Genomic DNA, 259,662 nt, shown 5'->3' on the forward strand with positions numbered 1-259,662 from the left:
GGAAAAAAAAAAAAATCCTTTAACCCATCCAGGTGTTTTATTTGATCCAATCAGGGTCTGATTTCTCTGGTTCTTCAGAAACTTTTCTACCTTTAATGTTTACTTCTTCCTTTGAAGGGCGAAGTCCACCAACTCTTGTACATACTTAAGGAGATTAATTTTTAAGCTCTCTCCTCTGATATAAAATGTACACCACCTCCTCTCCTTTCATGTTAGTTCCCACTGGGGCGAGTCAGGCACAAAAATTTGAAGAAGACTCAGCTATTATTAAGGAAGGAATACATGGCTACCAATCAGGCTGAAGACATGGGTCAAGGAGATTTAAAAAGAAACTCATTCATTAATTCCATTAATTCCTGTATGTTAAACACTTTACATCCATGAGCTCATCTAATTCTCATAACAACCCTAAAAAGTATAAGTAACTATTTTAATCCTTATTGTACATTTTAGGGCTGTAAAGCTTCAAGAAGTGAGATTACGTGATGAGTAAGTGGTGGAACAAACAAAGGCAACCTCTTTCCACAGCCTGTGCTCTTAGCCATTACCCTATACCCCATCCAGCCCCTCAGTGGGAGACCTGCCAGGGCACACTAGGCACTGAGTGTTTTTCTCCTAGGATTATAGACAAAAGTGCAGCGAGAGGAGAACTCCAGCTCTGGGTGCACAGAGACCTTACTAAGGGCAAAAGCTGGTCCTTGGAAAATATTCCCCCAAAGAGAGATGTGTCTGGTAAGAAATTAAAGGCAAAGCTACGTAAGCAATTGTGGAAATTCATAGCCATGGTGCTGCCCACTGAGGCGAAGACATTCCTGTCAAGTAGTGACTTAAGCAGTGATTTTAAGCCACCCAGCATTTTACCACAATGTGCCTTAGTGTGTGGTTTTCTTTGTATTTATCCAGCCAGGGGTTTGTAGTGCTTATTGAAACCATTCATCACTTTTGGAAAATCCTCATTATCTCTTAAAATATTGCTTCTGCCCTATTCTCTGTCCTCCTTGCCTTCAAGGACTCCAATTACACATATTTATATCTTCCATCATATTTCATATATCTCTTACACTCTTTCCTGTGTTTTCTATCCTTTGCCTCTGTGAGCATAAGTCTATCTCTTTCTGATCTACCTTCCAATCCATTATTCCTCTCTTCAACTATGTCTTATCTGGTGTGAAACCCACTGCTGAATTCTTATCTTCCACTGCTGTATTTTTCAGTTCTAGAATTGCCATTCAGCTTCTTGTATATCTCCAGTTCTGCAAAATAAGTCTCCAAATCATCATCTAACTTCTTGACAATATTAATCACCGTTATTTTAAGTCTGTGTCTAATAACTCCAATGTCTGGATCTACTATACATCTGTCTTTACCATTTTTTTTGTCTGTTTGGTTTTGGTTTTCAGTCATATAGATTGGTCATTAGGTATGAAAAATTATACAGAAAATTTGAAGCTCTGGGTGATGTTATCTTCCTCTCCCCAAAAATGTATTTTTCTTCTTGCAGGTAGTTCGGAGAGGGGTAGATCACCTTACAACCAAGGATTAAGCTGATTTAAACCTGGGCTTTAGTCTTTGTGAGGGCTGCTCTACTTCTGGTTCATCCCTATCTGATGGAATAGACTGTCAGAAGTCCCAGCTGAAATCCTGGAGGTATTTGTAAGAATCTCTCATCCTTGGTGTGCCTTAAACTTTAATTGTTGTCTCCTCAGTCATAAGAATGCCAGAAGAGCTCAGCTTAGTAGCATCTCAGTTGGCACTTTCTGCATTGGCAATTACCTCGAGGCGAGAAGTGGCACCAAATGTCAGCCTTCCCTTCTCTCTGGGATCTTGATCTCTCAAGTCCTTGCTTCTTTGGTACGTCTCTGCTACCTTCAAACATTTTTCCCATCTATTATATTTTCTAGTTGTTTTTGGTGGAAGGGCTGGTGTACAATAAGCTAGGCCACCATTACTGAAAGTAGAAATCTCCCTCATGGCATTGCAACTGAAAAATGTGATGAGTTGGGTACTAAAAAACTGGGTGGGGAAAAAAGCCAAAAAGTAACAAGAATATTCTGGAAGGTAAGATTTCTTGTCAAGAGGCAACATTGGATGGGCTACTCTGCTCCCCTTCTTCCCCTCTCATACACATAATTTGGATTTTTAAAAATTTTGGAAGGTAAATAGAGAGTCTGAACAGGTTTGTGAGGAAACAATACCTAAAGCCAATTATTACATTTCCTGAAATTAAAGTTTTATGTCCAAAGGCAAATTTCATTTTTAAATAAGTGAAATGCCACAGGTACTACAAAAGGAATTTAAAATATTGCTAATGCTAACACTGGCTACATAAGTCAGACCAAGTTCTAAAGTAAGACATATGACCTGAATGAAAACAAATAAATGCAATACAAATCATATACACAGCATAAACAAGACAACTCAAAACTTCCTGAACTAGGGAGCCTTTCCAGAAGATTCAGAAAGGTTCAGAAACTGGATCATTAGGTTTACATGGCATCCACTGATCAAATCAGTTTGTGGTTTAGACACAAAATACCACATTTGGTTAAAATAAAAAAAAAGCCAATGTGTTCTAACAGAGGAATGCCTTTTAGAATTCACATTTCCTATAACTGTTTCATTTTTTTTTTAATTCAGCTTTTTAGCAGGATTTATTTCTGGCTGAAAAATAGAAAAACCACTTTACTAGATAGCTCAGTGACTGAGAGTTAAATCTACTTGAAGTATACGTTTGGGGGGGATACAAACACTACCATTTAGGGAACAGAATCTTGAGGGTGATTTTGAGCCTGCAAAGAGGTTGTTCAAAGACTCAAATAAAATCAAGTGAAGGAAAAAATAAATAAATCAAGTGAAGAAAGTCTGATTTTCTTAGCAACTTCCTATTTCATTTGGCCTCAGAGAAATCTTATATCTGTTCAGTGATTGAATTTAAAACCTAATTCAAATGTTCACAAAGCTTTCTCTGAAAGGAGGTTCATCAAAAGGTTGATCTATCTGATGTATCTTTCTATCCATACACACACACACTTATATATACATACATATTTGGAAAATTGGAAACAATCAAAAAATAGGTGCCTAAGTAAAAACTGATTTGATTTTATAGAAGACTGTTTTCATAACATAGAAAAAACTCAAGATAATAGTAAATGAAAAAAGCAAGTTCCAAATATTATAATGTGATTCCATTTTTATTAAGGAAAAGTGCAAAATGGTGAGGGTGGAATACGTGTGATTGTTATCTTCTCATTTATGCTTCTTTGCATTTTCCAAATTTTCAAATCCAACACAATGCCAAGAGCTATTTCATATTTATACTTTTTTTTTTTTTTGCGGTATGCGGGCCTCTCACTGTTGTGGCCTCTCCCGTTGCGGAGCACAGGCTCCGGACGCGCAGGCTCAGCGGCCATGGCTCACGGGCCTAGCCGCTCCGCGGCATGTGGGATCTTCCCGGACCGGGGCACGAACCCGTGTCCCCTGCATCAGCAGGCGGCCTCTCAACCACTGCGCCACCAGGGAAGCCCCCATATTTATACTTTCTAAGTCCTGCCAGAGTTACCTATATTGATAAATAATGTACTTCCACACAGAAACAAAATGGTGCCACAGAAAGAGGACTGGACTTGGAGAAGAGTTGAGTTCAAGTTCCAGCTTCACCGCTCACTCCTCAGAGTCACTTTGGACAAGTCATAGCACCTCTGGGACTCTCGGTTCTCTCATCTATAAAGATGGAGGGACTTCCCTGGTGACGCAGTGGTTAAGAATCTGCCTGCCAATGCAAGGGACACGGGTTTGAGCCCTAGTCTGGGAAGATCCCACATGCTGCGCAGCAACTAAGCCTGCGAGCCACAACTACTGAACCCACATGCCACTACTACTGAAGTCCGTGCACCTAGAGCCCATGCTCCTCAACAAGAGAGGCCGCTGCGATGAGAGGCCCACGCACCACAATGAGGAGTGGCCCCCACTCACCGCAACTACAGGGAGCCTGCGCGCAGCAACAAAGGTCCAACGCAGCCAAAAATAAATAAATAAATAAATTTATTAAAAAAAAAAAAAAGATGGAGATGCTTATCCCTGTCCCACCTTCCTCCCTTAATTAGTGCAAGGTCAAACACAAAAAGTTCATGAAAAAAAAAAGTTCATGAAAGCCTTCTGACAAGAGGAAAGTGAGGTTCAATAAAAGGAATAATCAGGGCTTCCCTGGTAGCACAGTGGTTGAGAGTCCACCTGCCGATGCAGAGGACACAGGTTTGTGCCCCGATCCAGGAAGATCCCACATGCCGCAGAGCGGCTGGGCCCGTGAGCCACGGCCGCTGAGCCTGCGCATCCGGAGCCTGTGCTCCGCAACGGGAGAGGCCACAACAGTGAGAGGCCTGCGTACCGCAAAAAAAAAAAAAAAAAAAAAAGGGAATAATCAGTAACTACCAAAGATGCTCTTAAAGTTCTTGTGGATCTGACTCAAGCTTATAAAGTTAAAGGCTCTGTATTTTGTTTCAGAAAAAATATCCATCACTGCCACACACCTGTTCCCTCAGGTGGGACCCTGACAAAGCACCAAAGCAGGAGTGTTGGACAGGTAGGTAGTATCAGCCCACAGAGAGGAAAAACAAGATGTTTTCACAAACCACTGGAGTGAAGAAACAGCTGTCTCAGGTCCCTGGTGGTACCCTGTCAACAGTTACATGAAGCAGAAGAAGACAAGGTAAGGATGTAGTGGGAGAGACATCCACGTATGAGAATAAGGTAATTTTTTAAGATGATAACACACTCCCCTGCCTTCCAAATCCACTAAAAAAAAAAGAATCTTGGGACTTCCCTGGTGGTCCAGTGGTTAAAACTCCGTGCTTCCACTGCAGGGGCATGGGTTTGATCCCTGGTAAGGGAAGTTCTGCATGCCGTGCAGTGCGGCCAAAAAAAAATGAAAGAATCTTGATCAACAGGCTGAAAGAGTTTGTCCAAACATTGGAGGAAAAGTAAAAGCTTGAATTTTCATCTTATTTTTAAAATTTTGCTTTCTGTACTCTGACCACAATTCCACCAGTTACTTATTATGTAATCCTGGACAAGTCACTCCATGTTTCTGACCTCTGTTTCCTAATCTATAAAATGGGCCTGTGCCATTCCTATGCCACAAATGTCAGAGTGACCTATGAAGCTGTTATTCCACTTGGGATTCAAGGTGGACACAAATGGACTTGGGCACAGGAGACCAGGACTCCAACGCTGGCTTTGTCATTATCTGCAACGGTGACCAAGGCCCCTCCTCTTTAATCCTCAGATTGCTGGGAAGGGTTAGAAGGATTCCTGAGCTCCCAACCTAGCCACAGTTCAAGCTACGCACATCCACTGTTCTCCCAGACTGGGCTGTTTATATCAAGTGGCCACCCTCCCCCTGCAGTGGCATCTGTGCTAGGACACCACCTTTGTCTGACAAGTTGAACTTGTACAGATAGTGCTGCCAGCCTGCCACTGACAGCGATTGACTGTTTTTATAGTTACAGAAATACGTAGATTTACATCGACCTGTCCACGGGCCCTTACTATCCGATAAGACTCCTTGTGGCCAAGACTAGAAATCTGTGAAATTCCAAGTCTTCCTCCCTTTTCTCCTCCAACTTCTTCCCAAACTGACCATCTAATTTTAACAACACTGAACATGTGTTTCCAGATTTTCACTCTTTAACTCTCCCATGATGAACAATCCAGTGTATATAAATCTTTGTCTATTTTTTTAAGACTATTTCTCAAAGTAAAATTACTGGGATAAAAGGTGCAGACCATTTTAAGGCTCTTGATACACACTACAACAAATTGTCTTCTGGAAAAGAACAAGCAATTGATATTCCTGCTGCCAATGTATGAAGCCGTGGGCCCATCCTTTTGTTTTGTTTTGTTTTGTTCATTTGCCAGTATGAGCAGTTAAAAAAAGTCCCCCCTTTTATATTTTAATTTGTATTTTTGAGATAAGTCACAAGGATGAACATTTTATTTCAAGTGTACTGGCTTGTTTTGTTCTGTTTCAGTGAATTATCTGTTTGTATCCTTTTCATATTTTTTAAGTTCATCAAAGAAAATCTGTGAAGCAATTCCTTCCATAGCTAAACAGGGTGGGAGACTTAACTCTAGACACAAAAATAGAAATGTGAAATTGATTAATGTGAAATGAAAACTTTAGCTAAATATCCTGTTAACACACATATTGGTTACAGACATTAAAGCATACACACTTCCATTTTTGTAAAATATTTTTTACCTTAAAGCAATATTAAGAAAAATTGATCTTTTTCTCTACTTTGCCATTCTAAATCCACTTTATGAAAAACTGTGACTTTTCTTTAGATGTGACACTTTCAGTCAAAATGATATATAAAATAAAATTCAAAAGCAAAGTAAAATAAGATAAAAACTAACCACTTTATAGTTGGCTGGGATCTGAACTATACAAAACTAAACAACATCCATAAAATGAAAACTTCTTTAAATATTCATTTCCCTTTGGGGCCTGGCAAATGGGAATTTAGTTCCAGCTTACTGCACACGATCACTCCTGCAATTCAAGAAAGCTCTTTCCGGAATTTTAAGATATGCCAAGAGTAGATGTGATGTTCCTCTTTTTTTAAAAAAAAAAAAAACACTTTTCACATTTTTTCATTTAAATTTTATTTATTTACTTATTTATTTATTTATCCATTGCAGTGGCTTCTCTTGTTGCCGAGGACGGGCTCTAGGCGCACAGGCTTCACTAGTTGTAGTGCATGGGCTCAGTAGTTGTGGCACACGGGCTCAGTAGCTGTGGCTCACGGGCTCTAGAGTGCAGGCTCAGTAGTTGAGGCGCACGGGCTTCGTTGCTCCACGGCACGTGGGATCTTTCCAGACCAGGGCTCAAACCCGTGTCTGCTGCACTGGCAGGCGGATTCTTAACCACTGTGCCACCAGGGAAGTCCCTTGATGTTCCTCTTTCAGTTCCAAAGAAAGTGGTGACAGACATGACTCTACAATCCAGCCAGCAGACTAGATTTAATTCTCTGCAGATCAGCAGCACATGTTGGACTGGAGACACCGAGGATTCAGAAACCTTCATCTTTACGTATTTCTTCTGGAGGAGACTGAGGCTCAAACTCATCAATTCAAAACTCATCAGATTTGACAACAGTCGAGGTAAACTATAATTTTCAGTTGGCAAAATATTGTCATTTTATAGAGAATAAAACTCCACAGGCCCCAGGCAATAAGAAATCATGAAAGAGGGAGAGAATCATATACAGTCATCCGAAGACCACGGCCCTACTAGAGATTCAGGGGTTGACAAAACTGATTTGGGAAAGAGGAAACAATGTGGAGACAGCGAGGGCTTGATTCTGAAATTTGTTGGAAAATGAAAAATGGCATCAGAAAATGAATTTTGAAAGAAGTTAAACGAAAAGTATTTGAGCTAAAAGATATGAGGTATAGTCTCAAAAAAAAAAGTAACTTCCTATTACAACTGTATGTTTCCAATATAAGACTGAAGAGTTTGCCTACCCAAATGCTGAATAACAAAATCTCTCCCTTTCACGCACATGATGCAAACATGACCTAAAGAAGTTCTAATGAGAACTTCTAATGACAGAAAAGCTACTTCAAAATTGGCAAATTAAGAATTTCTGGAAGCCTGTCTAGTAAAAGCTATCATGGGTATTATTTGAAGAAACTAAGTATTTTGACGCAAGATGAGGGGGTGGGGGTGGATTTTATGTGTATCTTTCCACTGGGAAAGCTTTGTTCTTTTTTATTCAGAGGAACAAAAAACATTAAATACAGATCCTTAAGGTGAAAGTGAACTTCCAGCCTAAAAAGGACACCTTGCCAGGTAACTGCACGTTTAGAAATGGGCATCTCCCTCCGTCGCCAGCCGCTTGCTGAAATCTACTCATGCAGGTGCCTTCCTCTTACCTAATGGATGTCCGCGAGGGTCCAGGTTTAACTATGAGAAACTCTCCCACATTCTCACTGTGTTTGGGGAGGGGTGCAGGTTGAGGACAGCGTGGCAGAGGCTGTAGGTGTCAGGGAAGAGGATGGAAATGGGGTTCTTACTCGCGTTTCTGTGCCCTCGGGGTTTGCCTCCCTTTGAGGGCAGAGAATGGAATCCCGTTAGTCGTTTTCCCCTGTTGAACAGTGCTTTTTGAGTTAAGACACCTGAGACCAAACCAGGGTAAAACAAATGTCAATTAAACATCACTGAGCGGCACTGGTACAGAGGAAGCAGGCCCACTCAGGGTTTCTGGAGGGTGGAGGCTTTGCGGAAAAGGCGGGAGCCCGAGGTTCTGGTCTGCTGCAGCATCTGGAAAGGATGATAATGGAAGAGCAAATTTCGGAGGATGAATGACCAGCTTGGTTCATACAGAGGGAGCAGCAGGCAAGGCCGGAGAGAGGCTGGGGAAGCAGAGCAGGGAGGACAGGAAATTCTGAACCAGGGAAAGCCACCCAGAGGTAGAAGGGAGCTGGAGATGGCTTCTGAGGACAAGCTGGGAGGGCAGAGGATTCAGGATGGACTGCAGAGTTAGGTGTCTCGGCTGCCTAGGCTTAAGGAAAGCCGGGGTGATGGCAGTGAGAATGGAGAACCAACCCCAGAGAAACAATAAAACCTGGGGGTGGTCACTGAGACCCTCAGGAGGGCACACAAGCTAGGACACTTCTACAAACACTCTTCTGTAAGGACAAAAGACCATTTTTACGTTTATCCCTTCCTTTTCAGTTCAAAGGGTAGCAAACATCTAGGTCCTGTTTAGACCAATATTGGGGAATCTTCATTAACACGAAGTTTTACGCCCCACATAAAAAAAAAAAAAAAAGCACTTCAGGGAAAAACAACAGAGCAAATTATAATCTACGTCTCCTAAAACTTATCTTTTTCTTTCAAAGGTTATCCTTTGAAAATGCTTTTGCTTGTGAAAAAACAAGCTGGGGGGTGGGGAGCAGTGTTGTGACTGCCTAGGTGTTTCCAGAAAGAGGCAGTCAATTTGCAAGCATCTTTCTATAGTAGAGGTTTCCCTTTATTTTTGAGGCTTAAGCGTACTTTATTCTCCCCTGCCATTAACTGAGTGGCCCTGGCAAGATGGCTAGCTTCTATGAGCTTCAGTTCTCTCATCTGTAAAATGGGGAGAACAAACCTACCTCCATGGGGGTTCTGTAAAGATTACATGAAAGAGCTTGCACAGTGCCCAAAACACAACTGACACCCCAAAAACACGAGTTCCCCTCCCCAGTTCTATTCCAGGGAGTAACATTCAGAGAACTACCACCTGAAGTTTCTTCAGGAGTCAGAAGTGCTGTTCAAAACACCTTTTCACCTCCTGGGAAAGAGAAGCAAACGAGTCTCAGAGATACAGCTGAGCACAGGCTTTGAGGTGCACAGGAAAGGAACGCCTCTTAGTTGGTAGTAAGCACTTCCAATATTCCAAACCATGCTCCTTTCAACAAGAGTGAATGCTAGTAAGTGACTTAACAGAAAGAAAAGGCACCACAAGAAATGTTGTCTTTAAAACAACTTTAATGAAAACCATTCTCAACACATTCAAACAGCCCTTTTTGTGTTTCATGAACAACTTAATCTCGTCCAGTTGCCCCAACAGGTGATGCTGTTTCCCACCTCAGGTCTTTCCACCTCTTGAATGCACTTTCTTTCCCACCTTGTCCCTGGTTGCCCCTGCTTACCTGTCTTTTAAGTTACAGAGAGGCCAACCCTGGCACCCCTACTGAGGCTAGGGGAGGGGTACAGACAGGGGGATTCACTACTCATTCTCCACACTTTTGAGTATTTGAAAATTTCCACATTAAAACCTTTCAAAGTCACTCTTTAATATAAGAAATGAAAGAAAAACATGGTGGGTCATCCCAGGTACACCAATTCCACCCGTCCATGAACCTGAACTGCAGCTCACCCCCTAGCAAATACGCAGCACTGCCTACTTTCTCACGGATGCGTCCTTGCTAATCCCTGGTCTAGTTTACAGGTCGCTGTAAGTTTCCTATATTGGACACATATTGTGATAGTTTACTGTCATATTAAGTGTGAATACTGCGCAAACGTGTTTCACTTGCTTTGCGACCGAAAAAAGGAAGCACTAAATGGAGAGGCTGCACTATCTCACGAGCGCCCACTAGTGTCAACAACAACATAAAGTCATTCTCAGAGTTCTGTGGGGCTGATAGGTTTGGGGAAACCTGCAATAGCGTTGATGTTTAAAGCAGGAAAATAAATACCAGGGTGAAAAGAAGGCAGAATTTAGGAAGACAAACATGTTTTCTGGATCCTTATCCCAAAAGGAACTTAGAGCATCAAGGCATGTAGAAGTTACTCAAAGTTGCTCTCCAAGAGTCCCATTGATCTGTGTGAAGACAGCCACATGAGCATTACCATCCCCCCGCGCCCGCCCCGACTGGCTCCACAGCTCCTGTCCTCCCTTCCAGTCACCTGCAGACACCTGGGCCTCTGTGAAGGATGCTCAGCCCTCTCTGGCAGCTCTCAGGTACAAGAGACCTGGCCAACTGCAACCCAGGGAGGACTGGAAGTGGCAGTGACCTAGCAACAAAGACGTGGGTCTTCCCTGAACCTGAGTGGTCGTGATAAAAAGAGTAGCAGTAGTGACAGTTAGCTAATGTTCTGAGTGCTTACTATGTACCCAGCATCGCTATGTGAGCTTCACTCATATTTTCATTTAAGCCTCACAATAACTCTATGAGGTTGAGGAATTTCATGAAAGAGGAAACTGACCAAAAATCAGAAACACTTTGCCGAGAGGTTAGAGGAAAACAATCTTGCACGGGACCCACAGCTAAGAAGAGGTAGAGAGCTTGGACACAAAGGCAGGTGGGCACCAGAGCTCTTCAACATGCTGTCAAGTTTTTGGTAAGCTCACTTTAGGGGTGAAATAACAGGACAAGACTGACAACCTGTTGCAAGTCTTATACAAATATCAAGGAGACAAGTCAAGTGACAGTCCATCCAGTGCTTTGCAGGGAGACAGACAACAGCAGGAATGCCGTGTCAGCGCCTCAGCTGTGAAGAAATGAATTCTATCAACTCACCTTAGAGGACCCGCCCTGGGGAACTAACTCATACTGACTGGTAATTATTGCTACAATGAGAACCATTAACTTGGAGGAAAACCAGAACATTCAGTGTCTGCAGCTCAATTCACCCTGTTCCCAGATGGCAAAATCTACATGGGAAACAAGTCACCACCAGAACGCTGCTCGGTAAACACTAAGGCTCAGCACTAAGGTATGACACCTCAAGTCATAAAAACCTGAAACAACGGTAATATACCAAGATCAACCACTCTGGAATTTCCGGGACAGTCCTGATCTCCAGCACGCTATTTATAATATTGTGAGTTGCTATTCTGCATATATGATCCTCCCTGCAAGAGTAGTGGTATCTATGCTCTAATGTCCTCATTTTCAAGGGTCTACGTAGAGCACACCTTTCCAATAACATACTTACGTCAAAAATCAATATAATCTGTTAAGTCCTTCTACTATAATCACACTCTGGTTTTGAGAAAAATCCTTATCTGGTGGACTCATGAACCACACAGGCCCATCAGACTTGGAAAGGAGTTTCCTCTCGTTATGGCCACATTACCAAACCAGGCCCAGGCTGACCTCATTGGTTTTACAACGACTCTTTGACCTTCAGTTTCAGACATTGATGCTTTTTAACTTCAGTCCCAAACTCTGCACAGAAAACAACTTCAGAATAACCAGCGACTTGACTTTCCTCATCTGAGGAAGATGAGGGCATTAATCCAGGTTAGGGCTGGGTAGGAGGGTCCCAGGAGGCGACGAGCTACTGGGAAAAAGGAGGTCAAGCTTTACTCAGCGGCCATGCTCTCATCTATAGTTTATATACTGAAGTTTGAAAAGGGTTCAGCTACTTTTTAAACGTTTGCAAACCACTGACCTGAATGGCCATTCTAAGGTCTGTAAGTATTTAATTCTATTTCTGAGTTTTAAAATTGTTTTATTCAACAAATATTTGGAAAGTGCCTTACTTTGTGACAAGTCTGTGGTAGGCATGGTGTTCACAACAGTGAACAGTACGCTAATAAATACAGACTCTGCCCTCAGACCTATTACTGTTTTGGCTTTGGTTTTGGTTGTTTTTTTTAAGAAATTGAAGAGTGATATAAACTCTGTCCACAGCAGAGTTACCTTCTAAAATTCTATTTTATATTTTCCCAGGTGTTAAAATCACAAGATTCCTAAAACTGAGCTGGTACACGTTTCTACTATGGACACTGGTTTGAGTGTTTCTTCCCCTCTGCCCAATATTCAGAAGATACAGGCTGAATAATACAGACAAAACCAGTTGTAAGTTGAAAAATCAAACTGGATTTTATTAAAATATACATAAATAACCCTTATTTTTCCTTATTTCATCAGTTTGGGGAAGTTGAGAGGAAACTGAGAGGTAATAGCACTGGTGTAGAGAAATGAAGGCCAAAAGGGGGTCAGTGAAACTGTACTCCAGCCCAGATCTGCCACCCAGCAGCCTGAGAAAGGCATTCAGCGTCGTCGGCTGCATAGTGAGGTGGTTGGAATATATGCTGTCTGGGGTCACCTGCAGCTCAAAAACTCTACTGTCCTAATTCTGTCCTAATTATTAGGAGCAAATGCTATAGCTATGTATTAACTACAGAGCAGGTGTTCACAATGAAAAGTAAATGACCACTGAACTCACAGGAGTACTTTTAAGGAAGACAAGAAGAATACAGACGTTCTCTGCTTTAAAAAAATGCATTGATGTTACTGTTTTATTCACACTAACTAGAATTTATACACAAAAAATGTGTATCATATGTGGCTTTCAAAAAATTCTATGTTCCATGAGAACTATGTAAACAGTGTAAAATGTTCCTACTGCATAACAAAAGAAAACCAGCATTTCCACGTAGTATTAGGAAAATATCTAGATAATTTGAAGTTACAGTAAAACGAAGTAAAATATCACAGAACAGTCTTTTCATGAAATAGTTATAGTCTAAAGCCAATACAGTTCATACTTTCAAATACTTTGGTAGAAGTGAAATGAATACAAAGCAAAAAAACCAAAATCCAAAAAAATTCTACTGTGGTTCTCATATTGATTGGAACTTTAGCAATGAGGCGACTGCACAGCTACCTTAGATGACAAATGGAAAAACTTCTCATTTGCTCCCCACTGCTGGTGGCAATGATGCTGGGAGAGCACTTCACTAGTCTTCTGTGAAGTGCGGAGCATCTCACTTCCTTCCACAGCTCTGCTCTCAGCAACAGCCTGGAAGGCTTCTTAAAGACAGCAGTTCAGCTTGGAATAGAAGTGATCTTGGTTACTTCCGCTAACATAAATGACCCCGCATAAAAGCAGCTCAGAACTATAATTCACATTTAAAGTAGAACATAAATTTTTAAAAAACTGTATTATTATAGTTTCTCAAGAAGTCCATAGAACATACTACATTAATTAAAAAAAAATGCAAGCTCAATAGCCCACTGACAATAGTTTTTTAAGAAACAGAAACAACCGTCTGCATGCTACAAATATTTCTTCATTGATATCACATATTACTTTGACAACTGTACAACTGATCTGAGGAGTTTTTAACTGCATCATTTTAATTTCTTTTTCTCATCTATACAGCCCAAATGTGGTACTGATTTATTTCACTGTCTTTTTGTTCTGTATGTTTTCTTTCAAATGAAGCCCTACATCTGAGAATTACAGCAGAGTAACTGTCGGTGAATCACATTTCTGTCATCCATCACAGGAGCAGACTGGGGATGTCCTCTGAGGATTTTCTCAGCAATGTAATTTATACTGCAACTTTCTGTAAAGACAAGAATGTCTTTAAAAGAAGAAAAAGAATCCTCAGTCAGCTTTACAAACTTATAGTAGTAACACAATAATGCACTGTCGTTCCTTTCTGAAGTAAAAGAACAAACACACTGTCAAGTGCCAAACAAACACTGCAAACTGCCTCTGAAGAAGAGCCTGCGAGCACAAGTCCTCAGACAGGCCTTCTGGAGGGATGAAAGGGCATCAGGGAGTGTTTGGTGAGATAAACTAGCCTGATAACCTTCATAACAAAATGAGTATAGAAAATAAAATACAAAATAGAAAGTGAATTATCTGTTGGGTTAATCTGAGGCTTTTTAAAGAACAATCCTAGACAGGGCTAAAGGGCAGAAAAAAATTCTTCAGCAAAATTGTCTATGCTTGAATGAACCAAGTATAGAAGGACTGTTAATATTTTAAATTAATTATTTTATAGTACCAGCATAACATTGGGAACTAATTTCTTGCCTAAATTTCACAACCACGTATAAGAAGTAAAACAATTACAGTGAACAAATCATGTGTGAAATAAAAGGTTCTTAATTTTTCATATCAGATGTATCATAGTCCCAGGCAGGACTACTACTGTTTGGAGTTTGTTTTGCTTTGTTTTGTGCAGAGAGAATGTCAGGGGAACTTAAATCATTTCAAAATTCATTTGGAATAATAGCCAAGAACATAGTATACCAAGAACTTGCACTGCCAGATATTAAAAACTTTCACTGATTCTAAGACAGCATCAATTGTAAGATGCAATATTGTTTTATGTACCATGCAAAGAAAAGATGTCCAGGGTATGGAATCTAAAAGGAGACAAAGACCCTCACAAAAAGTGGGGATACCAAATGGCAACAGCCTCAATGAGGGGTTAAAAAAATAATAATAACAACGCTTCCTCCAGAAGAGAAGGCAAAGAAGCCTGCATACCACTTCCTTGACAACAGGAAGAGGGGGAAATAATTCCTTGTTATTTGCACTGGTACCTCCACCCCAACCTGCCTACAAATTCTGTGCTCTGAGTTCACACTACCAGCAAAGGCCAAGAAAACCTCAAGCAGAGATATTAGCTTCAACAGACTCAGACTGGTAGTGCCCCCAAGTGACTAGCAGAAGAAAACTCAAACCCTCTCAGGGAGAACTCAACTTCCATTAAGGCAACAGCTGATTTTTAAGATGCACTCCATATTTAAAGATGCTAAAATGTGGAAAATACATAATATGAAATCAGATACATCAGTTATTTCTCTGGTAGGCAGATAAATAACTCAATAGAAGAGATGTCAGAAAGCCAAGAAAACAAATATTGGGCATATGATTAAAAAAAGGTCAAACAATAATAGCACATGATAAAAACATCAAGCCAATGACAAAAGGGGACACTGTTCAATATATGGCACAGACAAAAAAGATTAACTATTTAAGAAAAAAGTTCAATCCCTCTCTATACCATATCCTTCTAACCTATAAAGTTAGATGAAAAAACAAAACCATATAAGAACTAAAAGAGAATAAATATAATTATCTAAATAATAATTAATCTTAAAAGACTGGCCTACATATTTTTAAAACATGCTCCCCACCCCACCCCTCAAAAACCCAAAGCATAAAAATAAAGGGCAAATGTCAAACTGGAAAAAAAATTTGCAATGACCAAAGGTTAATACCCTTAACTGTCATAATTATAAATCAACCAGAAACAGAAATACCCCACCCCACACCGCCAGAAAAATGTACAAAGGTCAAAAACTGGCAACTGACAGAAGAAGAAATGGCCAATTAAATACATTAAACATGCTCAATTTCACTAGTAATAGAAATGCAAAATAAAACAATGATATAATAATTTCTAGCTATCAAATTAGCAAAACTTTTAAAAAAACCAGTAATACCCAGTGTGGGCAAAAGGGTGCAGCACTTATATGGATGGCCGCTATGAAACTTCAGCAACCTTCCTGAAATGCAACTTTACAACAAATACAGATCAAAAGCCTTTTAAAAATGTGCCTATCCTTAGATCTAACAACGCTACGTCTAGGAATTTATGCCAAGCAAACAGTCAGAGATGTGCAGAAAGTATGTACAACTACATGTCAGAATTATTTATAACAGTGAAAAGTTGGAAAATCACCTAAATGTGCAACAGTGGTAGATAAATTCAGGATTTTAATAAATAGAACTATAAAATGAAATATAATGCAACTATTAAATATCCATGAATCTCTGAAGCACTGTCCATACTAGTAAAAGATTAGATAACCTATATGCCCATCGGTAAGGGACAGTTAAACAAATTACGGTGTAACAGTCAATGGAATACTACACAATCCCTGAAAAGAATAAGGCGGCTCTTTTGTTCTGATATATATTCTTTCTGCCTGAGATGATCTTCCTCCCCCAGATATCCACCTGGCTCACTTGCTCAAATGACATTCTATCAGTGAGAATGTCCCTTGCCATTTTATACAACAGCAACTTGTTCCCATCCCAAATGCACTCCCTCTGGCCCTTTTCCTGCTGCTCTATTTTTAACCACCCGGCACACTGCCATTGTTTATTTACAGTCTGTCCTCCCCCAGAGGAAAGAAGATCCTTGAGGGCAGAGACTGTTTGGTCCACTGCTGTGAACCCCGGGGCCTAGACACTAGTACCTGGCACTTAGTAGGTAAGGTGCTCAGCGAATGATGCATAGATGATGGGTGGATGGATGGATAGGTGGATGGATATGGGAAAATCTCAAAGATACAAACATAAGAAGCGTGTCTTATTTTGCTAGTATTTGTCTTTTAAAAAGGAAAAAATCATGTATGTGTTAGCAGATGTCTGGAAGGATACACAAAACTTGGAACGCTGGTTGCCTCCGGGTAGGGACACTGGGGAAGAAGTGTAAAAGGGAGGGCCCTCTCTTCTGTCATTTCTAAAAGGTGAACCAGGGACCTGGTGTTCCAGTGGGTAAGACTGGTGTTCGAGGGTAAGACTCCACGCTCCCAATGCAGGGGGCACAGGTTCGATCCCTGGTGGGGGAACTAGATCCTGCCTGCATGCCGCAACTAAGAGTCCGCATGCTGCAACTAAGACTCAGCGCAGCCTAAATAAATATATATATTTTTTAAAAAAAGGAAGAGTCTCTTCCTAAAAAATAAATAAATAAAAGCTGAACCAACTGTATGTATAACCCACTCAGAAAAACAAATAAAAATGGTAAATATACACACACCCATGTTGTAGGCTGAGGTGGAAAAACTATACAATATACTCGCAAGTGGAAAAAAACAGGCTACAAAATAGCAAATAATATGAAATACACCGATGAGGTGGATGGACCTAGAGACTGTCATACAGAGTGAAGTAAGTCAGAAAGAGAAAAACAAATACTGTATGCTAACACATATATATGGAATCTAAAAAAAGAAAAATGGTTCTGAAGAACCTAGGGGCAGGACAGGAATAGAGAATGGACTTGAAGACACAGGGAGGGGGAAGGGTAAGCTGGGACGAAGTGAGAGAGTGGCATGGACATATATACACTACCAAACGTAAAATAGATAGCTAGTGGGAAGCAGCCGCATAGCACAGGGAGATCAGCTCAGGGCTTTGTGACCACCTAGAGGGGTGGGATAGGGAGGGTGGGAGGGAGATGCAAGAGGGAGAAGATATGGGGATATATGTACATGTATAGCTGATTCACATTGTTATAAAGCACAAACTAACACAACATTGTAAAGCAATACTCCAATAAAGATGTTAAAAAAATATATGAAATACACCAAGACTTAGAAAAAGCTAAGAAGGATTAACTTCTAACACTTTTAGTTAGCAAGATTATAGGTGATTTCTGCTGCTTCTTTTCTACATTTTTCTTTAGTTTCTGTATGAGGCACTATCGCTTTATAATTTTTTAATGGTTTTTGAAGCACACAGAGCACTTGTTTAGCAGAGGGTCGCAGCACCCAGATCCCAGGGCACAGTGACTCCCTCCCAGCGCTGCCTCAGTGATCCTCACTTTGCGTCTCCCATCCCAACCTCTGGGTCACCCACTGGGAAACTCCTCACTCCTGTGATTCTCCGACCTCATCCTGCACTGACCTCTCGCTTTTTTCAGTCTCTATCACCTCCCTTAGCTTCCTTGTCTTTCTCCTCCTGTCTTGGTCACCCGGCAAAACCCTAATCCTAGTAAACCCAATTATCTCTTACTGTGCACCTCAACCAAGTAGCAGCACATGGCCAGAGAAAAGTCAGGCGATCGTGCTAACTGTACTCACTTCAAATTTATGACCAAAATACCGAATGGGCACTCAAGCGTGCAATACAATCCTACCACACTTTGCTGGTAAATTCCCTTTCCCCACACTCTGAGGTGAGTGTTCTTCTGCTCCCCTCCCTCCTCACGTCTCCCACAGCCCTTGACCGTGACCTTACTCTCACACACTTAGGACAGGAGGCCAGAGAACCCCGGTCTACCCACCACCACCGTTACCCACTACCCATACTGTGCCCTCACTCTCGGCCTTCCTCCAGTCCCATGGAAGAGGCAGCCCTGCTCTTTTTCTAAGACAAAACCCTTCGATCTGCCCTGGCCCTATCCCCCATTGACTTTTCAAGTATTTCCTCCAATAATATCCCCTTTAGTTCTTGCATTCTCAACTTCTCCCTCAATACTGGATCACTGTCGTTAGCAAACGAACGCACCTTAATATCATAAAATGTCCCTGTCTTATTTCTGTTAACCTTCACAGCGAAACTCGTTCCTCTGATCCCTTACCTCCCCTCAGCCCACTGAGCCTCTGCTGTATTAAAACAGCTTTGCTCAAGGTCACCAATGATGTCCTATGTCCTCTTCAAGCCAGTGGCCCATGCTTGGTCCTCCTCTTACTTGACCTCTCAGTGGCATTTCACATGGCTGACTGCTCTCTCCTTGAAACAATCTCTCAGCTTCCCTGAGACCACGAGCCCCTGGATTTTCTTTCACTTCACAGACTTCTCTCTTCTCCACTGACACACTCCTAAGTGACCTCATCCAGTTTCTGGTTTCAGGTGGCAAGTATGTGCTGATGATTCTAAGGTTATTATTATCTTCAGACTAACATCATCCACTACCAACTCTCCATCCCCACAACCCCCGAAACCCTGCTCCCCCAACAAGCCTTCCCAGGAAAAGGTACCAGCAACCACTCATTTGTTCGCATCAAAATCCTAAGGGCCATCCTTAACTCCTCTTTCCCGCTCTCCCCACACTGAACTCATCTGTAAGTCCTGGACATCGCTACCCCTGCACTAGACCTGAGTTCAATCATCTTTCACCATCCCTATCACTACAACCCTAGTCGGAGTCACCACCAGCCTCTTACCTGTTGTCCCTCCATCCCTGCCCAGCAGTCCACCCTCCACCCAGCACCCAAAGCAATCTTTCTAAAGTATAAACCAAATTATGTCACTCCTCTTCTTAAAAACGCCTGGTGTTTCCATTACTCTTAGAATAAAATGTAAACGTCCTACAAGATCCCTCGTAGTCAGGCCCACCTACCTCTCTCCTCTTCTCCCCTCTGGCTACACGGGTCTGCTCTCTGTCCCTCAAACACAACACATCGGCTCCCATCTCATGGCCCTGGCAACTGCTCTTCTTTCTGCCTGGATTTTTCTCCCCGTATCTCCAGGTGTCCACCTCCTTCTCATCATTCAAATTTCAACTCACATATCATCAGCTTGGCAAGGCCTTTCCTGGAAGCACCCCAGTCACTCTCAACCTCTTCCTATTTTGTCTTTTCCACAGAACCTATCAATAGCTGACATTTACTTTTGAATTAGAGTACAGGCTTACTGTAATCTCCTCCCAGCAGAAGGCAATTTCCTTAAAGATGAGAATGCAACCTCATTTACCACTTATCCCCAGGATGAAAACTGGTGTCTGGCACATAGTCAGTGCTGAATAAATATCTGTCAACCAACTGAATGACTATTTCATAATTGAAAATCTGGACTGAGGTAACTCTTGACATTACATTTAGTTTATTTTAATATTATAATATCAGAAATGCTGAGAACTGATAAAACTGTATCAAAAGCCTGATTACAAAATGGCCTTTTATACCTCTTACCTACTCTGTTAAGGTTTTCTAATACACATTAGGAAATGACCTAAATATCCATGAACAGGAAGCTGGCTAAATATGATGGGGCATAGCCATACAATGGATTCCTATGTAGCCATTAAAGAGAATGAAAAAGATCTACACAAGTTACTATGCAAGGCTGATCAACAACATCAAGCTGCAGAACAATACAGTCAATGAGATCCCTTTGTTCTGACATGAACACATATTTGATTGGACATGCACAGGAAAATTTCTCTAAGAAAATCCTACTACAAGTGGTTACCTCTCCAAAATAAGAAGGTGAAAACTGAACTTATCATTTATGATTAAAAAACCAAAAAGTGCCAGGAACTACTTTTGATTTCAGCAATCTAGAGCTCACCACTTTGCATTTCACTCTATCAAAGGCTATAAAAGTTCTTTTTAAAAAACACATTACCTGTTTTTTAAAATGATGTATAATCTAGTGAGGAAAAACTGGCGTCAGCTGTCTCAGGAGAACAGTCAGGTTACAGAGTGTGGCCAACTTGCAGGTTGGTTTATGCATTATAGGTTTAACCCCCTTCTCTATTCCTTCCCTTGATAATGACTGGGAATGCTTAAAATAAAACCTTTACAATCTTTCAAGCAGTTTGGGGTTGAGGGGGGACATGGGACATGTGACACAGGCTTAGTCAACAGGTGTGAGTAAATTTTCGGAGATGCTTCTGTTTTCCTAATTAAGATAGATAGAGATAACCCATACTACCCTTTCTCACCTTCTTCATGCCCCAAACACAGATGTGATATCTAGAACTATGGGAGCTATCTAATAACTACAAGGCAACAAGAGCCAGCAGGCAGGTGAAAAGATGCAAACGATCTAGTGACATCATTCAATAGACGAACCCTTCCTGTTATGTAAGAAAAATAAACCTCTATTTTTTTAAGGTATTGTGAGTTCGGTTCCTTAATGTCTCTACTCTGAATTTTAAAAAAAAGAAAGAAAGAAAGAAAAACACTCAGAGGAAACAGAAAAAAGAAAAAATTATAGTCAACATCAACTCCATAAAAGAGGCTTCGGAATGAAACATTCAGAATTTATACACACAATAAAGATAAACTCACACAGTGAAGCTGAAGTCCAATCAATGCTGGGGCTGCTCTGGACTAATGCTCATTGTTCGATAAATTTCTTTAAGTAATAACAGGGCAGTATCTTCAGATTCCCTATTACAAAGAAAAGCACATTTACTTAAGAGATAATTAGAAATTAACCACTAGGACTTCCCTGGTGGCACAGTTGTTAAGAATCCGCCTGCCAATGCAGGGGACAAGGGTTCGAGCCCTGGTCCGGGAAGATCCCACATGCTGGGAAGCAACTCAGCCCGTGCACCACAACTACTGAGCCTGCGCTCTAGAGCCCGCGAGCCACAACTACTGGGCCCGCGTGCTACAATTACTGAAGCCCGCGTGCCTAGAGCCTGTGCTCCGCAACAAGAGAAGCCACCACAACGAGAAGCCCACGCACCCCAACAAAGAAAGCCCACACGCAGCAATGAGGATGCAGCCAAAAATAAATTAATTAATTAATTTTTTTAAAAAAAAGAAAGAAATTAACCTCTATGCATAAAGATGGAGAATGCAGCTTTGGTTCTATTCAATTCTACCTAAGAAGGGCAAATGAAAATAAAGTAGTGTAATCTCAGAGCTGTCCTTAAAAACTGGATGAATACCAATCAGCTCCAAAATAGCTGTGCTGCAGTTCTCCTTGGTGACGGAGGATACACAAAAGGATGGCTTTCAGAGTCCCTACCGTTCCCATTCTGTGAAAGGCATCCCTGCAAAAATGGTGTGCAAGTACCAAAGGCCTTTGGTCAAAGGCAGATGACATGCTGCCATCTTGTGGATAACTAAACTAAAGGGGGGAAATACTGATTTTGAATATATGGGCATTCAAATTGCAAATGGTAAATCAGCAAGAACCTCACTAAAACTGCTGTATGTGCTGCAACGTAAAGGCCACATGAATGTTATCAAAGATGAAAATACTTACCAATAGCATAAGTGACTCTGAAGAGCGAAAAGATATTCATTAAAACTCTCTATTGGCTTTTCTTGAAGAACATAGTCAATTCGGCGGCCTCCGTTTAACATTCCAACCTTTCCTAAGTAGTCCTCATCCTTGGAAAAATCTGGACTTTCAACAGTCTTTTCTGCTAGAATTTAAACCATTTCAATATCAAAGTCAATCACTTAATCATTATCCTTTGACTTTAGCTGACCTTCTGGGCTCAAGAGAATATTGCTTGACACACGTAGCAACCTGGGGAACTACCAGGCTCACTTCCCATTCCTCCAAAGAGCCAGGGGAAGAGGGGCTGGTTCCCCGAGACAGAGGAGAAAGAGCCAACGAGCCGACAGAAGTTTTGAAGAAAAGGGGTGAGAGAGCATTGTAGAAAGAAAGGAAATAGAATTAGAATCTGAAAGAATCAAAAACATCACGGCACAACGACCTGACATTACGTGTACAGTCTACAACGACACAGTACAGTCAGACACAGTACCAGGAGAACATTTCTCACAGGGGGTCATTCAGATGCCTGAATACTAACTTAGTTCTCAACTCTAACATTCCACTCTGGCCTTATGAATCTCAACAAAATTTTAAGCCTGCAGGGTAAAAAGTTCAGCAACTATGAGCCCAAAACCTAATAAAAAAAAAAAAAAGGATGACATGCATTTTGAAGTACAGTTTATCCTGATTTTCCTTTATAGGAAGAGCCTCTACAGTTCAACAAAAAAGACTAAAATGGAAAACCATCATCAAATAATTTATGTGTGCTATGTTCACAAATAATATTTGTACTGGAAAATGCCTCAAATGTCAAATTTACCTTCAACTACTTGCTTTTCTTCTTCTTCTTTGATTTGATTGGCTACCTTCTCCAATTCTTCTTGCAGCTGAGTTGAAGAGGTATGAGCACGGGCAAACTCATTTAATGTCTGCCAAGCACTTTTCAGAGAGCTAATGAAACCCTGCTTCAAATCAGATCCCATACGAGAGAGACTTTCTTTCAACTCTAAAGAGATTAAGATGACATATCAAGTTATTAGTTACTGGGTTAAATTCTGCACCACAAAAATTAAAACAAAAGTTATACTGTTCTCAGACAGGATAAGACCTCTTACTCTTCTCTTTCTTTTTTTAAATTATTATTTAATTTTTTTTACATCTTTATTGGAGTATAATTGCTTTAAAACGGTGTGTTAGTTTCTGCTTTACAACAAAGTGAATCAGTTATACATATACATATATTCCCATATCTCTTCCTACTCTTCTCTTAAATATCAAATATATGGAGTTTCTCAGCCAAGAACTTCCAACGTATTAAAATGTTTTGAGGAGTCTTATTCTGTCATTTTTTTTTAACAACTAAACTTGATCCAGCCTAAACCTATACATTTCCTCTCACCAAAAAAAAAGGAGTTCAAATACCATAAAAATGTAATAAGCACATTTATGTGCTTTATTTTTACTGTAAGTTAAAAAATGGGCCCACAATATTAAAAAGATGATTGTTTTTCTAATACGTACTGGTGAAATGGTTTTGAGAATTTGAGATTCTGATATAACCACAATTTAAACTTGTAATTTAAAAATGAAGGAACTCCTGCCCCTTCACCTTTTCTGCTTTTGTCTAATAAAAAATACATGAATTCATAGTCTTAACGTATCAAATTTCTCATTTAACTTCAAAAGAGTTAATTGTGTTTATAAAGCATGGTGCAACGTTAGAAAAAAAACAAAGATATTTTAAATAAGAGGGCATGATCACTGTTCCTTCTTTTAAACCTATGGATAAGAAGTACTATACACCATTAGTAGGCATAAAAGAAACCTAAACCCTACTTGGAATTATTATCAATCCATTTTGTTTAATGAATTTTTTTAATAGGAAACGTTTGTTTAGTTAGCAAGGAAAAAACAGCTTGCTTGACTTATCATCAAATTTTTATTTCTTGATGGTTTGGTCATTAGTTCAAAAGTTATTTTGCTTCCCAATTCCAAAAACTATAACCAAATTCTATCAAAATCTATGCACCTCATCACTTTATTACCAACTTTCTCCATTCCTTATTATGTCAACAATTAGAATGTTATCAAGGAGAAATCATTAAGGAGAAGGAACTCATTCATAACTTTACAGCTCCTGCAAATAATTAGTAAACATGTTCTGAACAATGTAGGCATTTAAATAAATAAGAACTTAGTGTTAAAATTTTCATTAACTCATTACAAATGACAGGAAGGACACAATTCATTACAAATGACAGATTACAAAACGACAGGAAGGAAACAAGTTTTTATAGTATTTGTTTTTTACCTAAATGAAGTCTTTTTCTGCCTTTGTGATGCGGAATGAGAACTGCTTTTAGGTCCAAATCTGGTACAATCATAGGTTCTAATCTATATGCCACTGGATCAAGCTACAAATAGAAGAATTAGAAATCTATGAAAAGCTGTTTTGAGTTATATATCTTAGTTGAGTGAGAAAACAGGTATCTGGCAAACCAGAGATTTTGATTTTCTTTTCACACCTTATTCAAATACTGGTAATTATAAGAAGACTTCCAAGTTTGCGGGTAAAATTACTTGGCAAGCAAAGCAAGAAAATTATTTCCTTGAACAAAGTCTTTTTGGTAGAAAAGTTTATCGGAAGGTATCAGACTGTAATTTTTAGGTCAGAGAGCTGAGTTGGACAAAATCAAAATCAGTATTAATTCCTAAGAAATAAGAATCTGAGAATCTATTAGGATAAAGAGGACGGGCGCTTCGTCTTCTTCAAAATAGAAGTAAAGGCAGTTCACTCACTGGATGATAAATATTGAAGAACCCTTTGCAGGTAGGAAGCCTGTAGTTCTCATCTATACTATCCACTCCTCGAATAGTGAGAAACATACCAATTGGAGATCCCAAGGCAAAGAAAATCTCTGGTTCAAAGTCTAAGGAGTTGTAAACAACAGAAACCTAGAAAGGATCAGAAAACAATGAAAGATGGTCATTCCAATGTCATGTAACACAAAATTCAAAAGTTCAAACTGGAACTGCACTTAATTAAAAGCATCCCAATACAGCTGATGCCCCTCAAGGTGTGGCTTACAGTGCTGATAACCAGTCACAGACAGCTGCTGCCAGCTGAAAAGGACCAAAGAATTTCCTTTTGAAATCTTTACATACTAATACATCCTGTGACTATACTTTTACTTACTGTGTAAAGAAGTAAGTAAGAAGTAAGTAAAAACCATAAAATATAGTGTATGGAAGCATTATATTCATTTTAGTTATAAATGTGGTCAAAACTACAGACTCTAGAATCAAGCTGCCTGGGTTTGAATCCTGACTCCATTCCCCACTGTGTGACTGACCTTGGGCAAGTTTCTTAACCTCTCTTGCCTCCGCCTCAGTTTCCTCATCTGTAAAATGGGGATCATAACAATGCCAAACTCATAATGTGGTTGAAAAATAAATAACCTAATCCACATAAAGTGCTTAGCATATTTTAAGCATCCAATGACTGTTACTTCTATTATAACTACCATCCTCATTCATTAGGCTTGTTTCTTTCCATTAGAAATGTGAGCGTAAGCTGTGACAAAGCGAGAGAGTGGCACGGACGTATATACACTACCAAACGTAAAATAGATAGCTAGTGGGAAGCAGCCGCAGAGCACAGGGAGATCAGCTCGGTGGTTTGTGACCACCTGGAGGGGTGGGACAGGGAGGGTGGGAGGGAGGGAGGGAGATGCCAGAGGGAAGAGATATGGGAACATATGTGTATGTGTAACTGATTCACTTTGTTATACAGCAGAAACTAACACACCATTGTAAAGCAATTACACTCCAATAAAGATGTTTAAAAAAAAAAAGAAATGTGATTTATCCCAAAAGAGCTCGTTTGGGGGAAACGTCTCAGTTCACTGAGAACTGCCTAGAGTGAGAGAAAGCACCCACATTCGGACAGCACGCTGTAAGTTACAAAGCGCTTTTGTTTGTTGCTCAGTGACAGAATATGAGTCTTCATCATTCTAGTATCCTGAGAGTGAAGAACAACGAATGGCATAATCCAAGTGCATGACAGAGGTCCACTGAGAGCGAAGGGCATGGCAGGAACCCTTGTTCCCGCTTATCAGACGAAGACGGTGAAGCCCAAATAGGTGATGTCACTTACCCAGGAGCACACAGTGAGTGGCAGAATGAGGATTTCTAACTCCCAAACCAATGCTCTTTCTACTAACTAGGCTGCCCTTCTAACAAAGTCTAGACTTCACATCCCTTTGTTTGCCCGTATATTTGCAAATTCAATAGTTTCTGCTACTGATGAGGGCCACAAAATACTCTCAAGATTATGTATCTTCCCCCAGTTCCAGAAAAAAAAAAGAGAAGAAAAAACAAAGTTAAAAAAAATTATAAACTGGAAAAAATATTTACATCAAGGGGCCAATATCCTTAATATATAAATTCTTAACTATCAGTAAGAGAAAAGCAACCCAATAGAAAAATAGGTAAACCAGCACCTCACACACACACAAAAAAACCCCTAAAAACCAGGTGATAAAACATCTAACCTCTCTAGTGCTCAAAGAAATACAGTGAGGTACAGTTATCAAAGATATAAATGAAATACTAAAAAAAAAATTAAAATCTATTTCCATGTAAAAAATTATTTCTTTAGAAGAAGTTACACAAGTAAGAATACTACATATTTTTAAAGGAGAATGATAATATCAGTACTAGTGAGGGAGAGGAGAGAGAGGCAATCAATCTTATAAACTGCCAGTTGGAGTAGAAACCGGCACAACCTTTCCAGGGGCAAGCAGCAATAACTATTAACATTCTCATGTGCACGTCCTTTGGCCCAGCTATAAATACTTCCAGTTATTTAACTGAAAGAAAGATAAAAAATGTACACGGAAAATTGGTTTAAAACTGTTTATCACTGGATTGCTTAAAAGAATGAAAAATTGCCTACATGTCCAACATTATGGGTTGAATGTGTTCCCTCCAAAAGAGAAATGTACCACTACCTCAGACCTTACTTGGAAATAGGGTCTTTACAGCATTACAGTGGGCCCTAAATCCAATATGACTGATGTTATTATAAAAAGGAGAAATCTGGACACAGAGACAGGCATGCACAGGAAAGATGATGTGAAGGCAAAGGGAGTCTGCCATGTGAAGATGGAGGATTGGAGTGATGCACACAGAAGCCAAAGGATGCTAACAACTGCCGGCAAACCAACAGAAGCTAGAAAGAGGCAAGGAAGGATGCCTCTACAGGTTTCAGAGGAAGAAGGCCCTGCTGACACCTCAGTCGCGGAACTGTGAGACAGTAAGTTTCTGGCGCTTAAGACCACCCAGTTTGTGATACTTTGTTATATGGCAGCCTATTATAAAATAGGCTTTGTATTAGATGATTTTGCCCAGCTATAGACTAATGTTAAGTGTTCTGAGCACGTTTAAGGTAGGTGAGGTTAAGCTATGATGTTGGGTAGGTTAGGTATATTAAATGCATTTTTCACTTTGGATATTTTCAATTTACAATAGGTTTATCAGGACATAACCCCATCGTAAGTCAAGGAAGATATGTATGATATTCTAGTATTTTCCATTTTTGTTAAAATATATATGTAAATATATGCTCAAATAAAAGTGTAGAAGGCCTTGTTCAAACTGCTAATGGTGATTAGTCCTGGTTAAGAGATTTTTTTTCCCCTCTTCTTTTGCTTAAATCAGTATTTCTTGGCTTTCTGGCAATGAACGATGCACACTGTGGATTACCACAACACTTTGGGTAACAAAGGAGATGGCATGTGACCTGGGCTGGGTCAATCAAACCATGCCCCACTCCCCAGGCAACAAGAATTGGTCCAGAATGGACTTGAGACTCAAACGAGGTCAAATAAAATCCCTCCTTAAAAGTTTCCTAATTGGATCTATTGGGGTACATTCCTTTACCTCTTATGGTAATAAAACTATAAGGAGATGAGCCCAGAGCCACTGACACCCACCATTCCAGGTTCACTGGAAGAGAAGGCCAACTCCCAGGGAGAGGCAGGCGGGTGAGAGTGTCCTGATGGCGCGGAGGCCCTGGTTCCACAACTCTGACATTCCAACCTTCACAGGTAAGTGAAGAAACACCTGTCTTTAATTTGCTAGAATCTGTTCAAGTTTGCTCATGTTTAAAAAAAGACATTTTTAAAATGCAAATTTTGGGGCTTCCCTGGTGGTGCAGTGGTTAAGAATCCGCCTGCCAATACAGGGGACATGGGTTCGAGCCCTGGTCCGGCAAGATCCCACGTGCCGTGGAGCGACTAAGCCTGTGCGCCACAACTACTGAGTCTGTGCTCGAGGGCCCGTGTGCCTAGAGCCCGTGCTCTGCAACAACGGAAGCCACCACAATGAGAAACCTGCACACCACAACAAAGAGTAGCTCCCACTCGCCACAACTAGAGAAAACCCACACAGAGCAACGAAGACCCAACACAGCCTAAATAAACAGACAGATAGATAGATAAATAAATAAATAAAATGCAAATTTTATGGATGAGTTAGGCTTAAAAGCTTTAACAGGCTACAGCAAACATCCAATAACATTTCCTGCCTTCTTTAAATCAGTCATGAACTCACTTAAGAGAATGGAACCATATAAACAACTATAAATATACTGAAAGTAATATTGTCTAAAAAGATTTTAATACTTTTAAGCCACTGAGAAACAATATATCATTAAATGCAGCATTATCAACTACTTGGTAGGTTTTTACAGGAATATTTCCCCCAGGGAAGAATTATGAGTAGTAAAAAACATAAGTTGAGGGAATGCAGCAAGCATCTCTCACAGAAGTTTAACTATATCCTGAAAATAATTTTCTGACTATCACCACTTCCATTGCTAGTGGCTAAGACACTAATGCTATAAAATTATGAGGGGTGAAAAAAATTGAATAAGGACAATTTCAAAAGCTAGGTGATATGTTCTGTACACATTCAGTCCCTCATTTCGAACATTGTGAAAGAAGCATACAATTTTTATTAAGAGAATTTCAGTTTTCTCCCCCCGACCAAAAAAAACTGTTGAATAAATATTTAAAGAATCTAAAGCTAACCCAAATAATACAGATATGTGATTCCAACATAAAATACATGGCCCAAGTCAATACGTTAACTTACCTGTCCAGTGCCAACTTCAAAAGACTCATAATCAACGTGCACAGAAGAAACGCAAACTCCGAGTGGGAGTTTCCTCTTGGACTCATTAGATTCTGAGGGCGGAGAAGCCATTTCTTTAGCTTTCTGAGCACTTTCCTCTTGTCCTTTTGTCGAAGCAGCCATCACTGCCTTCTTTTCTGATGCTTTTTTCTGTTCCTGTGAAATACCAAATTTGCATAATAGAACTGAGGGGAAAAAAGTTATCAGCTATCACTATGAAATATCTATATCAATATGAAGGAATGATTAGTAATTTCTTAGGCATAATAATGGTATTGTGATTATTAGGGAAATGTCCTTTTAGATATACATACTAAATATTTAAGGAAAAAAATACCATGATGTCTATAATCTACTTTAAAATTCTTAAGAAAAAGAAAATTAAGAACAAAAGCAAAATGTGGCAAAACAGCTACAGTTAAATCTAAATATTTGCTATTAGTATATTCTTTGCTCTCCACTTTTCTATGTAATTTAAAATTTTACTAAAGTTTTTAAAAATGCCAACTTCTTCCTTTGTGATCTCAACTTTAGCCAGATAATTTAGAAGTACTTTATATAACTGTAAAATATATACTTCCTATAAAGACGTGTAACTTAAGAGAAATTTATTCATTCAACATCTTTACACCATTATGTCTACACGGAGCCACTGACAAATTTTCCTCAAAAGCATTCTGGGAAGAACAGATAAACACACTGTGGTACATTCATACAATGGAATAACTATTTAGAAATAAAAAGGAGTAAACTGCAAATAAAACAACAATTATATGAATTTCAAAAACACTATTTTGAGTAAAAGAAGCTAGGTACAAAAGAGTGTACAGTGTTGGTTCCATTTATATAAACTTCTAGAACAGGCAAAACTATCCTATAGTGATCAAATTCAGAATAGTAGTTGTATGGGAGGGGGAGTGGACCAGAAAGAAGCATGAGAGAACCATCTGAGTGACAGAAATGTTCTAGTTCTTGTTTTAGCTGGTGATTACACAGCCGCAAAAATTGTCAAAACTTACTGTAGTGAATACTCAAGATCTATGCATTTCATAAATAAGCAAAGAAAATTCTTGGGAGCGTCTCTAGATCAGGCGTACCTCTGTAGTAATGAGATAAAATCTGCTCGTTTGGGTTTATGATCACACCCTGATACAGCAGCAACAATGTCAGGGGAATGTGAACAACCATCATGGTGGATTCATTCACTGGCCCTCATTCCCCAAGCTGTGAATGACTGTGTTAAGTCTCTGTTTAAATAGCTATTGACAGGAAATTCCCTGGTGGTCCAGTGGTTAGGGCTCGGCGCTTTCACTGTCGTGGTCCTGAGTTCAATCCCTGGTTGGGGAACTAAGATCCCACAAGCCTCATGGCGCAGCCAAAAATTAAATAATTAATTTTTAAAAAAAGAAGAGCTACTGACAGCGCCTAAACAAAACAGCTGGCCAAACTGGTCTTGTCTATCAATAAATTCCAAATACTAGAAAACCTGGAAATAAGTCCAATTGGTTAATTCAAAGGCAATACAGAATAAAGAAAACTCTCCACCAGCCAGCTGGGAACTGATTCCACCATTAAAGTCTTGGAAGGCTTCGTTATCTCTGCCCTTTGGAGGAACCACAAGATTAAACCTAAAACCCAAAATGAAGAACATGTTCAAGGTTCTTCAGTTTAAATTTGCTTTCTCACTTGCAAGTGCCTCCCATTATATTCATAGAACTTAACAATCTAAATTGCTGAGAGGGCTGTCTAAACAGATCCTCAACTGTCCTACTGCGAACTGCTGTTCTGTTTCCCCTCCTAGACACATGCTATAACTTTAAAACAAAGTGAGCCAAAATACACATACTTGAGTATCAATATTCCCAGCACTAAAAATTATTCCTTTTCAAAGGAAAAGGAATAAGATGGCTTACAAAGGGGAAAGAAAAGCTCAGACCACAAATATTTGACCTCTTTATTAAAATAACAAGCTAACTAACTTTGGTTCCATTATTTCGGTTACACTAAATCAATAGGACACACCATTTTATCTTATTATTGATCTGGCAGCACCTTGTTAACTAGGAATAACAGAGCAATCAATGGCAACACGGCTGAGAAAGTTTCATGGTTCATCCAGAGGCAATTACTTTGAGTTTAAAAAATAAGATGAGTTTATAGTTTTACTCCTTTCAAAACATTCCTATAATGCCATTACTTATATATCCAAGCTACTACAGGAGCCAAAACAGGCTCCTTCTAGAGATTCTTCAAGAACTATAGAATACTTTTCTACTTTTTTCCTTTTATTTACAAAATAAAATCAGGGACAGATGTAGGACCTGGAAACATAGCTTCTCATTTGTTCTTTTTGTGTTTTTACAGGCCTGTGCTTCACTGATGTGCACATGGAGATGAACATGCTCACACTTGGAGAACACAGCCTGGCGGAAGGAACAACACTGGCACGCTTGCATCATGGTTTTGGTGTGACCACTGTGCTCACCAGAGATGTTGCCTCTCAACTCAATCTTCACTGTCGCCTTCAATCAACCATCAAAAACACTATTTCTGTGTCTAAAATGTGTTTTGAGTTGTACCTTTCTTTTCCATTTCCTATTACACCCCTATCATCTCTCAATCAGTCACTGCATAATTACAGTGACTATGCCCGGAGATTCCTAACAGCCTCTAGCTTCATCCCCTTCCAACTCCATCCCCGCACTGTAACCAAGTGAACTCCCTAAAACACCGGCCCAGTCATGGAACTGCCCTCATTGCTCCACCGACCTACAGCAGTGGTTCTCACACCATGTCCCCTTAGAACTGAACCAGTGGTTTACACTGCTGCTAAAAATGTGGCCCAGTTCACATACACATACACACACACACACACACACACACACACACACACACAAAATTAACATAAAATTCAAGTTGATAACAGAATTGTCTCAACTTTAAGATTTGTTCCAATTGTTTTTTCCTTTAGTACTCCTTATCAGCCAGTAGGCCCTAGCCAACAGCAAAAGACAGCAAATATTAATGGAAAAACCAGGAAGGAATCAATATGTCTAAAAACTCACTTATTATAAGCACATTTGCTCATGGTTGAAATTTTATGTGACTTACAGCACATAGTTTTCAATTTTAACATTTCTGAAGTAAAAATTAAACTTTAGACTAAACAGATGATTTGGTGCTAAATCATAATTTGTGATAAAAATTAATAAGTAAGTAAGCATTTCATGATGTTAGTTTAAAAGCACCATGACTTTCACAGCCATAAGAACGTGTTTGCAGACCACTCCCTCATAACTGAAATCTGCCACATCTGCCATTCGGGCCCTCAGAACCCTGTGCTCTACCTTATTCTCAGCTCGACTGCTGTTTCCGCTGCAGAAAAACACTTGCCCACTACCGGAAGGCCATTTCCCCTGGCCCTACCCTTCCTTCAAGCTCAAGTACCAACACCTTGGAGAAGTCTTCTCTCACCAGCCCCAGCCCCTTCTCTCCCGGGCAGGCCTCACCTGGCTCTGACAGCACAAGCAGCACCGATGCATCATCTGTGGTCAAATCTCTCCCCCTAACTAGACAGCATACCCTCAGTTCATCTCCAAATCCCAAGAACTCAGCACATGCCTGATCTAAAACATATACTCATAAAATACAGAACAACTCAATTGCTTAAGCTAATCATAACAAATCAGTCCTATGACTTTACAGTCATATTACATATAAAGAAGTGGCATATGTTAAGTTCCAAAGAAGTAACACAAATTAAAGAACCACAGAAGTTCAAAAGATGGAAGGATCAACGAAGACCATGTTAATACAATAAAAATAAAATAGCCACCCTAAGTGCTACCTAATTTTTCTAAGTATACAGAAAATCTCTGTAAAGTTAACTTAATGAAAATTAAACGAGTTATTCCCAATAGTTTTATTCTTTTGAAATGTTTTCTAGTTGTTGCTGTTATTGCTCTGATTTGGATTGTTGACAACTTTTTGTTTTTGGTTATTAATTAATGAAATGTATCCGTGTCCCTTCTTATCTCTTTAGATGGTGAGAAGGACTGGGAAAAGAGAAAATGCGCTAACATTTATTGGATGATAAGCTACACATGCATTACTTCATCCTCACTGCAATCCTATAAGGAAGGCATTATCACTCCCGTTTTATAAATGAAGGAAACCACAGACCAGAAAAGTTAAGCAAATTGCTCGTGAATATGTAATTAATAAGTGGTTGAACTGGGAATCAGGGTGACCAAGTCATCTTTTTGTCCAGGACTTACCCAGTTGTTGCACTGGGAAATTCTCAAATACCAATTCTAAGGCTGAAAGTCCTTCATCCCGGAATTTGCTCAGCCCCAGGAAAACCAGGAATTGGCATTTAATTGGAATTTGAATCCAGTTCTGGCTGACTCCCAAGTCAGGCCTTCCATCAACTCCATTACTGTGCCCTTGGGCAGGGAGCATAGTAGCTGATCTAACCATGATGGTATTAACAAAAACTTCCAAAATATAAACAAGCTAGTCACAGATGAGTTTTTTCTTTTAGGTGCAGAGATGAACTTTACCAGTTTGGCTGCTTTATGTTTTACAAAGTTAGCTATCTTCTTCCTGGGTCCAAGTGGTATCCCCATTTCCTTCAGGTCATCCACTGTACACATAAGCTTTAAAAGAAAACAAACAAGCACATTAATTAGTCAATCTAATGATACATGAAGTGAAATTTAAAAAAAGGAAATTATGAAAAGAAACCGTATCATCTAAGGCAACTGAATATCCAATTTGTTTAAAGTTAATTTCTTTTCTGTCCCCAGCCTCAGGTAATTTTTTTTAAATCATGAATTAATTTAGGTTGTAAAATTTTAGGCCTCCACATCTAAGTCATTCTTTTAATTTTTTTTTGCGGTACGTGGGCCTCTCACTGTTGTGGCCTCTCCTGTTGCGGAACACAGGCTCCAGACACGCAGGCTCAGCGGCCATGGCTCACGGGCCCAGCCGCTCCGCAGCACGTGGGATCTTCCCAGACCAGGGCACGAACGCATGTCCCCTGCATCGGCAGGCGGACTCCCAACCACTGTGCCACCAGGGAAGCCCCATTCTTTTAATTTTTAACAGAAAATACATGCATGTTGTACAGAATTCTTTCCTCACACAGGAAAAACAATTTTAGACAAAAATGAATCAAACTATCATCAGTTCCTATTTCCCCTCATCCAGGCCACATAGTGTATTAATATCAAACCCTTAATATTCTTGCCAAACTAATAGGTTAAAAAAACCTCACTGCACTTTTTTTTAAAAATAAATTTATTTATTTATTTATGTTTGGCTGCGTTGGGTCTTCGTTGCTGCGAGCAGGCTTTCTCTAGTTGCGGCGAGCGGGAGCTACTCTTCATTGTGGTGCGCGGGCTTTTCATTGCGGTGCGCAGGCTTTTCATTGTGGTGGCTCCTCTCACTGCGGAGCACGGGCTTTAGGTACGAGGGCCTCAGTAGCCACGGCGCACGGGCCCAGCAGTTGTGGCTCACGGGCTCCAGAGTGCAGGCTCAGCAGTTGTGGCGCATGGGCCCAGCCGCTATGAGGCATGCAGGATCCTCCCAGACTAGGGCTCGAACCCATGTCCCCTGCATTGGCAGGCTGATTCTTAACCACTGCGCCACCAGGGAAGTCCCTCACTGCACTTTTAATTTATATTTCTCTTAAGAGTTTTCATATGATAAGAAGTCATTTGTTATTTTCTTTTCTGAATATCATCTGTTCATATTCTTTGCCTATTTTCCTATTGTGTTGATGGTCTTTGTGTAACTAACTTATAGAAACTCTGAATAATAAGAAAATAAACCCTTTGTTTATAATGTGTGTTGCAAACAGTCTTCTTAACCTTTTGTTGGCCTTTAGATGTTGTTTATGCCATCCCCTGCTATGCAATTTTTTTTCCATTATGGCTTCTGGGTTTTATGTCATACTTAGAAAAGCCTTCCCAGATTATTAAAAAAAGTTCTCCTGTTTTTTTCAATTTTTTTTAAACGTTTAAGTCTCTGCGTTATCTGAATGCACTGTGATGTAAAAGTGTTTAAATTTTATTAATTTTCAATCTCATACAAAGGAAAAACAATTTTAGACAAAAATGAATCAAACTATCATCAGTACCAGAGATTCCATATCAATCTTTTCCTTTTCGAAAGTGCTAACGTATTCAGAGAGGCTAAGTGCTTCCAGAGTTTCTTGCAAAGTCAGGACTTCTTCATTTTCAACATCAAGGTCACAAGACTCATCCAACGTCAGCTTTGGCTCTTCAGGTATCTTTTAAAAAAAAAAGTTGGGAGAACGTTACAAAGTTCCCATAAAATGTCTTCTGATCTATGGAAAAATCTTAATTCTGTCCTATACACAAATCATAATTTTTGGCAGTTTGCTATCCAAAGTTTGAATATTCTGAAAAAGTATATAAATTTAGTAAATCATGCATGCTCCCATTTCCTACAATAATTTACTTCACATTTTTTAAAGAAACCATAAACTGTCTCTCACATTTAAATTTATAATACATAAGGAAGACGAGTGAGAAACTCAAATAATGAGCTCTATGATTCCATTGCACTCCTAAAGCTCAGGGTATTTTGTTACATAGAATCAGTTCAGATTGTGGAAAACTCTTCAGCTCCAACTCTGAATCTAGAGGTCAATTGGGCCATACCTGCTTTTCCTGGAAATGTGGCTGCTTCACAACTCCATTAGCAACAGCTAAAGGCTCAGGAGACTTTGATAAATTCAAATCTTTTTGATTAGACAGGATGTCAAACAATATTAAAGAACCTTAAAAAAAAAAAAAAGAAGCATTTTGCTTTATAATGTACTAGGTGCTTTTATAACACTAAATAAATTCTCCTTTTTTTGTTCAAAGTCCCAAGCAGAAGTCACATAAAGTTAGATGTTAATCAAGATCTGATAATAAATATTCTTGTTTTACCAAGTAGTAGAATAAATTAAAATATAAAGCATTCCTAGGTAACATGAAAGGCAAATAAGGCAGAATGTAAACTCAAAGCATTCATTTCTACCCTTTATAAAACTTAAAATCTATAACTCTAAATCTTGAACTAACAATGTCACCCACATTGAAAGCAGGGATGACTCAACAAAAATTGTATTTAAAATGTGGATATTTGGAAGTTTTACCTAAACTGTGACCAGCAACAGAGACCCCTCCTTTGAAGTCTGGGTTCCGACTCATGAAGAGTGCATACAGACGGTTTATCTCCAATCCCACTTTCTCCACAATCCTCTGACAGTAGATGGGGCTGTTGTAAAATAAAATGTCTAGCAAGGTTTCATTAGTAAAGTGACGAAACCGACCAATACTTGGTAAAGTGATTTTCTTAATATTCCTGTTCAGAAAGAAAAAGAAGTATGTTTAGTCAGTAAGCACCTTAAATTTATCGGTTTCTAAAAGTTTCAATTTTGAATCCTGAAAATACACGAAGTAAAAAAAGATCCCACAGACTGATTATGAGTTGATTTTATAGACAGTTACTGTAAACAAATCAAGATAAACCAAAAAAGTTGTCATTTGTGCCTATAACTATACTATGAACTTGGGGATTCTCTGAAGTTATCATATAAAATAAGGCCAAAGCGAAGATTTTTAATTTATTTTTAAAGAGGAAAGCCTACTCTTCCATTTTTCTTCCAGTTTACTGGAAATCAGGATACCTGACAAAAATTGTGGGTGGCCAGGACAATAGAAAATGTAGCAAGAAGTAAAAAAGGAGCTTAATGGAATGAGAATCTCTCCTGATTTGAGAATGGCCATACTTCAGGAATACCCAAAGAGAGAGAAAGCACCCCCATAACAGGGCTTCACATGGAGAGAACAGAATGTTTGTAGCATTAGTTTTATTAAAGCATGTGCCCTGAAACATCATGATGTTCACTAAAATCCAAGTATGTCATTAGCCCTGTGTCCCCAGCATAAATATTTTCTAAATCTATGCTTCCCAACTGGAAGCATTCCAAATTGAGTGGAGGCATTTTTAGTTGTCACAGTGCCTGGTAAGTGCTGCTGGCATTTAGACTAAGGATATTAAATGGCCTACAATACACACAACAGTCTTACATGACACAGAACTATCCTGACAGAAGAGTCTCCACTGAGAAACAATAATCAGTGGTTCTCAACCAGGGGCGATTTTATCCCCAGGGGACATCTGGCAATGAATAGAGACATTTTTGGTTGTTAAATTAAGGGTAAGGTCGTGCTACTCTTATCTAGAGGGTAGAAGCCTAGGATGCTGCTAAACATCCTATAGTGTACAGGACAGCCCCATGTGTGAACCACTATAGATCAGTATTTTAAAACCAGCTTAAGTTTCTTCGATTCTCTTAAATATCTACAATAGGAATACACACATACGTATGTACGTATATACGTGCATGTGCACACACACACAAAGTAGCACATAAACTTAAGTGTTTAATCATATGTCAGAGCAAGTATATAAAGTTTTTAAGTGTATCTGTTGAAGTCATAATAAACTACTTTATACTATAGTTTAAAATTTGAATCTAAGTTTGACTAATCTGAAAACCAAGCTATCAAAATCCACAAACCTGTCAACACCGGTGGCATCCCCACCCAAGGAACTATGCCAATGAACCGGAAGGAATTCCACTCTGCTTACTTTCCGATCATCTAAAGATTTCTTGAAATGTGTCTGCAGCAATTTGAGAGAAACCACCCTAAAATCATCCACTTAAAAAAAAAAAAAAAATTTTTAGAGAAATGCAAATCAAAACTACAATGAGATATCATCTCACACCAGTCAGAATGGCCATCATCAAAAAATCTAGAAACAATAAATGCTGGAGAGGGTGTGGAGAAAAGGGAACCCTCTTGCACTGTTGGTGGGAATGTAAATTGATACAGCCACTGTGGAGAACAGTATGGAGGTTCCTTAAAAAACTACAAATAGAACTATCATATGACCCAGCAATCCCACTACTGGGCATATACCCTGAGAAAACCATAATTCAAAAAGAGTCATGTACCAAAATGTTCATTGCAGCTCTATTTACAATAGCCCGGAGATGGAAACAACCTAAGTGTCCATCATCAGATGAATGGATAAAGAAGATGTGGCACATATATACAATGGAATATTACTCAGCCATAAAAAGAAACGGAATTGAGCTATTTGTAATGAGGTGGATAGACCTAGAGTCTGTCATACAGAGTGAAGTAAGTCACAAAGAGAAAGACGAGTACCGTATGCTAACACATACATATGGAATTTAAGAAAAAAAAATGTCATGAAGAACCTAGGGGTAAGACAGGAATAAAGACACAGACCTACTAGAGAATGGACTTGAGGATATGGGAAGGGGGAAGGGTAAGCTGTGACAAAGCGGGAGAGAGGCATGGACATATATACACTACCAAACATAAAATAGATAGCTAGTGGGAAGCAACCACATAGCACAGGGAGATCAGCTCGGTGCTTTGTGACCGCCTGGAGGGGTGGGATAGGGAGGGTGGGAGGGAGGGAGACGCAAGAGGGAAGAGATATGGGAACATATGTATATGTATAATTGATTCACTTTGTTATAAAGCAGAAACTAACACACCATTGTAAAGCAATTATACTCCAATAAAGATGTAAAAAAAAAAATCAGGGAAGACAAATTAACTTGATTAAATTTTCCTAGCTTGATTAAGTAGTTAGCAATTACCTCTTTTATGCCTCTTTTTTTATAACACAAACTTTTCAAGAAAAAAAAAAAATGACAAAATCAGTCCAAAAAAGAAAAAAAACCAACCTTTCGGAAGTTCTTGTTCATGTTTCATTATTTTACAGGAATATATAAATGACTGAAAAACATTAACTCAACTACCACTACTGGGAGGCAGAAATGCACTGTGGGTAGACTCTGGAATCAAATTACCTGCTCCAGAACCTACAGACCGTGACACGGGAGAGGTTAACTCATCCTCTGGGCCTCAGTTCCTCACCTAATAGTAAAGATAACAGTAACAGCACCTACACCCCAAAGGGTTATTGTGAGGGTTAAATGATACAACTCATGCAAGATACTTGGGACATACCAAGCATTCAATAAATATGAACTATTACTACAAACATAAAAATAAAACTTCCAAAATTTAAGTAAACCAGGCAGATTCACAGTTCCTTTAAACAACTTCTCACAACTAATTCACCATAAATCAGTTCAATGCACAGGTGTTCCTAGTGGCTGGAAGTGCTCAGGCAGAGGTTGTCAAAAAGCCTAAATTATTTCCAAGATCCCTTCTAATTCTTCACAATCTAGGATTTTATGAGTTATAAATGTCATAAGAGCAAATGAAGTACAAAGTAGTATTGCCCATGATCATTTAAATCTCCTCTTACAGTCCCTCAGCCAACAGTATACAGCTGGAAACCATCTTAAAAATGAAGGTTTAAAAGTTCTAGTAGTTCTCCAATCATTTCATGAAATAAAGTGACTAACGCTTACCACATTCAATAATGCTTCTAAAGCGCAAGTCACACACAGGTCCAATGCCATGCACCATGAACACCAAATGGTCAACCGGAGGCATTTCCCCTGCAAAAGAAAGAAAGAAAGACATTCATCCATGCATATATACATACACACACACACACGCAAGCTGGGGACTGTTTAGGTTTTCTTAATTGAATAGCAATATTCAATACCCCTTTTGTCATCATAAACTTGCCAAAATCAGATGAACGCAGCTCAAAGTCCACCTTTTGGCAAATAACAGTGAACTAGACCAAGGAGTGGAGGAAGCAGGCCATTTCTGATCCCAGAAGCTACGAGCCAATGACGATCATCAGTTTTGTACCTATAGAGGCTCCATAACCTTGTAATTTCTTCAGAACTCCCCAGGGCACTAAGCCCCACATGGAGATTCCACTTGTCAATATAAAACTTCAAAATCTTTTCCCAAAATCCTTCTCTGTGTTAGATTCACACATACTATACATGAACATTTCCAAGTTAAATCTACTATTTTACTCTGGTTATTTCATACAGATTCATAATATGAGTACATTTATTTCCAAATCCTGCTCACTGCCTGTTTTTATAAATAAAGTTTTATTGCAACACAGCTAGGCCCATTTGTTTGCATACAAATGCTTTCACACTACAATGGCAGAGTTGAGCAGAGATACAGCAGAGTCTGCATGGCTTGCAAAGCCTGAAATATTTACTACTTCGCCCTTTGCAGAAAAAATTCACCACTCCTGCACTAAAGTAATACAAACTAGTTGAGGCATGACAAAACAAGCCCAAAAATATTGCCCAAAGCCTAGTTTCAACAAGCAAAGTGCTTCTTCACAACAATATATATTTTAGAATCTATATTACATGGTTTGTGCACCTTCAACAGAATTCTAAATTAAAGAACAAACAGATATAAAAGTAACAAAAAGGAAAGATCTGTGCCATCCTAGCTGATTTCTGCATGTTATGGCAGGTAATCCTAATAACTATTTCCTTTTTTCATCATTCTAAAATAGAGAAGTCTAAAAATGACCTTAGTCCTAAACAAACTGTACGAACCATCAGGAATTTCATCAAGGTTATCATCAACTCCACGCTTTACAACCCTGGGCCTTGTCTGTCCATCTTGTGTGGTCCCCCATTCATCTGGCACTGATGAGGGCTGGAACTGAACAATAACCTTCAAGATACAAGAGAAGGATTATGACAGAGCTCACTATCAAATTCATTCCCACTATAAGCTAAATACATAATAAACTACTTCATAGTATAGTTTATAATCAGATACTTGTACTGTTCCTCCGAAATCAATTTTGTAACAGTCCTGCTAGCGTTCAGTAACCATTAAAACTAAGTAAATCAATATCATTATTTCCATTGCTTATGTTGGAAAATAATACAACTAAATCAGAGGTAGTATGCCTTGATTTAAAAATATAACAAACAGGGCTTCCCTGGTGGCGCAGTGGTTGAGAGTCCGCCTGCCGATGCAGGGGACATGGGTTCGTGCCCCGGTCCAGGAAGATCCCACATGCCGTGGAGCGGCTGGGCCCGTGAGCCATGGCCGCTGAGCCTGCGCGTCCGGAGCCTGTGCTCCGCAACGGGAGAGGCCACAACAGTGAGAGGCCCACGTACCGCAAAAAAAAAAAAAAAAAAAAATTAAGGTTTACACATAAGAAATAAAAGAAGTAGAGGAATCCTTGTTTTATAAATACATATAAGGCAAAATTCTCTAAATAACAACGTGCAAATTCAATTTCAATGTCCAAAACGGATTTACCTACCACTTTTCAGGAAGACATATACTATTCTGTTAAATCAACTGATTAAATTTAGTCCAGTGTTACATGGAAAAATCTCAAATAAACAACTTAAACTACCATGTAAAGGAATCAGGAAAAGAAGAGCAAACAAAGCCCAAAGTCAGCACAAGGAAGGAACTAATAAAGATCAGAGAGCAAATAAATAAAATTGAGACCAAAAAAAACACAACAGGAAAGATCAATGAAACCAAGAGCTGGTTTTTTGGAAAAAATTAACAATATTGATAAACCTTTAGCCAGGCTTACCAAGGAGAAAAGAGAGAGGACCCAAATAAACAAAATAAGAAATGAAAGAGGAGAAATAGCAACTGATACCACAGAGACACAAAAAAAAAACCGTAAGAGAATACTATGAACAGTTATATGCCAACAAATTGGACATATTAGAAGAAACAAATTTCTAGAACCATACAACCTGCCAAGACTGAATCAAGAAGAAACAGACAATTTGAACAGACCAATCACTAGTAGTGAAACTGAATTTCTAATAAAAAGAACTCCCAGCAAACTAAAGTCCAGGACCAGAGAGCTTCCCATGGGAATTCTATCAAACATATAAAGAAGAGCTGAGACGCTGATACCTACCCTTCTCAAACTATTCCAAAAATTGAAGAGGAGGGAACACTCCCAAATTCATTCTATGAGGCCACCATTACCCTGATACCAAAACCAAACACACTACAAAAAAAAGAAAATTACAGGCCAATATCTTTAATGTCATATGTAAAAACTGTCAACAAAATATTAGCAAACCGAATCCAACAATATATAAAAAGGATCATACACCATGATCAAGTGGGATTTATTCCAAAGATGCAAGGATGGTTCAACATTTGCAAATCAATTAATGTGATACACACATTAACAAAAGGAAGGATTAAAAATCACGATTATCTCAACAGATTCAGAAAAGCATTTGACAAAATTCAACATCTATTCATGGTAAAAAAAAAAAAACTCTCATCAAAGTTGGTACAGAGGGAACATATCTCAACATAGTAAAGGCCATTTATGAAAAAACCCACAGCTAACAGCACACTCAGTGATGAAAAGCTGATCATATTTCCTCCAAATTCAGAAACAAGACAAGGATGCCCACTCCTGCCACCTCTATTTAACATAGTATTGGAAGTCCTAGCCACAGCAATCAGAGAAAAAGAAATAAAAGGTATCCAAACTGGAAGGGAAGAAGTAAAACTGTCACTATTTGCAGATGACATGACACTATATATAGAAAACCTTAAAGTCTCCACCAAAAAACTATTAGAACTGATAAATGAATTCAGTAAAGTTGCAGGATACAAGATTAGTATACAGAAATCTGTTGCTTTTCTATACACTAAAAATGAACTATCAGAAAGAGAAAGCAAAAAAAGACAATCCTGCTTAAAATCTCATCATGAAGAATAAAATACCTAGGGGGAATTCCCTGGTGGTCCAGTGGTTAGGATTCTGGGCTTGCACTGCCAGGGGCCCAGGTTCGATCCCTGGTTGGGGAACTAAGATCCCACAAGCTGTGCAATACGGCCAAAAAAAAAAAGAAGAATAAAATACCCAGGAATAAACCCCAATGTTCATAGCAGCACAGTTTACAGCAGCCAAGATATGGAAGCAACCCAAGTGTCCATCAACAGACAAATGGATAAAGAAGATGTTGTACACATACATACACACACACACACACACACACACACACACACACACACACACACACACACACACACGATGGAATATTACTCAGCCATAAAAAAGCATGAAATTCTGCAATCTGCAGCAACATTGATGGACCTAGAAAATGTGTGTAGTGAAATAAGTCAGAGAAAGGCAAATACTGTATATCACTTTATTTGTAGAATCTAAAAAATAAAACGGATGTATCAATAGATAGCAAAACAGAAACAGACTCACAGATTAAAAAAAAAAAACCAAAGTAGTGGTTCCAGTAGGGACAGGGAAAGGGGTAGGGCAAGATAGGGGTATGGAATTAAGAGACACAAACTACTATGTATAAAATAGGTTAGCAACAAGGATATATTGTACAGCACAGAGAATTATAGCCATTATTTTGTAATAACTTTTAATGGAGTATAATCTGTAAAACTACTGAATCACAATGCTGTACACCTGAAACAAATATAATAAGTCAACTATACTTCAATTAAAAAATAAATAGTTTAACATTAACCTTCCACCCCCCCCCAAAAAAACGAATGCATGCAAGATGGTATGTAAAATTTTGTGTGCTTATATAAAAAACAAAAGTTAAAAAAAAAATTAAAAAACAAAAGGGTAAGTGTGGTTACCATTAAGAGGCAAAACTAGGGGAATGCAGAGGTAAGAGGCTTTTGTTTTTCATTTGATACCCTTTTATACTGTTTAAACTTTGATGGCATATGAATGTTTTTATTTTTACTTATTTTAACATCAGTAAGGACTATAGAAGTGGTTAGAATATAGGTTTTTGTTTTTCTTTTACACTTTTCTGTAATAAATAGCCTATGTTCTGAGAAACTACCGTATTACTAGCATTATGCTAAATGCTTTTGCATAAATTACCTCACTTCATCAAAAATATGACCCTGGGAGGTAAATCTTATTTATTGCGAGTGAGGAACCTGGAGCTTAGAGAGATTAAGGATGGTAAATGGAAGACTCTAAACACCACACCCAATATCTTTAAAAAAACAAGAAAGGTTTCCAGAGATGATACAAATAAAGAGGAAGAACTTATTTTTACTTTAAAGGTTGAAACAAACCATCATCAAGGGCAAGGTAGGCAAACTATTGCCTGCAGGTCAAACCTGGCCCACCACTTGTTTTTATAAATAACACTTTATTGAAAATAGCCAGGCCCATTGGCTTACATACTGCCTGTAGCTGCTTTCAGAGACTACATGGCCTACGAAGCCTTCAATATTTACTCTCTGGCCCTTCACAGAAAAGTCTGCTGAGCCTGGATCAAGTACAAAAATTTATCAAGCTTAACTTCAACGATGCATACTAAGCTTCAGCTACTGTGTTACCATAAACAGAAACTTCATGAGACAAATTTAAATTTCATTTTAGTTTCTATCATTGATATGAACTGTAGTAAACTTAAAAGCAATGCACTAGTTATAAATATATCCCTACTGCAGAGTAAAAATGAACATTTATCAAACATTCAGTAAAATAATTATTTTTAAAAACCTAAACACTTTAATATCTTAAACAACATCACTACCTTTGGATTGTGCATAACAATTGTCTCCCCACTCGGAAACTCTAATCTGCGGTGCCACTGATTCGTGGTTACAGCTTTTTTATATTCAGCCTACAAGGGAAACAACATACAATCCAGTAAGACAAATCTATTCAGAGAAAGTGTGGAAGAAAATTATAGCTATGATAGTAATAAAAATAATAGTAATAGCAGCTCTCCTGTACTAACTGGCTACCATACTTAATATCATTTTACATACAGTACCTCACTTAACTGCTCTCAATCAGCCCTAACTAATATTATCCCCATTACCTACAGGTGAAAACCAAGGTTTAAACAGTCTATTAATTTCCTAGGGCTGCCATAACAAAGTACCACAAACTGAGTGGCTTATAAAAACAGAAACTTATTGCCTCACAGTTCTAGAGGCTAGAAGTCTGAAACCAAGGTGTCAGCAGGGCCACATTCCCTCTGAAACTCATAGGGAACTCCTTCCTCACCTCTTCCTAGCTCCTGGTGGTCTGTCAGCAATCTGTAGTATTCCTTGGCTTACAGACGCATCACTCCAATCCTCTACTTTCACATGGCCTTCTCCCTCTATGTTTGTCTTAACATGACTGTCTTCTTATAAGGACGCCAATCATATTGAATTAGGGGCCCACCCTACTCCAGTATGATCTCTTCTTAATTATATCTGCAACAACTCTATTTCCAAAAAAGTCACATTCTGAAGTACTAGAAGTTAAGACCTCAACCTATCTTTTTTTTTTTTTTTTTTTTTTGGTGGTGGGGGGCAGACACAATTCTAATGCTAGCAGGCAGTTTAGTTCACAGTTGCACAAGACCACACAGTGATCACAGATGTAAGGAGCAAAAGCAGAACTGTGGTTCACTCCCACCCACGACCTTCTGACTCCAAAGACTTGACTGTCCCACCACTTTCTTACTCTCCCTCCAGAGACACTATTCTGCTCTCTATAAGGCAAAAGTCTGAGGGTCTCTTGGAGAAAGATTCAAGACCAGGTAAGGGGGAACCTCTGGTACACCCACTGTCCAAAGTCTTTTTTTAAATGAGTAACAGTGGGACTTCCTTGGTGGCACAGTGGTGAAGACTCTGCGTTCCCAATGCGGGGGGCCCAGGTTCAATCCCTGGTCAGGGAATTAGATCCCACATGCATGCCACAACTAAGAGTTCTCATGCCACAACTAAGGAGCCCACTGCTGCAACTAAGGAGCCGGTGCAACCAAATAAATAAATATTTTTTAAAATGAGTAACAGTGATTATTTGACAATCATGTCAAAGTAGAAGTGTTTCTTTTTGTCTCCTGGGCAGTCATTCAGTAACAATTCCTCTCCATCAGCCTCTATCCAGCTGACCCTCTTCCTCACTACTTTTTAAAAAAATTTTAATATATTTGTTTACATTTTTTTAAAAGCAAGATCACAAACAAAAATGTTTAAAGATTCACCATCTTAAGAATTATTTTCATTTCTTCGTATTCCCTTTCAACCCACAGCTTTATAATAAATCTTGTCTGGTAGAGTATGTTTCTATTTTCATTCTTCAAAATGGTCTTGATTATTCTTGATACTTTGATCTTCCATATAAAATTTAGGAGCAGTCTGCAAATTTTACTTAAAAAACCCTGATGTGACTTTGATTGGGATTACATACAATTTATAAAATAATTTGGGAAGAACTGACATCTTTATTATGTTGAGACTGTGCATCTATCTATGAATGTAATATTTTGGTCTATTTCTTTAAGGTCATCTTTTACATCCTTCAATTCTGCTTCATAGTTTATTCTCCATAAAGTTCATATATACCTTTTGTTGGACGATTTTTCTACTTAGCCTGTAGTTTTGTTAGTGTTATAGTCTTCTTTTATTATTATGGTTTCTAATTGGTTATTTCTATTGCGTAGGAATGTTATTAATTTTTATATGCTGATTTTATATCCACAGACTTGCTGAACTCTTACACCGGTACTAATGGAATTTCTAGAGGTTCTCCTGGTTTTCTATGCAGACATTGGTGTAATTATCAAATTAAGGTGTTTTTTGTTTCCAACTCTTCTATTGTTTTGTTTTAGTGCTCTGATAGGATAGGATCATCTACAACACTAGCAATATGTATCACTTGATTCTCATTTTCTCACTGGCTTTTTCATTTCCTAACCTCCTCTGCCTCTTCCCTGATCTGGCTTGAGTTTCCTGGGTAGAGGCTGAATAGGAACTAAGGTCTCCTAAAGTTAAGAACAGCTATGTGCTATTGAGACGGTCAATACATGAATTCCATCCTCGAAGCCTGTGTCATCCATTTATAATCAAATATAGTATACACTTTCAAATACTGCTTAGACTTGAAAATATATACTTTAGCTTCAAAATAATAGGACTAAACATTCAACCTTGGGATGCTATACCTTCAGTAGGGTCTTGTCAAGGGTACCAAAAATTATAGTACACATTTGTTTGTTTATTTATTTAGGTCTAAAATTAAGCCAAAGATATCAGCATTTCTTTACATAGTTTATTCCTTATTCAAATGATTAAAATTATGTTTTAGGAGACTGGTGCCTCCTGATATTTGGTATTTCCAGGAACAAAATTAATTTTATGCCTTCTTTTCAGTCTTTGCCCTTACCTGGGTTCTGACTCAGCTCTAAATCAGTGTTTTTCAAACTGTGGGTCATGACCAGCAACAAATTGTAAAATTAATATTTTCAATGACATAGAAAATATCTAACTGAATGACACCTAGTGAGGTAAGTGTTGTTCCATGTACCTTTCTTTGTTTCTAATGGTGCGTTAGAGCTCACTCATACCAGCTCACAAGAGCTGATCACACATAGCACTTCCCAACTCTGTGTCTAGTTACATCATGTTGCTAGCTTACTATTGGCCATGGTGGGAGTATTTACACCATGGAAATCAGCAAACACTATAAATCAGGGGTTTTTTTTCCCTGGAGAGCCAGTTTACCAAACACCACTGCCTCTGATAAATAAACACACATACTCATGTGTGTGTATGTGTGTGTGTGTGTGCGTGTAAAATGTGTGTACTAAATCTCAATCTAAAATGTATTCTTACTACGCGTTGAAATGAAAAACATTTGAGGCCTCTGTTCTCAACAAGCTTCTTTTCCAATTTACCTAACCCCAACTAACATCTGTTTTAACTTCAGGCCAATATTCACCTTTTTGTACTGTTTTGGTTATAGAACAGTATTTCACAGTCACTATTATAGAGATTAATATTTCTAGGGCAGGCACAATTGACAATGACTATGACTAAGGATTACATTTACAAATTTTCTTTTGAAAAAGCAAAATACTCCACAAAAAATCTGTACTATTATAGCTATAAGAAAAACACACACACACACACAAAAAGAAAAACACGTATATGAATAAAGAACAGTTTAAAAAAATATTTTTAAAATGTACCATTTTATTTGAAAGGATGACAAGATTGTGATTTAATTTTTTTCTTATTTCTATTAATTATATTATGATGTTCTTCAAGGACAAAAAAATTTAGTAATTAACAGTCAGTTGCTAAACTTGACTGTCAGCTCCTAAACAGAACATAAAGCCCAGTCCTTGCTTGAAGCTTTCAAAATATGAATCTAGGGAAGATTAACATTTTAGAGGTCCCTTTTAGTGTCAATATTAGTATTGTTTTAATGTTTAATGTTAGTGTCGGTTACATAAGTTTTAGTTAATACATTAAAAAATAGTAACTAAAATGTTCCATACTCCATTTCCCATGTATGCAGATGAATTCATTTAACTTATTTCAAATATTTAATTACTCAATTATTAAGCAGAATTATAACAAGAAATTAACACAATTATGTAAAACAACATTAACCACCAATTTTAAGATGGCTAAAAAGTCTCACAATATTTGTTCCTATTCTTATATTTGTTTTCATAAACCAGAGGTGAATTTCAAGCCTTTTACTGAATATTAATTTGAAAAGCATCCATCTCCTCGGCATGTGTTGTCAGCAGCATATCATAGCAGCCTAAGCTCTTTTGAAGATTTGATATAAGTACCTTATTATATTAGATCTGTGATGTTCCCCTGAAAAAGATTCTATCTTTAGACACTGAGGCCACAATTAGTACCTCATGAAAGATGACACCAATTAAAAGGCAATCTTCTTTGCGCACAGGATCAAGATAGGCTGTCTTGTAAATAAAGTCTGCTCCACTGTGAGTGGTGTTACATGAGGCTCCAACGTATACAGAGTCTAGGTGTTTTAAAGAAAAGCATAAGGGAATAAAGCCCACGTACCTCCAGTTTTTCACTGAACTCCTCTGTATAGGGAATAAATCTGCTGTCTGTGTCCCCTTTGTAAAACCAAGTACAGCGTCTCACTTCAGCTGGCTCCTCTTCCCAGTACACGGCTTTCCTCAACCGGTCATAGAGGTAAACGTCGTAGCGCCCTCCATCAGTGCCTAGAACCACACTCTCAGGGTCTGGCTGGACTGGAGCACAAAGACCACATTTTAACTCGACAGTTACAAGGTACATTTAAAAGTAATAAATAATGAATATGGTGACTCGTCTATCCTTAAAAACAAAGAACTAAGCTCATTTTTTTAAAAAAACAGAAGTTTAAGATTAATCTGTGCTGCTCAAAATGATGATTCTTTTAAGTGGAGAAGAAATAACGAGGGTAAAATATAAAAGCATGATCATGAAATAATTCAAAAAATTGGTAGTTTTTTGCTTTTTTTAATCAAAGCAGCAATGCTCCATGAAGCATACTTCTAAAGAATAGGTAATTTTTAAGTCCCAAGATGAAATATCATCAGGATAAACAAAGAAACCTACTTCTATAGTGAAGACTTCTCAGAGTCTTAACACACTCTTGTGCACTATCTCAAGAGATGGATGTAGTTACAGCACTTCCAAAACTCATCTGACCATGGAACACTTTTTTCACAGCATCTTCAGTAACAAGAGTTCCATAGAAAATGCTTTATAAATGCCCTATAGCTACAAACAAATAAGGGAAATAAGAAAACTGACACCTGGGTTATATGAACGACTCAATTTCTTGGATTTAAACTACCTTTAAACAAAAAAAGAAAATTACTAAAACATTTCTTCAAATACCTTGCTCAAATAACTCAGAACTTACATTAATATTATCATCTTAAGGTACAGAGACTGGCAGGCTCTACAAGGATTAAAGAATTTGACATTCATAAAAAGTAGGCCATGGATAAATACTCTTCATTTTTCTCTTCCTAAAATCAGATACAAATGATGCAGGATTTGTGCTTACCTGAGTTATAGATTTCTTCAAGATTCAAAGAGTCAAACACACTGAAAGGCATCCACAGTTGTCTGTATTCTATCTCCTTGCAGTAAAACCAGTGGGGTTGGACAGGTTCATATTGGTTTTGAAGTAGAAAAAGAGATGACGCTTGCACAGAGGGACCCGCAGGTCTAGCAGGTGCCTGCTGCTGGGTTGGAGGGGACAGCCCTGGCTGCACTGAAGGAGGAATCTGGGGGGACAAAAGTTAGGACCATCATGGCTGTCCAAAGGAACAATTCTGTATATGTTTCACACACAAACTAACATAGTAATGATTATCCTAAATATTTCTCTAGACAACTACTTAATAACCAGGCTCCAAAGCAAGTAAAATTTTTAAAAATCTAACAAACCCCAAAATCAGTTGCAAAGTGAACAGGACTTTCTCACACTGGTGGCAAAGTAAACTAATACCTTTACAGAAATCAACCTAGCAGTATGTCTCTTGTGATTTATTTAATCTTTAAAATATGCATATTCCTTGGGAATTCCCTGTTGGTCCAGTGGTTAGGACTTGGCGCTTTCGCTGCTGTGGCCCAGGTTCAATCCCTGATCAGGGAACTAAGATCCCACAAGCGCCATGGACAAAAATAAATAAATAAATAAAAATAAAAATAAAATGTGCATATTCCTTGACCTAGACATTCCATTTCTAAGAACTTATCCTAAAGATATAATTGTAAAAATTTACCCATAAGAATGTATATCAAAAAGTTATTTATAATAGACAATCAGTGGATACAATCTAAATGTCTAATAGAAACCTGATTAAATAAATCATCTTTTACTCATATGCTGGAATTCTCTAGAACCATTAAAAATGTTTTAGAAAAAATATTAATAACACCTAAAATATGTTCACAAAAAACATACATAATGCTTGCTTGCTTGTTCACAAAAAACATACATAATGCTTGTGTTGGGACTTCCCTGGGGGCACAGTGGTTAGGCATCCGCCTGCCAGTGCAGGGGATACGGGTTCGAGCCCTGGTCCAGGAAGATCCCACATGCCCTGGAGCAACTAAGCTCGTGTACCACAACTACTGAAGCCTGCGCACCTAGAGCCCATGCTCTGAAACAAGAGAAGCCACTGCAATGAGAAGCGTGGGCACCACAACGAAGAGTAGCCCCCACTCAGGCACAACTAGAGAAAGCTCACGCACAGCAACAGAGACCCAATGCAGCCGAAAATAAATTAATTAATTAATTAAAAAAGAAAAAAGAAAAACACTATGCTTTTATCTCGAAAAAAGGATAAGAAAGACATAAAACAAAATAAAAACAGGGTTTTCTAGCGGCAATTTTTATTCATTTGGCTATTCGGCATTTTTCAAATTTTCTGTACTGAAAATACTTTTAAAATCAGAATACAATTATTTTTTTAAATTTTTATTAAAAATCATTTTAGAATATTCTATCAATGCAAATGTACTGAGGTTGATAACTGTACGGTGGTTATGTAAAAAATACCCTTATTCTCAGGAAATACACACTGAAGAATCTAGGAGTAAAGAATCATAATGTATTTAACTGATCTTCAAATGTTTCCCCCCAAAATTGCACATATACAGAGTGAGAAAGGAAGGGAGGGAGGGAGGGGAGAAAAGGATACTCCAACACGTGTCAGCGTGCACGTTCACAAATGATAGAACAAATGTTCATGACAGGTAAATCTGGATTAGGGTACTGGGGTGTTCTCTGTCCTATTTTTATTTTTGCAACCTTTTTTTTTTTTGCTGTACGCGGGCCTCTCACTGCCGTGGCCCCTCCCGCCGCGGAGCACAGGCTCCGGCGGCGCAGGCTCAGCGGCCATGGCTCAAGGGCCCAGCCGCTCCGCGGCATGTGGGATCTTCCCAGACCGGGGCACGAACCCGTGTCCCCTGCATCAGCAGGCAGACTCTCAACCACTGTGCCACCAGGGAAGCCCTGCAACCTTTTTTTATATTTAAAATTGTCATTTTAAAAATTCTTAATTAGGAATCTTTACAAAATTTCATCAGCAAACAAAGTATACTAACTTATATTACATGCTACAAATCTGGTTACTTTCCAATATGCTGAAATCCAACATTACCAAGAGTTTGTGTATTGGTAAGATTTAAATTAGATGGTAAAATGGAACCCATTCTTTATCCCCAAGAGAGAAGTCAGGTTACACTCTGATTGAAATACTATTATCTCTGCCACACTGGGCTGGGTTCTTAATTCTTCCTTTCAGTCATTTCCCTTTTTTTTGATTCACTTCACTTCCCTTTGGAAGTCAGTTGAATAATTAGTGGGGAAAAAAGGCATAAAGGAATTTCATAAAATTTACCCAATGCAAAAGTTATTCCATTCCTCCCCTGAGACAGAGTTTGACTGTCTAGATCCAAACTCCATAAATGTAAATAAAAGAAATTATTGGAGTAATCAATTTTAGTCCCACTAATTGAGTGTTTTGATTGAGTAGTATAATTAAAAAATGAGAAGCTGGCAGTCTGTTAATAATTGCTCCAACTCTCACATGTCCCTAGATGACATTTGTTATTGGTATCTTACATTAAATCTGGAAATATTGGCATATGGTTAACTCATTAAAATCAATTACTACTTCCATAAATAGATAATATAAACTAAAATATGAACCATTCAATGAACTATCTGTAAAAGATTCTTTACTTCAAAGCACGTAGCTTAAAAAAAATACCCTCTGAGGGTGTGGAGAAAAGGGAACCCTCTTACACTGTTGGTGGGAATGTAAATTGATACAGCCACTGTGGAGAACAGTATGGAGGTTCCTTAAAAAGCTACAAATAGAACTACCATATGACCCAGCAATCCCACTACTGGGCATATACCCTGAGAAAACCATAATTCAGAAAGAGTCATGTACCAAAATGTTCATTGCAGCTCTATTTACAATAGCCCAGAGATGGAAACAACCTAAGTGTCCATCATCGGATGAATGGATAAAGAAGATGTGGCACATATATACAATGGAATATTACTCAGCCATAAAAAGAGACGAAATTGAGCTATTTGTAATGAGGTGGATAGACCTAGAGTCTGTCATACAGAGTGAAGTAAGTCAGAAAGAGAGAGACAAATACCGTATGCTAACACATATATATGGAATTAAAAAAAAAAAAATGTCATGAAAAACCTAGGGGTGAAACAGGAATAAAGACACAGACTTACTAGAGAATGGACTTGAGGCTATGGGGAGGGGGAAGGGTAAACGGTGACAAAGCGATAAAGAGGCATGGACATATATACACTACCAAACGTAAGGTAGATAGCTAGTGGGAAGCAGCCGCATAGCACAGGGAGATCAGCTCGGTGCTTTGTGACCGCCTGGAGGGGTGGGATAGGGAGGGTGGGAGGGAGGGAGACGCAAGCGGGAAGAGATATGGGAATATATGTATATATATAACTGATTCATTTTGTTGTGAAGCTGAAACTAACATACCATTGTAAAGCAATTATACTCCAATAAAGATGTTTAAAAAAAAAAAAATACCCTCTGAAAATAATTTGTCATCATATTGATTATTAAAAGCACAGTGTTGGGCTTCCCTGGTGGTGCAGTGGTTGAGAGTCCACCTGCCGATGCAGGGGACACGGGTTCGTGCCCCGGTCCGGGAAGATCCCACACGCCGTGGAGTGGCTGGGCCCGTGAGCCATGGCCGCTGAGCCTGCGCGTCCGGAGCCTGTGCTCCGCAACAGGAGAGGCCACAACAGTGAGAGGCCCGCGTACGGCAAAAAAAAAAAAAAAAAAAAAAAAAAGCACAGTGTTTTCAAAAACACAGGTTAAGATGAGAGCGATTAAAAATTACAGTGAATAATTAGGATATTAAAAAACATGTTTCCATACCGATGGCAGAGATCCTGGAGGCATCTGGTACATCTGAACAGGGGGTCCAGAGGGCGGGGGATGGGTAGGATGGGCCGGTGTTTGGCCCTGCTGCAGCTGTGGCGGTGCAATATAAGGATTAGCCCTGCTGCTTACAGCTGTGTGGCGATATGGATTGTATCCTTGTTGGGGCGTTCCTTGGGGTGGGCTCCCAAAATTTGAAGGAGGGAGACTACTAGGCTGAGAAGGCAGATAAGTATTTATTCCCGTTTGTGAAGCAGGTGGAGCACCATAGTGAGCCTTCGAAATGGATGGTGAAAACGCATTCGACATATCTTGGGATCCGGTGGTAAAAGGGAGAGCAGCTGGGGGCTTGGAGAATGCTGACTGTCCAGCCGATGTTGCTGCAGTTGTTAACGGTGACTGTCCAATATTCCCAAAAGGATCACTACTGCTTGATACCTGAGAGAAGTAACTAAATGTCTGTGGGGTAGACGTGTGAGCAGAAGTCTGACCAAGGAAGCTGTCCTCCTCACCTACATCTGTGGAATCCTCTGAAAGGGAACAGAAGGGTACATGGTTTAAAGGTATGCCATCACTCTGTAGATAAGATTCTATACCGCAGATCTAGCAATTATACCTCTTATTTTGTTGTTCAAACTTACATTTCTGCATTAAAGACAATAATGAAAAACTTTTTTTTCTTTGAAATAAATAACTAGAAAACATGAATAAGAAACAAGAGAGAAAAATACTAACTCATTCGTAAGCTCACCTCCCAGAGACAATCACTGTTAACACGGTTAATATTTTGATACATACCTTTCCACACTTTTAAAATAAATATAGTTATATACTATTTATTTTGTAGACATGTATAAATTATGTAGACATATATGTATATAGGAGAAGGTTTTAAAAATGGAAACAAAATCTATACTCCTAGTTTTACATGTTATTTTGAATACTGTTTTTTCCTGGTAAGAAACAATTCAAATACTGTTCTGCTACCCAAACACACAAAACTTTATTTCTACAGTAAGGACAAGAAACTAAAGTACAGATATTAACTCTGTTGACAAAAAGGGGTGTGTCAGGGCTCTTACCTACAAAGCACTCATTATATAAGTGAACATGTGGTATTTGTATTCCTGAGGCAAAGTAGGTCAACCGTTAATTGCCATCCCTAAAACCACACAGTATCACAACCAGATAGTCATTAGAGAATGCCAAGTCACTGGAAAAGTCATTTTCTAACTAAGGGAAGTTCTCCTCACTTCCCTTTGCCCAACTTGATCTTCACTGTGGGCATTATTAGCACCAAACTATTTATCCTCTCTTCTGCTACCAAGTCCTAAAATAGTGATAAAAACATTTTCCTTCTACATGGCCTCAAAAGTCCAGTCTGGGCTTCCCTGGTGGTGCAGTGGTTAAGAATCCGTCTGCCAATGCAGGGGACATGGGTTCAAGCCCTAGTCCGGGAAGATCCCACATGCCGCGGAGCAACTAAGCCCGTACGCCACAACTACTGAGCCTGCGCTCTAGAGCCCACGAGCCCCAACTACTGAAGGTTGCATGCCACAACTACTGAAGCCTGCACGCCTAGAGTCCGTGCTCCGCAACAAGAGAAGCCACCGCAATGAGAAGCCCGTGCACTGCAACAAGTAGCCCGCACTCACCGCAACTAGAGAAAGCCCGCGCGCAACAACAAAGACCTGACTCAGCCATACATACATACACACATACATACATACATAAATAAACAGAAATAAAAAAGCCTAGTCTACCTTTCCTCAGGAAACTTTTAGGAGGCCTTAGCTTCTAACGTTGTCTTCCTCTTCCTAATCTTTTCCTTCTCCCATCTCATTCCCTCTCATTTCCAATTCCCTCTTATCTCCCACTGCTGGAGGCATAGAGCAGACCAGGAGGGTGGACCCTCTCCCAGGACACAGGCACACTAGTCCCTGCCCTTGAGACCTGCCAAAGGGTGGCCTTTCAAGCTCTGAGCTCCTTCTTGACTTTTACTGAATGAGGCCTTCAGCTCTTAGGCTGCTCTCATTATATTTCACACACATCAATTTAACTGAGATACTCCACTATTCAAAATACTCCTCTGAGTTGTTTCTTTGTAACTAAAAATATCTTCCTGCACAAGGGCCCCCCCCCGCCCTGCACCCCAGCACCGTCTGCTTATATCGTTCTACTTTTCTGATACATTTCCGATTCCTACCCTCTCTTTTCAGTCACATGAACCTCACTTGGACTCAGATTTCTTAGTTGATGTCTTAACATCTAAAAGCAGAGGAAAAAACCTCTGTGGTGTCTTTCATCCTTTAAGACAACTTGGGATCAACCTGATCCAAGAGACTTTTTTCTGATTAGCATTAATTACAAACAAAATACTGATCTCAACAAGCTGCCAGCCTCACCTCAGGGGCACTTTCTAATTACATGTGGACACATCTGGCATCAAGAACCATAACTTTAATAAGCACCTGTATACTTGTGACACTCCCAACTCTGTCTCAAACTGAGACTGATCTTATGTGTCCCAGAACCTATCTTCCAACTGCCTCCTCAGTACTTTTTGACAGGTTCAGCCACATATACCTCAGACTTAGTAAGCCTGAACTGAATTTGTCATCTTAACTGTCCCCCTTCATGTCCCCCCTTTTACACATCTCACTAACCTCAACAGACATCTGCCAACATCCACCCAGACACTCAAACCAGAAATCTCCTCTCTCAGACTGCTCCCTCCCCCTCACACTCTTCATTTAATCATTCAGATCCTCATTAAAGAAATATGTACACATTAAAGAAATATGTACACATTAAAGAAATATCCTCATTAAAGAAATATGCCAGGTGGTGCTATGTCTTGGGGCTGAAATTGAACAAAGAGAAGGGGACCCTGCACTGCACAGCCTGGACCCCCGTGAGTCACTAAATCCCAACAATTCGACTGTGTAGAAATCTCTCATATCTGTTCCCTGCTCTTCACACCCAGTGTGGCTGACCAGGGCTAGAGTGCCACTGGCTCCTGCCTGACTCGCAGTGGCTTCCAGATCGGCCGCTCTTGCTACGGTCAGCTTCACTCTGGTGCAATCTCTGCAATCTCAGGAAACTCCAGTCTTTCTGAAACACACCTCTAATCCCACTGCCTTGTTCAGAACCCTTCAAGGGCACCCTCCACACCCCACAGGGTAAACTACAAACTCCTCAGTGTGGTGTCTGAGGCCCTTCGTGATCTGGGCCCCGCTGACCACTTGAAGCTCTCCCCTGCATTCACTCTAGTCACATGGAGGGGTGCACAGGGGGAGGGACGGGGCAAGAGGGAAAAAGCGGGGGATGGAAAGAGAATGTGAGCACCTACCACCAAATCCCACCAAATCAGCAGGTTTCTCTCACACCTCCAGACTCTCACATGTCTGTCTCCCCAGACTCCCTAGTTTCTATGTATCCTTCAATATTCAGCTCAAGAACTGCCTCCTCTGTGAGGTCCTGAAGGCCCGAGGGATATCCTCTCCCTGGTCAGCCAGCCTGACAGCCACAGCTCTCAGAGCAGCCTATCAATCCCTCTTTCCAGCCGTCATAAACCTGTATCACAATTATTACACAGCTGGGTACACTGCGTCTGTATATACTGTGCAGTCGTGAGGGCAATGCTGTCTGCTCCTCTGTGTCTCCCGGACATCGGGAACAGGGCCTGGCAAACGGAAGCTGCTCAATCCAGGTTTGTGAAATGAAATTGCTTCCTATGTGTCTCTTTCACTGACATGATTAACTGTTGCTTCCCATGTGACAGGTTCTCCTTTTGTCTCTGGAAATTATCTGAATGGGTTTCTAATGATCAAATCTTTTTTAAAGGTAGAAAAATATTTGTTACAGAATTTTAGTTCTAAAAAGTATTAATTTTCCTATTAAAAAAATAAACTGGGCTTCCCTGGTGGCGCAGTGGTTGAGAGTCCGCCTGCCGATGCAGGGGACACGGGTTTGTGCCCCGGTCCAGGAAGATCCCACATGCCGAGGAGCAGCTGGGCCCGTGAGCCATGGCCGCTGAGCCTGCGCGTCCAGAGCCTGTGCTCCGCAACGGGAGAGGCCACAACAGTGAGAGGCCCGCATACCGCAAAAAAAACAAAAATAATAAAAAAATAAATCATCTCCAAGAAACAATAGTTTTCAAGACAGGTAAGTTATCCTGTTACTTGGCAATGAAGATGTTTAGCATTTAGGAACAGTAACAGACACAAACAAATTATATAGCAAGGAAGATGGGGCATGAATCAAACATCTGTGAAGCAGAGGATGACATGAAAACCCCATGTACAGCCTTATTTATTCCTGAAACCTCCCAAAGCATTCTGCTCCAGCCATGCTAGTCCTCCACCAAAAATGGCAATGCTGAACCTTTCAGCCACACTATCAAAACAAGACATACATATTCCTGACTGCCACCCTTTCATTTATTCAACAAGTTTCTATTGAAAAATCGGTCTACAGCATACCAGACACTTTTCTAGGCATAAGTTCCTGCTCTCATAGAGCTTACATGTTAGTGGGATAAGATAAACAAATATGGGACTTCCCTGGTGGTGCAGTGGTTAAGAATCCACTTGCCAATGCAGGGGACATGGGTTCGATCCCTGGTCTGGGAAGATCTCACGTGCCACGGAGCAACTAAGCCCGTGTGCCACAACTACTGAAGCCTGTGCGCCTAGAGCCCATGCTCCGCAACGAGAAGCCACAACAATGTGAAGCCCGCGCACCACAACGAAGAGTAGCCCCCACTCACCATAACTAGAGAAAGCCTGCGTACAGCAACGAAGACCCAACGCAGCCAAAAATAAAAAGTAAAATAAATTTAAAAATTTTAAAAGGATAAACAAATATTTGTACACGTCAGGTGGTGATAAGTACCAAGAAGAAACATAACACAAGGGAAGAGGAACCATCATGTATTGTCTCCGATTTGCCCTTCTTCACTTCTCCATGAAACTTTCATCAGTCTTCCAAACAAGAATAAATTATTCAACAGGAAAATATTCAACATTTACTGAGGATCTATGTGCTAGGCACTAAACAAGATCCTAGAAATAAACAGGTAAATAAGTTATAGCTGCAAACTTCAAGAAGCCCACAGTCCAAATAGAGAGGCAGACGTGTTTATTTCTTAAACATTTATATAACACTATGTGCCAAGCACTATATTCCGTGCCTTACAAAAATCAGTTCACTTCTCATCACAGCCCATATGGAAAATGAAGAACAGAGAGGTAAAGTAATATGCCTGAGGTCACACAGCAAGTAATTGGCAGGGCTAGGGCTGGAATACAGTCTGTGCTCCTCAACACCAGGTCTGGGTTATGCCACATAATCGTTAAAAAGCAATCTCCCTAGACAATAATAAAGATATGTACAAAGTGCTAAGATGCACACAGGAGTAGGGACTTGAGAACAAGCAAGGGCTCCTTAGAGAAAATGATGCATCGCCTTGAAAGATGACTGCGTTCTGTACCCCTACTTTGCAAATACTACGTGTCTATCCTAAGAGATATCCTACAGTATCCTAGGAGAGGAGGAGGCACTGTCTAATTTTTTTGCATTCCCTGCAAGCACCTGGGTGTTCAACAGGAGGTGTTCAACAAAAATCTGTGGAATGCCAGTTCAGGAGTGTCCAGCACTGGGAACAGTTCCTTCCACGAAGAGCTTGGCCCCCGCCCCCAACATCCCAAAGTCCTCAGGCCACTCAAACCTGGCCACTGATGGCCCTGGCAAGGTACCAGCGGGTCGGGTCCAGGCACAAGGAAAACCTCCCGTCCGACCCTCGCCACCGCCCGCCCACCTCCCCGCACACACTTGCCCCACCGGATCCTCATCTCCTTATTACCTCCGGGCAAGAGCAGGGAGGCCGAGGCAGCGGCAGCCTGGGTAACTGGGATAAAGGGCACGTTGAAGCTGAACTCCGTGGCCGAGGAGGAGAAAAGTAAGTTAGTGCCCGACGAGGAAGTGGAAGCTGCGCCTCCGCCACCGTTAGGTTTCCTCTCAGCCATGGCTGCGGCCCACCTTCCGTTACACGTCTACTGGGGGCCGGTGCGGAACCACCAGCCGGAAACCGGTCACGGTCGGGGCCAACAAACTTCCGCACTTGCGCACAAAGGCCGGAACTCCACACGGCTGGTCAGCCTCCCTCTGCCTTCTCCTACGATGCCGCCAGGAACCAACATGGCGACGCAGGCTTCACGCCCGGGTCCTAGCACGTGACACCCTCGGCAGCTGCCGGGGCCGGAAGGGAGGCAGAGGTGGAGGCCGCGACTGAGGTTGGAGCGTGGGAGAGGGAATGCATCTGGTTGTGAATCAAAGTACTAATCGGCACTGAAAATCTCGGGTTGCGGGGGGCTCTCTAGGCTTCCTAAAAGTACCCACAGAAGCGTCTAACTAGATAAAATTTTGGAGGAACAGCGAAAGCACGCAGGCGCAGGTAGCAGAGTGCTAGCTGCAGACAGAGGGAGGAAAAGGTGTGGGGGCCATTTGCAGCTAAAGTCTAGCCAAACTCACCAGTTGTAACCAAACACCCGCATCTAACCCGCCCACGTTGTTTTGAACTGAATTGAACTCTTGTCATTCGCCCAGAAATAGAAATGGTAGAACTTTTGAAGTTTTTAAGCGAAAGAGAAGAAAAAAAAGTTTAAAAGTGAAACCAGGGAATTGACATTTAAAATAGGCGTGTGACTTTTTTAATAGTTTTCTACACCTGTCTAAAATAATCTGACTAGTTTAATCCTAAAATGCACTATGGATAATTTGGATATAATTGTCATCTTTCACATAGTTAGAGATTATGAAAGAAAAAATAACAGATAATCAACTTCTTGGAGGGTGGGAGTGGGATAGAAGAAACCCAAAAGAAGCTTTCAAATAATGAAACTACCCTCTCCCCCAGCTGTTCACACCTATATAGTATCTGTTTATTTATTAATTCAACAACTAGTATGCTTACTGTCAAAACAAAACAAAAACAAAGCCAGATACTAGTTTAAAGCAATAAAGATAGATTTTTATTGCATTAAGGAAGTGGGTTCATCATGAACTGAACTTCCCCAAAACAAAAGGCTGGAGACTTTAAAGACTGGCGTGTGCTAAGGCAAAGGCATCGAAGGGTGCCAAGGGGTGTTGGTCCATGTGACTGGGCTTGTTAATTGGCACTTATATGGAACAGAAATTAACTTCTCATATCTTTATGACATGCAGTGGTACAAGTTAGAGCAAGGTATCCACCAGGCTGGGAGGAGACAGCTCTCAGTTCCTTGAGAAGGTAGTTCTGGGTGACAAAAGATTTATATCCGAAAGGGGTGGAGAAAGGTTTTATAATCGCAAGCTTTCTAAAGTAACTGCTTTAAGGGAGGTTCAGGGCCTATATGCCTGTCACCTGGTTTGGGTTGGAAGAAACAGTAAATTCTGGCAGTGTTGAGCTTTCTCAGGCAGGCATTTTAAGGGGGACAGGGTTCATCCTGGGGACATGGCCTTAAGCTGTTGGTAGCCATTCTAGAGTTTGGTCAAGGGGGTCTTTGTCATTACTATGGGTGGTCGAAGCAGTATACTAAACATTGGGGTACCATGGTATACAAGATAGACACAGGACCTTTCCTTCTTGGAGCTTACAGTCTGGTAAGGAAGACAGACAACTAAACACATAATAACAATAAACTAAAGTGTGATGAAAATAATGTAGAATTTCTCAAAGTGTGTTGTGTGGAATACTGACACCATCAGGAGAGGGAGGTGTAACCCTTTTAGGGGAGGGATAGCAACTATTTAGAACAATCAGACCATCAACAAAGGACCTACCTCATCTGGAGTGACATGAAAGGCTTTCCTGAAGAAGAAATATTAAAGTTGACACCTGAAATCCAATGAGTAGAAGTTAACCAGAAAAGCTTGGAGGAGAGGGACCGGAAGAAGTGGTGAGAGACAATTACAGATAAAGTTACAGTATGTAGGGTTACCTTAAGATGCCATATTTTAATGTTAAAAGAAACATGGGTTACAGCATGGCTGGAGCCTAGTGAGCAACTGGGAGAAAGCTGGGAGATAAGAATGAAAAGTAGACCAAGGCCAGATGATACAGGGTCCTTACAAGTTAAGAGCAAAAGGGACTGAAAGAAGGATTTAAAGGAAGGTGGAGAAATAACATTTGCTCTGTAGAAAGTTCACTCTGTCTTCAGTGTAATAAAATAGATAAGGAAAGAGCAAGCCTCGGGAGCAGAAAGAACAGTTGGCCGACTGCTGCAGCGGACCAGCTGAGCAATGATGGTGGCTCGAATTAGAGCGATTGGAGTAGGAATGCACAGAAACAGGAGTAATTTCTGGGGAAAGATGTCAGATTGAACAGCTGTATCTTCATTTTCTTCTTCCTGAAGCTCTGTTGAAAACACAGATGGATTTGCTTGGTTTTTTTAGGCATAAACCCATAAGGATGAGGAAAATGGGAGAAGATTTGGCAGCAACAGATTTTGGAAGGCACCAAAAAAATAGGCAAGTGGTAGATGATTTAGCAAACCAGTAATGGGGAACGCTCAAAGGCAACATTATTTGCACCACAGGATCACCAAAAGATTTAGGACCTGATGACCTCAGGCACCTCTGGAAGTGGCAGTCCAGTGGAAGAGAGAGGTCCTATAATTAGGAGGATTGGTTAAAAGTGTTTAAGAAACAGACCCCTCCCCCACTCTCAGTAACTGGACTATTGACCATCCCCCTTAAAGGAAAAAGGCTGGGGCTTCCCTGGTGGCGCAGTGGTTGAGAGTCTGCCTGCCGATGCAGGGGACACAGGTTCGTGCCCCGGTCCGGGAAGATCCCACATGCCGCGGAGCGGCTGGGCCCGTGAGCCATGGCTGCTGAGCCTGCACCTCTGGAGCCTGTGCTCCGCAGCGGGAGAGGCCACAGCAGGGAGAGGCCCGTGTACCGCAAAAAAAAAAAAGGAAAAGGGCTGAGTTTTCCCTTCTGGAGAGGGTAAAACAGAAGGAAGATTAAGCAAATACATACATACTGAGTAATAAAACACCCTGTTCCACAAACCCAGCCCAATTTCTTCACTCAGCTCCAAAAACACTAGCTGCTGGGTCTTCAACCTCTAGGCAGGAGATTAGAAGCATCTTGTTGGGGTGAGGGAACAAAAGATCTAGAGAGAATTAAATCCGGGTTTCGCAATGAGACAGCCCAGAGCAGAATCACCCCCTAATTAAGCTCACAATAAACAAGCCCCAGGAACACACCCTCCACTAACCCAAGAGCCTCTTCTTGGTCACTGATTTGCACCTCTGGTGTCAGCTCGGCTCACAATGGACCCTAAGTGCCCCTGAGCCACTGGTGGCTCCTGCGCCTATTGTAGCTCCTGCAAATGCACCTCCTGCAAGAGCTGCTGCCCCTGCTGCCCCGTGAGCTGTGCCAAGTGTGCCCAGGGCTGCGTCTGCAAAGGGGCCTCGGACGAGGGCAGCTGTCGCGCCCGAGGTTGCGAAAGCCTGCTCCCAGGTGTAAATAGAACAACATGCGTGAACCTGCCCTTAAAATTTGTTTCCTACTACCCTGACCGGCTTGCTACATTCCTATTTCCATGAAATACTTGTAAGAAAATAAACTTATCTAGACAAAAAACCAACAAGACCCATGTATATGCTCTGAGCTCCCAATCACCTTTTTAGTCCCCATGCTTTTTGTTTTGTTCAGATATTCATTCAGCAAATATTATTATGTGAACCTGCTCCTATGCCAGACACGGGGGATACAAGAGTGGACAAATGGGCAGAGCCGTGACAGTTCACACTCTAGGGGACAGCCACCCTCTCTTGCTTCCATACTCACCTCCACCTGGCAAGGCAGGTGAACTGGGAGGGTGAGACACAGGTGACTGAAGGGAAAGTGTGCTAATTTCTGATTCAGGGAACACAGTGGAACAGGAGGACAAACTGGAACCTAAAAATGGAGATGCCTGGCCATTAGATATACGGCTCTGAAACTGAAGAAAGAAGTCCAGGCTTAAAATGAGATGTAGGAGGCATCAGCTCACATGTAGGTGATTCAGAAATTGTGGGAAAAGAGCCTCGTGTTCTGTCACTGTCAGAAATGGCCATTCATTTGGAGGAAGGTTTGTGTTGCTTTCTGTACAAGGTGATGTGCTGGGCACCAAGTCAGGTTGACAGATGTGATCAGAAAAAGCACAGGTGGGAGGTAGTCCCCACACTTTAAATACGATTACCACATACTCGAGAAGATTCTTTAACCTGGAAGATAGTGATTCAAACAAGACCCACAAAAGGAACAAAAAATGGCAATTTAGAAGAAATTACCGACACAAGAAGGCAAGAACTTTCAAAAATCTATCAATAATATCTTCAGAGGGATCTGCAACCAAGAAACAAGATCAGGTGATGTTTAAGAAAGAAAAGACAAGAAATATTTAGGGAACAAAAAAGAAAGTCAGTAGAAGGAAAAAAAGTATGAGGAAATTTCTCAAAAAGTAAAGCAAAAAGACAGATGGAAGCTAGGAGAGAAACCTAAGAAAATTAGATTGCCATGCAAGAAAATCCAATATCTGAATTTTAAAAGCTCTGCTAAGAGAGACAGAAAGTACAGGGGAGGGAATCATCTAGGGAAAAAAAAATTTTTTTAATTCCCAGAAATGAAGTATACAAGTTTCTCATTGGTACCCAGCACAATGGTTGAAAACATACATACTGGAGCATTGGAGACAAAGATCTCTAAAGGTTCCAGAAGGATAAAAACAGGTCAAAATGCAAAGAAATTCAGCTCCCAAAATATTTACCTCTCAAGCACACTTTCTAAGAAAATATGAAGGACTTGCTCCACCAAAAGTAAAAGAATAAGGCTAAGAAAGTCTTCCTATGGGGGATGCAGGTAACATGATAGCCAACACAGGTGTACAGGGGAATTCAAGCAAATTCCCAAACAGACCCCAAAATACAAGGACTCAAACAAATGTTCGTGTCTCACTCACACAAAAGTACATGTTGGTGACCAGCTTTTGTCTTCAACATGGGGCTTCTGAGGCTGCTCAAGTTGTTGCCACCCAAGGAAGTTGGAAGGGGCCAGGCAGTTCAGGGACAAATGTCCCATCTTAACAAGTGAGACAGAAGTTGCACACATCACTTTTGTTCACATTCCACTAGTGTGAACTTCGACAAAATGCACTCCTTTGGGGTGCAAGAAGAGCTGGAAAATACACTCCCCGCCTGGGTACCCACATCGTAACTACAATTCTGTAACTATCAAGGAAGAAGATTTTGGTGGGCAAATGGCAGTTGCCATGGCAGTCTGTCCCTCTGGCCATAATGTACCCACCCTTATTCCCAAATAGAACATAGTCATGCCCCAAGGGGGGTAACCAGCTGCATCCAGCTTAAAAGTCCAGGATCTCTAGGCAGCTCAGCCCTTTCCAATGCATCTGGATGTGGTTCCTCAGGAGCTACGACTATAAGACACCCAATAGACAGTTGTGGAGCAAAAACAGGGTAACTGCAAGGAGACTCCCACTGGGAAAAAAAGAGGAATGGAAAACACAGTAATCACGGTTCCATAGAAATGACTGAATCCTGCTAGCATAAATTGAAAATACTCCTTGCCCTGACAGTGGAGAATGTTTGTGGTTAGTCCTGACTGTCTTTGGTTTGGTCCTCTGTAAATAACTCCCCAGTGCGCAGTTCTTCCTGGCCCTGGCTTTGCCCTCTGGGGGTTCCTCCTTGACCATGGTCATCCAAGGCGATATGTGAAGTAGCACTGGGAAGCATGCCCTCTTTGGGGGCTGTACAGCTTTGGCAATTTACTTCCTGCTGGTATGAGTTTGGGGCCTGAGACTTGCTTTCAGGCTTGAACAGTTGCAGACTTTTTCAGGCCAGGCTTCTGGTTTTTGTTTTGTTTTGTTTTCTGTTTTGCGGTACGCGGGCCTTTTGCTGTTGTGGCCTTTCCTGTTGCAGAGCACAGGCTCCGGACGCGCAGGCTCAGCGGCCATGGCTCACGGGCCCAGCCGCTCCGCGGCATGTGGGATCTTCCCGGACCGGGGCACAAACCCGTGTCCTCTGCACCGGCAGGTGGACTCTCAACCACTGTGCCACCAGGGAAGCCCCTCTCCTGTTTTTTTTTTTCCAATAACTTCCATGTCTGACCTGAGCTCTTTTTTCTCTCAGCCTAATGTTGGTTAACTTGAGGTCATCTGAAACCAGGCTACAACCTTGATCTGATCTTTGCCACAGGGCTAGATTCTCTAGTTTACCTGAGAAGTCTTCAAGGACCCTTGAAAGTACCTTTGAGTGAATACTCCTAGGGTTTGAACACCAAATTGATTGGTTTTGCCAGTCCTGGAAGGCCCCAATTTCTCCTATGCTGCCTAATCTGGTAGCAGTGGCCACCTGTGGCTATTGATCATTAGAAATGTGGCTGTCTGAATTGAGTTGTGCTATAAGTGTAAAATACACTCCGGATTTTGAAGAATTAATTTAAAAAAAAGATCAATAGTCTTCATATGGATTATTTGTTCAAATTATAATATTTTTATATGTTGGGTTAAATATTTTATTAAAATTAGTGTTACCTGTTTTTTACATTTTTTAATTTAACTTTTAAATTACATATGTGGCTTGCAAGGTATATCTGAGAGACTGAATACACAAACAATGGCCAGACCATATTTAACAATAGAACCTGTATCCTCTGACAGTAGAACAATTGGTTCACAAAGGTCAGGACTTGGTTGATGAGTGCCAACTTTCCTATTTGTTTCCTTCACTCCCCAGAAAACAGGAATGGTTAAGAAATTCCTCCTTGGGAATTCCCTGGCGGTTCAGTGGTTAGGACTCGGCGCTTTCACTGCAGGGGCCCAGGTTCGATCCCTGGTCTGGGAACTAAGATCCTGCAAGTCATGGGGGCAAGGCAAAAAACAAACCAAACAAACAAACAAAAAATTCCTGCTCCCTTTTGTATTCTAAGAAAGGGTTAACTGTAAAGGACCACCTTGCTCTTGCACATTCCAAAATAAGAGTCACCCCTACCCATCCTCAATGACTCCCTTGTTTTATAAAATCTCAAATTTTACCCCTCTTCTTTAAAAATGTCCTGAATGCGTGTTCTCCCTATTGCAACAGGCTGAATAAAATCACCTCCTTCATTGTCTGAGGCATTTTGTCTTTCACCTATTGTCATCCACTATCCAACCACTAAACTAGAGCCACGTTATTTTCTATTTGTTACGACAGCACACCACTTCTGATAATACTTTTTGTATTATTTAGGGTAATGCTAGCAGCTGTTAAGAAAGAGATCTCGGAATGCAATGTTCCTATAAAAATCCAGGCTGACTTTAGCACAAGGTCATTCTAGTCATCACCATCCCATCCATCAGGAAGGAGCAAAGAACATATCCAGGGCCAAATGTTTAAGAAATTGAAGTGGAAGTTCCAGATGTCACATTCCCTCATGTTTCTTTGGTAAACCTAATCACACAGCCCTACCTAGCATCAAAGAAGGCTGGGAAATGTAGTCTCTAGCCAGGCAACCAACCTCAGCTACACTTCTGTAGCTAGGAAATGCAGTTCTTCCCTGGGAAAACTTTATATAGCCCTGGAAGGAGAGAACAGACTTTTTTTCAAAGTCTCAATGAACAGATGAATCCTAAAGAAGAGTCAGGATAATGGTGGTAGAAGATCCTAAGAAGTAGAAGGCAACAAAGGCCAGAGTGGAATAGGAAAAAGGGCTTTGGGAAAGATGTCCAAGAAAATAAAGTATATAAAATAGCTGATGTCTCTAAATATCTAGAGAGGAGATTTGGGCAATTGATGGAAAGTGTGCATTACCCATTCAGCAAATATTTATTGAGCATCTATGATGTCAGACACTGTTCTAGGTGCCGGGGAACAAGGCAGCATACAAATACCAAAATCATTACTTTAAGGATCTGGTGGAAATTTTAATGCACCTGAGGCTGAATTTGTGATAAGTATATAGAAAACAAGCAAATGTTTAAAAGAAACTTTTACCCCATCCTGAGGCAACTATATTCAATTCTTTCTGCTGATTCTTTCTGTATTTCTATATTTTTAAATTAACATGATTACATGTCACTTCTGTTCCTTTTTTTCTCCTTTGCATTATGTGTTGACTTCCCAGATGAAAGATGAGGATTTTGTTCTTTTTGGTCTTCTTTGTCCTTATCACATATATGAATCCTATATATCCTCATCCCCCTAGCCTCCTAAAGTTAAGTTATACGGACTGCCCTGGTGGTGCAGTGGATAAGAAGACTCCACGCTCCCAATGCCGGGGGCCCGGGTTTGATCCCTGGTGAGGGAACTAGATCCCAAATGCATGCCGCAACTAAGGGTTCGCATGCCACAACTAAGAAGCCTGCCTACCACAACTAAGACCCGGCACAACCAAATAAATTAAAAAATATTTTAAAAAATTATAATGTTGGTTAGGGGCTTCCCTGGTGGCGCAGTGGTTGGGAGTCCGCCTGCCGATGCAGGGGACATGGGTTTGTGCCCCGGTCCGGGAGGAGCCCACATGCCGTGGAGCGGCTAGGCCCGTGAGCCACGGCCGCTGAGCCTGCGCGTCTGGAGCCTGTGCTCCGCAATGGGAGAGGCCACAGCAGTGAGAGGCCTGCGTACCACACACACAAAAAAAATTATAATGTTGGTTAGATTAATATTGAAATTGTAACATTATTATGCTATTTAAACACTATTGATAGCCATATCATGCAATAAATTGTGATTCTTTTAATTTTCTATTCAAGTTTTTGTTTTCCTACCTTTAAGGTGATTTTCTATTCAAGTTTTTGTTTTCCTACCTTTATGACTTGGAACACTTTTCCCTCACACTTTTCACCTAGCTAACTCTTATTTATCTTTCAAGTCCTAGTGTAAATGTCACATTTTCAAGAAATCCCTGAAGGATCCTTTCCCCACAAGACTCCCTCACTAGTATAGATAGTGCTGTTCATTCCTCTTATAGAACTTCACTTTTTCTTGCCTGGCACCTATCATGGTTGTAAATGAATAGTTATTTAGTAATAAGTCTCTCACTGAACCACACATACCATGAAGGCAGGGATGGTATCTCCCTTTTTCACCCCAGTATTTCCAATGCCTTTGGTAATTACTTGTAGACAGTGTTACGTAACATCCTCCTTAAAAATACGGACTTGGGGTGGGGCAGAAGTGTGATTACCAGTGGTGGGAAGAGAAAACTTGCCATAGAGAAGTACTCTCATGGACCTTCCCTTGGCCTTTTAAATTTTCATAACTACTTATTAGTAGTGTCAAAACATCTTGCCCCAGGAAAATTAGAGGGTGAAATTATTAACATTATAAAGTAATTACATTTCAGTAGAATCACAGTGTCTCTTTAAGTAAAATCTGAGCAATTGTTTGCTTACAAATCACTGAATACAGAGGTAGAAACCAAAAGCTTAAGTGTTACTAGCCACTGCTGAATTGCTATCCAGCTGAAATTTCATATAAAGTAAATCTGAAATTATCACAATTTAAAAGCAGATGTTCGGGATGTTCCCTGGTGGTCTAGTGGTTAAAAGTCTGTGCTTCCCATGCAGGGGGCAGGGGTTCGATCCCTGGTGGGGGATCTAAGGTCCCACACGCCCTGCCGTGCAGCCAAAAAGTTAAATAAATTAATAAATAAATAAAAGCAGATGTTCATGACATATATTTAATTTGTGTATTACTGGCCACAAAGCTAAAGAGGGGGTTTCTCCATTCAATACCAGGGACTTGGCAACCCCCTCTGTTCAATGAATGAATGAACAAAGTGGTGGTAATGCCAAAAATTTGAAACAGCTCCCCCAAACTCATCAGAGCCAGATGTATGATATAGTACGCCAGTCATAGTTATCCCTGGGTATTAGTTGCAAGGAGTTGGTTCCAGGACCCCACGGATACCTGCGGATGCTCAAGTCCCTTATATAAAATGAACAGTGGCCCTGGGTGACCGGCCCTCTATACCTGCAGTTTCTACATCTGCGGATTCAAACAACCTTGACCCCTGGATACCGGTGCAGAATGTAATCAGTTCACGGTGACAAATACAAAATAAACCCTTTTGCCCTAAGGAGGGCTTGAGACCTGAGTTCAGGTTCTCCAGCTCCCCACTTTCTAGACTCCATTCAGATCCTTCCGTTAATACGCCGTATTTCAGCTGATAAGACTGGGATTTCTCAGATATATTCCAGGCCTAGGGGCTGTTTCATTACAGAACTTGCATATTTCCCAAATTTCCTCATTCAAAGGTTACTGTTGACTTGATCTTTTGTGTGTGGTGATGCCACCGTCTTCATTCTGAGGGTGTCCTGACACACACGTCCTGTAGGAACGTCGCCAAAGCTCCTCGGCTGTTTCCAGCTTCTAGGCAGACACAGGCCAGGGTATGTTTTCACAGTTCTGAACTTGCCTCTCAATCAGGAACTAGTCCCTCTGCAGTGCCTGAGATAACAGAAAGAGAGCTTGGGGTTTTTCAAAGTCCCCCTTATCTAAATGTACACCTTCCTCAGTGGGGTAAGACTTGATCCAGCTGAAGGAAAGTCACTACATAGGGTTTCGGGCAGGGACCCAGAAAAAAGAGTTGCCATCGGCAAAAACAAACAAAAAAACACCAAGAGGACGCCATGAGGTGGGCGGAAACCAAAGGCTGCTTTACATTCTAGTTTTGCCCAGCGGTAACTTTGAGGTCTCTTTGGGTTTGTGCTTTGGGGCTGTTGCAAAGCCTGTAAAAGCGCTCGCACTATAAATGTATAAACCGGACCTCGGGGGTTTCCCCCTTCGGTCCTGCAGGGTGACACCCATCAAAACACCTCCATCGGCCTGCGACGCCGGGCTCCGGATCCTGAGGCCGCGCCTGCCCTTCCTTTCGCCCGTTTCTAAGATGGCGGCCGCTCTGCCGCCGCGGCCCCGCCCCTCCCCGGCCCGCCCCCCTCCCCCCAGCAGGCCCACCCCGCCTCCCCGCCGCGGGACCGCGCAGCGTGCTCCCGCCGCCTCTCCCCGCGCGAGCTCCACCCAGGTCGCAGGCAGCGCGGTCGGCGGCGCCTATTTCCCGCCATTGTGCAAAGTGGAGGTTGGGGGCCCGCACGCGCCGCCTGCCCGTCTCCGGCAGCGCCTAGCTGCCGCAGCCACAGCCGCCGTTCTCTGAGGCGCGGGGAGGCCGGGCGGCCCGCGCCGCGAGGCTCACCCTGCGTGGGAGGGCGCGGGCGAGAAGCGGCCGAGCCAGCGAAGAGGAGCAGCGGCTCGGGACGCCGGGCCGCGCCGGCTCCGGCCCGTCTGCGAGATGCCCTGTGGGGAGGATTGGCTCAGCCACCCGCTGGGGATCGTGCAGGGCTTCTTCGGTGAGTGGCGGCGCCGGGGGCGGGCTAGGGGGGGCGCCGAGTTGACGGAGCCCCGGGCCCGGCCCCGCCGCGCGGCCCCACGCGGGGCTACCTCGAGGGCTCGCGCGGCCGAGACGGCCAGCCGGGCCTGCGCCGGCCGGCGTTCCACACAGCGAACTTCGGGCCGCGGCTTCCCGGGCCCGGCCGCAGGTGCCTCCCACCTGCCCGATTCGCGATTCGCAAGCGGCCGAGGTTACGCCGCGAGGAGCGGGCGGGCGGGCGGCCGTGATTGACGGCCTCGCTTCCCTTTTTGGCCCTGCTGGCGGCCCGAGCCCCGCGTGCGGCACAGCTCGGAGGGGCCCTTGAACCTTCGCGAGGGCAGGCGGAGATGGGGTGAAGGAACAGCACTTTGCCTGGGGGAAGCCTGCAGGATATTTCAAAACTTCCGGTGTGTCGGGGGAGTACTCGCTCCCTCGCAGCAGAAGTTGGCTCTAACTCCTGTATTACACACATCCTCTCTTTTCGAGATAAGATATAGTGTTAACAGCTTAATTTTTCTTTAAGGGTGCCTTTAAAGCCAGCCGGGTCTCCATCTCCTCTTGTGCCAGAGGTAGCAAGAAATGTTGAACTACTCAAACGCGCTCCTACATAGAAAGAGCTTAGAATGTGGCAGGCAAGCTTAGTAAATTTTAGCTGCAATTATTGTTAATGCCACTTTTCTGGTAAGGAAAATTTAGGTTTGTTTGCAGTTAACTAGGCATTTTGGCCACAACCCCCATGTGTTTTGCGCTTAGGAGTGGTAGACGCAAACCCGACCAGAAATCAGTGTGTTAGATCAGAACACCTGACGTGTCAGGAGGTAACTTAAACTTGTTGAGTGGCCTTCCTCACTTAAGACGTTGTGGGATATTAGTGAGAACGCCTATTAAGAAGCTCAGTAGTCCCCAGCAGCCAAAACCGATGGCAGAAAATGTGTGTACTTCTTGCAGGAAACGCTCACTCAACAGATCTTCATTCATTTTCCTTGTAATTTGAACTAGTTTAGTTAGCTGGTTTCCCAGGCTGAAACTAGAAGCAGCAAATGAGGAGAAGGGCTGGATAGGCAACCGGACTGTAGGCAGTGAACACCGACAACCTGATAAAGAAGAAATTTAGAACTATGCATATGTTGTTAAAAAAATTTTTTTTTTGAATCACTGTATATCCATCAAGGGTGCTTTTGAGGAAGGGGCATATACCTCTCCACTGAATCCTAGTGATTGATGTTCGTAATGAATACTGGAACTAATAATTGATTTCCAAAGTGATGGCACCAAAATGTGGAGTGAAGATTAAGTTGCAAAGTAGGTTTAGGAGGGTTCAGGGGCGTAAATACTTTTTAGGAAAAGTCTTTCAAAAGTAAGTTTTGGTGCTTAAAGGGTGAAGTTCCCGTTATTGATGTTTAGAAAATTTATTTATGAGAAATACCCCTATCCTAGTCTTGCTGGATCAATGAGATGATTTTATATTTGGTATATATTTGAATGTATTTGTGTCAGATTTTGTCTCCTGCATGTATGATCCTAAGAGGCAGACGACTCATTATAGTACAAAAGGTGTAATTTGGATATAAAATATTGGCTTCACAGTATTTTGTAAAGTTTGTGTAGTGTTGTGGGAACCTGGACCTTGTGGATGTGTTTCCCTCCAGAATGTCTTATTCTCATACAGGTGTGTCTTACAGAGAAAACGACTAATACTTACAGTCATGATGTTTTTGTAGAAGCTGTTCTGATGTATAGTATATATTTTTGCTATATTTTCCTATCACTGTGAATATATTGAATAACTTTATCATAACAGCATTTACAGGTATGTTTGTGTGAGAAGTAAGTGAGGTGTTAAACTTGTAGACTCTTTCGTTTAGTAGGAAATTGTTTTGAATCCATCTTTCCCTCAGATAGAAAAGGAGTGCTCGTCTGTTGTGGTTTATGAAGCTTCTGGGCCCCGCCCCTGCCCAGCTCTCAGACCTCATCACTATATTCCCCCTCATATTGAACCTTCTTTCAGTTCTTTGATTTTGAACCTTGCCTCTAGGCTTTCTGCATAGGCTATTTCCTTTGCCTGGTCCCCACTTCCTCTCCCAGGGCCACTTTCCTGGCTAAATCTTACTCTTCCTTTGGGAACCTCAGTTAGGTACCTCCTGCTGCATGTAATTATAGGATCCTGTGTGGCCTAGAAATTAGCTTGTAAAGCATGTTGTTGAAATCACTTGTTTCTTGGGTTCCTCGGCTGTATTTTAACCCTGGGAATTCAGGCCGTGTATCTGCTTTATTTACCTAGAATATACCTGTACATCAGAAGGGCTCCGTGAACATTTGCTGAGGAGAGGCAGTGGAAAGACTGATTAATCAATCAGAAATGGTATAAATTGTGGTGGTTACTGTGACCACAAATCTAAACTAAGGACAGTCCTGGTGGACATTGTATTGGTTCAGAGAATGCGATGTGATCGTACCAGGTATGAGTTACTCTCACATGCAAATCCTAATTCTTTTTTCCTGGTTTGGATAAGAAACTTTGAAATTCTCTTAGAGGCCAATCATAACTGTATGAATCATAATTCATCTTTGTGAACCAATCCATATTTTGAATTTGTATCTGCCATATTACAATTGTTCGTATGTAAATTTTTTCCTATAAGCCTTCATAAAATGCCTTTTATGTTTCTGTACCAGTTTCTAAAAGATTTTATATGTAGAATTTGAGGGCCAAAGGCTTAAGATTTAGGAATACTTTATTGGGCTCTGTTATGTGCGTAATGCTGATGGCTCAGTCCCCACAGTGCTTGTTCATTTACTGACCCATATTAAATTGCTTCCCTTAAACAAGAGCAGGAATCTTAGATGAGAAAAAGTTTTGTATACTTCTTTTTCTTTTAATCATTTTTTATTTTAAAGAAGGAGTTTTTTTGCTGTGAATTAATAACTGATGTTAATTTCAGAAAAGTAGAAATGCTTATCAACTGATTCTTTATGTACGTTCTCTTCAGTTTGCTGGTTGGGTCAGGATCATTAGTTCTGATTATATTCAAGGCACTTTGGTCATATCTAACAGAACTAGAACTAGACTAGCTCATGAAAAAAAGGACGTTGGTGTGTGGAGGAGGGAAAGGAGTAGTATTTTATCACTAGCATTTTAGAGAATTTAAAGCAATAATAAAATAATCTGAAAGTCTGTCTGCTTTTTTATTGTCACCATGATTCTGTACCGACAGTTCACCCCCTTTTGTCTGTACCCACCTTCGATCTCTCCTACCACCTGGCCCTTGTTAGACCACTGAAAAAAAGTGATTTGTTATAAGGCTGTAAAACCCAAAGGCAGGGAGGGTGGCTTGGTATCCCAAGAGACTGCTGAATGGAATTGGAAAACTAGCAGGAATCCAACCAAGCAGTGCTTCTCAGTTTTTCTCCCTTAGCCTATGTTCATCTCTGCACACAAACTTTATCTTTCTCTGTTCCACAGCTCCCAGTTTCACCTGTCAGTTCCAACCCACTTGAGCTAGCATCTTTATCTTAATCCCAAATTCCAGGGTTAGAGAATCTGATTGGCCCACCATGGAGTCAGGGGTCCACTAGTCAGCTATGGCCAGGGCAGTGTTATGTAGGATAGCCGTTAACTATTGAGGCCCATACCTCAGCAGTGGGGGAAGTTCTCAGAGAAGATGAATGGATTGGGCAGCTGTGGCAAAAGCATAAATACATATATCTATACATGTGCATATATGTAGATATATATACGTGTACATATATGCATTTTAAAATTATTGAATAATAACTTGCCTATGGTTAAAAAAAGCCAGCATGATAGTATTAAATGAAGAGTAGAAGTATGCTGCTCTTCTCCCACTGAGGTCACCAGTTTTAACTGTTTCCGATTATAGTTCTTTTTTCTTCATTGAGATATAACATAAAATTCACTGTTTTAAAATGTACAGTTCATTGGGTTTTAGTATGTTCACTATGAGTGCAATTATCACCAGATTATTTCCATCACCCCAGAAAGAAGCCCCATTATCTGTTAGCAGCCACTCCCAACTGCCCCCTCCTCCCTCCTCTTGCAACCACTAATTTACTTCTGTCTATGGTTTACCTAATCTGGACATTTCATATAAATGGGCACATATAACTTGTGGCCTTTTGTGTCTGGTTTCTTTAACGTAGCATAATGTTATCGAGGTTCATTTATGTTGTAGCATGTATCAGTACTGTATTTGTACAGTACTGATACATGTGTCAGTACTGTATTCCTTTTTATGACCAAAAATAATATTCCATAGTATGGATATACCATGTTTTGTTTATTCATTTATCCATAGGTGAACACTTGGCTATTGTGAATAGTGCTGCTATAAACATTCATGTACAAGTTTTTGTGTGAATGTATGTTTTCAGTTCTCTTGGGAATATGTCTCAGAGTGGGTTTGCTGGGCCATCTGGTAATTTTATGCTGGAACTTTTTCCCAAAGTGTGTGCACCATTGTACACTTCTACCAGCAATGTATGAGGGTCCCAATTTCTCCAGTCCACTTCAACACTTGTTATGATCTATTGTTTTATTAGTAATAGCCATCCTAATGGGGGTGAACTGGTATCTCATTGTGATTTTGATTTGTATTACTGTAATGATAATAGTATAATAGTGTCTTTTCATCACATATAGGCCATTTATATATCTCATTTGGAGAAATGTCTCTTCGAGTTCTTTGCAGGTTTTTGTTGATATTTTTATTTTTTTTGGCCACGCCACGCATCTTGCAGGATCTTAGTTTCCCGACCAGGGATTGAGCCTGCGCCCTCTGCAGTGAAAGCGCAGAGACCTAACCACTGGACTGCCAGGGAATTCCCCTTTGCAGATTTTAAATTGGGGTTTTGTCTTTTACTGTTGAGTTATAAGAGTTCTCTATATATTCTGAATATTAGACCCTTATCAGATATATGATTTGGAAATATTTTCTACCATTCTATAAATTGTCTTTTCACTTTCTTGATAGTGTCTTCTGATGCAAATTTTTAGTTTTGATGATGTCCAGTTTATCTCTTTTTCCTTTAGTTGCTTATGCTTTTGGTGTCATATTTAGGTAACCATTGTCTTATGCAAGGTCACAAAGATTAACACCTATGTTCTTTCTAAGAATTTTTAAGTTTTAGCTCCTTACATTGAGGTCTTGGATCCATTTTGAATTAATTTTTGTATATGGTATGAGGTAGGGATCCAAATTCATTCTCTAGCATGTGTCCCAGCACGTTGTGTGTGTGTTTGTGTTTTAACATTTACCAGTTTATTTTGAAGGATATCATAAAGGATGCAGATGAAGAGGTACATAGGGCAAGGTGTGGAAGGGTCCCTTGTGGAAGAACTTCTGTCTCCATGGAACTTGGGTGCGCTACCCTTTCAGTATGTGGTTGTGTTCACCAGTCTGGAAGCTCCACAGCACTGTTTGTTGAAAAAACTATTCTTCCCCCACTGAATGGGTTTGGCAACTTTGTTTAAAAAATGTGTATGTATGTGTATCATTTGACCATAGATGTATAGCTTTATTTCTGAACTCTCAGTTTCATTCCGTTGATCTATATGTTTACCCTTCTGCCAGTACTATGTTGTCTTGATTACTGTAAGTTTGTAGTAAGTTGTTTTTATTTTTTTTTTTGCAGAATAATTCTTTATTTTATTTTATTTTAATTTTTGGCTGTGTTGGGTCTTCATTTACTTTGCAAGGGCTTTCTCCAGTTGCGGCAAGCGGGGGCCACTCTTCATCGTGGTGTGCCAGCCTCTTCACTGTCACGGCCTCTTGTTGCGGAGCACAGGCTCCAGACGCGCTGGCTCAGTAGTTGTGGCTCACGGGCCTAGTTGCTCCGCGGCATGTGGGATCTTCCCAGACCAGGGCTCGAACCCGTGTCCCCTGCATTGGCAGGCAGATTCTCAACCACTGCGCCACCAGGGAAGCCCTGTAGTAAGTTTTGAAGTGATATATGAGTCCTCCAAATTTGTTCCTTTTTTTTTTTTTTTAAGATTGTTTTGGCTCTTCAGAATCCCTGTATTTCCATATGAATTTAGGATCAGTCTGTCATTGCTGCAAAAAAAGGCACTTGGCATTTTGATAGGGATTGTATTGAATGTGTAGTGCGTTTAGTTCTTTTGGTAGTAGAGAATAGTAAAGATTACAGATTCTATGGGATAGGGAGGGTGGGAGGGAGACGCAAGAGGGAGGAGATATGGGGATATATTTATATGTATAGCTGATTCACTTTGTTATAAAGCAGAAACTAACACACCATTGTAAAGCAATTATACTCTAATAAATATGTTAAAACAAAAAAGATTACAGATTCTAGAGCCAGACTGCTTCTTAACTACAGGACCATACCCAGGATATTTGTCTATAATCATTTTTTAATATCTCCCTTCTTTATACTACAGAATTATTTTCAGTAATAATCATGAAATAAAGCTAGATGCAGTGCTTAAGGTAATTACATATTTTCAAAATAGATCTAGACATTGCTTCTATCAATTTCTCCCTGCCCATTTTAGAATTTTTTGTTGTTGAGTTCTGTTATGTTGATGTTGTTTCATGTTGGTATGGGTACCACACTTTAGATTTGAATAAGTTTGTATTAATTGTATAATTAATGAATTCTTTGTGTTAAGAATAACTTAGCAAGTTTCAGCAGACGAAACTCAACTGTTTACTTGGTAGTGTTTATACCTACCTAATAGTTTGAATTTCGGTCTTCTAGTTATAGTTTGATATAATAATATTTTATATAAAGAATTGTCCGATGACTAATATGTGAATTTTGATAAAACTGAAACATCTGCAAAAGACACAAATTAGAGAGATACCAAATCTTTCCACTGATGTTACTAACATATTTTCATAATTCATTCTTGAGCTTTAAAACAAATAGCCATTTAAGAAGAATACATTTCAATTTTAAGATATGATTCAGATTCAGTAAAATTTTCATGTATGAGTAAAATTTGCACCTACTGCACCTCTCACTTCTCACTGTTTCACTGATTTATTAAACACAAATAACAATTCCAACAAGTTGTCCCATGGAAGATAGAATTGAAGTAACCCACGTTCTCCTTCTTCATCTTTACAATCACTGGGTTATTGTTTGTTTATTTAAAATCTTTTGTATACATGTAGGACTCTAGAGTACCACAGGGCTTGGGGGATACTAACTGCTCTAACCAAATTTGGACTGTTGTGTACCACTGAGAAATTTACTATCCAGACATATTCATGTAGCTGTGTCTGTTGGGAGCCAAGTGTGTAACTGAGGATTCTTCAAATTAACTTCTATGTAGAATGCAATATTCATTAAAGGTTAAGTAGTAAAAATGTGCTAATTTGACACTACCACATATATTACTAAAACTCAGCAGTAGTTTTAGTTTAGTTCCCACAATTGTTTGGGATTAATACCAACAAAAGATTTTCCAAGGAAGAATATTTTATCACTGACATTGTTTAGAATTGGCAATTCAGAGTGATGGTAGAAGCAGAATGAATTTTAGTTGGTTTTATTATTTTTAAATTCTCTGCAGGAAATGTATCTCTTATTGCTAGCACTTAGGGTAGACTACTCCTACCACTTCTGTAGTAGGTCACCACTTGGCCCCTCTTACTTCCTAACTTTGAGTGTGAACATGTCAAATTAATTAACCTTTCTTTACCTCAATTTTATCATCTGTAAAATGGGACTAATAAGAGAATCCAGTTTTTAAGCCTGTTAAAAGGATTAAATGAGATAATGCATATAAAGTGCTTAGAATAGTGCCTGGCACAGTCTTTTAAGTGTTCACTAAACATTAGCTACTATACTTTGGTAAAATTTATAATTTACAACCATTATTCTAAACAATATATATTTTACTTCCATTTGAGTCTCAATGTGTACTTTTCCCCCCATCCTCGTTTTTGAAGACTTCTTTAGAGCTGTTTTAAGTTCACCACAAAATTGAGCAGAAGACATAGAGATTTCCCAAATACCTCCTGCCCCACACATGCATAGTCTCCCCTCTGTTATCAACATCTACTACCAGGGTGGTGCATTTGTTATAATTGGTGAACTTACACTGACACATCATTGTCACCCAAAGTCCATAGTTTACATTATGGTTCATTCTTGGTGGTGTATATTCTGTCGCTTTGGACAAATGTATAATAATATGTACATACATACATTCATCATAGCAGCATACAGGATAGTTTCTGTGCCCTAAAAATCCTCTGCGCTCTGCCTGTTAATTCTCCTCTCCCCTCTAACCCCTGTCAACCACTGATCTGTTTTTTACTGTCTCCATAGCTTTTTTTGCCTTTTCCAGAATGTTATATAGTTGGAATCATATAGTATGTAGCTTTTTCAGATCGGCTCCATTCACTTGTGATATGCATTTAAGTTTCCTCCATGTGTTTTCCTAGCTTGATAAGTGCATTTCTTTTTGGCACTACATTCCATTGTCTGGGTATACCACAATTTACTTATCCATTCGCCTAGTGGAGGACATCTTAGTTGCTTCTAAGTTTTGGCAGTTACAAATAAAAACTGCTATAAACATTTGTGTATAGGGTTTTCGTGGACATAAGTTTTCAACTCCTTTGGGTAAGTACCACGGAGTGCCATTGGTATGGGTAGAGTATGTTTAGTTTTATGTGAAACTGCCAAACTGTCTTCCAGAGTTGCTGTACTATTTTGCATTCCCTCCAGCAATGAATGAGAGTTCCTCTTGTTCCACATCCTCTCCAGCATTTGTTAGTATTCTGGATTTTGCAGTGTAGAGGTAGCTCATTGTTGCTTTAATTTGCATTACCCTAATGACATACAGTGTGGTGCATCTTTTGCTTATTTGCCACCTGTATATATTCTTTTTTTAAAAAAATATCTTTATTGGAGTATAATTGCTTGACAATGGTGTGTTAGTTTCTGCTTTATAACAGAGTGAATCAGCTATACATATCTCCTATACATATCTCCTCCCTCTTGCGTCTCCCTCCCACCCTCCCTATTCCACCCCTCTAGGTGGTCACAATGTATATATTCTTTTGTGAGGTGTCTGTTCAGGTCTTTGGCGCATTTTTTAATTGGGTTGTTCATTTTCTTATTGAGTTTTAAGGGTTCTTTGTCCTCCAACTTTGTTCTTTGTTCTTCACTATTGCTGGCCATTCTGGGTCTCTTGCCTCTCTACAACTTTAGATTCAGTTTGTCAGTATGCACAAAATAACCTGTTGGAATTTGATTGGAATTGCATTGAATGTATAGATCAAGTTGGGAAAAACCAACATCTTAAAAATATTGAGTCTTCCTCTCCATGAACATGGACTATCTCTCCATTTATTGAGTTCTTCTTTGATTTCTTTTGAGTTTTGTAGCTTTCCTCCTCTAGATCTTATACATATTTTGTTAGATTTATACCCAAGAACTTAATTTTGGGGAATGCTACTACAAATGATACTATGTTTTTAATTTCAAATTCTACTTGTTCACTGGGAGTACATAGGAAAAGTGATTGACTTTTGTATGTTAGCCTTGCATTCTGTAACCTTGTTTTAATAGCTTATTAGTGCCAGGAGGGTTTTTTTGGTTGATTCTTTTGGGTATTCTATGTGGAAAATCATGTCATCTGCAAACAGAGAGTTTTATTATTTTCTTTTCCTATCCATATACCTTTATTTCCCTTCCTTGTCTTACTGCATTAGCTAGGACTCCAGTACCATGTTGAAAAGGAGTGGTGAGAGAGGGGGCATCCTTACCTTGTTCCCGTTCTTAGTGAAAAAGCTTCTGGTTTCTCACTTATACTATTTTTAATTCTTCTGTTGCTTTCCTTTTAGATTTACAGGCATGTTCTTTTTTCCTCCAACAATTTTAGATACTAATTCAAGGCTTTCACTGAGGAAATTAGTGTCTCTTTACTGCCCTCCATTGCTTCTACCCAATTTGTGTCAGTCATTGTATATTACCAAAGTTTATAATATTTATATTCTATCTGTGACTATAATTTGTGCTTTGTCTGATCATGTTAGAAAGGTTAAAAATCAGAGTAAATGAACTACTGAATATAACCAAAAAAATACATGGATATAGAGAGCAAACTAGTGGTTACCAGTGGGGAAGAGGAAGGAAGGAGTGGCAAGATAGGGGTAGGAGATTAAGAGGTGCAAACTACCATGTATAAACTAAGTAAGCTGGAGTACAATCTTGTCATTAAATTATCTTGGTTTAAGAATAGTCTTTTAAGAACAAGGTCAAATCATTTCTCTTAAACCCCAAGGTTTAATATCAAGCCATAATTTACAGTTTTTCATAATAAAATAGGTCTTGGACTTCATCAAATGCGTGGTTCTGTATCCCCCGAGAAGGTCATTTTTTGTTTTCTTTAATCTTTTAGTGTGGCAGATTACACTAATAGATTTTCTGATAACAAACTGTTGTGCATTATTGGGATAAAAGTACTGCTTGAACATGATTTTTTTAATATATATTCCATTGGATTCAGAAGTTAATAGTTTATATAGGAGTTTTGCTTCTTTATCTTTTGTGAAGTTGTCCTGAAACTTTGCAGAATTTTCTGGACTTGGGACTTCATGGGATTGGGAGGAAGGATTAGCTACTGTTTCTTTTGTTTCTCTCATTGATATTGGACCTACAATTTTTTTTTGACCAAATTGTGATAAAAATAAGAACTCAGTCTTCTAATCTTGTGCCAATTTTGGCAACTTATATTTTTTCAGAAATTTATCCATTTTATCTGAATTTTCAAAATTATTAGTTCATACTTCATGATATTATATATAGTTTTTAGTATTTATCTATAGCATTTCTCCTTTTAAAGTTTTGTTACTTTTTCCTTATAGTTTTGTGTCTTATTTGTATCCTGTTGTTTTTATTTATTTGTATATTTTATTCTTTCTTTCTTTTTATCTTTTTCTCCTGTACAGGCGTGCCAGAAGATTTGTCTGTCTCAATATTAATCATTTGTATTGGTGTTTTTGTTCTCCATTCCATTGATGTCTGCCCTTAGCTTTATTTCCTTTCTTACTCTTTGGTTTATTTTATTGCTCTTTTTTTTTTAATTAAAAATTTTTTTTCTTTTAAATTAATTTATTTTTTGGCTGCATTGGGTCTTCATTGCTGCGCGTGGGCTTTCTCTAGTTGCGGCGAGCAGGGGCTGCTCTTTGTTGCGGTACACAGGCTTCTCATTGCGGTGGCTTCTCTTGTCGTGGAGCGCGGGCTCTAGGCGCGCGGGCTTCAGTAGTTGTGGCACGTGGGCTCAGTAGTTGTGGCTCACGGGCTCTAGAGCGCAGACTCAGTAGTTGTGGCGCACGGACTTAGTTGCTCCGCGGCATGTTGGATCTTCCCGGACCAGGGGTCAAACCCGTGTCCTCTGAATTGGCAGGCGGATTCTTAACCACTGCGCCACCAGGGAAGTCCCTATTGCTCTTTTTTTAGCTTCTTAACTTGAATGCTAATAAACTCATCTATTTCCATTCTCTCTTGGTATTTGATAAATGTGTTAAAATCTGTAACTTTCTTCCTAAACACCACTTTAGTAGCCCACAGATATTAACCTGTACAGGTTTCTTTGTCATCCAAGAGTATTTGATAATTATCACTGCGTATTCCTTTCTAAACTAAGGATTTTTTAATAGTGTAAGTTTATTTGTTTTTTCTTAAATCATCAAGGACATGAGGATGCAGTTGTTTTAAGCTTTCCTTTTGTTATTGAGTTCTTACCTTGTCACATTTTGGTCAGAAGACATTGTATGTTTCATATCTATTGAGGTTTCCTTTGTGGCTAGTACATAGAACTTTTTGTGAATGTCCTGTGTACTTAAAAAATACACTCTCTGTTTGGATATTTGTATATTTATTAGAGAATTTATTAATTATCTTATTCATTTTGCTATATTATTTGTTTTTGTGTTTTGTGCTTAATTTATGTTTCTGAGAGAGCTGTGGAAAAGTCTAATTGTGATTGCTGTTTTATTTTTTTTCTCTTTAGTTTTGAAAGTTGCTTTATGTATTTTGGAGGCTATGTCAGGTATATATGTATCTTATTTTCTTAAGCAGTAGTGTGTTAAAATTTAATTTACTTATATTTGTTTGTATTATTGCATTTTCTCCCCATTGAAGAGAATTTTGACATCATTTTCACTAAGTTCTCCTGGCATTTTATTCACATCATTTTTGTACTCCAGACTGTTATCTTTTCATGGATGTTCTTTAATGAGCCTGTTGAATCACTCCTTTAATTTGTGTCAGTTGCTTTTTAGGTTTGTTGCTTAGTTTTCATACTGGGATTTTTTTTTTCCATTGCGTTCATGAATTCTGTTGTTTCTTGGATCCTGTGTCTACCTCTTTATTGGAGTCTTTTTAAATTTTAAATTCTTTTTCGGAAAGGTTGTGTGAGAAGAAGAATAAGAGGCACATTACATAATGATAAAATAGTCAATTCACCAAGAAGACCTAAATGTAAATACACCTAGCAAAAGTTTCAAAATACAAGCAGAAACTGACAGAACTAAAAGGAGAAATAGACAAGTCTGCAATTATAGTCGGACATGCTACTACTCTTCTCAGAACTGTACCAGAACTAGTGGAGAGAAAAGCAGCAAGGATATAGAACACCATCAGTCAAATAGATCTCACTATTGTAGAACCCTCTACTTAACAACAGCAGAATACACATTCTTTTCAAGTGCACATGGAACATTCATTCACCAAGGTAAACCACATCCTAAGTCATAAAACAAATATTTAACAAACCTAAGAGAATTGGAATCATCAAAGTATGTTCTCTGACCATAATGTAATTAGAATAGAAATCAGTAACAGATAACAAGAAATTCAGACTTGTGAAAATAACATTCTGAACAATTTGTGGATCAAAAAGAAGTCACAAGGGAAATTTTAAAATATTTTAAACTAAAGGAAAATGACAACACAACATATCAAAATTTGTGAGATAAGCCAAAGATGTACTGAGAGACTTCAAGGGCATTTATTAGAAGAGAAGAAAGGTCTCAAACCAATAATTTAAGCTTATACTTTATGAAACTAGAAAAGAAGAGCAAAATAAACCCAAATCACACAGAATAAAGGAAATAATATAGAGCAGAAATGAATGAAGTTGAAAACAGAAGAAAAAGAAAATCAATGAAACCCAAAGCTCGTTGGGTGTTTTGTTGTTTTTTTACCCAAAAAGATCAATAAAATTCATACGCATCTTCAGACTGGCAAAGAAAAAAGAAAGGATGACAAAGATTACTGACATCAAGAACGAAATGGGAGATACTGTTAGAGACATGTGAAAGAATAATACAGACACGAAAAGAATAATACAAACAGCTCTCTGGGCATAAATTGAACGACTTGGATGAAATCGACCAATTCCTTAAAAAACACCCTATTAATTTCCTATTTCTTTTGTAATAAACTACCACAAATTTAGTTGCTTAAAACAACATAAATTTATTTTTTTATTACAGTAGAGTTGATTTACAATGTTGTGTTAATTTCTGCTGTATAGCAAAGTGATTCAGATATATATATATACACACACACACACACACACACACACACACATTCTTTTTTATATTCTTTTCCATTATGGTTTACACAAGATATTGAATATAGTTCCCTGTGCTATACAGTTGGACCTTGTTGTTTATCCATTCTATGTATACTATTTCGCATCTGCTAATCCCAAACTCCCAATCCATCCCTCCTCCACCCGCCTCCACCTTGGCAACCACAAGTCTGTTCTCTATGAGTCTGTTTCTGTTTTGTAGGTAAGTTCATTTGTGTCATATTTTAGATTCCACATATAAGTGATGTCATATGGTAGTTGTCTTTCTCTGTCTTCACTTAGTATGATAATCTCTAGGTCCATCCATGTTGCTGCAAATGGCATTACTTCATTCTTTTTTATAGTCAAGTAGTTTTCATTGTATATATGTTCCACATTTTCTTTATCCATTCATCTGTCGATGGACTTTTAGGTTGATTCCATTTCTTGGCTATTGTGAATAGTGCTGCTGTGAATATAGGGGTTCATGTATCTTTTTGAATTATAGTTTTGTCCATATATATGCCCAGGACTGGGGTTGCTGGATCATATGGTAACTCTATTTTTAGTTTTTTGAGGAACCTCCATACTGTTTTCCATAGTGGCTGCATCAACTTTCATTCTCACCAGCAGTGTGGGAGGGTTCCCTTTTCTCCACACCCTGTCCAGTGTTTGTTACATAAATTTATTATCTTACACTTCTGGAGGTCAGAAGTCTGATTTGGGTCTCACTGGGATAAGATCAAGTTGTCAGCAGGACTGCATTCCTTTCTGGAGGCTTTAGGGGAGAATCTAGTTCCTTGTCTTTTTTCCAGCTTCTAGAGTTTGCCAACATTTCTTGGGTTGTGGCCCCCCTCCACCTTCAAAGCCAGCAACAGCTGGTCAAGTTTTTCTCACATCTTACTCAGACTTCTCTTCTGCCTCCTACCACTTTTAAGGACCCTTGTAATTACCTTGGATCCCCCCAGATAATCTCCCTGTTTTAAGGTCAGCTCCGCCTAAATTCCCTTTTGCCATGTAACAATATATTCACAGGTTCTGGGGATTAGAATGTGGACATCTTTGCGGGGGTGGGGGGTGCATTATTCTGTCTACCACAGCCACCTACTATCCAGATTCACTCAAGATAAAATGGAGTTCCCTCCTCTCAGGTCCACTCTCTCTCCATTGCCCACCTGGAACCTCAGTTTTACTTTTTGTCTTTATGCATTTGCTTATTCTAGGTACTTCATGTAAGTGGATACAGTATTTGTCTTTTTTGTCTGTATTATTTCACTTAGCATGTTTTTAAGGAACATTCTTGTTGCCGTAATTGTCTTTTGACAAATATACAAAAGCCAATTCAATAGAAAAATAAGATTATTTTCAACTAAGATATTGGAACAATTAGACATTTAAATGCAGAAATATTACTTGCAACCTAAATCTCATGCCTTTGTTTGAAAAACAAACTCAAAATGGGTCATAGATCTAAGTGTTTAAACTGTTAAACTTTTAGAAATAAAGAGAAGATCTTCATGACCCAGGGTTTGGCTATGAGTTCTTAGACATAATTCCAAAGACATAATGCATAAAAACAAAAATTTGATAAATTGGGCTTCATCAAAATTATAAACTTTGTTTTGCAAAAGCATTGTTAGGCAAATGAAAGGCTGAGAGAATATACCTGAAAATCATATATCAGATAAAGGACATATCTAGAATATATAAGGAAAATGTAATGATTATTAAGCCAGTTTAAAAAGGGGCAAAAGATTTAAGTAGATTTGAATGGACACTTCACCAGAGAGGATATAAGGATGGCAAATAACCACATGAAAAGAATTTAGTATCATTAGTCACTAGGGAAATGCAAATTTAAAGCATAATGGGATATCACAACTACTGGTAGAGCTAAAAATTTTTTTTTTTTTTTTTTGCGGTACACGGGCCTCTCACTGTTGTGGCCTCTCCCATCGCAGAGCACAGGCTCCAGACGCGCAGGCTCAGCAGCCATGGCTCACGGGCCCAGCCGCTTCGTGGCATGTGGGATCTTCCTGGACCGGGGCATGAACCCGTGTCCCCTGCATCGGCAGGTGGACTCTCAACCACTGTGCCACCAGGGAAGCCCTAGAGCTAAAATTTTAAAAAAATTTTGACAATACCAGGTAGTGGTAAGAATGCAAACAGCTGAATCTCTTATACCTTGCTGGTGAGAATGCAAAATGGTACAGCCACTCTGGGAAATAGGCAGAATCTTAAAATGTTAGTCGTAATAATATATATATATATGTATGTGTGTATATACATACACACATACATATATATACATATACCTAGCTGTCGCATTCTTAGGTTTTTCCCCTAGAGAAATGAAAGCTTATGTTCACACAAAAACTTGCATACAAGTGTTTATAATGGTTTTATTTATAGTCATCAAAAGTTGGAGACAATCTAAATGTCCTTCAACGGGTGAATGGAGAAACAAATTGTAGTTCGGCTGAACAGTGGAATATTACTCAGCAATAAAAAAGAAATGAACTATTGATACACTTATGTGTTGGGGGTTCCAAAACCAACCGTATGTTTGGAGATTCACTAAAATGACATATATGACTCAGTATGTAGTTGTACTCCTGGCTAAGATTTATTAAAGCAGCATGGTAAGGATACACAGCCGGATCATAAGGGGAAAAGACAGATGGAGTCTCTTGGAATTTATTTATGCATAGGTTTCCTTATGCTCTCTCGCATGGGAGAGTTCATAGCTTGGATGACTCGATATTGTTAAGATGTCAGTTCTCCTCGAATCTATACTATGCAATATAAACCTAATCAAAATTTCAGCAGACTTTATATAAAAGTCGACAAGTTGTTCCTCAAAATTATTTAGAAAACTTGAGGATCTAGAATAATCAAGACAGACTTGAAGACAAAGATGAAGAACATAACTACCTGATTTTAAGACTAACTGTCAAGCTGTAGTGATTAAAACAATATGGTATTGGCATAAGGATAGACAACTAGATCAGTGTAACATAACAGAAAGTCTAGAAATACATTAACGTAAATACAATGAGTTGAGTTTGACAGTGCCAAAGCAATTTATTTATTTATTTTTTAAAAATCTCATTTATTGCTGCTGAGGACCAACCAGGAGACTTTCCCCCAGTCACATCTATTTCTCATCACTGATGGACTTGGAACTATGATAGTTTGCTAATTCTATAGCAGGAAAGATTGGCAGTGTATGAGTGAAGTTCCTGTCTTTGACCATGGGTTTAGTGAGTGCATATGTTTAGTGAGTGATTATTTTTTGCATATTATCTCTTTGGTAGATGTGTGACAGGTAATTGTTACTCTGTTTGCCAAAGCAATTTACTGCTAGAAAGTTCTTTAATTAAATAATGCTGGTACAAATGGATATCTTTTTGGAAAAAAATGAGCCTTGATGTCTATGTCACACTATAATCAAAAACATTAATTTGATATGGATTACAGACTTAAATGTGAAAAGTGAAAAACAGGAGAATATCTTTATGACCTTGGGATCAGTAAACATAAAAGAAAAAATTGAAAAGTTGGACTTCGTCAAAATTGAAAACTTCCCATCAAAAGACACCATTAAGAATGTCAAAAAGCAAGCTACAGATTAGGAGAAAATACTTGCCCTACATATATCTGACAAAAGACTTGCATCCAGAATACACAAAATTTGTACAAATCATTGATGCCACAACAAAATCTTTTTTTTTTTTGGGCCGTACTGCGTGGATTGTGGGATTTTAGTTCCCCAACCAGGGAGTGAACCCTGGCCATTGGCAGTGAGAGCGTGGGGTCCCAACCACTGGACTGCCAGGGAATTCCCAACAAAATCATTTTTTTAAAAGATGGGCAAAATTAATAAGCAGGCACCTCACAAAAGGATTTATTGGAATGGTCAATAAACATATGAAAAGGTGTACATCACTAGTCCTTAGGGAAATGCATATTCAAACCCCAGTGAAATATTACTGCATACCCAGCACAATGACTAGGATTAAAAAGATTGACAAGACCAAGTGTTGGTGAGGTTATATAGAACCCTCATATGCTGTTGGTGAGAGTGTGAAAGTGTATATATGTTTTGTTCCTCAGTTCCCCTGACCACTTAAACTAGGGCAGGATTGAGTGCAGTGGTGCCCACATTCAGATGGCCAGGAATTCATGGGAAATATAATAGAGTGATATGTGTGTGCTCAGCAGGTCTCTTGGTTGCAAATGGCCCAACTCGATTCTGCTTAAAGCAGAGAAGATGAATACGTTGTCTCAGGTAACGGTTCCTGAGAGGGTTAACGTCAGGCTCAATTACAGCCAAATACTTCACACTGTGTCTACAGAAATCAGCCTTTTTACTCCACTTTCCTCTGGGATGGCTTAGTTTTCAGACAGACCTTGGTCACTGTGGCCACATGCAGCTGCGGGATTATAACCTATAATGTTGAACCCAGCTACTAAGCCTTATTCCCAGGATTGTCCTTGATTGATGCATCCCTAAACTGATCATCAGAACCACTGTGAGGTCTAGGTCAGGTCCACCCTTGGGCTGGGAGTAACGGTGCTGTGGTTCCTCCCTCAAAAAGAGGCACTGTCACTAGGAAAAGGGGAAATGGATGCTAGTCTTGCGAAACAACCTATTTTCTCTACATTGTACTTATTTAATGTTTATTTCTCTAACTCTGATAGCTATGTCCCAGGCCCTTGCTAGACCCTGGAAATGTAAAGGTGAATTGTTTGTCAATAGAGAGCAGATCTGTAGCCTGGCATTGAAAACTCTGATGTGTTTGGCCTCATCTTCCTTTCGTTCAGTAACTTTATTCTTTTCCAGGCACTTTGTGCTCCATGTATTTGAATTTCTGGTAGTGTCCATCCTTGTCCTTGGTTTACCATTACTGTTTCTTCCCCCAGAGTGCTCTACGTCTGGAATATGCCCATCCCTCATACCTCAACATGTTTCAGTTCTACCCTTCTTCCCAGGCCTGGCTCAAACACCTCTTTCAGAAGCCCTCACTGAGATTTTTTTGACCTACGTTAGTTTCTCTTCTTTGCTTTTGCCTGTTATTCTATCTATAGCTTATCTTAGCTTTAAGTTCCTTCAATTTTAAATATCCTGATAGCACCTGGCAGAGTGCTGGGCACACAGTAGGCTTAATAAATAATGGATAGTTATTGTACTCTTTTTTTTTTTTAAAGAAGATGTTGGGGGTAGGAGTTTATTAATTAATTTATTTTTACTGTGTTGAGTCTTCGTTTCTATGCGAGGGCTTTCTCTAGTTGTGGCAAGCGGGGGCCACTCTTCATCACGGTGCGTGGGTCTGTCACTATCGCGGCCTTTCTTGTTGCGGAGCACAGGCTCCAGACGTGCAGGCTCAGTAGTTGTGGCTCATGGGCCTAGTTGCTCTGCAGCATGTGGGATCCTCCCAGATCAGGGCTCGAACCTGTGTCCCCTGCATTAGCAGGCAGATTCTCAACCACTGTGCCACCAGGGAAGCCCAGTTATTGTACTCTTGATAATTTTGGAGTTATCTATTGCAGTCCTTTAATTGTCCAGCAGTACCAGATATTAGTAAGCTGGCCTTTACTTAAGAACATTTTGTATACATGTAAGTTACTTAGAAGTAACTTACTGCTTCCCAATCACTCTTTGATGTAGCCTCATCACCTGTGATGTGGTATATTCAAGTTTCTTACACAAATGCAGTCAGCATAGTGGTGTTCGCAGTCATGGCTGCATGTAGGTCTTTTCTTTAAACATCCATTTGGACTAGAAGCAAAAATACCCATTCTGGTCCCCTCCCCCCACCGTCCAATTCAGTAATCATTTATTGGCATGTGTCTAGTAGAGTAGTGGTTCTCAAATGTTAGTGTGCATCAGAATCACCTCGAGGGTATTTTAAAACATGAATCGCTAGGCTTCACCTCCAGAGTTTCTGATTCAGTAGGTCTTGGATGGGCTGAAGAATTTGCCTAACAACCACTCAGGTGGTGCTAATACTGCTAGTCTGGGGACCAAGCTTTGAGGACTGGTTTACTAGTAGTAGATTTAACCCTCATTGCACATCAGAATCACTTCCTCGTTTTTCACCTCCACGAGTTCTTTTTAAGAACTGTCCTTTGCTCAGTTAAGTGAAAGAGTTTGGAATCTCTGCTGCAGCATGGTGTTAGCAGGATTTTATGAGTATTTCTAACAGAATCAGCTCCACAACAAATATAGACAAAATTCCTTTACGCCACATCTCCATAGCACCTGTGTGATGAGTATGGTACCTGTGTGATGGTGGAAGAACTGACCAGCTATGGTTAGGTAGTTCTAGTTCATGAAAACATATATTCCTAATTCTGTTGATGATTCACTCTTTGGTCTTGACCAATTCCCCTAATTTTTCAAAGTCTGGTTTTCTTTAACATGACGTTAAAAACACCTTTCTCTGATTTTGCAATCATCATTGCAAGAAGCATAAAATGGATGCTGAATCTTGGGAGCAGGGCAAGTTTCATGATAATTGTCTAAGGTATCTCCTGTAGATTGCTTATTAGTTGTAAGGGGAAGAAAGTAACTACAGTGGGGAAATTGGCTGTCACTTTGGGTGATGAAAATTAACGTCATCGATGAGGGGAAGATGGACATCTTGTCTCTAAATGATGTACCTACAAGGGCACAGCATCCTTACGTAGCACTCTGACTGGTAACACGTAACTGCAATCTACTCATAAGGAAACGTCAGACAGACCCAGTGAGGAGATTTCTATTTTTTAATAAAGGGTTTCTATTCTGCAGTGTGAGTGTCATAAGAGATAAAGATTGAGGAACTGTTCCAGAATAAAGGAGATTAAAAAAACACGATAGCTAAAAGCAGTATGTGATTCTAGACTGGGTCCTGTACTGAAGTGGAAAAAGTGCAATAAAGGATAGTGTTGGGTCAAATGACAAGTTGGAGTATGGATGGTAGATTAGATAAAATGTATTGTATCAATTTTGAATTTCCTGAGATTGATAACAAGTACTGTGGTTATATAAGATAATCTCCTTATTCTTAGGAAACACATTGAACTATTTAAAGGTAAAAATAAATGATGTGTGTAATGTAATCTCAGGTGAGTCAGAAAAATATGTGGGAGAGAGCAAGCAAATAAAGTAAATGGGGCAAGGTTACAGGTGTTCTTTGTAATTATCATTGTGACATATTTTTCACTGTGACTTTTTGAAAGTTTGAAATTATTCCCAAATAAAAACTTAAAAAAAAAAAACACCACCACTCTCTGCTCTTCATTTCAGGGTAATTGTAAAAGTTTTTTTAAATCTGTATAAAAATGTTTTCAAAGATCAGTCTGCTTTTCAAATGATGGTTCCTGTTCTGCTTTGTCTGGGGAGCCTCGTATCTCATTCTGTGGGTGTCCTCAGGAGATTGTTAGCTCCTGAGAGCCTGCAGGGGGTCAGCCTCGCCCTGTTTGTAATATCCAAACCCCCAACAGGGCAGCTTCTGGTGTCTTGTTCAGTGCCTCCAATAAGGTGCACACTAAACTAATGTGTGAACATTGTCTATTATTATAGATTGTACCTTCAGCTTTAAACAGTATATTTTTCTTTCAGCTCAAAATGGAGTTAATCCTGGCTGGGAGAAGAAAGTAATTGAGTATTTTAAGGAAAAGCTGAAGGAAAATAATGCTCCTAAATGGGTGAGCTCATTGCTATTGGGGGGGGAGGGGGGTGGCGAGGGTTGGGCAGACTTGCAGTTTCTCACAGTAGAGCAGTAATCCACATACAGTTTAAATATATATAAATTAATGTTCACTGCCCTGTGCTTTAAGTGCATATGTATTAAAAGGTTTTTGGTCTCTTTTGCAACTTAAACTTAAATTCAAGCAAATAAGTGCTTCTATATTGGCGCCTCTAGGTGGCAGTAATTGACCATGAAAAAAATGGGTAGTTGTGAGAGATTCGATTATCTTTTGTTTTATTACCTTCATTTTAAAAGAGTTGACATGTACGAGTTTTAAGAGAAGAGCTCAACAAAGCAAATGCCTTTCTGCTAATTGGAAAGTGTTATGAAGGAAAAGCATCCTTTTACGTTATAGTCAAATGTCATCATACAAACTTGCGAGAACACAGGAAGTACTTTTTTTTAGCAATTGTGTTATATTAACCATTGGGATCATTTGGCTCCCTTGATTTTGTGTGTGTGTGTGTGGGAATTGCGGTTTGAGTCTGGATATATATGTCTATGTATATGTGCTTAATGTTTTATACACAGAATATTTTGACTTGATTGTTCGTTTTTGTTAAAGGTACCATCATTGAATGAAGTTCCCCTTCATTATTTGAAACCTAACAGTTTTGTCAAGTTCCGTTGCATGATTCAGGATATGTTTGACCCTGAATTTTACATGGGAGTTTATGAAACCGTTAACCGAAACACAAAAGCACGTGTATGTATTGCTTTATTCATGAAACTTACTGTTTACAATTAGTAGTATTAATTTTGTCCTTGTGTTGTTTATGGTAATTTTGATTCTGATAGATTGATATAATACTGTTATTTTTTTTGCTTTGGGTCATAGGTTCTTCATTTTGGAAAATATAGAGATGTAGCAGAGTGTGGGGTATGTATACTTAAAATATATTCACTGATATGATTTTTTTTTTAATCTAAAAATCTCTTAGAAGGTGGAATATTGTAAATGAAAAAATTAATTCCTTTCTTTTCCTAATACCTATATACCTGCTTTTTAAAGTTACAGGTTATGATAAGTTCTTTTAAAATGAAAAGTAGAAGAAAAATGAAAGAAGATTAATTTAGGGCTTTACACGTGCTTAATTAAATTTGATTAAATCCTGCCCTCTTTTCCTGGGAGGAAAAAAGTAAACTTAAGCTTTCTTTGATAAAAGGAAGTAATAGAAACTCTCTTACATATCAGTAATGGGAAAGGGAAGAAGACAGAATCCTGGATATAATTATAGTTGTAAAAGGGGTAGTTTTGAGATAGAAACTTACTAGAAAAGCAATTAGAGGAACCACAGTATATCTGCATTTTCTTTGGTATTGCTTTTCTGATAGTAGAAGAACAACATGCAGAATTAAACTTAATTTCATTCAGACACCTGTTCAACATGCCTGGCATTGTGACTGGGGAAAGTTTAAAACTTATTTCTGGTTTTATAGTAGAAGAAGATTATCAGCAGCTCAAAATATATTAACTAAAAATATCTCATATTTTGCTTTTTGTGTGTTTTTCATGTGGTACTATTGAAACACAGGTGGTAATTTTCAATTGTTAGAAAGAAAACAAGTATCACAGGTGGGGATTGACCAGGCAGGTGCTGAGGCACGACCCCAGTAGAAAGGTGAGCCTCAGTAGTTACCTCCATTCTGGATCTATTAGATTTCTGCTTTGCAGTCCAGAATCTTAGTTTAATCAGGTTATTTAGGGCTTTTTACATTCTGGGAGTCTGACTCCTGCTTACCCAAACCTCAAGAGGTTAATATATAAACCCTAAACCCAGCCTGTTAATTCACAGTATAAATTGTTTCTGTTGAATAAATGTTTTAGCCCAGCGGGCTGATCTGTATGGAAGAAGAGCCCTAATTTGAAAGGTTGCTATAAAGAAAAAATGATAACTTCCTATACTTATTTAGAGTAACGGAGTCACGAATGATGGATTCGTTTAATCTTACACATGATGGCCTCCAGCTCTCCCATGTCTTTTTCCTTTAGGGTGCCCCATAGCATGCACCATTGTGCAAGTCTAATGAATCAACTTTAGGTTTCCTGCATCCCTTGTTTGAGGGGCCCTAAGCCATATTAGGCTAATAAATTAATACACATTTTTTTTCCTAGTACACAATAATGCAGTGTCTCTATAGCTCAACAATCTCAGCCCCTGGAAATGGGAAAATGAAATAGGTGAGACTGTCTCTCTGTGACACTCCCAAAGGCAAAGAGTTTTTATTTTGTACTACGTTGCTAAAGAGTCATAAGTAAAAGCACCATACCAGGAAAAGGGAACTTTGGCCCTGGAAAGAAATACACAGAAAAAACTTAGCTTATATATATTATCTCAGGCTCAATTGATATCTCTGGGATTCTTTCTTTGTTTCCTTTCTTTCTTTCTTTTTCTCTTAAAAAATATATATAGATTTTACTTACTTTTAAGGGTTTTTTTTTTGGTACTCTAAAAGTAATATGTGTTTGTTGAAATAATTTTTTCAATATTACATCTTGGGTCCTCTCTGCCTCTTATCTCTAAGTATATTTGAAATAGAGAATATGCCTTTTCTAAGGAATAATAATCTGACTTTTAAATCTCATCTTAGAGCTACCTCGTTATGAGTATTTCACTAAATTCCTATTTAATGGGCTAATTCTGATAGCTTTTTATGAGAGAGACAGTGGGATTACCATGAGCACTGTCTTTGAAAAAATTTAATAAAATAACATGTTTATTTAAAGGGAGTTAATTTTTTTTCATTTTTCCTTTAACATCTTTATTGGAGTATAATTGCTTTACAATGTTATGTTAGCTTCTGCTGTATAAAAAAGTGAATCAGCTATATGCATACGTATATCCCCATATCTCCTCCCTCTTGAGCCTCCCTCCCACCCTCCTTATCCCACCCCTCTAGGTGGTGGCAAAGCACCAAGCTGATCGCCCTGTGCTATGCAACTGCTTCCCGCTAGCTACCTACTTTACATTTGGTAGTGTATATATGTCAGTGTTACACTCTCACTTCGTCCCAGCTTACCCTTCCCCCTCCCCGTGTCCTCAAGTCCATTCTCTACGTCTGTGTCTTTATTCCTGTCCTGCCCCTAGGTTCATCAGAAACTTTTTTTTGTTTTTTTAGATTCCATATATATATGTTAGCATACGGTATTTGTTTGTTTTTCTCTTTCTGACTTACTTCACTCTGTAGGACAGACTCTAGGTCCATCCACCTCACTACAAATAACTCAATTTCGTTTCTTTTTATGGCTGAGTAATATTCCATTGTATATATGTGCCACATCTTCTTTATCCATTCATCTGTCGATGGACACTTAGGTTGCTTCCATGTCCTGGCTATTGTAAATAGAGCTGCAATGAACATTGTGGTACATGACTCTTTTTGAATTATGGTTTTCTCAGGGTATATGCCCAGTAGTAGGATTGCTGGGTCATATGGTAGTTCTATTTTTAGTTTCCTAAGGAACCTCCCTACTGTTCTCCACAGTGGTTGTATCAATTTACATTCCCAGCAACAGTGCAAGAGGGTTCCCTTTTCTCCACAGCCTCTCCAGCATTTATTGTTTGTAGATTTTTTGATGATGGCCATTCTAGCCGGTGTGAGATGATACCTCACTGTAGTTTTGATTTGCATTTTTCTAATGATTAGTGATGTTGAGCGTCTTCTCATGTGTTTGCTGGCCATCTGTATATCTTCTTTGGAGAAATGTCTGTTCAGGCCTTCTGCCCATTTTTGGATTGGGTTGTTTGTTTTTTTCATATTGAGCTGCATGAGCTGTTTGTGTATATTTTGGAGTTTAATCCTTTGCCCATTGCTTTGTTTGCAGATATTTGCTTCCATTCTGAGGGTTGTCTTTTCATCTTGTTTATGGTTTCCTTCACTGTGCAAAAGCTTTTAAGTTTCATTAGGTCCCAATTGTTTATTTTTGTTTTTATTTCCATTTCTCTAGAAGGTGGGTCAAAAAGGATCTTGCTGGGATTTATGTCTGTGTTCTGCCCATGTTTTCCTCTAAGAGTTTTATAGTGTTTGGCCTTACATTTAGGTCTTTAATTCATTTTGAGTTTATTTTTATGTATGGTGTTAGGAAGTGTTCTAATTCCATTCTTTTACATGTAGCTGTCCAGTTTTCCGAGCACCACTTATCGAAGAGGCAATCTTTTCTCCATTGTATACTCTTGCCTCCTTTATCAAAGATAAGGTGACTGTGTGCGCATGGGTTTATCTCTGGGCTTTCTATCCTGTTCCATTGAACTATATTTCTGTTTTTGTGCCAGTACCATACTGTCTTGATTACTTTAGCTTTTTTTTCTTAAATTTATTTATTTTATTTATTTTATTTCTGGCTGTGTTGGGTCTTCGCTGCTGTGCGCGGGCTTTCTCTAGTTGCAGCTAGCAGGGGCTACTCTTCGTTGTGGTGCATGGGGTTCTTATTGTGGTGGCTTCTCTTGTTGTGTATCACAGGTTCTAGGCATGCGGGCTTCAGTAGTTGTGTCTCAGGAGCTCTAGAGCGCAGGCTCGGTAGTTGTGGCGCACGGGCTTAGTTGCTCTGTGGCATGTGGGATCTTCCCAGACCAAGGCCCGAACCCATATCCCCTGCATTGGCAGGCGGATTCTTAACCTGTGCACCACCAGGGAAACCCTTGATTACTGTAGCTTTGTAGTATAGTCTGAAGTCCTGGAGCCTGATTTCTCCAGCTCCGTTTTTCTCAAGATTGCTTTGGCTGTTTGGGGTCTTTTGTGTTTCCATACAAATTGTGCGATGTTTTGTTCTAAGTTCTGTGAAAAATGCCATTGGTAGTTTGATAGGGATTGCATTGAATGTGTAGATTGCTTTGGGTAGTATAGTCATTTTCACAATGTTGATTCTTCCAATCCAAGAACATGGTATATCTCTCCATCTGTTTGTATCATCTTTAATTTCTTTCATCAGTGTCTTATAGTTTTCTGCATACAGGTCTTTTGTCGCCTTAGGTAGGTTTATTCCTAGGTATTTTATTCTTTTTGTTGCAGTGGTAAATGAGATTGTTTCCTTAATTTCTCTTTTGGATTTTTCATCATTAGTGTATAGGAATGCAAGAGATTTCTGTGCATTTATTTTGTGTCCTGCTACTCTACCTGATTTTTTGATTAGCTCTGGTATTTTTCTGGTAACATCTTTAGGATTCTCTGTGTATAGTATCATGTTATCTGCAAACAGTGACAGCTTTACTTCTTCTTTTCTGATTTGGATTCCTTCTATTTCTTTTTCTTCTCTGATTGCTGTGGCTAAAACTTCCAAAACTATATTGAATAATAGTGGTGAGAGTGGGCGACCTTGTCTTGTTCCTGATCTTAGAGGAAATGGTTTCAGTTTTTCACCATTGAGAACGATGTTGCCTGTGGGTTTGTCATATATGGCCTTTACTATGTTGAGGTAGGTTCCCTCTATGCCCACTTTCTGGAGAGTTTTTATCATAAATGGGTGTTGAATTTTGTCAAAAGCCTTTTCTGCATCTATTGAGATTATCATATGGTTTTTTACCCTTCAGTTTGTTAATATGGTGTATCATATTGATTGATTTGCATATATTGAAGAATCCTTGCATTCCTGGGATAAACCCCACTTGATCATGGTGTATGATCCTCTTAATGTGCTGTCGGATTCTGTTTGCTAGTATTTTGTTGAGTATTTTTGCATCTGTGTTCATCAGAGATATTGGCCTGTAGTTTTCTTTTTCTTTGACATCTTTGTCTGGTTTTGGTATCAGGGTGATGGTGGCCTCATAGAATGAGTTTGGGAGTGTTCCTCCCATTGCTGTATTTTGGAAGAGTTTGAGAAGGATAGGTGTTAGCTTTTCTCTAAAAGTTTGATAGAATTCGCCTGTGAAGACATCTGGTCCTGGGCTTTTGTTTGGAAGATTTTTTTTTTTTTTTTTTTGCGGTACGCGGGCCTCTCACTGTTGTGGCCTCCTCTTGCGGAGCACAGGCTCTGGACGTGCAGGCTCAGCGGCCATGGCTCACGGGTCTAGCCGCTCCGGGGCATGTGGGATCTTCCCGGACTGGGGCATGAACCCGTGTCCCCTGCATCGGCAGGTGTACTCTCAACCACTGTGCCACCAGGGAAGCCCTGTTGGAAGATTTTTAATCACAGTCTCAATTTCAGTGCTTGTGATTAGTCTGTTTATATTTTCTATTTCTTCCTGCTTCAGTCTCAGAAGGTTGTGCTTTTCTAAGAATGTGTCCATTTCTTCCAGGTTGTCCATTTTATTGGCATATAGTTGCTTGTAGTAATCTCTCATGATCCTTTATATTTCTGCAGTGTCAGTTGTTACTTCTCCTTTTTCATTTCTAATTCTGTTGATTTGAGTCTTCTCCCTTTTTTTCTTGATGAGTCTGGCTAATGGTTTATCCATTTTGTTTATCTTCTCAAAGAACCAGCTTTTAGTTTTATTGATCATTGCTATTGTTTCCTTCATTTCTTTTTCATTTATTTCTGAACTGATCTTTATGATTTCTTTCCTTTTGCTAACTTTGGGATTTTTTTGTTCTTCTTTCTCTAATTGTTTTAGGTGTAAGATTAGGTTGTTTACTTGAGATTTTTCTTGTTTCTTGAGTTAGGATTGTGTTGCTATAAACTTCCCTCGTAGAACTGCTTTTGCTGCATCCCATAGCTTTTGGGTTGTTGTGTTTTCATTGTCATTTGTTTCTAGGTAGTTTTTGATTTCCTCTTTGATTTCCTCAGTGATCTCTTGGTTATTTAGTAGCATATTGTTTAGCCTCCATGTGTTTGTATTTTTTAGTTTTTTTTTCCTGTAATATCTAGTCTCATAGTGTTGTGGTCAGAAAAGATACTTAATACGATTTCAATTTTCTTAAATTTACTAAGGCTTGATTTGTGACCCAAAATATGGTCTGTCCTGGAGAATGTTCCATGAGCACTTGAGAAGAAAGTGTATTCTGTTGTTTTTGGCTGGACTGTCCTATAAATATCAATTAAGTCCATCTTGTTTAATGTGTCATTTAAAGCTTGCATTTCCTTAATTTATTTTCATTTTGGATGATCTGTCCATTGGTGAAAGTGGGGTGTTAAAGTCCCCCTACTATTTTTGTGTTACTGTCGATTTCCCCTTTTATGGCTGTTAGCATTTGTCTTATGTATTGAGGTGCTCCTATGTTGGGTGCATATATATTTATAATTGTTATATCATCTTGGATTGATCCCTTGATCATTATGTAGTGTCCTTCTTTGTCTCTTGTAATAGTCTTTGTTTTAAAGTCTATTTTGTCTGATATGAGGATTGCTACTCCAGCTTTCTTTTGATTTCCATTTGCATGGAATATCTTTTTCCATCCCGTCACTTTCAGTCTGTATGTGTCCCTAGGTCTGAAGTGGGTCCGTTGTAGACAGCATATGTACGGGTCTTGTTTTGGTATCCATTCAGCCAGTCTGTTTCTTTTTGTTGGAGCATTTAATCCATTTACATTTAAGGTAATTATTGCTATTTATGGTCCTATTACCATTTTCTTAATTGTTTTGGGTGTTTTTTAAACATCTTTATTGGAATATAGTGGCTTTACAGAGGTGTGTTAGTTTCTGCTTTATAACAAAGTGAATCAGCTATGCATATATCCCCATATCTCTTCCCTCTTGCGTCTCCCTCCCTCCCACCCTCCCTATCCCACCCCTCTAGGTGGTCACAAAGCACCAAGCTGATCTCCCCTGTGCTATGTGGCTGCTTCCCATTAGCTATCTGTTTGATATTTGGTAGTGTATACATGTCCATGCCACTCTCTCACTTTGTCCCATCTTACCCTTCTCCCTCTCCACATCCTCAAGTACATTTTCTAGTAGGTCTGTGTTTTTATTCCCGTCCTGTCCCTAGGTTCTTCATGACCATTTTGGGTTTTTTTTTTTTTTAGATTCCGTATATATGTGTTAGCATATGGTATTTTTTTTTCTCTTTCTGACTTACTTCACTCTGTAGGACAGACTCTAGGTCCATCCACCTCACTACAAATAACTCAATTTCGTTTCTTTTTATGGCTGAGTAATATTCCATTGTATGTATGTGCCACATCTTCTTTATACATTCATCTGTCGATTGACATTTAGGTTGCTTCCACGTCCTGGCTATTGTAAATAGTGCTGCAGTGAACATTGTGGTCCGTGGCTCTTTTTGAATTATGGTTTTCTCGGTATATGCCCAGTAGTGGGATTGCTGAGTCGTATGGTAGTTCTATTTTTAGTTTTTTAAGGAACCTCCATACTGTTCTCCATAATGGCTGTATCAATTTACATTCCCACCAACAGTGCAAGGAGGGTTCTCTTTTCTCCACACCCTCTCCAGCATTTATTGTTTGTAGATTTTTTGATGATGGCCATTCTGATGGATGTGAGGTGATACCTCATTGTAGTTTTGATTTGCATTTCTCTAATAATTAGTGATGTTGAGCATCTTTTCATGTGCCTCTAGGCCATCTGTATGTCTTCTTTGGAGAAATGCCTGTTTAGGCCTTCTGCCCATTTTTAGATTGGGTTGTTTGTTTTTTGATATTGAGCTGCATGAGCTGCTTATAAATTTTGGAGATTAATCGTTTGTCAGTTGCTTCTTTTGCAAATATTTTCTCCCGTTCTGAGGGTTGTCTTTTCATCTTGTTTATGGTTTCCTTTGCTGTGCAAAAGCTTTTAAGTTTCATTAGGTCCCATTTGTTTATTTTTGGTTTTATTTCCATTTTTCTAGGAGGTGGGTCAAAAAGGATCTTGCTGTGATTTATGTCATAGAATGTTCTGCCTGTGGTTTCCTCTAAGAGTTTGATAGTGTCTGGCCTTACATTTAGGTCTTTAATCCATTTTGAGTTTATTTTTGTGTATGGTGTTAGGGAGTGTTCTGATTTCATTCTTCTTTTTTTGGGGGGGAGTACACGGGCCTCTCACTGTTGTGGCCTCTCCCGTTGCGGAGCACAGGCTCCGGACGCGCAGGCTCAGCAGCCATGGCTCACGGGCCTAGCCACTCTGCAGCATGTGGGATCTTCCCGGACTGGGGCACGAACCTGTGTCCTCTGCATCAGCAGGCAGACTCTCAACCACTGCGCCACCAGGGAAGCCCCTAATTTCATTCTTTTACATGTAGCTGTTCAGTTTTCCCAGCACCACTTATTGAAGAGGTTGTCTTTTCTCCATTGTATATTCTTGCCTCCTTTATCAAAAATAAGATGACAGTATGTGTATGCGTTTATCTATCTCTGGGCTTTCTATCCTGTTCCTTGGGTTTGTTTTTGCATGTCTTTTCCTTCTCTTGTGTTTCCTGCCTGGAGAGGTTCCTTTAGCATTTGTCATAAAGCTGCTTTGGTGGTGCTGAATTCTCTTAATGTTTGCTTATCTGTAAACGTTTTAATTTCTCCATCGAATCTGAATGAGATCCTTGCTGGGTTGAGTAATCTTGGTTGTAGGGTTTTCCCTTTAATCACTTTAAATATGTCCTGTCACTCCTTTCTGGTTTGCAGAGTTTCTGCTGAAAAACCAGCTGTTAACATTATGGGGATTCCCTTGTATGTTATTTGTTGCTTTTCCTTTGCTGCTTTTAATATTTTTTCTTTGTGTTTAATTTTTGATAGTTTCATTAATATGTGTCTTGGTGTGTCTCTTTGGGTTTATCCTGTTTGGTACTCTCTGTGCTTCCTGGACTTGATTGACTATTTCCTTTCCCATGTTAGGGAAGTTTTCGACTGTAATCTCTTCAAATATTTTCTCAGCCCCTTTCTTTTTCTCTTCTTCTGGGACCCCTATAATTTGAATGTTGGTGTGTTTAATGTTGTCCCAGAGGTCTCTGAGATTGTCCTCAATTCTTTTTTTTTTTTTGCTTTCACTGCTGTGGCTCCTCCCGTTGCGGAGCACAGGCTCCGGACGCGCAGGCCCAGTGGCCATGGCTCACGGGCCCAGCCGCCCCGTGGCATGCGGGATCCTCCCGGACCGGGGCACGAACCCGTGTCCCCTGCATCCTGTGTCCCCTGCATCGGCAGGTGGACTCTCAACCACTGCACCACCAGGGAATCCCTTGTCCTCAATTCTTTTCATTCTTTTTTCTTTATTCTGCTCTCTGGCAGTTATTTCCACCATTTTATCTTCCAGCTCACTTATTTGTTCTTCTGCCTCAGTTATTGTGCTATTGATTCCTTCTAGAGTATTTTTAATTTCAGTAATTATGTTGTTCATCACTGTTTGTTTGCTCTTCATTTCTTCTAGATCCTTGTTAAATGTTTCTTGTATTTTCTCCATTCTGTTTCCAAGATTTTGGATAATCTTTACTATCATAGGTCTGAATTCTTTTTCAGGTAGGTTGCCTATTTCATCTTCATTTATTTGGTCTTTAGGTTTTTACCTTGCTCCTTCGTCTGTAACATAGTTTTTTGTTGTTTCTTTCTTTTCTTTTCTTTTCTTTTTCTCTTTTTGATGGGTGGTGCTGTATTCTTGTCTTACTGGTTGTTTGGCCTGAGACGTCCATCACTGGAGTTTGCAGACAGTTGGATAGAGCTGGTGTTGGTGCTGAAATGAGGACCTCCGGGAGGCCTCACTCTGATTAATATTCAAAGGGATTTAATTTTTTAACCTAGGGTGCTGTATATTTGGATTTGAAGGAAGGTACTGTATTGATTATTGCATTTGAAATGATTTTATGTCTGTTTTCTTTTCAAAAATGATAGTTTGGATTTAGTAGTTGCTTGTTAATTAACTCTTAATATGAAAGTATTTACTGTGATTTTATAAATAACATGGAAATATGGTTGCTAATTTTTAAAGTTTTTGTAATAAATTTTTTTAAATAAAACAAAATTTTGTATATATCACAGCCTCAGCAAGAAGTTGATTTAAACTCTCCACGAACTACCACTTTGGAACGACAGACTTTCTATTGTGTTCCAGTGCCTGGAGAATCCACATGGGTAAAAGAAATATCCTTTATCTGAACCTTCTTATGTGTTGAATGGTTACTGATTATTTTCTTAATTGAAGAGAGCACAATTCACATTTTGATTTTTTTTTTAAACTTAGTCTTTTTACCTCAGTGAAGGTAGCTGGAAAAGAAAATTATTCTTCATTTATAGAGCTTGGCTTTATTTTTATAAAATGTGTTTCCTTTGTCCTAAACAAGAAAATCTATAAAACAGCCTTCAGTATTCATCACTGAGAAATGATAAAATTATGGTGCATTCTGCTAGTGAAAAACTGTTTAAAAGATTGAGGTGGATTTAAAGGGACTGAAAAAGAGAGTTGCACAATCATTAAGTAAAAAAACTGGTTTTAAATTAGAACTCATTCTAATTTTATTAAGGGAAAACAATATGTTTGTTCTTTTGAGAGATTGTGGAGACATCTCATTCTCATTTTTATTTTTTTTAGTTACTAATTTGTTTAGGCATTGTTCACATACTGAAATGCACAGATTTTAAAGGTATACTTAAGTGGTTTGGATAAATGCATACACCTGTAATGTGCACACCCATGGAAGTAAAGAATTTTGTGCCTTTTTCCCGTCACCACCTCCTCCCCATGACTGCTCTGATTTATTTCACTATAGCTTAATTTTACCTATTGTTGAATGTCATACAAATGGAATCATGTAACATATAGTCTTTTGTGTCTGATATCTTTTATTCAGCATAATGCATTTGAGATTCATCCATGTGTATCCATAGTTCATTCCTTTTTATTGCTGATGGTATTTGTTTATATAATATCCAATTGATGAACATTTGGGTTGTTTCCAGTTTGAGGCCAGGCATTTTTTTGGTGAGATTTTAACTTACTAAATCAGTTTTTTAACAGATACTTTGTGTCGGTTGTGATAAAGTTGTGTATCTCTCAAGGAATGTTTCACAATCATTGAATCACAGTTCTTAAATTTATTGACATAAAACTTTCATAGTAATTCCTTATTTTCCTTTTAATGTCTAAGGCATATCTAACAGTGATCTCCTTTCATTTCCAAAATGTTAATTTATTTTTCTCTTTTATCCTTGATTAGTATTGCTAGGGGTTTGTCAGAGAATCAACTTTTTACTTTAATTTTTTGTTTTCTATTTCATTGATGTTTGCTCTTATTTCCTTTGTTTTTAGTAATGGTTTTAATTTTTTTTTAAACCTTAAGGTTAGTGTGCAGATCATTTCATATCTTCCTTTTCTAATATTAGCATTTAAGGCCATAAAATACTCTCTAATCACTGCTTTAGTTGGATCCCACAAATTTTGACTTGTTTTTACTCTCATTCAGTTCAAAATATTTTCTAATTTCCTTTGTGATTTCTTCTTTGATCCTTGAGCCTCACTACAATATACTTCTGTTCATCTTTTAAACAGTTGTCTCCTACATAAATTTAGAAATAAGGGGGAAAATTACGTCTTTTATGTTGCATAAATATTGATCATTTCTAGCTCTTTTTGTCTTTGTCTGGAATCATTTCACTGAGCCCTTTTTTTTAAGTACTGATCCATTGGTAATAAATTTTCTCAGCTTTTTTTTAACTGAAAATGTCTTTATTTCACCCCTTGGGGTATGTGTGTGTGTGTGTGTGTGTGTGTGTGTGTGTGTGTGTGTGTGTGTCGTGGTGCTGCATTGTGCAGCATGCCGGATCTTAGTTCCCTGATCAGGGATCTATGTGCCCCCTGCATTGGGAGTATGGAGTCTTAACCACTGGACTGCTAGGGAGGTCCCTCACCTTTATTTTTGAAGGATATTTTCGGAGGTTGTAGAACGCTTTTTTTTCTCCCAGTGGTTATAGAATGCTTGATTGACAGGTATCTCCCATCTTCAACACTTTAATGATATTGTTCCATTGTCTTCTGGCCTCCATTGTTTTTTTATAAAAGGATAGCTATCATTTTTATCATTGTCACGTGTATGTAATGGGTCTTTAGTTTTCCTCTGGCTGCTTCTAATATTCTCTGTGGTTTTCAGCAGCTTGACTATGATGTGCCCATGTCTGGGTTTTTTGTGTTTATCTTGCTTGGGTTTTATTGAGCTTTTAGATCTGTGGGTTGATATTTTCAGAAGATTTCAGCCATTATTTCTTCAAATATTTTTCTGTCCCAGTCTCATCTTTTTCTCATTTTCTGGGGCTCAGATCACATGATTGTAGACTAATTATTATTGTTCTCAGGTGATTGAGGTTTTTTGTTTTCCATTTTATGTTTTAGTTCTAGATTTTTTCATTTGGTTCTTTTTCTTTGTTTCCATTTTTCTGATGATAGTCCTCATCTTTTCTTTTAAAATTGTAAATTTTGGAATTGCTTTTTAATGCCCTTGTCTGCTAATTCCAATATCCAGGTTGTCTCTGGGTTTTTTTTTTTTTCCTGTTGATACTGTTTTTAATTCTGCTTATAGGCCATACTTTCCTGCTTCTTCACATAATTAATCATGTGTTATGATTAGTTATGCTGATGTACAACACTGTTGAAAGTTCTGTCTTCAAGAGTGTTGAATTTTGTTCTGGCAGGCAGGTAATTTAAGTGCATCACTTTGATCTTGCCAAGGCTTGGTTTTGGGATTTGTTAAGGTAGGTATGAGTGGCACTTACAATGTAGGATGTAGTCCTTACTTGCGAGATGTGCTATTTCCGGGTCTCACCTAACTGCTTGTGATTCTCAGCAGGGTCCAGTTCTAGTATTGTGTAACTTCCAGAAGCTCTGCTAAGCTCCCAACCAAGCAGCAGCTGTTCTCTCCTAGGGCTCTATTTGAAGCTCTTTGCTCTCTAACTGTTCTGCAAATTCCAGTTGCTTCAGTAGCCTTGAGCTATGTGCTCTGTTTTCTCTACCAGCAAGAGCAGAACCTCCACTTCCCTTAGCTGCAATTTGGAAAATGCCCCTGAGAGAGCTGGGGAGAATGTGGAGTTTACCTGTGGTGTTTCTTCTCATTCAAGGATCATAACCTTATGTTCTTTGTTGTCCAAAGACTGAAAACAGTTGCTTCATGCCTTTTGTTCAGCTTTACAGGTTTTTTGTTTTTTTAATTGAAGTATAGTTGATTTACAATATTGTGTTTCAGGTATACAACAAAGTGATTCAGTTATACATATATATATATATGTATTCTTTTTTAAAGTTTGTTTTCCATTATAGTTTATTTCAAGGCATTGAATATATTTCCCTGTGCTAAGCAGTAAATTCTTGTCGTTTATCTATTTTATATATGGTAGTGTGCATCTGTCAGTCCCATACTCCCAATTTATCCCTCCCCCGCCCAGCCCCTACCCTTCACCTTTGGTAACCAGGAGTTTGTTTTCTATGTCTGTGAGTCTGTTTCTATTTTATAAATAAGTTCATTTGTACTATTTCTTTATATCTCACATATAAATGATATCATATAATATTTGTCTTTCTCTGACTGACTTACTTCACTTGATGATAATCTCTTGGTCCATCCATGTTGCTGCAGATGGCATTATTTCATTCTTTTTTATGGCTGAGTAATATCCGTGTGTGTGTGTGTGTGTGTGTGTGTGTGTGTGTGTGTGTGTATACACGCTACATCTTTATCCATTCATCTGTTGATGGACATTTAGGTTGCTTCCATGTCTTGGCTATTGTAACTAGTGCTGCTTTGAACATTGGGATGCATGTACCTTTTCAAATTAGAGTTTTGTCTTTTCTGTATATATGCCCAGGAGTGAGATTGCTGGGTCATATGGTAGTTCTATTTTTAGTTTTTTAAGGAGCCTCCATTCTGTTTTCCATAGGGGCTGCACCAATTTACATTCCCACCAACAGTGTAGGAGGGTTCCCTTTTCTCCACACTCCAGCATTTATTATTTGTAGACTTTTTTAGTATATGTGCTGCCGAAGCAAGCACTATTTGTAGACTTTTTGATGATGGCCATTCTCACCAGTGTGAAGTGATTATACCTCATTGTAGTTTTGATTTGCATTTCTCTAATAAATAGCAGTGTTGAGCATCTTTCATGTGCCTGTTGGCCTTCTATATTCCGTCTTTGGAGAAGTGTTTGTTTAGATCTTCTGCCCATTTTTTGATTGGGTTGTTTGTTTTTTTCTTATTGAGTTATATGAGCTGTTTGTATATTTTGGAAATTAAGCCCTTGTAGGTCTCATCTTTTGCAAATATTTTCTCCCAGTCTATAGGTTGTCTTTTCATTTTATTTATGGTTCCTTTTCTGTGTGAAAGCTTATAAGTTTGATTAGGTCCCATTTTTTAATTTTTGCTTTTATTTCTGTTGCCTTGGGAGATCAGTTTTACAGTTCTTTACAGCAAGGTAGGGGGCATAAGTTTGAGCTGTTAATTCTTATGACCCAAACTGGAAGTTCAGCCTTCTTTTATTGAAAAGAAATTTTTGTTATTCTGGGTTTTTTAAAAAATTGAGGTGTCGTTGATTTACAATAATGTTTTAATTTCAGGTGTACAACATAATGATTCAAAATTTTGATAGATAATACTCCATATTTATTATAAAATGTTGGCTGTATTCCCTGTGTTATACAACAGGGGTCCCCAGCCCCTGGGCCGTGGCCTGTTAGGAACTGGGCTGCACAGCAGGAGGTGAGCGGCGGCCGAGTGAGGGAAGCTTCATTTTGCCGCTCCCCACCGCTCTCATTACCGCCTGAACCATCCCCCCCCATACACACACACACACACACACACACACACACACACACACACACACACACACACACACACACACACACACACACACACGTCCGGGAAAAATTGTCTTCCATGAAGTTGGTCCCTGGTGCTAAAAAGGTTGGGGACTGCTGCTATACAATATATCCGTATAGCGTATTTATTGTATACATCAGCCTTCTTTTAAAAATACATTTTTATTTTAACCAAACTGCCAAAATAAGTCTTTTTTTTTTTTTACATCTTTATTGGAGTATAATTGCTTTACAATGGCGTGTTAGTTTCTGCTTTATAACAAAGTGAATCAGTTATACATATACATATGTTCCCATGTCTCTTCTCTCCAAAGTAATAGTCTTTTATTAGTCACTTAGGTAGGGTAACTTACGATATTCCCCAGTTCATGAAAATCTTTCCTTAACCTTTCATTTAACGTCTATGTTAATACAAACCAAGCTCGAGTCAGCCCTTCAACGTCCTACACTCCCAGTCGTCACAAGAGGAGTTATGAAGATGATGAAGATATGGACCTACAGCCGAATAAACAGAAAGAGCAGCACACGGGTGCCAGGCAAGCAGGTAGTGTGTGCCATTGGGCTTTCGGTAGACTCCTGGTCTCTTGCAGTAGATTCATATTCAGAATTAATTGTATAATGTAGCTCTAGATTTAGGAGCTGGCAGTGATTTGACAACTTTGCTTTGAGGTTTATCAGAATTATAGACAGTTTTGAGAGTTTGAACAGTTACTCTTTGGTCAGACTGTGCTTCATAATTGAGCAGTTAGGCATCACTTAGTGAGAAGTGGCTACCCTACTGTGAGTTGTTAAGGGTCTCAATTTGGGTAGCTGGAAAAGGTCTTTTATCTTTCTTCATATTTTATTTATCTCAGCTTTTAAGTAATATGAAGTACTCTACCCCAAAAATGACTTATTTATATCTGAAACATCCTTTCTTATTTTCTTTTTGGAATAGTGATGCTTCTAATTAGTAAGACTGAAAACATTGGAGGAAAAATGTGAAATTGTGGTATACTAGATTACTTACTCCTAAACTTTAAAATAATTAAAATGCAATTCTGATTAAAACAAGGAGACCAAAAGTTGAAATTTTCTAAGAGAATGAGAAAATTTCAAAATTGGTATATATCATTATTGATTTCTCCAGTCACATTTATTATGAACACTGAATTCCTTCATATGGCAGGTAGATAAGTTTGTCTTTATTTCTCCTTTTGTGTCCAGTCATTTCTCTTTAGCATCTTTAATCCAAGGACAAGTTAAAGGCAGAGGAGGTAAAAACAAGTTAGTCTAGTTAATTTGAATGTGAAGGATGGGTTGAGAGGGCAAATATAACACTCAGTGGTAAACAAAGATTTACTACTGAATTTCATTTAATCATATATTATTCTACTTTATAAGTTCATATTACCGTATTTCTTTAGTGCTAAGGCATATTTTAATGTTTTTAAAATTGGAATGTTTTACAGTAAATGTATACAAATGTGATAGTATTCTTTTTCTCCACTCACCCCCCCCAATGTTTATTAAAATTAATGGTGTATCATAACAATAAATAACATATTAGAATCCAAGACACATGGTAATTCTCTTATCATTTAAGCTATTGATGCTTCTTTCTATTTCTTGCCCCTTTTGTTTGAATATCATACTTTTCAGGGCTTTTGAATACATTTGAGTGCATTATTTATGTAAAGTTTACCTTGTTTATTGGTTTCTAAGCAATCTTTCAGGCTGTATATATATTTTAAGCTGTTTTGGAGATAAGTGTAGATTCACATGCAGTTGTAAAACATAAGACAGATCCTGTATATACTTGATCCAGTTTCATCTGGGTCAACATCTTGCATAATTAATAGTAGAATATCATAACCAGGAAATGGATATTGATATAGTCCATAGACCTTATTCAGAATTCACATTTTTACATGCAGTTATTTTTGTGCATGTGTATGTATTTAATTCTGTGCACTTTCATCACATGTGTAGATTCATGTGACCACTACCACAGTCAGGATACAGAACAGTTCATTACCCGGATCTCTCATGTTGCCCTTTTATAATCATACCCACCTCTCCTGCCTCTCTACCTCTTCCTGGCAACCACTGATTTGTTCTTCATCCCTATAATTTTGTCATTTTAAGAATGTTACATAAATGGCATCATGTAGTATATAGACTTTGTAGATTGGCTTTTTTTCATTCAGCAAAATTCCCTTGAGATCCATTCAAGTTGTTGCTTATATCAATAGATTATTCCTTTTTATTGCTGAGCAATATTGTGTGGTATGGGAAGCTATATTTTAATTCTAACTAGTTATCAGCCCTAAACTGTGACTACTTTAGGAGTAGAGGCTATCTTTATTTTTTTATTTTTATAAAATTAATTTATTTATTTTAGTTTTGGCTGTGTTGGGTCTTTGTTTCTGTGTGAGGGCTTTCTCTAGTTGCGGCAAGTGGGGGTCACTCTTCATCGCGGTGCACAGGCCTCTCACCGTTGTGGCCTCTCTTGTTGCGGAGCACAGGCTCCAAATGCACAGGCTCAGTAGTTGTGGCTCACGGGCCCAGTTGCTCCGCGGCATGTGGGATCCTCCCAGACCAGGGCTCGAACCCGTGTCCCCTGCATTGGCAGGCAGACTCTCAACCACTGCGCCACCAGGGAAGCCCGAGGCTATCTTTTTTTTTTTTCTTTGCTGTATGAGGGCCTCTCACTGTTGTGGCCTCTCCCGTTGCGGAGCACAGGCTCCGGACGTGCAGGCTCAGCGACCATGACTCACAGGCCTAGCTGCTCCGTGGCATGTGGGATCTTCCCAGACTGGGGCACGAACCTGTGTCCCCTGGATTGGCAGGCGGACTCTCAACCACTGTGCCACCAGGGAAGCCCCCGAGGCTATCTTTAAATGATCTTTTGTATCCCCAGCAACTAGTCTGATTCCTGGTACATAGTGGACATTAATAGATGTTTGGTAAATGAATTTATTGCTATATGGTTTTATTCTACTTAATAAGTAGAAAGAAGTATGTTCTACAAAGGTGTTTTTGTTGTCAGTAGACCCGTGTACTCCTTGGGTCAAAGATGTCAAGTAACGATGTTAAATATTAACTTTAAAGTTACTTGCATGAGATTTGATGGGGGGGGGAATTTGTTGCCATTTTATTGCAGGTGGAAAGTGATTACACTTTCAGATCTTCATAATAATCTTTGTTCTCTTGATAGGTCAGAGGGCTTCTAGTATGTGTTATTTCCTTAAAAACTGTAACAACTTGAAGTTTGTAAGCTCAGAAGCATCATTTCTATCAAATTCAAAAGGCTGTCTAGGAATGTTCTTTATCTCCAGGAAGCCTTAGCAATGATGATGTGCAATGCTGTCCCTTTGAATTTAGGGAGTGTTGGTGGTCTTCAGTGGTGTGGAGAACCAAAACGTTTAGAAACTGAAGCTTCTTCTGGACAACAGCTGAACTCGCTAAACCTCTCTTCTCCTTTTGATCTGAATTTTCCACTGCCAGGAGAGAAGGGTCCTGCATGCCTCGTGAAGGTAATAAAATCTTTCATAGACCTGATGCTGACAAAGATGTGTTAAGTGTCTCAGAAATTAAAACAGAAATCTCTTAGCATTTGTATTAGCAAGTTTTCTCTTGCTGCTATAACAAATCACCACAAACTTAGTGGCTTAAAACAACAAATTTTATCATTTTGCAGGCTTTAGGCCAGAAGTCCAACATGGATCTCACTGAGGGTAAAATTCAGGTGACAGCAGGACTGGTTCCTCTCTGGAGGCTTTAGGCGGGGGAGTCTGTTTTTTTGCCTTTTCCAGCTTTTGGAGGCTGCCATTATTCCTTGGCTTGTGGCCCCTTCCTCCATCTTCCAAGTCAGCAGTAATGCAGCCCTCTGACCATTTCTTCATAGTCACATCTCCCTCTGACCTTAGGTAGGAGAGATTCTCCAATTTTCAGGACATGTATGATTAAATTGAGCCCACCCATGCAATCCAGAATAATCTCCCCATCTTAGGGTCCTTAATTTATACAAGTTCCTTTTACATGTAAGGTAACAACATACTCAAGGATTCCAGTGATTAAGAAGTGGATATTGGTCGGAGTGGTGGGGGGACATTATTTTGTCTACCACGGCATTGTTTACAAAAAGTGGATATTTCAGATAGATGTGGAACAACTTTTAAATTAATATCTATTTCCTTTCTATATCATTTCTAACTTACTAATATCTGCTTTATTTTTTAATATTTATTTATTGGCCGCGTCGGGTCTTAGTTGTGTGGGATCTTTGTCGCGGTGCGCTGGCCTCTGTCTAGTTGAGACGCGCAGGCTATGTAGTTGCAGCGTGGGCATAGTTGCCCCACCACATGTGGGATCTTAGTTCCCACACCAGGGATCGAACCTGGGTACCCTGCATTGGAAGGCGGATTCTTAACCACTGGACCACCAGGGAAGTCCCTATCTGCTTTATTTTCATCATTCTTCCTTTTCTTATCAAAAGCCATTTCTCACTTAGATTTAAAATAAGGTAGAAGGAAAAATATCTGTTAATAGTTTGTTCCCCTATTCTGCTTATTCTGGTTTTTTAATCATGAGAGGTGAACAAGTGATACAAGTTTCAGAAATGATCATTGAGAATTTCTGTTCTTAGTTGTTGTGGTTTTAACTTAAATGGCACTTCAGTTATGTAGCACAGGAGCAAGAATTAGCACGTTTTTCCTTCCATGCTTCTCTTAGGTCTCACCAGTAGGAGGCTTTGACAGTTTCTAATATCCATCATGATAGACAGCTTTGAAAGTTTGGCTCTTTACTGTGAGAAACCTCACGGCCATTCCAAGTTTGTGTTAGTCCTCCTAACACTGCATAGCTTGTGAATAAGTCCAAAGTTAATAATCGTGGGGTTTTCCCTTCTCTTGATGTAGTTAATAGATTTTGAGATAATGCATGTTTCTAGTTTTAGTTGACCATCATCCTTGGGGGAAAGCCTTTTCTCTGAATGTAGTGGGGAAACAGACATTGGTCAGGAGTCAGGAGGGCTCATGTTTTAGTTGTTAACGTATTTGCTCGTTGCAGAATGACTTCAGGTAAGTGCTTTACCTCTCTTGATCTCAATTTATCAAATAAAGGAGTTGCTTTGAGGTTCATTTTCTGATTTAAAATGCTAAGATATTATTATTACTTTAAGACTAATATCGTATGCTTTTTTGGTGTTATTTAGTCCTAACAATGTGATTTTGTGTGGCCTCTTGTTAGGTCTATGAAGACTGGGATTGTTTTAAAGTAAATGATGTTCTTGAGTTATATGGCATACTATCTGTGGATCCTGTGCTAAGTATACTGAATAATGATGAAAGGTGAGTCTATTTTGACATAATTACCCTCCAGCTTTTCTGAAAGTTTGAAATTATAAAGAACTCCCTTTCTCCCTTTACCCAAATTTACAAGTTGTTAACCCTTATGCTCCATTTGCTTATTTTTATACATACGTACACTTTTTGGAAACCCTTGAGAGTAAGTTATGTATGTTGTATCCTAAATACTTGTTGCATTCATATTTCCTAAGAACAAAGACCTCGTATATAATCAGAGTATAGCTACAAAGTTTGGAAATTTGCTGTGAATACACAATACACTAACCACAGACCACACTAAATTTCACTAATTGTCTCATTGCTGTTCTTTCTGGCAGTCATTTTCTTGGTCCAGGATCCTTAGGATCACTCGTTGCGTTAACCTGGAGCAGTCTCCAGCTCTTTGTTGTCCTTCGAGGCCTTGACAATTTTTTCTGTTCTTTCAGATTATACAACAAAAAATTCATTTCTCACAGTTATGGAAGCTGGGAAATCCAAGGTTAAGACGCCAGTGTCTAGTGAGGGCCTTTTTCCTGGTTTGCAGATGGTTGTCTTCTTGCTGTGTCCTCACATGGCAGAGCAGAACCTTGACACTTGAAGAGTAGAAACCAGTTATTTTGTAGGGTGTCTCTCAGTTGAGGTTTGTCTGATGTTTCCGTGTGATTAGATTCTGGTTATACATTTTGGGCAGGAAACTACAAAGTGATGTATCTTTCTCAGTGTATCACACCAGCAGGTACAGTATCCCGTTCTGGTGAAGTTCTTTTTGACCGCTTGGTTACTTGTGGTACACACGTACATCAGTCTTTATATTATTTACAAGTCGGTATATCAGAAACCATGAGCTCACACTGTCTTCCTGGTTCCAGTTCAGTTCAGCTCCACAACTCAGTGTCATTCTAGTCTTCTTCCTTTCTGTATTTGTAATCCCCTTTTCTAACAGAAAGAAACTTGACTCCCAGTATCCTCAATATATTCTTTTGCTCAGGTTAAGGTGGTGTCTACCAGGTTTCTCTACTGTAAAGTTACTGTTTTTCACTTTGTAGCTAACAGGTAGTTTAGAGGGAGCTACAAGACCATATCATTTCAGTTTCATTTAGTTTTCACCCACTTATTTTAGCATTCATTGATGATTCTTGTTAGACTCAGTTGTTGCTCTGATGGTGATTTTCTGTTCAGTCATTCCCTCTACATTTATTCGTTGGCATTCTACTGTAAGATTTCTCTCCTATTTATTCATTCGAGTACTTCTTGTTTATGTTAGTGTGGATGTTAATCTGTTATCTATTTTGAGGCTCAAATTTTCCCATATTTGGCTACTGGGAGCCACTTAAAGCAGGCTCTGGGTTCTTCTTTTTTTTTTTAATTATTATTATTTAAGACCTTAAAACTGGTGCTTGCAGTTTGTTGACTTTTTTGAAAAAATCAAGCAGTAAACTTTTATTGCAAATTAAAAATGAGGTTCTTAAAAAAATCTCAACTTGACCAGATATGAACCAATTTAAAAACCTTTAAAGGTGTATTGAGAAAAAACAGGCTTTTTCTTTTTTTTTTTTTAAACACGTTTGTCATTACCTGAAAGAGACGTCTTTAGGTAAAAATAATAAAAACCCCTTGCTGCTTAGATAATGCAGATAGTTCTAGTTATGTGGTCAACAGGCAAAAAGCAAGCACTTAAGGTCTTCAGCTCCAATCTTCTGTTCATTTCTTATTGCTGGAATTTCATATTTGTTTCTTCTTGTTGGATGACTAAACCGGGTGATGGTAGAGATGGTAAGCCGGCACTTTCTCAGCCCTGCCCTGCTCAGCCTCGGGTGCGGATGAATTCTCAGCTGGTGAATTGGCTGCTTTTGTCTCTTTGCCATCTTGTGGTTCAGGGTTTTCTGGGCGTCTGCGTCGGTAATTGAAGTTGCCGCGGTACCGATGTCGAGGTGGCTGCTGACGTTGGGTCTCATCTCCTTGATTTTCCTTATCTTCTTCATTGCCGTCCTCTCTGGGCATCTTTGGCGAGGAAGGCATATTCTGTCTCACTCCTCTACCTTGTTCTCCTGCACCCTGGTTGTCAGCACCCTCCATCACTTCTCTCTGCACAGGAGGGTTGGAGTGCTGTGGTCGACACCCACTGGGTCTCTGCATGCAGTAAGGTGGGCACCTTCGCCTGCGGTAGGGCCGACGCTGTTGGGCCTGGCACTCTCCGATCCCTCATTCTTTTCCCCACTCTCACTGTTCTGGTAATTCTGCGGGTGATTGCGTGGAGGACCCCTACGACGTGGATAGTGTCTATGATGGTTACGGTCTGCTGCATGTTTACTGCCTTGCGCTGGAACTGCACCAGGGCCTGTAACATTTGCTGCCTGCACACCCCCCTTTTCTCCTTCAGCAACATCGAACTCCACAGTCTCTCCATCTGCTACACCGCGAAGGTACTACCTGGGGTTCTTCTTTATGGCAGTCTGGTGTACGAATACATGTTCCTTGGTGTCATTCCTGTTGATGAAACCATATCTGTTTCTTACATTGAACCATTTTACTGTTCCCAGAACCTTCGCCGTAATGATCTTTTTGTCCCCGCCAGCAGGCGCCGCTGATGTGAGGCTGCCGGGGCCACCGCTGCCTGAGCCACTGCCAGTCCTGCCCATGCCCGTTGTGCTGGGCTTGGCGGCGGCAGCAGTGAGGGCGGGGGGTTGGGCGGCGGGTGGCTGCTGGGTCTCAGCCTCGCTGCTCATGGTTGCGGTGATGGTGAGTGGGGACGGTGGCAGTGGGGCTGCTCGGGGCTCTCCGGGGTCCGCTCCTGCTACCGATCGAACTGTGGGTTCTTTTTTTTTTTTTTTTTTTGCGGTACATGGGCCTCTCACTGTTGTGGCCTCTCCCGTTGCGGAGCGCAGGCTCTGGACGCGCAGGCTCAGCGGCCATGGCTCACGGGCCCAGCCGCTCCGCGGCATGTGGGATCTTCCCGGACCGGGGCACAAACCCGCGTCCCCTGCATCGGCAGGCGGACTCTCAACCACTGCGCCACCAGTGGGTTCTTTTTGACGTGACCTTATCTTACCATTTTTGAACATATATTTTCTGATGCATTAAGCTGTTTCAGCCTCATCTTGTACTTCCCATGCTTCAGCCTCAGTTTCAGCCCTTTTCCCAAGGAGCACCTGTTTCTTTTAGTGAGGAATTTTGTTTAAAAAATCAAGATTTGAGTACTGGTGTGCTCATTGGTACTGAGCTGGCATTGCTTCTATGCCATTTCAGCAGAGCTAGGAAATAAATATATAAATACTCACACACGCACACATTTATATACACACATCTACATATATTTTTATATTATTTACAATATCAGAAACCATGAGCTCACACTGTCTTCCTGGTTCCAGTGCAGTTCAGCTCCACAACTCGGTGTCATTCTAGTCTTCCTCCTTTCCGTATTTGTCATTCCCTTTTCTAACAGAGAGAAACTTGACTCCTAGTATCCTCAATATATTCCTTTGCTCAGTTCTATGATATAGTAGGGTCCCCCTCACTTCGGTTTTGCTTTCCATGGTCAGTTACCTACAGTCAACCGCTGTCTGAAAATATTAACTGGGAAATTCCAGAAATAAATAATAAGTTTTAAATTGCATACCTTTCTTAGTAGTGTGATGAAATTTTGAGTTGTCCCACTCCGTCCTGCCCAGGGCGTGAATCATCCCTTTGTCCAGGGTATGCCATCCGTTAGTCACTTAGTAGCCATCTCAGTTATCAGATCAACTTTCCAGGTATCACAGTGCCTGTAGTCAAGTAACCCTTATTTTACTTAATAATGGCCCCAAAGCATAAGAGTAGTGATGTGGCAATTTGGGTATGCCAAAGAAAAGCTGTAAAATGCTTTTTTTAAAGTGAAAAGGTAAAATTTTTTGACTTATACGGAAAGAAAAAAAAATCGTATGCTGAGGTTGTTAAGATCTACAGTAAGAACAGTAGAAGATTCTGTAAAATTGTTGAGATGGAAAAAGAAATTAGTGCTAGTTTTGCTTTTGCATCTCAACCTGCAAAAGGTACAGTCACGGTATGTGATAAGTGCTTAGTTAAGATGGAGAAGGCATTAAATTTGTACAATAAGATATTTTGAGAGAGAAACCACATTCACGTAACTTTTATTACAGTATATCATTGTAATTGTTCATTTTTATTATTAGTTATCATGGTTAATCTCTTACGGTGCCTAATTTGTAAATTAAACTTTATCATAGGAATGTATATATAGGAAAAGACATATTATATGTGGGGCTCAGTACTATCCATAGTTTCAGGCATCCACTAGGGGTTTTGGAATGTATTCCCTGCTGATAAGAGGAGACTGCTGTGCAGAGAAGGTAATTTCAGAATTGATAACCCATACCACTGCAAAAAACAAACCTAGTAACTTGAGTTCATTATTTGTTTCCAATTTTTATTTTAGAATGAGAGTGTATATATAGTCAGCTGTGTTCCAGAGTTACCTGGGTGACTTCTTCCCACATCAGTGCTCTGCTAGTTGTTATTCATTATACATAGTTAGGTTCATTTGTTTCCATTGTGTTTCACTGCAGAGTTTTCCCTCTGTCCTTATTGGTTTCTGTACTTAAGTATAGAAAACATGGAAATTGTTGCCAAAATCAAAACTGTATAAAAAGAATGTAGGAATGTCATTCCCCACTACCCTCATCTCTTCTACCCTGCTCCCACCCATGCTCTGTAGGGCAGGAGAGTGAGGCTTCATCTGCTGCTCCCCTTGCTCGCGTTGCCACCTGGACCATCCCCCCAACCCCTGCACCCCCCACTCCCCAGCCCATCCGTGGGAAAATTGTCTTCCATGAAACTGGTCCCTGGTGCCAAAAAGGCTGAGGACTGCTGCTGTAGGGAACCAGCCTCAGTTCTGCTTTTATCCTTCCTGTATCTCTTTTTTGCAAAAACAGATACATATATATTTTTTTCCTCACTTAGCCTTATATAAAAGGGGACATGGTATATGTGCTCTTTTACATATTTTTTCCCCTCACTTAATATATTCTGAAAATCCAGATCATCCTCATTCTTTTTTTGTTTTGTTTTGAGGTTGGCGAAAGAAGAGAATTATATTCTGCCCCTGCAGTAGAGTTTTTTGTTAAATATTGGACATTCATCTTGGTTTTCCATAGGAAGAACTTATTTTTTCACACTTAAAAAATGATGCAAAACAGATGTTTTAAACAACTTTAAATAAACAGTTCCATAATAATGGCATACAAAATTGCTTGTCTTGGCTGTTTCTGGTTATGGTGAATTTCCTGCTTGAGTTACTTCATTTATGGAGGCATTTTAGTACACAGACTGAGCCAGATGGCCTGGGTTGGAATCCTGGTTTGGCCACTTACTGGCTTTGTGACCTTACACTTAACTACTACAGTGGCTTGGTTTCCTCATTATACATGAGGGTGGTTGTGAGGTTTTAATAAATTTGTGTGTGCAAAGTGAACAACATTGCCCGGCACATGGTACACACTATATAAAGGTTGTTGGTATCATTCTTGTATTTAAGGAGGATGGTGGTATGAATTGATTACTCTCTAGAGTCAGTCTGTAAAGTCTAAAAACATCTTAGTCATTTGTTTCAATCATCTCACAATAAATCTATCATCTGCTAATTTATTTAGCAAACCTGAAAAACTCACACTTCCTTTTCACTGCTTGTCGATTCACTATTCAAGAGAGGTATCATGTAAGAATAAAATTTAGGAAAAAGAATTAGCAAGAGAGATGAATGGATTCTTCACACTGAATAGTAGACACCTGATGGCTTTTAAGGAAGAGACCCCCATTTTTGAGACACGTGATGAAGCATTTGATGTCCCAGCTAGTAGCTTAAGAAAGGGTGTCTGCATTCTGAAGTAATTTGATGAGTGATATGCTGTATCGCATTTGTTGCAGTTACAACACACCCAGTAAAAATGTTATTGATCTTGAAGAATAGAATAAATACATTCTCTCATAATATGACCAAAGTAGCCTGAAATCTGTGATGTAACTGTCCACAAGGAAGAGGAGCATTTTCTGCTCTTTAAGGGGACGTGCAGGTGAAATTGTTCTTGGCTTGAGTTCTCATTTGATTTTCAGAGATGGGTGTTATTTTTACATCTGTACAGCTGCCGCCTTTGTGAACTGAAGCTCTGTCATCTCTCCGCAGGGATGCCTCTTCGCTGCTAGATCCAATGGAATGCACAGACACAGCCGAAGAACAGAGAGTGCACAGTCCTCCTGCCTCCTTAGTGCCAAGAATCCATGTGGTTTTAGCCCAGAAGTTGCAGCACATCAACCCTTTACTGCCTGCTTGCCTTAACAAGGAGGAGAGCAAAACCTGTAAGTGTAAGTGCTAAAGCCTCGTGGCCCAGAGACTTACCCAGCATGTGAAGGCTGCATGGTGGAGCTGTCAGTCAGATTCTTGGTCGTCAGAATAAATTTCTCCAGCGATCACCATTTCTTTGCTCCATTTTCCTTTATGTTAATTCTCTTCATTAAAATGAGGCCCCCCAAAAGGTATACACGCTGTCTTATTTTGACAGCTGGCGTCACTTACTGACCAATATTTTAAGTCCATACTAGTCATCTACTGACGTGCAGTGCTTTGTTCCAGTTACTTTTTAACCTAAGAGACACGAGAGGAACTGGTTTGTGTTCTGAATCTGGTCTCCTTTCTCTCTCCAGTTGTTTCTAGTTTCATGTCTGAATTGTCTCCAGTCAGAGCAGAACTGCTGGGGTTCCTCACTCACGCCCTTTTGGGAGACAGTTTGGCTGCTGAATATCTTATATTACATCTCATTTCTACAGTGTAAGTGCTCTGTTCTTGGTGGGAATTAAGGGAGTTTGGTGTTTTGTTGAGAGGGGAAAAGAACAGAAAGGTTTCTGTTTTTATCAGGCTTCATCACCAGATGGTTATTTATTTAGTGTAACAGGTGTTATACCAAATCATAGAAATTCCTTTTTCACTTTTCTCAGTGTCACATGTAGCATTTTGATTGTATGTCCTTAAATTTAAGAGCAAAAATCAGATAAAGAACCTGGCCAATGAGTAAAATGAGTTATTTTATCCTTTGTGCATTCTGAATTCTCTATTTATACATCCCAAGGCTCTGTGAGGTCCATTTGGTGTACATCTCACTTGTATGTGGACATGTGCCCCTCTCCCTTTCACTTCACTACAGCTCTTTGTTTTCTGATTTCAAAATAACATGTGTGCCTTCAACAAGTTCCAAGAGCATAAAGAAGAAAATTGAAATTGTCTGTAATCTCACCACTTAAAGATGATCTCAGTTAACAGATCTTGGTACCTGTTCATATCATCTTTTTTTTGTTTACATATGTATCCATCCCTACTTAGATCTCAGTTATACTCTAAACAGATCATTATCTTGCTTTTATCATTTATGTTAAGCGTTTCCTATCATTCTTCTTGAACCTCTTAATGGCTGTGCAGTATTTCATTATAGACAGTTGTACTTTTTCCCTAAATGTTAGGTTTTCCTACTTTTTCTCTGTTTAAATAATCCTCCAGTAAACATCTTTGTACTATAAATCTTTTCTCAGATAGGATTTGAGACAGTAGTACATGATGGTTGAGAGCATAGACTCTGGAACCAAACTACCTGGGTTCAAATTCAGCTCTGTCACTTCCTGGATACGTGAACGTGGGCATGTTTCTTAAAATTTCTGTATCTCAGGTTTCTCATCTGTAAAATGAAAACAATAATACCTACCTCAGAGTGTTTGGGAATTAAATGAGAAAGCATTTAAGTACTTAGAACAGTACCTGGCACATGCCCAGCACTTAAATATTGGCTATTATTTTTATTGTTGTTTCTGCTTAAAAAAACAACTGATGAGAATAATCTGCTTTAATTTTAATGACAGTATTAAGCTAATTTTTCTTCGTTTGCTTTTTGATGGAGATCAGGAAATCACGTGAGTATCTTATTGGTTGATATCTTTTTTTTTCTAGATATACAAGAAGAGATGTTCTTCCACTAGGAAAATTTACGGTTAACTTGAGTGGGTGTCCACGGAATAGTACCTTCACCGAACACTTATATCGAATTATTCAACATCTAGTTCCAGCAGTAAGATCAATATAAATATGTATTATAAGCTTAAGTACACTTTAAAAGTCCATCTAATTGTCTTTCATTCAACCCAAACATTTAACTTTGAGATGTTAACAGACCTCATTAAGGGGAAACAAAGCCTGCCTAGTTTCATAATTTAAAATGTACTAACTCCTAAACATTTCACATTTCCTTTATTGCCTTAGCACAGGTCTCTTCAAGCAACAACACAACTGTAGTAACTCCCTTAACATTGTACTCTCCGTTGATGCCAGTTTGTTTGTACAATTTGGTATCCTTTGTGTACTTTAAAATCGTAAATCTAAGTAAACTCTAAATTATAGGAGCATAATTCTTTTAGTTGAGGTAATAACTTGATCTCTCCTACCCCAGTTTTAATTCCTGTTTGGAAAGTCAAGCTACCTTTATTTGCCAGGACATCTGGAACGCAGTGTTTGTGTGGTATTAAGATCTTGGGGACAGGAGAATAGCTTCTGATTAGTTGTGTGACTGGCAATGCCGATCACTTCTTTGGAAATTTAAGAGGTTGAAACAGATCATTCATTTAACCAGTGTTTATTGAGTGTCTTCTGGGCTCTTAAGAAACAGCATTGGACTAAATAGACCAACATTTCTCACTCTCCTTGACTCACTTTACACTGTTAAAAAATTATTGAGAACTTAAAGAGATGTTGTTTGGGTTTTTATTATCAATTTACCATATTAGAAGTTAAAACTAAAAACATATTAAAATATTCATTGAAAATAAATCAATTACATATGAGCAAAAGTAAAATATTTTTGTAAAATATAGCTATTTTTCCAAACAAAATAATATTAGTGATAAAAGTGACATTGTTTTAAATTTTTGCCAGTCTCTGTAATGTCTGGATTAATAGAAGACAGCTGGATTGTCATATCTGTTCCTGCATTCAGTCTATTGTAACATGATGTTTTGACTGAAGTATATGAAGGAATGTTGGCCTTACACAGATGAAAAAGTAGTTGGCAAAGGAAGGACTTTTAATGGCATTTTCAGATAACTGTAGATATTCTTCTGATACTAGACCAAAACTGTCCATATGGCATTTTCTTCAAGGAGTTGTGTGAAATCTGTAATCTCATCAATGAACTTTTTATACTCTGCTATCGTAAATTCATTGGTCTGTCTTGCACATTGAATGGATCTTTTATCCATGTGTGATTTTGACCTCATGGACCCCATAAAAAGGTTTCAGCAACTCCCTGGGAGTGCCCTGGACCACTCTTTGTTGGTGGTGGAAGACCAACAAATAATAAATAACATATATAGTATGTCACTGAAGTGCCATGGAGAACAGTAAAGGCCCAGGGGAAGGGGATAGGGAGTGCTGGGGGTAGGCCAGGGTGGAGTTGCTGACATCTACAGCGTGTCGGGGAAGCCCTCTCCAGGGTGGAGTTCAGGGAGAGACTTGATGCAAACCCAGGATCAAGACACAGGGCCGTGTTGGGGAAAGTGTCTGTCCCGTGCAGAGAACAAGTTCAGGGTCCGAGCGCAGCGTGCTGGGCATGTTGAGGAACGCCAGCCTGAGGGGCCGGTGTACTGCCATGGAATGAGTGCTGCGGAGGAGTGTAGGACGTGGGGTCTGAGTGGCAGCCTAGGGCCACTCAAAGCTTGAGGCCAAGATTTAAGTAGCACATACTTGGGACGTGAATTACATTTTTAAGTGTGAAAGTGATATGAGGAAAGCACTCAGGATTCTTGCATGGTAAGTTATTTCCTTTTTGTTCTTTTTATTCTACATCACTTTGTAGTGGTTTGTTTTACTGTTTCATTTTTACCATATCCCACTCCCTTATATTACTCTTATGTTTGTGTTTAGCTAGCACTGAACTTTTTCTAAACACTTGCCTTTTTAATATCTTATTTAGTTTTCGTAGCAGTAAGTGTGAGTGACCTACTTTTGCTTATATGGAGCTGCACCCTGCTCTATGCCACCTTTTGTTTCGACAGACTCTGTTTCTTTCGGGGTCATTTCCTTGTATCTATAATATGACACCCCCCCCCCCCGCTTTCTTTGAATTACTGAGCCAAAGTACAAAAATCCTCTGCATTTTGAAAATACATCTTCTCTCTTCCTTGACATCCTTCCCCACCCTAGTCTCCACCCGTACCACACATACTTCTTTATGGTCCAGAGTGATCTTAGATTGGAGTACAACGCAGGGTGCAGAGGGCACTGGGTGGTGGGCTCAGGAAGACGGAGGGAGGTGCAGGTGGACTTAACTGATTTTCTACTGCTGAGACTGGGTGAGGAGGTGGCTCTCCCGGGTAGAGCAGGTTCCGAGACCCACAGCGCTGATGACAGTGTGGAGTCCTCCACACCTCAGGCCTCCTTGGAGCAATTTGTTTAGAGGTCTGCAGCTGTCTGTGCTGAATGAATATAGTTTTATTTTATTTTCAAAATTTATTAAAAATTTTTAAAATGGACGTATAGTTGATATATAATATTATATAAGTTACAGGTGTACACAATATAGTGATTCACAGATTTTTTAAAAATTGAAGTACAGTTGATTTACAGTGTTGTGTTAGTTTCAGGTGTACAGCAGAGTGATTCAGTTACACATATATATCTATTTTTTTCTCAGATTCTTTTCTCGTATAGGTTATTACAGAATATTGAGTATACTTCCCTGTGCTATATAGTAGGTCCCTGTTGGTTATCTGTTTTATATGCAGTAGTGTATTATGTTAATCCCAAACTCCTAATTTATCCCCCCACCCCTCAGCCCTTTCCCCTTTGGTAACCATAAGTTTGTTGTCTGTGTCTGGGGGTCTATTTCTGTTTTGTATATAAGTTCATTTGTATTTTTTTTTTTTTTAAGATTCCACATGTAAGTGATATCATACGATATTTGTCTTTCTCTGTCTGGCTTACTTTACTTAGTATGATAATCTCTAGATCCATCCATGTTGCTGCAAATGCCATTATTTCATTGGATTTTATGGCTGAGTATTCCATGGTATATATGTACCACATCTTCTTTATCCATTCATCTGTTGATGGACATTTAGGTTGTTTCCATATCTTGGCTATTGTGAATAGTGCTGCTATGAACAAAGGGGTGCGTGTATCTTTTTGGTGTAGAGTTTTGTTTGTATGCCCAGGAGTGGGATTGCTGGATCCTTTGGTAATTCTATTTTTAGTTTTCTGAGGAAACTCCATACTGTTTTCCATAGAGGCTGCACCAACTTATATTCCCACCAACAGTGTAGGAGGGTTCCCTTTTCTCCACACCCTCTCCAGCATTTATTATTTGTAGACTTTTTGATGATGGCCATTCTGACCAGTGTGAGTGATATCTCATTGTAGTTTTGATCTGCATTTCTCTAATAGCAATGTTGAGCATCTTTTCATGTGCCTTTTGGCCATGTGTATGTCATCTCTGGAGAAATGCCTACTTAGGTCTGTGCCCACTTTTTTTTTTTTTTTTTTTTTTGCGGTACGCGGGCCTCTCACTGTTGTGGCCTCTCCCGTTGCGGAGCACAGGCTCCGGACACGCAGGCTCAGCGGCCATGGCTCACGGGCCCAGCCGCTCCGTGGCATGTGGGATCCTCCCGGACTGGGGCACGAACCCGTGTCCCCTGCATCGGCAGGCGGACACTCAACCACTGCGCCACCAGGGAAGCCCTGTGCCCACTTTTTGATTGGGTTTGTTATTTTGATACTGAGCTGTATGAGCTGTTTGTATATTTTGGAAATTAAGCCCTTGTCAGTTGCATAATTTGCAAATATTTTCTCCCATTCTGTAGGTTTTCTTTTCATTTAGTTTATGGTTTCCTTTGTTGTGCAAAAGCTTTTAAGTTTAATTAGGTCCCATTTGTTTATTTTTGTTTTTATTTCCATTACTCTAGGAGATAGATCCAAAAAGATATTGCTGCCATTTATGTCAGAGTGCTCTGCCTATGTTTTCCTCTAGGAGTTTTATGGTATCCAGTCTTACATTTAGGTCTTTAATCCATTCTGAGTTTATTTTTTTATATGGTGTTAGAGACTGTTCTAATTCATTCTTTTACATGTGGCTGTCCAGTTTTCCCAGCAAAACTTATTGAAGAGACTGTCATTTCTTCATGGTATATTCTTGCCTCCTTTGTTGTAGATTAATTGACCATATGTGTGTGGGTTTATTTCTGGGCTTTCTGTTCTGTTCCATTGATCTATATTTTTGTTTTGTGCTAGTACCATACTGTTTTGATGACTGTAGCTTTGTAGTATAGTCTGAAGTCAGGGAGCCTGATTCCTCCAACTCCGTTTTTCTTTCTCAAGATTGCTTTGGCTATTTGGGGTCTTTTGTGTTTCCATACAAATTAAAAATTTTTTTTTCTAGTTCTATAGAAAACACCATTGGGGGCTTCCCTGGTGGCGCAGTGGGTTGAGAGTCTGCCTGCCGATGCAGGGGACACAGGTTCAGTTCGTGCCCCGGTCTGGGAAGATCCCACATGCCGCGGAGTGGCTAGGGCCCGTGAGCCATGGCTGCTGAGCCTGCGCGTCTGGAGCCTGTGCTCCGCAACGGGAGAGGCCACAACAGTGAGAGGCCTGTGTACCGCAAAAAAACAAAAACAAAAAACGCCATTGGTAATTTGATAGGGATTGCATTGAATTTGTAGATCACCTTGGGCAATATAGTTTGGTGTTTGTCCTCTCCTCTCACGATTACTGATTTAGATATCGTATTTGTGTATGGATGATTTCCTACTTCTACTGTATGTTTGCCTTTACTGATGAATATGATTTTAATTCAGGGAGCACACAGGAAAATTAAGCTTTTCTCTCCCCGTCTTGATGTGTAAATAAACATTTTATTTTCTGTTTTGTTAGCCTGTGGTCAGTTAAAGAAGTTAAGCCTCTGAATATTTGATATATATATCAGTTGTCTATCATTTATTTCTGGTTCACTGGTAAAATAAAAAATATTCTTCAAGAATACTGAACAAGACAGCTGAAAATAAAGCAGCTCATAGAATCAGAAATTCTTATGATGGAGAAATTTTTGTTTCTAAGAGCTCAAGAAACCATGAGACTGCTTACTCCCTTAGAAATAATAAGCTCTTTCTTTCCATTATAAAATGTAGTGTTTAACTCCAAATATATGTTTTCTTAAAAGAGGGAAACTTAGTTCCTTGATCATTAAAAAAATTTCTCTTTGCAGTCTTTTCATCTGCAGATGACTATAGCGAACATGAACCACTTGAAATTCATTCCCCACAAAGACTACACAGCCAATCGCTTGGTCAGCGGGCTCCTCCAGCTGCCCAGCAATACTTCTCTTGTAATTGATGAAACTCTCCTGGAACAGGGGCAGCTGGACACGCCAGGTGTGTGCACGGACGTTGTCCTTCCATTTCTAACTCCCAGCAAAGCCAGGCGTGGTAATGATCTTCTGAGGAATAACTGAACAAAGACAAATTCACACTTCACAAGTACTTAAGACAAAGGCTTGCTCTGTGAATTTGGTTAAAGCATATATCATTAACAAATAAGTTGTGTACATCAACTATGTTTTGTGATAGTTTGAAAATAGTATAATACACCAAGTAGCAGGTAGCTTTTTAAAGGCTGAAAAGGGAGGAGGTTTTGCCTTTAGTCCTATATTACCTCAAAAGAAAAGTTGTAGAAAAGATCTAATAAAACATTTTCTACCAGCCAATGTGATTAAAAAATTTTTTTTCAAAGAATCTCTGAAAAAATATTTAGTAGATCAGATGGCTTGCACTAACCTCAGTTATGGAACATGTTATAAAATTACAAGAAAGCAGATTGCTTTATCTATGCTCAAATGAGAATTAAGACACTTTGCTGGTGTAAGTTCAAGAGGTAAAAATAAAAAAAATAGTGTAGACTGGGTAGAATTAAGGCAAAGGTGAGTATAAACTCAGTAAAATTCAGTAACCTTATCTCTGTATAAAAATAATTTTGGTTCTACCAGATTATTTTAGCCCTGTGAAGATGCCACATACAAAATAATCATACTTTTATCGGGAACTATTTTATATCTAATTGCACACCAGATGCTTGGTATTAGATTTGGGGTGGGTGGGGGAGGAATCTTGGCTCCAGAAGTATGTTTGTGTAGCTTGACAGATATTATCTGTGAAGCCTATTAATTAATGACCATTTAGAAGATTGAACAGTGCCTCATATACTTTTTTTTAAAGCAGTAGAAATCTCATGTCTTATTATTAATGTCAGCAAAACTAATTTGGTTAGGTGATTAAAATCAAGTTACTGAAAAATTATTCCCTTGTTTTTGTAGGTGTTCATAATGTGACTGCCCTGAGCAACCTAATAACTTGGCAGAAGGTGGATTATGACTTCAGCTACCACCAGATGGAATTCCCCTGCAATATTAATGTTTTTATTACTTCGGAGGGGAGATCACTCCTGCCGGTAATGAAGGGTCATTTTTAAATGGACGGAGGTTATATTGGAAGGATATCTATATTTTTGCTTTGTTTCTTGGTACTGCTTATTATTAATAAGTTAAACTTGTTTCAGAGTTGTGGCTGCCGATTATTAATGAGGGAACTGCTTATTTTGTTCTCTGGGATGAAAACTTTGTATCTGTAAAGAAAATCACAAGACAAGCAAAGAAAACTCTTGGCAGCAGAAAACTCCCACATGTAGGGAGAGAAAGTAGAAACTGTCTGTAAATTGCCTGATTAACATCCAGACCTTTGTTCTTGCTGCCTCTGTTCCATTGTTTTCTGCCAATCCTACGTGAGAAATATTTTAGAGTTCCTTTTAAAATGTTCCTAATCACCTGGTAATTATTTCTATGCTTTATCGTGAAATGCTCTGGTGAATCATCAGTGACTAATGAAGAGAGCTTTTACGTCTGAGTCATTAATGATGAGAAGTATGCCCAGTTGTTGAAAAGGCGTACAGTTGCTCTGTATAATGATGTTCACCCTTGATATATGAGGAACTGCCTGTGAATGAGAATGAAATGGCCCAGTGGTAAATTTCTGTGGGAAAGTGTGATTTGCTATATGTGGTTTCTAGAAATGCAGTCCAGTAAGAAATAGAGTACATGTTCCATGATTAAGGAAACATCTAAAACATTTTAATTAGCTGCTTTTTAGAGATTCACTATCTTTTTATATGTTTACTGATACCATTGAGGAAACATAAGTAACCAAGAAAAGGCTAACTTCTGTAATTATTGCTGAGTTACAGTGCATACAAATTAATATTAAAAAATGACCTCCCCCTAATAATGAATTGTATTTAATTCCCTTAGGGGCTGATAGAGATAATGCATCCCCCTGAAATTCTAGGTTGATTTAGGAACTTGGAAAATGATGTGCACTGTTTCTCATTTTAGGCAGACTGCCAGATCCACTTACAGCCACAGCTAATTCCACCAAATATGGAGGAGTACATGAACAGCCTTCTCTCTGCGGTGCTGCCTTCCGTGCTGAATAAATTCCGCATTTATCTGACCCTTTTGAGGTTCCTGGATTATAGCATATCTGATGAAATAACCAAGGTGTGTTTGGGTTAAAACAAAGGATTTCCCTGTGTTGAATTGGATATTTAATCAATTTACATTTACTGTAATTACTGGTAAGGTAATCTTGCTATTTGTTTTCTGTGTCATATGTCTTTTTTGTTCCTCTATTCCTCCATTATTGTCTTCTTGTGTTTGAAATAGATATTTCTAGTGTACAATTTTAATTTCCATGTCTTTTCTTTTATGACATATTTTTTTTCTTTAGTAGTTGCCCTGGGAGCTACACTAACATCTTAACTATGATAATCTGGGATTAATTTAGGATTGTGCCAGTTTAAGCACAATAGTATGCAAAAACTTTGCTCCTTTATACTTCCATTCCTTCTCCCGCTCCTTTGTGCTTCATTATCATTCACATCTTTATACACTGATACGTCTGTCAACACATTTGTAATTATTGCTTTATGCAGTTGTCTTTAAAGACATTTATACTACCTTTTATATTTACCTGTGTAGTTACCTTTACCAGTGATCTTCACGTGGATCCGAGTTACTTTCACTTGAGCCTGGAGAACTCTCTTTCGTATTTCTCAGTATTTTTTATGGGGGAGCTCTGCTTGTGACACATTCTCAGTTTTTGCTTACCTGGGAATGTCTTAATTTCTCCTTAATTTTTGGAGACTAATATTGCTGGATGTAGAATTCTTGGTTCATTGGCTTGTTCTTTCAGCACTTTTAAGTCCTCCAACTGCCTAGTGGATTTTCTGAGGAGAAGTCAGTTTCCAGTGAGGGTTCTTTGTACACAATGAGTCATTTTTCTCTTGTCCTTTCAAGATTCTCTCTTTGGCTTTTGACAGTTTAGCTGTAATGTGTCTACATATGGATCTCTTTGAGTTTATCCTACTTGCAATTTATTGAGCTTCTTGGATGTGCAGATTAATGCACATTTGGGGGGAGTTTTCAAGACATTTGGTAAGTTTTTGACCATTATTTATTTAAGTTTTTTTCTGCCCCTTTCTCCTCTGTGGCACTCCCATGTATGTATGTGGTACATTTGATGGTGTCCCACAGGTCTTTGAGGCTCTGTTCAGTTTTCCTCATTCTTTTTGCTTTCTGTTCCACAGACCAGATAATTTTGGTCAGCCTGTCTACAGATTTGCTGAATCTTTCTTCTGCCTTTCAAGCGAATTTTTAATTTAAGTTGTATTTTTCAACTTCAGAATTTCTGTTTGCTTTTTAAATAATTCCTATCGCTTTACTGGTATTTTCTATTTGGTGAGACATCATTCTCATACTTAAAGTTCTTTATTCATGGTTTCCTTTAGTTCTTTGAATATATTTAAAATAGCTAATTTAAAGTCTTTGTGTAGTAATTCCAATATTTAAGTTTCCTCAAGGACTTCTTATTTTCCAATGAAGGGGGCTACACATTCTTGTCTCTTTGTATTTCTCCTACTTTTTGTATTGAAAACCAGCTTTTTTATAGATGATTTATTTTTTTAATCTAGTTATTTATCTTTGGCTGCGTTGGGTCTTTATTGCTGCGTGCAGGCTTTTCTCTAGTTGAGGCGAGTGGGGGCTACTCTTCGTTGTGGTGCACAAGCTTCTCATTGGGTGGGTTCTCTTGTTGCAGAGCACGGGCTCTAGGCGCGCGGGCTTCAGTAGTTGTGGCTCGCGGGCTCTAGAACACAGGCTCAGTAGTTGTGGCGCACAGGCTTAGTTGCTCCGCGGCATGGGGGATCTTCCCGGACCAGGGCTCGAACCCATGTTCCCTGCATTGGCAGGCGGATTCTTAACCACTGCGCCACCAGGGAAGCCCAAACCACGTGTTGTAAATAATGTAATTTGGCAACTCTGCTCTGGCAGATTCTGCCCCTTCCCCGCCTGCCCCCCCAGGGTTTTGTTGTTGTTGCTCTTTGTTATTTAGTGACTTTTCTGAACTGATTTTTAAAAGTCTGTATTCTTAGTTGTATGTGGGCACTGAAGTCTTGGCTCGGTTAGCTCAGTGGGCAGTGATTGGATAGAAATTTAATTTCCTTAGATGCCTGGAAGCAGTCTCCCAGTCTAAGCTAAGGGACTCTGTATCCATGTTGGAGCAATCCTTTAACACTCAGCCATGCAGTTTACAGCTGCCCCCTAGCCTTTGCCTTCTACTTGCACAGAGCCTCAAGGTTGTTCAGTGGTGAGAGCTTATGGCCTGCCTACTCAGGCTCAGATCTTCTGAGCATGTGCCCAGCCCTGGGCATGCATGCGACCTTCTAAATTCCTGGTGGTTGGGGATAGATATACACACCCACACACACATATTTGTGTGTGTGGGTGTGTATATGTATATGTGTATAAAAGAATATATATGTGTGTGTGTATATGTATATATACATATATATGCATATGTGTGTATATGTATATATACATATATATGTGTATTCCTCCCCCTCCAGATCCCCTTAAGGATATCTCATTCCCCAGATTTTCTCTTTTTTTTTCTTTTTCGTTTGGTTGTTGTTTTTTTCCCCACAGTGACTTTTGAATTTTTTTTTTTTTATACAGCACGTTCTTTGTTTTTTGTTTTTTTTTTGTGTGTGTGTTACGCGGGCCTCTCACTGTTGTGGCCTCTCCCGTTGCGGAGCACAGGCTCTGGCTGCGCAGGCTCAGCGGCCATGGCTCACAGGCCCAGCCGCTCCGCGGCATGTGGGATCCTCCCGGACCAGGGCATGAACCCGTGTCCCCTGCATCGGCAGGCCGACTCTCAACCACTGTGCCACCAGGGAAGCCCTATATAGCAGGTTCTTATTAGTTATCCATTTTATATATATTAGTATATATATGTCAATCCCAATCTCCCAGTTCATCACACCACAACCCCACCACTTTCCCCCCTTGGTGTCCATACGTCTGTTCTCTACTTCTGTGTCTCAATTTCTGCCCTGCAAACCGGTTCATCTGTACCATTTTCTAGGTTCCACATACATGCGTTAATGTACAGTATTTGTTTTTCTCTTTCTGACTTACTTCACTCTGTATGACAGTCTCTAGATGCATCCACGTCTCTACAGATGCCCCAATTTATTTCCTTTTTATGGCTGAGTAATATTCCATTGTATATATGTACCACATCTTTATCCATTCGTCTGTGGATTGGCATTTAGGTTGCTTCCATGTCCTGGCTATTGTAAATAGTGCTGCAGTCAACACTGGGGTGCATTTGTCTTTTTGAATTATGGTTTTCTCTGGGTATATGCCCAGTCGTGGGATTGCTGGGTCATATGGTAATTCTATTTTTAGTTTTTTAAGGAACCTCCATACTGTTCTCCATATTGGCTGTATCAGTTTGCATTCCCACCAACAGTGCAAGAGGGTTCCCTATTTTACACACCCTCTCCAGCATTTTTCTTTGTAGATTTTCTGATGATGCCCATTCTGACTGGTGTGAGGTGATACCTCATTGTAGTTTTGATTTGCATTTCCCTAATAATTAGTGATGTTGAGCAGCTTTTTATGTGCTTCTTGGCCATCTGTATGTCTTCTTTGGAGAAATGTCTGTTTAGGTCGTCTGCCCATTTCTGGATTGGGTGGTTTGTTTTTTTTAATATTGAGCTGCATGAGCTGTTTATGTATTTTGGAGATTAATCCATTGTCTGTTGATTTGTTTGCAAATATTTTCTCCCATTCTGAGGGTTGTCTTTTCGTCTTGTTTGTAGTTTCCTTTGCTGTGCAAAAGCTTTTAAGTTTCATTAGGTCCCATTTGTTTATTTTTGTTTTTACTTCCATTACTCTAGGAGGTGGATGAGAAAAGATCTTGCTGTGATTTATGTCAAAGAGTGTTCTTCCTATGTTTTCCTCTAAGAGTTTTATGGTGTCCAGTCTTAGATTTAGGTCTTTAATCCATTTTGAGTTTATTTTTGTGTATGGTATTAGGGAGTGTTCTAATTTCATTCTTATACATGTAGCTGTCCAGTTTTCCCAGCACCACTTATTGAAGAGACTGTCTTTTCTCCATTGTATCTCCTTGCCTCCTTTATCATAGATTAGTTGACCATAGGTATGTGGGTTTGTCTCTGGGCTTTCTATCCTGTTCCATTGATCTATGTTTCTATTTTTGTGCCAGTACTGTATTGTCTTGATTACTGTAGCTTTGTAGTATAGTCTGAAGTCAGGGAGTCTGATTCCTCCAGCTCTGTTTTTTTTCCCTCAAGACTGCTTTGGCTATTCGGGGTCTTTTGTGTCTCCATGTGTCTCCAATCTTTTAAGATTTTTTTCTCTAGTTCTGTAAAAAATGTCATTGGTAATTTGATAGGGATTGCACTGAATCTGTAGATGGCTTTGGGTACTATAGTCATCTTCACAACATTGATTCTTCCAATCCAAGAACATGGTATATCTCTCCATCTGTTGGTAGCATCTTTAATTTCTTTCAGCAGTGTTTTGTAGTTTTCTGCATACAGGTCTTTTGTCTCTGTAGGTAGGTTAATTCCTAGGTATTTTATTCTTTTTGTTGCAGTGGTAAATGGGAGTGTTTCCTTAATTTCTCTTTCAGATTTTTCATCATTAGTGTATAGGAATGCAAGAGATTTCTGTGCATTAATTTTGTGTCCTGCAACTTTACTAAATTCACTGATTAGCTCTAGTAGTTTTCTGCTGGCATCTTTAAGATTATGTATAGTATCATGTCATCTGCAAACAGTGACACTTTTACTTCTTCTTTATCAATTTGTATTTCTTTTATTTCTTTTTCTTCTCTGATTGCCGCGGCTAGGACTTCCAAAACTATGTTGAATGATAGTGGTGAGAGTGGACATCCTTGTCTTGTTTCTGATCTTAGAGGAAATGCTTTCCGTTTTTCACCATTGAGAATGATGTTTGCTGTGGGTTTGTCATATATGGCCTTTATTATATTGAGGTAGGGTCCCTCTATGCCCTATAATGCGAATGTTTTTGCATTTAATGTTGTCCCAGAAGTCTCTTAGGCGGTCTTCATTTCTTTTCATTCTTTTTTCTTTATTCTATTCCGCAGCAGTGATTTCCGCCATTCTGTCTTCCAGGTCACTTATCCGTTCTTCTGCCTCAGTTATTCTGCTATTGATTCCTTCTAGTGTGTTTTTCATTTCAGTTATCGTATTGTTCATCTCTGCTTGTTTGTTAACTCTTCTAGGTCTTTGTTAAACACTTCTTGCATCTTCTCGATCTTTCCTCCATTTTTTTTTGAGGTCCTCGATCATCTTTACTGTCATTATTCTGAATTCTTTTTCTGCAGCATTGCCTGTCTCCGCTTCATTTAGTTGTTTTTCTGGGGTTTTATCTTTTTCCTTCATCTGGTACGTAGCCCTCTGCCTTTTCATCTTGTGTATCTTTCTGTGAATGTGGTTTTTGTTCCCAGGCTGCAGGATTGTAGTTCTTCTTGCTTCTGTCTGCCCTCTGGTGGATGAGGCTGTTGAAGAGGCTTGTGCAAGTTTCCTGATGGGAGGGACTGGTGGTGGGTAGAGCTGGCTGTTGCTCTGGTGGGCAGAGCTCAGTAAAAGTTTAATCTGCTTGTCTGTTGATGGGTGGGGCTGGGTTCCCTCCCTTTTGGTTGTTTGGCCTGAAGCGACCCAGCACTGGAGCCTACCTGGGCTCTTTGGTGGCGCTAATGGCAGACTCTGGGAGGGCTCACACCAAGGAGTACTTCGCAGAACTTCTGCTGCCAGTGTCCTTGTCCTCACGGTGAGCCACAGCCACCCCCCGCCTCTGCACAGGACCCTCCAACACTAGCAGGTAGGTCTGGTTCAGTCTCCCCTGGGGTCACTGCTCCTTACCCCTGGGTCCTGATGCACACACTACTTTGTGTGTTCCCCCCCAGAGTGGAGTCTGTTTTTCCCAGTCCTGTCGAAGTCCTGCAATCAAACCCCTCTAGACTTCAAAGTCTGATTCTCTGGGAATTCCTCCTCCCATTCCCGAACCCCCAGGTTGGGAAGCCTGACATGGGGCTCAGAACCTTCACTCCAGTGGGTGGACTTCTGTGGTATAATTGTTCTCCAGTTTGTGAGTCACCCACCCAGTGGTTACAGGATTTGATTTTATTGTGATTGCACCCCTCCTGCCGTCTCACTGTGGCTTCTCCTTTGTCTTTGGATGTGGGGTATCTTTTTTGGTGAGTGCCAGTGTCTTCCTGTCGATGATTGTTCAGCAGTTAGTTGTGATTCAGGTGTTCTCGCAAGAGGGAGTGAGCACATGTCCATCTACTCCGCCGTCTGAACCAATCTCTCTCATTCCCTAGATTTTCTTTTTAATGGTTTTGGTTAGCCTGCTGTTTGCCCCAGCTGTTACCCAGTGTCTGGGATGGCTAACATGATCAGTAGTTGCTTCTGATTGCTTTTGATAAACTCTCTGGGGGAATAGGCTACTCACAGTGGGCAAGTGCCAAGTCAGGTTAAATAAAGACAGGCTTGCAAATGGATTCTTCCTGGGAACTACCAGACAGTCAAATAATAACAGTTCTCTGGGAATGGTGCTTTGACAGCTCCAGCCCCACAGCCCTCTCCAGTGGTTGCCAGGCTGGCTGTTTTCAGGGCTGCTTGGAGGTGGGTAGAGGAATAGGGCAAATTTAAATGCCTCAAAGCTCACTGTTCTTCCTATCTTTCTTGAAAAAATGCTCCCCGAATTGTTTCAAGCATCTGGTTAATGTGTAGAGTTTTGAAGAAGCTGATTTTGATCATTTTTGCCTGTGTTCTTGTTCCCTTTAATGGTGGTGAGGATCTTCAGAGGTCCTTACTTGGCAGTTTTTGCTGACGTCTCTCTTCCCTGTGTTTAAAGGCATCATGTTTGCTATGCACGTTGCTGGCTTTTATCTGTTTGCCTGGTGTTCTCAAATGAATCTTGAGTTTTGTTACTTTGTTTAGAGTACTTTCCTCAGTGGTATAACTTATGTGTAAAGTTTGGTTTTCAGTCCTTTCACCCATATTATTACCTCATTTGTCTAAGATGCAGGGTGACTTCCTCATTTTCACATCAGGCAAGGCACCATGTTACCTTCCTTTTCCCTACAAAATGCAAATGTCGTTTCCTCATAAGGAATAATTTTAAAGTTCATTTACTGTTTGATAAAGGCAGTTGAAGATGATTTTGTGGAGATGCGCAAGAACGATCCTCAGAGCATCACTGCCGATGATCTCCACCAGTTGCTCATTGTAGCTCGGTGAGTGTACATTGTCCACGATTGCCTTTTCATTCAGCTGTAGATAAATCTGCTTACTTAGGGTAACTGAGGCAGACTTAGAAAAATGGAAATGAACTTCTTCCTTCTAAAAATCCCTTGTGGAATGACTCATTGAGAGGGAATCAGTGGCCAGGGATCACCTCAGTGGACCAGGCATGCTCCCTGTTCTCCACACTTAAAAGAGGGAATCACCCTCCAAATATGACAAAGTGCTCCTTTGTAGAAGTCTAACTTGGTTGTTGAGTTCTGTAGTTACCAGATGGTCTTGTCTCCCACAACAGTATTAAAAAAAACTTACAAACCAGTAGGTCTTAAAAAAAAAATAGTCATTATTCTAGGTCTAGACTTAAATTTGTTTCTGTATTTCAAACCAGGTTTCTGTCTCTCAGTGCTGGTCAGACAACACTGTCAAGAGAACGATGGCTAAGAGCAAAGCAGCTAGAGTCTTTAAGAAGAACCAGGCTTCAACAGCAGAAATGTGTGAATGGAAATGAACTTTGAAGGTACTGACATCTATGAAAGAGTAATGGGCGAATTGTAGCCACATTATTGTAAAATTCAAATATCATTTATACCACACTGTTTTGTAGATAATTTGTATCAAAAGAAAAAACCAATGTCTTTTTCCTGAAATCACACCTGGTAACATCTAAAGTTTATATAATATTCAGTAAGGGCTTTTTCCTTACTGATTTTACGGAGCTTTTGAAGTTTGTTTTATAATTATATAAATTAGTAATGTACAAAATTGTATTTGATATTAAAAGTTTAATATTGATAATGTTGCTGATTATATACCATTTCCTTAGTTTCCATAGCTTCAGCTAAGTCATAGGCCAGACTCTGTTGAAATGCTAACATCAACATCATTTGAAGAAAATGGTTGCAATTCCAAAGTCAGAGGAATTGTTCACTTCAGATTTTTATGTCTTTCCAGTGAACAGTGGGTGTGAATGTGTACAGTGGTCCAAGTTTGGGGAATGGAGCATACTTGCCATAATTCACATGATCATGTGAAATTCTATAATATTATCTCCCAGACATCTAACCACAGCTTTTTTCCATTTAACAGTTGTTAACAACATGCAAAACAAGTCTTTAAATGGCAGTGGTTCCCAGACGTTTTGGGTTTCATGGACCAGTAATACTTCTAAAAATTGTGGGGATTGACAGAGTTGCCAATTTATTTTGCCAAGTAATCTGAAAGAAGTCACTGTATTATCACCCTTTTTTTTTCTTCATAAAAGGACAATCAAGAGATAGTCCTTTAAATGGAATAAATGTAGCTTTTTGAAAAAACACTACATTGTCCTTATTTTTCTCATTTCACTCCAGTGCATTTGGGAACCACTGTTTTATGGACTTGCTTAAGGGAATGCTGTCTGCCCTGTGAAGTTGTTTTGCCCAAATAGGAAGAGGACAAAATTTATTTAACTTTTTAAAAAATGCCTTCTTTAGAAAAAAATGGTTAATTCTTTTCCTTAATAAATGTCATTTAGTTGCTGTGATTACATTGGATTTTGCACTTTTTATATAAATTTATCAATTAGTTCCAGATGTATTAGATGAACTAATATTATCTGCTAGTCCAGGAATGCCCTGATAAAACTGTATGTAGGTAGGTTTTCCCCAGACAAATTACAGTTTTAATACAAATTTTCAAAGGAATAAAAATATTATCCATAGCTAGAAAGCGAATTGATACAGTATAGTAGTATAAGTGGCATCAAGAATCTTTGAAAAGGTTAGAACACTACTTTTAAGCTATCACTGGTTATATATAAAGATTAGTTTCTCTTAGTAACTTACTTAGTCGGAAACATTAGAAATCAGTTAAATGATTACTTAAATTCTGCACCCCCCTGGCCCCGAAGGCCTAAAGTGACATTGCTAACCAAGAAAACAGGGTCAGCCTTGAAAATGGAGGAGTTTATTATGCCTCATGAACTGAAGTGAAAATTACTAGTTGTTTAACTTTTCCTAAACTCAAATCTATTTTTATAAACTAATGTAAATAATCTGTTTATATTTAGAATTCTAACTGGTTTTCATTTTTATAACTGGTAGACTAGACCTTCCTTAAACTTTTAGAAATAAAACAAAGGCTCAACTGGATTTGTGGGAATAAAATTCAACAGAGTAGATGAGTTACTGTGTGTTTATTGTGCCAGTGTGAATTGTAATTTACCAAAGAGAAGTACATAATTTGCTTGGTCTTACAGAGAAGTTCCCCTGAAAGGAAAACCCTTTCAAATAAATAAAACTTCCTATATTACTAGTACTTTGGGCTGTTTTTCATGAATTATGAGACTCACCCCATGTGATCTTCTGTGTGGAAAACCATTACCAGACGTAAACTTCAGTATGAGAGGTGGTGCAGCACGGCGTCCTCCCTCTGAAGTCCCATTCAGGTAAGAGATTAGTACTCTGGGCTTCAGAAATCCTTTTCTCCTTGGACAGTGAAGTTTGTTGTTCTAATGAAATGTTAATCCTATTTGAAGCACCGGGAAACTGAACAGACATCTATATATTATCACCTTGATTGAGATTAAATTTTAGTTTTAATTTTAGTTTTAAAATTAATTTTAATTAACTTAATTTTAATTCCTTAATTTTAGTTTTCAAAAATCTCTTTGGAACTAATTTCTTTGGAGCTTAAAAACACATACTTTTATCACCTGACCTTGACTTTATTTTCTCTCATGTTGTAGGACATCTAATAGTTTCAAGAAAAGGTGGTAAGAGAAAAAAGCATTCAGTTTCGATGTTTGGTTTTTAAAATTTGATGGTTTGTGATCCATTTCATCATTTTTAAAGTCATGAAAACACTTCAAAAGAGTAAAGTATTAGGAAAGGCTGGGACCAAGTGTTCAGTTATGGCAAACTTACCTTGTTTCCAAATTCTTTAGTCTGACATAAAATATCAAACCTTTATCTTCAAAATATTATTCAAGGAATTCTCATAGACATTGTCACTTTAAATTATGATGATATTTTATTTTAAATAGTCACGACATCTGACACTTCAAAAAAGATACCACTAATAAATAACAAAAGTGGAAATATCAAAGTTACAACAGACATAATGTTTAGCTGAGAATCATTTCAACAGAGTAAGGCTCTAAAGATATCAGACAAACCAGTACTTGTTTGGAATAAGGTGTGCAACGTTCTTACTGTATAGGCTTACAGACAAGGCCCCGGTTCCATGTGGTCAAGGTTACAGTCATAAAACCTAAAGTTTTAGCACAGTTGTGCTTCAGATTAAACTTTCAGTAGTTGTGCTCGACTACACAGGATGTTATGGACTGCCCCCTGCAAAAAATTACAACTTGAAAGACTTCTTTCAGACATTACCAGTATCCAATATGTATACGTTCTTAACATTTCTGAAAAGAGAGCAAAATTAATAGGTGCTGGTGTTCACATCTGACAGCTCAGGTTTTATGACTGACAAGTCTTAATGCTCCTAGACTTTGGGGCGTACAAGGTAGCAGTATTTTAAATTTAAGTAGAATGTGGGGAAAATTAACATCAAATGGGCATTCATTTCTTGACTGTAACGCCATTAGCCCTCAATTAACTCTTTATAGGGAATGGTTAAGCCATTAAAAACTTAAACCAACAGTTTTTATATTAAAATGCTTTGCCATACTAGTAACACTTTGAAGTCACTAAAAACTAAGTATTTACCTTGTAGAGGAAACACACAGAAATGAACTGACAAACAGAAAAACAAGTTACGAAAAATGCTAATCACCTAAATGGATCCATGTCCACCCTTTGTGTCTACTTCATACATTCTCCCCACCCACCCAACTCCAAAAAATGTTCAGGTTATTACATCCCAAAGTAATCTATTCCTGAATTACTTTTAAAGAGACAAACTGCTCTGTAGTGTATAAGCTACTTAGGTCTACATTCTAGGATGATGCACTTCCACTGTCCTAGCTCTCAAATTCGGAAATCTGCTCAGGTTCAGTCTCCTTTTAAAACCTTTCCAAAATAAACATAATTAGAATTTGTGATCCCTAGATTCAAAGACAGTACAGGTTATATGACACCTTTTTTTTTGGATTAAATAAAAGCCACAGGATTCTGTGTGGCTAAAAACTAAATCTGAATTATTCGTGTCTGGCATTGAGTAAACATATTTTTAAGTTCATTCTGCTGGACTTCATTAACTCCTTCAGGTTCTGCAGGGCTCTTCTGAACCTTTGCCACTGCAAAGCTTATCCCCTGGGTTAATCCAGCTTGGGTAATAGTAGCAACCTGGACCATGGAACTTCGAATCTTTGCAAAGGGAGAGACTGCTCTGCTGCTACAGCTCTCTGAAGGAGAAGGAGTTACGTGAAGCCCTCTCTCGAGTTCAAGTGTGCCAGATTCGGAGCCGGGGGTCTTTTGAGATACAACCGAATGCACTGGTTCAACTGACAAAAGCTGTGGGCCTGCTGCAGAAAAAGACACATCTAACTGAGATGGTCGAGAAGGTATCTGTTCCGCTGATTCCAATTGAGTGTCTTCGTTAGAAACTTGATTGGTCACGTGATTTCCTTCCTCACTAGCCTGCTGAGAAACAGACCTGGTTTCTGACAGCTGGCTCATTTTGTTTTGTGCATCGTGAACAAATCTGTGGCAATAAATATCCACGGGCTTGGCAAAGCCAGTCAATGTGTGTATGTTGTCAGCAGAAGGACTTTTCTTCTGAGAAGACTCACAGCCTTTTCCAGGCCCACTTTCATGAGCAAGAGTAACCTCTGAAGGAACATGAACGCTAATATCAGTGCTGCTCATAGACTGGGATCGACTGCCTAATTGAGGTACTGAAGCAATAATACCACAACTAGGAAGAACATAGTCTACTGGCCCTACATTCTCTAAAGAGTTAGCTAGCTGCCTGTCTTCATCAGACTTGGAATTTGTAAGGAATTCATCAGAGTGGTATGAGTCATTATCTGAAGACATTTCCCCATCTGACTCTGCCTGGGCTTTACTATCCACCACACTAGTGTTTTCCATGGTTTCAAGACTACTATCTGATTTCCAAAGATTTACTTTTAAGTTTGGTTTTAGAAAGTTAACTTTCATTTCAGGTTTTGTAAAGTTTCCTAGCTTTCGTAGATTGCCAATATTTACATTGGATTTGGTCTGTTTCACTTTTTGGTTTAGAGATGAAAATTTGCTCATTAAAAATTTTTTTCCCTGGGCCAAAGAGCCTTGATTCTGAGATCTGATGCCAATGATGTCTTCATGAGGTTTGCTGCTCTTCCTACAAATTAGAAAAGAAAAAAGTTAATTTCCCCATGAAGGCCAATTATTAATGTAAGTGAAAACTCTTATTTAAAATGGCCCCAATTTCTTAAAAACAGTACACTAAATGATAAACCCAGATAACCCCTTGGACTTGATGCAAGAACATTAATATCCAATACAAATATGTGAGCTATAGACAATTTTATATACAAAATATCATTTCAACATATAATCAGTATTAAAAGATGATTAATCAGATATTTTAATCTTTCTTAAACTAAGTCTTTGGAACAGCCAATGCACAGTATTTTATATTTTACAACAGGGCAGCAGAAGCCTTTGTAAGTGACATTGACGAGTCACCCCCAGGCACCGAATGGAATGGGTGGCCCGGCTGTGTGACTTTAACCCCAAGTTCAGCCATCAGGCCACAGACATCTCCCACATGTGCTATCATCTTTCTCAAGCAGGCCACCTGGTGCACCGAAGAACCACCCTGTGGAAACACTACATCTGCAATATTTTAATCCTACTTAATGAAGCGCTTTACAGTAATTAGATGAATTATGTTGAGTTCTTGGGCATTCGGGGAGGAGAGGGAGGTAATGGAGGAGGGGAGGGAAGCCTCCTAACAGTAGCCTCAACCTCTGCTTTTGCATTATTCTGAGAATAAATGTTTCCAGAAAAACCCCACACCCAAAATTTAGACTAGTCCCATTTCAAAGGCTCCACAGCCATATGTGGTGACTGACTACAAATGGGGGCAGCACAGATCCACCACATCAGCAATCTAAACCACCAGCAAAGGCAACACTAACTATAGACAGGTGTCTACAGCATCTTAACTAAGGTGTCTACACATTCCAATTCTGCTGAATTCAGGCAGAGCGGGGAGGGGAAAGAACGCCGTTTCCTTATGTTTCCTGTGGGCTACCTGGATTTATTTTAGAAAACTTGGGACATTTAACATAACTGCACTTAGTGTTTTCTTCTCTGGCATCCCTCATGGCTGCTATAAAGAAAAAAGTCAGTGCTATTTACCACACGTCTTAGTACACTGGTTCCACACTTGGTCATGCAAGATCACTGGTCATGAGAATATTTCATAAAAATTATGATGTTAAAGAGCTACTTTATAGTAGCTCTTTATAGATTCTATAAAATTTAAATAATCTCATTCAATTAAAAAAAAGGAACCACTGAAATAATTATTTCTAACAGAAGACAGTTTTCCTCTAGATGACCAAATGACTCTTTTCTAGTGGAATGTGGACTTTAAAACCTGCTCATTAGATGGAAAACCCACAGATTTTAAATGTAAAATAATCTGTTTACAGGCATTCTTTTCCAAAATTCAAAAACCTAGTGTTTAAAACATACTGGCTGGTTATTTTCTCTAAAAAGTTATTTAAATTTGAATGTTCCCTCTCTTAAGAGTATATTTAAGCGTTTCAAAATGTATCACTTGTGGCCATAATTTATTTTATTTATTATTATTACTATTTTGGCCACGCCGAGCGGCATCCAGGATCTTAGTTCCCTGACCAGGGATCAAACCAGTGGCCCCTTGCAGTGGAGGCACGGAGTCTTTCTTAACCACTGGATCGCCAGGGAAGTCCCATGGCCATAATTTAAACAAAATTACTACTTTCTGATCCATGAAAGTAATTATTACTTTCTGATCCCTCTAAATACCGACACAGTATCATAATGTGATTTCTCTCCCTTTTGCAAATACTTTAAAAGAAGTAAAACTTTAATCTTCTCTGAAGAATAAAGACATTACTATCCAAAGTAGTATACTTACCTCTCAAGCTTTTTCTCTATTATAGGCACATCTAATCCCATGGCTTGCTTGGTGATCTGCAGCATCTCTGCAATGCACTGAAGGGTATCTGAAACCCAAATATAGTTGCTTGCCAGTTTCTCCAAAAACATATTTAAAAATTAGCAGTTCTCAGAACTCCAAATGAAATTTGTAGTCTTGTAATTAGATACAAGTTTGTTTGTTATAATTTACAGAAAAATGCTATTTGTTCATCACTCCCCTCACTAATTCAAAATGTTGTAAAATTTCAACAGAAGACTAAAGAACAAAATAACCAAATCAATTGGAATTAAAAGTTTATTCTGAAACCCTCATCGGTCCAAACACTGCTAGATGCTGAGACAACAGCCGTGAACAAGACAGGTGTTGTTTCTGACTACTATCCATGAGAGGCGTATGTGGTAGGAAAAGCCATGACACCCATAAGGCCAAACACACTGAGAATTCCCATAATAGATTCCCTTGCCCCAGACTACATCATCAGTTCAAATAATGTCCCTGCATTGCTGGGAACAAAGCTGCTATTTCAAGATCTCAAATCACAAAGCTGTTTGCCTGGATCATTCAGTTGGTACTGGGGATGTACAGTCCCCAAGTCCACTTGGGCTTATAAAAGCAGAGAAAAAGTTATCACTGAATACTTTCATCTCTCTCCATTACCTTTTCCATCCTCTTCTGGATTGCGCATTACAGCTCTCAAGGTGTGGAAATAGCCACTTGCTTCTTTATATCTGTAGTGCAGTCGCATGCAGGAGAACTTTGCCTTACCAAAAAGAGTGGGTTCAGGACCTAAAGACCCAAATGAATACATGTAAATCTTTCACATAACGTTCATTTTCTTCTGTATCTTCAAAAGACTGACATTCATCAGTTATTTAGCATTTTTCTTCATAATCTAAATGAGAGCACATGCTTATGATTTGGTTTCATGAGATTATAAATAAAAATTCTTCAGTCTCAAATATTTAAACTGTCTCGATCCCCGGGTTAATCTTCACAAGGCAAGTAATGAAAGAAATATAGTTATTATTAGACTATATCCATCACTAATCTCTCAAAATCAGAAGGGAATCCTAAGAAATGTACTACTTAGACTATCCCCTTCTGATTCTAATAAGATGTTATACCATGTGCTTAAATAATGACCCATTCTTAGAAGAAACAATATTTGCTTTCTATGACTTGGTTAGTATGTTAAAATTTACCTATTTCAATTTTTTCCAGATCTTCTAGACTTAGTCGTTGATACTGGTTTACTTTGTCAACTTCATCATCATAACTAGACAAAGGGAAAGAGAGTAAGAAGAGGATTAAAATCAAAAGCATATTTGGCTTGTCAGCTGAGGTATAACAGCAACTACTATGCAGTTAAAATCTTCCACAGCACAATACATTCTGGGGTAAATTAGTTTCTATTTTGACACTAATATTTATATATATATATATATACACACACACACACATAAATATATAGTTCAACAGCTAAAGGAAAATCAGTTTATACATCTTACACTAAAAGAAAACAAACCTAAAACTTAACCTAAAAGGAGAGAAAAACACATACATATACTGAAGCTATGTATTCCTGATACAGCAGATAAATCTGATATCCAAAATCAAGAATGAGAAATCCATATGATCAGTGCCAATAGGCACCTGGGCCAATGACAGTTCACACAAGGCCAAAAAGAAAGTAAATATATATGTATTTGAAAAAAATAAACCTCAATTCTGGTAAGGCTATGAGGAAGTACTTGTATTTCTGCTAGTGGCATTGTTAACTGGTAGTCTTTCCGGAGATCAATCTTGCAATAAGGCACAAAAGTCATATAATTCATCATACCCTTATAATCAGAGAAGTGCATGTGCACACACACACACAATTACCTGCACATAGACAGCTGTATCATTCATAATAGCAAAAAAGATGGGAGTATTTTAATGCCTAACAATGGGGAAACATTTAACTAAGGTATAGTAATAAACAATGCTATATGGTCATTCAAAATAAAAATATGTGGAATACATCAAAACTTGAGATCTATAGGAAATAATACTAAAAGAACACTTATATAAACACACTGATTATAAAGCACTTTCAAACTGAAGTCAGAGTGATGTAACAATTATGTAAGGTAAAGGGGTTCAGTGAAATTTCTTAAAATACATAAAACTAGATTCTTAACTTTTTTGTTACAAATTCTAAAAAGGAAATTTACTCGCATTAAAAAAAAAAGTAAAAGCTTTAAATCAATAAGCAACTTACTAGGCCACGTAGTAGGCAGAGTTAGAAAGCAGTAACAGCACATCCACATCTCTGTGAGTAGCATCAATGAGGCTAAACAAACATGACACAGGGAATTAAATATTTTTGTTTTCATTTACCTTTTTTTTCTACAGCAGATCCACTTATGATAAAAGATTGGAGGGGCTGGGGTGGGGGAAAAAAATCAAGTAATCAACGAGTCCTACTTCTTCAGTTAAATATATACAATCTGTCCATCTGGAAATTTTAAAAAACCGAAAAACCAAGAACCCAGCTTAGGAAGGTGGGGTAGGTGAAGGAAAGGACTGGAGCTGAGAAGAGGTCCCTTCTCAGAGAGGTAGCCGAGGAGAGAGTGCTCAGGGGAAATGGGATAATGGGGGCTGGGGACTGGATGATGGTAGAGGGGGTCAGGGTTGGAAAGAAAGGAAAATGTGAGGCTGAGAAAAGAGAAATTGTCTAGATCATCTCACATGACCTAACCTTCAAAATGACACTGCACATTTAGGGTATTTTTACACTCATGTAGAATGCATCCTTTGAAAGAACTTTACGTAAATGTGTTTATGTGCAAAAATGGAACCCAGCCCAAACTACTTTGCATTTTTCTTACTACAGATTTACTCAGCTTTTAAGGAATGAGTAAACATTTCTTTATTCTAAGTCCATTTTGCCATATTTTATTTCCACTCTAAAATCAAGTATCAGAATAAGGGATTAACCATTAAACCAAATACTAATTTTTTAAAAAAGGTCAACACATAAAATCTACACATAGTCAACAGATAACACGGGCAGAATCCGAACTCAAACTGTCATCTATTAAAACAGCATTTCCAATCAAAAGGTGAAATTAATCCACGCCTCTTATACTGTTTCTCAAAATTCTACTGTTGGAGTGGATATTTCTACCTTAGAATTTCATAGCTATTTGCAAAGACTTACTAAATGCTACTGAAAAACAAATGGAAAACAGGAGGGAGAAAAAATCACTTGTAGATGGAGTTTAAGTCACGTACATAACCTGCGTAAGAATGAGGTCACTCTTTAACAGGTACTGCAGAGAACTTTACCAAGATCTTCCAGTGCAGGATTTTACCTCGGCAGCACGTTGCTGCAGCGTTAACTCTAACAGTCTTAATCTAAAATAACAAACTGACCTCAATTTTCACCAAAAATATGCCCCCAAAATACAACTAATTAGGTCAGAAGCCAGAACCCAATGAATACACAGACTGATCCAAAATATGAGCAATAACCAACCGACGGTAAAGAAAAAACCACAAATTCTATGATTCTGGCAGAGGCTCACTGAGAACACAGACTAATGGCGTAAAACGTAATTTAGTTGTGCGCGTTGGTACTTACGTGCACTCTTAAAATTGTCGCTTGAGCCAAGCCATAAAAATTACGTCACGACACGTACTGTAATATGAAATAAATTCTAACTCTACTAATTAGTGTTACTTCATCTTAGTTTCTATTTTGACACTAATATTTACATCGGTCAAACATGATCTCGGTCAAAAGCATCCTGTCCAGACGAAAAGCACTTGGCACATGACAGTCGAGAAAAATGTCAGCCCCCCCCCCCGCATTTTTATCGATGTATAAGATGCAGTAAATACTTAATTTCCCTCCCCGCCACCCTCCGCCCCACTTAAACAGAAAAAAACCCAGAAAACAGAAAACACTTTTTTTTTTTTAAACACGGACAAGAAAAACAAGAAACCCCGTTTCAGGGCTCCCCGCCCCCGCGCCTGCAGCTGGGAAGCGGCGCTGCACTACTCGCTTTTCTCTTCCCACCAGTCAGGCATCCCCTCCTTCCACACGAAGAACACGACCACCGCCAGCACCACATGCAGCCCCACCACCGCGACAATGGTCGCGTAAAAGCCACTGTCATCAGGCGACATTAACAGGAGGCTTTGGAAAAGCAGTAATTTACAGGAAAAATACAACCCCACGGGAACTTTAACCATAAGTCCTGCAAAAAGGAGAACAATTTTGAAAGTCATCGCCAGGCTGCCGCCTTCGGGCTTGGGCTCGGCGGCGTTGCCGGCGGCACTGCCCGTGGCGTTCGCCTGCCGCTGGGCGGTCGGAGGAGGCCGGTGAGAGCGCGGCATCCCGTCAGTCCGTCCGTCCGTCCACAAGTCGAAGCTCAGTCAGAGCCACTGGCAGCAGAACTACCACCTGCAGCGACTGCGCTGACTGCGGCAACTGCAGCGCGGCCGTGCCGGGGTCACGCCCAGAACCTCAGCCCGCTTCCGCCGCGGCGCGCGCCTAGTGCGCAGGCGCGGCCGGTCCGGCACCGCCCTCGCCGCGAGCAGGGAGGGTTCCCGGGCCGGCGGAGAGGTGTACCGAGGTTGCCGCGGGCTCTAGTCCCCGAGCCCGGCTCCCGTGAGAGCGCACGCACGCCTTTGCGAAGGGCCATCTTTGCTGGTCGGAGGGCTGCTAGCGGGCGGGCTGCAGCGCACCTCACTAGTCCACTAACGCGGGTACAAGTGGTCATGTGCTCTCGGTGTAAGAAAAAGTGAGTCCGAGTGGGACAAAATAAAGAGTTGGCTTTGTGCTGATGCTGAAGGGCACCTGGACGGTACCGCCGATTTCCCGTCACATTAAAGATTCCTCCCCCGGCCGCAGCGCGCCAGCCGGCGCTTACCGGCTGTCATTCAAGTCAGCTTTCCTTGCAGCCGCTGCGGCCGCTTGGAAGGGAAAGGACACAGAACGGCCCGAGAGGTCTGATCTGTATGCGCCAGGGGCTGTCCGCGGGGAACAAACTGAGCTGTGCTCAGTGTTTAACAGAAAAAGGCTCGGGGCCGTGGGTGGGCACCGGGTAAGCACGAAGGAGGGCACAAACCAAACAAACGGCACAAAGCTGTGCTGGACAGTTCCTGCTGGGGTGCTGGGAGGTAAAGAAAAAGGGAACGGCAGCCATTCTTGCTGAGCTGCGCGGGACGGAGCATTTGTAACTTTTTCTACCAGGTATTTAAACAGGGCGGTGATTGCAGTGAAGTGAGTGAGGCACTGGTCCCTGGCGCAAAATTTAAGGGGATGCCAAAAAACTCAGCCATCAAGGTAAGTTTTTAGTGCAATATTTTTAAAAAATCAAAATTAATGCAAACATGATAAAACATCAACATTTCAAATAAAGATAGGATCTGACCCTGCAACCTGTACAACCCTGTCTCACTTGCCTCACCCTAATCTCAGCCCTAGTTCCTGTAAAACTTTATTTACAAAAACATGTAGCCCAATTCAACAAGAAGACACACAACCCAATTTTTTAAATGAGCAAAGGATTTGAACAGACATTTTTCTAAGGAAGACAAACAAATGCCCGCCAAGCACAAGAAAAAAAAATGCTCAACATCATGTGTCACTAGGGAAATACAAATCAAAACCACAATGTGATACTTCTTTACACCCCCTAGGATGACTACGATAAAAAACCATGGAAAAGAAGTGTTGGTGAGGACATGGAAAAACTGGAACCGTCCTACATCACTGGTTGGAATGTAAAATGGTGCAGCCACTGTGGAAAATAGTTTGGTGGTTTCTCAGAAGTTACGCATTGAATTATATGTGGCCTGGCACTTTCCCCTCCTAGGTATACACCCAAAAGAAAAACAAGTGCGCAAACAAAAACTTGTACATGAGTGTTCACAGCATCACTATTTACAACAGAATAGCCAGAAGGTGGAAACATAAATGCCCAAAGGAAGAGTGAATAAACAAAATGAGGTCTATCCATACAATGAAATACTATTCAGCCATAAAAAGGAATGAAGCTCTGATACATGCCACAACGCCCGTGAGCCATGAAAATATTATGCTAAGTGAATGAAGCCAGTCACAAAGGCTACATATTACATGATTACATTTATATAAAGTGTCCAGAATACACGAGTCCAGGAAGATAGAAGTATCAATAGATTAGTGGTTGCTTAGGGAGTGAGGGTGGGGATAGAGTATGCGGATTCTCTTTGTGGTGATAAAAATGTTCTAAAACTGACCAAAGTGATGGTTGCACAACTCTGTGAATATTCTAAAAGCCACTGAATTGTACGCTTTAAATGGCCAAATTGTATGCTATATGAATAACATCTTGATAAAGGTGTTTTTAAAAACCACACACACAGCCTGAGGCAGACAGGTGCTGACTGCTGAAGCCTCCAAGCTCAAGGGGCTGAACTCACCGCTGGCTGTCTGGGAACCTAAGCCCCCAAAGCCATTCCCAGAGCTACCTCTTGCTGTCCTCCACCAGGGGCTGCCTGTTCTGGGTCCACATCCCTGGCTCAGTAGACGGACTGTACAAAGGCTCTATAGCAAACTCAGAGAGCCAAAGAGCAGGTTTCCAAACATCTCTCTTCAAGAGAAAGGGAAAACTATCCACCATCTGGAAAATCTTTACGCCTTGCAAATGAAGATAAATACCAGTAGCAAATTTAAAGAAATCTTAGCAGTGTTAGAAAGGATGATAACCACAAAGTATCTCTAATAAGAAGGACAGTTCTTGGGACTTCCCTGGTGGTGCAGTGGTTAAGAATCCGCCTGCCAATGCAGGGCACACGGGTTCGAGCCCTGGTCCGGGAAGATCCCACATGCCCCAAAGCAACTAAGTCCGTGCGCTGCAACTGCTGAGCCTGCGCTCTAGAGCCCGTGAGGCACAACTACTGAAGCCCGCGTGCCTAGAGCCCACGCTCTACAACAAGAGAAGCCACCCAATGAGAAGCCTGCACACCGCAATGAAGAGTAGCCCCCACTCGCTAGAACTAGAGAAAAGCCTGCACGCAGCAACGAAGACCCAACGCAGCCAAAAATAAAAATAAATTAAAAAAAAAAACACACTTGATCTAAGGAAAATGATATTGACAATCATGACACCTTCAAAAAAGTGAAGTGCAAAGTTAAAACTCAAGCAAAATGCAGATGTGATACCTGCAGTTATTTCTGAATGGGAATTAAAAGTACTACCTTTTGGGAGTTTTTGTTTTGTTTCATGCTGCATTATGTTGGACTGCTATTTTAAAAACAACAACTAACGTACATGAATAAAAATTTTTTACCAAATGGCTTATAAGAGCACAGAAATTTTCTGCTAAGTTGTGTGTGAGGAAAACCTCATCTTTTAAGAGTCCAAAAATTGCATCCATACATATAATACTAACTATCAAGGTGAAATAATCCATGGAATTAAAGTCATGGAAGGTTTCCCTATGAACCTACAGTCAATGTTGCCTTTTGCTCATTTTAATATATGTATACTACCTTGCATCCTATTGTTCTTTCAAGCTTATTTTATGCCCCTTTTATTAAAAACATATGAAATGTTAAATAAAATCTAAATAAAGCCTTTTATTCTCAGAGCTTGGTCTAGAATTTTCTGAAGTGTTTCTGATTCATAATATTGAAAATTATAATTTTAGATTTTAGCCTGAAAGCAAGCATTCAGTCTGGTGGATAAATTTGGATCCTGCCATTCAGTTGATATTTTAAAGAACCACTTGAAACTGGATGCTTTTTGTTTAAAAAAGAACGTTAAGTATTAGTTGCCCTATTTATTTTATGAAAGACCAGGACCACTTTACAACCCAAAGTAACTAACATCATTAAACCTGTTGGTACACTCAGTTTTGTGCATTAATACAATAAACCTAGATTCTGGGGCATGGAGTGGGGTTGGGGGCAGGGGAGAACTCAAGAAACAAGCTTTGAACTGTAGTTTCACAATTTGGGTTTTTAAAAAATCAAATATTGCTAGTGCCCCCTTAATTTTACGGCCAAGGTGAGTATCTTAGCTTGCCTTAGTACCAGCCGTGTATTTGAGAACTGCTATGAACTACGCATCCATGACCACAGCTCTATGGACAATTGCTAGCAATAATTAGGACAACTTAACAACATCAGAAAGCACGTTAGTTACCAGGACACCACTCCAACTCACCTGGGGTCACAGTCAATGAGGGCCCAGCCCCCATGGAACTTTTCATTATCAGGCAGCAGTAACTTCATGTAACTTTGTAAGAGTTGACTAATTAGTTCCTGGTGGCTTCTCTGATTTTCCTTATGCAAAGCTTCATGCTCTTTCTCCTTGGTAAATATGGAATAAAGATCTTCTGTCACTGGAATGCCTTGCATCAAATCTAGAGTAGAAAGTGTTAATATCTATCATCTTCTTAGTTTACTAATGCATTTTTAAAAAGCAAAAGAGAATACAAGACCTAAAATAATAAGACTCATTAAAAAACACAGGCATAAATCTTTTTAAAAATTTTTATTTGTGGGGCTTCCCTGGTGGCGCAGTGGTTGGGAGTCCGCCTGCCGATGCAGGGGACGTGGGTTCGTGCCCCGGTCCGGGAAGATCCCACATGCCGCGGAGCGGCTGGGCCCGTGAGCCATGGCCGATGAGCCTGTGCGTCCGGAGCCTGTGCTCCGCAATGGGAGAGGCCACAGCAGTGAGAGGCCCGCGTACAGCAAAAAAAAAAAAAAAAAAAAAAAAAAAAATTTTATTTGTGGTACGCGGGCCTCTCACTGTTGTGGCCTCTCCCGTTGCGGAGCACAGGCTCCGGATGCGCAGCCTCAGCAGCCATGGCTCACGGGCCCAGCCGCTGCGCGGCATGTGGGATCTTCCCGGACCGGGGCACGAACCCGTGTCCCCTGCATCAGCAGGCGGACTCTCAACCACTGCACCACCAGGGAAGCCCAGGCATAAATCTTTGTGACCCTGGACTAGGCATGGTTTTTTTAGACATGAAACTAAAATCACAAGCCATAAAAGAAAAAACATAGTCAAACTGGACACCATCAAAATTAAAAACTTTTGTGTCTCAAAGGACAATGTCATGAAAATTAAAAGGCAACCCACAGAATAGGAGCAAATATTAAAAATCATCTATCTGATCAGGGACCTGTATCCAAGAATATATAAAGAATTCCAACAACTCAATAATAAAAAGACAAATAAGCCAATTTTAAAACCGGCAAAGGAACTGAACAGACAAGCTAACTTCATCCTGGTACAGCACACAGCTCAAGGCTTAACAAAATCATTGTAATCCCATTCCCTGTGCTTGTTTGGGACTGTAAGCCTGGAGGAGGCTTCTGGGAGAGATCTGCCAACCACTGACCCTTTCAGGGAAGCAGTAAGCCCAGATTGCTACTGGCCCCTCTCTCTTAAACTTGAAAAGATCCAGCTTCAGGGTTAGGATGAAGCTGATGCGACTGATAGTCAAAATGAGAGAGGAACAGAACATGCCTCCTCAATGACATAACTGAGGCGCTAGATCAACCAAGAGAAAGAAAGGTATCTTAGTTTTCCTTGAATAAACTGCTAAAATCCAATTTTCCTATCAGCATGCACCCTATGTGTGGCAAACGGACCAAACTTAATTACACCAGACTTCTCAAATTCCTAAATTGCCTATGCATAGGCCCTACTATTTCATTTATAATAAATAATCAGGTTAAAAAATAGGATTTAAAAAATATTCTTAGAGACCATATGACAAGCTGTTACATTTGATTCTAATCCAGAATACTCTACATTTACTTTAATCCTAAAAGGTAATACGTTCATGAAAATTAAAGTTAAAATATGCCAAGGCATGAATTCCACTGGGCAATCTACCCTCCATTTCTTTTCTTAAATAGTGATAGGAATTGGTTAGGATAATCTCTAAATCTGATACCCTAATACCCTGTTAAATCATGCTTATAAGAAAGGCTGCTATATTTGTCCATAGCAAGAACACATGGTAAACATTATACGAAGAAAGAAAATCATCTCGTTTTTCTCTCTCAGCCTTGAGTAATGGAAAAACAAACAGAATATGGAGTTTTTAGTCAATGAGGTTTTAGGGCACCTTATTCCATACTCCAGGAGCCTCAACCCTGCCTTCTGTTACATGAATAACAAATTGACAAATACGTATGGAAATGAGCAGTTTCTTTTGCTGCTCCAGCCTAAAAAAATTGTCAATTCTAATCTTGTAGGGACTTCCTTGGTGGTCCAGTGGTTAAGAATCCGCCTTCCAGGGACTTCCCTGGTGGCACAGTGGATAAGACTACACATTTCCAATGCAGGGGGACCAGGTTCGATCCCTGGTCAGGGAACTAGATCCCATGTGCATGCCACAACTAAGAGTTCGCATGCCACAACTAAGGAGCCTGCATGCTGCAACTGAGGAGCCAGTGAGCCACAACTAAGGAGCCCACCTGCTGCAACTAAGGAGCCTGCAAGCCACAACTAAGGATCCCACCTGCCACAACTAAGACCCAGTGCAACCAAAACAAACAAATAAATATTAAAAAAAAAAAAAAAAGAATCCGCCTCCCAATGCAGGGGATGTGGGTTCAATCACTGGTGGGGGAACTAAGATCCCACATGCCATGGGGCAACTAAGCCTGCACGCCGCAACTACTTAGCCCACACACTGCAACTAGAGAGAAGCCTGCGTGCCTCAACTAGAGAAGCCCGTGCACCGCGACGAAAGATCCTGCATGCCGCAACGAAGGTCCCACATACTGCAACTAAGACCCAATGCAGCCAAATAAATAAAATATTTTTAAAAAATTCTAATCTCGTAAAAATTTGATTTATTGGGTAAGATGTTCAACACAGAGACACAAATATATTATACAACATATGAACTATGTTAATGAAGTTGGTTACTGTAAAAGGTTAGTCACAGAAAGAATAACAAATTTGAGAGAGAGAAAGGCATTTATGTTCCTTACCTATAACGGCTTGCCTATAAGCATCCTTAAATCGATTCAGGTAATACCTATTTGCTGAGTTAACACCATCTTTCATAACTCCTGCTAACTTCCTTTCTCCTGTCCTTGTAAAGTCACCCTGTCAAGGAAAAAGTCACTTTAACAATTTATTCAAGCACAAAAATGTTCCTGAAGTCAATGTGGGCTTTTGATTCAAGACTGGAAATCTACAGGGTTTTATAATTTCCAAATAATGTAATTAAAATATCTACTAGTATTTGACTCGGATCCAAGCATGTCAAACAATTAAACATGCTATTGGTGGCATAAAGTCTCCACAGTTAGATTGTGCCTTAAGGTAAAGCCATTCTTGGCAATCTGTAGAATATCTAGAATTTACAGGTCAAAACTTATCATATAATAAACAAAACAAAAAGATTTTCAAACCTCCAACTGGTATGATATTCAAAACACACAAATTTCTGATGTGGGAAAATGTAGACAGTTCCCTAGAGCTTATTATAATGGAATTTAACCTGCATATGTGATTGTGTGTATATATAGAGAGAGCAGAGGTTTCCATACCTTGCTGCACATTACAATCCCTGTAGAATGATCCAATGAAGATTTAATTGTTTTGTTTCTCTTGGTTTTCACAACAAAGGTGTCAGAGCAAGTCCCTAGAGAGGTAGTGACTTAAACTTAAGGCAAGGAAAGCATAGTCTCTTTCTCCCGCATCCCAACCCCACTATTTCTATCCAAGGCAATCTTGGAAACAAGTCTGGTCCTAAAATTGACAACTTAGGAAGAACACATTGCCAATTAGGTCATTCGCAGGAAGTATTAATTTAGCAACATGAATCTATTATAGAAGAGAGAGACATGAATGCTGCATCCAAAGAATTTTAATATCAAAGGAAAAAAAGTGTTCCTCTTTTTTTTCCAGCTTTGTGTAATTGACAAGTAGCACTGTATAAGTTTAAGGTGTACAATGTGATGATTTGATATATGTGTGTGTATATATATAGTACTGTTAACTATAGTCACCATACTGTACGTTAGATCCCCAGAACTTATAACTGAAAGTTTGTACTCTTTGACCAATATCTCCCCATTTTCCCCATCCTCTGGTAAGCACCAATCTACTCAATGTTTCTATGAGTTTGACTTTTTAAAATTCCACGTATAAGTGAGATCATGCAATATTTGTCTTTCTCTGTTTGCCTTATTTCACTTAAGATAATGTCCTCAAGGTTCATCCATGTTGCTGCAAATATCAGGATTTTCTTCTTTTTTATGGCTGAATATTCCATTATATATATACACACACATTTTGTATACACACACACACATTTTCTTTAGCCATGCATCCACCGTCAGATACTTAGGTTGTTTCCAGGTCTTGACTATTACGAATAGTGCTACAATGAACACAGGAGTACAGGTATTTCTGTGACATACTGATTTCATTTTCTTTGGATATATACTCATAAAATAAGATTGCTGGATCATATGGTAACTCCATTTTTAATTTTTTGAGGAACTTCCTTACCATTTTCCATAGTGGCTATGCCAATTTACATTCACACCAACAATGTACAAGGGTTACCTTTTCTCCCAACACTTGTTATCTCTTGTCTTTTAGATAACACCCATTCCAACAGGTGGGAGGTGATAGCTCACTGTGGTTTTGATTTGCATTTCCCTGATGATTACTGATGTTGAGCACGTTTTTATGTACCTGTTGGCCATTTGTATATCCTCTTTGTAAAAATGGCTGTTCAGATCCTTTGCCTGTTGTAAAATCAGATTATTTGTTTTTTGCTATTGAGTTGCACTACTTGGTTACATATTTTGGGTATTAACCCTTTCTCAGACATATGGTTTGCAAATATTTTCTCCCATTCCATGGGTTGTCTTTTCATTTTGTTGATTATTTATTTTACTATGCAAAAGCTTTTTTTTTTGATGTAATCCCACTTGTTTATTTTTACTTTTCTTCTTGTGCTTTTGGTGTCATGTCCAAAAAATCATTGCTAAGATCAATGTCATGGAACTTTCCCTATGTTTTCTTGTAGGAGTAAACTAAAGTTTCAGGTTTTACAGTCTTTAATCCATTTCAAGTTAATTTTTGTGAATGGTGTAAGATAGGGGGTCCAGTTTAATTATTTTTCATGTGAATATCCAGTTTCCCAACAGCATTAGTGAAGAGACTATCATCTCCCCATTGAGTATCCTTGGCTCCCTTGTCAAATTATTAGTTGACTGATAGCGTGAGTTTATTTCTGGGCTCTCGGTTCTATTCCATTAGTCTATGTGCCTGTTTTTATGCCAGTACTGTTTTGATTACTACAGCTTTGTAATATAGTTTGAAATCAGGAAGTGGGATATCTCCAGTTTTGTTCTTTCTCAGGATTGCTTTGGCTATTAGGGGTCTCTTGTGGTTCCACATGAATTTTAGGATTTTTTTTCTATTTTTGTAGAAAATGCCAATGGAATTTTGATAGAGATTATATTGAATCTGGAGATGGCTTTGGGTAATTTTTTTTTGGTATGCGGGCCTCTCGCTGTTGTGGCCTCTTCTGTTGCGGAGCACAGGCTCCGGATGAGCAGGCTCAGTGGCCATGGCTCACGGGCCCAGCCGCTCCGCGGCATGTGGGATCTTCCCGGACCGGGGCACGAACCTGTGTGCCCTGCATTGGCAGGTGGACTCTCAACCACTGCGCCACCAGGGAAACCCTGGGTAATATTTTAATGTTAATTTTTCCAAGCCATGAACCTAGGCTATCTTCCATTTATTTGTGCCTTCTTCAATTTCTTTCATCAACATCTTACAGTTTTTAGTGTTCAGATCTTTCACCTTCTTGGTTAAGTTTATTCCTTACTATTTTATTGTTTTTGATGCTACTGTAAATGGGATTATTTTATTTCTTTTTTAGATAATCTCAATTAGCGTATAGAAACGACAGATTTTGGTAGGTTGATTTTGTATCCTGCAACTTTACTGAATTTGTTTATTAGTTCTAACAGTTTTCTGGTGGAGTCTTTAGGATTTTCTATATAACGTTGACCCTTTAACAATGTGGAGGTTAATCTTTGTATAACTTATAGCTGGCTTTCTGTATCCACATTTCCTCCACATCCAGGGATTCAACCAACCACAGACTGTGCAGTATTGTAGTATCTACAACTGAAAAATATCCACATATAAAGTGGACCCGTGTAATTCAAACCCATGTTGTTCAAAGTCAACTGCATAAGAACACACCACCTGCAAATCAAGACAATGTTACTTCTTCCCTTCCAATTTGGATGCTTTTTATTTCTTTCTCTTGCCTGATTGCTCTGGCTAGGACTTCCAGCACTATGATGAATAGGAGTGGTGAAAGTGAGCAACTTTGTCTTGTTCCTGATCTGAGAGGAAAGCTTTCCGTTTTCACCACTGGGTGAAAGGATGTTGAATTTTGTCAAACGCTTTTTTTTGCATCTATTGAGATGATCCTATGATTTTTATCTTTCATTCTATTGATGTGGTATAACACATTTATTGATTTTCAAATTCTGAACCAGGGGTAAGTCCCTCTTCCTCATGGAATACGATCCCTTTAATGAGCTGCTGAATTTGGTTTGTTAGTATTTTGTTGAGAATTTTTGTATCTACAGTAATCAGGGACATGGGCTCAGAGTTTTCTTGTTGTGTCTTTATCTAGTTTATGTATCAGGGCCTCATAGAAACAGTTTGGAAGTGTTCCCTCTTCTGTTTTTTGAAAAGAGTTTGAAAAGGACTGGTATTAATTCTTCTTTAAATGTTTGTAGAATTCACCAGTGAAACCACCTAGTCCTGGGCTTTTCTTAGTTGGCAGCTTTTTGATTACTGATTCAATCTCCTTACTCATTGGTCTATTCAGATTTTGTTTCTTCATGATTCAGTCTGGTAGGTCGTATGTTTCTAGGAATTAATCCATTTCCTCTAAATTGTTCAATTTGTTGGCATACGCCTGTTCATAGTAGTCTCATAATCCTATGTATTTCTGTGTTATCAGTTGTAATATCTCTTTCATTTATAATTTTGAGTTCTCTCTCTTTTTTCCTTGGTTAGCCTAGCTAAGAGTTTGTCAATTTTGTTTATCTCTTCAACAGCCAACTCTTAACTTTGTTGATCTTTTCTATTGTTTTTCTATTTTCTATTTCACTTATTTCTGGTCTAATCTTTATTACTTCCTTCCTCTTGCCAACTTTAGGTTTAGTTTCTTCTTCTTTTTCTAGTTCTTTGAGGTGTAATTGTTAGGTTGAGATCTTCCTTTTTTCTTAATATAGGCATTTATAGCTATAAAGTTTCCTCTTAGAACTGCTTTTGCTGCATCCCATAAATTTTGGTATGTTGTGTTTCCAGTTTAATTTGTTTCGAGATATTTTTTGATTTCCCTTTTGATTTCTTCTTTGATCCATCTGTTGTTCAAGAGTATGTTAATTGCCACATATTTGTGAATTTTCCAATTTTCCTCCTGTTACTGATTTCTAGTTTCATACCACTGTGCTCAGAAAAGATACCTGATATAATTTCTATCTTCTTGAAGTTGCTGAGACTTGTTTTGTGGCCTAACATATAATCTATCCTGGAGAATGTTTCGTTTGTGCTTCTGAAAAATGTGTATTCTACTGTTGGTGGATGGAATGTTCTGTATATGTCTGTTAGGTGCATAGGGTCTATAGTGTTGTTCAAATTCATTGTTTCTTTATTGATTTTCTGCCTGGATAATATATCCATTGTTGACAGTGGGCTGTTAAAGTCCTCTATTATTGTAATGCTGTTTATTTCTCATTTTAGTTTTATGAGTATTTGCATTATATATTTAGGTGCTCTGATGTTGAGTGCATAAGTAGTACTTCTCTTTAAACAATAAGTTGCACAAGGATTTCTAAAGTTCAGTTTCCTTAATTAACAAAAAGCTTTTTGACATTCATCACCCAACTAAAAGATGGATAATCTGATGCTTGTTGAGCTCTCGATGGTACAATTTGTTATAACAAATATCCTGGGGTGAACTATTACCTTGAAGGAAAATTAACATAAACCTAATTTAAGCTAATTCAACCACTTCCTATTGCCCACAGAGGGAGTTATTTAGTGACCAGTGACTACAGTTTACATTTACATTAAATTCTGTGAAGATCAGCTTGGTGGGATCTTCAAAAGACTTTATGTATAACAATCACAAAAAGATAATAAAACTTTTCTTCAACATTTACTATGTGTCAGGGAATGGTCTAAGCTCTAACATGTTATTAACTCATATAATCCCATGCCAATATTTTGAAGTGGGCCTAGTATTATTCCTGTTTTACAAATGAAGAGACAGACACAGAGAAGTTAAGTGACTTGCCCATAGTCACAGAGCTAGTAAGAGGCAGGGTTGGGATTTAAGTTCAGAGGAGGCAAATTATACCAGGGACCCAAATCCCACCAATATAGACATGTTTTATTTTGTCTGTATAAAGTTTTAACCGCTATACTTAAAATTCCAACTTTCCAAACTCCCTTGAAAACTGTGAGATCTAGCAACACTGGGCCTCCATCTCCATTAGGAAGTAGCAGAACAGCACCTTCCTAAGACAACATATGCTCTTCCTCAGGTCCACACAGCCCATCTCTCCCTTTAATCTAATGGGTCACATTACCTGGCATCTGTGGAATTTGAATGTGTGACCCCTGCCTTACCCAAACATTCCAGAAAGGAGTCAACTACACCTACCACCTGAAACCCATGTACTTTCCTCTCAAAAACCAAGTTGGTTTTAAACTATACCCTGTGTCCCACATAATGACCCACAGATGCTGGCTGCAGGTACTTACCTTCAGGGCAGCTGTCCCAGCATACTGTCTGCTAATGGAGTCACCGTTGTTGGCCCACATTATCTGATAAATGCGATTGCATTTCACCGGTAGTGGCTGCTCTGGGGGCATCACACCTAATTTTTTCAGCTAAAATTAATACATTGGTAGATTAACTGCATATAAGCCAGGACACTATAACATAAAATGTATACTGCAGAGAAAGGAAGCATATGCATGTACAATTTAGGACCCTTAAATTTTAAAAAATGATGTTTTCAGACTTTTTCAAAATTAAGCACCACTTGAAAGATAGCTTTATGAATTGCTACATCTGAATAAATAGAATAAAAAATTTATACTGTTTTGCTGTAATTTTTAATGTGTAGACTCATACTATTATATTTTGTCTTTCTTTTAAATTTGGCTATGAAGTGAAACTAACCATCAAAAAACCATATAGAAACAACAATAATATTAATAGTAGCAGAGCAGTAAGTGCCCAATAAATGTTAAGTCTGGTGCCACATTCTAAGAACTTTTTTTTAATATAAATTTATTTTATTTTTGGCTGCATTAGGTCTTCGTTGCTGAGCGTGGGCTTTCTCTATTTATGGTGAGCAGGGGCTACTCTTCGTTGTGGTGTGTGGGCTTCTCACTGCAGTGGCTTCTCTTGTCGCAGAGCATGGGCTCTAGGCATGCGGGCTTCAGTAGTTGTGGCACGTGGGCTCAGTAGTTGTGGCTTGTGGGCTCTAGAGTGCAGGCTCAGTAGTTTGGGCACACAGGCTTAGTTGCTCTGCGGCATGTGGGATCTTCCCGTATCAGGGCTTGAACCCATGTCCCCTGCAGTGGCAGGTGGATTCTTAACCACTGCGCCACCAGGGAAGTCCGAGCTTTTTAAAATAAATTATCTCATTTACTCCTCATAACCACCCTGTGCAATCAATACTCTTATTACCCCCATTTATAGATGAGGAGATAGAAGTTTGGAAAGGTTGAATTCTTTGCATGGGGTCAACACCTTGTACGTGCTAGGGCCAGGGCTTGATCTCCAAAGCCTGGCTGCTTCAATGTGACAGTAGAAGGCATCCCCAAAGGATAGTCACAAGGTTCTATCAGGAGAAAAAAACATGCTAGGAATGTCAACCTTGGGAATTCATTACCCAGGCGTTACAGGGCTGAAAGATCTAAAAGGGGACACTGAGGTGAGAGATATAATGACTCCAGGAAACAGCAGGGTTGGGGCACAAAGGGAAGAGGCTGGTTCTGTGGTGCCAAAGGAACCAAAGCGACAGAGAGGGTGCTGATGATGGGAATATAACACGGGTGAAGGAACTTGTCCCCTTGTCCTCCTCCAGCCTCATGGTCTTCCTTTAATGCCCTCTATTGGCAGAGCCTGACGTGGAACCAGCTGGTTGAGCAGAAAGGTGGTGTGCAGACCCCATGCCCCAATACTGAAGCGAGTGTTTGGAGCTGAGAGAAAAAGGTAAATGACTACACAGTGCCACCCAGTACAATTTTAAATGCTGGGCCTCACATTTTTGAAATGAGTACTTAAGAAAATGCCACTTGATTCAACTGATTTCTAGGAAAGGCTGTACTTTCCAGGTTTTAAAGCAACAAGGATGTTTGCATGCTGTAAATGTTCTATGGAACAAAGATTTTAGTTACTGGTTTACATGTGAAAAAAATTAAAAATGAATATTTACAATCCAGTGGACCCCAAATTACCTGCTGTTCCATGACCACTCGTGCAATGGCAGCTTGGACCACATTGGTGCGATCCAGGCAGTCCATGCAATTAACTCGAAAAATCCCTTCTTGTTTACATATTACTCCAGCTTGATCAACCCTTTTCAAAAACAGTATGGAATTACTTTACAATATGAAATACTTTAAAGTTTTCAAAACCCACAATTCTTCACAGTATAATAATAACAACAGCAACATTGGTTATCAATTTGCTTAGAATATTATTATGTGGCAGGCATTACTGAGACCTTTGGAGACGTTATTGTTAATTTACACAATAACTCAACAAAGAAGATATTATCCCCATTTTGGGGGGGAAAAAAAAACAGGTACAGAAAGAGTGACTTGCCTGAGTCACACAACTACTAGGCAGAACTGATACAAACCCTAGTTATGCTTTTCTACGCATTTAAAACCAGAAGGCACTTTAAAACACCATCCCATTCCTCCTTTTTGACTTCAAGTAGAAATGCATCTAAATTAGCTTGAACAGACTAATTCACTCTATCACCCAGTGAGAAGTCATGCAGCATGCCTCACTCATCTAACTTCTCTAGCCACCTGTGGCCTTAAAATCTAATCAAATGTTCTCTCCTGTCCTTTAAGCCAACTTCTTCTTCCTACGTCTCTCCTGAAGAATCAGCTTCCTTCTCTGATAATTTTTAAATGTCTCAAAACTGGGACCAAATACCTCTAAACCTTCCTTCCCATGTTAGGGACCAAGAAGAAATGTAGATCATGGAGCGTTAGAAGGAATTAAGGAATAGTCATGGAGCACTCCACTCCATTTTGCTGTGACCACCTGACACCTTTCCCCTGTTCAAAGCTAACAATGCCTAATGACTCACACCCTTATGAAAAGGAGAATAGGAATTGGGAAGCAAATCAAGAAAAACAAAAATCCTTTCTCAGCCTGCTATTATTTTAACACTTAGTGGTACTAGACAAATACATATGATTTCACAGACCAAGAGTCTGTCAAACTGATTTCTTACGAAATACCTACCAACACCACTTCATGTCAAGAATAATGTCATAAATGGCATCTGTTAGTGTTTGAACATTCTCAAACTTCATTCCTCGGCTAAAATACATGCCAAAAGGAAAAAAAAAAAAACTTTAATATTTTTTTTAAGCTTATGATACCTAAGGTTACTTGGAAAAATGAAAGAAAATTATTACTGTAAATATGAGAATAACACTACTTTAAATAGGCAATTATATAAATATTTATAACTAATCTTCATTATGAAAGAAAATATGCTTAAGAATACACTGAAACATATCACAGCCATCAGAAGCTTCTTTCCCCACCAAAATTTTCAATACCTATGTAAATGAACCCACATTAGAGTCAGGATTATGACAGAAGAAACTTGCTTTCAGAATACACACAAGTTAAAATTACCATCAAAATGATAGTTGTTTTTCCAGAGCAAACTCCAGTGGAATTATCCCAAGGGAGAGCAGTATTACTAACAGTATAAAGATGAGCCAGCAGGATGAGTTTTAAGTAAGGGAACACTATTACTCCTGCCAGGCTCAAACTCAAGCAGAAAGGGAAAGTTCCAGAAATTCTTTTACTGAAGGATAAAAGGAAAAAAGGAACTCTTAAGTCTCCAAGTCATTTTGGAACAAAAAGACTGTAAATATTTCAGGAAGAATTAACTTAAATTTTTAGGCAAAATAAAACCCGTATGTAAATGGAACTAAGTAAACAAATGATAGTCCTTTCCTTTCTAACAATGAGGAGAACAAGATTTTCTTCCCAATAAAGAGAAGAAAAACTAAGGTCCCTGTGGCAGTGTCTACCACAAACATTGGAACTGATCAAAACTCCTCTCAGGAAGCCATCTTACCAGTGCTCATGGAAGTCAAATGAAACATAAGTGAGGTGTGAGTTGTTAAAGAGCAACACTTGTTTCAGGTAAGCGTCGCCAATTATTTTCTCTCTTCCTGCCTGGTCTACCAAATTAATAATAACCTGTGAGAGTAAAGAAAAGGAAAAAATTTAATTTAATCAGACATTAGACTCATAATTTTTACTGAATTTATTTAGAATTATGTTTTAGAAATAATTTACAGCCAGACTCAGAAATTAATCCACTCAAGCATCAATTTTTTTTTTCCCTATAAGATTTTCATTTGTTACATTTAGGTTTATGAGAATTTACATCAATGGCATGAATAGCTTTTTTACACATTATACATTTGCGATAACCTCTTAGAATATAAAATGAAAACAAATTCCTTTATAATAGCAGGTATTTTAAATCTCTAGAATAATTTTTAAAGAAATATACAAAACCTACATACTGGACACTCTGAAACTTTGCTGAAACATGTAAAAGAAAACCTAAATAAATGGAGAGACACACCATGGTGCTAGATGGCAAGATTCAATATTGTAAAGATGTCAAGTCTCCCTAGGTTAATCTATACACTCAACAATCCCAATCAAAATTCAATCAGGATCTTTTTATGGACTTGGAAAATTAATTCTAAAGTTTATCTGGAAGAGTGAATAATACAGGAAAATATTTGAACACTAATAATAATAAAGGACTTGTCCCATTGGAGAGCAAAACATACTTTAAATGTATAGTGATTAAAACTGTGGTACAAGTGCAGAAAAATGAATGACTCAACAGAACAGGTCAGATGGCCTAGAGACAGACGTATGTACACTGAGGAATCTAAGCTATGGTTACATCATTCTGAGAGAAATATGGACTATACTATATGTGGACTACGTGTGGACTATACTATAGTGGTATACTACAAATGGTATTGGGATAACTGTCTGTTTACATGGAGGGGGACTTAAGTTAGCCCTCTACACTTCATTATACACAAAATAGATTCTAGATGCATTAATGATCTAAATATTTTTTCTTCAAGTTATAAAAAAGCTAGACGAAATGTTGGGATGATTTTTCCCTAATTGAAGGATGGCACTGACCTTCTAAGCATAACAAAAACCAGAGAGCGTAAAGAAAAGATGGACAGATGTGACAACATAAAAATATAAAACCTCTGTGTACTAAATGACAGAATAAGCAAAGGTTAAAAAAATATATAAAGGACTACCTAGGGCAATATACCTGCAACATAAAAACCATTAATATATGAAGAGTGCTATAAATTCAGTAAGGAAAAAAATGGGTAAAGGATACAGAGGATAGTCACAAGAGAAGATAAACAAATAGCCAATAAACATGAGACTACAACTTTAAAGAAACGTACATTTTAAAACAGGAAACCAGTTTTCACCTATAGACAGGCAAAAGCTGAACACTAAATGTAGACAGCATTAGTGAGTATATGGGGTAATGGGCACTGGCTCCCACTGTTACTGAGATTGTACACTGGTGTGATCTTTTTGGAAGCAACTGAGTGGTAGGTATCAACCTAAAAGAAATGTAATGTTTGATCCAGCCATTTCACCTCTAGAACTTTATAAAGCACACAAGTGTTCCAAAATATATAAAGGATGTTTTCTGGAGAATTTTAGAATAGCAAAAACTATATCCTAAAGGTCCACCAATGGAGAAATGGTTAAATAATAGCCATGAGCTATTAAGTGAAAATAGTTGCAGAATAGTGTATATCCCATAGCTTATAGCCCTCTTTTGACTTAAATTTTCAATGTGTAATATGCATGTGTCAAGATGTTTTTTGCTGCAAATGACAAATTACTGACTCAAATCTCAGAACGGAAATCTGTTCTGAACCTCAGAAGTCGAGGTTGCACGGTTCCAGAACTGCTTCATTCAATGGTGACCAAAACCAGATCTATCTTTTTGTTCTGCCATCCTCGGCATATTAGTCAATCCTCAGGCTAATGACCTGGGCTTGACACAGCTACAGCAGTACGAACCAAATCCAGACACAACCACCACAGAGGGATTGACTGTGGGTTCCTGTATCTCTTTTTATTAGAGCAGGAAATCTTGCCCAGAGCCTCCCAGCAGACTTCCCTTCACATCAGACCTCATTGGCCAAAGTGCCAAGAACATACACAAGCCCACGCCTGTACCAAATACAGGCAAGAGCAACAGTAGTGACACCATGACTGAGTCAGACCGACCGTACGCCCACCTCCCAGAGAGCAATTACCCAGCGGATGAGGGTGGATAAAAGAACACTCTTGGGGTACTGTTAGAAAGGAACAAGTGTCTCCTCAACACATACGCCTATAAAGTTGATGAGTATGATGTGTACAAACAGGTTGTGAAAGTCAACAGGGAGCAGGAATGAGGGTGGAGAGGAGGTTATTTCTTCTACTTCCTTTACATACCTCACAATTACTTCAATTTTTACAGTGATTATGTGTTACATTTAAATTATGGTTTATTCTCTTCAATGCTACTTATAATTACACATATTGTGAATACATGAAATTTATTTACATTGTAAAAAATTCAAACGTAGATAAAGGTCACATCCTTCCTGACCACAAGCTAAGTCCACAGCCTTCCCTGAAGGTAACTCCCACTACAAGTTTGATGTGTACCCTTTCAGGCCATCTAAGTGCGTTCCTATATAAATGTGCATGCCATATGTAGGTGAGAACACATATATATGGAAGAGAATTACATATGACAGTTTTGTTTTGTGGGAGTTTTTAAATGGTAACATGCCATATGCTGTTACGCAGTTTTTCTCACTCCACTATATGAGTTTAAGATCTTTTCACATTAGTACACACAGATGTACCTCATCATTTTTTTTTTTTTAAGAAGATGTTGGGGGTAGGAGTTTTATTAATTTATTTATTTTTGCTGTGTTGGGTCTTTGTTTCTGTGCGAGGGCTTTCTCTAGTTGTGGCAAGCGGCGGCCACTCTTCATCGCGGTGCGTGGGCCTCTCTTGTTGCGGAGCACAGGCTCCAGATGCGCATGCTCAGTAGTTGTGGCTCACGGGCCTAGTTGCTCCGTGGCATGTGGGATCCTCCCAGAAGAGGGCTCGAAACCGTGTCCCCTGCATTGGCAGGCAGATTCTCAACCACGGTGCCACCAGGGAAGACCCCTCATCATTTTTAAGCATTTGTAGGCAGCACTTTAGATATGCTGTACTTTATTTACCCACTGACCTCCTGATGAACAAAGGGTTTTTTTATGCTGCAATAAGGAGGCTTATACATGCCTCCTTGATTGAACACATGTTTCTCTCAGGGAGATTTAAATTTTTTTGTCATCCTTGACAAAACTTGTACTTCCCGCCATTTTTATTTTAGTCATTCTGGTTTTGTGAATGGTGGTTTTAGTTTGCATTTCCCTGATGATTAACGACGTGGAACACCTTTTCATGTTTATTGGCCTTTGGACATCCTTTTTCATGAAGAATCTGCTCAAGTCTTTTGTCCAATTTTCTTTTGGGCTGTACACCTTTTTTATGGATTTACAGGACTTTTTAATGTACTCTAGATAAAAGTCTTTTGTCTTATATACGTCTTCTCCCGCTTTGTGAATTGCCTTTCCATTCTCTTAATGGTGCCTTTTAATAATCAGAAGTTCTTTTATTTCAGTGCAGTCAAATTTATCAATTTTTTCATTATGGTTGGTGCTTAAGTCCTATTTAATTTTAATAAATAATATTTATAACATATAGTAGTATTTTAATATTCAAAATATTTGATCATTCAATAAAGTTTCAGTAAATAAAATTTTAGTAAAAATTAAACATTTAGTAAAGTCATTTTTTTTTCATTATGGTTAGTGCTTTTAAAGCCCTGTTTAAGACCCAAGGTCAAAAGATGTTCTATATTTTCCTTTAAAAGGCTTATTAACCTTTCACCTTTAGATCCACATCCATCTGGAACTGATTTCTGTATATGGTATGTAGGATAGATATCAAAAGACAAATTACTGTATTAACAGTATAAGCATATTTTATTTTATTTTTTGCAGTACGCGGGCCTCTCACTGTTGTAGCCTCTCCCGTTGCGGAGCACAGGCTCCGGACACGCAGGCTCAGCGGCCATGGCTCACAGGCCCAGCCACTCCACGGCACGTGGGATCTTCCCGGACCGGGGCACAAACCCGTGTCCCCTGCATCGGCAGGCAGACTCTCAACCACTGTGCCACCAGGGAAGCCCAAGCATATTTTATTTTGATTGATAATACCATTCAAAATGGCTATAGCAACTTATGCTGCTCCCAGCAATGTGTGAGCGTTCTCATTTCCCCAGTTACCTGCCTTTATCTCTTACTACAAACTTTATATTTTTTTTCAGTATGAGGGTTTGCTTTTTATTTCCCTGATGGGACTTTCTTTGAGATTGCACAAAATTTATATATTAACAACTGAAATCTATTCAATATTGAGTCTTTCCTTCCAGGAACATGGTATTTTCTCTCCGTTTATTCAAGTCTTCTTTTACGTTCTTCAGTAATCCTCCCCTCCCAACACCCTTGCCCCCATATACATGCTATCTTTTTTGTACGTTCGGTAGATTTCAGGTTGTTTCTTCCTATTTTTGTTACTGTTAGAAAAATGCATCCCATGGCATTATACCTTCAGACTGGTCATTGCTAATGGATAAGAGAGTTACTGATTAGTCTATATTAATCTGTATGAAATCTGGTCATCTTATTGAACTTGTATTCCACCTAACAGTTTTCAATTGATTTTGGTTTATATGTTCACATACCTACATATGAATGTATGAATAAATAAGAACGGTGGGCCGAGAAAAAAGATATTGAAGGATACATAACAAATTGTTACCTCAAAGAGATGGACCTATAGGTGGTACTGAGAGATGCTTTTCCTATCCTACTCCAGATACTTCTCAGATTGTAGTAACTGACAGTAGATTAATCTCATCTAAAAACAGTCTAAAGTAGCTGACTCAATGATAATTCTTAAAGAATATTAAGAACACTCTTAGCTATGTGTTCTTTAACTTCACGAGAAATGCCATTTTGCTTAATTATGAATCGTATATTATTTTCATGAAATTTAAAGAAACATGCATAACCATTTCTAAAAATATGAAGGAACACTTATTACTACAGATCAAAACCCACCTGTTTTTTGTAAATTTTCAGTTGTTCTTCAAAATGGGCACAGAAATAGGCGACAGTGTCCTTTTCACCTACAAAGAAGTGATACAAAATCTTTTTTTCCTTCCCATGTGTAACACAGAAATTAGTGTCTATTCCACCTTTACGTTTACTTTTACATAATTTATTGACAGCCCAAATGTAACTAAGATTGTCTAAAACCAATATTTTAAAAATGAAATGCTAAGTGGAAGATCTCTGATTTTTTTCCCCCAATTAGACTAAACTGAAATACTGAAGGTGGCAACTATGAAATGACATTTATTATTTATATAACCAGCCAACTTGTCAGAAAAGGTTTCATGTAGTTCATAATAAATTAATAAAAACCCCTTTAAAACAAGGATGTTAAAAACTGAAGTTTTACTGAATTCTCACAAATATAAATTGTTTTGAGAGAAAAATATTCTGAAAACAATTTTTAAAATCAGCCTCTTTCAGTAATCTACTTAGATTGACATGACTTAGCTATTCCAGTGCTAAAGTTAAAATACTGGAAGAAATTAAGTCCTTAATATTTAAAACAACAACAAACCTTTCCCAGCAAAACATGTGAGTAAAGGCATCCTATCTATTCCTTGTAGATGCTGTCTTATTTAAGACAGCATCTACAAGGATGCTTCTATAAATTTAAGACAGCATCTACAAGGATGCTTCTATAAATATTGGATATATATATATATAGATAGATGCTTCTATAAATATTGGATATATATATATATATATATATATATAGATGCTTCTATAAATATTGGCCATATTTACACTTTTCCAAAATTAAGCATGTAATAAAGTATTCTTTAAAGAAACAACAAATTAAAATCTGTGAATTAAGCTCTGTTTTGCTTTCTTTTGGAATCTTTTTATTGTCAATCACTTAAATTGTCAATCACTTAAATTGTCAACAACCATTATTACTTTTGTGATTATTATATCACTATTAAATTTTACCATGAGTTATTATTTTAAATGAAGTATCTGGCAAAACAAATCCAAACCTATGAAGTATCTAATATTTTAAAAAACTCCCTCTGAAATCATCGTCTGCAAACCAAATAACTGACAGGCTTACTTCTGTCCAGCCGAGGTCTTGGATTATATCGATACCCAACCTGGCTCCAAAACACAGGCACAGAGCCTCGTGTTTGAATAAATGACAAGGTATGATTATGCACATGAATTAACTGCTCAGTCTCCACATAATTTGCAACATTTCCATTTTTATCCACTCCTCTTCGTTTATAACGCATTCCTAAAAGAAAATTAAAACAAAACAGCAACATTGAAAAAAAAAATTAGTCTCACTAGATATGCTTCTTAACCAAATCTGTGTCTTTCAGGACAGCCTTGGGGATCTAATGAGCAACTGCCAGACAGAACAGTATCAACTTACCCCAGATCATGCCTGTATTCATCGTTTTTTAAAAGTTGAAGCTGAGATAGTTCCTGTGAACTGAAAGAGGAGGTTTTTCCCAAAGGTGCTAGCACTCGGGAAGGATTTATTACTGTGATACAGGCTGTCAGTAGGAACAATGGTATCTAGAAGCACATCCCAAGTGACTTTCTGCTCTTTTCCACATATATACCTCCTTTTCTTTTCCCTTTTGTTAACTCTCTTCCATTCACTTCTCTCCAAAAACTTGGTCCCCAATTATATCACACTATTGAGAGTCACTGGGCACTTTGAAGCCAACTGTGTTTCCAAATCCATTATTGTCATTACCATTTCAATACATCTGCAGATGTTGCATTCTCGCCTGGATTTAATTTGTACACTATTACAGCCCTCCACTCACCTGCTCTGTGTCTACTTCGGCGTGAAATGAGAGCCACTAGGAAGCGTGGGTGAATGTCATCTACGCAGGTGGACTCCTGAGGGGGGGTCTCCGGGCTGCTTTTCTCATCGTCAGATGACTCATTATAATTAACCACAAGTTCTTCAATCTGCACAAAACCTTGAATAATGGGGATAATCCAAAAGTCCACATCCGGTGTCTGAAAATAATATGAACATCATGTTGCTCCTATTCTGTACAGCACTGCTACTTCCTTAAACCCAAGCAGTAGTTAGCACATACTTGTTGTTAGTTTATTAGAAGCAGAAACCTTCCATCCTTTAACTATATTTTCTGCTTTTTGGAGAACACTAAGGAATGGAGGGAGGGAGGGGGGCGGAGGTGAGAGCCTTTCCTTTTGTTTATGGTGGTCATTCATAAGAAGAGCTGCCTGAAAGGGACCACAGCTGCTGGGTACAAATTCAAGCTCCACGACTTACTTCCTGACGCAGGTGAATCACTTAACCTTGCCATGCCTCGGCATTCTGCTTTGTGAAATAAGAAAAACGACAACCTCATAAGGTTGTTGTGAAGATTAAATGAGTAAAATCTAAAAAGTGTTTGGCGTAGTGCCTGCCTAATAGTAAGGATTTAATAAATGTGGCTATTATGGTTCTTCCTGCTGGTATAGAAGAAAATAAAGCTTAAAGGTTGATTTTCAACTCCCAATTGTATTAAGCCTTTAATTAAATACAACCAACTCTGATCACTTTATTATGAAACACAGAGGTCTATTCTACTTTCTAGTTTAGAAAAAGTCTTGCTCTGCCAAGCTAAAATCCAAGTAGTCAATGAACCAAAAAAAGAATCCTTTCCATAAATATCTTATTTTAAAAAGTCATCCAATGTAATTAGGAGAGTATTAATTAAAGTTAGAGATTTCCTCTTAGTCTTTCCGACTAAGAATACTCAGATTTCTCAACTGACTGTATGCAGGGACAGTAAAGGATGAAAAGTGCTCCAGAGAAGCTGTTCTTAGCCCCTCCTTCCCTCCTATCTCCGTATCTGTATCTAGCCTTAATCTCAGCATCAACTTCAAATCCACCCCTTCTTTCACAGTCTAAAGTAGCTGTGAAATATACTACTTACATACTCCAGGTCCTATCTCACAGTTTTGTTTTATGGAGCCTGCAGATAGGATCTTAGGAAGGTGGTTAGAGTTGAAAATAGTGAAGCAAAGGATCTACCTGCATTCATTACTTTTATCACCATTCTCATTATTTATATTTTTGTTTTAGCAATAAATACAAAACTCTCAGCGGGAACAGAGATCAGTATGCTACGAAATGCCACTTTTATTGTAAGTCATCGATTTTAAATGGTAATGCTACGTGTCTGACAAAAACTCTGCAAAACACATTAGAACTCAATATGTCAGCAAACAGGACAAATACTCATTACAGACACCCTTATTTTTCTCCCCCATCATTAAGTCTTGGTGGTCATGGTTTGATCAGCATCATAGAGAGGCAAGAACATTTTAGAGAGGTAAGCCATGATAGATACCTAGTTTTAGACACCACCAGATAAATAGGTCAAAATCATTTATACTAACCACCACCAATAGGGAGAAACAGAAAGAAAAAAGGTTTGAACTTTCTGAAAGGTTAAGAAAAAGATAATCTGTGACCCTATTCAACTTTTTGCTCAATTTGTGTCCAAAACAGTAACTGGCACATGGCAGGCTTTCGATAAATATTGGTTGATTGACCGAATAAATGAACTGTCTTTGGACAGTCATAATTCTCCAATATACATGACAGAGTAAAGGAAGAAGGTAATCATTAAACCTGAAGGAACCTCATGCAATAATCTCATCATACCCCCTGTCTTCCCTGATTCGAATACTTGTAGTACTGGAACGTTCTTAGAGATTTGTCTACTCCAATTTCCATATGAGGAAACAGGAACATTAAATGACTGGTATCACTAAAGGAAAACCGGGCTTCAACACTTCCAGTGGGTACAAACAAAATATCTTTTACAGGAACTCTACGGATATTAGTTCCACAGCCTTAAATTATGACTGTTCTATGGAAACCTGCTAAAAAGATAAGCCTGTGGCTATATAGTCAAATTATGAACTATGAATATTTAAAGTAGTGCCCTGGTTTTCCCTAGCTAAATGATTCTCATTCTACAGGGGAAAACATTGCGTGAGATTTAAAATTTTTTAGTACAACTTAAAAATATTTGCCTAACAACTATAAACTACCTTAGAATATTTCAGAAACAACTACTCACACCAATCTCAGTAAGGTCTTGTATCATATATTTATTCCAAAAAAATCGGTCATCAACCTGGAAAAGGTAGAAAACGAACAGTTCAGAAATATGTTGTTTCAGTTCTCCTATAGAAGCCAAACGGGTCCATAAATTGTTCTGGTGGCAAACCCTGCTCTGAGCTGTGAGAGGTACCTTTTGCCAGAGAGGACAGGGGTCCTTCTCCCCAGCACTCTGCCTCTGCACTGAATTGGTCAGGTCATAGGTCAAGCTATAGTAAAAGGATTCTGAGTCCATGAACATCTTCAGCAACTCCTCAAGTAATCTTCTCTCCAACTTCTCCTTTTCTTTACTTTCCTTAACCTGTAAGAAATTAATCTACTATTACTGCAGGAATTAAATGTAAAGCATTGTGTGGATACCACACAACTCCCTAGGAGCAAAGTAAAAAATAACCCCAAGGATACGCAGAGATGGTGCTTTAATATGACAAGTAGTTTGAAAGTAAGTTTATTAGCAGGAAAGTCACCCCTCAATTTAAAACTAATCAAAGATGAATTCCAAGCCCATATCAATTAAACTCTTACTTTCTTTTTATTAGGAGCAGACACATTGGATTTAATATGTGTAAAGGTCTTCAGTAGAAACTTTGAGTCATCAGGAGATGGTATAATCTTCTCTGGTTTGTTAATTCCAAAATGATGCTTCTTACAGAGCTAAATAATAGGAGGAGAAAGAGAATTCATTATTACTAATATCTGCTTGCTTAATGTTCAAGTGTGAGTGCAGAAGTGTCACTATTCCTCAAGCACTGTGGTTAAAACATCAAGAGCAGGTAAAATGACCCAGCAGACAACTGATATTAGAAAACACAGCTGTGGTTTCAAGGATTAGAAAGCTACAGGAGAGGATAAGCAAAGAATACAGGGCAGAATATACTTAGGATTTAGGGGTAGAAAATTCAGGTCAGGATGATAGTAAGTTCTTATGTAATATAACTGAAGAATAAAATGCTCTGGTTGGGATTCATTAACGCTTTAAAAATTGGCATCAAAGATTAAAAATAGTGCAAAATACACATATGCTATGCTCTAGTCACACTTCTTTAGAGCAATATATGCTAAATATTCATGCTAGTTAATTGAGTGTTTTGGGTGAGAAGTTGCCAAGAGTCTGCTCTATTGGGAATGTTAAAAGCTGGACGTTTCAACCACTCTCTCGCCTCCTATCGTCACACACACTAATGAAATCAGCATAAAAACACACTCTTTGGGTCCAGAGATTAAGTTTGAAGCAGAAAGTAGGGGCTGCAGGAAATATGCAGTCCAACCAACAAAGGTGATGAAGAGGATGGGAAGGTGTTAAGACAAGAGAAGGGCACAGAGGTTCTACAGAGGACTACCTGGTTAAAGTCAAGCGTTTTACATATAATTTCATGTGGCTCAACACACAAAGCAAATATTCTGAAAGGGACACAAGGATTCTATTAACCATATGCAGACTAATTCCATTTTTTCAATACACTGGTTTTATTGCTATGCTAAGTGGTAGACACCTGTTAAGAGCTAACAGTTACTAAATGGTTATCATTAGTAGTGTCTTACTTACAAAAGAACTATTACTAGATTATAAACAGGATAAAAAAACTTAATGAGGAGAAAAAACTAATTCAAGATTGTGGGGTTTTTAAAAATATTTATTTATTTATTTAGTTTTTGGCTGCATTGGGGTCTTAGTTGTGGCACACAGTATCTTTTTTATTACGGTGCTCGGGCTCCAGAGAGCACGGGCTCATTAGTTGTGGCAGGCGCATGGGCTGCAGAGCACGTGGGTTCGGTAGTTGTGGCGTACGGGCTCTCTAGCTGTGGCGCCCGGGCTCAGTTGCCCCACGGCATGTGGGATCTTAGTTCCCCGACCAGGGATCGAACTGGCATTCTCTGTATTGCAAGACAGATTCTTAACCACTGGACCACCAGGGAAGTCCCCGGGTTCGAGTTTTGATTATAAATTTTTTTAAAAAGTTAGGGGGTGGACTTCCCTGGTGGCACAGTGGTTGGGAATCCTCCTGCCAATGCAGGGGACACGCATTCGAGCCCTGGTCCCAGAGGATCCCATGTGCTACGGAGCAACTAAGCCCATGCGCCACAACTACTGAGCCTGAATGCCACAACTACTGAAGCCCATACACCTAGAGCCCATGCTCCGCAACAAGAAGCCACCGCAATGAGAAGCCCGCACGCCACAACGAAAACGCAATGCAGCCAAAAATAAATAAGTAAATTAATTAATTTTTTTAAAAAAGGAAGGGAGCTGTTCCTGTTTTATCAAATTGGAAGTGGAGACTGATAACTGAATGAAGAATTCGGATGTACTGCAATCTTACGGGTTTTATGTCTTTTCAAAGCTATGGCTACCAAACACTCTATTCACATGGGTTTCAAAACATGATTGAAACTTTACACTCCTCCTGGCCTACCAGTGAAGACAAGGGAACCAAAGGTGAAGTAAAAAAAATCTACAGTCATCCGGCCAAAACCAAGTTAACTTAATTTCCCTTCAAGTAAGCAAAACTAACCAGATCTTGAGATAATGGGGAAGGAGCAAGAATGAAGCATATGGACGTTGCTCCAGCAATTCTCTCCTCTCCCCTCTTTCTGCCTGATCATTCCCACCAGCACAGAAACACACTGATATTTCTCTCCTCTAACACTCCTCCTGTGCCAGCTAGGGTCCTACTTCTTTGTACTCCTCACTGCCTCCAATCCCTCTCCTCCCATTCTCTCTCCAGCCCACTCCAACTTGGCTTTGGCCCCCACCACTCCACCGAAACCTTATCTTCAGTGTGACCAATGGTCTACTTGGCTAAATGCAGTGGTGGATTCCTGGTCCTTATCTTAACTGCTCAGTAGCATTTGACACAGTTCATCTCTCCCTCATCTTCTCTGATACACTGTCTTACTTGGCTTCCAGTGGTCACTCTTTTCCTCTTTTACTGGTTCTTTCCTGACCATTTGACTTCTTAATGTCTTGGCACCTCAAGGTTCAGTCCTTGACCCCCTTCTCTATCTGCATTCACTCCCTCAGCGATTTCATCCAGTCTCATGGCTTTAAATACCATCTACATGCCAACCCTTCCCTCCCAGCGGTACATTTCCAACCCCACTCTTTCCCAAAATTCTAGAATCACAAATCCCAATGTTTCCGCTTGGATTTCCATCAGGTGCCTCACATGCAACATGTTCAAAACTAGACCCTCATCTTCTCTCCTCTGCCTTCATCTCCTGTGGCTCTCCTCCCCTTGCTTGCTCCACTCCACCCATGTCACAGCCTCCTTGCTGTTCCTCAACAAGCCAGGACTACTGCCACCTCAGGGCCTGTGTTCTGGCTGTTCTCTCGGCCCAGACATCCTCTCCTCAGATATCTTACCATAATCTCCAATCCTGGGCACTCCACCCACCACCCTTACTGCACTCAACTTTTATTTCCCATAGCGTTCACTACTTTCCAACATATGACATAATATAATTATGTTGATGTTTACTGTCTGCCGCACCCCCACCATGATGTAAGTTCCATAATAGCAGAGATCCTTGTTTTACTGACTCATATATCTCCAGGGCCTTAGCAGTACCTGGTACAGGAGGTCTCAAAAAACCTTTGTTGGGCTTCCCTGGTGGCGCAGTGGTTGAGAGTCCGCCTGCCGATGCGGGGGACACGGGTTCATGCCCTGGTCCGGGAAGATCCCATATGCCGTGGAGCAGCTGGGCCGGTGAGCCATGGCAGCTGGGCCGGTGAGCCATGGCCACTGAGCCTGTGCATCCAGAGCCTGTGCTCCGCATCGGGAGAGGCCACAACAGTGAGAGTCCCGCATACCGCAAAAAAAAAAACCTTTGTTAAATGAATGGATGGGCTCTGACGCTACAAATGTAAGTGGTAACCTCCAGATTCACACATGGGGCATAAAAGTAGTCCTAGAAAACCATCACTTCCCTTCTTCCATGAATACACCTCATACCCCTCCAGCCTTGGTTAGTACGGAATTATTGGGGCAGCAAAGGAGCTCTCCCGTTAGCCCCCTGCTGCTGCTGCTGCTTGCGGCACTGAGCAATTGCCGGCTAGTGATTTTTATGCAGAGTGTCTGTTAGTAATCATCTAGTCATATTAATAACATCTTCTTTAAAAGATCTGAAAACATGCCTTAAACCTAGTTATAGATTGTTGCAATTTTAATATTCAAACAGGATATTATGCCTCTGTCAGACACAGTTATTCCTTAAGAGCATTCAAGCCAGCAAGACTTTCCCCCAGGAATATATCAAAGATGATTCTAAATATCTAGCTATTCTAAAGTAATCTTGCAGCAGCACACCTAGTCTGCACCCACTCTCCTCAGTCTAGAAGGACGGGAGTTGTTTTTCTCTGCAAGGCTGTGTCTCCTCTAGGATCAGGACCTTGCCCCATCATTCACCCCCTCTCTCCTCTGTTCCAACCTCTCTCTCTAATAGTCCCTTTCCTACCACCTTTCAACATTGTTCAAGTTTACCAGAATCTTTTCTCTAAATCCATCCCTCAACCCTGAAATCTCCATGAGTGAGCAGGGAACAGTGTCACAGTCACTGGAACTGTGAGGACTATAGTCTGGTTGGAGTAGGTCAAAGAGTGAAGGCCAATGAAACTGCTCAGGCAGAGTGAAACAAGGACCCCCTTGCTCTGAAAAGGACAAACCTTATGTCTGTCTAAGAATGTGGCATTAATGATCACTCTCTGCCATCTTGTCACCTGGCCCCTATGACACCCGTCTCTCTGGGCTCTTCCCCCACCTCCAACTGTTCCTTCTCTGTCTTCTTTGTTGGCATCTCTATCTCTAAAGATAATGGTGGCTCCCAATGTTCCACCCTTAGTTCTCTTCCCATTCTTCATGCTCTGCCAAGAAAATTTCATCCTCTTTCCTCGTTTTTAACTACCACTACGTTGAACTCTACATTTCTAACTCTACTCTTTTGCTCTGAGCTCATGACCCCAAAATACATCTCCCCACTAATGAGACACTAGTCTCTCAAATTCAGCATCTCCAAACCTGACCAATGTCTGTTTAGCGAATCTTGTTCCTTCTCTGGTATGCCGTATCTCAGGCAATGACTACATCACCCACTGGATTACTTAAGCAAGAAACCTTGGAGTCATCTTCCATTATTCTACCTGCTGAAGTCTCTCCTATCAACCCCAACTACTTCATGCTGATTGTTATTGTGTTAATTCAGATCCTTATCTTTTGCCAAGACCAGTGTTTCTCAAGGGAGGTGCTACTGGCTTAACAGACAAGAGAATTCTTTTCGGCACAATTATCCCACTTAGAACAGATAACCTAAGAGCCTCCTTTCACGAACTGGGGGGTCCCACTCCAGCACCAGGCTTAAAGTACTGAACATGGCTCCAGACACCCATCTCCAATATAGCCCTTTTAGTTCCCTTTAATGTGTAGGGACCAAATCTCCACCCACCACTGCCTGCTTATGGATGCAGAAACTAGAAGGCCTCTGTCTGACCCACTATTCCATTTATGGTCCATGAAGATAAGATGCGGTTTCCCTCTAGGCCTGGGAATGTCTTGTTTTTCTTTTCTCTCTTTTTTTTTTTTTTTTTGGCGGTACGTGGGCCTCTCACTGTTGTGGCCTCTCCCGTTGCGGAGCACAGGCTCCGGACGCGCAGGCTCAGCAGCCATGCCTCACGGGCCCAGCCGCTCCGCGGCATGTGGGGTCTTCCCAGACCAGGGCACGAACCCGTGTCCCCTGCATCGGCAGGCAGACTCTCAACCACTGCGCCACCAGGGAAGCCCTCTTTTTTTTTTTAATCTATCCTCTTCCTGGGCTTGGAACAGAGTTGGTATAGGCCCAATATCCCTTAACTCCAAAATCCAAAAAACTCTGAAACCTGAAAGTTTTTAAAAGTTTGCTACAAGCTCATCTAATGACAAAATAATCCCTGAACTGATATGAGGCAATTTATAGTCATCATTTACCTTCCTTAGAATGAATATTCATATGAGTCTTTAAGAAGTTTGAATGTGTAAAATTGTAGGGTAATGTCCCAGACTCACTGCACATATATCAAGTACATGGAATAACCTTTTAGAAAGCCCCCCAAACCTGAATTCTAAAACAAATACAGCCCCAAAGATTTCAGATAAGGATTGTGATCTGCATTACAAAGCACAAAGTCACCACACCATCTTATCCAGAAGTCTGTCTCTGTCTCTTAAAACTGACTTTTCTAAATAGAAATTTAAAATACTTTAAACATAAAACATTTTCAATGAATATTTAAAAATCTTCCATATATAAAGTTAACTTTAGAAAAGAAAGTATAGACCACTATCTTTTAAAATAGGTTAAATTCAGGCCTACCCAGAAACAGGAATGCAGAAAACTACTTCTTGGGATCCCTTCCAGTCTTAAGATGTTTTGTTTAGACAGAGCTCTAGGGATTACAACATACAGTGTGGACAGTAGGATCACCTTCCCTTTTCCAGAGGCCCAGCCAGTCCTGTGTAATATGTGCTTAGGCACTTCTCACAACATCGATACACACCACCTCAAAAAGAAAAGCACCACTGCAAGTGCCACAGTGCTCCCCTAGTTTTTCTACTACTCTAGCAACTTACATTTCACAACCAAGATTAAGGGCTGATGTTGTTGCTGCTGTATAGGAAAAGGAAACTAAATGATTTTACTTTAAAGGTTGGTAGCTATCTATGTCCATCTGGAGCTAAAATTTTAAACAGATGTCTAATGGGAAACCAAATATGGAAAATGATACAGTTATCTATTAAGGCAATGAGATACAGCAAATAAGATATGCAGATATGGAACATAAGCCTATAAAACTTTAAAGGATGTTTTTTCAAAAGAAAGAACATCTATGTTCTCATTTATTTGAAACCCACAGATTCTTCATACCCTTGTATAGATCTTTTTTTTTTTTTTTTTTTGGCCATGCTGCATGGCATGGGGGATCTTAGTTCCCCGACCAGGGATCAAACCCACACCCACTGCAGTGGAAGTGCAGAGCCTTAACCACTAACTAGACTGCCAGGGAAGTCCCTAAATCTTTTTTTTTTTTCCTTTAATGGCACATTGCTTTGAAAAACAGTCTGGCAGGTCCTCAAGAGGTTAGACACAGTTACTATATGACCCAGCAATTCCATTCCTAGGTATGGAATTTCTCTTTCTCCCAAGAGAAACGAAAACAAATGTCCACCCAAAAACTTGTACACAATGTTCACAGCAGTATTACTCATAACAGCCCCAAAGTGAAAACAACCTAAATGTCCATCAACTGATGAATGGATAAATAAAATGTGGTATACAATGGAATAAAAAGGAATTAAGTGTTGACACATGCTACAACAAGCATGAACCTTGAAAACATGGTGCTAAATAAAAGAAGCCAGTCACAAAAGGCCACATATTTTATGATTCCATTTATCAGAAATATTCAGAATAGGCAAATTTACAGAGAAAGAAAGTAGATTAATGGTTGCCTAGGATTTGCCTGGGGTTTGGGGGGAAATGAGTGACTACTAATGAGTGCAGGGTTATTTTTAGAGCGATGAAAATGTTCTAACATTAATTGTGGTGACAGTTAAAAAACTGTGAATATACTAAAAACCACTGAAATTATGTGCTTTAAATGAGTAAACTGTATACTATGAAAATTATTTTAAAAACTGGCAAACAAGCCATATAACTAAAGCAAAAAGTCAATTGGGGGGCTGGGGGGACCTTCACAAGATGGTGGAGGAGTAAGATGTGGAGATCACCTTCCTCTCCACAAATATATCAGAAATACAACTACATGTGGAACACTTCCTATAGAACACCTACTGAACACTGGCAGAAGACCTCAGACTTCCCAAAAGAATCGTGTGGCTGACAGGGTCTTGGTGCTCCGGCCGGGTGTCAGGCCTGTGACTCTGAGGTGGGAGAGCTGAGTTCAAGACACTGGTCCACCAGAGACCTCCTGGCTCCATGTAATATCAAACGGTGAAAGCTCTCCCAGAGATCTCCATCTCAATACTAAGACCCAGCTCCACTCAACGACCAGCAAGCTACAGTACTGGACACCCTATGCCAAACAACTAACAAGACAGGAACACAACCCCACCCATTAGCAGAGAGGCTGCCTAAAATCATAATAAGGTCACAGACACCCCAAAACACACCACTGGACGTGGTCTTGCCCACCAGAAAGACAAGATCCAGCCTCCTCCACCAGAACACAGGCACTAGTCCACTCCACCAGGAAGCCTACAGAGCCCACTGAACCAACCTTAGCCACTGAGGGCAGACACCAAAACAGCGGGAACTATGAACCTGCAGCCTGTGAAAAGCAGACCCCAGACACAGTAAGTTAAGCAAAATGAGAAGACAGAGAAAACACACAGCAGATGAAGGAGCAAGGTAAAAACCCACCAGACCAAACAAAGAGGAAATAGGCACTCTACCTGAAAAAGAATTCAGAGTAATGATAGTAAAGACAATCCAAAATCTTGGAAACAGAATGGAGAAAATACAAGAAACGTTTAACAAGGACCCAGAAGAACTAAACAGCAAACAAACAATGATGAACAACACAATGAATGAAATTAAAAATTCGCTAGAAAGAATCAATAGCAGAATAACTGAGGCAGAAGAATGGATAAGTGATCTGGAAGATAAAATAGTGGAAATAACTACTGCAGAGCAGAATAAAGAAAAAAGAATGAAAAGAATTGAGGACAGTTGTAGAGACCTCTGGGACAACATTAAATGCACCAAAATTCGCACTGTAGGGGTCCCAGAAGAAGAGGAGAAAAAGAAAGGGACTGAGAAAATATTTGAAGAGATTATAGTTGAAAAGTTCCCTGATATGGGAAAGGAAAGAATCAATGAAGTCCAGCAAGCACAGAGAGTCCCATACAGGATAGATCCAAGGAGAAAAATGCCAAGACACATATTAATCAAACTATCAAAAATTAAACACAAAGAAAAAATATTAAAAGCAGCAAGGGAAACACAACAAATAACATACAAGGGAATCCCCATAAGGTTAACAGCTGATCTTTCAGCAGAAACTCTGCAAGCCAGAAGGGAGTAGCAGGACATACTTAAAGTCATGAAAGGGAATAACCTACAACCAAGATTACTCTACCCAGCAAGGATCTCATTCAGATTTGATGAAGAAATTAAAACCTTTACAGATGAGGAAAAGCTAAGAGAATTCAGCAGCACCAAACCAGCTTTACAACAAATGCTAAAGGAACCTCCCTAGGCAGGAAACACAAGGAAAAGACCTACAATGACAAACCCAAAACAATTTAAAAAATGGTAATAGGAACATACATCTCAATAATTACCTTAAATGTAAATGGATTAAATGCTCCAACCAAAAGACACAGACTGGCTGAATGGATACAAAAACAAGACCCATCTATATGCTGTCTATAAGAGACCCACTTCAGACCTAGGGACACATACAGAATGAAAGTGAGGGGATGGAAAAAGATATTCCATGCAAATGGAAATCAAAAGAAAGCTGGAGTAGCAATCCTCATATCAGAGAAAACAAACTTTAAAATAAAGACTATAACAAGAGACAAAGAAGGACACTACATAATGACCAAGGGATCAATCCAAGAAGAAGATATAACAATTGTAAATATTTATGCACCCAACATAGGAGCACCTCAATACATAAGAAAAATGCTAACAGCCATAAAAGGGGAAATCAACAGTAACACAAAAATAGTAGGGGACTTTAGCACCCCACTTTCACCAATGGACAGATCATCCAAAATGGAAATAAATAAGGAAGCACAAGCCTTGAATGACACATTAAACAAGATGGACTTAATTGATATTTATAGGACATTCCATCCAAAAACAACAGAATACACTTTCTTCTCAAGTGCTCATGGAACATTCTCCAGGATAGATCATATCTTGGATCACAAACCAAGCCTTGGTAAATTTAAGAAAATTGAAATCATATCATGTATCTTTTCTGACCATAACGCTATCACACTAGATACCAATTATAGGAAAAAATCTGTAAAAAATACAAACACATGGAGGCTAAACAATACGCTACTAAATAACCAAGAGATCACTGAGGAAATCAAAGAGGAAGTCAAAAAATACCCAGAAACAAATGACAATGAAAACACGACAATCCAAATCCTATGGGATGCAGCAAAAGCAGTTCTAAGAGGGAAGTTTATAGCAATACAATCTTACCTCAAAAAACAAGAACATCTCTAGGGAGGGTGGGAGGGAGGGAGATGCAAGAGGGGAGAGATATGAGAACATATATATATGTATAACTGATTCACTTTGTTATAAAGCAGAAACTAACACACCATTGTAAAGCAATTATACTCCAATAAAGATGTTAAAAAATAAAAATAAAAAAAATAAAAGTATATCACTACACAATAAACAGACATTGAAAAGATTAAAAAAAAAGAAACAAGAACATCTCAGATAAACAACCTAACTTACACCTAAAGCAATCATAGAAAGAAGAACAAAAAAAACCAAAGTTAGCAGAAGGAAGAAATCATAAAGATCAGAACAGAAATAAGTGAAATAGAAACAAAGAAAACAATAACAAAGATCAATAAAACTAAAAGCTGGTTCTTTGAGAAGATAAACAAAATGGATAAACCATTAGCCAGACTCATCAAGAAAAAAAGGGAGAAGACTCAAATCAACAGAATTAGAAATGAAAAAGGAGAAGTAACAACTGACACTGCAGAAATATAAAGGATCATGAGAGATTACTACAAGCAACTATATGCCAATAAAATGGACAACCTGGAAGAAATGGATAAATTCTTAGAAAAGCACAACCTCCTGAGACTGAACCAGGAAGAAACAGAAAATATAAACAGACCAATCACAAGCACTGAAATTGAGACTGTGATTAAAAATCTTCCAACAAACAAAAGTCCAGGACCAGATGGCTTAACAGGCGAATTCTATCAAACATTTACAGAAGAGCTAACACCGATCCTTCTCAAACTCTTCCAAAATACAGCAGAGGGAGGAACACTCCCAAAGTCATTCTACAAGGCCACCATCACCCTGATACCAAAACCAGACAAAGATGTCACAAAGAAAGAAAACTACAGGCCAATATCACTGATGAAAACAGATGCAAAAATCCTCAACAAAACACTACCAAAAGAATCCAACAGCACATTAAAAGGATCATACACCGTGATCAAGTGGGGTTTATCCCAGGAATGCAAGGATTCTTCAATATATGCAAATCAATTTGATACACCATATTAACAAACTGAAGGAGAAACCATATGATAATCTCAATAGATGCAGAAAAAGCTTTTGACAAAATTCAATACACATTTATGATTAAAAAAAAAACCTCCAGAAAGTAGGCATAGAGGGAACCTACCTCAACATAATAAAGGCCATATATGACAAGCCCACAGCGAACATCGTTCTCAATGGTGAAAACTGAAACCATTTCCTCTAAGATCAGGAACAAGACAAGGTTGTCCACTCTCACCATTATTATTCAATATAGTTTTGGAAGTTTTAGCCACAGCAATCAGAGAAGAAAAAGAAATAAAAGGGATCCAAATCAGAAAAGAAGAAGTAAAGCTGTCACTGTTTGCAGATGACATGATACTATATACAGAGAATCCTAAAGTTGCTACCAGAAAACTACTAGAAGTAATCAATGAATTTGGTAAAGTTGCAGGATACAAAATTAATGCACAGAAATCTCTTGCATTCCTATACACTAATGATGAAAAATCTTAAGAGAAATTAAGGAAACACTCCCATTTACCACTGCAACAAAAAGAATAAAATACCTAGGAATAAACCTACCTACAGAGACAAAAGACCTGTATGCAGAAAACTATAAGACACTGATGAAAGAAATTAAAGATGATACAAACAGATGGAGAGATATACCATGTTCTTGGATTGGAAGAATCAATATTGTGAAAATGACTATATTACCCAAAGCAATCTACAATTCAATGCAATCCCTATCAAATTACCAATGGCATTTTTTACAGAACTAGAACAAAAAAATCTTAAAATTTGTATGGAGACACAAAAGACCCTGAATAGCCAAAGCAGTCTTGAGAGATAAAAACAGAGCTGGAGGAACAGATTCCCTGACTTCAGGCTATACTACAAAGCTACAGTAATCAAGACAATATGGTACTGGCACAAAAACAGAAATACAGATAAATGCAACAGGAAAGAAAGTCCAGAGACAAACCCATGCACCTATGGTCAACTAATCTATGAAAAAGGAGGCAAGGATATACAATGGAGAAAAGACAGTCTCTTCAATAAGTGGTGCTGGGAAAACTGGACAGCTACATGTAAAAGAATGAAATTAGAACACTCCCTAATACCATACACAAAAATAAACTCAAAATGGATTAGAGACCTAAATGTAAGACCGGACACTATAAAACTCTTAGAGGAAAACATAGGAAGAACACTCTTTGACATAAATCACAGCAAGATCTTTTCTGATCCACCTCCTAGAGTAATGGAAATAAAAACAAAAATAAACAAATGGGACCTAATGAAACTTAAAAGCTTTTGCCAAGCAAAGGAAACTGCAAACAAAATGAAGACAACCCTCAGAATGGGAGAAAATATTTGCAAACAAATCAATGGACAAAGGATTAATCTCCAAAATATATAAACAGTTCATGCAGCTCAATATTAAAAAAACAAACAACCCAATCCAAAAATGGGCAGAAGACCTAAATAGACATTTCTCCAAAGAAGACACACAGATGGCCAAGAAGCACATGAAAAGATTCTCAACATCACTAATTATTAGAGAAATGCAAATCAAAACTACAATGAGGTATCACCTCACACCAGTTAGAATGGGCATCATCAGAAAATCTACAAACAATAAATGCTGGAGAGGGTGTGGAGAAAAGGGAACCCTCTTGCACTGTTGGTGGGAATGTAAATTGATACAGCCAATATGGAGAACAGTATGGAGGTTCCTTAAGAAACTAAAAATAGAATTACCATATCATCCAGCAATCCCACTACTGGGCATATACCCAAAGAAAACCATAATTTAAAAAGACACATGCACCCCAATGTTCACTGCAGAACTATTTACAATAGCCAGGTCACAGAAGCAACCTAAATGCCCATCGACAGATGAATCGATAAAGCAGATGTGGTACATATGTACAATGGAATATTACTCAGCCATAAAGCGGAATGAAATTGGGTCATTTGTAGAGACATGGATGAATCTAGAGACTGTCATACAGAGCGAAGTAAGTCAGAAAGAGAAAAACAAATATCGTATAGTAAAGCATATATGTGGAACCTAGAAAAGTCGTACAAATGAACCGGTTTGCAGGGCAGAAATTGAGACACAGATGTAGAGAACAAACGTATGGACACCAAGGGGGGAAAGCAGCGGTGGGGTGGGGCTGGTGGTGTGATGAATTGGGAGATTGGGGTTGACATGTATACACTGATGTGTATAAAATTGATGACTAATAAGGACCTGCTGTATAAAAAAGTAAATAAAATTTAAAAAAAGAGTCATGTACCACAATGTTCATTGCAGCTCTATTTACAATAGCCAGGACATGGAAGCAACCTAAGTGTCCATTGACAGATGAATGGATAAAGAAGATGTGGCACATACATACAATGGACTATTACTCAGCCATAAAAAGAAACGAAACTGAGTTATTTGTAGTGAGGTGGATGGACTTAGAGTCTGTCATACAAAGTGAAGTAAGTCAGAAAGAGAAAAACAAATACTGTATGCTAACACATATATATGGAATCTAAAAACAAAAAAATTGTTCTCAAGAACCTAGGGGCAGGACAGAAATAAAGACACAGACGTACAGAATGGACTTGAGGACACGGGGAGGGGGAAGGGTAAGCTGGGACAAAGTGAGAGAGTGGCATGGACATATATACACTACCAAACGTAAAATAGATAGCTAGTGGGAAGCAGCCGCATAGCACAGGGAGATCAGCTCGGTTAATTGTGACCACCTAGGGGGGGTGGGATAGGGAGGGAGACGCAAGAGGGAAGAGATATGGGAACATATGTATATGTATAACTGATTCACTTTGTTATAAAGCAGAAACTAACACACCATTGTAAAGCAATTATACTCCAATAAAGATGTTAAAAAAAATTACCATGCTTCTAAATGCACCTTTTAACTGGAGTTATACGGAAATTGAATTAAAAGATACCAAAGATTTAAATTAATGTGTCAGAAAATAAGCAAACAGTTTGTGATTTTCAACATAGCTGTTCCTTCCCTTCCTCCTATTGTTCACTGTAAAGCTCCATTACCATAAAATAGGATTAAAGGAAAGGACAAAAAGGCTTAAATGCAAATTTCTAAAATTCTATTCTCTTGAGAGAAAGGCATGCCAAACTATCACTAAAATGGGATCTGGAAATACTTTATCTATAATCACGGTTACCCTTAATTAGCAAGGGTCATTACATATTTCCAACTCTTAACTTTTAGTACCCTGGCAAATGCCATAGCTCAGACTGTTCAACTGTGCTGTAAAAATACTCAGCTATGTGGGGGCATATCTCATTTTCACCTGTATTTGAAGATAATCTCATTCACTTAAGAGTATCAAGAGAGAAAAGGAAAGATCTTCAGAATAAAGACATTTTAAAAGCTTTCATCATATTCACATTTTTGTGTCTTAAAATTCCATTAAATATTATTTCCTAAAGATTCCTTCCCCTCCACCCCTGCCATTTACACAACAGTCAGCTACTAATCTCAAATGTTACAGATTGGTGGCCACAAAGGGCATAAGAAAACCTCCCTGAAAAGTCCAGCTCCAGTTCTCCGATGAGGACAGCTCATTTCCCCAGGGTTGGGAGTACTAGATGTACAAACTGATGACTAGCAGGTGACCAAGGTGCTGGATAAGCTGTTTCTTGCTCTAACTCTAACTGTCAGGGCCCCCAGGCTTAATGCTCAAACCAGCATGCTGCCCAAGGGGTGCTCGCCCTCAAGGCAAAGGCTGGTGACAAGAAGCCACACTGACCTTTCAATTTGTCAGCAGTCATCCAAAGGACACAAGTTTATTAGCTTAGCAAACTGACACAATTTTTTTAGTCTGGCTGTTCTTCACTAAAATAAAATGCAAACAAAACCTGCCAATACCTGTTTTTAATAGGCCCAATTGCCACCTAAGGTACTTGTCTCAGATCAGCAATAGTATTAGTATTCCATCTCTAGTACCAATTAAAAGAAATAAGAAGTACTCTAATCTCTTTTTGATACTTGCAACAAATAGAGTATCAGTGTCCTCCTAAGTTCATTTTAATGCTTGTTTCTTAAAATTAGATTGTCAAACTTCCAGCATAAAAATAACTATATTGTCACAGGCATACCCATTTTACTGTGCTTCGCAGATATTTTTTTTTCGTTTTTTTTTTTTTTAACAAATTAAAGGTTTGTGGCAACCTTACATCAAAGAAGTCTATTGGCAGGATTTTCCAACACCATTTGCTTAATTCATGTCTCTGTGCCACATTTTGTTAATTTTCACAATTTCAAACTTTCTCATCATTATTATATTTGTTATAGTGATCTGTGATCAGTGACCTTTGATGTTATTGCAAAAATATTGACTCACCGAAAACTGAGATGGTGGTTAGCATTTTTTTAGCAATGGTATTTTAAAATTAAGGTATGTACATTATTTTTTAGGCATAATGTCCTTGCACACTTAATAGACCACAGTATAAACATAACTTTTATATGCTTGAGAAACAAAAAGATTCATGTGAATCATGTTATTATGATATTTGCTTTATTGCAGTGGTCTGGAATTAAACCCACAATGTCTCTGAGGTATCTCTGTACTTATTTTTTTAAACAATTTAACCCTGTCCCCAAACTTTCTTCCTAACAACTCACCTTAGAAAAACACATATTTGAGCTGTGGGGTAGTGGGAACTATGTTACCTGTTACCTGCTATTCAGGTAACAGGGAGGCAAGGTCAGCAGAGTGATACAGGACCAAACGGCCTGAGTCCAGGTGTGATTACCTCCTCTCCAAGCCTTCTTTCTTCACCTGTACAACATGGACTGTAACAGTGCCTACTTTATAGGATAGTCCAAAGGATTAAATATGAGAATCCATTTAACCCTCAGGGCCTGTCTGGCACATCACACAGTTACCAGAATAGGCTAGGACTATGACAGAGTGATGACATCCCTAGATGCCACATCCCCACACTGACAGCAGGCATGATACAAATGCTTTCATGGGTTACTTCAGCCAGGCGGTGGCAGGCACAGTGTGGAGACAAACATTGGCCCTGGGCAATCTCATTATCTTGGCCCTAAGTCACTGTATTTGAAGGCTTGATTTCCTCTTGGAAAATGAAAAAGTCTTACAAGATCAGTGGTTTTTCTTTCTTCAAAAAAAAAAAAAAAGAAAAAAGAGTCCCTCCCATCAGGAAACCTGCACAAGCCTCTCAGATAGCCTCATCCACCAGAGGGCAGACAGCAGAAGCAAGAAGAACTACAATCCTGCAGCCTGTGGAACAAAAACCACATTCACAGAAAGACAGACAAGATGAAAAGGCAGAGAGGGCTATATACCAGATGAAGGAAAAAGATAAAACCCCAGAAAAACAACTAAATGAAGTGGAGATAGGCAACCTTCCAGAAAAAAGAATTCAGAATAATGATAGTGAAGATGATAGAGGACTTCGGAAAAAGAATGGAGGCAAAGATCGAGAAGATGCAAGAGATGTTTAACAAAGACCTAGAAGAATTAAAGAACAAACAAACAGAGATGAACAATACAATATCTGAAATGAAAACTACACTAGAAGGAGTCAATAGCAGAATAACTGAGGCAGAAGAACGGATAAGTGACCTGCAAGACAGAATGGTGGAATTCACTGCTGTGGAACAGAATAAAGAAAAAAGAATGAAAAGAACTGAAGACAGCCTAAGAGACCTCTGGGACAACATTAAACGCAACAACATTCGCATTATAGGGGTCCCAGGAGAAGAGAGAGAGAAAGGACCCGAGAAAATATTTGAAGAGATTATAGTCGAAAACTTCCCTAACATGGGAAAGGAAATAGCCACCCAAGTCCAGGAAGTGCAGAGAGTCCCATACAGGATAAACCCAAGGAGAAACCCGCCGAGACACATAGTAATCAAACTGGCAAAAATTAACGACAAAGAAAAATTATTGAAAGCAGCAAGGGGAAAACGACACATAACATACAAGGGAACTCCCATAAGGTTAACAGCTGATTTCTCAGCAGAAACTCTACAAGCCAGAAGGCAGTGGCATGATATACTTAAAGTGATGAAAGGGAAGAACCTACAACCAAGATTACTCTACCCAGCAAGGATCTCATTCAGATTCAATGGAGAAATCAAAAGCTTTACAGACAAGCAAAAGCTAAAAGAATTCAGCACCACCAAACCAGCTCTACAAGTGCTAAAGGAACTTCTCTAAGTGGGAAGCAGAAGAGAAGAAAAGAACCTACAAAAACAAACCCAAAACAATTAAGAAAATGGTCATAGGAACATTCATATCGATAATTACCTTAAACGTGAATGGATTAAATGCTCCAACCAAAAGACATAGACTGGCTGAATGGATACAAAAACAAGACCCATCTATATGCTGTCTACAAGAGACCCACTTCAGACCTAGGGACACATACAGACTGAAAGTGAGGGGATGGAAAAAGATATTCCATGCAAATGGAAATCAAAAGAAAGCTGGAGTAGCAGTACTCATATCAGATAAAATAGACTTTAAAATAAAGAATGTTACAAGAGACAAGGAAGGACACTACATAATGATCAAGGGATCAATCCAAGAAGATATAACAATTATAAATATATATGCACCCAACACAGGAGCACCTCAATACATAAGGCAACTGCTAACAGCTATAAAAGAGGAAATCAACAGTAACACAATAATAATGGGGTACTTTAACACCTCACTTACACCAATGGACAGATCATCCAAACAGAAAATTAATATGGAAACACAAGCTTTAAATGACACAACAGACCAGACAGATTTAATTGATATTCATAGAACCTTCCATCCAAAAACAGCAGATTACACTTTCTTCTCAACTGCACACAGAACATCCTCCAGGATAGATCACATCTTGGGTCACAAATCAAGCCACGGTAAATTCAAGAGAACTAAAATCGTATCAAGCATCTTTTCTGACCACAACGCTATGAGATTAGAAATGAATTACAGGGAAAAAAACATAAAAAACACCAACACATGGAGGCTAAACAATACGTTACTAAATAACCAAGAGATCACTGAAGAAATCAAAGAGGAAATCAAAAAATACCTAGAGACAAATGACAATGAAAACACAATGATCCAAAACCTATGGGATGCAGCAAAAGCAGTTCTAAGAGGAAAGTTTAGAGCTATACAAGCCTACCTCAAGAAACAAGAAGAATCTCAAATAAACAATCTAACCTTACACCTAAAGGAACTAGAGAAAGAAGAACAAACAAAACCAAAAGTTAGCAGAAGGAAAGAAATCATAAAGAACAGAGCAGAAATAAGTGAAATAGAAATAAAACAATAGCAAAGATCAATAAAACTAAAAGCTGGTTCTTTGAGAAGATAAACAAAATGGATAAACCATTAGCCAAACTCATCAAGAAAAAGAGGGAGAGCACTCAAATCAATAAAATGAGAAATGAAAAAAAAACTACAAGAGAAATATAGCCTGAGAGAAATTTCAAGAAATATAGATAAAAGATATAATAAAAGTTAAATCTCACCTTCTTGACTTCCCCTACCCCAAACCAGTTTTTGAACTGTGCTACGCAGAGTCTTAGGGATCCCTAGAAACAGAAGGTGGCTTCCAGCAGAAGCCAAGTAGGCAGGTCCCCAAGGAACCCCTCTTCTCCTATCACTACCTCAACAAAAGCAGCTCTGGCTTCTATGCATTTTATATACTGGATTTCACAGATTTTTAAAACAAAGCTTCCACTACCAAAGTGAGACTTAAAAACCACAGGATTAAATTACTCTAAAGATATTATCCAGCTCTAAAACTCTATGATTCTGGTCTATTAAACCAAATCCCCATAGTTGCCATTACATCTATATCAAGTTTCCATAAAATTTCCTGAGACTTTACCTTACCTCTAGCTCAAGATCCTGAGGTTCCATTTCAGAAAGTGATAGCACAGCAATTTTGGTAACTTTACAGACCTCATGGTCTCCTGGAAGTTTGCCCACCAAAGCTTTCTGCCGAATTAAAATAAGCCACCATGGTAGATCTGAAAGAGAAAAGTCATATTTAATGTCTGGCTTCTATAAAGTGGTACTGTCCCGGCAAGCTGAAGGTGAATAATCAAACACAGTGTGCAAAAGATACAACCCTTTAAAGCAGCGGTCCCCAACCTTTTAGGCACCAGGGACTGGTTTCATGGAAGACAATTTTTCCACGGCCGAGGCGGGTTGGGGTGTGGTTCAGGTGGTAATGTGAGCAGTGGGGGGATGGTTCAGGTAGCAACGCGAGCAGTGGTTCAAGCAGTAATGCAAGCGATGGGGAGCGGCAGATGAGGCTTTACCTGCTCCCCCCTCCTCCCCGCCCCGCTCACCCTGTTGCGTGGCCCGGTTCCTAACAGGCCGTGGACTGGTACCTTTTAGAGCACAACAAAGATACAAAAATGACCCTTAAATGTATGAAAATATTTTCAATGGAGATGTAAATTAAAATGTTGCAATACCATTCTCACCCATCAGCTTGGGGATAATAAAAAAGTATGACAGCACATTCGCTGGCCAGGCTGTGGGAACCAGGCACTCTCCTAGTGCTGGTGGGAATACAAACGCACACAACTTTTCTGGAGGGAAATTTTGTGATAACTAATAATAAAACATACACACTTACCTTTGAACCTAGCAATCCCACTCTTGTGAATTTACCTTGAAGACACACCTCAACAACACAAAAGTACACATACTCAAATCTATTCATTGCAGCAGTTTACAACTGTAAAATACTGGAAACAACTAGAATGCCCAGACATAGGAGAATGGCTGAATAAACTATGGCACATCTATGCAGTAGAGTACTATGCAGCTGTAAAAAAGCATTCTGTAAACTGCTAAGAAGTGATTCCTCGATACATTAAGGGGATAAACTGGATATTATTAATATACAATAAGGGTATTACATAGTAAGATATAGTATTAAATTGAAGCACAAAAGAGTATCTGGAGTGTGTCACCGTTTCTGTAAGAAAGATGAGAAAATATGCACATATCTGCTCATTTGTACAAAAAAAAAGAGGAAAGAGAAATTAGAAATTAATGAGATTGGTTACTGAACAAGGAGTAGGTGGAAATGACATGGAAGGAAGAGAAAACAGGAATGGGATAAAAGGGATCAGGGGGATGACATCTCTCCAAGTATACCCTTTCACGTAGTTTTGACTCTTAGAATCATGGTAATGTTTCACATCCCCTCAAAAACAAGTAGTTCAAATTAACCAGCATGTGAAGGGAACCCAAAACAAAATGCAAAGAGTAACCCAACTCTGTTACAAATGGAAAACGTAACCATAATGTAGGAGATAAGGAAGAAATAAACTAATCTAAATAACTTTGGAAAACAGTATTTTGCAAGGATAAAGACAAAAAGAACTGTATACAATATTGTACTCTGGTTAGTGAATTATTTTTCAGAAGAGTATGAGTTAGCAATTCCAAAACTACTTTATGTGTACACTAGGACTGAGCAAATAAGTAAATATATTGAAGAAAGTGGGGGAGGGGTGTAAAACAAATGAAAGAAGTATTTAATAATTACAAGAAAGAAAGGAAAGAAAACACCTAGAGGCCCAATAGTTATCTTTCCAATCCAAATTTCTACTTCTCACAAAAGATTTCTATTTAACTGAGAAATGGTCTATGAAAGACAGCATCCAAAAGCAATTTTTCATTTTATGAGACTCTACACCCTTTAAAAATACTACCTAATTAGTACCAAAAATAAAAATAATTGAAACAGTGTTTCAGGAATTTCTTACTATAGAAAAATAGCATGATGGATATATATTCCCCTTATGAAAAAATATTTTTAAAAGATATATAGTATTTTAATTTCCCCCATTTTTCCCCCAAATATTAGTCAACTCTCATTTGAGGGAAAGTGCTCTGGAGATGTGCTTAAAGCATTTCATAAATGCAAGAATTTGGAAACGTTTCATAGTTCTTTATAAAATAGGGTAGAAATCTACTCCAAAGTTTCAAGGCTTTTGCAGGTTATTTCATTAATATCATTAAACTTTAACCAAGGACCTACCATGTGCTGGGAAGTACGTCAGGCACAGATTAAGGTTACCAAGCACCTAACACACAATAAACCTAACACAAAATAAATAAAGCACATAATACATAATAAACTGTTGAATGCTAATACAGTCTGCTGAATAAAAAGAAATTCTTACCACAGGTCTCTTAACCTCACAGGAATAATTTCTATTTTACACTGAACAATTTAGTGTTGGCAGATGATCAGACAAGCCAACATTAGGAAGCCCTCTTCCCAGTTTATGCCTTCTTGCTTTCATATTAACATTAAGAATTGCGATTTTAAGAAATTACAGCAATGACAAAAACACAATGTGCACAATCAAATGTAATAAATGTCTTTCCAATAAGCCATCTAATGGTATAGTACCAAAAATATAAAAATACTAAATTTCAAACACAGAGGTTTTACCCCACACATAGACTCACTTGGGAAACGAAAGGCATGCTTTTTTCCACAAAAACATTGGTATTGTCAATACTGAAATTCAACTTACAAACTCAAATACATTTAAAAATAAAATATGCATATTTTTAGAGTTTAGCTAGCTAAACTCATACACAGAAACTGAAAAACTGAGGTGCTTCTATAAAAAAAATTACAGACTTAAGTTCAATATGTCTGAGGGATTATAATGAAGACTAAATCTGAGAAAATACCATGTAAATGATCTCAAACAAAAGAGAAAAAATTTTGTAAACAGTAGCTTTCCCTTTTCAGAGAAGCCTCAGTGTTCTGGACTTTGAGGTCAGAACTCAGACTCAAATTTTAGCTGCCTTATTTATTTGTCATGTACTTCAGCTTAATACTTAACTGCTCCAATTCTTGGTTTTCTCATCTGTAGAATGGGATAAAACCACCTATTTCAGAGAGTATCTATGAGGACTAAATAATTTTTATAATTCCTGTTATTATTACTAAGAGCTAATGTTTACCAGGTAGCAAAACATATGATAAACCTATGGTAAATAAAACAACATGGTGCCAGTACAAGAATGGACAAATGAATACTAGAAAAGAACAGAGAAGACAGACGCAGACCCATGTAAATATGGGCATCTATTAAATGATAATAAAGAGGGGGAAAGCATGGTGTGTCAATAATTAGTGTTGAAATACATACTGAAGTATCTGCAGAAAAATATCTGGAATCTGCTTTGAAATAATTTAGACGCTGGGAGTGTGGGGACCACGAATAAAAATGTCTTTTTGTAGTTGACTTCCAACCAGCTCTACAAATTGCACTGGGTTAAAATCTCATAAGTCTTTTAATATACAGTTTCCTGTCTTACTGTTTTCAGTCTTACACACTGATCAAAATGAAAAAACTAAGAGTAAGATAGATAAGGAAATCGATATTTACTAGTTATAATCTAAGTAAGGTGGGATGATGAAAATGTCCTGGAATTAGATAGTGGTGATGGTTGTACAACCTTATGATGATACTAAACACCACTGAATTGTAATTTAAGAGTGAATTTTATGGTGTGTGAACTACGTCTCAATCATTTTTTTAAAAAAACTCCTTCTAAAGAACAAAAGAACTTGTTAGGAGTCTTATCTACCAGGGCAGAGAGTAAAAAACTATATTTTCTGTCAAACACAGAGACACAGGTATTTGAAATAGCGTTCAAAGGAACATTAAAATCATAATGGAAAGAAAATGAAAAATTTGAATTGGACACTAAGATATTTCTAGGCTGCCCCTAGAAAACAAAACAAAACAAACAAAAAAACCTCATGAGAAATAGCAATATGTATTCCTGTAATTATTTTGCCTTAGGTGAAACAAAACACAATAATAAACACATAGAAGCCTGGAAGTTCGGCAAGAATGAGCATGTTAGTTACAGGGTTAAATGATCCAAATATATTTTCTCTAGTTTGTGCTTTAAGCCAAGAAAAATGTAAAAGTATTGACATATAGCATCACTACTGTTTAGCAATCCCAGTATCCAGTCAGGCATAGTTTTGTAATAAAAGTTTTTAAAAGCACAAATGCAGGTTACTGCATTAATTTATATCACCCACCAGCAGAAGAAACTTGGCTCAATTAAAGCTGCCACACTGAACTCTGGATATGCGGTACAACCATGTGTCAAAGGTAATTTAGTCTAGCAAGGTCTTTCAGCATAAAGATATTTTTTCAACTTTTTAAACATTTTACAATGGGAAAAAAGGTCAATTTTGTAACCCTGACTCCTTCAGGAAAAGACAGACAGGAAAATCTGACTTCCCCAGCAAGATAAGAAAACTGATTAGGAAGTGATTATCTTGAAAAGCATGACCAGTTAGGGCAAACTAAAACAACAGTCCTGGAAAAGATTCAATTGCTTGCCCTATACAATAACTGACTCAGTTAAAAGAGGATAAGTAATGGCAGGATAAAGATTTTCATTTAAAAAAAAAATTTTTTTTTTCCTAAAATTGGACGAAACTCTTTTCTCCCTACTCGTGACCTCACCTCTAGGAAGTACTGCATCTTACATATTTCTCAACATGACTATCCATCCTACTGACATATAGAAAAGATAAGCATTTGATCCAACAATGAACGTCTAGCAATCCTTTTCATTTTTATTAATGTTAATTCGATAGGAAATAAAGGAATACATTCCATTTGTTTAAAAATGTAAACATTACATATACAATTAATGTTCCCTTTGACCATTGTTCCCCACTCCATGGCAATTCTTCAAATCTAATCCAAACCCCACCTTGTGAGTTCTCTCATATAAGGAGACTAGCAGAGACTAGGAGAGCAATTGGTTACCATTGTAACCAATTGGCATTAGTCCATTTAGTCCTTTTAATCTTACTTGAGAGTTTAACAATGACCTTTTAAACATACATAATTTAGGGAATTTCCTGGTGGTCCAGTAGTTAGGACTCTGCGCTTCCATTACATGGGGCACTGGTTCGATGATCCCTTGGTCAGGGAACTAAATTCCCACATTCTTTGAGAATGAGCCCCTAATAAGTATTTGGCGGTGTAATTTACCATTTTTTTTTTCTTTTGATGCAACACAGCTTTATCTAGTCTTTCCAAAGCATTCAATTTAGCCTTCATAGAAACAGGAAGTCTTTCTTTTTGTATCAATACTCATAGTTGATGGGCTTATTTAACTATGTAATTACAATATAGAGTAAAACAAGTATGAACAGGATTGGAAATAAACACGATCCACCAGAAGGGAGAGGGCTTCCTACCCAGTCTCCCCTGGCCTTCAGAGCATCCAATGCATCTACCAACAGACTCTGCAGAGGCAGTAAGGCATGTTGGTTAATCTGGCAAACAGGTTAAGTGAGATTCAACTAAAAGAGCCCCTAGTGATAGAAATACATAGGCAGTACATATTCTGTGGGCCAGACACTTGAAGTGAATGAAATATTTGCGTGAAAATGATTTTGTTTTTCTGATATTTTTCTTCTGGCTCACCTTTTCCAAAGACTGGTTCTGATTTGAACTGGTTCAAAGGGAATTTTTTTTTAAGACTTAATTCTTTTAGAGAAAAATAAACTTATTTACTTTTGTAGCATACAAAGGTTCTGTTTTCACTGCTCTTTTGGACACTTTCCAAAGTGTCCCCTTTTCTCTGTGTCTCTCTATAAACATTCACCTTACGACCAAAGGCAAAAATAAAAAAGAAGGTGGATCTGATAACGACTCTCATATGTTTTCCTCCTTTAGCTTGTCCCAATCCTGCAGACTATATTCCTGAGGACAAAGCACTTCCTTCACCTCTCCTAGGTCCATGTCACCTGGAGTGTCCAACAGGAGAAGCTGGGAAATGACAAAGCAGAGAGAACCCTGCTGCCTTAACACTCGAAATCAGCACAATAGAATTTATAATTATATCCGCATGCCAATACATACTAACCCAGGTGGTTACTACATACTCCGAAGTTGTAACATAATATTCAAGTAACAAATATTTAAATTCTTGAAGAGCGTCTGTAGATTACGCCTCTAATAAATGCTCGGAGTCTGCATTTGCACCAGATGAATCAGAGAATGGAGATGTGTAGGTAAGAAGGAAAAAAGAGAATTAGGAAAGGGGATTATAGTTGGCTCACCTTTCCTTTCTTCTGTGTCAAGCTGATAATAAGAATACTCATATGTTTCTCTGCCGTTTCAAGTTGACAGTCTAACTAATAAGTTTAAGGCAAATGACTCATTGCCCTTTTTATATTTTAAGGCTTAGGTGTGTACAAATTTAAAATTGCTATATCTTTCTGGTGACTTGAACTTTTGCTATTTTTGAAATGTATATCTTCTTTATGCTTCTTGCCTTAAAGTCTGTTTTGATATTGGGATAGACACATATTTTTCAGTAGGTTAGCATTTGCTTGGTTTCTCTTTTTTTTCTATCCTTTTACTTTGGACCATTCTATATACATACACATATACTTAAGGTATTTGTCTTAAAAGCAGCTTGTAGATGAATTTTATTGTTTTTCCATTATGAAAAGCTTTGTTTTTTAACTGAGTACTAAGTCCATTTGTATGTAATGTAATTGTTGATAAACTTAAGAATCATTCTACCGTCTTACCATTTGTCCCACCTGTTCTACATGCTTTCTTTTCTTGCCTTCTTTTGGATTATTAAGTGTTAAAATTATTATTATTCCATTTCCCCCTTTATTAGGTTTTTACAATCTTTTATTATGCTATTAGTGGTTATATTGTAGGGTCTGATAATACGAGCCCTAACTTACAAAAGCCTAATGTAAATTAGTATTTTTGCCAGTTCCTGGACAGTGAAAGGACCTTAGAACACCAGCCCTTTCTAGCTCACTATGGTTACTATTATTGTTGTGTGTTTTCATTCTGCGTTAATTTTAAACCTCATATATAGCCAACTTTATTTAAATTTACCAACACATTTACTCTTTCCACTGAACTTCACTCCTTCCTACAACTCCACACTCCCATCTGGAATCATGTTCCTTTTACCTGAAGAATTCTTAGTATTTCTTTTCGTGCAGATACTGCTGATGACAAATTCTTTGTTTGGCTCAAAATGTCTTTTTTTCCTTAATTTTTGAAGGTATAAAATTCTAGACAGGCACTTTGAAGACAGCATTCCACTGTCTTCCAGCTTCCATTGTTCCTATCAAGGCTGATTGAATGCCGTTGAATTTAATGTGTGGTTTTTCTCTGGCTGCTTTAGGATGTTTTCTTTGTCTTCAGTTTTCATCAGTTTTACTACAAGGTGTCTAAGGGTGGTTTTCTTTGTATTTTTTCCCTTGCAGTTCAAAGTATTTCTTGACATTGTGACTTGTATTTATAGTTGGTTTTCGAAAATTCTTGGCTATTATCTCTTCAAGTACTGCTAGTCTCTTGCTGTCAGAAACAATCTGTCTAGTTTCTCTTGATCTCATTTTTTAAAATGTACAAAGTATCGTTAAATGATCCGTTATATAATATATTAACACACTATGCATTTTAAGAGACTCTAATAATTGGGTAATGTCTTAACGGCTTATCTCAAGATAAATTATGTTCCAATTTGAAGGATCCTGCTTTTCTTTTTTTTTTAAAACAAATCTTTGGTAGGAATTTAAATTCAGTCCAATGTGTGCATAAAACCTACTTCACTGATACCTATTGCATAAGCTATTAATTGGCCATTTAGTACTTTTAAATGAATATGAGCATAAGTCTATAGGTTTTATGCAAACTTATGCATGAATTTAGATTTCTACTAAAAGATATGGATTCATGGTATGTTTAATGTAATATTTTGCTTTATATTTAAGGTTATTTCTATTTTTTAAAACTACATTAAGAAAAATGCTTTCTTTTCCTAATGGAAATAGAGCACTATACATCTTTGAATATATTTCAGGGAGCAACGTACACCATTATACATCAGTTAAGTAGAAATACAAGTAACAGTACCAGCACACCAGAGCTATTTTTTTCGAAGTACATCATATTGGGCTTCTAATACTCTCAGTGACCAAAGAGCCAATTATTAATTTGTTCATTTTCCAAGCATAGTAACTACTCAGTGTTTCTTGATGGGTCGCTCTGTTGCCTACTAAAGCTTCCTAAGTCTGGGTATATAGAAAACTGACAATGACTCATAAGAACAGCATCTAGGGCCAAGAGGTACACTTATTAGGCTCCATTTCAAAAGTATCAAATGGTGGAATCAGAAGCATCTTCAGCTTAACCTATGAATTTAAATTCATTAATAATAAAATTCTTAATAATGACCTGCCATAAAATGAAATAATCTATCATACGCCATAAAAATATAAAGTCTTTTCTATTTATAATAGTCCTAGAAAACTATAAAAGTCTAACTTACAGAGTATCCATGGGCAAAATGAGTTTCTATATAAAAGTACATTTTCCAGGGAGTTCCCTGGCAGTCCTGGTTAGGACTCCACGCTTTCACTGCTGAGGGGATGAGTTCAATCCCTGGTTGGGGAACTGAGATCCCACAAGCTGCATGGTGCGGCCAAACAAAAAATAAAAAGTGGGGACTTCCCTGGTGGCACAGTGGTTAAGAATCTGCCTGCCAATGCAGGGGACACAGGTTCGAGCCCTGGTGAGGGAAGATCCCACATGCCGCGGAGCAACTAAGCCCGTGTGCCACAACTACTGAGCCTGCGATCTAGAGCCCGCCAGCCACAACTACTGAAGCCCGCGCGCCTCGAGCCCGTGCTCCGCAACAAGAGAAGCCACCGCAATGAGAAGCCCGCGCACCACAACGAAGAGTAGCCCCCGCTCGCTGCAACTAGAGAAAGCCCGTGCACAGCAATGAAGCCCCAACACAGCCAAAAATAAATAAAATAAAATAAAAATTTTAAAAGTCAACATTATAAAAATAAAAAGTACATTTTCCAGATAACTATATCTTTATCTTCCTAAAGTGCTAAGATGTTTTCTTACACGTTTATTTAAAATGTTAATATATTACATACTTTCCTACCTATTAAACCCAGGCATACTAAATATAATTGGGATTTTTATTTATGATGAAGGTTTATCATCATGAAGGTAAATTACTGCTTTGGGGGGTGACATAAGTATGCTTCAAGGTTGGAGGTGATTGGCCCCTGTGCATGAAGGGACCCAAGCCTACCGGCTGTAAAAAACCTGATAGCCAAGAACCAAGATCTTCTTTCTTAAACACAATTAGACCTGATAATAATTTGATTGTAATCACTTCAAAATGTTCAATAAGAATATAAAGGAGGAAATAAATATAGGAAGCACGTTTATAGCTGGCCCATACAGTCAGTCAGTCAATCTTACCTTAACAAGCCTCTTCTCTTTATGGAGTAAAAAACTTTTAATATCACTGCCATAGGGATCATTGAGGGAAACAACTAGAGTTTAAGAACAAATTCATTTATAACTAGGAAATGGAACGATCGTGAAACAGAAGAGGCAAGTTGGCTTGCCTCTAAAGTTTCTCTCTGCCTGAGGATATAAAAATCTGCCAGTTAGAGGTATGCTCAGAACTAAGCAGCATGCTTATCTGATGACCCTTGAGAGAGCTCAGAACTATGGGGCACCTTCATGTGTCCAGTTCAAGTACTGCTCCTACCGGGGAGGTGGAACCATCTGCACCAAGGAGATTGGAGCTCAGATCAGGGACAAGGGAGGTGATGGAAAATTCTGAAGCATAAAGTAATGGAGCAGGCTGAGGGGAGCAAAGAGAGGAGGGAAGGGTCATTCAGCACCGAGGTACCTGGGAAGAGAGTAAAAGGAAGAGGGAAGCAAAAACCAGAGACAAGAAGATGCCAAAGAAAGGAACCAATTGTACCACTTAGCTGCCTGCTTCCAAGACCCAAAGCTATTAACAGAATAGGTCAGCTAAACTACAATTAAAGAATCTTTTAAGGATTAACCAGGAACCTAGTCACCAATGTAAATCTTACCTCCAAAATAAGGAGTTCTGAGACCCTCATGAATGAAAAAGCGAATAAAAAATGACTGTTTTTAAATTACATTGTAGATTATTTGGTAGAAATGTTATGTTATGAATAATACTGTTTCTTTCTTTTTTTTTTTTTGGCTGAGTTGGGTCTTCGTTGCTGCCCGCGGGCTTTCTCTAGTTGCGGCGGGGTGCGGGGGGCTACTCTTCAATGCGGTGCGTGGACTTCTCATTGTGGTGGCTTCTCTTGTTGGGGAGCACAGGCTCTAGGCATGTGGGCTTCAGTAGTTGTGGCTCACGGGCTCTAGAGTGCAGGCTCAGTCGTGGCACACGGGCTTAGTTGCTCTGCGGCATGTGGGATCTTCCCTGACCAGGGATTGAACCTGTGTCCCCTGCATTGGCAGGTGGATTCTTAACCACTGTGTCACCAGGGAAGTCCCGAATAACACTGTTTCTTTAAAATACTTCCTTCAAATCAACTTTAGTACGTGAAAAAAAGTCACCTTTGTTACCAAAAGGTAGATTACTTAATTTTTAAATTAAGTTAAAATCAGAAGTAATGACAACAGGATACAACAAAAGCTATTCTCTGACTTAAATATTTTCAATGGCTTTATTGAGATATAATTCATATACCTTAAAATTCACTCATTTTAAGTATAACAAGTCAACGATTCTGAAGAATTTAGAGTTGTACAACCATCATCGCAATCCTTACATGTTTTTATTATATGAGTTGTCAGTAGACAATAAAACAATCCACTTCTCTCAAGTGCAACTGTACGCAGACAATTGAACTCGTATTTAAACAGAAGCACTATCTAAAGACCGTGCCTGAGAAGCAGGCCTCCAGCAGAGGCTGAGAGCTCTGCAGGGACCCTGTCAGGCTTCTCTTCCTTTTTCTCCAGTGCCCTTGAGCAGTGGGGTTTTCTAATGGCTTTTTAGGAAACTACTAAGGCAACGCTGGTGACACTCCATTCATTAAACACTAAAGTATAAAAATATTTCATGTCGTTGAGTGTCATAGCAAGGTCTCCACTGACAGCCACGGACCAAACTCAAACTTTTTAAATCATACGCATAATACACTTCAGCATTTTAATGATCGAGATATCCTCACCACTTTAAAAGTGAAGAAACAGCAGATGGTGTGTACTACTTGAATGAGTGGGAGCGACTTGCGTGAACTGTGTCTGTAGCTGCTCAACACTAGGAGTAGTAATTCACCTAATTACTACTAACCTAGGAGCCTCTATTGCTAAATTAATCAGGATTCCTGACAATTCTCTCTTCAAACTATTTCTGAATATATTGTAGGAAAAATACTTTTGCATTTTATATTCAGATATTTCTTACCCTAACGAGCTTATCCTCTTCTCAGTCTTCAAAACACGTATCCCCCTGGGATACGTTCCAGGACCCCAAGTGGATGCCTGAAACCACAGGTAGAACCGAGCCCTATATATACATTCTTTCTTGAACACTGGGATCATTACTAAGTAAAATAAGCATCACTTGAACACAGCACTGTGATACCTCAACAGTCGATCTGATAACTGAAACGATTACTAAGTGACTAATGGGCTGATAGCATACAGTGTGGATAAGCTGGACAAAGGGATGATTCACATCCCAGGCAGGAGGAAGCAGAACAGTGAGATTTCATCACACCGCTAGGGATGGCGTACAATTTAAAACTTACGAATTGTTTGGAATTTTCCATTTAATATTTTCGGACCATGGCTGACCGCAGGTAACTGAAACTTTGGAAAGTGAAACCACGGATAAGGGGGGGACTACTGGATTTTAATTTAAAGAGTTTTTGTAATCCATTTACAGCCTCCAGCCTCGAGCAATCTCTTCCTGGCTCTGTGATGATACAGCTATCTCCTGGATGGAAGGCATCCCTAAGGAAGTGGTGTTTGGGTTGAGGCCTGAAATATTAGTATGATAATCTGGACAGGGCCAAGGTGAGGGGTGGGGAATGAGAGGAAAGTAGTTGTTGGCAGAGTTAGCAGCTGTGCAAAAAGACTCCCGTGATTGAGAAAACACATTTCAGTCCTCAACTCAGACATCACTTCCTCAGGGATGCCTTCCATCCAGGAGCCCCCGCTACCACCAGTCAGGCCCCTCTGCTATGTGCTTCACAACATCCTACATTTTTCTTCTTCAGAAGCTTATGTTTAATGATAAAATTCTGATGGGGTAATTAATGTCTATCTCTTGGCTTCGATTCTATGCTCCTGGAAGCTTTGAATTTTGTTCATCCTGCAGCCCCCAGCACATAATAGGCACTCCGTCAATATTTATTAAATAATTATTTGTTGAATATTTTTGAATAGCCACTGCACAGGGGGACACAGCAGTGAGCAAAACACACATAGCCCCTGTCTTGGAGCTTATACCCTGGGGAAGGAGGATGGGTGGAAGAGGACAAACGAAAAAGAAGAAAACAAAAAATTAATGTGTAATTACAACTGTGGTAAGAGTTTGACTATCATCCTTACTCCCCCCGGACACTACAAGGAATAGAAGACAATGATTTTTCATGAAGCTTTGCTTTTCCTTCATCTATTTAGCACATTACATGTCCCTTCTACTTTCTGTTCCTCATCTTAATAAATCCCAAGTGATCAAACCAAAGTCAGACACCTTCAGGTTGTCAAAAATAGGCTGCATTAGACCCTGGCTGAAAGTCCACCTGCCTGCATATGTCTGGGGAAGACATCTTCCAAACTGAAGAAAGGCTAATGGTTCTAAATTGTTGTTTTCTAGGCACCAGGGTTAATAGAACAATTCTGGGGACAGAGCTTGCTAAAAGGAAGGGCAATTATCAGCAAAGGATACCACAACCAAATAATACTTTTAAATTCTTCCAACACACATTTTTCTAAAGGGGCAGATGGATTATAAAATATAACCTTCACTAATGCTACTAATATTTCACTTCTAAAAACATTACTTTTTATAATCCCCACCATGTCACCTTTTAGTGACATGTTAGTATCATTAGTTTCAGTAAACATTAATATTATTGGAAAAAAAAGTCTAAGTTTAAAATTTGTTCAAAATTGTATAGCTAGAACTTAAGTGGTTCTCTAGTGATATACGTGACACCTCTAAGTTACCTTTAAAACTAAGGAAAAAGTAGTAATAGCCAGCATCTATTGAATGCCTACTATTAACAGGAGCTATGCTAAGCACTTCATGTAAGTTTTATTAACTCTTACAATAAACATATCTAGGAGGTGTCATCATCTTTGTCTTATAGTTGGCAACTGAGGCTTGGATGAAGTAACCTGATCCAAGGCAACTGTGTAATCTTACGGTTAGTCCACTGCTGGGGCCAGTGCCTACTCAGTGACATTTGGGGAATGGCCTATTCCACTGTAAAACAAAGGGTCAGAAGCAATGGGGGGAATTCTCTTTGACATGCTTTTGCAGTGAGTTTTCCAGTGGATGTTAGGTTCCTGTTAAGGGCTGAATTATGTTCCCTTAAAATTCATATGTTTGAATCCTAACCCCCAGTGCCTCAGAATGTGACCCTATTCTAAAAAGTGGGATCTTTAAAGGTGTAAGTAAGTTAAATGAGGTCATTAGGGAGGGCTGTAATCCAATATGACTGGTGTCCTTATAAGAGGAAATTTGAAGACAGACACTACACAGAGAGAAGACAATGTGAAGATGATGTGAAGACACAAGGAGAAGACAGCCATCTACAAGCCAACGAAAGAGATCTCAGAAGAAATCAACCCTGATGAAACCTTGATCTTAGACTTCAAGCCTCCAGAACTGCAAGAAAATAAATTTCTATTTAAGCCCCCCAGTCTGTGGAACTTTGCTGCAGCAGCCCTAGCCAACTACTAACGGTTCCTAAGTCACGACTGCTTACATCCCATGAGCTTGATGACAGTCATGGCTCACCCACGCCGTTTTTAGACTGTCAATGACAACTATTCAAGTAAACTTATGTTCCCATCTCACTAGGCAAGAAAATTCGTGCATTAATATGTAGAGACTAAGTAGGAGGGAAACAGCAGTGAGAAAAAGTTTAAGTACAGACATTTTATTCCCCTCATCTTCTACCCCCAGAAGGTAAGATGCCCCCGTAGGAAAATGCACATGGAGTGATTATCTCCGTTATAACACATACCAGGAACACACTGCCCATCGGCCAAGGTGGTAGTGTGATCAGAGCAAGAGCTTTAATGGGACACAGGGAGGGGAGGAGACGAGGCATGCCCAGGACAGAGGATGAAGAAAGAGAAGGTGACAAGAGTAAGATGGATGCTCAGGGGGTGGGAGCTGGGGGTGGAGTGATACACAGGGTGCGGCTGCAGTTCTCTTGTGGGTGAGGGGAAGAAGAACAGCAGGGGGCCCAGAAAAAACTTTCCTTTGCTTCCTCCCCACACCCTTTCTTAACAGCCAAACCTTAGAAGTGATGGGGCAGGAGGAAGAAAAAAGAAAAAAAAAAAAAAAAAAAGGGACAGGTTAGGAGAGTGAAAAACTGAGACACCTTCCCTGCCCTTCTTTATACTTCTTTTTAGTATTTTTTTCTCTAGTTCACTCTATTCCCCACCTTTCCCTCTTCCAAAATATCCTATATAACAGCTATCTACACTGCCTACCAACTTCTTGTTTTTGGTCCAAAGAAAGGCACGTGGTGCAAGGAGAGAAAGTGCATGTAAACAGGGGCTGACCACAGGAACTGCCCACACCTCCGCTACCTCCTAATGACCATACTTTGACTGCATCAAACTCATCAGCCAGTAACATATTTGTACATTGCTTGTAGGAAATGACTTTGGGTTGTCTGCCAAGGACAAACCCTCCTGCTTTGCTTGCCCGTCCCCGCTTAGAGCAGTGGGCATGTTTGACCTTTGTGACCAGGGACGGTCCCTGGCTCAAGGTAAGCCAAAAAGTCTCTTCCGTAGGGGTCTGAACTAGATGGCTAGTCAGTCTCCAGGGGTTGTAGGGAACGTAAGATGTTGGTTGGCTTGAGGGCTGAGGTTGGTTTGAGTACCACATAAATGCATAAATTCTGTCCCATGTAACACAGAAACAGAGACAGCCAAAAGAAGAGAAGACTGCAGGAGCTGTACGTGGGGAAGTGGTGGTCAGATACCACCTGCCGCAAAAGTAATCTCAGATCCTGAACAAATCCATTTCTTGGTTTTGTTCCCTTGAATTCCTAATAAAAATTTGTTTGCATAAACTGATAGGTTTGTATTTGCAACCAAAGAATTGATGAAATAGTGATAATTTACTAAGCACCTTTAGGTATATTATCTTATTTGAGATTCACAATACCCTAAGGAAAAAAAGTGGGCAGTTAGTTTTACTCTTGTTTTACAGTTTATAAAGTTAGAGGCTCTGGGGCGTTGTAGCCCCCAATGAACCAGCCTCCTGGGATGGAAACCCTTGTGAAGCCCCTTCCCACGTTAGTTCTACGTTTGGATGTGTGACCTCCTTAGACCAATGGGATATTAGCAAGCTCAGTGACACAAGCAGAGGCTTGATAAGCCCTTATACATTGGAACTTGTCGTCTTAGCACCCTGAAAGGATGCTAAGGTATCCAGGAGAGACAGGCCCCAAGGAGAGGCCTTGTGAGATGAGACACGTGGACAGAGATGCCACATGAAGGAAAACTGAGATGCCCCCAGGCAAACCCCCAGCTGAATGTTGCCACATGTATGACCCCAGCCAACAGAAGAAAAGGGCAGAAGAGCCGCGTGGCTGACCCATAGAATCGTGAGCTATTATACGTTGTTGTTTTAAGGCGTTAACTTTTGGGACAGCTTGTTACACAGCAACAGATGAAACAGATGTTATGTAACTTCTCCTATATCTGAAAGCTAATAAATACAGCCTGAATTCAGGTCTCTTGACTCATGTCAGTGATTTATTCATTGTTTCAAGATATAACTGAAATTGGAGAAAAATAACTCCAAAGTTTCATAAGCTTCACTTAAACAATAGAAAATGAATTTTAGCTCAGAACATTCAACTGTGAAATTATCCTGTCAGCATATAAATGAATTAAAGATATACGTATGTAAATGTGGACAGGTAGGAGAGTGTGACTAAAATACTTAGCATGTTACACAATGTCTAATGCTTTTCTCCTTTGTATTGAAAGAATTTTAAAACTACCAAAGACAGAACATACAATAATGCTCGCAGTGGTATTATTTCTAATGGCAAAAAAACAAACAACAATGACAAAAATTACCCAATGACAGAAAAAGGACAAATTATGATATATTCATGCAATAGTGAAAATAAGGAACTAAAGTTTCCTATATCAACGTGGATAAATCACAAAGCATCAAGTTGTGGGAGTGGAGAGGAGAAGTGGAAGAACACAAACAGCTTAATATCATTTATATAAAATTCCCCAAACACAAGGCTCAGCAACATGTTGTCGAGGGATATATGTGTAACAACAGCAATAATGAAAATCAAGGGACGAATAAGTACAATATTCAAAATCACAGAGTCTCTTGAAGGGAAGAAGGCAGGAGAGGATATACTTGGAGAAAGGCAGTGAGGGCTCCAAAGACATTCATCATGTTTCATTCCTTAATCTAGGTGGTAGATAAATGCGTGTTTGTTTTTCAGCAAGCTATACTGCATATCCGTGATAAATAGCTTTTCGTGTCTATAAAATAGATGACACATTTCAGAAAATAACCACAAGAATTAGCAAAAGAATATTAGACTGTCTCCGGCAATTTGTGCTTTATATCATCCAGAAATGACCTAGCTTCCAAATGCTCAGTTATTTTATTTTTAAAGCATTTTTAAAAGCACACTACAGAGGTAGCTACACTCCCAATAACACAGCAATAACAGCAAAGCTTCCTATAGCTCTTAACTCACATTAAAATTGCTACCAAAGGAAAAACAGATATTTAAATTTAGTGCTTAAAATATTTCATTCAGTCCTTTTCATGACTTTTTGGGACCTGCCTACGTAACACCTACCTTCTTACAAACAAAATTCCCTCTGAACTCAGCACAGGTGCCTGTCCTTCAAATGGAGGGCTTAGTGAATGATCTAGAGCTTCCATGAATTTGCCCGCCCTGGATACAGCTCCCGGAAAGGACTGCACTGTGTACTAACAGACCCATACTCCTCCCTGGCCAGAGTTGACTATATTAGGAATGGACAGCTAACCCAAAGCCAACCAGTCCCGGTCTGACACCTGCCTACCTCTCCAGCCTTGTTCTTACTGTCCTCTCCCTCAAAATCAGTGTGGTTGGTGTATCTTTCTGTCAGAGCACCTAACACAATTCACAAATAATTATACATTTATTTCAAGGATTACTCACCAATGTCTAACTTCCCTCTTAAACCATAAGCTCCGCTCATGGTGGGAACAGGTCAGTTATTGCTCATTATTGTATTCCACTGACTAGCACAGTTCCTGACACAATTCCTAAAAACAGGCATTTAATAGCTTGTGGGGTTTTTTTTAAGAGGAAGAAAGGATTTTAATATTATGCCCCCCTTTCTCTAAAGCTTTTTGGGCATCCCTTGGAGATACTGTGGATTCAGTTCCAGACCACTGCAATAAAGCAAATAAAATGAGTCACACAACATTTTTGGGTCTCCCAGTGTACAGTTGTTTACACTAAACTGTAGTCTATTAAATGGACTGGCATTATGTCTAAAAACTGTACATACCTTAATTAAAAATACTTTCTGGGCTTCCCTGGTGGCGCAGTGGTTGAGAGCCTACCTGCTGATGCTGGGGACACGGGTTCGTGCCCCGGTCCGGGAAGATCCCACATGACGCCGAGTGGCTGGGCCCGTGAGCCATGGCCGCTGAGCCTGCGCGTTCGGAGCCTGTGCTCCGCAATTGGAGAGGCCACAACAGTGAGAGGCCCGCGTACCGCAAAAAAACCCAAAAAAAACAAAAAAAACTTTCTTGCTGAATATACAGCGGAGAAAAGACAGTCTCTTCAGCAAGTGGTGTTGGGAAAGCTGAACAGCCCACATAAATCAATGAAGTTAGAACACTCCCTCACACCATGCACAAAAATAAACTCAAAATGGCTTAAAGACTTAAATATAAGACATAACACCATAAAACTCCTAGAAGAGAACACAGGCAAAGCATTCTGAAATAAATAGTACCAATGTTTTCTTAGGTCAGTCTCCCAAGGCAATAGAAATAAAAGCAAAAAGAAACAAATGGGACCTAATCCAAACCTATAAGCTTTTTGCACAGCAAAGGAAACCATAAACAAACAAACAGACAATCTACAGACTAGGAGAAAATCTTTGCAAACCATGTGACTGACAAGCGCTTAATTTCCAAAATATACAAACAGCTCATACAACTCAATGACAAAAGAACAAACAACCCAATCAAAAAACGGGCAAAAGACCTAAGTAGACATTTCTCCAAAGAAGACAAACAGACAGCCAACAGATACATGAAAAGATGCTCATCATCGCTAATTATTAGAGAAATGAAAATCAAAACTACAATGAGGTACCACCTCACACTGGTCAGAATGGCCATCATTAAAAAGTCTACAAATAGCAAACGTTGGAGAGGGTGTGGAAAAAAGGGAACCGTCCTATGCTGTTGGTGGGAATGTAAATTGGTGCAGTCACTATGGAAAACAGTATGGAGGTTCCCTAAAAAACTAGAGTTGCCACATGATCCAGAAATCCCACTCCTGGGCATATATTTGGAGAAAACTATAATTCAAAAAGATACAGGCACCCCAATGTTCATAGCAGCACTATTTACAATAACCGAGACATGGAAACAACCTAAATGTCCATGAACAGATGAATGGATAATGAAGATGTGATATGTATATACATATATGATTATATATTTTTTAAAAGAAAAAAAAATCAATACAATGGAATATTACTCAGCCGTAAAAAAAGAATGAAATAATGCCATTTGCAGCAACATGGACGGACCTAGAGATTATCATACTAAGTGAAGTAAGTCAGAAAGAGAAAGACAAATACCATATGATATCACTTATATGTGGAATCTAAAATATGACACAAGGGAATTCCCTGGTGGTCCCGTGGTTAGGACTCGGCGCTTTCACTGCCAGGGCCCAGGTTCAATCCCTGGTCAGAGAACTAAGATCCTGCAAGTTGCGTGGCGTGGCCGAAAAAAAAAAAAAACTTATTTATGAAACAGAAAAAGACTCACAGACATAGAAAACAAACTTATGGTTACCAAAGGGAAAGGGGGAGGGGAGGGATAAATTAGGAGTTTGGGATTAGCAGATACAAACTACTATATATAAAATAGATAATCAACAAGGTCCTACTGTATAGCACAGAGAACTATATTCAATATCCTGTAATAAACCACAATGGAAAAGAATATGAAAAAGAATAAATACATACATGTATAACTGAATCACTTTGCTGTACACCAGAAAGTAACACAACACTGTAAATCAACTATATTTCAATTAAAAAAAAAACTTTATTGGGACTTCCCTGGCAGTCCAGTGGTTAAGACTCTATGCTTCCACTGCAGGGGGCGCAGGTTTGATCCCTGGTGGGGGAACTAAGGTACCACATGCCGCATGGCACAGCCAAAACAAACAAACAAGCAAAAAACAATAAAATACTTTCTTGCTAAAAACTGTTAACCATCATCTGAGCCTTCAGTGAGTTGTAGTAGTAACAAAGATCACTTATCACAGATCACCATAACAAATATAAAGTTTGAAATATTGCAAGAATTACCTAAATGTGACACAGAGACATGAAGTGAGCAAATGCTGCTGGAAAAACGGCACCAATATATTTGTTTGATGCCAGGTTGCCATAAACCTTCAATTTGTAAAAAAACGCAATATCTGCAAAGGACAATAAAATGAGGTATGCTTGTATTTTTGTTTCACTTATATGGAAATATACCCACTTTGGGCAGACCCAAAATTAAGGTAAAGGAATCAAAGCCATTACAGAATCTACATTTATCCTCAAAGAAGAAAATGTCATAGAATGCCACATTAAATTTGACAAGTTTAAGGAGTTTACAGAAACATACCTGAGTGAAGCTGAATTTTGCCAATAACACCTTCTACCAACCCCAGACAAATGGGATTCCAGGCAAGAAGTAGATCAGTAGCTAAAATAAAATAAGAAGCAATCATGAAAACATATTCATCAGAAAACATATTAAAACAGTATCTTTATAGAGAACAAACTAGTGGTTACCAGTAAGGAGAGGGAAGGGAGAAGGGGCAATATAAGGGTGAGGGAGTGGGAGGTACAAACTGTTGGGTGTAAGATAGACTCAAGGATGTATTTTACAACACGGTGAATATAGCCAATATTTTCTAATAACTGTAAATGGAAAGTAACTTTTTAAATTGTATAAAAATTTTAAAATTTTTAAAAAGAAATGTCACAGGAATGTCACAAGACGATTAAAAAAAAAAACCGGTATCTTTAGCAGTATATTAAAAAATGATCAGCTTTCCAAAAGAGCAGTTTTCAACACCCAGAACTGAATACATTACTATCGAGCACTTTGTGGACAGGTATTAATTCCGACCTGAATAAGCCTTCTAATATACGGACAGTTATGGGGAGATAACTGAAATTCTAAAACTCTACTCAGATGGGAGGCAGTACTCTGGCGCCCTGCAGTGGAGGAAGGAGGCTGGTACACTACAAGAGGGCAAACAAGAGGAGTTATCCAAGGTGCTGTCGCCATGGCCAGTCCCAGATCCAAAGACAAGGCCTGAGAAACCACCACAGAGATGTGCACTTACCCTTTCCCAAAGAAGCTAACACCAAGCAAAGAAACCCAGAAAGCAAGTGCTCTTTTATGTGACTTCTATGGAAAAAACAATAGGAATTGCTTCCATTTATACTGAGTGCCTAATATGTGCCAGGCATCCAATCAGGGTTCCTCATCTGAACCACAGAACAAGACAATGATTTGGATGACTGTTTTCTCAATTCTCCCAAGGATGGTACATAGTTTGTACCATTCTAGACACACAGAAGAGAAGCTAATTCATTACATACAAAGGATGCCTGAGGACATTAGGGCATAATTCTGTTGTGGAACCCAGGCTACAAAAGGCTGTTATATCCATGGAGATAAAGGTAACATTAGTGGTGGTTCAATAGCAGGAAAAAATTAGCAAGAATGAAAACAGCATTTCTCTTAGCAGAAAATTAAAATTACATTTTAGTTATTACCATTTAAATTCTATTTTAATGAAATGTATAATCAATCTGTAACACATGTGGGTAATTACAGAAGAGTTTTTGACTATTGTATCTTGAACATCTCTGTTGTTAATGATACATTCAATGGGAGGCAAAAAGAAGTTACCTTCTGTTTTTATTTCAAGAATTAAAGTAAAATAGGGAATTAATTTTTTTAAAGGCTGTTATACACATTATCATTTCTAACCCTAACAATTCTATGAGTTAGGTATTAGGAGTCCCAATTCACAGATGAGGAAATGGAGCCTTAGAAAAGTAAAGTGGCCATGTCATACAACGGATCAAGGGCAGAGCTGCAATTCAAAGCCAGGTCTGCATGACTCATGGCCTGTGCTCTTAACCATCCAACTACAGTGCCTCCCTCAGAATTTATATATGGAACTAATCAGTAAGACAATATTTACATTTTAAATAACATGCATTCTTATTATAAATACTGTATAAAATTGGAAAAAATATTTTATCACTTCCATCCCGCCACCCAGAGATAACATTATTTTGCTACATTTCACATATGTCTGTGTGCATATCCAACTGCAATATTGCAAACACAAGACTATATGTTAATTTTTCTTATACCATTTCGTATTTTCTCACATCTTTAAAATATTCTCCAAAATTATAACTTCATGGCTAATTTTCCACTTAAGGAAGCACTTCCTCACTCTTGGACATTTAAGTGATTTCCAATTTTTCTCTATTATAAACAATACTGTGATCAATGATGAACATTATGCAAATACTTTATTTCCCTAATTAATAGCTTTAGAACAGTTCCTAGGAATGAAATTAATAGGTGAAAACATTAAAAAAAAATGAAAGCTTTCAAGTATTACCAAAGTGCTTTCTGCAAAGGTTATGCACCAAGTTAGATTTCTGCCAGAAGCATATGAAAATGCTTCTTATGCTTTGCCATCATTTAGAATTTCTTTTTAAATTTTGCTAATTTGATGGCATCCATTGCCTAAATGATGTTTATTTTCTTTTCATTGCTGGTAAGATTAAACATTTAATTATAAAACTGACTGCTTATGTTTCTTCTTCTATGATTTTTTTATTCATATCCTCTAACAATTTTTCTTTATGTTCCTTATTGATTTACGAGTTCTTTTTATATTAAGAACATCAACTCTTTGACGTGTTTGTAAATATTTTCAGTTTTAAATTTTTATACAAATCTGTTTTTTCATTATTTTTTCGCTTATCATATTATCTAAGTTGTTCCTTACCCATTATCAATTATGTATTTATTAATTTTACCTCTTTGTTAATTTATAAAAATCTAACTCTAACTCTGGAATTCATGTTGGTGTACAAACTAAAAGTACCCTGATTTCTTTTCAAATAACCAGAATCCCTGTCAGGCAGGCCAAATCTCAACATCTGCCAACACAGGTGCCCCTGCTAAGGAAACAGCTCCAGCTACTCATAACCCCACCCTGACTTCAGATGAACAACCACAGTTTTAAGACTCTATCCCTTGGGTTTCAGATGAGCTCTAGGAATATGGAGGAGGATGAAAAAGTTAGAGCTAAAACAGTCATGGACAGTTACATAGAGGAAGTGGAACTTCAAGCATAAGGAAATCAGAAAGAAAAATAATGCAGCGGAAAGAAAGTACAAGGTTTGTTTTGGAAACTGTCCCTTCACTGGGGAAACACTTATCAAGTACCTTCCAAGAACCAGGCACTGTTATCAGGCTAAGATATAAAAATAAAGGAGCAAACAGTATAGATCAGAAGACCAATGAGTATCGTTAGTATGGTGGAGATCTTTATTGATAAGACTGGAAAAAGTAAACTGAGGCCAATAAGGAGAGACCTGAATAAAAGACTAATGAGCCTTACTTCCTGGAGGCCTTGGCAGGCAGACAATGACAAAAGTAAAACAAGACTGCAGCCAGGGATTAGGTGACAGCACTGAACGGGGGTGGAGACTGCGAGCAGGAAAAGGAGCTAGAAGGTTATTTATCACAAGAGCCTTGGCTTGAAAGGATATGGTAGCTTGGGGAGCAGGGTGGGCAGTAGGTGAAGAATGTACAAAAGGAGATTAACATGAAACACCCCAAAGGAAGCTACACAAAGGACAGGAAGAGAGTGAATTTTGAAATGACAGTGAAACGTCTATCTTCTCTTGAGAGGGATAAGATGAGGACATAGCTGAGTAAGAAGGAGGAAGGAAGAAAAAGCAGGCTATACAGCAGCAGGAGAAAAGGTGGGCGAGAACCTCCTAACTCAGTAATACCCTTTTGCACCTTTGGCATTTTGAACCATGTGACTATAGCAGCCATTCAAGAAAATTAAAATTTCACTTAAAAAAAAAACTATAAAGATGACTAAGTTTCGCGGTCTAACGACTAAAAATAATAGTCACTGGGACTTCCCTGGTGGTCCAGTGGTTGAGACTCTGCGCTCCCAATGCAGGGGGGCCGGGTTCGACCCCTGGTCAGGGAACTAGATCCCGCGTGCCGCAACTAAAAAAAAAAAGATCCCGCGTGCCGCAACTAAGACCCGGCACACATAAAGAAATAAATAAAAATAAAAATAATAGCCACTAATAATCTTTGAGGTTATTTGAGAGAGAACTAGTTAGGCCATTAAGACTGAGTTCATGATAGGGTGGTCAAGGAGAAATGTCTAGGCATAAAAACCAGGAGCTATTTAAGGAGGAAAAGAAAACAAAATGAAATCAAAAGTACAGGTGTAAAAGTTAACCTAGGAAATGAAAGATATTACTTTCTTCTAAGTCTAGAAGAAAAGATGAAAAGGCTAAATATAGAAATGGAGATGAGAAGCAGATGGATGTATCGTATGGCCTTGACTCAGTAAAAATAGGAGTCAAAGTCATCTTTGCTTTAGCGGGGGAAGGACAAGAGGCAGAACAAGAGGAGTACCAGACGCTTGGTGTGGGGAGGGGAATCCAGAAAGCCAGTTTGCAAATGTTCTGTGTGTACTTGAAAAGCATGTATATTTTCTTAGTGTTTTCAAGAAAAAGGGTGTCAATTCAATCCGTTGGTGGGTCATTATATCAATTTTGTACAACGAGACCAGCACTAACAGCAAAGAAACAGAAAAGAGAAAAACTGTACCATGTAAGGGGAAACACTTCACAAAACTCTTGCTTCTGAAGTTATAGGTATATACATATATGTCTGTTCAAGTCATGCTTTTAAAAGTATTTCTTACTTCAAACATTTGAATACACTATTCAACTCTGGGGTGAGGGCTCGTTATCAACTTTATTAATTATTTTATTCAACTGCTCTATGTACTTGCTAATGTTTTGACTGCTTAGCCTAATACTTTGACAGGGTTCTTTTTTATTAAATCTCATGCTTTGTGTACTCTTCCTTCTTAATTTTTGCCTCATATTTTTTCAGACTATGTTGTCAGGCACATACAGATTCAGGATTATTATATCTTCCTGGTGAATTGCTCCATTTATCAGGATGTAATAACTGCCTTTATTTCAAATAATGCTCTTTGCCCTAAAGTCTAGTTTGTCTAACATTGATATTGTAAAAGAAATACATTAGGCATAAAAAAAATACATACAACATAGAACATTGTTAATCCAGTCATATGTCTTCTCCGACCCCCCAGAGCCTGAGAAACAAAGTCCAAATTCCTTGGAAAGGCTCTCAAGGCCCAGCGTGGGCTCCTCCTGTCTACCCTCCTCCCGCCTCCCCACCCCAGCATCCTTGTCTTCCTACAGTCATCCAGAAGTGTGCACAGGCTGGGCCTGGAATGCTGCTCCCCACCCACTTCGGCATGCTGTTCATTCCAGACTCAGAACAAGGGTCACTGGTGTTCCGTGACACATTCCCCATTCCACTCACCCAGCAGAACTGATCGGGTTCTCTTTTGTGATCCCCCTGAACCCTGCTCGTATACGCATCGTGGCATCTCATTTTGGTTTAATGCACCTAATTACTGACTTGCCTGTCTCCCTGACTGAACAGGAAGCTCATCAAGAACAGAAAATTCATGGAGACCTGATCTCATTTAGCTTTATGTCCCAAGTGCATGATATACAGCAGGCTCCAAATGCTGAACAGACAAATGAACGAACGACACAGAATGGAGAAGCAGGCTGGAGTCAGATAATTGGCACTGAATCACATTAGAAGGGTTCAGTATTTGAACTAACAAAGTTAAAGTCATCTGCTCTATTTCAAATAAAGATATCATGGCTGGCAGAGGTAAAGTGTCCAATATTAACTACACAGCTTGTTAAAATCAAAACCCCATGTCCCACTCTCAGTCCAGGGCTCTATCCTACCTCTAACACCATAAGTTTCCCTACCATGTGTAACTACTCAGACATAATACTCTCATTTTAAGTTCGTATGGGGCTTTCAGCTCACCACCATCATTCCAGCCACACAAGCCAGAACCTGGGAGACATTCAAAATGCTTTCTTCCTGGGAGTTCCCTGGTGACCTAGTGGTTAGGATTCCGGATTTTCACTGCTGCGGCGTGGGTTCAGTCCCTGGTTGGGGAACTGAGATCCCACAAGCTGCATGATGCGGCCAAAAAAAAAAAAACAGCTTTCTTCCTCACCAAGTCCTGTTGATTCTACCTCCTCCTATCTGATGAATGTTTCACTTGTCTCCATCCCCGTGGCCACTATCCTTGTCCAGAGCCAAGACCTCCTCCATCTAGATCATGAGAAAAGCCCTGGGCAGGCCCACATGCAGCAGACTGTATAACACATAACAGGCACTCAAACATTTACTGAATGCAAGGAGGACTCTAAACGGTTTGGTACTGTAAGCCCTTAAGGTAAAAGGCAGGAAGCTGTAAGAATGAGGCTGAAAAACCAAACAGGGACCAACTCAGGAGGCCCACAGGCAGTAAATTCAGGAGACATTTCCTCCAGAGAGGGCAGATTTGCATTTGAGATTGAACACTGGGGCTAGTATGCAGAGGATGGATGGGAGAAGGCAAGCCTAAAGCCAGAGATCCAGGTGACAGGAGTGTGCACGAGGGTGACCTGGTTCCAAATCTGCAACTGTAAGGCTGGACAGAGTCAAGAGATTCTGAGTGACATGGGCACAGCCTGCGTTCCATGTCCTGAGTGAAAAGTCCCAGCTCTACTGCAGTCTTGGAACCCCTTTCAACTTCAGGTCCCTCTTTCATAAGCGGGAATTCCATCTAACTTACAGGATTTTTATGAGGATTAAATGGAAGAATTATGTGAAAGTACCCAGCACAATGCCTGGCACATAAATGTTCAATAACTTTTACCTCAAGTTGGGAAATGTATATGCATTTAAAATTCCAGGTTCCTAGCACTCACTAAATCTCTCTACAGATTTTTATTTCAAGGGTCTACATACGGCTTTTTATTAAAAAGGAAAGGATAAAAAAGGAAAAACCCAACTTCGATTGTTTTTTACATTAAATCTTAAGGCCATAATCCCTAAAAGCCTTCTGAGAATAATAAATGTTTTATGAAAATATCTCAATGCTTAGATATGCCCCCAAAATTCTGTTTCTTCAGAATGTGAAACAGATACAGGGCTCTGATGCAGCTCAAAATTAGGCACGCAGAGACAGTCCTAGCAACCCAATTCAGGTCCAAATGGCAAATCAAGCATAACTGCCAGCTTCCTCCCCTCCCCTAAAGTCCCCTACACTGGAGAGGGGAAATTTAGAAGCAGTAGAGTCTAAATGAAGGTTAAAATATACTTGGGAAAAAGACACAGACATCAGTAGACTTTAGTTATATACATGAAAATAAGTACTAGGGTCCTAAGTTTTGAGAAACCATAGAAGAACAAAAAACAGAATGGGTAGCATTTAATCAGCAACAGAAAGACATCTGATAAAAATTCATACCATCCAGAAAATTAAAAAAATTTTAAAGTAAAAATAAAATTCATACCATCCTACGGAACACAGTAAAAGGTGATAGAACAAAAAAACTGAGAAAAGCACAATAAATGGAAAACATGAATAAAAGGTGAAAATAACTCATAATATATTAATAATTATAAATAAACATAAAGTTTCAACTTACCAATTAAAAGACAGACTATTAAGTCTCGACTCTTCTATCGGTTTATTTAATTCTAGGCCTATTTTGTTTACCACTGTATGCCTGCAGCCTAGCACAGTGTCTGACACACAACAGGGACTCATTCAATAGTTACTGAACCAAATCATAAACGATGAGCATGTGATTTCTCACAATGAAAGACTTAACTAAAAATTCTGGGAAACTTTAAATTATCTTAAAATCTCTAGCAGGTGTCCACAGCTTCTCACACCAATATAGCCAGTGGAGGAAGGCCTGAAATAGGCTATATATAACGGGCACAAGAATGGAGGCTGAGTGTGTCTTTTTGAGCCTCTACGACTTTATGCCTGGTACAGTTCCTGGCACACAACAGACACTTCAAAATATGTGTGTGTGTATTTTTTAATCTGTTACTCTTCATTAAGGAGATAAAAATAAATAAAAGCATTAGCAGAGTGTTTGTATAGAGGACATGTTTGAACCATACTGGTCTCGGCATATGTAGCAACTATGCTTAGTAATGGACACTCTGTCACCATTATTAATGCCTACTCCGGAGGCAGAAGGCATTGGAATGGCAGGGAAAACGGCCAGTGGGCTTGTCCCTTCCTTCCACAAAGAAGAGCCATGTAATTGATCTGCTCCAACAAACATATTGCTTTCTAATCCTTCCTTCGAAAGGTATATTCCAATGTGGCACACAATTTCAAAAGAGAAACATTTGAAGTTTGCAAATAGGTTTAAAATTTAGGATTATCAAGGTTATCTAGTAAAGAGTAGAGCTGCTTACAAATTACAAAAGCATAGTATTTTAGAAATAATGCCAAATTTTAATTAGTGAAACCATTAAAGTAACATACACCCAAAGACATAAGTAGTTTGTCATAAGTTCAATTGTTTGACCCATTAGGTCAACATTTCCACTCTTATTTCAGATCCATTTGGCAGGACATGGCTTCTATTTTCATATGCCCTCTTCTTCCTGGTACACAGAAAACAAGTGATTAAGTACTGTGTGCCTGCAGAGAGCATGACTCACTCATTCCAAGAGCCCAGAGTGATGGCGCTCCCTCAGCCCAAGAACAAGCCTGGGTTTTACACAGCTGCTGAAGTTTACAGGCAGTTTCACTTGTGTCAAAAAAAAAAAAAAGGTGCTAGTGTATGCATACATAATCAGACCCAAGTTTCATTTCCTGCTAAAGACAAAAGGACATTATTGCTCTGAAAAGACAATTACCAACACCAAAGTCAAACAGATGAGGAAAAGGGTTCTACAATGAGGAACTAAAAGTTCCAATGGTTAGCTCATCCATACTTAAATTCTCAAAATTTAATTAGGCCAGAAAAAAAGGTTAAGGAATAATTTGATTCAGATGCCATCTTATAAATGCAAAATTTGATACATGTTTCTCTGAACTCTCTAATAGTAATTATTTTCCAGCATTCAGCAAGCTAAAGAGCTAATCCACTTTAGAAGTTCTAGCAGCTGCTGCTTTCCCAGTGTGAACTCCAGCTCAACGGTCCTGGATCCCGGCTGCTCAATATCACCATCTGAGAGCTGTACAAATACTGATGCCTGGGCCCCATCCTCGAGAGTCTGACTGTTGGGTTACGGTGGGACCCAGGCACAGGTATTTTGTAAATCTCCCCCAGGTGATTCTAACGTACACCCAGGGTGAGAATTACAGGTCGAAGTGATTATAGGTTACTAGTTGGAACCTGCATTAGTAGCTTTAGTTTTATCCTACCTGAGTGATTCAAAGATGATGCCTGTGCCGTGGACAGCTTGAAACTCTTTCATGTAATTAAGAACCATAAACTGAATAAAGAGCTCATAATATATAGTGAATAAGCAAAAAGTTGGTGTAAGCTACTATAAAAAAATACGTTTAAAAAAATAACCCTAAGGGCAAAAAAAAACAACCACCAAAAAACCCTAAGACTAGTTAAAAGATGAGATACACTACCTAGGAAAGGGATCCTAAGAATTTCTAGACTTTTCTATTAAAACTGGGATCTGGCTTCCCTGGTGGCGCAGTGGTTGAGAGTCCGCCTGCCTATGCAGGGTACACGGGTTCGTGCCCCGGTCCGGGAAGATCCCACGTGCCGCAGAGCAGCTAGGCCCGTGAGCCATGGCCGCTGAGCCTGCGCGTCCGGAGCCTGTGCTCCGCAACGGGAGAGGCCACAACAGTGAGAGGCCAGTGTACCGCAAAAAAAAAAAAACAAAAAAAAAACTGGGATCTAATTACAGTGCAGCATGAAGGATATTAGAAATTGTTTTTTGGGCAGAAGACCTAAATAGACATATCTCCAAAGAAGACATAGAGATGGCCAATAGGAACATGAAAAGATGCTCAACATCACTTATTATGAGAGAAATGCAAATCAAAACTACAATGAGGTACCACCTCACACTGGTCAGAATGGCCATCATTAAAAAGTCTACAAATAACAAATGTTGGAGAGGGTGTGGAAAAAAGGGAACCCTCCTACCCTGTTGATGGGAATGTAGATTGGTGCAGCCATTATGGAAAACAGTATGGAGGTTCCTCAGAAAACTAAAAATAGAGTTGCCATATGAGCTAGCAATCCACTCCTGGGCATATACCCAGACAAAACTATAATTCAAAAGGATACATACACCCCTATGTTCATAGCAGCACTATTTACAATAGCCAAGACATGGAAACAACCTGAATGTCCACTGACAGATGAATGTATAAAGAAGATGTGGCATATATATACATAACAGATTACTCAGCCATAAAAGAATGAAATAAAGCCATTTGCAGCAATATGAATGGACTTAGAGATTATTATACTAAGTGAAGTAAGTCAGAAAGAAAAAGACAAATACCCTATGATATCACATGTATGGAATCTAAAATACAACACAAATGAACATATCTATGAAACAGAAACAGACAGACATAGAGAACAGACTTGTGGTTGCCAAGGGAGAGCGGGTTGGGGAGAAGGAAGGATTGGGAGTGTGCGATTAGCAGATGCAAACTAATATACATAAGATGGATAAACAACAAGGTCCTACTGTATAGCACAGGGAACTATATTCAATATCCTGTGATAGGACTTCCCTGGTGACGCAGCGGTTAAGAATCCGCCTGCCAATGCAGGGGACACGGGTTCAATCCCTGGTCGGGGAAGACCCCACATGCCGCGGAGCAACTAAGCCCGTGTGCCACAACTACTGAGCCTGCACTCTAGAGCCTGTGAGCCACACTACTGAGGCCGTGTGCCTAGAGCCCGTGCTCGCAACAAGAGAAGCCACGGCAATGAGAAGCCCGTGCACAGCAACAGAGTAGCCCCCGCTCACCACAACTAGAGAAAGCCCATGCGCAGCAACAAAGACCCAACGCAGGGACTTCCCTTGTGGCTCAGTGGTTAAGAATCTGCCTGCCAACACAGGGGACACGGGTTTGATCCCTGGTCCAGGAAGATCCCACATGCCACGGAGCAACTGAGCCCTTGCGCCACAACTGCCGGGTCTGTACTCTAGAGCCCGCCAGCCACAAGTAGTGAAGCCACGTGCCTAGAGCCTGTGCTCCGCAACAAGAGAATCCACTGCAATGAGTGGCCCGCGCACCGCAACGAAGAGTAGCCCCCGCTCAACACAACTAGAGAAAGCCCGCACGGCAACGAAGACCCAATGCAGCCATAAATTAATTAATTTAAAAAAAAAAGATCCAACGGCAGCCAAAATAAATAAATAAATCTTTAGAAAAAGACAAGAGAAAGAAATAGGATTCTGAAAGCTAAATAAGAGCACAGGTGAGCTAACAGTTGGTATCTTCCTTAACTCATTTTAGAGCCGGTAACTGAGATGCATAAAATTAGCACTTCGAACATAAAATAGATGCAACCTTTGTCTCTGCTGGCGTTTAAATAATTTCCTAGCTTTTCCTGAAAACTCTGTTCAAAACTTACTCTCTTCCATCTAGGATCGTCTGTATAGTCATTCTGATACCATAGGTCCTTACCAACAAAAAGCTCTACCTTCAAACACACCATCAGGTCTAGGATCTGCCATTTTAATTGCCCTCAAATGTAGAACTGCTTCTAGATCAAACGAGGGCCACAGCAGAGTGTCCTGTGGGGTGGGAGGTACAGGGGAGAACCTGTACTATTTCAGTCTGGCCAGTTAGGCACTATTCATTCTCATAAACTTTTTTCTTTTCCTTTTTTTTTTTTTTTTTTGAGTACTTAATTAGAACCAAGGCACTGTGCATACAAAGTTATTTCTGGCAAGGCAAGGCAAAAATACATATATACCCATTAAAGTCCACTAGTCACACGGCCAGTTTCTTCCAGGACTTTCCACTCTTAAATAAGACAGAAACAATCACAGACAATTTACAGCTAGAAGGAACTTCAGAGAATCAAATAAAAGAACACCTTTCTTCTCATTTCTTTATGAGGAAGAAAAACAGATTTTCACTACCTTGGAAAAAAACAGAGACTTTGAACTTCAAGACCCAGCTCAAATCTCCCACAGAACTCAGCTCTATCACAGTATCTGTCACTCTAGAATCCTCTGTATGCCTTTCCCTTGTTGGACCACTACCTGGGCTATAGGGTAGAGACAGTATTTTATCCATCTTTTTACCTTGGGACAATGCCTTGCAGACAGATCTTCAATAAATGTTTGTTGAAATAATAAATAAATGACTTCACAGAATTTCAGACTTAATATAATTTGGAAGGAGAAAGGAATAGAATACTAAATTAGTTGTCAGGGCGGAGGGCTGCTTCTTTGAGAAAAGGGAGTATTTGAAAGGTGCAAAGGGGGATAAATGCAATAGCTACTAGAGGTGAATCCTGGAAGTCAAGAAGAACAACTGCCCAGAGGGAGACTAGCAAACTAGAAACTCTGCCAAACTCTTTGGTCTACCCACCACAACTGTTCCCTGGGGGAGGGGAGGGTTATTATGCTGGAAATAGGGAGAAGAGTGTTTATATCTGGCATAAAAGCAATGTATAATGACACCATGAAGCATCATTAATATTATACATGCAAACTACTAAAATTAAGAGCACTGTGGCATGTTTACAATGTCCCAACATTTCAGTTACATGTTAGGACTATTTCAAATTATATATGTTGACCATTGCAGAAATTGGAATTTGAAGTTTAGTACAAGTAAAAAGAGGTTTCAAAGAATAATATTCATAAATTTTCATAAAGAAAAATTAATGTACTTTAAATGTATTTTTAAATATCCCACTATGAAGTTAAAGAAATTCAAGGTTAAATGTGAAAGAATCTGCAATTAAAATGAGGTAACTTAAAAAGAAAAAAACAACAGGGAACACTGACCTAAAATCAACCTGTACTTCCCTCAACAGCCTTACCAAAAAGTTGGCAGGAGTGGATGCTTTTTTGTGAATGAGAGCAGTTCCTTTAAGGGTCTCACAGCAACCAGAAAATGAGTCATCTTAACAGAGCATGGGATTTAATTAAGATACTACCAGTATGTGTTCTGATAGTACTATGATGCTAAATGTGCAGTGCTCACCCTCACTTTTTAAATACTACTTAAATATTACTTAATGTATTATCAACAGCTACTGATAATAAAGTAATGTATTATTTCTCTATTTTGGTAAACATACTCTAATTCAAATATTCTTCTCAGCTCGTTTATGGTCGTCTGACACACATGATTATAACTTAGCCCAGCTAATGAGTAATTTGTTACAGGTTCTATGAGATTGCTGTTACTTCTCAGGTTTGTGTTTGCAAGACTAGATTTTAAAAGTTTATATTTTAAAACATATTTGAACAGGAATAGAACGGTTTACAAAAAGGTTTACAGAGAGATAGTAATGCAGCTTATAAAGATCTAACACATTTAAATCCCCATAAAACCACATCAAGGTCAGACTATGGCTCTGAGAATGCACTGAATCAATACTATAGCCAAATTAGTTCGATTTTCCGATAGTCTAGTATCTATCTGCAAATACATCAGCTAATTTTGTCATAAATCATAAGAACCAAAATCAGCCAACAATCTTTTTTTTGTTGGCATAGGGCCAGTTAGAGAAAAATAAAAATGTCTTTGGGCCTCATTTATTTTCATTAAAAAAAGATTTATTGAATCCCACAGAATTAAAAGTTAGATTCCCCCGTTTCCTGAATAAAACGACAATGAGAAATTAGCACATTTTTTAAAGTTGGTAAGAGATGCAGCGTTTTAGTCTTCTGTTCTTATGTTCTTCATTTAATCCTCCCAACAACCTCTCTGCTGCTCAAGGTACACAGAGTCAACCAGAAACTAGAATTATTTCAATTCATTCAATACAATTTTTACAGAAGACCTGCAGTGGGCCAGGTGCTAGGGATATAGTAATGAATCTACATCTCCTTCTCCCTGCTTGGGCTGAGTTAGGCTGGGCAGGTGGGATAAGGGGAAGCCGTGCTGCTGGGCATCCTGGAGCAGCACCAAAGTAGCCATGTTCCGAAAAGACCAAGCTGTCAGGGCACCTTTGTTTCTGGCACTTGCATGCTCTGTCCTAAAGGCCTGGATACTGCCTCTCCTCTGAAGCCAGCCTTTGGCAAGTCCTGGCCTCTGCTGGCATGGCCAGAACACAAGCATCTAGGAATCAGCGATGCTACAAAGTCCCTCCCCTCTTCGGAAGTGGTTGCCGTGAAGACTTTTTCTCCTCCATTCCCTCTCTGCTTTATGTGCTCTGAAAGGATGTCTGTGAAACTGGATCTGGAACTGGATCTGGAACTCTTGCAAAGTTAGACTGAGAAGGCTTCAGGTTGCTCATCACTGGCTGAAATAGTTCCCATCCAGTACATATCAGTGTTTCTGCTCCAAGATCTTCCCTCTATATATTCCCTCCACAACCTGCAAATGTTCTAAAAACTTAAGAAGAGAAAACTTACAAACTGACCGTAACTGGAAAAACGAGTCAACCTATTATATAACGATATTCCCTGTAACTATATAACTAATTTTGCAAGAAAAGAGTGAGGACAGGTGAAAGGTCAAAGAACAAACCAATAGTCCCATCATCAGCCTTTTCATTCTACATAGATCCTTCCTCAACGTGCATACTTTGACATTTCAGAGGCTATTTTATTCTCTACATAGGCTACACTATAATGACTATGACAGCTAAATACTTTTCAGATATTACCCATAAAAATATAAATCCTACAACTTTGTGGTCAAGAAGATAGAAAGGTTTATAAAACATTTTTGTCAATATTGAGAAAAACTTGGCTTTGGAGTCAATATGGGGTTAGCAGTCTGGCTCTCCCTCTTATTCTTTGAACTTGGACAAATTACTTCTCTGTGCCTGTAAAATAATAATAAAACCCCTCCGCCTAAGTTTTATTGTGGGGATGACATGAAACAGTACACATAAAGGGCTTAGAACAGTGTCTGGTTCAGAAAAATGCTTAGTAAATAAAAGCAGTTGTTATTAGCTACTACTAATCTCAGTTCACAAAGCAGACAATATGCACAAAAACTTCCCTCTAGCTGTAAAACCTGATTCCAAAAATTGTCATCATTCACCCTACAAAGACTATCTTTTTTTTTAAGCCAAAGAAAGGGGGAAATTTTTTGGAAAGATGTGTTTTGTATCTTGCATGCATAACAATAAATGTTCACAAAATAAGTTTACAGATCTGTTCAATCCAACTGCTAGCCTGTTAGAAATATAAAATATGGGGTAAGAAGTGTTCAAGGTATAAAAGTGGTAAGCCATTTTAAAGAAACTGAAAACTAAAGACACTAGAGGAAAAAAACTGGTTATTCAACAGCAACAAAAATGGTTAAAAAGATTTTTACAATATATTTAATAACTAATTTATAAATTAAAATGCCCTATTACATTTTGTCATGGTAAGCGGTGAATTTTTAGCAAACATGATTTTCTAAAAAAGGTAAAGTTAAAAAATTTTTTCAAAGTAAATACCAAATAACACAAAAGTCTAAACTGGATATAGTTGCATAAAATATGATTCCGCAAAACAGATAAAAGTTCTATTTAGATTTCAATTCTGTAATTAATTTCTCATTCAAAAAAGTTTTCATATGACATATTAAAAATAATTTCATTATCAAAAAATAACTAAGTAAAACAGGAATGCATTTTTATGTTTCTGTACATTCTGATAACTAGCATCCCCCTCCAAAAACTGTTCACTGGTATGTATCATTCAGTGTTTCATCTCTCTCTAAATAGTTTACATGCTTATGAATGTTATGTGTATGACAGATGCTCTACCATCTTTTCGTGGTCAGTCTCAGAATAGAATGAAGCAATACGCAGCAGTAAATTATATAACACTGTCCTATCAGACAAAGCTACAAGGACAAGTGGAAGCAGTTTTAAGATTAAAGAGATAAGACCATATCACCCTTGCTCAACAGTGGACTATATTATATTGCTTTTTAAGTCTTTAAATTACAGCCCTTATTCTCAGATAGTGAAACTCCACGCTCAAGAGATTACTGAATGTTTACACAGTGCTTTATCATTTTCCCTGGTTGAAAATAAAACAGTCTAAATATTTTCCTCTGCTGGTCATTACCCTGCAAGAGATATTAGCAGCCACCAAAAAAGCAGTTCTAAGTATGAATACAGACACTCACTAACCTTAAAAAAATGGAAAACCAGAAAAAATACTCAACTACTTAGAAGAAAAAATTTAAACAGTGTTAAAGAAAATACGGAATACCATCACAAAGATTTTTTTTTAAATGACGTTAAATCAGATAGAAAAACAACATAAGTGGAAATGCACCTTTCCTCACATTTATTTCCTTATCCAGCTGGACAGAGATTTTCCACCTAAATTAGAAGACATTTAAAACAGGGCCTAAAATGAGTAATAAGCATAACACAACATCCTATATTTGTGGCAATGATAGTACTGAGAGAAAACCTGGACTTAAATTTAATTTGGCTCAACTCAACCAAAAATGCCTTCTGTGTCCTAAGCACTCTAAAGCTCAGAGATACCAAGATGAGTAGAACGTGGTCCTTGCCTTGAGGAATGCTCTGTCCACTGGGGAAGAAGGAAGCAAACCATTATTATATGATACAGTCAGGGCTATAACTAACGTGTGTACCAAGTGTCTAAAGCACCTGGAAACACAAAAAGGTGACCAATAATTCTGCCCCAGGAATGCAGGCTACGGTGAGCACAGAGTAGGGGTGGCATCTGAACTGGGTCTTACAAAATAAACTAGGCAGGAAAAGAGACTGACAGTAACAAACATTCCAGACCAAGGAAGTGGTCACTTTAGACTTAAATATCAATACTGATCCTTCTGATGCCACTAGAAGAAAAGTCCTCTTTCAAGTTGCCACAAACATAAAAATCACAAGGCTCACAGGCTTTTTTGGTCTTATGATACTGCCCTTTAGAAAGAAAAGGACTTGGCCAGTAATTTATTCAGTTGAATAACCAGTAAGAAACTATGAAAGATTTTAAATGCTTTCATTACAAACAATAGCAAAACTGGCTGTAAAAGCCGAGGGAGATCATCCAATAAAATGGAGAATTTTAAATAAGTCTACAGAAAAAGACCTGGAAAACATTTAACAATTAAATGGCATTATTCCATAGGCATTCTTTAGAAAGGCTCTTGAGTATTGGATAGGATAAACTATTTGGTAAAGTCAGGTGTGTGAGATTCTTTATTCATTGGCTATATGTACTTGAACACCTGAAGATCAAAAACAGGCTGTTCTGAAAGATAATGGCCTCTTCCTTCCTCTATATTTTTGGTCTGCTTTAGTCTGTGGTAGGCTGTATCCTAAGAAGTGTGATAAACTTAATTGCAAAGGCTACAACCATTTTATTCAGAAAAAAGTTAATTTGCCTTCTGATATGGACTTTGGATATATAAACAGTAATTCAAACCACATGGCTTAATCCAAAATCTAGGCCCAGGTTTCCCTGTGAATATTCCTTAAAGGCTTAAGCCTGTAGCATGATCATCTGAGCTTCAGCTCAGATGATTGGGTTTAAGTATCCTTCCACTGAAAGGTAAGCTACTAGCCAGCACCCTAGAAGAGTTGACTTACTTCTCTTGAGGGGAGCAACTTATCCCTAAAGCTGTTAGGACTGGACAGGTTCCTGTGTATGAGAAATGAACACAAACCAAACAGAATGACACATAATTCATTTAAAGCCATCTATTCAGAGGACTCCTGGGACCTTACCTCCTTCCATGTAATTCCACCAGCTTGGTTCATCTCTGTCAATCTTAGAGGCTAAGAGAAAGGAGAGGGTAGCCCTAGAAATGGAGACAACCACATCCACCTCTATCTACATATGCTTCAATTCACTGTCCCAATACACAGGTGACCTAGAGATTTCCTGAGTGTTTTTCATGAAACACATCAATTCTTGTCCTCAAAGAGGTACACTGAACAAACACTTAAATTGGCACTGTTTCAAAAACATTTCATTATGCACAAGGACCAAAAAGTCCAACCCTCATTTTATAGCTGAGGAAATGAAGTACAGAAAAGTGTTCTGTCCAATGAGTTAGAGGTGATGTCACGTTCCATCCAGCTGCCATAGTTAATTTTAAGCTCTTAAGAATCCAAAGAGTCGGCTCTTTGACAGCCTGGGGAATTTTGCAATCTACTTTTCTTCAGTCTGCACTTGAAGCCTTATCCAAACATTGTGGGTTGGGCGAGGGGAGAAAGACCAGGCAAATGATCAAATCAGGAAAAACAGGGAGAAGAGAATGACTGGAGACTGGCCAAAATTAGCCTATCTACAACACCTCCTGTCTCAAGATTATCAAAGAACCTTATCTGGGTGCAGTAGTTTCTCTTCCATTCTGAATAGAGGAAATAAAATGTAATAGCAAGAAAATACATCCAAAACCTAGAAAAAAAAATAAGTTCTCCTTCACTGCTCTAGCAAATCAACGAGCAGGCCTTCCTAGGCAAGCAGTGGGACGGGCCAGAAAGTGTTCTGGGGGCCAATTCTACTCTCTGTGACCTCAGTCAAGTTACTCAACCTTTCACACCTCTCTCCTCACCTGAGAAAGAGGATATCACCTCACCACCTGCTTTGTAAGGTTGTTGTGAGGACTGGGAATAATATATTAAGGGACCAGATCCTTGGAAACCCTCCTATAAATGGTAACTGCTGTGATGTATATGAAAAGTTCGTTTGTGCCTTTCATACTTTCCAATTCATACCACGTAAATTCTTTTGTCTAGATTACATACAAGAATTACAAGTAAACTTGAAATGCTCTGGCTATTTCTTTCAAGAACTCTGTTCTCTTACTTCTCCTAAAATGAAAGATCTGCAGTGATTAGGAAAAAGGACTGGCAACCTCAAAGGGGGAGGTGCTCCGGGGCCCCCTCAAGGGAAACCGCCCCCCCCGGACTGTCAGCTCTCTGAGGGCAGCGACTGCCCTGTTTAACTCACCACTGTGACCTAGTTTTCCTAATGCAGACTAATCGTTGTAGACTTAGACATCTCATGACAGCTTACATGACACCCAAACATGGACCCACAAGAGTGTATCTCACAACACTGAGTCACACAAAAATATTAAAAGTTGAACATTACGATACAGTTTAACTGTAATACTAAAATTAAAAAAAAAAAAGGCGCTGTAAATCGAGTGCCTAGAGGTAACCAGAATGAAGTCACGCCTTTAATGATAAAGGACCACCAGAAACACATAGATGTCCACAGGCACTGAAGCTCCGGCAGGATGTTCCACTGAACTGGCGTGATCGCCTCTGGCCTGAGATCGGGATTCGAACCCAGAACTTGTCCCGAAGGACGGGCAGAGGCCACTCCTGAGAGGAAGAGGCCTTTAAGGCCAGGCGCACCTCGCTCGAACTTTCTGGTGGGCGCCGGCCCGACCCCGACTGCGGGCGGCTCGACTCACGTCCCCTCTCCCGGGCAGCGGAGCAGATCGCGACGCGGAAGCGCGCTCGCAGGGACGAGGGTCGCCAGTCCTTTGTCCCCCGCAGAGGGGCAGGGGCGACGGCAGCGCTCCCTCCTCTCAGGAAATAATGACAGACCGCGCGCCCTCGCTCGAGCCCGCCCCGCCCCGCCCGCCAGGGCCGCAGGAGGCGCCAGATCCGCAGCCCCCGGCAGAGGGGCCCCGGCCGCGCCCCCTCCTCGCCCCCCGCCCGCCCAGGGCGACCCCGTGCCGCCAGCCTCACCCGGTCGGAGATGGAGGCTGCCGTCGCGGCGGCTGCACCACAGCGCGCGTTCGTCCTGCTGCAGGATGTAGTGGTCCTTGGCTTGGAAGAGCTCCATGCCGGCCCCGGACGCTGAGGGAGGCGGCGGCGGCCCGGGCGCGCCAGCGGCTCTGCAGCCCCGCGACCCCGCGACCCCAGAGGCGGCGGCTCGCGCGGGGCGTCCTCGTCGGCCGGGGCCGCCAGAGCCCGCGCTTCGGGGAGCGGCGGCTGAGGGAGCACCCCGGCTGCCAGACCCGCGGGAGGAGAACGCGCTACGGCGGCGGCGGCGGCGGCGGCGGCCTTGGGAGGCCTCTCCCCCGGCTCCGCCCCTTGATCGGCCCCGCCCCCGCTCCCCTTCATGGCTCCTCCCCCTGCCCCACCCCTTCCCCGGCTTCTCCCCTGACTTCTCCCAGGCTCCACCCCCTCCCCGTCTCCTCCCCGCTTCTCTCTCCTTTCCGTTCCTCTTCCTGCCCATTCCCGCCGCCTTCTTCTCCAGCTTTTCCTGGGTTTCTCCGCCTGGTTCCTCCCCCGAGGCTCTTCCTCCTCCCTCTTCTCTCCCCATCCAAGCCCCCTCCTCCTCCTCCCGCTCTTTCCAGGCCCCGCCCCTGGCGGGCCCGCTTTCCCAACCCCGGGGATTGCGGGCAGAACACTGGCCTGGATGAGACAGGCTGGCCGCCTTACTGCCCTGCGGCCTCTGGAGCAGAAGCCCACTTCTGGGGCCTCCCCTCCCATGCCAGCAGGTTATTCGTTACTTTCAGCAGCCCTGAGAAAAACCAGGCCGACTCCCTAAATCCAGCCTGAAACCCGCCCCCTCTTCCCCCGGGCCTGTACTGCCCGCAGAGACCCAGACTAGGAGAGCTGGGAAATGCGACCTAAGGGGCTGGTTGCAGGGGTCTGTCACCAGCCAGGCTCTCCACAGAGCTGGGGCATCTTCTGTTTTGGAATTTCCTCTTAGAACCTTGCAACATTTGACAACAGCAAACATTCAATAAATGCATATCAACGAGAAGCATGTAACAATAGAAATTAAACAAGTATTACCAGCACGGGGCTCTAAATAACGAGAAGGAAGAGAGCAAAGTCCATAAGCTATCATGTCCCGAATTAAGCAGGACGCATGTGAGAAGACAATAAAATGTCAAGGAAGTAAAAGGGGTCTAGTTTGACAAGGATAAGGTGGCTGGAGAACCTCTTGTGGAAGGAGGAAGCCCTCCCAAGTATCTTCAAGCTATCTTGAAAGGCCAGGTGGTATGTTGAACAGAATGGGGCTTGAGAGTCAGGACCTCAGTTCCAGGCCCCACGCCAGGGGTGATCTAGATGTGTGATCTTGGGAAAGTCTCTTGGTCTCAGATGGCGGTTGAACTAAATGACCTTTAATTACACTCCCAGTTTTATGAGTAAATGAATCTTTCTACTCCTATCTCCTGCCTTTTCTAATGCCTTAGAAAGGAAGAAGGAAAAAACAAACAAAAACGAGGTAGAAGAAAAGCAAGGCAATGCTTTTAACCTTCTGCTAGATAAAAGTGAGAGGGCCCAAAAGCAGGAAGGAGTTCCACATTACTAATCATTCCAGCCCACACTGGTTTCTCAGTTGAATTTCCATAGCACAGGAAGTCCCATGATGACAAACTGTCCTGGAATCTGCGATAAGTACTATGCCTTTTGGACTGTCCAGACATCTCAACCTAAAGGTCAATAGGAGCAATTACTATGGCAAATGAGGTGAGTTGGACAAAGAAGATAATGGCAATAAGATGGTGGAAAGAAGATTCAGTGGAGCCATCAGTTTCGGATTTATTGTTGAATTCAGCCATGGGTTGACTTTCCTTAGCAAAAATGAATAGATAATGAGAAAGTCTTATGAAGACAGGGTGTTCTGCAAATTACTTCTTTATTTTTTAATGAATCACATTGCCAGATGTGAAGAAAATAATGCTATTGTAACTTTTGAAACAATTGCTTAGTTGATTGAAACTTTCCCTGATGTTTTAAATCAGTGGTTCCAACCATAGCTACCTAGTGGAATCACTTAGGGAGTTTTTCAAACATACCAATACTAGGACCTCAGGCCAATTAAAGCAGAATTTAATTGAGGTGGGCTCTGGCAACAGTATTTTTTTTTTTTCTAAGCTCCCCAGAGTATTCTGATATGCAGCCAGGATTAAGCACCACTGTTTTAAATGAAATTAAATGGAAAAATCTGCCTGACAGCAGCTTAGTAGAAAACACCAGTCAGTCATTAACTCAGACCAGTGTATGCGGGTGATGACCTGTAAATCCAGAGTTAACAAGCAGAGCCCTTAGGAGAGAGAAAACCTGAAGATGTTCCTGGAATCTATCTGACCCAGATGCACAGTGCTCTCTCCCTCTCACTCTGAATGCATGCTAGAGCCCGGCCTGGCCAAGCAGAATGAGTGAAAAGAGTATACTGTGTCCCTAGCAGATATCACATCCTCAGTCTCCTGCCACAGGTGTCTTGTCTTGTTCCTGCTAAGGACTTCCTGAACCTCAAATACTCTTTACCTGCCAGGTGCTCCTGACACTGCAGCTTCTCTACTCCCTGGCTGGCCTCCCCATCCTTGGCCTGTGGCTATCTGCCAACCTTCATCACTCTCTTCCAGCTTCCTAATTCAAGGCCCTCCTGCCCTTGAATGGTGCCACCCAGTTTATGGTAGAAAGTTCATGTGATGCTGTTCTGTTTTTTAAACATGAATGACCATCATGTGTATTATATATCTTTTACATGTATCATATATTTATACTAGTTTAAGTATATCCACTAGGAAGTTAGGTTCTAGCCTGTTCTATCTGATCTTAGTCAAGTCACTTAATCTCTTTTAGTTTCAGTTTCCTTATTTATTAAAAGAGATTATCACTAACTGGTTCTTCCAGCCCTGAAATCAGTGAATGTGAGGAAATGTGTCCACATAGTTAAACTCAGGCAAATAAGGATGGTAAAGACTCAACTCTGATTATCGATTTGGCCTTCAAAGTCATGTTTATTATTTGTTTCTGAGATTTGGGGGTTATGATTAGATTCTAGTGTTCTGTGGTGAAATTTGACTTTTAACATCATCTCCCGTCTACTTGTCTACAGTCTTGTATGTTGTTTGTCTACGAGAACTTTCTTCAGTATTGTTTGTATATGAGAAATCTTCCAAAGGAGATATATTTTTTTAAATACATGTTCTGCCTGCCAGGAGGCTGCTGATTTCTTCAGTCAGCAGTCAGAGCGGTTAAGACCCCAAGATACTCACAAGCCAAATTTTCACATTTGACCAATCATCAGCCGATATCTCCTGGATTTGACTGCCATACCTCCTCCCATAACTTCATGAAGTTACAACTGGAAATTGTAACAACCATTTTGGAGCTTTGACATATGTAAAATTGTTCATTTGAGAAGCACCATGGAACAAAAAGGGAAAAGTCTGTTGCATTGGTCTAAATGAGAGACACTTTTGTTTAATAGAGATCATCTCTCCTCCATTGTTATACTTTGTGGGTTAATAAGTACTGGCTTTTTAGTTGTACAGTCTGATAAAATTGTCAAGGACCCAGGTTATTGTTTAAACCAGCTATAATAGTTCTTTTGCGTGTGTGTGTGCGTGTGTGTGTGTGAGAGAGAGAGAGAAAATGAAATGTGTTTTCTGCATCTAATCTTTCTCCTTCCAGAGGAAAGATAATTAGCCTTTTACAGTGATAATTTCATATTTGTCTAAAGCCAGCTGTCTCTCACTTCCTCTGTGTTATGTATTTACTTTCCAATTTTAAAAATAGCTTAAAAACTAGAGAGTTCTGGGGGCTTCCCTGGTGGCGCAGCAGTTGAGAGTCCGCCTGCCGATGCAGGGGACACGGGTTCCCGGTCCGGGAAGATCCCACATGCCGCGGAGCGGCTGGGCCCGTGAGCCATGGCCACTGAGCCTGCGCGTCCGGAGCCTGTGCTCCGCAACGGGAGAGGCCACAACAGTGAGAGGCCCGCATACTGAGGAAAAAAAAAAAAAAAATTAGGGAGTTCTAAATAAGCTAATTTGAAGAAAAAAGTCCAAGGTATACTGTTAAATAGCAAAAGTCCTAGCTGCAGAGTTGTATTTTAATGTATCCCATTTAGGTTTTTAAAGGGGAGAATGGAAGAGATATTATGTTTTTATAAGCGCAGAACATTTCTGAAACAAAACACAGGAAGTGTGGTTACCTCTGAGGAATGGAAATGGGGGTGGGGGGATACTCAGGAATGGCAAGAAGGAGGGTAGAAACTTCCTTTTCACTTTATATTCCTGTATGCTGTTTTGATTTGTGTGTGTGTGTGTGCTTTTATTGCTTTAAATTAAAAACAAAATACTTAAATATGTGTGTGTCTAAAGCACATTCTTCCACCACACACAAAAACATATTTTTAGGTAACTTATTACCTAGGGGTTTAGAACCTTTTGCATTGACAAGCCAGGAGTCCAGGGCAAAGCTCTTTCTATTCTTCACACACTGCTTAGTAGTTTTGAGCTTTCCTAAAACCTTAAATGCTGTCAAAGTGAGCTATAGTTAAGTATATAAGCCATTTTTCTGCACTGTATCCTCTTTTACATGGAATATAGGAAGAGTATTTTTCTTTGACACCTTTTCTAAACCACAGCAGTAGCTGTGGCTTCTCCTTCCTCTGCCAATTGCAACTCTCAGGCTGATGGCCTGTTGGGGCCTGTACCATCGTAAATCAATAACAATTGTCAAAAGTGCCTTCTGTTAGATAATCATTTTAGAGATTTTTCAGAGAATGCTTTGTGCTGCACCAGAAAACAATGGCGGGGGTGGGCTGGAATTACTCCTGTAGGAACTTGGTACATCTTTTGGAAAAGCTGCCCAGTGGAATTTCTTCTCCTGGTTAAAGATAAATAATAACAGCTCACAGCATTTCACCATTTCATAAGAGTAGCACTTAGTAACAGGAAATATAGGGTTTTGGTTTCCCTAATTCTACTCCATCGTTTTCCCTCAATTTTACAGCAATTCTTAAATTTACTTATTATTTATTTATTTTTGGCTGCATTGGGTCTTCACTGCTGTGCGCGGGCTTTCTCTAGTTGCAGCCAGCGGGGGCTACTCTTCGCTGTGGAGCGCCGGCTTCTCACTGCGGTGGCTTCTCTTGCTGTGGAGCACGGGCTCTAGGCACACGGGCTCAGTAGTTGTGGCTCACAGGCTCAGCAGTTGTGGCTCGCGGGCTCTAGAATGCAGGCTCAGTAGTTGTGGTTCATGGGCTTAGTCGCTCCGCGGCATGTGGCATCTTCCCGGACCAGGGCTCGAACCCGTGTCCTCTGCATTGGCAGGCAGATTCTTAACCACTGCCCCACCAGGGAAGCCCTTTACAGCAATTCTTCAAAGAGCCTGAGGAAGCACAGTGAAGGGTGTGTGTTGGGGGAAGGGTGCTGGGCTGCTCCTGACCAGGTGAGCATAGGGAGTGGGGGGTATGTAGTTGGGGGAAGAGAGCGATGCAGTGTGATTTGCAAAGTCTCCATGATGAGGCCCATGATGGGTAACCAGAGACCAGCTGCAAATGTGGCAAATACATCTTCGAAATTTGGCCATCACTCTAATAGTTGCTGTTTCTCGAAAATGGTGAGATACTAGCATTGAGGTTGCCTGTGAGCAGTGGACCACTTCTCACGGTTTTTCACATCGCTCTTCTATGATTTAATCAAGTAGGGATTCTAGGTTGTAGGGGTGATGCTTATAAAGCCACAACCCAAGCGGTTCAGTCCATGGCAGCATCAAAGCTGAAAAAAGAGCCATTCCATACATATCTGAGAAAGCTCCAGTCCTTTGAGTATTTCTCAAATACTATAAAGCCCTCTGTAAGTTTTTGTTTTGTTGTTTATTTTTAATCTATTTCTTTTCTGCTCATCATCATCCTATGGTACAGATACTCCCATACCTCTCCTCTCCAACCTCCTCTCCAGCTTCCTTTCCCCTTTTCAGCTCTTTGCTGTGAAATCTGACCACTCAGGGCTATTTCCCCTGGAGAGGCCTGGCCTTCCTTGGAGGATGGGAGAGAGGAGGAAATGGAAGACTATGCCAGAAAGCTCTCCAGCTGTGGAGAAAAGGGGACGGGCTGGGAACACCCAGACACTAACAAGTCTATCCCATCACTTCAGCATGAGCCTATTTCTCCCTTGGGATTTGGTTAAACTATTTTCATTTTGAATGGGGAAAAAATATGGTGTGTAAACAATTTTATTTGGGGCCCTTACATTTAAAAAGCCCCAGGTTACTATCTGGACTTTTCTTCCCTTATGATTTCACAATTGGAACTCAAGTGTCTGGCTCAGAGAAAGAGAGCAAGCTTCGGGGAACTGGTATCTGCCAGCAGAGATGGACACGCACTGGATCTGAAGGCATTCCCCAAAGCAACGCCAGTTCCTTGTTTGCTGCTGACCCGGCCTATTTGGAGCAAATTACTTACTGTTCTGCCTGTCGAGCTTGGAGCTGAGAAATCCAGGGGTGGCGGGGGATGAAGAGAGACAGGTAGGAAGGATCAGTGCCAGGAGGCAGGCAGTTTAGATGAACTCGCTTGTCTTATTCTTCCTACCCCCTCCCCCATTCCCAGCAAGAGGCTAACAGAGCCCTGGGTCCTCGCCCACTTCCCCTGTTTACCTAAGCCTGAGGTACTTGGGCAAATCTCCAACTCCCGAAGGTCAGTTTCCCTTATGTAAAATGGAGATAAAATAGAAAACTTTCTTCACAAGTTTATTGCCAGGATTAAATGAACTTGTCTTTGAAAGGGTGTCCCAAACTATGAAGTGTTAAAGAAATGTTATTGTATAATTTTTTTTAAATGTACTTTATGTGTAAAGTTTTCCCCTCTAGATCTCAGCTTATTTGATGGATTTCTAACATATTACATAGATTTTTAACATATATATTACATACCTAATACGTATATATTAATATATATTAAAGAAGAAATATGTTAATATGTATGATTCAGATGTTTTATCTCAAATCACGTCATTGGGAAATAAAAGTAATAGATATTAATCATATAACTAGAAGGATGTTTAGTCTTGATTCCTTTTGGGCTGCAATGCACCCCGCAGCCCAAAGACTGAAGAAAGCCTTCAGTCTTCTTCAGCCTTGAGGCTGAAGAAAGAACCCAGAGACAGCGACAGACATCAACAATTTATTGGATAAGAGATCTCACGCATCCAAAACAAAGGTCCTAGAGGGAACCCACACTGTGGGTGGTGAAAGGCAGTAATCTTTGCTACTCAGGGGAGAAGGAGGCTACCATTTATAGGGGGGATTGATGTCAGGTTGGTTCATCAGTTACCAGGGAAACCAACGGCTGGGGCAGGGGGCAAGCATGTAGACAGTTACTAATTAAGCCCTACAATTAAGAGGATTGGATAATCATGTGAGAGAAGCAGGGCCTGGTCGAACGGGGCATGTACAGGGAGCAAGAGAACAGCCATCTTGAATGACCTAACCACACAGATTTCCAACCAGAGACAGAGGATTTGCCCTAAGGCTAATGAAACTTAAGCTTCAGGAGTTTTGTTTGTTTTAATACTCCATTTCAAGTTATTACAAAATAATGGCTATATTTCCCTGTGCCATAAATATATCCTTGTTGCTTATTTATTTTACATTAAGCTTCAGGGCTTTTGGATTTCATCCAAAGCCCTGTACATAATTCTGTATTCATTATTTTGTATTCTTCTTTCTAAAGAGGACCTGCCATACGTTAAAAAAGCTTCAGGTGCTACAAACCTTGATCCCAACACTAGCATAAAAGAATGTTCTGTGCTCTACATCCCAGGAGAATTTGGGGCCTGCTCTTGGTCTTCTCTTAATTTGTCCTTCCCTCTTTGGTCATCCTCTTGTATCATTTTAGCTCCTCCCCTCTTTCTAAATTCAAATATACTTTCTATTACCCCTAATTCACTAATCCACTAACACTCACATAGTTGGGTGAACACACACACACACACACATACGCACACACACACTGACTTCTATCAAGAGATAAATTTAGAGACTGGAAACAGTGTGTTCAAGGATAGCACCATTCATCCCAAATGACTCAGAGAGAGCTATTCCAGTTAATGTGGAGCCCTTACCAGGAAAATAGAGCTAGGAAGAATTCTTTCATTCAATAATGCTAAGGTTGTACATGTTCCAAGAGTGGATTCAAAAGTACTATAAATAGGAAGAAAGTGTTTTCATCATGTGATATTAGACTAGGCTGTCTTTGGAAGAAAAGTAGCACTCCATGTACCAGGTGTGCTTATCTTTGAGGGATTCAGAAGGAACCTGGCTACACCACACCTAGTCAGGGAAATCCCTGGAAGCAAGCAAGGCACCACAGTCCTTCCCCGGTTCATAGGAGCCCTGGCTCACTCCCCCACACCTGCTCCCGCACGCAATCCAGAGCCGCCAGAGGAACATCCTCAGTCACATCAGGATGAAGCCTGAAGGGACAGGTATTTGGGGAGATAAAGCACAGGTCCTAACCTGTTGGAAGGGTTGGAATTCTCAAAATTGGGGCTGGGAGACATCAGACTGCAAGGGGAATTAAAGGAAGGCAGGAGACAGACCCTCAAAAATGGGAGATGGAAACGAGGAGCCAGGTAGTAACCATTCAGAATACTCCCTGAAGGCCTGAACTGAGAGGGTGGGCCTCACCCACCAGGACCCTGAGTGGCAGGAGGAAAAGGGTAAGTAAGATGAAGGCAAAGCTTCCAGCCCCACTACTGGACGGCTTCAGGTTGCTTATCTGACATTTCCATAAAAGCTCAGTCTAGACCCCTGTAGCCAGCAGAATACAGATAGCAGATATGAGAGCCTAATCCCTGGAACCTGTAAATGTTACCTGATATGGAAAAAGTATCTTTGAAAATATGATGGGATATCTTGAGATGTGATTAAGGCTCTTAACCTGGATTACTCAGGTGGGCCCCAAATGCAGTCACATGTAACCTTCCAAGAAGGAGGTTGAGGTAGATCTTGAAAGTTCTCATCACAAGGAAAAAAAATTTGTAACTCTGTGTGGTGATGGATGTAAACTAAACTTATGCTAATCATTTCACAATATATACTGATATCAAATCATTATGTTGTACATCTAAAACTAATACAATGTTATATGTCATTTACATCTCAATTTTAAAGAGGGGGATGCTAAGCGAGACTTTACACACACGGAGGAGAAGGTGATATGAAGACAGAGCTGAGAGACACTTGAAAATGTTGGCCTTGAAGATGGAAGAGATATGCCCACAGCCAAGGAATGCCAAGCCACCAGAAGCTACACAGGCAAGGAGCTGATTCTGCCCCAGAGCCTCCAGGAGGGAGCAGGGTCCGGCTGACAACTTGATTTTGACCCAGTGAGGCTGATTCTGCACTTCTGAGCACCAGAACTATAAGCGAACAAAGGCGTGTTGTTTTAAGTCATAGGAAACTAATACAATCTCCATTAGAATTCTGCAGGTGTTCGGTCTGGCAAAGATTGGCAGAGACAGGCAGCACTGGCTTCTAGTCATCAGATGCAGCAATGATTCCTCATGGGTTACCAGGGAAGAGGACTACTGTGCCAGGACCCCTCCTGACCTGCAGGAGACTGTATTTGTTTCCTAGGGTTGCCATACCAACTACCACAAACTCGGTAGCTTAAAACAACAGAAATTTATTCTGTCACCATTCTGGAGGCCAGAAGTTCACAATCAAGGCGTTGGCAGGATTGTTTCCTTCTGGAGGCTCTGAGGGAGAATCCCTTCCATGTCTCTCTCCTACTTTCTGGTAGATTCCATGATCCTTGGCATTCCTTGGTTTGTAGCTGCAGAACTCCAGTCTCTGCCTCTGTCTTCATGTGGATCTTCACATGGCCTTCTCCCCTGTATCTCTGTGTATATTTTCCTTTTCTGTCTCTCATAAGGACACCTGTCATTGGATTTAAGGACCACCCTAATCCAAGATGATCTCATCCAGAGATCTTTAAATTAATTACATCTGCAGATATCAAAAACAAAGGGCTTCCCTGGTGGCGCAGTTGTTGAGAGTCCGCCTGCCGATGCAGGGGACGCTGGTTCGTGCCCCGGTCCGGGAGGATCCCACATGCCGCGGAGCGGCTGGGCCCGTGGGCCATGGCCGCTGAGCCTGCGCGTCCGGAGCCTGTGCTCCGCGGCGGGAGAGACCACAGCAGTGAGAGGCCCGCGTACCGTAAAAAAAAAAAAAAAAAAAAAAAAACTTAATGGCTGCTAAAAGGGAAAGTTGGGGGGGCGTAAATCAGGAGTTTGGGATTAACATACACACACTACTATATATTAGTTAACCAACAAGAACCTACCGTATAGCACAGGGAACTCTACGAAATATTCTGTGATAACCTATATGAGAAAAGAATCTGAAAAAGAATGACTATATGTATATGTATAACCGAATCACTCTTCTGTAACTGAATCAACAATACTCCAATAAAATTTTTTTAAATAAAATAAAATAAAAATCAACCTAAAAAATTAATTACATCCGCAAAGACCCTATTTCTAAATACGGTCATATTCACAGGTACTGAGTGTTAGGACTTGGACTTATCTTTTTGGGGGGACACTATTCAACCCACTGCAGGGGCCATACCCCTCCCACTCAGTGGCGGAACGGCAGAGGACTCCGGCAATCATCTAGCCTCATGAGGACTCCACAAGCTGGAGCAAATTGCCATGGGATCAGGCAGCACATTATTGACATCAGGCCTCACAGAAACCAGCTATGAGGAATTTCTAATCCAGCATGTTTCCCACCACACTGCCTAGCCTGTCTCTAATTCCCTACCTAGGAACCATGCTATTTCATTCCCAATCAGCTTCAGATATACACCTCACTCATCTTCACATGATTGCTTTTGGCAGGAAAGACAAGCTTACCATACACTAAACGTTAAAACCAGAGCTTCATATTTCAAGTTTACATCTGAAAGATGTAAGGAAACACTGCAGTTCCAATACTCCCCTTTCTGTACCTTTTGCTAAACGATCATTCTTCTCATAAAGGGAAAGATTTCTCTCAAAAGTTAGCTGACTTTATGTCCCAAAGCAGCTATTCTATATAAGAGTAGAGAAGATTTTTTTACACTGGAGCTGCAATAATCACCTCCCAGCTTATGAGGCATTCTGGTTTTAAAGCTCTTTACATGTGTTATCTTTTTTGAGACAATGGATACCCTCAAGATGTCCTCATGGAACTTCAATTGGCAGTTTCCATTTACAATACATGTGTTGAAAGGAAGGGGGGAGCTATTTCTGAGGGTCTCTGCTAGACACTTTCCCACTTATGTAATACTCACCACAGGTTTGAAATCTCTCATTGGGACCTGTAGCTACTGTATGACACTTACAAGCCATCCAGCACTTGTCAAGCACTGTGCTTGTCTCTGCCCTGCTCATTTTCTATATCTGTTTCCTGGGGCTGCTGTAACCAGGCCCCACAAACTAGGTGGTTTAAAACAACAGAAATCACTCTCTCCTGATGCTAGAAGTCCAAAATCAAGGTGCTGGCAGGTCTACACACATCTGAAGGCTTAGGGGTGGATCCTTTCTTGCCTCTGTGTAGCTTCTGGTGACTTCTGGCAACGCTTGGAATTTCTTGGCTTGCAGCTGAATTACTCCAGTCTCTGCCTCCTCTGTCACATGGCCTTTTCCCCCTCTGCTTCTGTGTGTCTCTTTCGGTTCTTCTCTTCTTATAAGGACTCCAGTCATATTGGATTTAGGGCCCACTGTAACTCAGTATGACATCACCTTAACAACGAATTATATCTGCCAAAACTCCATTGCCAAATAAGGTCACATTCACAGGTTCCTCACTGATGTGAATTTGCGGGGGTGAGATGGATACTATTCAACCAAGTGCGCTTGCCCAAGGGAGATTTACAGGTGGATGGCTCTTTGGATGGCTTGATTTTCTTTTACTGCCCTTTTTAATACACCAGTTCCTCGTGTCACTCAGAAACAAAAAGCCATACAGAGGAATAGAAGCCTGCGCAAATTAATTATATTGCTTCCTTCTGTTTCTAGAAAGTCCAGATTTATTTACTCCTAAGGAAAGTAAAACATCATTCACCAGGGACTCGAGTATGACAGCAACCAAATTATTAAAGTGTGAATATTTGCAGCCATTCCCCAGCACCCCCCAAATCCAGGAGTGTGTGTTTGTATATTGAGTATGCATTGTTCTTACTTGCACTGCTTCCCCTTCCCTACACTCAAGAAGGGCCCCATTTCTGCAAGCCAGCCTACATATGATGACATACTTAGAGCTTTCAGAGTTGTACCAAGCAGATCTCCAAATTGACAGCTCTGCCACCCGTCCTTCTCCTTCAAGCCCCTCCCACTGCCCTTCAAGCTGACCTCCGCTAGAGGGAAGGACTTGAAGCTGGTACCAAGCTGTATTAGCAGCTCAGGCTGCCATAACAAAGTACCACAGACTAAGTGGCTTAAACAACAGAAATTTGTTTCCTCACAGTTATGGAGGCTGGAAGTCCAAGATCAAAGTGTCGTCAGGGTTCATTTCTTCTGAGGTCTCTCTCCTTGGTTGGCAACTGGCCACCTTCTTGCTGTGTCCTCACATGATTCTCTCTCTGTTGTGTGCTGTATATGTCTTAATCTCCTCTTCTTATGAGGACACCACCACTCACATGGGATTAGGGCCCACCCAGATGACCTCATTTTTACCTTGGCTACCTCTTTAAAGGCCCTATTTCTAAATACAGTCAGTCTGAGGACTTCAACATAAGAATTTGGCGGGAACACAATTCAGGCAAAAACACCAGCCAAAGAGCTCATCGTCAGCTTACCTACTCTTCTCTCTTCTTCCCATCAGCCCCTACCCATTCTTGGGGTCCATCCATCCAGTCACCCTACAAGATGTGGAATCTTTTCTCTAAGTATAATGTGAAATATATGAAATAATATAGACACATATAAACCAGATACTTACAATTTACCCATGAGTGATATGTTCTGTAAAGTTATTGGATAAATGAAAATACCTATTAAAAATGATGATTATAGAGACATATTACAAGTATTTCATTAACTGAGAAAATGGAAAAAACCAGAGTTGAGAAATTCAGTTCCATTATTAATTAATCTAAAACAACAGGTTTGCTGTATGCTAAATATAGCACCAAGAGTGTGAATTAGCAAGATGACTGAGAATAATTACTTTTTTTTAATCATAAAAACCTCAATTATAACCAACCCCTAATGTGAGAAAGTGTCTTCTTAAAGCACACGAAAAAAGGTGAATGATGGGCAAAAGAAAAAGCCTACATTTCAGAGGCACAATGAGAGCCAAGGATTGTGTTTGGAGAAAAAATTAAAACCAAATAACTATTCATATTTCTCTGTAGGGCTTGAAGAAAAAGAATATTAGCAATGCCCTAGAGGAAGATGAATGCTGAAGCCAGAAGGTAAGCACAGAAAAATATTCCCAACACCAGGACAGAGGATTCCTCTTTCAACAGCCAAGACAAAACCTGTTTTGGAGTTAGAAAGTATGAGACCAGAGAGCTTATCACTAATGAAGATGTAATTAAGCAACAGATCCTTTTCCAGTCATCTGCTTAGTGGCAGTTGCAGGTTCTATGTGATTCACTGTAGCAGTGAGAGATATGAAAAAAAAAAAGCATGAAGTCAACAGGGTTTACCTATTAAAACAGGGTTTCACATATAAAAGAAAAAAAAACCCCACAGTGCTAGGGTTGTATTCCATTTAACTCATTTTTACAACCTTACATGTAAGGGAATATATTCAACCAAAATATCCTTCTGGGCTACAAGTCTATGAATGAATGGAAATAAATAGCTGAGTTCCTGATAGAATGGAAAAATAACACCTTGCTCAGGTGTGGAATCACCAGTGACATCAGAACAAGAATTATTTATCATCAGATACCAAGGAGAAGATGTCCTGAGGGAAAAGATATGAATAATAAGCTCTGAGGAAGGGAAATCCAGTTTTTAAAAAAAAGGAGGCAAAGGAAGCTACTGCTACATCTAATTTTCCACAACAGCCTCTACAGAGCTCAAAATACTTAAAAGACGTATTTTTATTTTGAGGTAGCAGGGAGTAAATATCAGTAGCGCTCACAGATGGTTTTGGTGGGGCCTGGCTTCTCCCAACAGGATCTCCTGCCCTGGATGGATCAGCACAGAAGAGGACTTGTAGAGAGAGTGTCTCTCTTTCTCCTAGGAGCTTACCAACTCAGCCATCAGAAAGCTTCCCCAGTCCAAATGTATATTATTTTAATATAAAATACTGTGTATTGATAATTATCTCCATCAGAAATTTCAAAGCTATTGAGAGCAAGAATTAGTTCTATTCTACAGATAAGACAGGGGACAAAGAGATGTTATTTGGTCAATGTGTTAGTTTCCTGCGGTTGTTGTAACAAATTACCACACACTGAGTGGCTTAAAACAACAGAAATTTATCCTCTCACAGTTCTGAAGGCTAGAAGTCCAAAATCAAAGTGTTGGCAGGGCCATGCTCTCTCTGAAAGCTCTACAGGAGAATCTTCCCTTGCCTCTTTCAGCTCCTGGTGCTGGCCGGCAATCCTTGGTGTTCCTCAGGTTGTAGAGGCATCACTGCAATCTCTGCCTCTATTGTCACGTGGTGTTCTCCCTGTGCGTCTGTATGTCTGTGTGCAAATTTTTTTCTTCTTATGAAGACACCAGCCATTGGATTAGAGCTCCAGTATGACCTCATCTTAACTCAATCACACCTACAAGGACCCTATTTCCAAACAAGGTCACATCCACACATACCAGGGGTAAGGATATGAACATATCTTTTGGGGGGATACAATTCAATCCACAATGGTCATTTTAAGAACAGGATATTGCTACCTAGGGTAAATATTCTCAAAACCACCAAAAGCCATGACTCTCCAGGCAAAAAGGGAGAATGACTACGTGTTTACTGGTGAAATAGCCCAGAATCCCTTTCTGAATAAGCTCTCTAGGAGTTCTTTCCATCTCCAAGATTCATGATTCTATGACTTAAAACTTATTGTCCCATAGACTCTATCTGTAATATCTTGTGTGACTTTTCCATTACAAAAATTTCACATTCCCATCCCTAAAGCTGGTAACATCATTTTTCAGAGGAAACTTCTTCCAAAATGTGGTATTCTGCTCTAAACAATTCATCTACTCTTTGGAAAGGAAAAAGACTGTCCATGGAGGGAAAGCATGTTATAAGAATGATTAACATTTTTGAGCTTTCATTCTGCAATGAGACTCTGTAATAGGCACCATTAGTCTACTTAACATGATGTACATGATCATCCCTATTTAGGGATGAGGAAGATAAGAGGCAGAGCACACAGGAATCTGCCAACATCTCAGAGGCCCTAAGAGGATAAAGGGGACGGACAGATGCACCCTACTTCTGACCACAAGAGCAAGACAACTGGGACCAGCAAGAAGAGTAGAGAGGATGGGAAAAGCCAGGAATAGACACTTCCTTCCTTCTTTCTGTACTAAGCCATGGTTTGTTTAGGGGCTGCTGTTTCTGCTTGTGCAGTGTTGCCTCTGACCCACCAACAGAGTCAGAATAAGCCACTCATACAACACCTTACAACAGGGCCCCATTGTCATGTGAGTCAGGTGGCTGTGAGCTAAGCATTGTTCTCCTCCTCTGTACTGTGCTTTGTTGGAAGGCTGGAGGAAGTCATGAAATGTAATCGCTCTTTCTTAGTCTGGAGGAGAACCAACAAAGTTGAATGGTTCATTCATGGGTGACCCCACTTTGTCTCACTTTAGCCCACAACATTCTCTGTCTACCTTCTCCTTAAAAAGCATTTATTCACTCAATAATGACAATGCGCTAGTATTAACAAGCTGATAGCTCAAAGTCATTGCTAGATATCAGCTCTTTTTTTAAAAAATAAATTTATTTATTTAATTTATTATTTTTGGCTGCATTGGGTTTTCGTTGCTGCGTGTGGGCTTTCTCTAGTTGCAGCAAGCAGGGGCTACTCTTTGTTGCTGTGCGAGGGCTTCTCATTGCAGTGGCTTCTCTTGTTGCAGAGCACGGGCTCTAGGCATGCAGGCTTCAGTAGTTGTGGCTCGCGGGCTCTAGAGCGCAGGCTCAGTAGTTGAGGCGCACGGGCTTAGTTGCTCCGCGGCATGTGGGATCTTCCCAGACCAGAGCTCAAACCCATGTCCCCTGCATTGGCAGGCGGATTCTTAACCACTGCACCACCAGGGAAGTCCAGCTCTTTTTTTTTTTTTCCTTAGAATTGCTAAACCCTAGAGAGGCAATTCATAGTAACTTCTGAAGGATTTGTCTTAATGGAAGAGAAATATAAATAGATTTCTTCTTCCTCTTTGGCTTAAAACTTCACATGATTTATCTTTTGCAATTCCAAAAAAAATTTAAGCTTCTATTTCCTCCTTTTCACCTTGTTTTACTTTACTCCTTTGCTTTCTGCTGTTCTGAATTATTTTATATTGCTTCTTTGTCCTTGGAATTTTCCTTTCCCCTCATTATCTTTTTTCTTTCTCCAAACAGTTTCCTAATCGTCCCAGCTGTTTCACTCTCTCTTCCTTATGGCTCTCTCTAGAATCATAAAAGCATAGAAATTTAAGGGGAAAAGGGACTTCCAGTTAGTTTAACAGCTTTATTTTACAGATGAAGGGCCAAAGTCTAGGGAATTTAAGGAATTTGCCCAAAGTGATGCAGTTAATTTGTGGGCAGACCCAGGACTAGAACCCAGGTGTCTTGATCACCTCAACACATCACTGATTCCTTCTTTGTTTCTAATTCTACATTCATATAAGAAATTTTCATATCACTGCCATGCTGGCTGATCTCTTACACTGTGCAGTAATGTCAAATCATAGGCTCTGGGTCATCAAGTACAGATTTAGAAAAGTTATTCCATTGCTTAAAAGTTTTGAGAAGTCATTCCTGGTTAGATGGAAGAAGATTTCATAAAAGTTTATGAAATGTGGCATTGTTGTTATTTAACTTCACAAAAAAGAGAAATACAAAGAAAAGAAGAGTGCTCGCTTCGGCAGCACATATACAAAGAAAAGAAGAAAAGAAAAAAGGGGAAATTTTGATACAGTATTATCAATAGTAAAAGTGTTGAGAAAGAAAAAGGAAGTGAAATTACACAACTCAAAAATATACTCATGGTATACTCATAAATTTCCCTCAAGAGAACCGTCTAATAATAAAACATGTGGGTCATAGGTCAAGCAAGTAATTATAATTAACAGAGGAAAGACAATATTTTCCATTAACTAGAATAGAGCCAAATTTTATTCGGTGTGGTGTCACCACAGTCCTCATAGTTCTTGATGCATCCGTCATAAGTGCTCAATGCACTTTGTCTAATAAATGCTGGTCGAATGGGTACGTGTCTACAGAAAGTCAAACTAGAAGATTACCTTAACTCTGGACTCAGGGTTCTTTTAACATCAACAACCTATAATTCTGATTTTGAATAGCAGCACAAAAATATTACCAGCTAGTAACAGAGTCCCCAGTTTTAAAATTTTTTTTAATTTTTAAAAATTTTACTGAGGTATAGTTGATTTATAATGTTGTGTTAATTGCTGCTGAACAGCAAAATTATTCAGTTATACATGCATATATTCTTTTTATTATGGTTTATCATAGGATATTGAATATACAGTTCCCTGTGCTGTACAGTAGGACCTTGTTGTTTACAGAGTTCCCAGTTTTTTGTTTTTTGTTTTTTGTTTTTTTTGCAGTATGCGTGCCTCTCACTGTTGTGGCCTCTCCCGTTGCAGAGCACAGGCTCCGGACGCACAGGCTCAGTGGCCATGGCTCACGGGCCCAGCCACTCCGCGGCATGTGGGATCTTCCCGGACCAGGGCACAAACCCGTGTCCCCTGCATCGGCAGATGGACTCTCAACCACTGCGCCACCAGGGAAACCCCAGAGTTCCCAGTTTTGAGCTTCCGTGTTCACCAGATATTGAGATGCAAGTACAGAATGGGTATGATTTGAATTCCCTGGTTGTAACAGCAACCAACTCAAGCTAGCTTAAGTAAAAAGAGAATTTGTCACGTGACATGGGTGTATGTCATGGAACCTAGTACTCACCAAATATTCCATGTCCTCCTCCACATTTCCCAGCCTTGCTTGTAGTTCCTCTGGGGTCATGTAACTAAATCTAGCCAATGGACTGCGACATGTGTCACTTTTAGGCTGAAGCAGTTAAGAGTGATGCTGCCTGCTCAAAGACATCCTGAAAAGTGAAATAAGTCAGTCACAAAAGGACAAATATTGTATGATTTCACGTATATGAAGTACCTAGAAGAGTCAAATTTAGGGAGACAGGAAATAGAATGGTGGTTGTCAGGGGTTGGGGAGAGGGGGAATGGGGAGTTACTGTTTAACGGATATGGAGTTTCAGTTTGGGAAGATGAAAAAAGTTCTGGAGATGGATAGTGGGTATAGTGGGTGGAAGAGTGTCTCCCCCAAATTCATGTCCACATGGAACCTCAGAATGTGACCTTATTTGTAAATAGGGTCCTTGTGGATGTAATTATGTTGATATCAAGATGAAATCATCCTCAATTTAGGGTGGGCCCTAAATCCAATGACTGGTGTCTTTATAAGAAGAGAAGACAGAGAGACACACAGAGGAGAAGGTTATGTGAACACTGAAGCAGAGACTGGCGGGATGCTGCCACAAGCCAAGGAGCAGCTGAGGCCACCAAAAGGGGGAAGAAACATGGAAGCATTCTTCCCTAGAGGCTTCAGAGGGAGCCTGGCCCTACGAACACCTTGATTTTGGACTTCTAACCTCCAGAACTGTTAGAGAATAAATTTTTGTTGTTTTAAGCCACACACTTAGTAGTAATTTGTTATGGCAGCCACAGGAAACAGTGTTTCTCCAGGCACCTGGGACACAGGCTACTTGCAGCTTCTTTTCTCCCATCCTGAGGAGGTGGTCCCATTATCACGGTCCAAGATGGATATCCAGCCTTCATGTCCACTGAGCAATAGGATGGGAAGGAGAATAAAAGGAGCTCGTTCCTCCTTTTAAGGGCACATCTATTAGTAGCACCTGCCCCTTCCACTTACAGCCCACAGCCAAGCGTAGCTGCAAAGGAGGTGGGGAAATAGTCTTCAGCTAAAATTTAGGTTTCTATTACCAAAGAGAAGAGGAGAAGAGATACTGGAAGACAATGAACAGTCTCTACTTCTATGATGAAATTATTTCTAAAGTTTATTTTTTGCACTTCTTATCATCTTCTTACTTTATATTTTAACAAAAGATCAAGGACAGACTTCTGGAGATTTCAATGGACATGGATATTGAATAATGAAAGGGGATCAGAGAAAACCAGCAGGAAGGGTGTTCCAGCCCAAGGGGCGGCCGGAGCAAGCACACAGAAGTGTAGGCTTAAATCCATCACTTCTTCACAAAAGCCTTCCCTGGCTCCCCAAATTAGATTACGTCTCTCTGTCTCACAACCACTCAGCCCTCAGTTCTCCTTTGCAACACTCACTGGGCTTGTTCAAGTCTTGGCCTGGTACAGGAAAGCGCCCTGGGGGCAGGGACCCTGTCTCTCTTCATCACCCGCCATGTCCCCAGCACCTGATTCAGTACCCAGCACATAGTAGGTGCTCAATAAATATGTGTGATTGAATGAATGAAGGAACTAGGGAGGAGAGTGCATGTTTCAGCAAGATCAGTAACACAACGGCCAACACAGCGGTGTGGCGGGTTCTGAGCTCCCAAGGAGTCAGCCGAAGTGAAGACTGATGACACTGGGGCTGGATTTTGTAAGGAATGGGGGTCGATTTTTTAAAGCAGAGATTTTCTCCAGGAGAGTTAATATGGTAGTGGTATATAGGATATCTTCTTTTATAAAATGGAAATAATGATACATATTTGATAGAGTCGTTGGCACAATGCAGTGAGATCATGTAAGGGCCTGGCTCCTGGAAGGTACTCAGTAAACGGTAGCTATTACCAGAGGAGGGAAAGGCTGGGTACATAAATCAATCCCCTCATTTACCTGGCAAACATTTGATGAGAGCACTGCGTGAGAGTCTCTCACCTTCCCCGTACTCCAGGATATACACCAGCTAAAGACATGTCCGAGGATCTCCAGCTAAATGGGAAATAGAAAACCAAACTTCATGCAAAGCTCCGATAAAAGCTGATGTGAACATGCTTAAACCTAGGCCTAAGGGAGACGTAGTCCTCCTCTCTCTCTGCTGAGCTGAAGAGAGCAGGACCCCAGGGCAAGGGTCATGGGATCTACCCATTCAGTCACAGTGGAGATGTTGGAAAAGAGAGAAAGACAGATCCCTGCTTCCCTGGCCCACCCCGAGGAGGGTGGCCCTGTCAAGGGGCGCTAACCACACATATGTGGTCAGCATCATGTGTGAACTCAGGAAGTGAAAGAAGGGTGCAGCTTGGGCCCTGCCTTTAAGATCACTCACCCCACCCACTGCTGAGAGTGGTGCAATCAGACTGTCCACCTCTGCCCTAGGAGAGAGCAAGGGTGAAAGGAATGCTTCCTCTGATATTCTCCCAAATGGGAAGAGAAGGAGAAATCTTATTCCCTATGTCCTGGGTTTAAAGAGGAATTAAAATTTTGTCTGGTTCTCTTTAAGCTGCCAGATATTTGAAGGTTGGGAAGGGTGTTCCTGGGACGAAGAAGAGGTTGTACAAAGGCACGGAGCCACAAGAGAGAATGGCAAGTCCAAGAAATAGTCTGTAGTTCATTTTGTTTATAGCCTAGTGAGTGTGTAGAGGAAACCCCAGAAGTGTCTGGACAGCTGGGTGGGAACAAGGTGGTTTGTCAAGCTGGATTAACTTGAAGAAAAGTGTCTTCTGTGGTGTGAATATTTGTAACCTCCCCAAATTCATATGTGGAAATCCTAACCTCCAAAGGTGTTGACATTAGTAGGTGAGGCCTTTGGGAGGTGCTTAAGTCATGAGGATGGAGTCCTCATGAATGGGATTAGTGCTCTTAGGCTCCAGAGAGGTCTCTAACCCCTTCTGTCACATAACAATACAGCGAGAGGTCTGTGACCCAGAAGAGAGCCATCACACCGACATGCTGGCACCCGGCCTTCCAGCCTCCAGGGCTGTGAGAAATAAATATCCGTTGATCATAAGCTACCCAGTCTGTGATACTTTGTTATAGCAACCTGACTCAGCAATCAGAAATGAAAAGAAAACATCATATTATCTGTGAAACACTAGAGGCATTAAGTCAAGGGACAGGACAAGGAAGTCTGTTATTCCAGATATTAGTCAGCATTTTTCCTGGAAGTTCTAGACACCACAATAACACAATTTTTAAAAATAAGAGGCATAACACTTAGAAAAGGTAAGACAAAATTATCATTATGTACAGATATGATTGCCTACCACATGCTCTACCACCAGAACAGCTGGACTGGAGACTGTATTAGTCAGCTAGCGCTGCAATAACAAAATACTATAGACTTGTGGCTTAAACAGCAGGAGTTTATTTTTTTACAGTTCTGGAGGCTGGAAGTCCAAGATCAAGGTGTCTGCAGTTTTGGTTTCTCCTGAGACTCTCTGTCTTTCCTCATATGGCCTTTGCTCTGTGTGAGCTCATCCCTGGTGTGTCTTCTTCTTCTGATGAGGACAGGGCCCCACCCTTACGACCTCATTTTACTTTGGTTACCTCTTTAAAGGCCCTATGCCCAAAGAAATTCACACCGGGTGTTAGGATTCCAACATTTAAATGGGGGGAAACACAATTCAGTCCATAACAGAGACTATGGCCATAACTGGGCTTCTTGATATCTTCCCAGGGGAACTGATCTGAGAGAGGGAAGAGAAAGAGAAAGGGAGAGAGACAGAGACACAAGTCAAGCAGGCATGCTAAAAGCTCTCTCCCTAGCTTCTCCACTTCTCCTGGAGACGAGGGAGTGGGGAAGGGAGGGAGCAGGTGTGTTAGTCTAAGAGTGGATGGAAAGCCTTGCTACTCATTAGAATAACCTGGGGAGCTTTCCAAAATTGTCCATGCCTTGGGGGGGCATCTGGACTCGTGGATTGCTTCTTTGAGAAATACTTCATATACCATAAAACGCACCTTTAAAAGTGTAAAACTCAGTGGTTTTAGTATATTCACGAAGTTGTGCATCTATGATTGCCATCTAATTCCAGAACATTTTCATCATCCCAGGAAGAAACCTCAGATCCATTAGCAGTCACTGCCCGTTTCTCCTTATCTCTATCCCCTGACAACCACCAATTTACTTTCTCTCTCTATGGATTTGCTTGACGTTTCATAAAATGGAATCATACAATATGTGGTCTTTAGTGTCTGGCTTCTTTCATGGGCTAGTGTATTTTTAAAACATCTCTCTGATTGTGCAGCCAGGGTTAAGGACCAGGTGCTAGCAGAGGTCCCTTCATGGAAACAAGAGACGTTCCAGAGGAATTTCTCTGAGCCTCACCTAGGGTCAGTGGACAGCAAAAGAGAGTCCCAGCAGCTCTGGCAGAAAAAGCTGATAAAGGGTTCTCATTGGTCTAGCTTGGGTCACATATTCACCCTTAGCCAACTGTAGTGGCCAGAGAATAATCACATGATCACTCCTTTGGCCTTTAGCCTGAGGAAAATGGGAGCATTGTTGAAGGATTTTAAGTAGGGGAGGACATAATCAGATTGATTGATTGATTGATAAAATATTTATTTATTTATTTTGGCTGTGCTAGGTCTTCGCTGTAGCGTGTGGGATCTAGTTCCCTGACCAGGGATTGAACCCAGGCCCCCTGCATTGGGAGTGCAGAGTCTTACCCACTGGACCACCAGGGAAGTCCTCATAATCAGATTTAGAAACATCTACTTGTCTAGGAAATTCAAACTATTGATGCTAAGGAAAACCAATTAACCTTAAGACCCGAATATTAAGAGTCTGATGCAATGATACTGCTAATAAAAAACGATACTCTCTGTTATGGGCTGAATGTTTGTGCCCCCCTTACCCCCCCTACCCCAAAATGTATATGTTGAAACCATAACTCTCAATGTGATGGTATTTGGAGGTGGGCCCATTAAGTTTTAAGTGAGGCCATGAGGGTGGGGTCCCCATGATGGAATTAATATTCTTATAAGAAGAGGACGAGAGATAGAGCTCTCTCTCTACCATGTGAGGACATAGCACGAAGGCAGTTGTCTGCAAGCCAGGAATAGAGCCTTCATAGAACTCAGCAATGCTGGCACCCTAATCCTGGGCTTCCCAGCTTCCAGAACTAGAGAAATAGATTTCTCTTGTTTAAGCCAACTAACCTATGGTATATTGTTATGGCAGCCTGACCTGACTAAAATATCTCCTAAGTCCAACTACCAATATATAGCAAATACAGAAGACTGAGGATCTAGTTAAATGACACGATGGGGATGCAAAAGGAGTTATACTGTTAATTATTTTAAAGCGTGATAATGGTATTTTAAAAGTCTTTACCTTTTAGAAATCCATACTGAAATATTTATGAATGAAATCATAGGACATATGGGATTTGCTTCAAAATATTATGTGAGTGGGGAGCAGGTTGGGATAGGGATACAACAGGTCTGGTCTGGGTTGATGGTTTTTAGGGCTGGGGGAATAGGAACACAGGGACATTATAGTATTCTGTCTTCTTTAATGTACATTCAAAATTCTGCAAAAAGGTTAAAAGTAATAAAAGTATATATTTATAGTAAAGCAGGCCTGACTCCATTTTTCATAGTGGTTTGAGTTTTTGTATATATATAAAAGTAGTAAAACTATATTTCTTTTAAAAAGGAAAAAGAATACTCTGGCTATAGTGGGGTAACTGGATTGGAGGGGTTGGAAAACTGAAGGTGGAGAGCCCGGTTTAGAGGCTGTTTGAATGACCCTAGGAGTAATGGTGATGGTGGGAAGGAAAAAGAAAAAAAACGAAGAGACACTTAGAAGGTGGAGCACCAGGTATTTGATATATTAAGGAATTACTGTCAATTCTTTCTTGGTATTTGGTTGGGTGTGGAGAGTGATGGAAAGAGAGGCATAAGTTATGAGGCCCAGTTCTTGGCTTGAGCAAGGGGGTGGTGACATCTTCTGAAGTAGAAAACATCCAGGGAGGGAGTTCCCTGGTGGCCCAGTGGTTAAGACTGTGCTCCCAATGCAGGGGCCCGGGTTTGATCCCTGGTCAGGGAACTAGATCCTGTGTGCTGCAACTAAAGATCCTGAACACACAACTAAGACCTGGCACAGCCAAATAAATAGGAAAAAAAAGAAAAAGGAAAGAAAACATCCAGGGAGGAAAAAGTTTGAGGGAGAAGGTGGTGAGTTCAAATGTACACACAATGACTTTGAGGTACCTGTGGGGCACCCAGGTGGAGCTGTCCAGTTGGTTAAGAGGTCTGGGACGAGGTCAGGCAGGTAGAGAAAGTTATTAGTATAGAGCAGGTGATTAAGGCCGTGTGGGTGCCTGTAGAGGGACCAGCAGGAAGAAAGGACTCTGGAGAAGAAAGGAAATCTGAGCACAGAAGAAGGCTGACTTTGAAAGGAGAGCTAGGGCTTCCCTGCTGGCACAGTGATTAAGAATCCGCCTGCCAATGCAGGGGACACGGGTTCGAGCCCTGGTCCGGGAAGAACCCACATGCCGTGGAGCAACTAAGCCTGTGAGCCACAAGTACTGAACCTGCACTCTAGAGCCCTTGAGCCACAACTACTGAAGCCTGAGCGCCTAAAGCCCCTGCTCCACAACAAGAGAGGCCACTGCAATGAGAAGCCCGCGCACCGCAATGAAGAGTAGCCCCCACTCGCCACAACTAGAGAAAGCCCATGTGCAGCAACAAAGACCCAACGCAGCCAAAAATAAATAAATAAAAAGAAAAAAAAAAGAAAGGAGAGCTAGAGAAAGAGGAGCCCACAAGACAGGCCGGAAGAAAGCAGCCAGAAAGGTAGGGGGAGAATTAAGGAGTGTCAATGTCATGGAAGTTGTATGCAAAGGAACAGGAAAAGGGTCAACAGTTTTAACAGCCACGGAATGTTCATAGACAGAAAGAAATGAATACTAGCCATTGGATTCAACCACGAAGACCTTGTTTATGACCTTGGTGAGAGCAGCTTCTGGACTGCTGAGCACATAAGCCAATTGCCTTGGGTTGAAGAGTGAATGGGAGGAAAACAAAGATGCTTCTAATGGCCTGCTCTCCCCCTCCACAGCCCCTTATAAGGGAGGCTGCCCTGTGCATGATCCTTTGGCCCTAAATAGCCACATCCTATAATATGAGGTCAGAGACCTGACTCGTCTCCTCTATTGAGGAAATTACCAGGCTAATTAGGTTCCATCTCTCTTGGGCATCTGTCTGTTGACAGTGGGAGCTGGGTTAAAGATTCTGAGATTGACTGGAGCTGGAGTGGTCATTATGGGATGGTGCTAGGTGAGAAGTAGAGAGAGGGAAGAATAGAAGAGATGGTCAGAGAGAAACAGAGAGAGAGGAGAGGAGGAAAGGGGAAGGGAGAAGAGTGGAGGGGAAGGGAGGAAAGATGAGGAACATCTGATCCTGATGGGCTTGCAATTCTTATTCCAAGTTTCTATGGGACCAGCTTTGTTTCAGTGTCTTATGTCTAGATTTAAACATGGTTTCTAGTGTGTTCCTGCAAGAGGCAGCTCCCTTGTGCCAGCCAGAAGTGTCTCTATTCCAAAGGAACTTGAGCAAAACAGGAAGTGAGGAAGTAGAGGTGGTGAGTGTAGACAACTCCCTCCAGAACCTTGGTTTTGCAAGGGAGGAGAGAGATGGGGCACTAACTGGATAGAGTGATGAGAATGACTTAAGGATATTTTAATGCTGATGGGAAAATCAAGAGAGAGAGAGAGAGAGAGAAGTTGGACACTCGAGAGAGCTGAGATAATGGATAAAGCAAGGTCTCAGAAGAGGTGGGTGGTGAGATCATCCTCAAACAGAGCCCATGAGCCCAGTGTCATTGGCACTGATGCATCTGACCTGCATCTGCTCCCCAGGTCAGAGTGGGTCTCTTCTCAGCTGCCCCACTGATCATGCTTCCTAGTAAGGGAGGAGCTACAAAGACTTTGTGCTCTGTCTTAATCCACCATATCATTCTATCAGGCCTTTAGCAGCTTGGGTTCGATGTATAATATGTCATGTCAAATGCCTCACAGACTTGCTAAGTCACTGCCTGGTAACATTTGACTGCTGTATGTGATTGCTTCCCGTTGGACTTTATCAGCACCCGGCTCTAATAAAGAGCTTCAGAGGTGAAGTTGGTTGGAATTCTCTGGTGGTCCAATGGTTAGGACTCAGTGCTTTCACTACAGGTGACCCGGGTTCAATCCCTGGTCAGGGAACTAAGATCCCACAAGCCACACAGCACAGCCAAAGGAAAAAAAAACGATGGAGTTGGTTATATTCTGGCTGTTTTGATACAGCTCACTCAAACACTGGTTTTAGCAGATGAGTTGGGGAATAAATAGTAATGTTCAGCTGCATAAATGATATTAAACAAGGAATGAGGAATTAATGCTAAAGAAATTGCTATTTACCTTTATTTAGATAACAAAGGAAACCCTTAGGGACTTCCATGGTGGCACAGTGGTTAAGAATCCGCCTGCCAATGCAGGGGACACGGATGCGAGCCCTGGTCTGGGAAGAACCCACATGCCGCGGAGCAACTAAGCCCGTGTGCCACAACTACTGAGCCTGTGCGCTGGAGCCCACATGCCACAACTACTGAGCCTGCATGCCACAACTACTGAGCCTGCGCTCTAGAGCCCTTGAACCACAACTACTGAAGCCCAAGCGCCTAAAGCCCATGCTACACAACAAGAGAAGCCACAGCAATGAGAAGCCTGTGCACTGCACCAAAGAGTAGCCCCACTCTCTGCAACTAGAGAAAGCCCACTCGCAGCAACAAAACCCAACACAGCCAAGAATAAATAAATTAATTAATTGTTTTAAAATGCTTTTAAAAAACTCCAAAAAACAAAAACAAAGGGAAACCCATAGTTTTTCCAAAAAGTTCAGGGAATATAGTAATGTAGAGCTTACAAAGTAAAAGTTTCCTGTGTTTCAATTCCAGAGAGAATCTATTTATATCAATAGTATGACATATATTTCCCAGACCTCAGAGTACCAACATATGATATAGACATAAATACAACAAAAAAGCTGCCATTCACCTTCTCTTCTACAACTTGCTTTTTCTGTTTCTTTCTTCTTTTTTTTTTTTTTGTGGTACGCTGGCCTCTCACTGTTGTGGCCTCTCCCGTTGCAGAGCACAGGCTCTGGACGCACAGGCTCAGCGGCATGTGGGATCTTTCCCGACCGGGGCACGAACCCATGTCCCCTGCGTCGACAAGGGGACTCTCAACCACTGCGCCACCAGGGAAGCCCTTCATTGTAGTTTTGATTTGCATTTCTCTAATGATTAGTGACGTTGAGCATCCTTTCATGTGTTTGTTGGCAATCTATATATCTTCTTTGGAGAAATGTCTATTTAGGTCTTCTGCCCATTTTTGGATTAGGTTGTTTGTTTTTTTGTTATTGAGCTGCATGAGCTGCTTGTAAATTTTGGAGATTAATCCTTTGTCAGTTGCTTCATTGCAAATATTTTCTCCCATTCTGAGGGTTGTCTTTTCATCTTGTTTATGGTTTCCTTT

The 259,662-nt window shown here is 39.7% G+C and overlaps 4 protein-coding genes across 11 annotated transcripts; 1 reads left to right on the forward strand and 3 right to left on the reverse strand.

Annotated features, from left to right (window-relative positions):
- Positions 1-12,039: 12,039 nt before the first annotated feature.
- SEC23IP (SEC23 interacting protein) lies at positions 12,040-60,017 on the reverse strand. 4 transcript variants are annotated; one of them, XM_082854732.1, is made up of 19 exons: positions 59,818-60,017; positions 53,949-54,481; positions 50,063-50,285; positions 49,063-49,256; positions 44,772-44,861; positions 40,785-40,905; positions 39,711-39,800; positions 37,809-37,950; positions 36,378-36,586; positions 35,896-36,014; positions 35,349-35,501; positions 33,769-33,864; positions 29,168-29,362; positions 24,809-24,964; positions 24,321-24,423; positions 22,830-23,015; positions 21,989-22,151; positions 21,061-21,162; positions 12,040-13,856 (listed from the first exon to the last, which is right to left on the reverse strand). In XM_082854732.1, the coding sequence occupies exons 1-18, from the start codon at positions 59,978-59,980 to the stop codon at positions 21,081-21,083; spliced, it is 3,018 nt and encodes a 1,005-aa protein (XP_082710858.1). In that variant the 5' UTR covers positions 59,981-60,017; the 3' UTR covers positions 12,040-13,856; positions 21,061-21,080. The 4 variants fall into 4 exon arrangements, with proteins under 4 accessions (XP_082710858.1, XP_082710856.1, XP_082710855.1 ...); XM_082854730.1 differs by having other exon boundaries at positions 21,989-22,148; positions 59,818-59,997; XM_082854729.1 differs by having other exon boundaries at positions 12,040-13,874; positions 59,818-59,997.
- Positions 60,018-70,998: 10,981 nt separating this feature from the next.
- Positions 70,999-138,708, forward strand: MCMBP (minichromosome maintenance complex binding protein). 2 transcript variants are annotated; one of them, XM_082854756.1, is made up of 16 exons: positions 70,999-71,325; positions 92,534-92,619; positions 93,229-93,369; positions 93,502-93,543; positions 103,491-103,592; positions 108,706-108,850; positions 111,673-111,824; positions 113,539-113,639; positions 119,815-119,993; positions 120,333-120,456; positions 121,624-121,741; positions 126,920-127,085; positions 128,024-128,157; positions 129,095-129,259; positions 136,306-136,394; positions 136,790-138,708. In XM_082854756.1, the coding sequence occupies exons 1-16, from the start codon at positions 71,268-71,270 to the stop codon at positions 136,914-136,916; spliced, it is 1,929 nt and encodes a 642-aa protein (XP_082710882.1). In that variant the 5' UTR covers positions 70,999-71,267; the 3' UTR covers positions 136,917-138,708. The 2 variants fall into 2 exon arrangements, with proteins under 2 accessions (XP_082710882.1, XP_082710883.1); XM_082854757.1 differs by having other exon boundaries at positions 119,815-119,987.
- On the reverse strand, positions 115,386-116,975 carry LOC309971413 (Y-box-binding protein 1-like; the record flags this gene model as incomplete). The annotated part of the gene is given in 3 exon segments (XM_082854416.1): positions 115,386-115,825; positions 115,828-116,062; positions 116,066-116,975. Coding segments are annotated over 3 exon segments (1,308 nt in total). The 5' UTR covers positions 116,699-116,975.
- A 443-nt stretch (positions 138,709-139,151) lies between the features above and the next one.
- On the reverse strand, positions 139,152-232,273 carry INPP5F (inositol polyphosphate-5-phosphatase F). 4 transcript variants are annotated; one of them, XM_082854727.1, is made up of 20 exons: positions 231,969-232,273; positions 212,554-212,634; positions 192,427-192,563; positions 173,776-173,904; positions 173,384-173,551; positions 173,210-173,266; positions 170,927-171,125; positions 170,203-170,382; positions 169,095-169,162; positions 163,922-164,046; positions 163,069-163,146; positions 162,042-162,162; positions 160,332-160,460; positions 154,499-154,616; positions 151,707-151,905; positions 145,763-145,834; positions 144,702-144,775; positions 144,157-144,285; positions 143,476-143,563; positions 139,153-141,684 (listed from the first exon to the last, which is right to left on the reverse strand). In XM_082854727.1, the coding sequence occupies exons 1-20, from the start codon at positions 232,063-232,065 to the stop codon at positions 140,529-140,531; spliced, it is 3,405 nt and encodes a 1,134-aa protein (XP_082710853.1). In that variant the 5' UTR covers positions 232,066-232,273; the 3' UTR covers positions 139,153-140,528. The 4 variants fall into 4 exon arrangements, 2 of the variants coding, with proteins under 2 accessions (XP_082710854.1, XP_082710853.1); XR_014326741.1 differs by lacking the exons at positions 139,153-141,684; positions 143,476-143,563; positions 144,157-144,285; ... (1 more) ...; positions 145,763-145,834; positions 151,707-151,905 and adding an exon at positions 155,063-155,157 and having other exon boundaries at positions 154,551-154,616; XM_082854728.1 differs by lacking the exons at positions 160,332-160,460; positions 162,042-162,162; positions 163,069-163,146; ... (8 more) ...; positions 212,554-212,634; positions 231,969-232,273 and adding an exon at positions 155,063-155,429 and having other exon boundaries at positions 139,152-141,684.
- Between the last annotated feature and the right edge of the window lie 27,389 nt (positions 232,274-259,662).

The sequence above is a fragment of the Leucopleurus acutus genome, assembly GCF_964270905.1.
Source record: "Leucopleurus acutus genome assembly, chromosome: 14".
NCBI classification, from domain to species: domain Eukaryota; kingdom Metazoa; phylum Chordata; class Mammalia; order Artiodactyla; family Delphinidae; genus Leucopleurus; species Leucopleurus acutus.

What these genes read in the sequence shown, in the direction of transcription:
- MCMBP (XM_082854756.1), top strand. Translation starts at nt 71,268, where the DNA reads ATGCCCTGTGGGGAGGATTGGCTCAGCCACCCGCTGGGGATCGTGCAG. An exon ending in AATCCACATGGGTAAAAGAA is followed by an intron (nt 103,593 to 108,705) that starts ATATCCTTTATC and finishes CTTTCATTTAAC; the next exon opens with GTCTATGTTAATACAAACCA. An exon ending in TATCTGATGAAATAACCAAG is followed by an intron (nt 129,260 to 136,305) that starts GTGTGTTTGGGT and finishes TGTTTGATAAAG; the next exon opens with GCAGTTGAAGATGATTTTGT.
- SEC23IP (XM_082854732.1), bottom strand. Translation starts at nt 59,980, where the DNA reads ATGGCTGAGAGGAAACCTAACGGTGGCGGAGGCGCAGCTTCCACTTCC. An exon ending in TGAAGAAATCTATAACTCAG is followed by an intron (nt 49,257 to 50,062) that starts GTAAGCACAAAT and finishes TTTGTGCTCCAG; the next exon opens with TCCAGCCAGACCCTGAGAGT. An exon ending in TGTTGCTGGTCACAGTTTAG is followed by an intron (nt 36,015 to 36,377) that starts GTAAAACTTCCA and finishes TTTTTTTTTAAG; the next exon opens with GTTCTTTAATATTGTTTGAC.
- INPP5F (XM_082854727.1), bottom strand. Translation starts at nt 232,065, where the DNA reads ATGGAGCTCTTCCAAGCCAAGGACCACTACATCCTGCAGCAGGACGAA. An exon ending in TGAAAATTTACAAAAAACAG is followed by an intron (nt 164,047 to 169,094) that starts GTGGGTTTTGAT and finishes TTACTCTCACAG; the next exon opens with GTTATTATTAATTTGGTAGA. An exon ending in TCTGGAAAAAATTGAAATAG is followed by an intron (nt 144,286 to 144,701) that starts GTAAATTTTAAC and finishes TTGGGTCTTTAG; the next exon opens with GTCCTGAACCCACTCTTTTT.